We start from the raw sequence: 265,291 nt of genomic DNA on the forward strand, positions 1-265,291 counted from the left end.
GCACCCGCAGGAGGGAGGAGCCGCCGCTGCAGCCGCCGCAGCTCCCGCGGGCCCGCTCGGAGCAGTGACCGGCCGCTTGCCCCGCCGCCTCCCTCAGGCCGCGGCCCGCTGGGCTCTCGCCCCTCCCCACACTCGCCTCCGCCTCTCCCCTCGGCGGCTGCGGCGCTCCCCACCCCCACGCCCGCGCGAGAGCCCCGCCGGCGGCAGCGGCGGCGGCGGCGGCGGCGGCTGGGGGCGAGGACCTGCGGTCCCCAGCGGCGGGGAGGCCTGAGCCGCCCCCCTCCCGGGCGCGGGCCGTGGCGCTGAGCCGAGGGGTCCCGTCGCTTTGCTGGTGATTATGCATGGTGGGCCTCGGGCCGGTGGTCAGAGCCCTTCGTCCGCAGGCCGCCGAGCGGGCAGCGAGCCCTCCTCCGTCTCTCCTTCGGCTGATGTCCCCGCCGCCCCCCGCCTAGGCTAGAGTGAGCTGAGAGCCCGCTTCTCGGAAGAGGGAAATCTACAGCCATGTATTTTCTCAGCGGCTGGCCCAAGAGGCTGTTGTGTCCTCTGGAGCCCCTGGAGCAACCTCTTCACATCCAGACGGATCCCCAGAGAGCTTTCTTCGCAGTGTTATCCCCATCTCAGCTAAGCATCTGGTACTGCAGAGTGAGTATCCATCCTCCTGCGAGCCCTCGAATCCTGCTCTCCCAGCTGAAAAGCCCTCTCATCTGTAAAATGTTTCTTTTCGTGGCTGTTCCAGAAAGGGTTGCAAAACTTGGGACTAAAGCTTACAGAATACTTCACTATTTGCGAATCGGAGTGGTTAACCCACAGTGTTTACCGATAGCAATGTAGTGTTAAGAAAATACGTAAGATCAATCTGTTTGGAGCTAACACCTGTTATTCCTGAAAATGAGACTTCTAACCAACTTTTTTTTTTTTTTACTCGAAGTAGCACTTAAGCTTAATATAAAGAGAGATGTAGTGATGCTTTTTTTGCAAATATGCTTCATGTCTTCTGCCTTCCTGTGTTGTGTTTTATATAAAAGAGGAAATATGAAACACGTTTTTTATAAAACGCAGAACAGACTATAACGTTTTGTGTAATGCCATCACACAGAAGCTCACCAACTTTTCTTTTTATGAAAAGTTTAAAAGTTTTGCGGCCTTAACCAGAAGAATTGTTAAGGCTTTTACATGGAAGTAGCTGCTCTAACAACATCCAGTTTGAAACTACATGAAAAATTGGCATTAAATGCCTTGCTTTTAATTCACTCTGAATTAGTGTAGTTACAAAAATGCTGTTTGTCACTTTGATTTGATGCAGTCAATGCATCAAAAGCTGAGATATTGACTTTAAATTTTGATGCTGGATCCTTTTAAATACTGCCTAGATTAGACCCTAAATCTTCTATAAATATCTCCAACTCCAGATAATTTATAGAGTTCATCTCAGATTAGAAAACTGACAATCCCATTTTAGAAAGCTGATACTGAAAGGTATCAAATGACAGTCATAGCCTTAAAATCTCACTTTAAGTTAAGCAGAGATTTCATCACTTTACCTTGTGTTGCACTCTGCATGGCTGTTCATTAGTTCCTGGGTGGGGTGCTGATGCTGGGTTTTTTAACCTATACGAGTATGCAGCTAGGACATACCAGCCAAGTAACTACGCCGTGTGAACGTCATCATGTGGCCTCTTGTTTTCTTAGGTTTGTGGCACATAGTGTAGATAAAGCGTATGCTCTTCTAGCTTTTGCCAGTTCTTAAACCTATAGTTGTAGCCTGTCAACAGAGCACAACTGATCTTCTTTTCCAGGAAAATAAAAAAAAAACCAGGCTTGTGGAATGCTTCTCAAGATGTACCCTGTTGTCTAGCATGTAGTTTACTTTATGGTCTATTCCTGAGGACGATGTTCATTAACTTACATGCTGGGACTTGTTTTGAAATGTTAAATGTTGTATAACTGGCTACAGAGAGAGCACTAAAAGAGTTCACTCAATGCAGGAAAGTTGAGCAAACTTACAGGTCATTAAATTTTTTAAAATACATTTTAATTCAGTATGTAATGGGTGCTTTGAGAAAGATGCTGACTTTGCCAGGCTTGATCACTGACTGATCATAGACTGAAAAGTATGTTACAGTCTCACCACCTCTGTGGATATCTGGCAGTTAGAAAAATCCTGTATGTTTCTGTTAATGTTTGTTAAGGGCATTTTTTAAGAGAATCTCTTGCAGTATTTTTATGCACATAGCTGTTTTTTTGGGGTGAGGGTTTTTTTGTTTTGTTGGTTTTTGGTTTTGTTTTTTGTTTGGTTTTGAAGTTGAAGCTTAAAATCGTATGTTGAACTTTTATAAAACAAACTAAAATGAATGCATTCCAGAAAATATTTTCATTTGTCAGAAGTATCTTTGGAACAAGGCTAAGTTCTGGTCAGGTTGAACTAATCCGATTTCTTGAAGTAGAAGAGCCTTCAGATTAATGTTCTTGTTAAGACATTACTATCTCAACTATATGTGAAAGGTTTCATGTAAGAATGAGGTGATGAGGATGGTGAAGTTCTGTTTTGAATTTTTCAAGAACAGGGGGCCCTTTGAAATACTTCTAGGTGTGTGAATTTACATTCAGTATGTATATTTTTTCAGGTGAGGTGGTAATGTTTAAAGCTCCTTTTCACCCACTGTGTGCTAAGAGCTAAGGAAAGTTTATCCCAAAGTGTGGATTGTTTTCTGGTTTGGAAACAATATAGGTATTAAGATTAGAAACTGGGGTAAATGCTGTAGGTAAAAACAGATGGAATTCTGTTACTGTTTTTGAGCCAAAAAGTCCGTGACTATTTTACACGTTATTTTGTAGCCAGAGATTGGATTGTGGGTAGAAAAGACCACTGATCAGTGGTGAATGTTTTTGATCATGCAGCAGCATTGGTGAAAGATTCTTGAGCATGCACCCCCAGTATGTGTGTGTTTATTTATGAATTATTTGCATGTGCTACTGTACTAGTATGCACATTATCAACCATACATAGCATAGAAATTTAAAAAATAGAGTAGAACAGAATAGACTATTTCAGTTGGAAGGGACCTACAATGATCATCTAGCCCAACTGCCTGACTGTTTCAGGGCTGACCAAAAGTTAAAGCGTGTTATTAAGGGCATTGCCCAAATGCCTCTTAAACACTGACAGGCATGGGGCATCAACCACCTCTCTAGGAAACCTGTTCCAGGGTTTGGGGGGAAAAAAAAAAAAAAAAAAAAAGAATACAGTAAAGCTGAAATAAACACATTTTAAAATTTTTACTTTATTTATTATTGGTACAAAAAATATTTTCTTCTTGCACCCCAATGGATTGTATTAAATGCGTCCCACTTTGGAGACCACTGTTCCAAGTATTTTTCTTAAATCAGAAGAAATTTTTGGCCTAGGTACCTCAGAAGATTCCTTGACACTAAGAGCCAATGAAACTGTTTTCATTGACAGCGTTGGAAAGCTTGTCAATGTTTTCATTTTGGTAATGTTAAGTACTTGGATGCTTGAAATGAGAAACTTCGGTTCATGAAAGGAACTTTCTGAAATGCTGAAATGAGGTAATAGATGTTTAATAGATTGGCTTGGGAACTAAAGGTCAGGTTTCCCCAGGCAGCTATGCAGTCCTAAGTGTCCTGATCTTTCCTGCTTGCACTTGTATCTTACTGGCTCTGATGGTGGGCCAGTGATGGCTTTTACGGGTTTTTCAGCTTGCTGAACAAATAGAAGTCTGGTTTTTTTCAGCTCATGAAGGGATCAAAGGAGCATTGTACTTGGCTCATTGAAAGTGTTACTCCTTTAACAGTAGTGGCTTTTAATTTTAAATTGGTTTGGTTATCTCATGAAATAAGAGCTTTAGGCAGTACAGGGAATTTTAGATATTCACCAAAGGGGCTCTTGGTGGGAAGGTGTATGCAATGCAACCGAGGAAGGAGGTGTGATAGATGAGTGGAGTTCCCCCTGTAAGCATTGAAGAGTGAATTGTGTGCAACAAGAATAGTCTGATGATGTAGTTGTATGTATAAATATAGTTCAGCATTTCCTTTAATCTTAACAAACTTGTTACAGGAACGACAGGAATAAGTACTGGCCTTGAATATTTAATGAAAACTCCCGGAGGTTGTTGGACTATCTGCTGTGACTCTGCCAGTCAAAACCAGTTTTGTAAGCTCTTTGAAGCCCAGAGTAGCTTGCCCCAACTACTCATTTTGAGGAGCATTTCTTAATTACCTCGGTGCTTATCAGCTTATGATTTGCATCTACCCTTGTTTTTAAACTTTTCTGGGTTTTTGTGATGATCCGATGTTGAATCAGATCGCCCAAATGAATTATAAGCTTATGGGAAAGAATGTATGCTGGAATCCTAGACTGTTAAATAATCTGTATTCATTCTAAATGCTGCATAAGTCAGCTCTCATAACGCACTCTTACGTACTTTTCAGTCTCTAGCTGTTGCAGGTAATCCTGCAGTTGAACTCAATACATGCTTTAAATCTGAGCATACATATTATTTAAACAAATAGGACAAAACAGGGGACTGTGCTTCTGCTAGAGAGGTGATCTCTGTAACCTGGAATATTGGCACATTATAAAAGGAGTTACTTGTGACACCAGCGCTTACAGTTCGTATGATATATGAATAAATATATTTTAAAAATAGGCAGTTGTTTCTGTAATACTTTTTATTACAGGTGGCCATTAAAAGAAAAAAAATGTTTTCACCGTGCTTTCAGGATTATGCTTTCATCTCAGAACTGTAAGCAGAATTATTCACTGAATTATTGTATGTGGCCTTTTCCTAGACAGGATTAGATACAATATCTGTAGCACTCTTATCTGAAATTTAATTGCAAAATGGACAGCAGGGGTCTTGATAATGATGTGAGTGGTTGTGTATTATGAACAATGTGACACGGATAACATCAGTGCAAACTAAGATGTCTTGCCACTTTGTGTTTTTTCCTTAGTAATTTAACCCCTGAGATGCTAACCTCTTACTGATAACTATCAGACATTTGTTGGAGAAGGCCACTGCTTTTTATATGTCAGTAACAGTAACAGTTGTGCTGTTGCTTCTATTATAAAGATGTATTTGCGGTTACATAATTAAAGAAATGAGAAATACGTGTTAGACTGATGGATTTACCATGTGAGATGTGAAATTGTCGTGTGAATATTCAGTAGGCCTTACCATGTGAAATGTGAAATTGTCATGTGAATATTCAGTAGGCCTTACCAGGTTTTCAGTGTCTCCTGTATTAATATAAAGTAGATGACTCCTGAAAGACATCTCAGAATTATTTGCATGAAGAGAAAAGCATCCTCAGTTATGAGTTTTGACTGTCCAGTTAGTGGCACGTAACAGAGTCGTTCGCCAGTATGAGATCAGAGATTAGGTTAGACACTGTATTCTCTATCACACACAATTCCATTTAATACAAATCTAAAGTACTTGGCAATTCATGGGGCTGAGGAGCAGCAAAGATCTATAGAATATGGCCTTTCTTATTGGCAGCATTTTGGAGCAGTAACTTAACTGAAAACTTTCTTGGGAGAGGTAGTGATCAACAATTCTGATGTGCTTTGGTTTTTTGAACTCTTTCACAGTAGCTTATGTGAAGCACAGTATTGGGAGCTGTGTCTGCTGTCTTTGTTGCATGGATACTCTGCTGATTCTAAGCTTTCCAGCCACTTTTAAATCTGGATTAAAGTAGTTACGTTTTTATAATTAACCCTGTTTTTAGAAATTCTTTTATCACCACCTTATATCTTTGTTACTGACAAAATGGCTTTTTGTGGTCTATCTCTTTTTTTCTTCTGGTCCTTACTAATGAGTTTTCCTCTTCCTTATGCATGCATGCATGGTTTTCTTTTCTCCATATAACCTTTCTGGTTTATCAGTTTATAAACCTACAAAGCTTCAGCCTTTAAAGTGGAGCACAGATGTCATCTAATGACGAAATGAAGTGCACAGTGTCACCAGGCTTTAGTTCTGTTTTCTTCCAGCCTTCTCTTAGGTCACTTAGATCGTAAGCTCATCAGAACAGTGTGGTTTTGATTTTTGTCTTGCACCTACAGCCTAATGAAGTGTTGAAGCATTTGTCTTATAAAACTAAAGAAAACATTTGTGTTTTTGAAAGAAATTGCCTCTTGATTCTAAGTGAGATTAATTTTTGATGTCTGGAATAGTAAATTGTTAGGGGATGAGAATATTAATATTTTAACAATTACCTACGGCCATGCAGGTTCTTGTATTGAAGTTACATTGAAAAACCCAAACCCATACATAATACTGTGTTGTCAGCTGCTAATACAGTTGCATGCTCTCAAAAAATACAAGAATCTTCTTCCTAGACATAACAGTTGTGAAGACTCCTAGTCTTCCAGATACTCAGTGTCTGAAAGCTATAATTAAATGTAAACAATTCTTTGGAAAGTAAATTAGTAATAGTGAATTGGTGGCATTAACGATGAGAATCCTTTAAAAGAGAGAAGGAAGTATCAAGAATTGTGAAATTTACTTGGGTTTAAAATTCAAGTTACTTTGGATTTGTAGTTACAATAAGAGGAGGAAAATAAAAACTGGAGTTCAGAGCTAAACATGTTGGCTGTGGATAGGCTAGGCAAAACATTCAGAACTTCTCAGTGTTCTTGAGTATTATTAGGGCAGAAATAATTGGATACAGTGCAACTTTATCAGTATTTAAAAAAGATCATTTAACTTTTTGCAGTACATAAGAATATGAGTATGTAGTCGTATCAACTATATCAACTGCTTGATGCATCATTTTTAGAATTTACGCAAGGGTATGGTTTTGCTCTTCATATTTAATACAGATATAATAACCACTTCTTTGTTTTGCATCAAAATTATGGGAGTGCTGGTGTCTTACAGGAACATCCACAGGCCTGAGCAAAAGTATTTCTTCATATTTTTAGTAATTTTTTGGGTGACTATAAATGCGAGTGTTCTTGTCTTGCTTTCTTTCCTTCTGGGTTCAAGTGAATTAATGGTAAGAGAGCAACTAAAAATAAAGGAGCACTAAGAAGTTTCAGTGTCTGAATACATACATGCTGGTTAGTGTTTACTTCTCAAACTTAGTCTAGTAGTTTTCCATTGTATTTGCTGACCTACTTAACTTGTTAAGTCCACTGTATGCACAGTTTGTCATTAACCTGCAGCAGTCAAACCACAGAAACCAAATTAAGGAAAATAATTTTTTCATTATTTTATATTCTGTCAAACAAAAAATGATTGTACCTCTCTCCAGTTGGTTAATGTATCATTTTCTTCAAAGCCCTTTCAGCCTGTCAAATAGGACAGACACTTGCTCCTATGAGGGCTGCTATTGAAGTCTGTAGTACTTGTCTTATTTAATAGACAGCCTGTTCAGAGCAACATTCACTTCTTAGTTTAGGGTTTATATGTCTGCTTGATTTGCATTTACATCAAATGTGGTAGAATGTTAGTGTTTAGAGAAGTGAAGTGGTAATATCCCATGTCTAAGCTCGCTGAGAGAATTTGCTGCAGGGTTTGTATATCTTGATAGATTTCTTCATAAAAACTACTTTATATGGTTCAGTGTTCTGAGACTACTTATGCTGCTCATAGTTATTGCTTAAAAAAGGAAAATGGGAAAGATGTTGTTTTTGGTCAGGTAGAATTAAGTAATAACAATTTAAAATTATTTCACCGTGGGTTTGGTTTTGTGTGTTGTTTTGTGGTGTTTTTTTTAATTGTTTGCTTAGGTATTTTGTCCTGATGTTGATGCGGAGCTCATCTTTCTTAGTGGAAAGTCCAAAGGAATTCTTAATGTAAAACAGCAACTGATAATGAAACAAAAGTGAGTTTTAAAGTAGTTTGAGTTAGGTGTCTTTGCTTATGAAGCTATCTTGCTACCTTACTGTTTTATGAATAGTGTAATTTCTCTATTGCAGTATTGGTCATCCAAAACACATTTGCTTTCAGCTGTCTCTTGTGAATGTTGTCATAATCTCACATCAGTAAAAAAACCCATGTTTTATGCTAGAAAGGTATTGTTGAGAAGCATGAAGATTTTGGAGCAAGAGCTCCTGTGGAAAGTGCTCTCGTGAAAAGATAGCCAAGGTAGCTGAATGATGTATAAGAAGGCAAGGAGATAAAGTATATTTAACTGTGGGAACAAGAAGTTCTGTCTTCTTCTTTTCAGTAGCCTTAACCAGAGCACTGGCGAATTTATTTACTCTTTGGTGATGATACTACTATATTCTTTTTAAGGTTATCTTTCCCCCTCCCTTTTTTTTTTTTTTTTTCACCATTTCTGTGAAACCTCCACTGTTCTGTCTGTGAGTGGCAGCTTCTGTTTTGCCTGACCTTACATTTCTCCTGAGAAGCAAAATGTACTATATTTTCTCTGCAGCAGATTGTAAAATGCCAGATATGCTTCTTATCTATTTTGGGAAGCTTTTGCTGGTTTTAAGTTGCAATTTGAGTAAAGACTTGCTTACTCAGTTCTTTCTTCCTTAGTCTTCTTTCTTACTTAAAAATTGAAGGTGTTTACTTTGTTCTGTAGACAAATTTTTGGCTTTTTAAACAACTCTTTATTTGTTAGGTCACTTGCTATGTTTCTGGAATCACCAGTTTCTCCAAAAGCTGTGGCTCTACCATTAATATTTCAGCAATTGGATTTTAAGTATTATAAAGAAGGAGGTTCAATATCTTGGCTTATTTGAGACAGTGTGCGTGTTTCATTAGTTGTGCTTAACTAGATTTCTTTATAATTTTAGTAGCTGCATGCAGAAGTGTGAAGAGGAAAAAAACATGGAGTTTGCATGGCGCTGACATGGAGAGTTGTTTTTTCCAGCAGAAACAAATGTAAAGATTTAGGGAAAATTCTCTGTAATAGAATCTAAACCCCTACTGTTTCTGTACAAGCTATGAGTTAAGTATCTAAAACTAACCAGAGAAAAGCGTTGTACTAAATAGGCCCTTATTTTTGTTAAAATGTGTGTTTAATGGCTTGCTCTGCCTGGGGCAAGTCTTTAAAATTAGGCTGATACATTCCTGTTTATAGAACATACTCCTGTGCCATTATACATCTTTGGTCACTTCAGATGTAATAAATTACTTCAGATGTAAAATGACCATTTCTCTTTCTCTTGCATGAGCAGAGCAGGATACTGAGCTGCCCTTCTAGCTTTGTTAATCGTGCAGCAGTTCACACTTCTGTGGGAGGCTTGTAAACAGGGGGATAAAGTTTGTATGTTAGGGTTTTCCTCACATACGAAATAATGCTTTTGAGTTGTAGAGTATGTGGAAATAAATTGCATCAGTGAAATATTTATGGTTTAACCATTAGCTAGGTAGTCTTTGTGACCTATTGAATTAGAAGTGGGTCTGCTTTCTCATAAGAAAAGACGCTACTTAACCTGCAAAAAACTAAAAATGATTGCTTGCATTCTTAATGTTAACTCCTTTAGTCCTCATCTGTAAGGCACAAAATGAGATCAGTCTAGAAATCGATTTGTATAAATTTTATAGCTGCTGTGTACGCAGAACGTTCTTCCAGGTTCTGAGGTGTACTAGCAGCTTCCTTGTGAATAAATGCCACAAGAACATTACAGTATAAATGTTGTCATTATGTTCTGTAGAAGTAGCAATATAGAAAGAATATTGTTGTGCATTAATGAGCTTCTAAAACTTTTTTTTGCTTGCTGCTAAAATGCTTGAAGCACAGAACTGCTTTAAGATCCGTATCCAGATCAGCACTAATGATGCAGATTACCAAGGTTGTACTGTCATAAGGCACTTTTTCTCTGTATCTAAGGCAGTTAAGGTGGGTCAGTGCAAAGCAGTGAAAGGCTTTGTACTTAGTGAGAACAATCAATAAGAATCTGTTAAGAATAATTAGCTATCTATTTAACGTTAGATAATTTGATTTGCAAATATCTGCAAAAGAAGCCACATGAATTGAAAAAGCTGATGTAAATAGTTCTTAGGGTAAAGATTAGTTTGCTTGTTATACTTTACAGTATAAATATTTAACTTTATTTTTGATAATTCAGTTCTGTGTGGGTGTGAAATTTAAGTAATAATGCTGTTTACAGGATGCAAAGTCAGACTATGAATTTACCAAGGCTAAGACTGGCTGTGTGACATTAATTCAGCTCATTATTTATATGTATGGTGAAAACATTTGATTACTTTGTTTCATACTATTTTTCCTTTTAAATTAATTTGTTTGTAACTCTACTTTTTCTTAAGGGAAACTGAAGCAACTGATTCCCAATATGATGGTAGTAGATACTCACCGAGTTCTGGGGTAGCAGACAGCCACATGATTTCTGGGTAGAATTAATGTTTTTAGATTTTTTTGTACCAGTTTCTGCCATTTGAGCAAGTAAACTAACTAAAACCAGTAGTAATTTGCCATGACCTGTTGGCCTAGTGGTGAATGACAAGCTTTGCCAAATGGTTTCATGATTACTTTCAGCAAAAATAATTATTACTGTTTAGCCTTTTGGTTCCCTTCCTGGGGCTGGAGAAGCATGCTCTTTTTGGTGCAGAGTTTGCTGCTACGACTGAAGAAAAATTGGCATTGACAAAGTTAGGGAGATCATCTGTTATGACGATGAGGGGAAACTTCTTTTACAAAAAGAAGAGTGTGGCTTGTTTAATTTAACTGAAGGCTGAGGAAGTACAGTTGTCATCCAACTAATACATATGCACATATTTCTCCATCCCCACCTCCCAGTGGTGGAGGGTAGCAGAAGGGGGAATACCTGTCTAAGCTGAAAGCTGTTATTGGTTCAAGAGCAAGAAAGTACGAATGGTTCTTAAATACATTTAAGGAGGAAGAATGTTTCTAAACACTGGAGCAAGGAAGGGTAGCTTTCCATTAGGTTTTTGTGTCACAGCTCTCAACTGCTTTTGTGAAAAGGAATGAAGACTTAGTGCCTATGGTAGCTTTGTCTGGGCTTCATGACCCCAAAGCTCTCCTCCATTCCCAGGAGGAAAGATTCTAATGGGTGCATCTGATCATATGCAAAATCTTTTTAGCAAACTGTAGAGGTGGATTTTCTGCACAATTTCTGGGAACCTGTTCTTAAAGAGGTATAAAACAGATTTCCTGATTATCATTCTCTTGTGGCAAATGGATTGTACCAAATACTCTATAGAATATTTAATCCTAGTTAATTTGACAGTCCTTTTCATTATAGGAGCCTGTTTGAGATCCATTTGTTCATCTTAAGTGTCAGTCACCCTTTGTCTAACTTGAATCTACTTCTGTATTCTATAATGACTCCTTTCTGGGCAAATGAAGTATTTTATTTAAATGTCCTGGGTGAGTGAGATTAGGAATGACAGTGTAGCAGGTGTTTTGCATAAACTCCCATTAAAAGCACCTTTATGTAATGCATTGTCAAATATGCACTAATTTTTTAAGCTCTCTCTTCAAGGAAAATGTGTTGTTGCTGTTAAGGAAACATAGTTGTTTACAGTTATATCACAATATAACAAACATCCCATTCCTTCTAGATATGAGATGTAATTTTTTTTTTTTTCCCCTCCAGCCCAGTGTATTAATCGTAAGTTACAAGGAACTATCAAAAGCAGCTTCTCAGTTTGGACCTTATAAACAAGCAGAATGGCGGCCTGACAGCACCATGATAGCTGTTTCAGTAAGTAGGGTTTTTTCTTCTTACTGTGGTTAAACTACTGCAAAGAGAGTTTTGTATTACCATTTTCTGTGCTTATGCAAACTTGCAGATTGTATATACATTTAAGTGATATTTATCTTGTGAAAATATATAATAGCACCAAGGCTTTTTTGGGTGATAGAAGCTTCCTTTAGTAGTTTTCATTAATTTTTTACCCTGAAGAATGAACTGCAGTTCTTTGTATTAAAATAATGTTTAGATGTATTGGCTAGGGGTGATCCGGCATCTTGTTACTTCAGTAATCTGGTCACAAAGAATAAGGGAACTTAAAGACATGTGAATGAAGGAAATAGTTGAGGAGTTAGGTGGCATGAGCATATTTAGCTTGATAAATAGAGCTTACAGATGTTTCAGAAAGGTGGGTCTTAAGAGAATGAAATTGTGGCTTTATTAAGGTACAGTGTGTTTTGGTGATTAAAAAAAATTGCAAGGCACTGAGAACACAGGAACAAGGACAGTGATAGGTGATAAATAGACTCTTCTGTTAAGAGTCTTAAAGGTAAAGATGAGATCTTGTCTCACATGGAAATAAAATCTTGTTTCGTAGCTGGTGCTGTGCTCACAGCAGTGAAGTGGACTATTTCAGCGCCAGCATTTAAAAATTTGGGGTGCAAGGTACACACAACAAAGGTGGGAGTAGAGTTTATAGGAGTCACAATATGGTGATGATACTCTTGGTGACTTTTGGTCAGGTCTTATGTTAGAACCAGGTCTTAAGTTGGGTAAGTTTCTTTTTCTAGCTTTTAAAATGAAGGCTGTTGTATTTAAGATCTTCTTGTGAGAAGGTGCAGAAGAAAGAAATGAAATGTTAGACTTCCCCATCGGAAGTTGATTATGTGGAATTGCAAACTGGATAACAACTACTGTATTTGTTGGTACACTGACTTCATCTCCTAATATAAACCATCTTTTGTGCTTAAAATGGTGCCTGTAATGCTTTGTAGTTTTTAAACCAATCAGATATTATTATCTTAGTGGAAAATACCAGATGGTTTATTGAATAGTTTGTGTCTCTACCAATATCATCATGACTTTAAATCAACTAAACTTCCTGTGCTCCCATTTTCTTGTGTGTAATGCAGGGGTAGACTTTTCTGAGTAGCTGGTTTAGAATGTTGAGATTACCTAAAAGGATCTCATGGAATCAGTGCAGTGAAGTGTTTCTGTTTGTGTCAGATTATATTTTCAGTTAGCAAATGCTAATAGTTACTAGCAAAGGCAGAAAGGAGACTTCTGTAACATTTACCAAGAATAAAAAAGAATTCTTCAATTTTATAATGCAGCATATAATCACAAGTAAGCTATCCAAACACATTTTATGCAGTAGTTCAGAAGAGATTTAAATTGTTATATTGAATTACTTTGCATATTATGTTTTCTCTGTGATGTTTTTGATCCATTTGCTCAAGAGACCGTATGGTTCAGCTGACAGTCAGACTAGCTTTAATTTCTGCCAGTTCAGTTACTGTACTTTCAAGTTTTTCTGCAGCTAAATGTATAGTGTTCTTTTTGGCAGGTGATGCCAGAATCTAAATGCCCATAAAGTCTCAGTTTGTAAACTTAAGTTTTACAAATTAAAATTCAAAATGGTCAAACAGTTCATAAAACAATGAGTGTCATGAGATTTCTAATATTCTTCATGTTTCTTATGCTCATATTTCATCTCCTGGGTGTGTATATATATAAATAATATAGTCAAGCATGTGTGTTATGGCAGTTTTAACACCAGTTCTGTTCTGCAAGTTTTTTCTATACACTTTTGGAATATATTTGAAGTTTAATTTGAAACAGTTAATGAGTCCTACTCAAAGACCACATTTAGAAATATTGGTATTTTTTTTATAGAGAGAGAAGGCAGAGAGGCGATTTTGGGAGCTTAATGAAGAAGGTGTTCCTGCTGATGCATGTTACTTTTATCCCCAAGTAAAACTGTGAAGTTCTTTCCAAGAGAATAAACATTTTCTTCCTTCTTTGTGACTTTTTCTTAAGAAGGAAACTAATAAGTATAAATGAAGGAGCAATAGCAAAGCAAGTTCAACAGGCAAGTGCAGGTCAACCACGGGATCAGGCCCAGCCAGCATGGGTTCATGAAAGGCAGGTCCTGCTTGACCAACCTGATCTCCTTTTATGACCTGGTGACCCACCAGGTAGATGATGGGAAGGCTGTGGATGTCATTTACCTGGACTTTAGCAAAGCTTTTGACACCGTCTCCCATAATATTCTCCTTAGGAAGCTGGCAGCTCGTGGCTTGGATGGGCATAGTCTTCGCTGGGTAAAAAACTGGTTGGGTGGCCGAGCCCAGAGAGTTGTGGTGAATGGAGTTAAGTCCAGTTGGCAGCCGGTCACGAGCGGTGTTCCCCAGGGTTCTGTTTTGGGGCCAGTCTTGTTTAATATCTTTATCAATGATCTGGATGAGGGGATTGAGTGTGCCCTCAGTAAGTTTGCAGATGACACCAAGTTGGGTGGGAGTGTCTGTCTGCTGGAGGGTAGGATGGCCCTGCAGAGGGACCTGGACAGGCTGGATGGATGGGCCAAGGCCAACTGTATGAGGTTTAACAAGGCCAAGTGTCGGGTCCTGCACGTGGGTCACAACAACCCTATGCAACGCTACAGGCTTGGGGAAGAGTGGCTGGAAAGCTGCCTGGCCAAAAAGGACCCGGGGTGTTGGTAGACAGCCGGCTGAACATGAGCCAGCAGTGTGCCCAGGTGGCCAAGAAGGCCAACAGCATCCTGGCTTGTATGAGGAATAGTGTGGCCAGCAGGAGCAGGGAGGTGATTGTGATTGTCCCCCTGTACTTGGCACTGGTGAGGCCGCACCTGGAATCCTGTGTCCAGTTTTGGGCCCCTCACTACAAGAAAGACATTGAGGTGCCGGAGTGTGTTCAGAGGCGGGCAACGAAGCTGGTGAAGGGTCTGGAGCACAGGTCTTATGAGGAGCGGCTGAGGGAACTGGGGTTGTTTAGTGTGGAGAAGAGGAGGCTGAGGGGTGACCTTATGGCTCTCTACAGCTACCTGAAAGGAGGTTGTCTTGAGGTGGGTGTTGGTCTCTTCTCCCACGTAGTCAGCGATAGGACGAGAGGAAATGGGCTCAAGCTGCATCAGGGGAGGTTTAGGTTGGATATTAGGAAAAAATTCTTCACGGAAAGGGTAGTCAAGCATGGGAACAGGCTGCCCAGAGAGGTGGTGGAGTCACCATCCCTGGAAGTGTTCAACAAACGGGTAGATGTGGCACTTTGGGACATGGTTTAGTCTAGTCTACCCTTGATTGGTTTAGTGTGGACTTGGTAGTGTAGGTTAATGGTTGGACTGGATGATCTTAAAGGTCTTTTCCAACCTAAATGATTCTATGATTCCAAGTTATTAATTAAAAAAGAATAGTTTGTACTACTAGTTTTGTTGAACTGAGTTAACTTCAGTTAATCACTGAAGTCCTGTGCAATAGCTAAAACTACCAGTTTGAAAGCTGAGTTAGGTGATTTAGTTTCTCACCTGTTATTACCTGTGCTGTGGAGTTTCTTGATTGTAGTAGTTTTATGTAATAATAAAATTATGTTGTACTTTGTTTTTAAGAAGGAGAACAAATAGGTTAGAATGTACTTATTATCCAAAAGGTACATTCACTTTTTTTTTTTTTTTAAATTACATAATGATGGGGAGTGTAGTCTGGATTGAATGCTTTTTGTTTCTGACTGCCAGAGTGTTCAGAGCATCTCTATGAAAATAAATCACTGCAGCATATGCTTTGAGGTAATTATTATTTGTACTGAAGGCAAACTTTGGTCTATCATATAAGGCTTTATAAAACACCTCAAGTAGCTCTAATGGTATGCAGTTAAACCAATTTAAGCAGCTGTCACACTGTCCTCATCCCCTAGCAAGTCTAACTTCTGTTACGACTAGTACCTTCTACTGCTAAAGTGGTGGCTCATTTTGTAAACCGATCATCTTTTTTTCCCTGATATTTTGTAGTTTCTACTCTCATATTGCTGCATTTTTAATTTTTCCAGTGTTACTGGAAATATTTTGTTTCTCGTCCAGATTAGTATATACACCCAAGGTAGCTAATTCTAGTGGTTAAAACTTGTGAATTGGGTCAAGATGCTTAATTATAGAGAAATATACAAGGCATTTTAGTCCTTCCTCTGCTACAGGCAGCCCTCTGATATAGACTGCTCTTCAGTGTGCATTCCCATAGCTAAGGCAGAGCTTTGTTAAACATCATAGCATACAAGAAACCATGTAGTGAAATCCCTTGCAAGGTACTGTCTGTTTATACTTTTGACTGTCAGAGATTATAATGATCAGGGAATGGGCGACAGTGAACGGATGACACTGATGGTTACTTTAGGAAGTTTCATTGCAACACAGACATTTCTAAAGCAATGTAGAAACCTATGTGAATGAATATGATCAATTTGCAGGAAGCGTATGGTTGAATGCTTCTGTATTTCATCCATCTCTTCATGGAATTTGAGGTTCTGTTTAGAAGTGAACCTGTAACAGTAGCAACTTCGTGCTTTGAATAGTGTTCAGTAAGGCCCTTTGTACCTTAGGATCAGTATAAAGATACTTCACAGTATTGTTTTACTGTTCCTTCCAGGATAAGATAACTTACAGGCTAAATATTTAAAGATGTAATGGAAAGAACCTGTAAAGATATTAGAAATGAGCACGTTTCTTTACCACATAATACCTGAATGTGATATTACTGCACATATAAAAGCTTCCATTTTTTTTCAGCCTGTCTCAAGCTCACCATTATGGTTCGGATTTTATTCTTGCGTGAGAAAGATACTCACTTTGAATGAGAATAATTGTGTTTCTTGGTACTTTGAAACCAAACCACAGATTTCTTTCATGATAAAGCAAAATGTTTGACTGGGGAAAAACATGGCATCTGTGAAATGATAAACTAAGCTAACAAGAGTGTTACTTTTTCCTTTATTCAAAGAAAAGGAAACCGACCTTGCAAAGCAACTTGAAACCATTCATTTCAGTGCTTCTTGTCTTCAGTAATAGTGCTTTGGGTACATGCCCAGGCCATATTAAAATGATTGGATGGAAACACTGTTTAACCAAAATGTATTTGCCAATTTGCCTGAAGGATGAATTTGTGCTTTAAAGAAATCATACTTCTTTGATCAACTAACCTTATTGGTCAGCTGCCTCTCCTGTGCTTATACAAACACTAGGTCAGCTTCTAGTCATGACTGGAACATCTGATAACTAAATGATTTATATTTGTTCTCTGAATAGCGGTATAATTTGAAGTCAGTGTTCCAGAATGACAGAATGTGACTTGGGATTGAACTATAGTAGAATTTTTTTCAGACACTGGAAGATTTTGAAACGGTTTTGTAGCATCTCAAGGTACGGCATGACATGAGGATTTTTTGAAAACTACCTGGATTACCAACATTGAGAGGCAGTGCCAAGCTTCTTTGCACTCTGTAGTGTTCATGTGTCTTCAAAAGCCTGGAGATCTTGTTCTGAAGGCTTGCTACCTTCTACTAAATGCTTTCTGCACTATTTTCTTCATTGGTGGGAATTAGGCTCTCAGGTTCTACGTATCTGATGTAGCTGTCTGGTTTTATTTATTTGTATGAATCAGAGGAAAATTTCTGCTGGACGCATACATCAGCAGTGGTGCTTTTTCATTTTTCTACCTCCCGAGTGATCTGTTCAGTGGGCTTTAAGGGCTAGTATGGATTTTACCTAGAATGAATTTCAACACAGTTTTTTAATGTATCTGAAACTTGATATGAGTGTATATTTGTGTTCAATATATGAGACATATGTAGAAATTGCAAGTCTGTATGGATTTTACTCATGCAGCTAGACTGGATATGTATCTTATCAGTGTTTCTCTTTCAGACTGCAAATGGATACATCTTATTTTTTGAAATCCCGTCAGCAAGAGACAAGTATCTTTATGAGCCAGTGTATCCCAAGTAAGTATTTTAAACTTTCTTTGTATCCCCACAGGGTGAAAAAATGTGACAAGTCCTAAGCAGATTTTATGATAAAAAATATTTCCTTCCAAAGTATGTTTTAAAACTTGATGAGTGTATGAAGCATCATTCCTATGAGTTAGAGTTAGTTCAGAGGAGAAGTTGGTCTAATTGGTTTGCTGTGCGCTGGTAAGATTCCTTAGGTCCATCTTACAAGCTCTCAAAATCCTAAATAGCAGGGTTAAAATTGTCTAGTTTTGTGGTTTGAGGTAGTCTGCTGAATTCATGATCTGTAAAAAGCTTTAATAATTCCTGTTGTGTAGCTCAGTTGAGTAAGTCATGTTCCTTAGGAACTATTAGGGTGCAATTTTTTAAGAGGTTCCTCTCCACCCCCCAACTTTGTAATAACTAAGAGATTTTTGAAACAAATGGGAAATAAATTCTCAATATTTTTGAAAGAATATGAATAATTTTTAGTAAGAATGTTCAAGTACATTAGCTGCAGTGTGTTATGTTGTCATCATCTTACTTTCCTTATTTTGAATGACAGAATACATCTTATGTGATAAAATGTGACTGTATGTTGGATGTATTTGTGGTTGACTTAGTTGACTTTGGATTTGACAAAATTGGGAAATACTTAGTTCAAATTAAAACCGGAAGGAGTGTATTTATGTGTGTCTGTATGTGTTTAGATAGGCAGAATCTGTAGTCATTGACTGGATCAAATTTGTCCACAGGAATAATAAAACAGTCTTGACTTCTCATTGGCTAGAAACTGCCGTTTTGATATATCTCTATATATACACCTTTATCATTATGTTAATGCTAGTCAACTTAATTTTTTTTCATATTCATAAAACGAGTTAAAGTTGATTGGGGCGTGTCTCCAAATGGACATCTGTGAGGGGTATAGGATAGCCTATGATGTCATGTAAGATGAAAACATTTTGATTTTTTTAAACTGTAACTGTTAAACCATGAACATTTAAAAAAAAAAAAAACAGGTCTTCATGAACATTTAGATCTCTATTCTTTTACAAGTGTGTATAGAAGGAAATGACTTGGCAGGTAGTACATGATTTCAAAGTGAATTCTTGCTCCACTGAATGGAAAAATTTGTGTGTGTTGCTACTATAACGCATCTTTTGGCCTCTGAAATAGCCCTCAAAGCTCTGGAATTAAATGGAATTTACCATTGCAACTTATGTGTCTATTTTCCGAAAACTTAAGAGTGACGTAGACAAGTTCTATTACTTTACTTGTCTTTTCTGAGACCTGAATAGCATTTTTCAAACTGACTTACTGTCATCAGGAGAAAAAAAAAAAAAAGCAGACAACCTGTTGCTGCAACCTGTTGAAATAAATAAAGGCATAGTGTATCTTCAGCTGTACATAATGCAAAAGACTAAACAATGATTTATGGTATGTTCTTCTTCCTCTATTTGGAAAGTTGGGTTTTTTATTGGCAAAATCTGAAAATACATGGAAATACGTATAAAATATGCACTAAGAGTTAAAAAAGAAGGTTTGGGAAGTTTGTTTAGACATGCCACATGTAAGGAGGTTTGAAAACACCTATTAAACAGTCAACGACTAACCAGTCTAACTTTATATAAAACATTGGTAATTGATTTGTGTTGTCAACCTAAAAGCGTGTATTTTAAGAAAAAGTCTTTCTGTTAGCTGTGTGTTGAATGGTCAGGATTCTAAGATATATTTGTATAGCCCAAAAGGGTATAATGCTGATTCTGTGGATGAATAAGAGAAGTTGTTTGTCCCCAGACTGTTTATGATAGGTTGCTCACAATCTCCTAAGACTAATGTATGTGCTTAACTTGAAGAGGATGAATGATCTCACTGAATTTACTGGGATTACTAATCTGTCTATATTTAGACCTCAATTTTGAAAACTTGTATAAAATTACTACTGTTCTGGTTATATAGATCAAAAGAAAGACACAAGCATTTGTGTGTTAATTATGCCTGCTGTGATTAATGTAAAATTATTCTATAAGCTGTTATAATGGGATGAACTTTACAGTGCACTGCCTGTAGGCAGTTTCACTAATTTGCTTTGTAGATTAAATACTAATAAAAACCCAAACAAGAAAAAACCTAACCCAAAATGAACAAACAGCCAAACTAAACCAAAAGCCCAGAATTGAAACTTTTAACTTTCTTCTGGCATATGTTCGTTTTCCAAAGACATTATTTCACTGAAATGCTTGGATTTCATTTCTACTGGACTGAACAATACCAGATTAATTTTGTTAACTCTGAAGCAATTAAAAACCAGTGAAAGGCCTCATATGTACCTTGCCTTGTGCTTGAAAGGGGGCGTGTTACTGTTTTCTCCCACCGGAACAGTGTGTTCTTGGCTCCTTCCTCTATGTTGGCAGCAGTGATTATGCAGCTGTGCCTTAAGTCAAGTCAGGTTGCTGACCTGATGGAGAAACTAAACCTGCCTACTCCCTTCTTCACCCCTCTCCGTCCCCTCCCCCGGTTTCCAGGCACTTAGCTTGCAAGTTGGCTTATAATAAAAGGCTGGCATTAGAAAATGGTGACCTTGAAGTAGCATGGAGTAGCAACACTGGGAAGTTCAAAAACATGGAGTGACTGCCCAGTGATACTCAATTGATAATTCTCATATGATAGTTCATGATAAAGCAATTGCTTGCAACATTTTAACTCTCATGCAAATATTAATTACTACTTGTCCAGCTCTATCTTACATGGTTATTTACCTGTGTAAGCAAAGTGAGGGGGAGGGTGTGGTGATTTTTGCAGAGAGTACAAGATGTAAGGCTGTCCTTGCATTAGTGGTGTGATAGGACAGCTGCTGAAAATAAGTAAAAACAGTGAAATGGATGGACAACAGGTTCAAACAGGTCTCCACACTTTGCATATTTGAGGTAAAGGTTTTTTTGTCTTGCCATTCTTTTCTTTGGACACCTCTACAATATAAGAGAAAATTAAGAGATGTTGTAGAATATCATAAGTCGTGTTTTTTGTTTTTCTTTTTTTTTTTCTTTTTTAGCTAGTGAGTGTACTTCTGTCAGGGCCCCTAAAAGTTCAGTCTTAGCCTACTTTTTAAAAGTATGAATAATTATTAACATTGATGAACTGTCCATACCTACTAACTTTTTGTAAGCAGGATGAAGCGTGTTCTCTAGTATCCTTTCTTTAAATAATAATGGCCCGTTCTGACAGAAACATAAAATTTCAATGTAGTGACTACAAATGTAAAGGCAAACTCTCTTAATACAACTTCAGCTTGAATAGAATTCTTAAGCAGTGCAGGTCAATGTAATGAGGTGATCATGCAGCGGCAGTACACACCAGTAACATCCTCAGCTGCACCAAAATCCTGGTGCAAGATTTTCTAGTTTAGTCCATATCCTGAAGTTGAACTTGCGGCTAGGTTTGATCCCATACAACGGAAAACATTGGGAAAGGTTGTGTTTAAATTCTGCTGTCAGCTTTGCTCTCATTTAAATGAAATGTGTATATTTTACCGTAAGTAAAAAAAGAATGTCAGAAAAGTGGGTGATAAGGTATATATGATAGACAGCTAATTTCTTGACTTTAGTTATTTTTGCAGTCTTCCAGATTGGGACAGTGGTAGCTCCAGCAGAGTTACAGCATTATGTGGTATTAATATTTTTTAAATAACTCCTTTAAAATTTGCTTGATAATGGTTTAGCCTTGATTTGAAGAAAGTGACCAAAAAAAGTTGCTGGAAATAAAAACCGCTCCTTATTTGTCCATATGGGAGAGGGATGTTTGTGGAGAAAAAGTACAGCCCTTCCAGTTTATAGTTGTTACTGCACAGAGTTGTTACTATATATGGCTGTTGAGCAAGATGACCCAGAAGAGCTTGCCTATATTTGATCTGTTAACAGAATTATTCTAGCATATAGTTGTTGTGTAAACTGTAATTACACTTGTAAAAGTTTTTTGCTGGTACAGCTTGAATGAAATACCTCAAGGTAAGGAAAAAACAAAACAAAACTGCATAAGAAGTGACAAACACTTTTATTATTTATAACTCAATACGCATTACAGCATATCTAATCACAGTACAATTTTTGGTTTTTTAGGGTAAAGTCTCTTTCTTCTCTCCCAATCTAATCAACACAGGTTTAGCAGAACAGCTAAAGTGTGAGTTGAGGCTAAGCTCTCACTGTGTTTGAATGCAAGAGTCTCTGCTTCCCCTTATCTTTTAGTAGTGTGAAATAACCGGATTTTGGAAAGTAAGGTTGCGTGAACTCCCCCTGCCCCCTGCTATTGTTTGTTTAAAAAGAGGCAGAATCAGAGTTTAGGAAAATTGATTTCCTGTTTAAAAATGCCCATATGGCATGACTTCCTCCTTTTCATATCAACCTATTGTAATGGTCTTTATATTCTAAAATTCAGTGTTTTAATGGAAGTGCTGGAATTCAAGATTATCAACGTTTGCGGCTGGAGCCCACAAAACCTTTTAAGTTTGTTCAATCAATATCTGAGGGCATAGCTTGTACAAAATTCAGACTATATGAAATACTTTAAGATAGTTGAGTGGGAAATTCTTTTTAAACACTATTTTATACCGTTAGAGGTTTAATCGGTTTGAAATATACTTATGTGGATATGGTAGGGGTTAAGGAACTGACCTTTTCAGTGTTATGCACATTTTATGTAAAATCCATTGTTAGATTAATGGGATAAAACAAGTGCTTGTATCAGAAGCGCAGCATTTTGTCATGAATTACAAGTATTTCTATATTAAAAAAGGAAGCTTTTTAAATTTTTGCTGAAGTTAATTGACAGGTTTTTGTCAAACTAGTATTTTAGGAATGCTACGAATTGCAGTTGTTCTGTTGAAGGAAATATTTCTGGCTTTGTTGATACTTGGCTAGGAATTGCTAGTCTGTTCTTGGAGTGAACAGACGTTCATACTCAATGAAAACCTGAAGTATCCTGCTTAATTTGTTAGACTAAAAACAGGGAAAAAAGCACTAATTGTGTGGGGTTTTGTGGTTTTGTTTTTTAAATTGAGCCAGAACAGTCTGCAGCTTCATTCCAGCTCTTAGAGGCTTTGCTCCAGTTCAGAGCAGACTTGGAAGAGAATAGTATTGGCCATTAGCCCACATTCTGGGATACTTTCCTCCAGTGAGCACAAGTACAAAGTCCCACTTCAATTAGTTCAGTCTAATTTTACCACCTTATTTCTAAAGTCATTACAAGATAAAACATGAAGAAATACGTACGGTAAGATAATAGAATGGTAAAATAAAATTAATCTCCACCTGTGACTTAAGAAAAGTAGCAGTACATACAAGCAAGCTTGTAGCTTTGTAACCTGTGGCAAGGTACAGTAATGTTTTTTGAGGTGTTTCCAAGGGAATTTGTATAGATAATCCTTTGTTTCACGGTGAAGAGATGTGTAACACCATCACAGCAGAGGCTTCCCTGTACTGAACCGATAGTTATTTCTGTTTAGAGTTTTGGCAAGGAGAGTGACTTAAGATTTGTCGCTTGAAGAGACAGCATGCGGTGACTTAATGCTGAGGATATTCTTGCCTTTAAAAAAGGCAAAACCTAAAAAACTTTACATGGCTAATAAACTAAATGTGGTAATCGGAGATTCTTTTGCCTCAGATTTCTTCATATCCTCAAGTGGAGCCTGCATTTGGGGATGGGGGGAAGTGATAAGAATGTTGTGTAAATTTAGAATGAGACTTCAGTGCTGTAGATTTTTAAGTACCTGAAAATGCTTTAAAAATTGAAGTTGTTTTCTAACCAATATGGTCACGTGAACAAGCTAGTGTTTATATCCTGGTTTACAATGATGCTTATATGTCTGGTTACTGTATTCATGTCCTACTCTTTCTGACACTTTCAAAGCTTTTTCCTTTTCTATAGCAAGGTGGTTTGTAGGTGCCATAAATTACCTCATCAGTGGGGATTTTTTTTCCTGATGCAGGGGACTTAAGATTAGTGTGTACAAAGGTTTTGAACTTTAAACTCTGCAAGGGTAACTGATGACGTGTACAGTTAATTAACTTACTAAATAATTTTTGTTCAGAATTAAGCTTGTGATAAACTTTAACAGTGTGGTTTCCCCCTTAAGTTGTTTTTGGCATTGGTTGGAAAATGTATTTTTAAAACTATATTAGTTGTAGAATTTTTCTTAACCATTATGGCACTTGCTAGCCCTTGATGTGGTTCAGGAGGCTTAAAATGTCATCAAGAAATCTTTGCAACTGGAATAATAATTTGGTAAACCATTTAGCTTTTTTATGTGAATAGTTGATTAATATGGTAGCTAGTTATTTCTATTGTCAAACCACAGAAACCTGTTATTACTCAATGGGTAGAAAAGGCACTTAGTACACTAAGAATTACTTTTCTAAACCCTTATTCATTCTTTATAGTTGTTTCTATAGACTCTAAATTTTTGTTTGTCCAGTTCTTGCCAGTCTGTTGTGTGTATAGCTCTGGATTGAGCCAGACATACTTCATCTTCAGCTGGTGGCTGCCTGCAGCATATGGTGGAGAGGTGCAGGTTCAGGGCTGAGGAGACGCTAGTCACATGGAAATCAAAGTTCATAATGTAACTTGTTTAAGAACCCTTCCTAAAAAGCATGGTGGGCAGTGAATTGTTAGTGAAGAATCACACGTTTAGAGATGATGATGCAGGGTCTTTTAATCAAGTATAAAAAAAATTAAGTCCCTAGCTGTACAGACAATTCACTAACTGAATTCTTCATGTGAACCATTTTAAAACAGTTAATAAACGTTGTGCAATTGTGCTAATGCAACAATAACAGCTGTTGTCAGTTTTTTGCTTGTGTCTTCAAGGAGAGCAACTCAGAATTCTTGGTGGTGTAAATTCATTTAGAAATGCTGTTTGCCCTGTTTTTCTCACATGTATAATGCTCTTAATAGTTGAAACATCAAGGTGCTGGGGTTTTTTTTATTTTTTATTTTTTGTTTTTAATTCCAAGAAGTACTACCGAAGAAACCATTTTAGCAGCAACAATTAAGAATATCATAGCCCCAGAGGAGTGTAAAAACATTGTGCCTCATTTGTATCCATTATTTCTTCTAAAGATATTTACTGGTGAACAAGTCTGGAATCTTTACTATTATAAAATGTCTCCATTACTTCCCAAGCAGCTGCGATTTGACTAGTGGGAATGGATGCTACTAACTTGTTTGTTGTTTGTTTGTTTGTTTAATTAATGCAATACCTGCCATTAGCCACATTAATTTTTTGGGGAAGCATAGTATTTGTTGACTGTGAGAGCATCTCTGAACTTTTCTGAACTATTATCCAGCCATAACAGCTACCTATATAACTATGGTTATTCCAGATAATAAGGTGGAAACTCAAATGTAATGCTATTTCTTCCTCTGGAATAGAATTCTCCAGTAATAAGCAGAAAACCATGAACTTTATATTGAAAAATTGAACATTATTTTGAAATACTTAGAACAGACTAAAAAAGATGATGTGTTATATACCTTAATTACAAATGATAAAGAAGTGCTTAAGTACATCCTTTCAGATTCTGCTATAATTACCTTCCTAAGTATTTCTTAGTTGCTTCTGTTAGCAGCGACTAAGTCTGGTAATGGTATTTCTGAGTGAGCGTTGTCTGTGGATCATGCTTACATCACTTAACTGCTGTGTGTGTGGTGGAGGACATAAGTGCAGTACTGTGCTGCTAGAAAAATTAGCTGGCTGGTGTCTTGTTTCCTCCCTGAACCTCCCCCCACCCCAGATAACAAACTCCAAGGAAATTCTTCCTCCCAATTCAGGGGAGGCTAGGTGACTATGCTTCTGCATGGTGCTGCCTGTTTCTTGAATTTAGGATGCTTAACATTTGTTGGGTTTGGGGTTTTTTTGGGGGGTGGGGGTTTAAATACACCTCTCCATTTTCTCATTTTTGCATCTTGCGTCATAGTTTGAGTTTATATTTTTTTTTCTCCTAACAGAATCAAAGTGTTACTTCCAGAGCCAGTTCTTCCCCTGTAAGAAGATCAAATGAGTACAAAAAATTATGGCTTCATGCTAAGAATTTTAGCAATTAACTTATTTATAGGCTCTCCTTTCATTTTGCAGAAATCAGGTTAGAACTGAACAGCTGGAGAGGGTTAATATGGGGAAAGCTGAGAGAATTTGGGGAAACAGGGCAAGCCCTTAAGGTAGACTTATATTTACCATTCCTCTTTATCCTTATTTAAAAGGTGATTCATGAGATACAGTTACATAGGCTTTCAACATCTGAAAGACATTTTGTATAGTGCTCTGTTCCCTGCAAACAAGCATATCACTAATGACATGGTAATTAGGGAACAGAGAATGAACCTGTTGATTTAAAAAATACACCTTGATCTTCAAGATCTGAAACTTCCCCATAAACCTCCTATTCTAGCTTTAAAAATCCAGCGTGGCATTCCTAATCTTTCCATGTTTGGGGTTTTCTTGGATTGCAGATGTAGTGGGAGATTTTTCTCAATTCTGAGTGTTAAGAGGTTCTATTCACAGGTTTAGTTACCTTAACAGATGCTGTGTGAATAGAAGAGAAGTAATTATATTTGTTTCAACATGCAGCTGGTTGGTCACTGGAATGTGTTCATTCCTCTCAATTCTTGTGCAAAAGTGAGTTACTTAAAAGTTTGGCTACAATGTAGCAGATGCTGATGTGGCAACCCAGACCAAACATTCTTTCCTGCTTCTGTCAGCAGCACACATTCTTCATTTAAAGGTCAAAGTAACTTAACTAGTAAGGCTGACTCATGCAGATGTGAATTATATGAACACACTGTACTTTTGATTGTGCCCCCTTTGTACCCATAGTAAGGGTTTCTTTTTGAATAGATGAATTTGATGTAATCACAGGCATTGAATTAAAATACTGACATTTTGGAGTTTCAGTCATGATGATGGTGCCTCAATGGAAAAAGATATACTCTGCAGATGGTAACAAACTTGCTGAAACTAGCTCATGAAACGGAAAATATTCAAATATTCTTGCAAACTATTTTTATCAAAGGTACTTAAAGAAAAAGAAGCCTCCCCACACAGGGACTTGAAATTATCTTCCAGCAAAAGACGTCTTTCAAACCATGTTGTTCCCAATCTGGCTTTATCCTTTGTGCTGTGCAGAAACACTGTGTTTAGATGTGGTTAGGTACCTCAGTCAGTTACCACAGGCATGTTACATGGTGTGTTATACATAAATAACAGTAACGTTTATGCATTGCACAACCCTTTTCTCTCAATTTTAGTCATTTGCTTAGAAAAGTCAGTTGTACCACTGATTCTTGATAACCCAGAATTGTTTCATCTTGCTTAGGAGTATACTATCTGGACCTCTGTGTCCACATGCATTGAAAGGCATATCTCCAAACACCTGGGGTTTTGTAAGTATTTCTCCAGCCCCCAGGATGCTGCATTTCAGATTGTGACATAGAGATTTTAAGGAATTAATCCTGTATGATAGAATTTTTATCTGTGAAATCCCTGACTCTAAAAGATGCCGGGCCAAATTGGGTGGATTTGGCTTCATGAACTTCAAGAAATGCAGTCTCATTTACTGTTTAAAAAACCCCCACAAGCACCCCACAATGCTAGTATTAACTAGTCACTTTTTTTTTTTAGTTTCAGGCCTCCTGTCAGTCCATGATACCTAGCTTAAATGAAGTGCTATTCTTTCCCAAGACGGCTGTAGTTTTTAACAAATTTTCTTTTGAAATGCAAAACAAACATTTTAATAATTCAGTGTTTATACAAGTTGCCATCTGTGGGTGGTAGATTAACTAACCTTACAGTAATATTTCTCAGTTTTTGCTATAAACCTTCATGGTTTTTTTTCTGGAAATATGTTACTAATTCTGCCTGCTAACTCCAGAATGTCAAAGGTTGCTTTGGTCTTACCTTAGCTAGCATATGTCTTTGTCCTTGCTGCATAAGAAAAGGTGTAATATCCGTCAAAGGATGACAGATATGAATTTTGTGTTTGCTATAAAATGGTAATGGAATTAAGACACTTGATATCAACTGAGATAACCAAGGCAGGAAAGAGATTGAGGTCTCCTTATGGTGTCGAACTTATCTAAAACTGTGGCTGCTTTGGTGTCTGCCGTGTCTTAGGCAGTTGCATGGGTTACCCCGGTGCAAAATAAAAAAAGTGTTTTGTCAGTTAAAATCCAGGTAAAGATTACATAGATTTTTGTACATACCTATTAGTTTCTGACTAATGAAGTTATACTAAACTAACTTGTCTACAATGCCTGTTTCACGCATAGTTTGCTTTGTTTACTAGCATAATGCTCATGACATGGATGAGCTGGATGACATGCTACAATACTTATGATTGTAGGTCAGTTTTCATTTAAAAAAAAAAAGAGTTAATAAAACATGGCACATCTGATAACCCAGACAAATAAGGAATACTTCAATGATGCTGTATTGAGTTTTAAAATAACTGGATTTCATTGGAGAATGGAATGTGAAATTTAAAATGAGGAAAATAAAAATTGGAAGCTTTCTACATCTAGAAGTTGATACTGTGTAATGGTCTGTTTAAAGGAAGAGAATCAGTGCTCAGTCATCTCTTTTCTTAGTAGGTCTTAGGTTTATTATTAATTTGCTATAGGGAGACATATTCTTATGAATTACTGTAATAAATGTCTACCTGTTGTGTTATGAACACTGAATTAATAGCATAAACATTGATCTGGCAAAAGGAAGTGAAGAAACATGAACATTTTACAGTCTATAATATCTGTAATGCATCTTGGCAAAGAATGAATTGGAGATACTTAAAAATTCAACACAATTAATGGAAACAGTTGAATACCATTTTATTGAATCAATTTATATTAATGTATATCACTTATTTTAAGATTATAAAGGTGGGCTACACAGCTATTGTAATGTTTGTTCTCTGTTCATTGTCTTATTTTGCTTACATACTCTTTATAGGCATATAGCATGATATGACAGACTAAACTTTTTGCACTAAAATTACATCTTACATATTAAGTGCTGCTTGTGGCAGGTTGCACATGAGTGTCTGGTGTATATATATAGAGGGGGAAAAAAGCCACAGGAATCTTAAGTCAGTAACTCTGATCTCTTGAGGGATGTCATGTTTCAGTTGTAGTGTTTCTCTTTTCTTTTAGAGGAAGCCCACATCTGAAGGGAACCCCACATTATAAGGAAGAACAATGTGCTCCTTCATTAAATCTAGAAATGAAGAAAGTGCTGGACTTGCAAGCCTCTATCACAAGGTATGCTGACTAATCATGTCTTAAGAATTTTTCTGCATATAGCGGTTACTTGTTAAAAATTGAAGGGGAAACTGGATGAAAAAAAAACTTCTAGTAAGTTTTTAGACTTACTAATAGTAAGTTACTAATGGTAAGTCTAAGGAGGTGAAAAAGTTAATTGCTGTTTAAGAATTCTTTCTTTCTGTGCTTGACTATATTGATATTTTTGGCATATAGAAGTATATAGCACATGTATTACATTATGTTACTATAAATGTGTTTGTCCTTGGGCTCGAAGTATGGATTAGAGATTTCATGGAGACATAGGTACATAAGAGCAAAACTGTATGTAGCATTTCAGCATTTCTCCAGCTGCCCACAGAGGGGCCCTATTTGTCCTGGAAAACCTTATTGTTTACCTCTTCCTTTTTTTGTGGTGATTGCCTGCCCTATACGTAAGCTTTGAACATGCTAAATAAGTGTGTTTGAAAAGTTGGTGAAACTGTATAGCATTGGGGTGGGGTAGAAACAAAGTTTAATTTGAGAAGAGGTCCCATAGGAGAAAATGGATGTTGGAAGAAATGCAGTATATACTGGAAAAAGCTTTCATGGGAGGCTGCAGGTTGTTATCTGCATGCAAATAGATTAACAATAGTTTTCAGAATTTTTGAGATGTTGGGGGAAGGATTTAGGAGCAGTCTAATTTCTGCTTCATCAATGAGTTTAGACCACAGCTTAGAAAGTGTTGTGGATTAGTTACAGCCTAGGCAATATTGGTAATTTTCTGGGGTAGATGAATAATTGATTGTTGGCAGCAATGTCTTATGTTTAGTCAAAAGTATTAAAATGGTCTTCAGCAGTTCACATACCAGTTAAACAATTACTCTAACAATACAGACTTGTTCATTAACTCTTATTCCTGGAGAAAACCAGGGACATATACCACATTTTGCCAGCTTGGTACCTTTACTGTCTAGAGGACTTAGGCACTTAGTTTGTAATTTATTTGACCTAACTTCTCAACATAGTTGTTGATACAAGAGGCAGTAATATCGTGTTTGTTACATTAATTGATTTTTCTGTGATGTTGATTTGAGAGGCAGTTTTTTAGAGAATGACAAATCCATTTGTTAGTTTGCAGTCCATGTTAGAGGATCTACTTGTTGCTACTGCTGATGGATTTCTCCATCTCGTGCACTGGGATGGTATGACTAATGGAAGGAAGGCCATCAACCTGTGTACAGTTCCATTTTCTGTGGACCTGCAGTCTTCTCGAGGTAGGTTTTGGATTTTTTTATTGCTTATGATAGTTAACTATTGGCAAAATACCATCCAATATAAAAAAATATATCTGTTCTCAAGCAGAGATGAGAAAAATATGCCTTTTGTGTATGTGAGCAAAACAGCCTGTTTAAATTAGTTTTTTCTGTGAAGTAATAACTAAACAACTGAAAAGTCTGTTGGCTTGTATGATTGTGTTCATGTATTTTTAAATTATGGATATTTTCTCAGCAGGTTCATTTTTGGGCTTTGAAGATGTTTACATCAGGGATATGGAGTACTGTGCCACGCTTGATGGTTTTGCTGTTGTTTTTAATGATGGCAGAGTTGGTTTCATTGCACCAATGTCAAGTAGATTCACTGCTGAGGTATATTTCCTTCAGTACTTCTAGCATGCACTCTACAATAAATGTGTTTTCCTTGGTCTCTGCATTTTAGTTAGCTTTCTACTTTAAATTCTGTTCAGCTGCAAAGAAATTAAAATTCAGCAACTGCTTAAGAGATAACATAAGAACAAGACTATATTTCATACCGTAATTTGAACTAGATTGTTCTAGGGCTAGTACCTGTCTATGGGAAAACATAATTGATAGTAGATTTAATTTTTTTTAATTGCTTCAAAATGTCGTTATAGTTCTGAGGTCTTCTTACTGTCTCTGTGACAGACTTCCTGTTGGTAGTTATAAATGGGGTGATAAGAAGTGGTTTCTCCTATGGCAGAGTATCATAGGTGCTATTTCTAGCTTTTAGCCATAATCAAGTCTAACTCTTCTCATAGTGACAAGGATACTTCAGAATTTGTTTTAAAGGAACCTTTTCCCAGTTAGGTGTTTTCTTACCTGTAATTCAGCCTACAAACTGTACTACATTTTGTCACTATTTTAATTACAGAAAACCCAGAAGGATTTGTGTAGCCTGTCCCAAATTCCTTCACACACTGTCCTGGTTTAGCCCCAGCCAGCAGCTAAGCACCACGCAGCCACTCGCTTACTCCACCTACCCTGATGGGATGAGGGAGAGAATTATAGGAGTAAAGAGTGAGAAACACTCCTGGGTTGAGATAAGAACAGGTTAATAATTGAAATAAAGTAAAACAGTAATGATAATAATAACAATATAATAATGATAATGATAATAATAATGATAATATACAAAACAAGTGATGCACAATGCAGTTGCTCACCACCCACCAACCGATACCCAGCCAGTTCCCAAGCAGCGATCGCTGCTCCCTGGCCAACCCCCCCTGGTTTATATACTGAGCATGATGTCCTATGGTATGGAATAGCCCTTTGGTCAGTTTGGATCAACTGTTCTGGCTGTGCCCCCTCCCAGTTTCTTGTGCACCTGGCAGAGCCTGGGAAGCTGAAAAGTCCTTGACTAGCACAAGCAGTACTTAGCAACAACTAAAAACATCAGTGTGTTATCAACATTCTTCTCCTACTAAATCCGAAACGCAGCACAATGCCTACACTAGGAAGAAAATTAACTCTATTCCAGCTGAAACCAGGACACACACTTACAATATCTCTGATTTCAGCTGCTGCAAATGGGAATTTCTTTTCTGGTTTTCTGTTTTGTCTTCATCCTTTGTACCGCCTACTGACTTTTTTTTATGCAGTATCAGGAATATTCTTGCCTTATAGGTATTGATTTGCTTTGGTTATTCAGAGCTCTGATAAACAGTTCCCTTACATACTGGCATCTTCCTGTAATTTTTATTAAGAACAATGAAACCAGTTTTACATATACTGGATTTTGTTTATCAGTTAATCTTGATATTTGCAATAGAAATTTTCTGAAGTGATGAAGGTCAACTGGCAGATCTGTGATATGGTGTACATGGGTAGCACATGGGTAGAAGCTGACTATCATGAATAAAAGCACTGTTTAACCAAAAATTTTGTTAATTCCTTTCTTTACAGCAGCTCCATGGTGTTTGGGCACAAGATGTGATTGATGGAACTTGTGTGGCAGTAAATAACAAATACAGGCTAATGGCATTTGGGTGTGCCAAGTAAGTTTTGTAAGGTTGGTTCAGTGTCGGGGGAAAATTATTTCATTATAAAGCTTAAGTAGTAGTTTCTTCTTACCAAGTTGTATTGCAAGAGCTGTAAAGATGAAAATGGTCAGTCTTCCTAGAGATGCTATAATCTGCTCTGTCAAGACAGTAGGAGGGAAGACAAAAGAAATGATTGCCTGCTTGAACTGCAGTTGAAATTGATGATTGCTGTTCAGCTCTGGAAAAAAATAAAAAAGCGGCTGGGCCAGTAGCAAGGATTGGAAAGTGCTGCTGTCCAGTTTATCCCAAAGCAGGATTATAAAGTCAGTTTTAAGCAGTTAATTGTAATACTATTGGACAAGAATCAGCACTTTGCACCCAACTGAGAAAATGCTCTGTGAAGTGTTGGTTTGGTCAGGGAAAATATTGCCTGTTCAAGTAACTGTGAATATTTATAAGTTAAATATTACAAAAGTGCTCTTAGTCATGTTTTGCTTGCTGCTCCTTCAGGACAGTTCCTCCTGTATAATACTGCTTTAGCTGGTCTAGAGTGCAGCTTCCCCCCCCTCCCCGCCCCAGTTGTATTTTATTTGGTTTTTAGAACATTTCAAAATATCTGGGTAGTTTAGTCTTCAACTGTCTTCTTAAGAAATAGGATTCTTGATTTTAGTAACAATGCAGTGTGGTGGGTTTGCTCCTGAAACAGGAATAGTTACTATAATTCATTGATCTTGGTATGCCTTAGTACACTCCTAATGAAACTTTAGCACTCGGTGAATACTGACTTCCCTCATGGATTGTCTTGCAGCTGGAAGCCATAAGTACACATGGATTGTGTGTGCATGTGTATTTTCAGAGAATGAAATAGTTTTAGTGCACTAGTTATTATAGGGCTGGTGTTTTGGGTCCTCAGCTGCCTTCTGGAAAGTATCTTACAAATTTGTTTCATGAAGTTCTTTGAGTGTTACTTGACACAATGTTTCTGTTCTAGATAAATTTCGTATTGGTGAGAAAAAAGCAGCTTTTATTAACCTCTTGAAACTGATGAGAAATCCAAATGGTCTGTAGTCTAAAGAATGTGTAATCTCTTCCAGCGGCTCTGTGCAGGTTTATACGATAGATACCACCACTGGCGCCATGCAGTTTTCTCATAAATTGGAGCTGACACCAAAACAATATCCTGGTGAGCTACTTTTATTGCTAGAATTTTCCAGCTGGTTTTAGGGTATTAAAGAATATTTTTGTCCTTGGCTAGTTAACAACTATTTGCATTATCACTGATGGGATTAGTATTTACTCTTGCATGTTTGTAGTGATTTACTGTTGTGCATTTGGTTTTTTTAGCTGCTTGCTTTTAACTGACCTTTGGATGTGTTTCATATGTGAGAGTCTGGGGTGGTGTATTTTTGGGGTGTTTTTTTTTTTTTTTTTAACTGAATCCGAGTTAGCAATTTACAGACAGTGCTGCTTCTGGTTGTTCCTTTTCTGGTTGTTCCTTTTTAAATGCTGCAGATCTTAGTTCTCACATGTAGTCCTGAAATTACTTTTCTATTACTCACCTGAGAAAATGAGAGATTATTGTCAAAACTGATAGTGAATATGATAGAGGTGTGAATTAACTTGAAACAACTGACATGTAGGGTAAAACAACTGGTACGTAGGAAAAAAAAAAAAGAGTAATTTAGCACCCTGCCTGAACTGCAGTGAACAAAAGCTCAGTGGAATTTTTCATGTAGTCGTGATGATACTCATCATCAGGCTTGAGGGTGAAAAACGTATAAAGTGCGTAAATTGTGTCCTCAGCTGAAAATATGTGCCTATTAGGTTTCAACAAAAAAATCAAATCTGCAAATAACAGCTTTGCAGTTGTGCTAAGTGCCAAAGGAAGAGGTTTCAAGGGTGAATATAAAATCTTCTTTTGTTCTAAAAATCATTTTACCAGAATTGTGGTTCTATAGTTGTGTCATAGCACAGTGTGTTTCTGGCCTGTTTTCATGTATTCTTCATTTCATATTAAACCAAACGTATTGGAAAGAAAACCTGAGTTCTTCATTTGCTACTTAGTCATTTTGAGATGGTCAGTTCGATGAAAGCAGCAAAGAAGTTAATTGAAAAATATTTATTTCCGTATATTTTTGTTTCTATTCTTAATGGTGAAAGCAGTTGAAGGACATTTGATGTTTTTCACATGGTATTGTATTGTCTGTTTTTACACAGATGTTTGGAATAAAACAGGACCTGTTAAACTAATCAGATGGTCACCTGATAGCTGTGTTGTGATGGTGACCTGGGAATGTGGAGGCTTGTCCTTATGGAGTGTTTTTGGTGCTCAGCTTATCTGTACTTTGGGAGGTGATTTTGCGTGAGTATCTTTTAATGAAATTGTAACATGTTTTATTAGAAACCTTTATTTTTCTAATTAAAAGCATTTAATTAGAAACTAATTCACTGAATTAGATTTTTAAAATCTTTTTCCATTATAATTCCTTAGATATTGGAATCACTGAACAATATTTAGGAGGAGATCATTTGAATATAAATGAAAATGTATTATTTTATTTTTGTAGTGGTCTTCTGGCCGTAAAAGCAAATTACCCTAAAGGCAGGCTTTAGCAGGCAAATACAAAATTCCCTCAGTGCCAGTATATATTTACTGAAAATGTGCTAACATCCCAAAATGACAATTCAAACACTTTATGCTAGACATCTGACAATTGCATTGCCTTTTATACAGTGTGATGGATCAAACAGGCTTTATAATTTGAGGTAAGATTCAGTATAGAACCATATGGCAATACAAAGATGGGAAGATAATTTCTTATTTTCATGAAGTTATTTCCAAACTCAAACTTGTTCTGTTCTGTTTTTAAGGTATGGGTCTGATGGTGCCAAAAAGGACCCTCTAAAGATCAGTTCTATGGTAAATATGAATGTAAAAATACTGTAATACGATGGCTGTTAATTTTTAAAATTATTTTTAGTAAGACAGATTTTCAGAAAATCAATCTGGATTTCTTTAGCTTTATTACTTTTAAAGAGTAAGATGCCTTTGCTACACTTGCTAACACCAATGTTGTATTGAAGGAAGAGGGAAAAGGGGACAGCTGCTGATTTTTTTTTTTTTCCATGTATGTGCCTGATCATGATGTGTGCATGATATGCCTTTTCTTGGCTTTGCTTTTAATATTATGAATGAACACTTCCGGTTTTTCTTAAATTTTTTTTTTTTTTGGTAATCTGGTGCTGTATTTCAGAGTACAATAAGACACAGAACAACCCTAACTGTAAACTTACTTATTTCTCTAAAATTATTAGTTTATCTTTTGCTGTTGAAGTAGCTTAACTCAGAACATGAATTCAAGAGAAACTTAACTGCTGTTGTTTTAATACAGACTAATTAACCTGAAATCCTGCTAGTCTGTCAAATCAGTAGATGTTGATAATACCAAACACAATCTTCAAGGCCTTTTTTACAAACCATGATGAATTTTGTACAATACTTCTAAAACATTTGATTTTACTTATGTATAGCCTAGTTGCCATGAAGATTGACAATTTTAAACATGCATCCCAAGTGTATGTACATGTTTGCAAGGACAGTACTATGTGCCTTTTAAAAAGCCCCAAAGACTGACATTCTGATACCATTGAATTTAATGAACAATGACCAGTGTAATTTTGGGGATCAGGATTTTTTTCGTACTTGATTCTGTTTGTGGATTTTTTGTTAGTTGCTTTAAGCTGCAAACTAAACAGTCTTCATTTCTTGTGTGGATATCTTGCATAGTTAGTTTCCATTTAATCAACATTTTTTACATTAAAAAAAAAAGAATTTAAGCTAGATTCCTACTGTTCTTTGTGGATTTTATTGCTCTGGGTTACTTATTCCTATGATGATACATTTTAGAACACCAAACTGTTTTTTTTAACAGGGTCATGTCTATCATAAGATCAGTTACAGTAAGTTTCTGTAGTTCTTATTTTCTGAGAACATATAGTGTTGGTTTTGGGTTTTTATTATGGTTATTCTTTTACATTCAGACCTGGGGATCAGAAGGGTATCATCTGTGGGTTATTGATGGGAGTTCTTCAAACATGAAGCCTGAAAGAGATGCAAATAATGAAGCTCGCCAATTTGGTATTCTGCAGTTTCATTTCATCAAGAGTGCACTCACTGTTAATCCTTGTATGGTGAGTTTTTTGTTGATAAATATATCCTTATTTTCCAGCATATTTTGAGTTTTAGGTGACCTCTGCGTTACTGTCTTAACAGTTTTTAAGTCTGTTTTGCAGCCATTAGACTGGTCGTCTCTTTTTGTCATAGAGCCTTTAAAATGGTACTTTGAAAATATTGCAATACTGTAACATAAAATCTACTAGTACATACTGATAGAAAAACTGAGAACTACCTTAATGCTTATTTTTGATATTGTTTATGTAGAGTCTGTTATTATATTGATCATGTGTTTTCCTTTGTTTTCTATGCGTGGAGTTCAAGGTTGCTTTTGTTTTTTTGTTGTTTTGTTTTGGTTTTAATGTAGAGTAACCAGGAACAAGTCCTCCTTCAAGGTGAAGATCGCTTGTATTTGAACTGTGGAGATGCAACACAGACTCAGAGTCCCAGAAATACTTCAGCACACTCTGAACATAAGCCTACCAGGGAAAGAGGTCCATTTTCAGATGGCAGTTTAGATTCTCAGGGTTTAAGCACTTTACTAGGACATAGACATTGGCATGTTGTACAGGTAATTGCTGCTGGTTGCCCGTATGTGCTCTGTGCTTGTGAGAGTTTATAGGGCTGGAATTTGCAGCTGATCTCATCACTCTGTCATACCCTTTTCCTCTAGTATGAGATCATTGCCTTTTCATTGCCTCTTGGGTTTCCCCTGGTACAGCTTTTTTTTATTGCCAAATGATAGAGGAATGTTGGCCATCTCAGCCTTGTGGCTATGAGTTTGCATCCTAGCCAATAAAAAAATGTAAATGTCTTTTTGACTTCAGAAAGGAGTAGTTAAATTGCTTTCCTATGCTTTGAAAGGGAGAATAAGTGCAACAAGCAAGAAATCCTTCAGGGATTTGTTCTGTTACTTATGCAGATTGCTTTAAGCATATTTAGTGGTGAATACAGCCTTCGGACTTTGACTGTATTTTCAAGCAGTCTTAGATGGCATCTATTTAAGCATGTAATTAAAACTTCACAATTTCAAGCTTGCGAAGAAGAAATTATTTCCAGGGGTAGTAACGGGACAGATTCTATTTTCTCTGTAATATAGAGGAAAAAGTAAGTAACTTTTAATCTGCAATTCTAGTGTGTGGTCTTCCATGCTTGAATTGGTAGATATTTTTCTAAATAAAGGTTTTTAAAGGTCCCCAAGATTTTGTTTTTCCCATAGTACATGAATTGGTATTATTAAACAGCACTTGACTCTAGGCATGTATATCAGGTTCTAGATACTGTTGAATTTCCTTGCTAGCTCGCTAGGTAGCTCTTCTGTCTTCTGAAACTGGCACAGGAGGGGGAAGTCTTCATTCTGTGTAGGAGTAAAACTAACACAGTTGGAATTACTGTGAGGAGCAACATACCCATAAGAACAGGCAGTGGTTGGGTAAGAATAGCACCTGGCTTGTATCAGACCAAGGACTGGAGTTTGAACCTGGATTTGTGTCACCCCATGTGATATGAAGAATCCAGAATCAAGATTTAATTTGACACATCCCAGTCAAGTGCTCTCGTAACAAGGCTTTTGGATGTGCTGGTGTGTATTTCTGACCAGATTAGAAATTTTATCCCAACGTGGGAAGTCTCTCCTGAATGCTGTGTTCCTCAGAACTTGCATGTTCCTGTGAAAGGTTCTAATGGAAGAGAATTACCTAGGTGGGGAGAAGAGCAAATTTTGACTATTAATCTGTAATGTAGTATTAGCTGTTGTATGTTAATGCATTTCTGTATTTCTTGTATTAAAAGCAGGCTAACAATTAGGCTTCAGTAATTTTCGTGGGGGCGGGGAGGAAATAATTGTATTTAAAAAAGAGATCCCAACATTAAAAACCTTTAAGCCAGTGTTTTGGGAAAACATGGACATTGTACAAATTCCTTTAGAACATTATAATTAATCACTACTTTAATGGTGCTTGGTATAGTTACGAGGTTTTGGTTTTCTCTTATTTTTAGATTCATAGTACATATCTAGAGAGCAACTGGCCTATAAGGGTGAGTTATTTTAAGAATATATTCTTGCTTCTTTAAAAGTGTTGGGTTTTTATAACTGTTCCTTAGGGTTGGATGAGCTCTGGAAGATGAAATCATTGTTTTAAATTACAGGAAGAAGAATATATACTAGACAGTAAAGTAGAAAACGTGAAGATACTTTACAAGTTTTGAGTCTGAAATTATATTGCCTTGTAGTGATGTACTTGTATAGCATATATCATTTAAATAAGTTCCCTCCTGAGGTTCTGTTTTTTTTCTCTTTGAACAGTTTTCAGCTATTGACAAGCTTGGACAGAATGTAGCTGTTGTTGGCAAGTTTGGTTTTGCACATTATTCTCTACTCACCAAAAAATGGAAGCTGTTTGGAAACATTACCCAGGTGAGAGGTTATGGTACTTTATTCAGGTATACTGGGGAGGTTGTATTTGTTGGAATGTGACTCTTGGAGAAAATGAAAAAAAAAAAAATCTTTTTCCAATAAGCAACCTGTAGACACACTTAGCATGTGTTTTTCATAAAATGGCTGAAATACATATCTTGTGGCTTTGGCACAATAATTTGTGTCTGATTATTAAGAGGTTTCCAAACCTGAGTGTGTATAGTCAGACACTTACTCCCATATGTCTTATCTGAGAGTTTGTGTGAGACGTAGCTTTGGATGCCAAGCTTTTAAATTCTGGCCATGAGAAGAAAGTAACTTGAGAGAGTTCAGGGATGCCAGTAGCATAAGGAACTGTGGAGCTGTGTGTTGTAAGATGATGTTTGTCCTTCACTTACTATTCTTTAGTACTTTGGTTTTTTTAAACAACAAAAACTTCATATACATAGATTGTCTTGCCACTATCAGTAAAGCTTATACAGATCATGTATGGCTTTCAGAAATTACCCATAGAATGTACGTGTGTGTGTGTGTACAAGTGTATAAAAATACATATATATATATCATTTGCCTGCTTTTTTCTTTTTAGGAGCAAAATATGATGGTAACAGGTGGCTTAGCATGGTGGAATGACTTCATTGTTCTTGCATGTTATAATTTAAATGATCATCAGGAGGAGGTGAGGTATTTTTCTTCAAAGTAAATATATCATGTTTAGAATATCTGATCTGTTCTACAGTAGTATTATAAATATGAAAAGCTTGGTCAGTTGCTGACGGCAGCTGCTCCAGAGCCAGCCCAATCCACAGCAGAGTGGCAGGTCTGGGTGCACAGTGGGGTTTCCTGGGGCAGGGAAACAGCAGGGCAGTGAAGAGCCCACAGGGAGCCGGCAGCTCTCATGGGAGGCGCTGATGAGGCCTGGACGTTGCCAGAGGAACCGTGGCCACCTCCACACCTGTACAAAGCACTCTGGGGAGCGTGAGCAACCGGGGCATGGCGCAGCAGTTTGCACAGAAGGGCGTGCAGGAAGGGTGTCATCATCCGACCAGCTCACTCAAAAGGCGAGTTCAGTTGGTGGTCACCCTCTCAGAAGAGAGTCTACCTCGACTTTAGCAAAGCTTTTGACACCGTCTCGCATAATATCCTCCTCGGGAAGCTGGCAGCTCACGGCTTAGACAGGCATACTCTTCGCTGGGTAAAGAACTGGTTGGGTGGCCGAGCCCAGAGAGTAGTGGTGAATGGAGTTAAGTCCAGTTGGCGGCCGGTCACGAGCGGTGTTCCCCAGGGCTCTGTTTTAGGGCCAGTCTTGTTCAATATCTTTATCAATGATCTGGATGAGGGGATCGAGTGCACCCTCAGTAAGTTTGCAGACGACACCAAATTGGGTGGGAGTGTCTATCTGCTGGAGGGTAGGATGGCCCTGCAGAGGGACCTGGACAGACTGGATCGATGGGCCGTGGCCAACTGTATGAGGTTCAACAAGGCCAAGTGCCGGGTCCTGCACTTGGGTCACAACAACCCCATGCAACGCTACAGGCTTGGGGAGGAGTGGCTGGAAAGCTGCCTGGCCGAAAAGGACCTGGGGGTGTTGGTAGATAGCCGGCTGAACATGAGCCAGCAGTGTGCCCAGGTGGCCAAGAAGGCCAACAGCATCCTGACTTGTATCAGGAATGCTGTGGCCAGCAGGAGCAGGGAGGTGATTGTCCCCCTGTACTCGGCGTTGGTGAGGCCGCACCTGGAATACTGTGTCCAGTTTTGGGCCCCTCACTAAAAGAAAGACATTGAGGTGCTGGAGCGTGTTCAGAGGCGGGCAACGAAGCTGGTGAAGGGTCTGGAGAACAAGTCTTATGAGGAGCGGCTGAGGGAACTGGGGTTGTTTAGCCTGGAAAAGAGGAGGCTGAGGGGAGACCTTATCGCTCTCTACAACTACCTGAAAGGAGGTTGTAGTGAGGTGGGTGTTGGTCTCTTCTCCCAAGTAGTTAGCAACAGGATGAGAGGAAATGGGCTTAAGCTGCGCCAGGGGAGGTTTAGACTGGAAATTAGGAAAAATTTCTTTACGGAAAGGGTGGTCAGGCATTGGAACAGGCTGCCCAGAGAGGTGGTGGAGTCACCATCCCTGGAGGCGTTTAAAAAACGGGTAGATGTGGCACTTCGGGATATGGTTTAGTCTGGTCTACCCTTGATTAGTCTAGAGTGGGCTTGGTAGTGTAGGTTAATGGTTGGACTGGATGATCTTAAAGGTCTTTTCCAACCTAGATGATTCTATGATTCTATGATTCTAAGAAGCTTAGCTATGGTATCCACCCGGTGGAAAGCCATGTCCTCTCCACTCGCCAGAACTGATGTGGCTACCCAAACAGAGCTCCCATGAAAATGTGCAGCCACCCAGGTCTTGGGCTGCAGGGCATGCCAGAGCCTTTTACTGGTAACAGATGGCAGCAGTGAGAACAGCTGTGTGAGGTGTGACCAGGTGGATGATCTACTCAGCCTGGTTGCAGAGCTACAGGAGGAAGTAGAAATGTTAAGGAGCATCAGGGAGCCTGAGAAAGAGACAGACTGGCAAAACCAGGCTCTGCCATCCCTGAGACAGAAACAGGAACAGCCACCAGAAAAAACAGACCTGTATCCTCCCTTCGCCAGGGTGAAGGCAGTCGCTTAAAGGAGAGGAGTGAATGGAGGCAAGTCCGTGCTTGGGGCAGCAGGCAAACGCCGTCCTTGCCCACCTCGCCTTCCCAGGTGCCCCTGTACAACAGGCTTTGGATGTGGAAGGCCAGTCAGTGGCTGATGTGGCTGATGGTCCATCTACACGAGAGGTGTTGCCAAGGTCAGAAAGGTCTACCCCCCCATATCAAGACCACCACCACGAGGAAGAAAAGATGGGTTATAGTTGTAGGTGACTCTCTTCTGAGGGGAACAGAGGGTCCAATATGCTGGACAGACCCACCTCTTAAGGTGTCCCCTGGGGCATGGGTTAAGGACATCACTAGGAAACTTCCTAGCCTGGTACAGCCCTTGGACTCTTACCCATTACTGCTCTTCCATTTGGGTGGCCATGAAGCAGCAATGCATAGTCCAAGGGTGATCAAAAGAGACTGCAGGGCTTTGTGACAGTTGGTAAGAGAATCTGGAGCTTAATCTGGAACAGGTTATTTTTTCCTCTCTCCTTCCAGTTGCCAGCAGCAGCATTGGAAGAAACAGACAGGCCCAGTCTATTAGTACATGGCTCCATGGCTGGTGTCACTGCCAGAATTTGGGGGTTTTGGATAATGGGATGGGCTACACAGCACCAGGCTTGCTGGCATCAGGTGGGATTCACCTTTCTCAAAGGGGGAAGAGGGTCTTTCCTCACAAGGTAGCAGGGCTGATTGACAGAGCTTTAAACTAGACTTGAAGGGGGCGGGGGATAATAGTAGGCTCACCTGTAACAAGCTGAGGGGTGACACACCAAGGTTAGAGGGATGGGGTGTGCTAGTGAAAGTCCTCAGCTTGTTGCTCTGAGACTTGCTGCCTACACTGCAGCACACTTGAAGTCTTATGGAGATTAGGTGGGGGCTCTTGAGGTAATAGGAGCCAAAATGGAAACACCAGTGAAATACCTCAAAGGAATTAAGGGGTATTCCTCTAAAAAAGTGACACAGCCGACAGCCCAGGTGAAGTGCCTGTACACCGGTGCACACAGCATGGGCAACAAACAGGAGGAAATGGATGTCACCATGCTGTTACAAAGCTATGACCTAGTTGCCATGACTGAAACTTGGTGCGATGAATCCCATGACTGGAGCATGGCTATTGATGGCTACAGGCTGTTCAGAAGGGACAGGCAAGGAAGGATGGGCAGAGGCATTGCCCTCTACATCAAGAAATGGATAGATTGTGAAGAACTGTCTTTGAAGAATAGCAGCGAGCAGGTTGAAGGCTTATGGATAAGAATTGGAGACTGAGGCAACAAAGGGAACCTTGTGATTGGTGTCTACTATAGGCTACCTGATCAAGGGGGGCCTATTGATGAAGTCTTCTTACTCCAGCAAACAGGAGGCATTGTGCTTGCAGGCTCTCATTCTTCTGGGGGACTTTAACCACCCTGACATCTGCCAGAAAAGTAGCACAGGGAGCTGTAGGCAATCCAGGAGACTCCTGGAGTGCATTGAGGATAACTTATTAAGCCACGTATTAGGCAGCCCAACCCGAGGGAAGGCCATACTGGACATGATGGTCACCAACACAAGTGAGCTAATTGGTGACATCAAGATTGGAGGCAGCCTGGGCTGCAGCAATGATGCACTGGTGGAGTTTGCAGTCCTGAGGAATGTGGGTCAGGCAAAGAGTAAAGTCAGGACCCTGAATTTTAGGAAAGCAAAATTCCAGCTGTTCAAGGAGTTAGTCAATAGGACCCCCTGGGAAACTGCCCCCAGGGACAAGGGAACAGAACAGAGCTGGCAGATCTTTAAGGACATTTTGCATAAAGCGTAACAGCTCTCGATATCCAGGTATAAGAAATCAGGAAAGGAAGGGAAGAGAGAGACCAGCATGGCTGAGTCGAGACATGCTGGTGAAACTAAAGGGCATGAAGGAAATGCACAGGCAATGGAGGCAGGAACGGGTATCCTGGGAAGAGTATAGGGACGCTGTCTGGTTGTGTAGGGATGGAGTCAGGAAGGCCTAGGTGTGGTTGGAGCTGAACTTGGCAAGGGATGCAAAGAATAAGAAGGGCTTCTATAGGCATGTCAGCCAGAAAAGAAAGCGTATCCCTCCGATGAACAAGACTGGCAAACTGTTAACAGTAGACGAAGAGAAGGCTTAGTTACTCAGCAACTTCTTTGTCTCAGTCTTCACTGGCAACCTGTCTTCCCACACCTCTTGAGTGGATGGACCACCAGGCAGGGACTGTAGGAATGAAGTCCCACTGTAAGAGAAGATCAGGTTCAAGACCAGCTGAGCAACCTGAACACACGTGAGTCTATGGGACCTGATGAGATGCATCCCAGAGTCTTGAAGGAATTGGCTGATGTAGTTGCCAAGCCACTCTCCGTGATATTTGAAAAGTCACGGCAGTCAGGTGAAGTCCCTGGTGACTGGAAGAAGGGAAATATTGCACCCATTTTTTAAAAGGGTAGAAAGGAGGACCTGCGAGCTACCAACTGTCAGCCTCGCCTCTGTGCCTGGGAAGATCATGGAACAGATCCTCCTAGAAGCTATGCTAAGGCACATGGAGGGGACAGGGAGGTGATTCGAGACAGCCAGCATGGCTTCACCAAGGGCAACTTCTGCCTGACCAACCTAGTGGCTTCTGTGATGGCATGACTACATCAGTGGACAAGGGAAGAGCTACTGACATCATCTATCTAGCCTTATGTAAGGCCTTTGACACAGTCCCCCACAATATCCTTCTCTCTAAATTGGAGAGGTATGTGTTTGGTGGGTGGAGTGTTCGGTGGATGAGGAATTGGCTGGATGGTCACATCCAGCGAGTAGTGGTCAACAGTTCAATGTCCAGATAGAGATTGGTGACATGGTATCCCACAGGGGTCCATATTGGGACAAGAAGTACTGATTAATATTTTCATCAATGACAGAGTGGGATCAAGTGCACCCTCAGCAAGTTTGTGGATGATACCAAGCTGAGTGGTGCAGTTGACACACCTGAGGCATGGAATGCAGTCCAGAGGGACTTGGAGAAGCTTGAGAAGTGGGCCTGTGTGAACCTTATGACGTTCAACAAGGCCAAGTGCAGGGTCCTGCCACCTGGGTTGGGGCAGCCCGATACAGGGCTGGGGATGAAGGGATTGAGAGCAGCCCTGCGGAGAAGGACTTGGGGGTACTGGTAGATGAAAAGCTGGGCAGGAGCTGGTAATGTGTGCTTGCAGCCTGGAAAGCCAAGTGTATCCTGGGCTGCATCAAAAGAACCATGGCCAGCAGGTCGAGGGAGGTGATTCTCTCTCTGCTGTACTCTGGTGAGACCTGACCTGGAGTACTGCGTCCGGCTCTGGAGTCCTCAGCACAGGAAAGATGTGGACCTGTTGGAACAGCCCCAGAGGAGGGCCACAAAAATGATCAGAGGGCTGGAGCACCTCTTCTATGAGGAAAGGCTGAGGGAGTTGGGGTTGCTCAGCCTGGAGAAGGGAAGGCTGCAGGGAGACCTTATTGCAGCCTTTTAGTACTTAAAGTGGGCTTATAAGAAAGACAGGGACAAACTTTTTATCAGGGCCTGTTGCAGTAGGACAAAGGGTAATGGCTTTAAACTAAAAGAGGGTAGATTTAGGCTACATATACGGAAGAAATTTTTTACAGTGAGGGTGATGAAACACTGAACAGGTTGCCCAGAGATGTGGTAGATGTGCTATCCCTAGAAACATTCAGGGTGAGGTTGGATGGGGCTCTGAGCAGGGGGGTTGGACTAGATGACCTTTAAAACTCCCTTGCAACCTACACTATTCTATGATTCTATAATACATAGGTGGCTTTTGGTCCCATTCAGAAATTCTTTATTAATTTGTAAGTAATTCTTTGCAGAAAGTTTATTATTGCTATTAAAAATATTTTCTGCTGACTACCATGAATCTGCTCATTGTTCTGAAAACTTTGTGACATTTTTGCATGTTAGCACAAAGCCTGTTTTGAGGTATTTAGTTACAGTATTTTGGGACACTTTTGTAAGGTTTTAAATTAGATGAGCAGAAGAGCTTTACTTACTCTTTGCTTCTTAAAACTAATGAATAAAACTTCCTTGTGTTTGTTGTTCAGTACTTCAGATTTGGCTGTACTGTTCTTTAACCACTTTGGATGCAATAATGTAATGCAATGCATAAAACATTTGATGAAACAAAAACCCAGTGATGTGTCTTGCTAGAAATCCTTGATAGTCATTCCACAAAAAAGAAAATAATTGAATATGGATATTAGTTTGTTGGTCAACAAAGCCTGTATTCAAACTACTGCTTTTCCTTGTAGCTGAGAATCTACCTGCGAACGTCTAATCTTGACAATGCATTTGCACACATCACCAAAGTGCAAGCAGACACGTTACTACTGAGTGTCTTCCGGGACATTGTAATATTATTCAGAGCAGATTGTTCCATTTGCCTTTACAGTATTGAGAGAAGGCCTGAAGGGTGAGTATCAGTATTTAAATGCTTTTGCAGTAATGTGCTTGTAGATCTGTTGTCAGTCTGAGTAAATTCTTAGGGTAATATAAAGTTGTTTGATAACTTGTGGAGTCAGATGTTTAAAATACAGAGGGGTAGGTGTTACCTGCATGCACAAGTGATAGTTCATGAGTGTTGTTGCTTGCATGTATGCAGATACGCACACTAGGTGTGGAGGTAGTGACTGACATATGTGCATTTCTAGCTGTTGGTACGAACATGTTCTAGCTGGTAGGAACTTGAAAACTGAATCTAGATAGAACAAAAAGGTACTAAAAGGCACCCACATATTTGACTATTTTTAATAAAAGATGTTTCTAACATGAGAAGTAATTGGTGGAAGGAATGGAAGGAATTGGTGAGGGTGGCAGTGGAGTAGCAAAGATGAAGAGAGAAAAAGTTTGGTCTGTGGTGTGGTTGTGGGGAGCTGTTTTGGTGCAAAAGAAGCAGCAATGCAAGAACCAAAAACTTTCAGACAGTTAAGATTAGTGAACCTAAGGAGGAGATGAAGATTCCCAGATAGTTTTTGAAGTGCCTAAGCAGGTGGTTTTTCTTACAGTTACAGCATCTTGGTTTCAGCATGAAGAGACATTCTTTTTAGCAGAAAGCAAGCTGTTGACCCACTTTAGAGGAAAATATTATCAATGCTTTTCAGAGAAAACTCCAACTAAACCCAAACCCTGGAATTGTCTTATTGATAGAGTCTTAGTCTGAAATACCTGATGTTGTCTCCTATCCACTCATGGCTATATTCCCCAAAAGTATCAAGATAAAGTAGCCCAGCTTAGGTTTATTTGGTAACTTTATATAGAGTAGATATGTGGGCCTGTGGGATTCCTGGTTAAAGAAAAGTCATTTTGGTCTGTAGAGTAAACTGTTTGCTGAGGTTAAGTTGCTTATTTTCATTATGTTTACTTCAAGATACTAATTTTTGTGTTAAATCCTATTTTAAAATTCCTAAACGTAGTTATCTTTCCTTTCAGTCTTAACCCTACTGCCAGTATCCAAGTTCTTCAAGAAGTGTCCATGTCCCGGTACATTCCTCATCCTTTTCTTGTAGTGTCTGTTACGTTGACATCAGTGAGGACAGAGACTGGCATCACCTTGAAGATGCCTCAGCAGGTAACAGGTCTATAGTGCTCAAAACTTAAAATAATCAGTGCCTGGATTTGTTAGCTTAGTCCTCAAAGGTTACCTGGCTGATAAATGAATCATAAATCAGTGGTTCTTCTATGTGGTAAAATGTAGAACATGTTTTTTTCTGGTGCTTGTTATACAGACATTTTATGTGTGAATTCGGGAGTGTGTGGAAGTAAAATCAAACTCTTACTTCTATTGCATATCTTCTCTTGTCGTCTTGTAAAGTTTGGGGTCAAATCTTGGAGGACAAATTAAACTTAACTATGTCAAGGGTATGTTTCTCTATTGTGTATTAAAAGTTGAACACCAGAGCAATCCATGGCATTAGGAAGTACCTTTCTTGAAGCAACAGGTCCATTACTGAAAGAATAAGCAGAAAAAAGGAAAAGATGGCATATGATCCTATAAGGTTACTTCTGGTCAATTTCCTACTACACTAAAATAAAATCAGGTAATCTCTCCCCCTAGTTACATCAGGAGATAGGCCGACAGCCAAACAATGAGTCAGGTGTGAAGATGAAGCCCTGTCTTAACTCCAGGAAATTATTCAGGCCACTAAAAACACAGTGCAAAGAGAATTCGGATTTTTGTTGTCTGTGGTGTAAACAAATCAAGCTTAACTATTTGAGTAGCTGCAATATGAAGTGTATTTTCTCATCAGTGCAGCTACCTTAAGATAGTTCGAAGTTGTGTTGTCTGTGAGGCAGGCCCATAGACATGTGAAGGTATGTATTTTTCTATACATACCAAAGCCACTGGCAAATATGAAAGCAATGGCACAGATGTCAAATCTGAAGGTGTGTGTGCTTGCTTCCTTCAGTTCCTTCAGTTAATTCTGATTTAGTGGCCCACAATACTGAATATGGGTCCTGAGACTTTAATATGATCTTAGAAAAGGGCATAAAAGGCAACATGCTTGTGGTTTTCTAGTCCATCTTGCCATGAGACAGCGTCCTTATTCCTGAACTACCTGACCTGTGGCGTTTCCTAATTTTGAGAAAAAGCTACTGAAACTTCTTAGAACACTCGTAATATTTTAAACGTAGCTTCAGACTGAACAAATATTACCCCTTTTCTTTCTAAGAGCCCATATCTTCAAACTTTGTTAATCCTCCTGATCAAAATAAAAGTATTAAAGTTAGCACTGAGTATGAGACTGCACTGTAGACAAAGCAATGTGTCTGGCTTAGTTAGTGTATCAGCCTTTTCAGTGTTGTTACCTATTAGTGACCTTAACACCTGATGCTGCGAATTCACCATACAGGCTGTCTATCCATGTATTTCAAAACTAAACTTCACGCACAGCATGGTATTAGCTCCAGTGACTTGGTTTAAAATTAACATGAAACAGTCCTGAAATAAATCTTTTGCTTTCTTGATATACCTAACTAGAAAGATTTTTCTCTAACTGCAGTTTCTAAAAGTTCAAGATGCTGTACAAGTGTGGCTAAACTCTTTTTGGCTTAACTGTTTTTGGCTTGTGTACCAGTGTTAGTCTTTGCAGTCAGATACTGGCAATCGTATAGTGGTGACACTGATAAGAACACAAAGCTTTATTTTTCTTAAAACACTGGTGGCTTGCCCATGCCAAGAAGCATAGTTGGAAAAAGCTCCTATCAAATAAACACATGGAATAAGTCTAGTGAACAAGAAACCTTCCAGTATTTACTCCTTTGCATGAGAACTACAAAAATGAATCTATCTATAGGTACTTAGTTCTACTTGATTTTTCTGAGTTGTTCTGCATTTAACTTGGTTGTTAGTCATCTCTGTATGGCAGTGCAGTTAATTTACTCTTTTTATTCTGGGTTTGTATTGTGGTTATGGGTAAAATGATGCATTCAAAAAGCTTAAATAATTTGCATAATACTCTTTTATCCTTAGGCTTGTGAGGCTGAAAGTATTATGATAAACTTAGCAGGACAACTCATCATGTTGCAACGGGATCGATCTGGACCCCAGATAAGAGATAAGGATAATAATCCTAATCAAAGGAAGCATGTGAGTAAATATATGTGAAATATTGTATACAGCTTCAAAGATGTTATCAGTGACTGAAGAATTTGTGGAAGGGAATGGTCCAGGCATAACGAAAAGATGCCTATAATGCAAGGCACTGTCTATACTTCTAGGCTGAACTGTTAGCTGGAATTAAATCACTACTCCTGTGACTTTTTTCTCTAAGAATCTGTGAAATGTTACTACTTAATTGCATGAAGGTCTAACTAAAGTATTTACATGTGTTTGCTACTTGTATTGCGCTGAAAGATAAGAGCTTTAAGCATAAAGGTCCTGTGCAAAATTTGATACACGCTAATGACAGAAGATCTCCAGTCTGTCTAAAACTGTTCTGTATGTTTATGGAACGTTATCATTTTTTGCAGAGTGTGTTTACAAAGTTCCTAAAAACAACAATAATAGAAATCAGTGACTGAACTTTTCAGTTTTTCTGTGCTGATGAAAAGTACTTTGGGAGAGTGAAGTCTGAAAAGTTTAGATGAAGAGGTGTTTGCAGCTCAATGAAACATGAGCAAATTTGGTGTTTGTAGTAATTTTGTCCATTCTAGGTTGGACTCTTGGGCTAACTGAAGAGGCAGAGAGCAGGTTTTTATTTTCCTCCCTTATTCTCACCCCTCTGGCTTCCTGACTAGGTTATAAGGAGGTTAAAAAAATGAAAGACATGTCTTTGGAGGTAATGTAAGTAGTAAGTGGTGTTTTCCCAGGTGCTGGGGTGCAGTTAAAGGATAAGCAGATTTGTTTCCCCTTTATTAGAAGAATAACATGTTTGAAAAAAGTAGTTCTTGGCTGAAAAAATTGCATTTTTGTGAAGAGGGTAAAAAAAAAAAGGAATGACAAATTCTTTTTCTTTTTTATTAATAGCTGCCTTTTTGTGCTCCAGTTGTCCTAGCCCAGTCTGTTGAAAATGTATGGACTACTTGCAGGATCAACAAACAGAAACGCCACTTATTGGAGGCTCTGTGGCTCAGCTGTGGTGGGGCAGGTATGAAAGTCTGGCTTCCCCTGTTTCCCAGAGATCATCGAAAACCACATTCCTTTCTGTCAAGACGGATCATGCTGCCTTTCCACATCAACATATACCCATTGGCTGTTTTGTTTGAAGATGCCTTGGTTCTTGGTGCTGTTAATGACACTGTGCTCTATGACTGTTTATACACTCAAACCAGTGCTAGAGAACACTTAGAGGTTCTCTTTCCTTTCTCCATTGTTGAGAGAACCTCTCAGATCTACCTCCATCACATTTTACGCCAGCTCTTGGTTAGGAACCTCGGTGAACAAGCCTTGCTTTTGGCCCACTCCTGTGCCACATTACCATACTTTCCTCACGTACTAGAACTGATGCTTCATGAAGTGCTGGAAGAAGAAGCTACCTCGCGGGAACCCATTCCCGACCCTCTGCTTCCCACTGTGGCGAAGTTCATTACAGAGTTCCCCCTCTTCCTGCAGACAGTTGTTCATTGTGCTAGGAAGACAGAATATGCCCTGTGGAATTACCTTTTTGCTGCTGTTGGAAACCCGAAGGACTTATTTGAAGAGTGCTTAATGGCCCAGGACTTGGACACAGCTGCCTCTTATCTTATTATCCTACAGGTAATGGTGCCTCATATATTGCAAGAGAAGTGATACTTACTAATGTTGAAGTATTTGAAAAATCTTGTCATACCAAAGTTAGACATGTTAAATTTTTAATATAACAGTTTTTTGTTGAGATTTTGTCCAGTTATGAAGGGGGGGAATACCATGCAATGTAAGTAGTTAGTTTACTGTTATATAAAAGGAAAATAATAGCATGAAATTTGCTTCTTCTAATCTCTGGTATGCTTGAACATGACATGAAGCTGGTGAAGGGTCTAGAGCACAAGTCTTAAGAGGAGGGACTGAGGAAACTGGGGTTGTTTAGCGTGGAGGAAGGGAGGCTGAGGGGAGGCCTTTTCATTCTCTACAACTACCTGAAAGGAGGTTGTAGGGAGGTGGGTGTCGGTCTCTTCTCCCAAGTTACAAGCAATAGGACAAGAGGAAATGGGCTCCAGTTGCACCAGAGGAGGTTTAGATTGGATACTAGGAAAAGTGTCTTCACTGAAAGGGTTGTCAAGCACTGGAACAGGCTGCCCAGGGAAGTGGTTGAGTCCCCATCCCTGGACGTATTTAAAAGATGTGTAGATGTGGTGCTTAGGGACATGGTTTAGTGCTGGGCTTGGCAGTGATAGGTTAATGGTTGGACTCGATGATCTTAAGGGTCTTTTCCAACCGAAATGATTCTGTGATTCAATGACGTAGCTTGACTTAATAGGACTTTTGTTGTTTGATGTCAAAAGCAAATAAGTTAATTATGCTTTGTTACTTGCAGAATATGGAAGTTCCAGCAGTTAGCAGACAACATGCTACTCTCCTATTTAATACTGCCTTAGAGCAGGGAAAGTGGGATCTTTGTCGTCATATGATCAGATTTCTTAAAGCCATTGGCTCTGGAGAAACAGAGACACCTCCAGCTACACCAACAACTCAGGTTTGTGATGAAAATAGTAAATACTGTGCATCAAATCTTGTATGATTAATCTTGCTAGTATATAGCATGTTTGCTCCTTTGACTGTATGTTTGGGTTTTCTTGGTTTTAGGAACCTAGTTCAAGTAGTGGCTTTGAGTTCTTCAGACATCGCAGCATTAGTTTATCCCAATCCGCAGAAAATCTCCACAGCAAATTTAACTTGACAAAAACACTGAGTATGCCCTCTGGCCCATCTGGAAAAAGGTAATTGGTAGTAACATCCTCTTATTCTCCAGTCTGTTAAGTACCGTACTAACTGTCTTACCAATTTAAGTTATAGAAGTACATTATATGATAGAGTTAGATTTGTCAGTGTCTCCCTCCACATTCTTCTGCATTTGTCTTTTCCCAACTCTTGTAATGTCTGTGCCTCTCTCTGCATTCTTGGGTTAATATATTCTCACACATGTAAATATACGTGTGTGTGTGTTTGTGTGTATACAGAGGCACACTTACATGGATACTGCTGACCAAAAGCCTCTGAATCCATTGGGTGCATATGTAGTAATTTAGTGAGGCATGCTAGTGAGACTGCATGCCTTCGATGTGAAGGATCTGTTTTGCTGAAAGACACGTCTTGAACAGCTTGCAGTACTGCAGCGTCATAGTATACATTGCACTGTGATACTGCACACATCCTCATCTAGCAGAGTGTTGCCAAGCCATAAACAGAGCCTTTTACAGCTTGGGGTGAATCCCTCTTAAACTGCTGTATACAGAATTCGTATTGATCGGTATTAATGTTCAGAAGCAGCACTAAGCTGGGATTCATTATTATCTTAGTTTTGGCTTTTTTCCCCATATAAGACCTTCAAAACAATCTTAGTACAAATTCAAATGCTTTTATTTAGTATTTTCCACAGAGGGTACTATCTTAAGAGTTTTGATAGGAGGGGTCCTAGACTCATACTTGACTTGTTCTCTAAACTTGTTTCTCAGAAGTCACTTTGCAATGGCATTTGCCTTTTCTCTCTCCTTCTTTACTTTTTTCCTGCACTGCTAATAGTTTAATACTCTATGGACACTGCTGCTGTTGTAACTTTCTTCCCTTATTTCACTTACCTGTTGAGGCAGTGGGATCTTAGAGAACAGAAATAGCAAGGAATGGTGGAAACTGCTTTTGTTGGTATATAAAAAGCTCCCACTACTACTCTGGTCACTTGATGTACTGTGGTTATGGCCAACAGCCTTTACAACTCCATTTTATCAGCCTTAATGTCACTGTTCTCTGGTCTGTCTATAGGTGGAGTAAAGACAGTGACTGTGCCGAGAACATGTACATTGACATGATGCTCTGGCGGCATGCTCGGCGTCTGCTAGAAGAAATCAAGCTGAAAGACCTTGGCTGCTTTGCTGCACAGTTAGGCTTTGAGCTGATTGGCTGGCTGTGCAAGGAGCGAGCCAGAGCTGCCCGCGTGGAGGATTTTGTGTACGCTTTGAAAAAGCTACACAATGATTTCCTCTGGCCATTTCCAGTCATACCGGCTTCGTCCATTAATTCACCTTTCAAGAATGGAAAGTACAAGACAGGTGCTGTAACATCTGAGTTGATTTGGACTAGGTTTCCCTCCTGCAGTCCTACACCCATCAGTCTGAATCTGTCCTTCCTCAGCTCAGCCAAGCAAAGAACAGGCTGAGGCTTGCCACCTGCACAGCTTTCTTACACAGGGTGTGTTTTTTTGAAGGGATTCTGTTTAGCACAGATGGCATCTCTTGTGTAGTCTCATTACACTACTGTTTCTGTTGAGGTTTCTTGCTTTCTCAGGTGCACTGAACTGGATGAGTTGAACATGGATATTGCTCTTTGATGTAAATTCTGATACAAAGAATTACTAAACCCAGTATTCTTACACAGTCTTTAGATGAGGTTTTGATTAACTTTTTTATATTTAAAAAAGTAATGTTCCTAATATTTGAAATTTGCTTTATGTTAAGGGGTAAGAATTTTGAGGACTTACTGTAAACTTCCTTTGTATTATTAATCTCTCAGTTCACTACTCTATCTTCTTAGGGCAAAGTTGATACTAGCTGCTAAGTCTTCCTCTTTTTGGTAGTAGCAGCAGCATTATTTAGTTCTATTGATACTAACACTTTATCAGCTGATATTTCTTTTATGCCAGTGCTGACATAAAAAGCTGATCAGAAATTCTTGAAATACCTAAACTTGCTGCATTCCTTTGCTTTTGGTGATCCCTCAGCAAACTAATTGAATATTGACTTAGATACAAGTGGTAGCTTCCTGAAATGCCTGGAGAGAACTTTCCAAATTTCTTTTTTGATGGTTACATGACTTTTCTTTGATGGGCTCTTTTTTTTAGCCGTGGGGGAGCAGCTGCTAAAATCTCAGTCTGCAGACACCTTTGTAAACATGGAAATGGACACGGGGGTTCCAAACACACCTCGGAGTCGCAGCTGGCTTGGCACTATTGGCTCCTCTCAGAGAGAGATTGACACAGTTTCGTCCCATGGACCACACATGCAAGATGCATTCCTTTCTCCTTTGCTAAGTAAAGGTTAGTCACTCTTCCTTCTGTTTGCTCATTGGGAAAGTGCACCTGGAAGTACACACTTACATTTTGATATTTGCATGCCACTACTGTATTGTTGCTTCTCTGCTGCTGATAACCATAATTCAGGAAAAAAAAAAGCAGACTTGTTGAAAAGTGAACTGAAATTTTTACAACAGAAAGATAATGCCCGTGTCATGTATCTTTAAGTACTTGAAGTAGAATATGGAGTTGATATTTGCTGAAGTTCCTGTCTGTAGTGGTGACTTGAAATTTAGTATTTTTACAGTCTGGCTGGGAAGAGTGTTCTGAGGTTTTTTTTTAATCTTTTTCTCTTGCACGGGTCGGCCCCTTGCACAGGTTGGCACTGTTCTAATGCATGAACTTTGTGCTTTTGGATTTCTTTAGAAAGGTATTAGATACATTTGTTATTGAGGAAGTTGAGGAACTTACAGTCCCATATAGTTTTCTTCTTTCCTATGGCTTTGTTTAAGTCAGTTTTCTAAAAGCTCAAATGTATGATGAGCTTATGAAAATACAAAGGGGAATTTTATTCTTTATGTTATCTTTTCTGACCACAGTCAGAGAAGGAAATATTTGTCTGACCGTTCATCCTTCTTTTTTTAACTCCCTCTTGCCTCTTGTCCTCAAGCATAGACCAGTGTTTTCAACAGTGTCTATGTCATGCAATTTCCACTTTATTAGGGGAAAGACCTGAGTACTAAGTGTGAACTGCAATATCCCCAAGATGCTGGGGCCTCCTGTGAGAGTCAGAGCACTTGGAGCTGCTATTTAACAAGCTGACAGGCTTTAAAAAATGAAGAAAGAGTGAGGTTCTCTCCCTCTGCTTGGGCACTGCCTCATTGCATTTCCACTCCTGTTTCTTGTTTATTACTTCTGGAGAGTGCAAGAATGCATTAGGTTTAAGTAAGTTTGTTATAGAACTCTCCAGAAAAGCATAATTTAAATGGGGAAAATTTATTTCTCTTTTCATTGCACTATCTTGTACTGCTGTCTGCCACTACTGCTGTTTCTATAAACAAGTATCTCATTTTTTTTCTGAGCTGGAAGACCACCTTTGAGTTCAATGGACTTTGGTATGCATTTTGAAGCAGTTTATTTCTAAAGTGGTTGCGAGCTGAATTCTATTAATAATAATAATTTCAAAAATAACTAATCCAGGAGTGGTATTCATGGGCAAGAAACTAATAAAATAACTTTCTGACTTTCTAAACATTTTCCACAGAAAAGATGCATCTACTTTAATACGGAAACTGTTCTGGAGGGTGGGTGCCTTCATGACTCACCGCTATAATGGTTTCATCTTTGCTGTTACCGTTCCTTTGAAAATTCTGTGGCTACATCTACTCTTCATGTTTTTATTAGAAACACTTATTTCTTTTTGTAATTAGTGCAGGCAAATATTTACATTACCAGGCATTCAGAATCTTCAGGGTTTTGCATGAAGAAAAGAACTTGCTATTGCATCTTAATTTTTAACAAAGTTAATAGACAGACTGCAACCCGTCCTACAGACTTAATTCTAGAACTATAGTATGTGAGAGGCTGTCACTATGCTTTTGCAGTGATTGCCAACACATCTTTAGGATCCCTTATTGACATTATTCTTGGTGGGCACTTGGCATCCATCCAGGGTCAGCCCACCACAATTCCTCAGAATTATTTTTATTTGATAGAAAAACTACTGCATTACTGCAAAGTAGTTCTGCCATCTAGTGTGACAAGAAGTATGCCTGAAGTAACTTCTTAGCACTGTGATACACAACGAAGCATTAGTGTGTAATTTGTCAATTTCTATAGGAAGTAGTTCAGAAATTCTGAATCTTACTAAAGTAAGTAGTTTCTTTTTCCCTTATGTTTCTGAGTGTTTTTGATAGGTGATGAATGCAGCATTGGTTCAGCAACAGACCTGACTGAAACAAGTTCTATGGTGGATGGTGACTGGACCATGGTGGATGAAAACTTCTCCAGTCAAAGTTTAACTCAGTCAGAGCTTGAACATATCTCTCTAGAGCTGGCTAGTAAAGGGCCGCACAAGTCACAGGTCCAGCTGCGGTAAGTAAAGTAATCTTTACATTTGACACTTAAAATGACATGCAGCATTAGGAGAAAGAAATACTGTCTACAGAATTACACTGGGATTTTGTCTTCAGAATGGAAAAAGAAATAAGTAGATTATTTTTTCCATATAGGTACTTGCTACATATCTTCATGGAAGCAGGATGTCTCGATTGGTGTATTATCATAGGCCTTATCCTCAGAGAATCTTCAGTAATCAACCAGGTTTTCAGTATAATGCAATCCTCTGATATTGATGGAGAAATCTGTCAGAATATCAAGACTGGCCTATATGCTGTTGACAAATGGGCTTCTACAGATTGGTAAGTGTTATTTTCCATCTTCATTTTTATTCCAGTTGTACATAATTAGTTACCTAAAAAATAACTTTGAGTTATCTCAGCCCTAGCTGAAACAATTATTTAAAAGCACTTTTCCAGAAAATTTCAGGACAGTCACTTCATACAGTTGTGACCAAACTGGGGTGGGGGAGGGGTGTGGGACAGACCAACAACAAACCAAACCCAAAATAACCAACCCCCCAACTATTATTGTTTATGGTTGTCTTTTTCCCCTCTATTTAAAAAAAAAAAAAGTTTCTATACAGGAAGGTTTATAGAAGATACTTACTTTATATTAAACATCTCCCAGGGAGAGCTGCTTTGCAGGCATATGATAGAAGTACTATTTTTTAATTCACTCATGGTGTTCTATACCATTATTTTCCTAGCCCTGGGTACAAGCCATTTCTAAATATCATCAAACCACAGATCCAGAAACTAAGTGAAATAGCAGAAGAGCAAGTGCAGCCTGAAGCTTTTCAGCCAGTGAATCCTTCTAAGGTTACTGAACAAGCAAACCCCAGAGCTGAGGAAAGCAGGACTTCATGTAGCCATGGCACTAATCCTCAGAGTGATGCTGGCAACAGCAACGCGAGCAGGCATGAAGACGACAAGTCTAAGACAGAGGATGAGGATTTATTCCAAGAAGGCAGTTATGACTGTATTGTGTCTTAAACAGAAGATGAACAACTTCCCAAGCATCAGGTGTGAAAGGAAGCAAACCAGCTCTTAGACATGCTTCCATGTTTTGGATTTGAACTTTTTTTTTTTTTTAATATTTCATTCTTTGAAATCTTTAGTGGGGATAACTAAGCAGCAGTTTCATCTAATAATTTCAAAGGGAGGCAAGTTTTTTTTTTTTATGCAATCTTCAGACTGCAGCTTTAGGTTTTGATACTTAATAGTGTTGAGAGACAGTGAATACATATGGAGACAAGTTTGGCTAATATTCATCATCATCAGTACCTTTACATCACCAACACATGTTCTGAAGAAACTCTTTATCTCTTGCTTGAGTTTAAAAGTCGAAGAGGGGATTAAATTTAAAAACTGTTATCCTTTGCAGCTTGCCTGCCTAGGAAATGTCTGATCAATGCAGTTCAGATTGGTTTGATATTGCTATTTTGTATTAAAGGACTGTAAAATATATTGTATGTTTTTGTGAATACTCTTGTACAAATACTCAAGGTTGTACCATATTTGAAGGTACCGATATGTATTGTGCATGTTTCTAGATTACTAGTAAAGTTAAAGCAGAGTTGCACTTCTTTCTGGATGAGGCATACTTTACTGACTTAACATCGACACAAGGTGGCTTACCTGTTTTTTACTGCCAGTTACAGATCTTGTAGTTGGGTTTAAGGGATTGCTGAAGGTTATTTATTTCATTGTAAATTCTTTTCTGAAAAATGGATTTTTTTAAATGTAAATAATCATCGTATACTCTTGCTATGGAAAATTAGTTCAAAAGCTCATACTTAAACATTTTTCAAACATTTTATAATATGCATTCTTGTAACTAAGACATTTAACTTTCATACAACGTTATGGAAAGCTGGCTGCAGAAGTCTGTTGCTTTGAGGTACTTATTTTTTCTAGCTGCTGTCCCTATGTAATAACTACCTGTAACAGTATTAATTTAGATATTAGCTTGTTTGTACTGTGCAATCTGAACAAAAATGCAACATTACTCATTTTATACAAAATAAACTAGTTTATTTTTTATAACATCACTTGATTACTGACATGGACCAAACTAGTCATCATAGGGTAGTTGCAGCATCTGTTGCTTTTCTAGTGTAGTTACAAAATGCACATCCATTTAAACTCTGAAAATTAAGAATATTCACAATTAAGTTGAAATAAATTGTGCTTTTATCGTCTTTATTTCCTTTGTAGATAAGATCAAGTGCTTTAAAATGTACAAATATTAAACTGTTGCTTTAGAATGGCTTTACTAAGCCAATACAACCAGTACAAGTGCAATAATTGCAAGGATTACTTGGAAAGCTGGAGATTTTAGTGAATACAGCCTGAATTTCCATTTAGGAGTTGGAAGTAATATCAAAGTTACAGGAAAGAAATCAGGTTTAAGAGTCCCAGCACTAAGCTTAGTCTGCATTGTAGCTACTGGTTACAGATAATGTCTGTCATACCTACAGGCCTGTTGTGATCTGACATCAAAATCCATTATTGTTATAAGGGGATACTTAAAGCTTTTTTATTAAAAAAATGCTTAATCTATGTTAAAAGAAATAAAAACTATGCTTCAAGTTAATATTTTTCTGTGGTTCTGTGGTAATGGTATAAGCCAAGCCCCTCCTGATCAGCTTTGTGCTGTTCAGGTTTTGGATAAACACATACATTAACTGATATACTGACATTCTTAATATTAGTATCTTACTACTGTGCTACTGTTGTTTAGCAGTTAAATCTTTTTAGTTGTGAAATTTTAGAAGTTTGTACTTCTTCAGTAGTAATTCTCTCTATGCAAATCTTATGTGCTAATTTTGTAGTTCAATTTCACTGCTGTTATACCTGTAATTAAAAGACAAATGTATTCAACTTTACTTGAAGTTTCTCCTGTTGAAAATAACTATTTCTGAGTTCAGGCCATTGACAGTAAAATACCAGAATTCAAGTGGGTTGTCTCAGAGAAACAAAGCTCGCAAAGAAACCGCCCAATGAAGACTGTTTTAGTTTGCCACATCATACCCCTACAGCCTGTTTTACAGGATGAAGGTATCAAGCTTCTAAGTTAAAAATTACCTTATTAGTGCATCTTTGAAGTTACATCCACCTGTTGTTGTGAAAAGAGTTGTATTGGGTTTAGGTGGCAAGGGGGGGGCTGCAGGGGTGGCCTTGGTGAGTAGAGCCCCAGAGCTGCCCCTGTGTCAGGTGCAGTTCCAACAGGCCCACCACAGGACACAGCTGAGCCTGTCAGCCACCCTGGTGCCTCCTCTCTGATAATATATTTAACAAGGGGTAAAAAAAATGCCATGCAGCAACTGTGGGAGAGATGAGTGAGGGGAAAAAAGATGTGAGGAACAGCCCTGCAGACAGCCAGGCCCATAAAGGAGAGGCAGGAAGAGGTGCTCCAGGCACTGGAGCAGAGATCCCCTGCAGCCTGTGGATCTGCAGAAGTAAACACATATATTAACTGATATACTAACATTCTTAATATTGGTATCTATCTTACTACTGTGCTACTGTTGTTTAACAGTTAAATCTTTTTAGCCCATGGTGAAGCAGGCTGTCCCCCTGCAACCTGCTGCAGAGCATGTCAGAGCAGATCTCCACTGGCTGCAGCATGGCTGACCCCATGCCAGAGCAGCTGGATGAGCCCTGAAGGAAGCTGCAGCCCACGGAGAGCCCATGCAAGGAGCAGGTTTTGTGGCAGGAACCGTGGCCTGTGGGGGACCCATGCTGGAACAGTCTGTTCCTGAAGGATGACCCCATCAAGAGGAGGATCCACGCTGGAGCAGTTCATGGGCAACTGAATCCCATGGGAGGGACCCCATGCTGGAGCAGGGGAGCAGCGTAAGGAGGAAGGAGGAGCAGAGAGGAGCTGCTACAGACCGACCATGACCCAACCCCCAACTGACTGTCCCACATCCCTCTGCACCATTGTGGAAGAGGAGGTAGAAGAGTGACATGACGGGGAGGTGTTTTTATTTTTCTCTTTGTTTGTTGCTATCCTACTTTAATTGGCAATAAATTAAATTAACTTTCACCAAGGCCAGTTTGTTTTGCCTATTATGGTAACCGGTGAGTAATCTCCCTGTCTCAACCCTTGAGCTTTCTCATCTTATTTTCTCTTACTGGCCTCCTGAGGAGAGGGTGTGAGTGGGGTACCTGGCAGCCAGCCAAGGTTAACCCACCACAAAAGGTTTATTTATCTACAAACATGCACTATTACCTCAACCTAAACATCGGAAAAATGGGCCATTTAACCAGTTGAGGGTCAACATTTTCTATGGCATTCCCACTCACTGTCTCTCACTTTGCTTATCCAGCTCACATAAAACTGGCTGCCCTGGTTCTTGCCAGCCTGGCCTACTTAAGCATTTAGCATTTAATGGCATAGAAAGATGTCCGATTTCCTTCCTCACCAGCATTTGCATATAATCAAGTTTTCTTCAGCTGGTTCTCATCCTGTACAAAACTAATTGCCTCTGAAAAACAGCAACAATGCTGGATTCCTTGCTACCCATTTTAAAAAAACAATCCTCTCGCACAGGGTATACTTTCAAAACTGCTTGAGTGAAATCACATTTCTGAGGATAATTTTCACCATCACTTTTGTCAACCAAAGTAAGCTAATTTTTCACTAGTGTGTTTTAGTCCAAAGCTACCAATTTAAACAGTTTTAGAGCTGATGTGTCTGTAAGCTACAGGCTGAGATCCACTGCTAAGTAAACAAAAATACGTGAATGCATAATCTAGCCAGAACCTGTAAAAAAGAGGTCCCTTCTTTTCATTATAAACTGAGGGCAGAAGTTGTCTGCAGCTGCAATGGTATTAGAAAATGGGTGCCTTGTGGTAAACTGGTTTCAACTGAGGGAAGGAGAGCCCCCATGGAAAAAAAAGGGCACATCTGTCTCATCATAGTTTCCCATCCTAAAGCTGACGACTGTTTGAGATATTCTAGTGGGCAGTGAGATGAATGCCAGCTTATGGTGAGTGGCAAGTGCAGTCCCAGTGCTTAAACACAGAAAATGGAGGAGCTTTCTCATACCACTCTGAAAGAAAGATACAGCTTGGTCTTCCTGAGTTTTCTATTTATTACATGCCACCTGAAATAAGTAAACTCTAGGAGTTTCCTACCAGAGAGCACTGAGACCTTACAAATGGCTACAACCGGAGGCTGAAGCTGGCTAAACAGTTCAGATGTAAGTCACCTAACCACTCTTTCATAACTTTTTTCAAATTACTGTTTCCTATTAAAAAAAAGAAACACCCACACACCCACAGAAAAAGCAGCATCCCTGAATAAACAGTGCATGGGCAGCTTTCTAAGACAGTTACTTAAATTGACCCGTACCTATTGGCTTTGAAGCCTGTATTTGTTCTGGCGTCTCACACCAGACTGACAGAATTACTCCTTTCTAGACAAACTACTGCTGATTTTCACGACTGATTCTTACAGCTTTCTGAAACTGAAATTTTTTTAAAAACTGTTGTTAATGGCCAGTGATGCTTGACACCCTGCTTGAAATGTAGGTAGCAGTGACTAGATCTCCCTAAATTGGCTCACACTTCCTGCTCACATCTCAGCTTTATCCTTGGCATGTTCTCAAGCTGCATCTCTGCAGCTTTGACAGAACCATAAAGTGTCGTAACCCAACAGAACAGTGAACAGGGAAGCCTGACTAATTTCTAGGACTATTTTATCCTCTGAGACTGGAACAGGTTTTCATGAAGACTGAGAACCCATGTTCTATCTTCAAAACAGAAGTCACACTTAATGCAACTTCACATTGTCTAACCGCACAGTTTTGTTGACAGCAGTTAGGGTTACTGATCTTGCATGGCTTTTTACCCATCCTTCACTAAGATCACATATCAAGTTCTAAGACGGGTCAACCTGCAGGCTTCTTCCAGATAATCATCAAGAACCAGACTAGGTTTAGCCCTCAAGGAACAAAGTACTGAACAGCATTACCATGCAGGCAAACTCTACAGCAGCTAAGTTCCACATGCTGCAATTAGTTCTGTATAGACTTGTTAGATCTTGCCCGTTTGATTAGTGGTTTTCCAACAGGTTTGCAACCTAACCTAGATTGAACAGAGCATTAAAGACAGGTCTTGCTAACACAGAACAGCTCTACTCAGCTCAACACTCTTGTCACTTGGTCTATGATAGCTGAAATTCTCCTGTTGATTGCAACCTATCCCAACACTTTTTCTTCAAATGCATGCTTCTACTTGACAGGCAATCTGAAGGCACGGTGACACACTCTAATGCTGCATTAGATTCTATGACCACAATGTGTACAGGCCTCCTTTGCAACCACATGCTTAAATTGATAAAATACTAATTTCTGAAGCTCTTTTACCTATAGGTATGTAACAGAGTACTATGTATATTAATAGACAACAGAGATTCTCAAAGCCATCAAAAGTCAGGGAAGAACTCTAGCATTAAGGAAGAGTAAAGCAATTTAGAAAACGTAAATTGTTTCAGATGAACACAGGGGAATTCTAATCAACTAGCTGCTTACTGCCCCCACTAAGAATACAGACACTTTGTTACTCCCATGGCCTTCTATCCTTAAAATTACCAGCTGGTTGCTTTTTGTATATTTCACAGAATAAGACACACAATACTTTTTATGAGAAATAATAAACCACAGCAGCAGGAAACTGATCTGCTTGTACTGAATGGGGAAGCAGATGGACACTGGAACAGTTAGCACACATTTCCATCCTGGTTTTTCTACCTGTGATCAACAATAAATTTGCTCTCAACTATCAGTTTTGCAAAGAATACTTAGCTTTGCTACCAGTGACTCTTCCATACCACATCTTGTTGCAAAAACAACCTTCCTCTCCAGGCAACCAGCCAGGGCCCTCATTTTAACATTTCTCAGCTCACATAATTTTTACATTCTTTGCTCATGCATATCTTCCACATAGCTCTAACTCTAGCTGTCTTAACTCCAGCATCACTTAGCAGTATTTCTATCCCAAGCTTAAATAAAACATTAGTGCAATGAATAAAAACAACTCGAATATGCCTTTAATCATGCTGAAAAAATCAAGTTTCACTGATTAAGTTTCGCTTTTATTTACAAAGACAGAAATATGCAACAAACTAGACATCCCTCATAATTAAATTATTTAATAAAGGTAAAATCCTGAGTTAGCAAAAGTTATTGCTTCACTAAAGTTGCAGAAATTGCTAACAGGCCTTTTTATATATTTGGCTCCTAGTACAAATTCTTCACACATCACTTTTTTAAAGCTTTAAAGTGGAGGCAAAACACAAGACAAAAATCAAAACTGAGGAAGATGGAAAATATCAGTGCAGTTTTAGTTAACTAGCTGTGCATCAGCTAGAGTACAGTACAAAACATTTGTTGAGATTCAAGACACAAGAGTTATGAACAAAACCCCCATTTTTCAAATTATTAATAGCACTTTTTTTAAATACAATCCCTGTATTATGCATTTATTAATTTCAAGTCAGATACAATCAAGTGAGTGATGATTAATGCACATATTAATGTAGAAAGACCTACTGGTTTTAAGATACTGATGGCGAGTTCATTATGATTACAGTAATTAAACCTCTTACGCTAGTCCATGAGTCATGTCTTACCCAGTCCATGACCATCTCCGCGAATGTACCTTGCAACAAATTAAACTGGTTCTTGCTACTATCATGCACAACTACAGAACAATTTGAAGGAAAAATACCTCATCAGGGAGCTGCTGTCCATCATAGTTCACACAAATTAAAGTGTCACATTTTCTTTCACATGCCCTGCAAACTTCCCAGTACTAGCATGTTTTTACCCCAAATCGCACAAAATCTGGTTCACATGTGATTTGGCAATACTCACGAGATGAACAAAATACTAATCTGTGTAATTTGTAGCACGGTATTTATGTCACAGAATGTTTTATGTAGAGTTTGGAAAAAAGCATGAAGAAGTTTCTTCAGATACAGAGAGTTCTTTGAATTTCAGAAACTAACATTAACTATTACACTGCACTGAAAAAAACCAGTGTAAAAAACCAGGGAGTGTAAAAAACCAGAGGTCAGTGGCTTCTGAACTCAAAGCTTGTCAATTAAAACTGGAAGATACTCTAAATCACTTGCAGTCATTTGTAAAACCCATCCTGTGGAAATAAAACAAGAGCAATCCAGAGATATTAGACATCTTTTTAAAGATAACTCTTGGTATTTTTCCTTATGGAAAGCAAACCGTATTTTAAGAAATGGTTAAATGTATTAGCGAAGTGCAATACTGTCACATTACCAAAGTCTCTCCAGAGGAGATACCAAAAGTTAGCCAATTCTAACAAATTAGAAGATAACTTGAAATTTAGAGTAGATTAATTATAAGACATCCACATCAAGGAATGGGAACTCAGCACTCTTACATACAAGAGAGCAAGTCGCATGCTTATATGCTGACAATGAAAGATCCCAACAGGAACAAAACTGCAAGATGATCGTTAGGTCAAACTTACCCACTCAAGTTGTAACACTGAAGAGACAGGCAAAAGAGTAGGAAATAAGTTTTTAACAGACACATATTATTTGGAAAAGATCATCTAGATAAATAATTACCACATTCCATCATAACACGAATTTTTCTGCATTGTGCATTTGCCAAGGACCGTGAATGCAACCTACAGAAGCATCATAGCTTTCAGTGACTTCATCCAGTGACAAAAGTAATGTTTAGAACTTTGCCACCTCTGTCCCCCCACCACGTGAACAAGCATGTTTTAGCTGAAGGTCTTACTTTAATAGGACGGATAGGATAGGTAGGCGATAGTCCCCACATGTGCGTTAAGTATGGTTATATTTTACGTAACATCAGAATAATATCATGAGGCCCCTTCATTACAATTGCCATCATATTATGCTAATGTTACCTCCTTAAATGGAGTTTTCATTTTAAGAAACCCACTACTTAAACTGCCATTTCAGCGGAAGAACCAAGGCGAACTGCATTCACATTGACACGAAGTATCACTATATCCCCAAGAGAGCAGTAGTCTTTAAATAGTCAAACTGTCAAAGAAACACCATTTGTTGCCAAAGTACTTCAAATTCTTGTGAAAGTGTTTGGCATCTTGTTAGAATGTGTTTGCTACAACAGCGTTCTGCATCAGAGAGATTACCCTAGTAGTGCTGTATTGCTGTCAATATTAAAAGACAAAAAGGTCGTAAGTGCAGGACCAACCAGAAGAAAACGTCCAGTTTGGAAACCTCTCCAGTAAGGCATAGAGTTGAGGTGACTTTTGATCTTCTCCAAAAAAGTAATGTGCTGCTATGGCGAGGGAGACTATTCCATCAGAATGTTTTTCTGGGGTCTGAAAGTGAGAAAAGGGCAACACTGTCTTTATGATTGTCTATGGCTTTTAAACATAAGATCAATCCAAATATACTTTTCTATAGACTTCATACCTATGCAACAAACTTCATCCTGCAGCTCTTTGTTCTATATGTTAAAACACTTCCTATCTTCAAACCTATCAGTCTGATTACATGAGTTCAATTTGACTTGAACTTGCAACTAGGTATTTAGATCCCAGTGGCTCTCACATGTTACGTAGCTTGCACATGCTCTAACTTCAGCATTTGTATCTGTCAGTTTTGCTGACAAATCAAGACATGGACTCCAATATAGCATTTATACTGATCCTTCTATTGTGAATCCTTAGGATGAAAAGCCTTTTCTGCATAGCTTTGCCACTATCAATCTTGCAAAGCTTGCTACACTGCAGATTCCTGTCTGCCTTTATCAAGTACCCTCAGAGGATTATTTGGTTGTTTAGAGTGCCTGATCCATGAAGGAACAAGGGACTTTCAAGTTCTTGTAATATTTACTCAGAGTAAGACACTGTTACACCTATAATAAAAACATATAGATCTGCAAAAAGTTCTTCACTGGCAAGTTAACAGGGTGGGGGGTGGATCGCACTGGAACAGCAATGCTGGAAGCCTTGCTTCCAACTGAAAATAATGTAAATGAAAATTCAGAAAACAAAGATTTTACAACTCTCTTCAGCTTTAAGACAGGTGAGTTTCCCATCAAGGACTCCCTGTAATTTCCCAAAACAAAGCAAACAAAATACATGAAAAGGAAACTACTCGCAATAGGAAAAAGAACTCTGAAATAACAGTAATAAAGATATAACTTTGAGAACTATGAGGTTAAGATCAGAGAAATCCAAACTTATGACCCAAGACCATGGAGACACAGAAAATATTCTCCCTTTGGCTGTTTGGCAAGTTAGTGGACTAAGCATCAAAAATATTTGTGAGCCGATATATAAAGTTGGGGGACAAGTTAAAAGAGGGAAGCTAGAATTAGGATCTATCAAATAAAGCAAAGCTTAAGAAAGTTATTATGACATTTTTCACATAAGAATGCAGAAATGGTGACAACAGGGCAGACCAAGGGATTGCCGGGTTTCCAGCAGCAGCATACTCACTGACAGCTCTATCCAGAAGTGCCACGGTGTAGCCTCGAGCCCGTGGGAGTAAAACACAAAGTAGTCTCCTCCTAAGCTAGCAACTGGTGTACCATCCCCAAGAGACCAGGTGGACAGAGCCGACCCTTCATGTGGCCGAACATACAGAGACACGTGACTTGGACCTGCAGGGACAGGGGTATGTATTCTAGATGTATCAACAGGTGGAGGTAGAATAACCATCTATTTTCCTATACAGTAGCATGTTATCTGTGTATTACCATTCGTGTCTCCCAAAACATGACAGAACTGTCTTCTCTACAGAAGCAGCTTCAATTATTTCTAAGCAGTGAGATAAATGAGATGATGATGCAGGAGAGGGACGGAACTATAAAACGGACTTTAAGAAAGGACTTGCTATAAAAAGATCAAGGCTTACTCAAAATAGACAAGGTTATCAGTCCCCCAAATAACAACTGCAACACAACACCCACAGCTTCTAGTGTGTTATGAAACTGAATTAATTCATGCTAATCTCACAAAGCTCACTATCTTGGGAATTGCACTAGAACCTGCAGTACTGGAGTCAAAACCTGATTTATTATGGGCATAAAAATAGACACAAATCACAAACCAGAAGCTTCAGTCACTCACCAGATACTTCAAAGCTTAACCTCACAGAGTTCCAGGGCATCAGCTCCTTGGACAGAACTTTAAAGCGAATGGGGCTTCTTGGAAAAATTTCTGGAGCAGGAAGATACCAGTTTTTCCTGTTTAAAAAAAAAAAAGTTTTAACTTATTCTCAATGCAACAGTCAGAGGTACTAAATATGAGAAGCCAAGGAGAAGTTTTTGTATAGTATATAGCTGACTGTGCTGTTACTAAATGAAATATTCAAAAGCTACTGATCCTAGCAGAAGGCAGGTAAAATTAGCAGCTTGTGGCCCAGCAAATATTTAAAGGGCATATTCATGGAAAAATAGTCAACCAGTGTCTTCATTCATTACCTTCATCTGCCCTAATTTACAAAATAATAAAATAAGTAAGAATATTTGCACCTCCAGACTGGTACACTTTTGCTCACAAGATTGTTGGGGTATGAGAAATAGTCACAGCAGCTATTTTTCTTCTGTGGACACCAGCTACTCTAGACTTCCTCTGCTGTCAGCTGGGGTGAGGAGGGGAGGAAGGGAAGAGACATACATACGCCTACTCTGAACTGCCCTTTAGAAGGCCCCCCCTTCAACTTATTCTCCACTTGTGCTGACATTGATTTTCCACATGTGAACTTCTACAGCTCCTGCAGCAGACCCAGCAATCTCCTGCTGAGATTCTGGCAGAAGATGCTGCACCTAGACAGAAGTGTAAGTGTCTTCTGAAGTGGAAGGATTATTTATTTTTAGACCATGATTAGCCTTACTTATTCTTCCCGTACATAAGTGAGATTGCATAAATGACAATGTGCTTTGGCAGTAAGTGCTCAAGTGAAGCAGTGTTCACACCAACCGGAACATGAAATGCACTGGCAGAATCCAAGGAAGGCCACAGAAAGGAGCCTGCTCCTCACATGGAGTTCTAATGGTGTCATTGATTTCAGGTACATGGGGAGTTATGTGAGACATTCCATTATAATCAAATCCATTAATCCATATACCAGAGTCACTTTTAACCACATTTCCATCTACATCATGAAATCTTCTGCTCATGTGCTAGAAGAAGAAAAAAAAAAAAAGATACACAGAAAGATAATTGAGCCTGTGCAGCTTGCTAGAGTCAGAAGTGATTCTGAAATACCCTCCATGTCAATCCTTGAAGTCTACTTCATTTTCAGTATGCACTGAACAGATATCTGAGTATTTATGAATACACAGAGAGAATTACTCAGATAAAAGAAACATACCGTAAAAAAACCTACATTGAGAAGATGGCTGTACCTGTAAGTATTTGCTCATCTCCCATCATGTTCACTTTTTAAATTATCATTGTTTACTCAACTCTCCCACTTAAAGTCCCCTAAAAAACCCTGCTCTTCTGATGGAGATGAACTGAACACAGAGATTGAACATGGGAAACATTAGCAATTCTTTCAAATCCAGGAATAATTGTTAGATCTTTTAAATCAAGCAAGAAAGGGAAAGTTACTCTTTTTGGGGTGGAGGGAGGGGATGTTAAGCTTGGAAAAAAACAAACACTCTTGTAACCATAAGCAATACAATACACAAGGCTTTTCTTACCTGAAGAAAGACTCGCTTAGGCTTTGGATTAGCTGCATCAGAACTGTAAGGAAAGAAGATTCCACTACAAACGAGAATCAGAGTGACTACAAACACAGTAGTTAAAGTTATTAGCGTCGTTTTTGTACTTTTGACAAGGTAAATGAAGTTAATCTAGAGAATAAAAAGACAGCCCAGTTATAAAACTGCAAGACTTAATAAGTAAGACACTATTCACACTAACTCTAAAATCCAATTATGGAACTGGAAGTACATGAACAAGATATAATTGCAAGTACTACCTGACACAAGACACTTCTCTGTAATCTCCATATTTAAAACCGAAAGGAATAACATGAATACTTCACGGAGCTTTTAAAAATTCCCTATTTTTTAAAACATCTGCCAGCAAAACCCTAGAACCTTTGTAGCAATGGCAGCAGCAACTGCCCCCCCAAGAATTCTTTTTTGAAGTGTAATATATATATTGTTTGGCCACATACTATACTTCACCTAAAATGAATGCCTGTTCAAACTCCAGCATTAAATTGCACATTTTACACCAATCTTTACTACATCATCATAGAGCAGATAGATTTTTCATAGAATCATAGAATCATAGAATCATCTAGGTTGGAAAAGACCTTTAAGATCATCCAGTCCAACCATTAACCTACACTACCAAGCCCACTCTAGACTAATCAAGGGTAGACCAGACTAAACCATATCCCGAAGTGCCACAGCTACCCGTTTTTTAAACGCCTCCAGGGATGGTGACTCCACCACCTCTCTGGGCAGCCTGTTCCAATGCCTGACCACCCTTTCCGTAAAGAAATTTTTCCTAATTTCCAGTCTAAACCTCCCCTGGCGCAGCTTAAGCCCATTTCCTCTTGTCCTATCGCTAGCTACTTGGGAGAAGAGACCGAGACCCACCTCACTACAACCTCCTTTCAGGTAGTTGTAGAGAGCGATAAGGTCTCTTTTTGTAACACTTGCTTCAATGACTTTTCTTTGACTAACACAAAACATGGAATCTTTGACACGTTTCCTGGAAGTTTCCTGTAACATTTAAGATATTGTCAAATTATCATTAACTTCAAGTATTAATTTAGAAAAACATTGATTCTAAACTCTAGAGAAAGTTTAAAAGTTTTGAACAACATTTACAAATTCTACTTACAAAATAGGATGACAGAATTGTAGTGATGACCACAATAAATCCTGCCAACACCACATCTGGTAGAATTTCTGAACCACTTCGTCCCATGATAGGTGTAAACATTTCAAATACAGTCCAACTAAGATACAGCATATACAGATATGGAACAAACATTCCCAGCATGTACATCATGATAAACTTCACTGTGGCACCTATAGGGGACAGGAAAAAAACAAAAGACAAAAAAAGGTAAAAGCTTAAAAGGACATAAACATACAGCTTTACTAATATATCCATATACTGCTGCAAGACCCAATACACAATACTGGTCCTCATCCCTGACATGGATATGGAAAGGGCATCTCATTTTGCATAGCTAATGCCAATATAACTCTTTCAAAAACACCACAAATCTATTCCCACATTACCAAAAAAAAAAATTAAGCAGGTGTTCTATCCCAAACAGTTTAAATATTACAGTACTTTTTAACAACCTTTACTGTCCAAAGTATCTGATCACTCATTAATAACTCAGAATAGTGTTGTTCTTTTTAGCCTGAGACACAGGATGTTTTTCAGTGTATTTTTTTAAAGAGCTTCTCCATACTTTCAAACTGTCTTTAGTTCAAGAACACATTTTCTTGTTACAAAAATATCACGTGGTTTCTTTGACTATTCAAATTCAAAGTTTGGGATTTCTTTTGCGTAAATAATAGAGTTTGAAGGAAAACACTCAATATACAAGAGTAGGGGCAGATGTTTAGAAATACAACTTCCCCCCCTAAAAACTCATACCTTTTTGACTGAATTCTTTATGGATCATCAGCTTAGCAAGTAAAGGAAATACTACCCATAGCATACAAATGAACGCTGAACAAAGGCCTATCTGAGTAATCACAGCCAATGCTATAGACCAAATCATCAATGAGGCATCAAAAAAAATATCTCCCAGGTACTGCTCATTCATATTCTGTAACAAAAAAAGCAAACACACTCATTACTGAGCATGTCCCATGTATCACATCCCATAAGAACACACAGAAAAATACTTGTTTATTAGACACCACCACATACATGTATTTGTTAACATACATATACCAGTTAGCACTCCCCTTCCCCAAACAATTAAAAAACCCAATTCCAGACAAAGATATGATGGATCCACCCAGAACTTTCCATACAATCAAATTTCAGTAAGTTCTTAAAACTGCTTCAAATACTTGGATGAAGCTGGATTTGGCTGACAACTTAGGTTTCCTAAATTCCCTTGCCCAAAGCTTGTACAAATGGCCAAGAAGATAAGTAACAGCAAGCTGAATGACTAAATATTACTGTGCCTAAAACCTAAGCCTAACAGGCTCAAGTAGTCAACAGCATTATCTGTCAGATACCTCAAGGCACCACCTAAAGGCCCTATTTGTTTTTAATACAAAACCATTAAACTACCATCTAAACATATGATTATAAACATGAGATTGTTATGAGCTGTAATTATGACATTATCGTGCCTGTTGAATCATGTTGGTTAGTCCATAAAAAACAAATTCTAAGCAAAAAAGGCAGATAGACAGCGATCATGACAAATGACAGCAATGGAAAGGTAACACAACCCAAATCCTCACCAAGCCTTGCAGGGGCCTAAAGGACCTTTACCTATTGTAGAAAATAACATGGGCTATCAAGAGCTCTGTTGCATCTCCAGCTGTGGTCAAAACAACTAACAGTCAGAATAATGATAGAGGGAAGGGTGACTACTCAAATTTTTACAACAGCTTCATTTAGAAAGCTCTGTACAGCACAGATTACTATATTAGAAGAGTGCATGACAGAACTAGAAATTCTGATAGATGCAAGAAAAAAGCTCTCATATGAACTATCTGAAAAAAAAAAGTCGTATTATTTGCTTAGAAAGTTATGAATACGAATGACATCACCAAAACAACATGCATAATAAAAGGGCAGAATAAAATAGAGAGAACTGGAATTCCAAGTTTCACAACAAAATGCAGATAAGTTTGATTAAATAAAGAATTAAAATGTTAAAAGATACATAAGAAGGTACCGTACCAAAATAAATTACTTAATTTAGGCAACCTATCATACAAGTACTTTCAGAGGTAAGAATCTGCTAAGATTCAAAGAACATTCACATATATATATATGTAGATTCTGTAATTATCAAGAACATTGAAAGGTATCAAAAAACCTAAATGCTCCACCTGTTGCTCTGCTCTCTTACCACTGAAGCAATGGCAGGAAGGTGCAGATAGGGAAAGAAACAGTACCTTATACTGTATTGTACTAGGCTTTTCCCTTTTTTCTGAAGCAGCTCCTAAAGGTCATCAGCAAGGAGAAAGCCTTAATCACAAAACTCGTAACTCCCTGATTTCATAGAGCAACCCCTATGCTTAGATGAAGCAATTTTTACAGCAACATTTTAAATACTTCTGATACAGAAAACTTTTTTCATCTTTTTAATCAACTCAAAAATTAAGTCTTCCACAGATTAAACACATTACCCTTCAACATTATCAATGAAATCCAGCTTACCTTGTAGAAGAACTTCTTGGCTAGTGTATGCACTAGAATGAGCTTAGCTGCAGCTGCAGTGCCATACAGAAACACAGAAACATAGAAATGGGTGTACCAAGAAAGAGACCGTCCAATGACAGAAACAAACACTGCCACTACAAGGACTGCCACCAGTGTGCAGACCCAACTGGTCAGTGTTAAGCCAAATGCACTAAAGAATTTCTTCAGGTTATGAATAGCTACAAAGAAGAAAAAAGAAGTTTCATTCAACAGTCATGTATTCTACTGCAGACTACCATCAAGATTGTCATTACGCCACAATATAATATAATAATAATATATATACACATAATAATATTATATTGTATAATAATATAATAAAAAGCTTTAATGACCAAAATAAAACTGCATGAGGAGTCCGCTCAGCAGATTTCTTAACAGCATGGTCTAAATCACTTAGCCTATTTCTTTGCAAGTCTTTTTACAGTCTTCCCTGCTGCAAGATTTATTCCCAGAGTACTAGTGTATTTTGCAGATTTCCATGTTCCTGGTAGTAAAAATTTCTCTAGGGAACCAGTGGAGCCACTCTACCATTATAAAGTCTCAAAACCAAAACAACGCAAAATTCGAGTTGCTTTTCTTGTAACTTTTTCTTACTCCCAAAATGTTTTGTTTTTTTTTAATTTTTAAAGAGGTATATTCCTATGCATACCTGAAAAGATCTAACTAGAAGATTTAAGTTGTTTTACACTTTTTATTAAGCTTTGTTATCTTTTTCCCCATTTGTTGTTTTCTTATTTGCTCCAGCCTACAGACAGGTGTTAAAGAAACATGATTCTGAAGCCCTACATGTGCTAACAGAACAAAGAGTTTATATAGATACTAAGCAAATTGTATTTTTTTTCCTTTTTCAGATCTTTAAGATATTTAATTTTAATCTTCATGAAAGGATAAGAGCCACAGTCACAATTCATAAATGCTAGACATCTAGGCCTATCATAGTCTTTCTTCATCATAATTATTCACAGTTCAGAGATTTAAACACAAAGCAACTCCTACGGCACACTGCACACCTAAAATTTATTTCTGAAGTTTATCTAAAAAGATGCCTTAATTGCTTGAAGACTTCTTCATCTACTAATTGCTATTCGTTAAAGAGTAATGTGATTGATTTTTTTTTAAGAACTAGACTTACCTCTGGTTTTGGGCTGTAATATTTTCTTGCTTAAATAAAGAAAAGCAATTGCTGCTGTAATATAGTTCATGATGGTGCCAACACGAGCAGGATAAGCCAAGACAAATAAACCAAGTACATCAAAGAACACAACATTTCCATGTCGATACTCAAAAGATTTAGCCAACTTATCTGATGTTGCTAGGTATTTTAAGACAGCTAGAATATTGTCACCTATTAAAAAAGGCAGATACACAACATAACTACATCAGTGTTGATGAATTAGTACACAGCATTCTTTTAAATGTAAGCATTCTTAAAAATAAAACTATTGAAATATCCTCAATAAGGATGTGAATATACAACTGATTATTCTGAAATAGGTATTTGATGGTACGCATGGCATAGTACTTTCATGAGTTAATCTATACAGCTGTCACTAAAGTAAGTATACTTGTGAAGCTTCATGTATTTAAATACAGGTAACAAACACCTTTTGTTTTCCCACAGTACAGCCAAAACACATGTAATCAAATGAGAACAACTGTTCTCAACCTTCATTTTGCTTTTACTTGACCTGTAAAAGAGCTTATTGGCTGAACAGGTTTGTCTTTTTTTTTTTTTAAGCTGTGATAGTTTAGCAAGAGATGTTCTGTGTAACCACCATGACCAGTAAAATCACCCCTCCAACAGGAATTTAGAAGTGTTACTTTCTGTCTTGCAACTGCATTGGCACAAGAAAGCGTTTAAAACTTTTAACTGTGCTGGTCATCTAAGCTGGTTTCTGTATAAGCTTCAAGAGGGAAATGGTCAAAATTCTGGAGGCATTTAGGATTATGTTAGTTTTTCCTGGGAAGCTAAAGGTCTTACTGTAATTTTCTTTACTGCAGTCTGTCAAATAGCATGCTATGAGCATAACCTGTTAGTAGAAAATAAATCCTGTTTATCCACAGTCTGTGTGCTACCATGTAAGTTTGACTGAGATCCATTCTAAAAAAAAAACCTCTGGGCAGATCAGTCTCTGTGCCATCAACTTAACCACAAGCTTCTCATGATGAACATTAATCAGTAAGAGGACTTACTGAGAGAAAAGGAACACAAAACGCTGAGCAATCAGGTAGAAATGCTAGATTATAACCTTAATTAGATTTCACAGTTACTTTCAAATCAACATCACTGGATGCTGATAAAGTTTATCTTCTCAAGTTGACCAAATGTATTCCCTTTGTATTTTAAAGACATGTATTTTAAAGAACACGTTTAGAATGTTCTAAGTGTGTAATTAAAAATATGAATTTCTTGCAACGTTAGTCTTGCAGCAAAATGAAAAAGCAGCTACAACACTACTCTTTACTACATTACCAAATTCTTGAAATACAAACCTGCTCTCTGAATAGAATCTGTTACAATTCGGTCTGATGTGTCATATTCTGTATGATAAATGTAGCCATTTTCAATAAAAGCCAAATCTATTCCTACAGAGAGAGAAAAAGCACGTTTGAAATTACGTAAGCCTAAAACCTCAGAACAAACATGTGAAAGCCTCAGATACATGTCACACAAAACATTGCTCTACTTTGTAGCCCACTCACTTTCCTTAAAGACGAAGAAAATGGTCTGCTTTGTAGAAGGAAGACTAACTGGGATTCCATGTGTATTTAAAAAAGGACACTTTTAAAACATTTAAAAAAAATTTGTCCTTTCTAATGTATTGATTTGCATGACATCTGTACACAAACTGATTCTACTGGAGAAACACATGAAAATTCTTAATCATCTCAGCTTCAGAAAAGATGTACAAGGTGCTTTCCAAACATTTAGTAGTAAAACATCAATAGAGATCCACACAGAAAAGTAATGAAAAGCAGCACTGTGAAACTACAGAAACACCTTCTCAAAATACGCGGTGTGTTCTTTTTACTTCTAATTTGTACACAGCTGTTCAAATACCAGTCTGAAAACTCTTAATTTAAAAGTCCAAACAATTTGTAAAAATAAACAAAAAATATTTACCAAAAAAAAGTTTCCTGCAAGATTAATTATACATTCAGTGTGTCTCAAACACACACCCCCTCAGCTGCATATGCAAAAAAGTTGCTGTCCACAATCTGAATCCTCACAATTCTGCAGAGGTTTAATAAATCAGACCTCAACTTTACCAATGGGCAAAGAGGAACAAACTAGTTCTTTAACTCAATTATTTAATTTCTATTTGCGTAGAAAAAACAGAAGTCAGTGAGAACTCATTTACCATTTATGATCCAGGTATGATTCTGAACAAATAAAGAACACATTGTACACAGTCAGCTACTTTATTTTCAGGCTAGAAGCATACTTTGGAACAGTTCAGAATACGCCAACATGTTTTGTTCTAAGAATCAACTCAGAAATACCACTTTTCTTGAAAGCGAATCCAATGACAACCTGTGCCAGACAGCAAGGATTTTACAGAAGTTTATACTCGTTTGATTTGTGTTTGCATTGTGTGTTCCACATTTTTTCCCACTGGTCATTCTCTGCAGTATGGATAGCAAACTGTAAATGGATTAACAAAACCAAAACCAGCTGTCCCTGTGCTTGACTATGACAAAAAAAAAAGTAATGAAAAAGCATTAATTACTAAATCACTATCTTTAAAAAAGATGATTTTGCTTTATCCATTAGGTGCAAACATTTAATTCCTGCAAGCAGGTTATCAGCATCATTACCAAAATGTTTCAAAACAGAATATTTAATAGTGTACTGTTAATTCCTGGAGTGTTTTCCTGATTTTCAGGAAACTTTTCTACCATGTAGTTTCTTTCCGGAAAACAGCAGTCTCCAAAAAACATCCTTAACAACCTACATGACAAATGAAATCTAAAGGCTCTTGCCTTAAAAAAACAAGCAGGAAAATTCGCTCCCAAACTGAAGGACAAACCTAATTTGAGCACCTTCACATAGTGAACTGCAGAACAGTCTCCTTGTTACAAACTTAAGATAAATAGTTGAATAATGTGCATTGACATGTCTTCTGACAACATACCTGGAACATTGCCAAAATCTCTGTAGATGCGGAAGTCTGTATCTGCTGGGATAATACCACTCTGAAATATTTCCTGTGCCACCACAGAGGCAAAGGGATGTTTCGCTGCAACTACATATGCTTGTACCAACCAAGGACTCTCAGGTCCTAACAAAAGATGAGCAGAAAGTTCACAACAAATACTTTTGAACTTCGGTTAAAGACGTATCTTTAGAGTAACAAACAACGCCAAAGGAACTCACTAGAGTTTTAGTGCTGTTGCCCCACAGGGTATATACTAAGTGCATTTGTGTTGGCTGAATGACTCACACTTGAGAAGAAGAATTAGTTACACTTGGGGCGAAAAAAAAAAACCAACCACTGATGCATTCAGTGTTCAGTGGCAGAGTAGATAAGCCATCTCCCGAAAAAGACCCAGCACTAGTGAAGAAGTAGCAACATTTAGCAGAGTTTCCAATTTATCATCTGTGTGTCACACCTCAAAATTGTTGTTTAGAGAAAAGTCTTTCCGCTAAAACATTCAATGCAAGTAAACAATTAAGCAGCTCCAGCAGGAGAAGGAAGTCTGCAGTCCAACTAGGATGGAGCAGAAGTTTAACTGTAGCCTACAAAACAGAGTTTTGCTGCTTCCTGAGCAGCAGATGGGAGTTCTAATGACAACATCTCCCTGCACGGATTTTGAAAGAACTGCTGTGAAAATTAAATAAAGGATATGAAAGTATGAGTATAGAAGATAATATGAGATATCCAAAACTGTTTTTCTCCTTTACCTTGATGTAAAAGGGAAATACAAATTCTGTAATTCTGTTCTACACAGGCTTCCCACCTATGAGGCAACTTCTACAGCGGTGCTTTAGCCTACATGTATCTAAAGATGGAGAGCAACTTATTTGCTGCACAGGGTTGGGAAAGAGGCACAGAGTTTCTCCTGTATTTGGCTTATGAGTCACTTTCAAATACTCCTCCAAGTCTACATTGTTTATTATCAAATTATCCTAGTGTACAAACTGGACACAATGCAAGCTCGTACCTGTTTGAAAAACAAGTTCTTTTCCTCCTACACCTGCTGCCTCCAGGTTAATAAAAGCTCTAATTGACTTGGCCCACTCATGTTGTGTAATGAAGCCGTGACTAGCCTTGATGGGAAAACAAAAAAAATATAGGTCAAATACCTTCCAGACCAGCCTAAACATTATTTTCCATTACATGATATGATCATAATTCAAGATTGGACAAGGCAGCCAGATCACTTACAACACAAACACATTCAGAAAATCCAAGTCTTCTAATGAAATTAATACGGACAATATTCTTAATCTGAGTGTATTTTTCCCTTTGAAATCAAATACATTTTCCTTGGAATGTTAAGACTGGCATTTAACTAATATTTCAACAGATTAAATACAAGCCATATCTGCAGTTACTCTTTCCTTTGTCACAGTCTTAATATACAGTTTTGATGTATATTTTATAATTCTGGCATATTCTCACCTGCAAAATATTTTCTTCTGCACCATTAAATAAGAATATCACAGCGTGCTGCAGGGGCTCTGAAGATTTTGAAAGTGTGTTAAGTATTTCAAGCATCACTGCGCAGCTAACAGCATCATCACTGGCACCTTAAAATAATCAGCAGAATAGTATAGTTTACAACAAACACACAGAATTGCAACAAAGACCAGAGAAGAAAAAAGCTTTATGCTATCTCAGTCACTTAATCTAACTGAGGTACAATTATGTCAAGCTTTAGTATGTTTTCTGCTACTGCTTGTACTCTTTGTCTATACCAGTTAAAAGCAACAGCAGAAAGGAAAATAACTTTCAAAAGTTGAGCAAGTGAAGTACAAGGTATCAGATCCAATACTACTGTTCAAGAAAAGTGGACTAACCAGGTTACTAAGCAAGCAAAGTGATCATTATCTATTTTTCTAAGAACAATACAAATAAACAAGGACGTAATTTGCACTTACAGCATACTCAAATTTTAAAACATAAACATTCCCACACAAGTCACCCTAAAGCATTCTACACTATTACAATGCATTCAACTAAGTGGACAAAACCTCAAAGTAACATAAAGCCAAGACTGCAAAATAAAGCAAAGGAAACACCAGAATTCGTACCTTTAAAACATTCTTAAAAATGAAGGTATACATTATAATACAGTATTTTCATGATCAGATGCTTTCCACCACCCTTTCTTTGAAGAAAACCCCTTTTGCTCTGAGCTCAGTAGTCATTCTCTTTTTGAGTTCCTCATCCAACACTATCCTAGACTTACTCTCACTTCCTCACACCTCCTCTGATGCCCTGCCATTTTTTTCATCTTGATTAAGCATCCATCTTTTAGCCAAGCTCTCCCATTGCCCCACTTCCCTCACTTCAGTACAAGCTGTAGCATCTCCCTACCCCACTCTAATCAATAAAATTTGGGAGAAAACAGAGAAATTTAACCTCACTCCTTTAGGCCTGGGTTGCATATATGATGCCGATGCGCACTGAGATGATGACAGCGTGGTCAGGCCTCAGCATGCTATTTGGGGAGACTCATTAGCTGCTAAAACTGTTTAATTTACACATAAACCCCAAAATGTTACCAATACACTGTTCTCTAATCTATTTCTCAGAAATTAATGTCTTGTTCTGCCAAAAGGTTTCCAAAAAGCCCCCCCAAAATATCCCATTTAAAACCCTGATTATATTGCTACCTGAATTTATCAGTAGTCTACTCTTAGCCTCACTGAGTTCTTTTATCTAACTTAACGATGTGTTGAAAACTCAGCAGAGAAGTGATTATAGTTTTCAGCAAGATTAATCACTTATCTGCCTCGCTGTGAAGCTAAGAAAACCAGAAGTTATTGGTTTCAACAGACAGATTTACATCTGATTAAAGCAGCCATGTAGCCATGACTATGACATAAGCTCACAGAGAAAGTATCATCCTCAAATATTTCATATACAGCAAAACTGACAGGTTAAAACAGATTTTATGGCAAATATCAGTAACCTAAGAAACCCACAATATCAGCTGCGTCTGCGATGATAATTTCAAGGATGTTTCTGCCTTCGAGTTTATTAGAAAATAATCAAATAGGTTGTATAAACTGAAAGCTAGTACCATTAGAACAAGAGACATGTTTTAGGAGTTTACAGTGTATGTTTTTCCTTCACAAGGACTTGAGCTTTCTAACAGTGAAGCTCTAATGGTTTACTAAATTTTGCTTTACTCATTCTGTATGCATAAGCATCAACAGCAGATTATGTTTTATTACCTCATTTTCAAATACATTACTCATTGATCACTAAGTCCTGCTGATTCTGGTTAAATAACACATTTTTGGTAATGAAAAAAAGCTGTAAGAAAATGACTTACAGAAATACAGAATAGAAACCTTGCTTAGGTTATGTGCAAGTTTCACACTGAGAAAATGAAAGATGGGCAGTTCCTCGCTGTTGCGGTAAAGGACTGGGCTGCTTTGTGATTAAGGGCAAGCATACAGGCTGATTTCTAGCCCCTCCACAGACTTCTGTATAATCCTACACAAATCACTAATATTTTTTGGTACCTCTGTGCAAGGTTGGTGACATACTTTACTCTCTGTGTAACTGTAAAGAAAGTAATTGATGTAGACATAATCCTGTGTTACAACCCATACAAGCGGTTTTACAATTTACACAGGGCATCAATTTAAAGACAGTTTTCAATAATCATTTTATTATGCTTGTAAAGTATTCTTTCTAAGTCTAGGCATCCATATTTAGACTATAAATAAAGTAATTAGCACCTCTGCTGTTCCTAAATCCTAAATAATAATCCTGCAGTTATTAAGCTTAATTAATTATTAAACTCATCTTGCCTAAATATGATTGAGGAGGAAGAGAAGTTTTGTATACTATTTGTTGACAGAAAAGAGGCACAAAGAGTACGGCAACTGCTTTGTTTCTCTAGCTAATACTCAACTGTTTTCTCAACAATGAAGACTATTTACATGTGCTAATGAACAGGTTTACCCCCAAAAATAAAATATCATGTGGGGTGTAAATGAACAAACTTCAGTAAAAGCTGTGCTGTTGGTGACTGAAATCGGTAGGTATACTTCAACTGCAGTAACAGGCACGCACTTGTGGCTAAGTGTTACAACAAATGTTTTCGTGCTGTATCCAGTTCAGTACCTTCCTGGCACTGTTAAAACCATGTATTTACAAAGCTGTTTACACCCTTGCTGCAATACTTATGTAACATAACATTTATAAAAATGCAGAGGGACAAGAATAAGAGAGTACACAACAGTGACAATGAAAGTAGCCATGAGTGAGCTGTACACACTCCCAAGGCAACAGTACCTTAACTACTGATGACTACAGTCTTTTTGAGACGGAAGCTTTGAATGTCGAAATGAAAAAGAAAAACTTGGCATAGCTTAAGGATATCACATTAAAAATTTGAGATACAGTACAATACCAGCAAAGGGAGGGCAAAACACAGACTAGTTATTTAGGGGGGGAGGAACAGTCTCTGGCACAAAGCATCCTGTGGAAGGAAAGCCAGGATTAAATTTGTACAGAACAGAAAGACCTCAATGACAGGCAGAAGCAGCACATGAACTACATGCATAAGCAGTGAATTACAAGAAAGGCAGACATAACCAAACTTTCTAGAAATCTAAATATAGTATTCCTAATTTGCTGCCTCCCAGAGAGTGAAATCCTGACTGGAATACGACCAACCTGTCACTTTAAATACTGAATCTCACTGAAATCAAGCAGACTAGGTGACACATGCAGTATTCTAGCATGTGGCTATAAGGCTACTTGGTATGAGAAGACAGCGAGCCAAGTTCTGTGGCTCATGTAATATACAGAAACGCAGAATGAACATGTGGACCTACCCGGGCTATTTGGTACGGAATCAAAGTGACAATTGGATAACACTGCATGCTCAGCTCCATTTCGGGGTTCCAGCTTCACTACGACATTGGTTATGTTTGCATAGTAACTAGTAAAGCCTCCTAAAAAGTCAATGCTGAAGGAGCCTGTGGGCCTCTGTATGTCTACAGATATCTTGTGAGCATCTGTGCTTTCTCTTTCTATTGCCCTAATTTGTTCTAAGAGGTAGTTAACTGCAAGAACTTCATTTTCTGGACTTCCAACTGTTCTGGGCCCAATTGCTGTTATGTTGTCAAGATATCCCCTGTAAGAGATAAATTACACATTCAGCATCAACACGTTCAACATTTAGTATGTAACTTATCTACAACTCGACATTTTTGTACATTGTTCTATTTCAAGACTGACAGTAAGTGGAAAAGACTAAAGCCAATTAGACAGTAACTGTAGTCAAGATGCCAAAGATCCCAATGGTAGTGGGCATACAGTACTGATCTGTACTCAGGGCTCCTCATCCTACCCATCACAACATTAAACCAAACTACTGTTTTTCTGGTTTGAACATGTCAATCGAAAAAGAAACAAAAGGGTGAATGGAGAAGCTAAAGATTTTATCTTTAGCAAGGTTCTATATATGCATACATGCTCTTCCCCGAATGTCTGAATAAGCACACTCTTTGCAAGATTTACACTGACTAAAAATTTGCAAAGAAACTCTCCCAGACACTCCGTACTTTATAATACTACGAGAATTAACCTGTGGAGGATGCTTTGTTTGATCAGCCCAAAAAAGCACCTTTAAGAGGCAGCCAAAACGAGAGCTGAAGCCCTTACAATATTTTTACCTACTTTCTGCAAGCGCCCAAGCAAGCTCTGCGCTCTGGCCAGGGCAGGGAAGGACACAAGCACTCTGCACAGGACAGGCACCCAGCAACTGGCGGCAGCGGCCCCCACCGCCTTAGCCAGCCGGCGGGACGCCCAGAGCGCACCCCCGCTGCACCCACAGGACCAACCGGACGCTGCAGAGCCTGGCTCGTCCCTGCGCCCGCTCGGAGGCCGGGCCAGGCCGCGCCGCTGCGAGCCTCCCGCCGGGGCCCCTGCGGAAAGCGCACGGCAATCGCAGCTGCCGCCGCTCTCGGGGCAGCCCCGGGCGGACTCTGCCCCGCGGCTGCCGTGACAGCGGAAGGTCTCACGGCCCTCCGCCGCCCGCCCGGCGTATCCTCCACCGCCACGGCCACGGCCACGGCCACCGCCCCGGGCAGGAGGGGCAGCCCCCGCCCCGCCCCGCCTGCCGTACCTGGCGCGGGGGGCGCTGAAGTCGCGGGGCCCGGCGGCCGACGGCGGGCTCAGCAGCTGCCGGTGCGAGACCTGCACCAGCGCTCGCAGCCCCAGCAGGTACAGCAGCACCAGCGGCGCCCCCCGCGCCTCGGGCAGCGGCAGCAGCCGCCGCCGCGGCCCGCCCCGCTTCTTCCCGCCCATGTCGCGGGCGCCGTCCTCCCGCGGCGGCGGGCGCCGTCGGTCCCGGTCTCGGTCCCGGTGGCCGCCGGTCGCGCGGAGCCGCCACACAGCCTCCGCCGCGTTCCGCTCCATGGGCCACGCGCTCGGCCCCGGCTGCCGGCGCGAGCTCCTTACGGCAACGGACGAGGGTCAAACAACCTCCCTGCTCGGCTGGGCACGGCGGGGCCAGAGGGCGGGGGCGTGGCCCCGGCGAGTCACGTGGGGGGAAGGGCTCGGGCCCCGCCCCCGCCCCCGCCCGCCCACCGCCGGCCGTCGGGGTCCGTTAGGCACGCTGCGCCTTGTCCCGCCCGTCGGTAACGGTCGGTTCGCGCTTTGTAGGCCCGGCCGTGCGTCCGGACACAACACCGAGGCCGGGAAGCCCTCGGCGGCGGCTGTCGGTGGAGGGCTCCGGCCCGGTAGCGGTGGAGCCCTCTGTCCCACCACAGCGCCCGGGCGAGCAGCGGCCTGACCCTGCGCCTGAGCCAGGATCGCCCCGTGCTTTGTGGGCAGCGTCGCCTCACTCACAGAGGTGTACAAGCCTTCTTGTTTTCACCACTCTTTTTTGGTTAAAATGCAAAGTAAAGCGTGCAGAAGTAACTGTGGTGTCAGTGGAGGGAGCAGTAAAGAGTGCCACAAACCACCACACTGGAGATGAGGGGTGGTGAAGTCTCGCAGACGTGAAGTCAAGGCACTGGCGGTGCTTGGGGTTGCTGCTTTTTTTCCCCCCACTGCATTATGTTTTTGGGATTTCGTAGCCGTAGCACTGCCCTGACTGGACCTCAGGTAGCCTGGGGTGAAGTGCAGTAACTCTTGGAGGTGCTAGTGAATAGCAGCTTCCAGTGAAGTCGTGCCAAGGAGAGCACCTGTGAGGATGGCAGGCCTGAGCTGTGACACAGACTGTCACCCCTGCAGCACTCCATTTGCTTCTCTCTGGGGGAGCACATTTCTGCCTGCTCTCGTGGTGCCTTTGAATGATGCGACAGAGCTGCTCGATGGTAATTTTTCCTATCTTTATCATACTGCTTTGCAATGCACCTGGCTACTCCTGAAGATATCCTAAAAGATACTTGTCTCTTGTGCTTTGTGACATAATCTGGAAACAAAATACCTAATGACATGAACCCACGAACCACAGAAATGGCTGTTTCAATATATCTAGTGTTGCAGATGAACACTGAACATTGCTGCTTTCTACACTGCCTATGTGTTGCCACATGGAAGCTTTCTAACTGGAGTTGCAGTACCCTTTGGGATGAAAAGTCTGAAGGAGTGGTGCACTAAAATGTGATGACTATGGTCTCTGCACACCTCAGGTGCTTTAGTAAATTTCCATACTCTGGTTTAATGAGTTTTCTGATTGCTTCATTGCACCCTCAGTACAGAGAAGATTATCGCTTACAATTTATGACTTGCAACTCCAGATTGTGCTACTACATTTAAGACCCAGTGACATAGTTCTAGGCCAACAGGTTTGTTTTACTGTTTTGTTCAATTTTTCTTCCTTCCTGCTTTTGTTTCACTTCCCTGTGTTGCCTTCCTCTTCACAAGTAGACAAACATACCCCCCAGTTTTGTTCTCAAACGTAGATTTTACATTAGAAACAGCTCTACTATGAAAAATTCCAATGGAAATGTTTTCTTAAAAATACAAGTGCATAATTAATCCAGTGAAATGCTTGCAACACAAATAACCAAAGCTAAGTAAATGTAAGCCCCCAAAAATGTGATGGAATGGAAGCTGCCCTTTGAAAATGTCATTATTAATAATCTGTATGGTGGTATTACTAATATACATAAGAAAATGTGGTTTAAAGAAAGATGCAGCCAGATATTCAGTCTGGATCTGCATTTCTCCTTTGAAATTCCTAAGTAGGTCTTAAAGTTATGTAGAGAAGTCAAACAAAGCACCAAGTATGGACTTCCATCTTTTATTTTGATTTCATCTGTAATATCATCAGTACTAAAATACTGGGGGCCACCACTCCTGAAAAACGCACCTAAGCAGCTTTATGCAGGGGCAGTTCCTTTCCAGCAACACATTTTGCTGCATTTCAATTTGACTATGTCAGAACAGGCCCTGCATTATTGATCCGGAGGGTAGTACACAATTTGAGAAAATAGGAGCCACACATCATTCGTTTGTTTTGGCTCTATGCTTACTTGAGGATTAGAACTATAAAAGAATTTAATCATTTTCTTAACGGTCTTTTTCCTTTCATTCTTTGGGCAACATTTGAACATTAAAAACCCTTCAGTTAAGAAAAAGACCTGACTATGCTGATTTTGGTGACAGTCATACTCTACAGGTGAAAACATTTTTAGTATTCCATCAATTCAAAATTCAGAAGTAATTTTCTGCTTTAGATCAGAAAGACTTCTGGTGTTTGGAATACCGAGAGCCCTTTTACAATCTCTTCTGAGCACAGCATTTGGGAGGGCACTGAGCAATGTGAATTAAGCTGGAAGCATAGTGCATACATGTTTTGACATGACTGGAATGTCAGGGTCAAATACATCAACAAATACAGTGACCTTTATTGCTCTGTTAGTCTGGAATGACCAATTTAAGATAATTGGATCTAATTTCCAAACAAATGATTCAGCATAGATTCAGTTTGACTTTATGTCAAGAAGGCTGATGCTTAACCTAATATCTTGCAATCCACGCTGCTTCATTTTGTCAGCTCACAACAGAGAGAAATACCTTGTTCACTGAGCATGAATTATACTTGTAAACTATGTTTTAAGCAGAAAAAGTAAAAATCCAGTCTCTCATCCACAGGGACTATGGGCCTGCTTTGTTTTCTAATTTAGCAGCAACACCTAGTTAAATGATAGCAGGATAACATCCTTGCTTAACAAATGAATACAAATATGAGCCTTTTATAGGTTAAAGCCAGCACCAGCTATTTAGGATAAGAGCACTGTCTTCAGAAAAGCATTTAGTTTTGATTAAAAATAAAAAATGATGAAGCATCCATCAAATAATTGGTAAATTGTTCCCAAAGTCATCTTTCTCAAATGTGACTTATTTGTGCTACTAATTTCTTAGCTTCAGTTTTCCATCCATTGGATCATCTTATATCATTGACTGATAAATTGAAAATCACTTTGTTAAAAGATTTCTGGTCCACTGTAGGTATGAATGCATCAGGATCAAGAGTCCTCTTACATTCATCTTCAAGCTTGAGCTTTGTAAGCTGCTACTTTTCCAGTCCTTTCATCCTCCTCCTAAGTGTTCTCTGGTGATTTCCAGTTTTTCAGTAACTTTACTGCGTTGCTGAACCAAAAGGAGAAGTAGTATTCCAGCGCCTACGCCAGTGCCAAATACAAAGGTAAAATAATCGCTACCCTGCAGGGAAGCAGAGCTGTTTGTTTGCTTTAACATAAGCATGCTGCCACAGTTTTGAAGTGTCAGTTCTGTCTGGCTGTCTTGGGGAATCCGTTTCTAGCACTACAGCGTGTTCCAGCCATCCAGTCAGTGTCCCGGTCTGAGAGACGGGATCTTCCATGCCAGTTTTCAGTGAAAGTGGAACTCAGCAGGAAGCAGGAAACCCTGTGGGAGGAGAAACCAGATTTTACATCCTGAGTTTCCAGGGCCTATTGTGTCAGCCTTTCCTAGTGACACCTGTGGGTTTGGAAAAATCTTGCTTCCCTGCACTGAAGCCAGTGTTGGAGCATTGAGCATCTGAGCCCTCCTGCTGCAGTGGGGCTAGATCTTCACTCCTCCCTCAGGCATTGGATCTATGCTCTCTTCAATCACATACCCATCAGTCATGCTCCTATACCCACAGTGTTGTAACTGGAAGCTCATATTGAACCAATTTTCTACCCTGTCTTCCAAGAGTTTTTTTGGGTCATTACTACCCACAGTCCAGTCCTCATCCCTTAACTGTGTTCTGCCTCTGATTCTGTATACTGCAAACTTGAAAATGTTTGCGTTGCAAACTTGGTAAGCATTCAGTATTGCTCTGAATCAACAGGTGTTCTTCTTCATTATCTGTAGCCACCCTAGTCCTAAAAACAAAATCAGGAAGAATATTTTAAGAACTCAGTGCAAGAATCCACCCTTGTGAAAATACAGGGCAGTCTTGGGTAGTCTGTATTCAGTTCAGATATAAGCAGCTGTTCACTTTGAGAACTCTTCTACATGGGCACACTTTGTGCTGTCAAGGAAGTTTGCATTTCTTCTTGGTCTTTATTGCCTCACTTTATCATATAACTCCACAATACAGCATCTACCTGTGGCATTGTGTATGGTAGTGTAGCTTAAGAAAATGGCACAGGGAGTCTAATAAGCTTATATCCCTTGATGTCTGTGCTCTTAGCTGAATCCTTGTAAAAAATCTTTCCCAGACATCAACCAGAGGATATTTAGCCAAAACATTTAGCCACATACATCCATCTCTTTCCCAAGATACAAGGACAGAAGATGCCTCATCAACACTCCAGACATACCCAAGAATTGGGCATTCCCACCATCATCCTGTAATTAAAGGAGAATGATTAAATCCTGGTCACTCATTTCAGAACTGGAAGTGGAAGAACCACCCACAGATTCTAGATTGATAGGGTGCAGATAGACTGTTGTTTGCATCAGCACTGTACTTAACCTTTTTGTTTTGATAAGCTTAAGCAGTGCTTTTCCCTCTTCCTGGTTTAGCAGTACTTATTTTCTGTGCTCCCCCTCTTTCTTACTGTGTTATTTTGTAATGGGAGCTGTAATCACAACCAATAATTACATAGAGAAAATGAACTGATTATTGCTTGTCGAAAAACAAAACAACCAACCTTTCTTCAGATAGACATACCCTCCCTGCACAGCCAATTCCGGCTCTATGTCGCCCTCTTTCCTGTGGATACTCTGCCCTCTTTTTCCTGCAGGCTCAGCATTCCCTTTGTTATTAAGCGGGGGCAAGGGCTTGATTCTACCCTGGAGAGAGGAAAGGGGAGTGGTCAGCACCCCCTCCTGTGATTTCAGGACAGAAGGCTTTTTCTTCTTTTGCTCCCAGCCTGGAAAGGTTCAGTCAATCTTAAACTAATAATAATTTGTTAAACTGATAATAGGACAACCAGAACCCAGTCCAAATATAAGCCATTTATTCTTCCTTTATGTAGTAAATATCTCACCTTGTACAGTCTGACAACTTCTGCCAAACCTTAATCACTCAATCGCTTGATTGCTACGTCTTCCTGCTCTTCAGGTCCTCCAATATCTGCCAGCTGTCACTGCCAGCTATTCTATCTCCACAAAACACAAGAACAGAAATCGCCTCCTTCATCAGCCTAACGACATTATGCAACCTAATCACATCAAGATTAATCTCTTTTTTTCCTTCAAGACCTCAAGTCTCTCTACACTCACCTACATTTCTTACCCAGTTTGGTTTAGCATCCCATGTCAGCTGTTCTGGCAATAATGTCAGCCTGTTTATTTCTTCCATAATAGTTTCCCAATCCTTTCCCATGCTAACTTCTCTCCTACACACAGTCCTCAGATAATTCATGTTCAGGCTACCCATATTACGTCAGCAATCATTTAACACCACAAACCAAAGATACAGTCATTTTGATTCAGTCATTTTGATAAATATTCTCTTAGTTGAGGAATCATGTGACCTGGCAATATTTTATCTTGGCTTGCTGTCTGTTTATATAATGCTCTCAGAAAGCTTCGGTCAGTAAAAAAAGGGTGTATGTGGTAAGAGCTGGTAGTTCCAGGCAGAGAGACTAGCACGATCACCACCAAGGACTACGGAATGCAGGAGGCATTGTTTCATAAGCTATCTGTCCTTCCACCTGAGCACAGCTGACTGCTGGGAGAATTTACCAGGCTCTGTGTGTATTTATGGCAGGCTGGTTCCACGTGAGAAATCGGTGGAGAAATTCTCTGGTGGTGACAGGGGTGGAATAACTTTGAAATCAATGGAGCTGAAACCATTTACAGCAGCAGAGGACACAATCACTAATTTCAGTTTTGAGATTATGGAGAAAAAGGCATTTAGAAAAGCATGTATAGCGAGCCTCTTTTTAAATCATTGCCAATTTTGTTCTACAAGCCTAATAGTAAAGGCGAAGACATGGCTAACTCCTGAATGGTTAAATAATTCTTTACAGCTTGACTGGACAGAATTTAAGCATAATCTCTTCCTAATCATGAATCACTGTTATTCTCTGAAGTATGGATGTTCCAGGCAGATTCTCATTTCACTTCACACCAAATATTTCATGTAGCAGTCTATCTATAAACATATTTTGTGCTTACTCAAGCACTTAAAGTGGAAGCTAGCCCTTGGACTTAGTGAAAGCTGAGCTGACAAACTAGATCTGAAGAGAAGTGGCTCTTCTTGCCACCTGGAATAAACTGTTTTCTCTGATGTATTAATGGAAACCTGAAAGCTCTCTTAAGAGGAGTATTCTAAAATGCTTAAATGCTAAACAAGAAATAATGTAAGTAGTATTTATAGAAGTGCAGTCTAAGTTTTTTTTCCTTATATCTTAAGGAGAAATGAGAGAAGCTTAGATTTAATTTTGAAATGTAAAATGTGGAGAAAAACAATAGATTATTAGAGAGAAGTACTGTGCGAAGCTGCAGGTATAGCATAAAGGTTCCATATGTTGACAGAAAGCTGTGAAAATAATGTTTTAGCCTGATCAGCTGAGCAAAAGCTGCTATAGTAGTAATTCATAATAGTAGTTCTGGTTAACCCAAACTAAATGATATGACTAAAGATTAAATGTATGTATTAGGAAGGACTATAAAAAGTGAACATTCAGTGGACTATCAATAAGACCATTCTGTTTTTAAGCCACAGTCATGACAGGCCATGATAATATCCCTTTGCACATAATCTCCAATAATTTCAGTGAATATAATATTAAAAAATAATCTGATGGACTGACTGATGAACTATTCCAGAGATCATTATTTTGTCCATAGACTTGAACTTCTGTGACTAAAAAATAACACAGTACTGGGATAATGAAAAATTCTTCATGGATAACCAACTCAAAATAGCAAGGAAGTCTTTCCAAGACTCTTTACTACAAAGGATCCTGCTCTTGTCCCATATATTTTACCAGGTACAAGAAAAACCTTTGAGGTTGTTAATCTTTAAAGGCTTTTCATCTGACTGCTGACTTACTGTCCGATTCCTAAGTACTAACACATCTCATGCACTTAAAATCGATACAAAAAATGGGATGCAAACTATTAATGGAAATCTTCTCATTTTTATTACATGCCATATCCTTATTTAGTGTTTTCTAGGCTTGGCAGTTTCAAGCAGCTATTCAGTGCAACTGGTAATACATTCAAAACCCTCTGTAGCCCTGAGTGGGCACATGAAGAATTCTCTTTTGCTTTCCATTGAGTGGCACAGGAAAAGGACAAAAGCCCAAAGTCATAAGCTACAGCGAGGAAAATTCAAATTAGATACTAGGGGAAAAAATGGGAATGAGAGTGGTACAACACTGGCACAGGTTGTCCAGAGAGGCTTCATCTCTGCTATGATCAATAAAATTTGTTTGCATTGCTCTTTGTCTCTATCTGGTTTACAGCTCTAACTGTAAGTAAGGAATGTAGTCTTGTTTATCACAGTCACTGTTGTATGCATATCTGCATGGACAATATAGCTTAGCATCATCATTCTGTGCACATACATTACTACACAGTTTATTTTTTTCACAGTGGGGCTCCAGGAGGTAACTCAGGCCTACAGAGTTAGGAGGGAAAATAAGCCTGGGAAAGAACCAGACATACCGATCCAGTTTATATATATCACGGTATAAGAAAATCCAGCATAAAGACATCTTTCAGCTCACGGCCTCCCAGGTGTCTCAGACAGAAGCTGTGCAGCGACATAGAACGTAACTCCCTCCAGTGTGGGGAGGAAGGAAGAAGGGAGATGTGAGTAATGTCACTGAAACTTTGTCTGAAAGTGAGTCCACAACTCAGTTATTGTTCCTCATTGGCACCACTGGAGTCACCTCCCTTTCCTTGTCTGTAAGGCAGAGTTTCTAGGCTCACAGCTTCACGGCATGTGTGAATATACTAATTGTGCTACAATTGCCATGTGAATTTCATCCTCTGGATTAAGCAGCCCCATCTGCCAAGTTTCATTCCTGGCCACTTTTTTTCTGCATTGTGAAGGCACACAACAAGTTTCTCCAAATTGAGGAACAGCCCCAGCATGGTGTTTTGCCCAGCTGGGTCAGTTCACTGGTCTGGTTCACTGCATAAAAGCCCACATGGTAGCAGGAAGGTGAAGAAGGGATGGCAGCAACTTCTCTGTCAGCAGTGCACACTTAAATACACTTCAAAAACTACCTCATAATTTTCCTTTGCCATGCTTTTTGACTTCTTCAGCCCTACAGAACAGTCATAGAGAATCCTCCCCGCAAAAGAAAATTAGAATGTCACCACACAAACTTGCCAACTTCCTGCTTCAAAAAATGCCAAAAAATATGAAATATGTCTCTTAGTTATGCAAGTTAACTGACCAATCCATATGTTCATACTCCCCCTTAGCACACACAAACTACACAGATTACCAATCAAGTCATAAGGTAGGCACACAGGCATGTAAATGAAAAGATAACAAAAAGCGACAAGCTACTGCAACAACTCACCCTCTCCCCCCAGCTATTACAATAGCAGGCTGTAGCCAGCACGAGCTTAGTGGGAGGCAAATTGTTAGGAAACGGAGTCACTTACAATAAACTAGAGTGAAAGCTGGGAGATAAAAGCTTTACGAGATCTAGCAGTGTATAATGAATTGGGGGCCCTTAAAAAAACAAATCACACGACAAAGCGACTGCTCTGATACGGCAAAAGGTTCTGACCATCCGTGTTGCAGGCTCATGACCTGGAAAGCATATTTAAGCTTCCTATCATTTCTGTAGTTGCTGCAGGCTATGTGATGCTCAGCTGTAGCCAGCATCTGCCCAACAGCACAATCACAGAGAAGCCACAAATGAATTTCATATTTGAACAAACATTGTCAGTAACTGCCCCAGAACACCGGGGAGTTTGATGTTGGCTGGCACATCTGAACTTTCTGGTTGGCCCAGTAGTTGAGTTCAATAAAAATTATGGACAGCAGTCCAAGGCTAGTACAAGTACAGTGCAGATATATTATAAAATTTGCCTTCCTTCTCTCATTTCCTCCACCCATCCCTGATTTTGCTTTCTCTGATCTCTAGTCAGGACAGAACTTTGTTTTTCTGAATGTAGGTGGAGTCAAATGACTTTTGGGGAGGGGAGGAGGGGATTCTTATAAAATCTGACAGCTTGTGCATCGTGAATGAGACAGATTGGTTTGTTCGGATAGCCTGTGCATACAAGGAACAATGAGTAAGATGACCTGCTGGTTTGCAGCACAACTCAAGAACTTACATACAACTGGAAGGTGAAGGAAGAGCTTCATATCCCATACAAGCCTGGGTTACCTGAATAAGGTAATTTCTTTATGCTATACTTTATTTTTGTTAATTCAAACTGGTTGCTCAGAGCATTCGACCCCTCTTTTCCATCCTGATATGCTTTGTCGGTAAATTTTGTTATAGATCATATTCATAAGACTGGCTCTCACTAAAATTATGTTAGTGAAGTTAGAAAGGAGAGTTTTATTAAGAGGTCCTCTTGAATTTGCGTCTGAAGAGCAGTAACTAGCATGGTTCTATTGTATTTGAAGCTGTGGCCGCATGAGATCATCAGGCACACCAGCCCAAGCATTAGACAAAGACCAGAAGTGTGACATAGTAAGTACCTGTGGCCTGGCTGTGTACAAAGGCATGTGTGTGAAGGAAGTTTCAGCAAAAATTACAATTTATTTCCGTGTTTCTTTCCATCTTTCTTCTAATACAACAATTAAGATTATATTTGTTAATCTGTTGTCAATTTATTAAAGATCTATGTTGTATTTAGTTTTATGTAGTTGATTTTGCGGAATAGTCTGCTTCAGGGTAGTCTAGTTTGTGGTCCTGTCCCAATATCAGCCTTTGGTAAAAGTAGTTTTGCCTTTGTGTACATCAAGTGTGTTTTTCTTCTTTTTCTTTTTTTTTGGTAAGTACAAATCAAGGTAAAGTACCATGCTTGTACTGGAAACCCAAATCAAACCCCCACTAGCAAGTCACATTTATTCATCTAAGCATGGAAAACTTAATACTTGCATTTTCTATCTTCTTGGGGAACCTGTTTCTGCGAAGTGCTAAGTATCACCAGCTCATAGGGAGTCCACCCAGCCTCTAAGAGAGAGCAAATACAGTTATTTGGGAAGCTTTATGTACAAGTTGCATGAAAACAGGAAGACTAGGATTCATGGCAACAACAGTCTTTTCTTGATTCCACCACCGTGTTGTTCTGCAATGTGCAGCAAATACATTAAACTCATTTGCTTTTCTGTAAAAAGAAAATTAGAACATGGAATGCAGGATAACCAACTAACACAACTATCAGTCTTCACAAGTTTATATGGCACCCTAAAATGCAAGCAGTCAGACAAGCTTCATATAATTTATTTTTATTACTGTCTGATAAACCTTCTGAATCATTAATATGAATAAAAGCAGAAATAGCTTGGAGAACTTGTAGAGCATGAATAGAGGAACACCCCCAGTGCCATAGAAAGTGCCTTTGTAGCTATCTAGCTGCAAAGATAAAGGTTGCGCTTTTGCCTGCACATTCTTGCTGGCAAATCTCGCCATAAGGGGAATGATACTACTGGCAGAGCTGTCAGCTCTTGCTGGTGCACGCACCAAGCACAGACGACAGCACTGCGGCTTTCCTGGTTGAAGCCCCTGTCTCACAGGGCATCTGTTCAGGTGCCAGGCAAAAGCTTGGAGGTAGGAGGCAGTAGGATGCTAGGCAGAATGCTAATGCTTCCAGGCATGGCTTCACCTTTGAGGGATCTTGTTTGTGGCCAAGCACAACAGAAAGGGCAGTTTCCTTACAGGTTTTTCCTCCTTTCTTTTAAAATGTTAGCTTCAGGGGCAAGAGGAGAAAGTGAAGATACTAAAACCATTTACTATTTACCATTACTGAATAGCTAGGAGCAAGAAGAGATCCTGGGTGGTTTTGTTCAGCTTAGTTTTTTCTCAATTACATGCTTTCACTTGCAAGTGAAGGAGAGAAGAAAGCAGAGCATGGTGTCAGAAACAGCACGTCCACCCATTGCAACATCTATGCTTTCTTCGGGTCTGTTCAGGCATTCCAGCAATTCCCTACAGTATGTAGCTGCACTGCTTTCAAATTGGTAGATCTCCTGGGAGAGAACTACCTCATTAATTAATCACACAACTGAAGTAGCAATTTCATTTTGGAGTTGCATGTAACACTGTGATCATTAAAAGAGGCTAGAAGCTGAATTCTGAGCTGTGACATAAAAGATGGATTTGTGGTCAGGAAAAACACCATTCATTTAAGTCTTGTGAGCAGTAGGGCCTGATTTATACTCCTCCTAGGGCAGAGTTTGCCTAATGAAGTGAAGGGTGCTGGGTGGTGTCAGGAAGCAGTAGATTTTATCATGCCTATTTTAGTCTGGGTGCTGCCTGGTAAGTAGCAGGATTTCTTCTATCTGTCTTGCAGCAGAAATCATGATCTCTTGCCCAGGCATGTCTATGCAGAGTGCAGTAGTATCAGTATCACTCTGCTTAGGCAGGCTCATTTAGCCTGAGTGTTGCATCCTTTTCTATGTTCTTCACTGCCTCAAAACAAATTATGACCATGCCAATTGACACAGCAATATAAGAAGACGTGGCTACAGCTTGATCTATTTTCTGTATTTGCTTATAGTATCTGAGCACTAATAAAAGTATTAATTTTTTCAACCTCACAGTTTTTATGAGCTTTGAAAGTATTAGCTGCATTTGACAACTGAGAAAACAGGCACAGCAAGATTAAACAACTTGCTCAAGGTCACCCAGAAACTCTGGGAATGAAATCCAGATTCCTTTGTATAAACCTCAGCCACAAGGCATTCCTCCCTCTCTTGTAGCTCAGTTTTAAGATTTTCGGGATGTTGTCTGGGACCTTGTGCAACTGATTAATCTGTCTGGCTATGTCTGTCATGCAGATGTGTCCAGTGCCACATGTTAGTCAGAAGTTTGAGCCAGACACATGGCAGCAGAATGATTTTGTTACTGATCCCTATAAGGCTCTGACAGCTTCTTTCCCCCACCCTGCTGCAGTGTTTTAGGTCCACCTGAGATCATGTACCTCAGTGGGGCAAATCACGGGACTAGGGACTGCTGCTTTGTACTGAATGGCTGCCAGTGGTATGGATTCCCTTAACCCTCATCTTTCCCAGCTGCACACAGGGAAGATAAATGTAGGTATAGTACATCTTTAGCTATCTTTAGCTCACATTCTCCCTCTCAGAACAAAACTGCTTCCTCTGCCATGTCTTTTTTGGTCTTCTGCATTTTGTACAACATGCCGGCTCAGAATTTAGTGTGCATGAAGAAACAAGAAAAAAGTAGGAATGTTTCCCTCCCTCAGCCAGATTCTATGTCCTCCGTGCAAACCGTCAGATTTGTCACAAAACTTCTAAGGGGAAAACTGTTTTTTCAGTTATGTGTGTAATAAGATGTTCTTGCCTATTAAGATGCCTTCACAAGGAAGCATGTGCCCCGTTTTGGCAAAAATGTTTTGCAGTGCTGGAGCCATGAATGTTTGTAAATGCTCAGATGCTGAGGGCCCTAAAATTCTTATGCAGTGTTCCTTGCAAGTTACTCACACTATAAAAATGGCTATATTGGTTCAGGCCAAAAGGCGATGTTTAAGATTAAGAATAGACTAAGCACAAAGTGTACTTGCCAGTTTCTGACTACTTGCACCTTGGAGACTTCCTGATCCAGGGACCATTTTTAAGTATTTGGTAATCCTTAATAGTTTTGTACATCAGAGATTTATTTAATAGTTCCACGTCAAGTTTTAGTCTCCATAGTATCATGTGGCAGAGAGCTCCAAAGTTTCACAGTGTACAGGTAGTGTTCAGACGTCCAGTACCATACCTAATACTGGTTCCCCAATACGCTCCTCAGAGACCAGAGTAACACCCAGCTTCATGCTGAATACCATTTTTGACATTACACACATCCTTTTTACTCAGGGAGAAGATCTATTGCCACTGCAGTTACTAAGAAATTACTGTTATGGTTCTGAATTAGAGTGTTGCTTACAACAACAGCAAGAGTTAATATTAAGTTTATACATGCTCACTCTTTATTCAAAGTTGCCACTTCACATTGGATTTTAGGGGCAAAGCACACACAGAAAAAACAGGTTTGCAGTATTCCTGGAACTTATCAATCATTAAATAGACAGTATCAAGGTTGAGAGGATCCCATAGTCAATACCTTCAGCTTGAATTCTTTTGTTTTTAAATGTAATTTTGGTATTTGCCAAATGGAAGGTAAAATCTTTCTTTGAGAGGCTGCCATTTCAGAAATGGAAAGTCCACTGGGTTCAGACTTCCAGATAAGTGAAGTAGCTTCCATTTATTTCCATTGATGTGGATACCCAGAAGATTGAAACTGACAGATTTCCTGCCCTTTTAAGTTTACGAATAATTTCTTTTTTTCTACCTCTTATTCTCTCACACTATTGATACCACTCGTAGGAGCAACTCAGCAAGTATAATTATGCTTTATCCATACACACAATTATGACCAGGGTCTGGTGGGTACAAACAACTGCCTTGATGGCTTTGAAGTTCGTGAAGTTTATTGCAATGCCCAGAGAATGTTAGAAAGTATGGTATCCTGTCAGGCATTTCATTTTCTAATTGTTTACTATGATGTATTGGTTTGAAAAGTGGGTGGGATAAGATCTTGAAGTTGATAGAATGGCTAGGATCCTGGGCCTGTCTTTGAAAATCTTAGTGTCTACGTCATCTCTTTTCCCATCGTCTTCTCTCCTATTTTTACATCTGCACGCTTCTTTTTTCTGCCCTCCTTACCTCAATATTTTTCTTTGCTTCATTTTTTTTGCTTTCTTTGATTTACTTTCTACCTTTGCCTTCTGTCTCCTGGGGCATTTGTTTCCCAGGTAATATTTTCAATCAAACCCCTGAAATGCATATTGTATTTTCACTTGGTAATTACTTGTGTAAGCCATTCCTAGAATCTTTTAATTCATTTCTGTAACACTGGGCCTTCTACTAATTTGCAGATCTGTTAAAAATCCTCACCACCATCACTACTACCCCAGCAAAAAGTCCTGAGAGAAGATCAGAGAATTAGAAAAAATGCAGGCCAAAGACAGCAATCCACCAGATGGTGGCTATGGATGGGTTGTGGTAGTGTCAGCCTTCATGGTGATGGGCCTCACCGCTGCTGTCCTCAAGACTTTTGGTCTGTTCTTTGTTGAAATCCAGCAGCACTTTGATGAACTTGCAAGCACCACTTCCTGGATCACATCAGTAACTATTGCTATCTTTCATTTAGGAGGTAGGTAGAAGTGCTCCTCTAGCACTTTATTTCAATGTCTTAACTACTCAAGAAATTTTGAAGATCTTCCTTAAAAATCTCCACAAAACAAAAGCATGTAAGGACAATACTTCCTTCTTCTGTCTCTACAGAAAATTGGCATTTGCTTCCTCTCATAAAAATGTATCCATGCCTCAGACATAGAGTGGGTTAATGAGGACTCTGTATATACACAGGAATCTGATTGTCTTAAACAAGTTCATGTACCTAGACTCATGATGCAGTTTTCCTACAAGCTTTAGATCAAACTTGTTGGAGAATCCTAAGAACTGCAGAGCTTGTTGGATCAAGCTCTTAAACCAGTTTGTTCACATTCACTGATCTCACAGTGACTGTCACTTTTTCAAAGTACTTTAAGACATAAGGACTGTGACCCTGCCTAGCAAATAAGCCATCTGCTACCAAAATGGTGACTCTCAGTCCTGTTTTCCCCCCACTTCTCCTTTTTGTCTTCACCAAGATCCCCCTTCTCTCCATGTATTGCTAGTTCCGTCTCTCCTTTTTCCCCCTTAGAATGATTCCAAGTCACTGGTCTAACAGAAAACTCACTGAGTTTAAAAAAAAAATTCAGTTCACTCATAGAGAGCATAAGGAAGACAAGACTATGCAAGCAGACAGTAAGAGAAGAGAGAGTGAAATATCCTAATCAAAGGCAATGAGCTATCAGATCAGGTCAAATACTACATCTCATCAAATGAAGGAGGGAACAAGATCAAACATACTGCATTTGACTCTTAACTGAGTTGTTACAGAGTCCTTTGTGCCCTTGTAAACTGGATGATCCTTCACGTTACGGTGAGGATTCCAAACGTGCAGTCAGGAACTGTACAGAATTTGTGAAGTCTGCTTTACATATTCTCTTATATATGCATAGTTTCAACAGGTAAGTATCCTTACGTAGTAAATGTTACCATAATTTTGTTTGTGAAGACACTTCATTGCACAGACACTATATAATTATATGCATCCTACTCAGTCCACACCTATCAGTATTATTGCTTGTAATTGCAGTACTGCCAAAGATCATGACCAACTGATCTTTCTTTGAAAAATGTATTCAGAAGAACAAAACAGTAATTCAAAGTAAAAAGATAAAAGTCATGGGTTGAAAAGATTTTATCAGTTCCATAAACTGCTATTCTTGTTGCTTGATTTGCAGTATTAGAGCTTGTTTCCTTCTGACAGAAATAATTAATTGAAAAATCAATGAAAAACCTGCTTTTCCACCTACTTCACAGACTACAGAAATGTTTGTTTACAAATTAGACTTATCACTGATCTATTGTGATACTATTTTGTTGTTCAGGTATATGAACTTAATGAGAAAAAAAAAAAGCCAGCATAGGAGGACAAAAGAACTCAAAGTCCTGTGTTAGGTTTTTTCTTTTTTTTTTTTTAAATATATGTTTACATTATATAGGAATGTAGCAAGGATAGAGCATATTAAATAATAATATCAAGTATAAACCAGCAAAATGGTATTTGCCTAGCCAGGTGTGAGGCTGGCCTACTTCAAAGCAGGCAGCTCTAATTTTCAGCAGAAATTGTTTTTCATCCTTTGAAATCCTATGAAAATAATCCTCTTTCAGTAAATACAGCTTGATGGACAAACATTCCAAAATCCTTCTGTATAGCAGTTCATAATGTCTCAGGTCACTAGGTAATTTTCCTTATCTTCTCCTGCCTTTGCTTCATTTATAGGGACCAGAAGACTTTCTGCTGAAGATCATCTCAGCCTCCTCCAGTCCTTTGAGCATCTTTCCTGGCCTGGCTTAGTCTTTCTTAATATGTTCCTCTGGGAAACCTTCAGTGTCATTTGGCTCAGTATGAAGGATGATCATTGAATTATTAATTTTTCCCATTTGGATCCTTTCAACAGCAGCTCTGTGTCTTGTGTGGAAGGAGAGCACATGCTCCTACTTTTGGGGTTTGCACCTGTAACAGGCTGTTCAATTTACCACAGCAGGGATTCTCCCCATCACACACACAGGCCTTCTCTTGGTACTGATGTACATATCCCATCACTCTTCTCTTTGCACTGTGATTATCATCCCTTTCCATTGTTTCTAAGTTTTCTGTGTATTGCCTTTTATCCTTTCAGACTCTGGACCCTAGCTATCTTCTCCATTTCCAGTTCTGTGGCTAACTTCTTTCTTCCTCCTGCTATCTGATGTTCAATTTCTGCCTATTTGTCTCCTCATTCTCTGTAAAAAAGAATTGCTTTTTGATAGTATTTTTCCTCCAGCTTCAGAGCTTTCTCTTGTCTTTAAGCACTTCCATGGATCTCTCTTGTTATCCTGAGTCGACTTTTCTTTTGTTCATCATATATGTATGATTCTCCAACTGCATATGCTTTATCCTGTCTCATCCTTTCCACTGCATCTTATGGATCATGACTGAATTCCAGTATCATTTTTACACACTTTTCAAGTAATTGTACTTTTGTTGTAAATGCTGATGAGACATTTGGGGTTTGTATAACTTCTGCCAGCTACTTGCTGTCAGACAGTGTACATCCTGCAGATGGAAAGGCTGTGGATGTCATTTACCTGGACTTTAGCAAAGCCTTTGAGACAGTCTCCCATAATATTCTCCTTGGGAAGATGGCAGCTCATGGCTTGGATGGGCGTAGTCTTCGCTGGGTAAAAAACTGGTTGGGTGGCTGAGCCCAGAGAGTTGTGAATGGAGTTAAGTCCAGTTGGTGGCCGGTCACGAGCGGTGTTCCCCAGGGCTCTGTTTTGGGGCCAGCCTTGTTTAATATCTTTATCAATGATCTGGATGAGGGGATTGAGTGCACCCTCAGTAAGTTTGCAGATGACACCAAGTTGGGTGGGAGTGTCGATCTGCTGGAGGGTAGGATGGCCCTGCAGAGGGACCTGGACAGGCTGGACCGACGGGCCAAGGCCAGCTGTATGAGGTTCAACAAGGCCAAGTGCCAGGTCCTGCACTTGGGTCACAACAAGCCCATGCAATGCTACAGGCTTGGGGAAGAGTGGCTGGAAAGCTGCCTGGCCAAAAAGGACCTGGGGGTGCTGGCTGACAGCTGGCTGAACATGAGCCAGCAGTGTGCCCAGGTGGCCAAGAAGGCCAACAGCACCCTGGCTTGTATGAGGAATAGTGTGGCCAGCAGGAGCAGGGAGGTGATTGTGATTGTCCTCCTGTACTCAGCACTGGTGAGGCCGCACCTGGAATACTGTGTCCAGTTTTGGGCCCCTCAATACAAGAGAGACAATGAGGTGCTGGAGCGTGTCCAGAGAAGGGCAACGAAGCTGGTGAAGGGTCTGGAGAACAGGTCTTAATGAGGAGCGGCTGAGGGAACTGGGGTTGTTTAGCCTAGAGAAGAGGAGGCTGAGGGGAGACCTTATTGCTCTCTACAGCTACCTGAAAGGAGGTTGTAGTGAGGTGGGTGTTGGTCTCTTCTCCCAAGTAGCTAGCAATAGGACGAGAGGAAATGGGCTCAAGCTGTGCCAGGGGAGGTTTAGGTTGGATATTATGAGAAATTTCTTCATGGAAAGGGTGGTCAAGCATTGGAACAGGCTGCCCAGAGAGGTGGTGGAGTCCTGGAAGTGTTCAACAAACGGGTAGATGTGGCACTTTGGGACATGGTTTAGTCTAGTCTACCCTTGATTGGTTTAGTGTGGACTTGGTAGTGTAGTTTAATGGTTGGACTGGATGATCTTAAAGGTCTTTTCCAACCTAAACAATTCTATGATTCTGTGGTTTTGCAGCCATTAATATCACTCTGACAGGTTTATTTCATTTGTCCTAGCTACCAAATTCTCTTCATTCTTATCTTACTTAACACAGGTCAATGTACAACAACCTGTCCCTACAAACTGCTGTAAAACCTCCCTTGCTGACTGCCCTCTCTTCGTTGTCTCCCCACTTATTTCAGTTTATAAGCATGGTCCTCATTAACCGAATTTCATTTTAACCCCGAGCTCCAATTTCCAGAATATCAATGAATTGTAGGGAGTGGACTCCCTGTTTGCACTAGGAAAGCCCACCGAGGACCGGCGGTGTCAGCTGTTACGTGGGTCCCCTCTAGTGGCCATGGTTATTTAAAAAATGCTGTACTCGGGGTTTGAAACTATCCCCACGGAAGATAGAGTGCCTTTGCCTTTCCATGATAGGTATGGCCTTGATCTTAACTCTGTGATGCTGATGGAAAGAAACCAGCCAGGCAGTATAACTGATCCTTAATTAAGCAAAAATATCCTTAACATTTCAGGTGCTTCCAAGCAGTGACTAGAGACCAGTGCTTTGGTTTTTGGAATTGCTGCACCAAGTCAGATCTGTACCTGGTGCAACTTTGCCCTCATGCGTTGAAAAGTTCCTGCAGTCTGCTGAGATAAACTGTACCACTGAAATAAAAATTTAAGAAATGAATTGCAAATTTCCTGGAAAAATATTACCTCAATTTTCAGTCCTTTATAAAATGTTTGCAATTCCGTGAACAGATGATTTTGCAAACCTCTGGAAGCTAAAGATTAGTTTTCTCCAGAAAATTTTCATGCCAGGCATATCAATAACACTCTCAATAACACAGTTTTTATATTAACCTAGAGATCCTATGGCTGGGGTTTCTCTTTCTGCTAAGAGGCTACATGAATTTCTGTCATGTCACTAGTTGTATCCCTGCATGAAATTCAGTAAAACAGTTCCACAAAGAAGGCACTGAAATGCTCTATCCCTTTAAAAAAGTCCACATATTTTGAATATATTTTAAAATCTGTGCTGCAAGGACAGTCATTTCCCTATCAGTAAGGATTCAATTTTAAAATCTCGATTGACCCCCCTGTTCAGCAGAATTCAGGCTGAGATAAATATTATAAGGGTATTTCTCCTCCAAATGCTTTATTTGATTGTTCAGTCCTGTTGATCAGCTTAATGTTCCTAATGTGTTTATCTTCCTCCTATTTTGCTGCTGATCCAGCCCCTGTTGCCAGCTCATTATGTGTACGGTACACCCATCGGGCAGTTGTGATCACTGGAGGACTCCTGGCTTTTTCAGGAATGGCACTGGGATTTCTTGGACTCAACATGGTCTGGATGTATGCAACGACTGGCTTTCTACAGGGTATGACTTCATGGATTTCTTTCACCAGCAGCTCAGAGCCCTTATTTGAGGGTGTTGATAATAGGAGTTTTAAAATCTGATTTCTATTTTGATTTTATGAGCAACTAGAACCAGCCACCCTCTTTAAAGGTCATTTCCCTCATGTCTCACTCTGGAAGTAAGAATTTGTGCTAGAAACCTGCAACGACAAAGAAGGTGAATGATTAGGTGCTTAGTAATTTTCACCTGCAAAATATACACAACCAGAAAATGAAAAGTGTTTTATTTTTCCCTCAGAGCCAAGAGCTCTGTGAAGGTTTAAAGAACCTAAGGAGTGCTGAAGTACAAGGATGTAGAGATCCCAAATTTTGTACTTTCTATCAAATAATCTTATGTCTTGAACACAGGCCCAGGCTTTCAGCTGATTCTAATCCTTTGCTTTACTCCAGGTGAAAACAGGCCAGAAAGTTGTCTCCAACAGCTAGCAGATTTTCCTGGAACAGGAAACGAAGCTGGCAGGGAATAAAATAAATCATTCCCAGTTCCATGCTGGATGCCTAAGAAAATGTCTGGAATTTGAGCCCTTTGGCAGTCCTGGGCTGCCAAATAGTTTCTAGGGAGCCATTAAAATCACTGTAAGTTAGAGCAGGTTTGAAGCCTGCTCAAAGCAGTCGGGCAGGAAAATGAAGAGCACATAGAGGTAATACACCAGCTTCCTTAGCATCCTGCCTCACTTTCTATCCTGAACACAGCTCAGCTTAACCTGGTGATCTGATCTAGTACCTGCCTTAATTAGGACTGCATGGACACTCTGAGATCTGTCTAGTTTCAACCACACGGCCATATGATTTCTGACCCAGTGGCAAACTTGTCAAACCAATTTATTTTTTTTTCACAGTGAGAATATAATAGTATATACTTTATACTCCTGCTTTTGTGCTTGAACATACAACTTATTCTTCCAGAACGTATGCCACAAGTATACTCTTACACATAATACAGCTGAGCTCATGGTTCTGCTAGGAACAAAAATGTTTTTCTTTTACCAGTTTTTAACTTTGCAAATGTAGGAGCACTGACTGCATTAATTTCCACCTTCACAAAATAGTGTCTAACTGGTGTTATTTGTATTGGTGTTTTTCAGGACTCGGGATTTCCTTTTCATGGACACCAGCCATTAGCATTGTTAGCCATTATTTCTCCAGGAAAAGAGCTTTGGCCAATGCTATTGCCAGTGCTGGAGAGTGTGCCTTTGCATTCACGTTTGGGCCGTTTTTCCAGTGGTTGATTAGTCAATATGGATGGAAAGGTGCCCTCTTGATCATAGGTGGCATCCAACTCAATATCTGTGTCTGTGGAGTACTGATGCGACCCCTGGCAAGCAGCTGCCTCCTTGAGGCTAGCCATTCTGATACTGAAACACGACCTGGCAATGGTGCATCTAGGATAGACAAAGAAGATGAGTCTCCCATCACACACAAAACCTTCAACTGGATGCTTGTGAGGCAACCAGAGTTTGTACTTTATGCCATTTTTGGCATATTAGCGGCTATGAGTTTTTTTGTTCCTCCGTTATTTTTAGTTCCACTTAGCTACAGCCTGGGCATAGATGAATCATGGACTGCATCCCTCCTGTCCATTTTGGCTATGGTGGACTTTGCAGGCAGACTGCTATGTGGCTGGTATGCCAATCTCCACGTTACCAAAACTGTTCATTTGCTGACAATGACAATTACACTGATCAGTACTTCCCTGATGCTGTTGCCACTGGCTAACAATTACCTGTCCTTGGCAATATTCACTGGCTTCTATGGATTCTTCTTTGGCACAACAGTCGCCGTTCACATTACAGTGCTAGCAGATGTTGTAGGCATGCCAGATTTTGACAGTGCTCTAGGACTTTTCATGCTCATTCGAAGCACTGGAGGTTTTGTTGGGCCTCCTCTTGCTGGTAAGTTAAGATGATACTCTGCTAAATAGAGCTTACAAGAAGAAAGGGGAATGGTAACCCAAACTGAAAAAATCTGGATCTGGACCCAAATTTCCCCCTTTTTTTGCTCAGGAGTATCTGGACCAAGAAATACATAAAAACAAAGAGTCAGTTTAATTCCTCTCCAAAACATCTTGCTCCCTCTCTTCTCTATGGTTTTAGAGATACCTGTTCAACATGAAAGCAGGGACGAATGGCAGGGTTTGCATGGTGGTGTTGCTGCTTCATGAATCCCACAGAATCCCACTTGATGGACTCCCAATGTCTTGCTATGAAAGTGTACCTTTGGGACAAGCAGCAGATTCATACTTTCAGAGAAGAAACTGAAATTTGAGACTAGTGATGTTGCATAAATGCTGGTATTGTTGGGAGGGTTTCTACAGAAGGTCAGATTGAACAGCTTGAAACATTAGGCTATGTGAACCTCAGGGAAATGTTCACAGACATGCCTGCTGTTTTCAGACAGCATTTGAGCTAACCAATATAATAAATGGGGGAGGCAGCACATTAAAACAGTGGGAAGGGAGAGCAGACAATGAGACAGCACATGGATTTATGGGCTGGCAATGAGACAAAGTCATCTGGAAAAATGCAAGACAAACAAGCTGCAAGCTGTAGGGACTTCACAAGTGATATGGCAGGAAAATGAGTAATGTGACTGGTCAAATGCAGATCTGAGTCCTCATCCAAAGACCACTGCTCATGCACTACAGTGACTTTTGTGGTGATGACACCACTATTACGTTGCAAATGGGTCAGACTGAATACTGGAACATTTTAATTCACTTTTGAAAATATAGGAACCAGGAAGATTTATAGAGAATCTGAGACAGAATAGTATCAAAAGTATGTTGGGAAGATCTGAATAAAATACAAAGATAACAAGACATTTATATAGTGGCTGGCCACTTGTACTGATTACCTGGGCATCAGTGCACCCCTTTGTGTATATATAGTAAACTAAAAAGAAGGTATGGAAGAGGAGGGAACCCTAAGTGCTTCGCAAGCTTTCCTCTCCTCCTTTAAGAGTAAAATCTAAATGATCTGGATTCAGAGTTCCTTTGCCTAACAGGACTGATGTTAGATCAGAACGAGGGTTAGGGAGTACACTAAACATGGACAACCTTTCCAGTGGGAGACCAAGCAAACAGCCTTCATAAGCCCACAAATGAACTTGCTATTGTACCCACAGAGCAGCTGATACTACCACATATACTGCTGCGGTACTACTACTATATTACTATCTTTTCAGTACATTACACAAATGGCATTAGGTATTTTGGTTGGCTTAAAGCTACCTAAAACCCAGGGTCTTTTGTTAACATCTGTGACTCTTTGGAAAATGATGAACAGGAAAGCCCATAACACCGTAGGCAACCCCTCCAACTGTGTTTCCAGCAGAGGCCTCTCCTTTCCTTCTTTAAACTCTCTCGTACTGTACAGTTATGGTCCAAATTACAGCAACTGATGACAGCTACACCAAAGAACATGTAGCTACTCAGATACAAAGCTGCATGATTTGGTTTTTTTCTGCCATTGCCTTCATTGTCTGCCATGTTTTAGGTTGGAAAGGGCTTCAAACTGTATAGCCTTTTTTTTACTAGCAATTCACATATGCAAAGTAAATGAGATACGAATTGTGTTTCAAATTTTAAAATGCTGTAATGGGGTGATGTTCATGCACTCATGATGTAGAAAGCTGCAAGACAGGTATGTAGCCAGTATACTCCCTTTGTGAGAGGATGTGTTCACACTGCTGAGCTAATTCACATTAGCCTGTTTTCTACCAATTACATTGCTGTCATTTTTTTCTCTCCAGGTCTGATTGTGGACATAGCTGGAGATTACAGAGCAGGCTTCTACATGGCAGGAGCTACTCTTGTCCTATCAGCTGGATTTTTAGTTACTTTAGATCAACTCCAACAGAGAAAAGAAAGAGGAAGCCAGAATAACACTAAACCAGAAAAGTCAACATTACCCTACCCTTCCCTCCATCTCCTGAAACTTCAAAACAGAAGGTATCGAGAACATGATGTAGTGGTGTGACTACATCGGACTTCTTACAGCATTTCAGGACATATGGAAGTGTTTTATTTTCTCCAAACTCAATATTAGTAGGATTTATAAAATGATGGAACTTTTGGATAGGAATGTTTGAAACTGAGGGAAAAAAGCCATTAGTTTACAAGCAAACCACACCAGTAACCATTATCATATTATTTTGATGTTGAAGTTGCATTTTGACTATACAAGTCTTCAAAACAGACCCACAGGGCCATGATAAGCAAACTAGGGAAACTATGGTCTAAATGAAATTACCATGAAGCGTGTATGCAGCAAATAGAAACCCTACCCCCAAATACAGACTGCAGCCATCACTATCAAATAGGAAGAGGCATCAACTCACAGATGTTTAGCTTGTGGAAATAGTGTTCAGTATTTTCAGTAAACAAGTTGGATGTGAAAGCAAGAGTACATGAATACCATTTTGAGCTAAAGGGTTTGCAGGTACACTACAGAGCAGTAGTACTCCGATAAATAAACAAACTGATAGATAGGGAAAGTTAACCTGAATAATAGAATTCAGTAGAGACAAATGCAGTCCTAAATATCACAAGTAAAAAACAAAATACACACACATAAAATGGAAAAGGATTGATGAATAACAGAGGAAGACCTAAGGCTACAGTGGACGTCAAACCGAGTAAGAATCCCAAATACAACCCTATATTAAAAATAGTAAATATCTTTCTGTGCTATGGTAAGGTAGAGGAGATAGTGATGCTTGCAAGGCTTTAACTGGAAGAGGTACATAAGTTGCAAAGAATTAAGTGGAACAAGAATGAGAAAGGTTAAGAAAGCACAGCCTAAAGAAAAAGTGTAAGAAATTATGTTTATCTGGTTTAGAAGACAAAAGGTTGTACAGAGCAGGAGAACAGCCTTCAAATCCATAATAGGTTGAGATAAAGAAGACACAAGTAATTCTTTTCCTTGTGATTGATATAATTTGCAGCAAGGAAGAGTTATGCAATGGGGAAAAAACTTCATTGTAGCCTGTAAGCACAGAAACAGACTATAGGGAGAATACGAAAACATAGAGATATCAAAGAATAGATAAGACACATGAGAGAGAATCTAAATATATTCAGTTGTGCTTCAGAACAGTGGAGGGACTAGCTGACTTCCTGAGGCCCTCTTTAGTCCTACATTTCAACTATCCTGAGGCTCTTTGAGCAAAAATTCAATTTATGAGAATAAAAAGAGTCTGTATCGAAATCACTTTTTTGGTGTTGTTTTATTTTATTGGGGGAAGAGAGAATGTAAATGAAGGAAGGGCTGGATCACATTTAAAAAGAAACAGTAAAAGGAAAAAACATAGCACTTAAAAGCTTTCAAACTATTACAAATGTCATAGCTGCCCTAGCTATGAACTTCAGAAATTTTTACCATTGAAACACTATCTGTGAAGCCAAGTTTAACAGAAATCACTCATCTAAAATAATTATTTGTTGTCTCATAAGAATAACAATTATTTAAAAAATTTAATTTATCTTACAGCTGAACCACTAATAAGTCAACTCTGTGAGGGCTTGATTGCAGAACACACATTGGATGGGACACAACTGGGTGGGCAAAGTCTTGTAGCAAGGCCCTGAAATTTCTGACAAAGTATTTTCCAATCACATCAGTTGAAAAACTTAGATTTTTTTAGCAAGTATTATGCTTCAGTCTTCTGCAGTGTTCCAACATTTAAAATAACTCTTCACTTCATATAATGAAAGGAAGAGGAATTGTCGGAGTGGGGGAGGAATGGAGAGATGTTTAACAGATGCAATTTCCACCTGGTTTTCTGTTAAAATTCTATATTTTATTTACAAGCCCTGTCACCAGTTTCTGTATTTTATATGTCCTGACATCTGACACAGGCCATAAAGGCAGCCAGTGGCATCCTGGGCTGTATGAACAGGGGCACAGTCAGTAGATCAAGGGAGGCGATTATTCCCCTCTGCCCTGCAGTTGTGCATCCATTTTGGGGCACCAAGTACAGGAAGGAAGTGGCAGAGGGCCACTGAGAGGCTGCGGGATGGGGGCTGGTTCGGCCAGGAGGAGGGGCAGCTGTGGGGGCACCCAACAGCAGCACCCAACAGCATCCCCAGCACCGACGGGAGGGGTGGAGGAGACACAGCCGGGCTCTTCACAGCAGCACATGGTGGGAGGGCGAGAGGCAGCGGCACGAGCTGAAACACGAGAGGCTCAGGCTGGAGCCACGAGGACACCCCAGCGGTGGAGCTGGGGCCCGGGGAGGTTGGGCTGTCTCCATCCTGGGGGGTTTCATGCCCTGACTGGGTGAAGCCCTGAGCAGCCTGCTCTGAGCCCAGAACTGGCTCTGCCTGGGCTGGGGCTGGGGACCTCCCCAGGCCCCCACCAGCCTCAACAGGATCCTGTGACCCTGTGAAGGGAGAAATGAGAAGTCTTTTTTTTTTTGCTAAATGCACTGAATAGTATTAGTCACCTGGACACTCTGTCAGCTGATGACCACATTATCTGTTTAATAGCACAGAAAAAGTACCAAATGTTTGTACTCATTTTGGGACTGCTGTTACTTCAGCTGTAGCAGCAATATTCCAAGCTAAGTGTGTCACTGGACTATTACTGCAGGGATTACTTGCAAAGGGCTGTTTCGTTCCAAGCTGCTAATGATGTAGTCATGTTGCCTATATTTACTTTCTTCAAACAAAGAATTTCTGAGATGGCCTCAGAGACCTGATTAAGTAGCTCACCTGCAAGGAGTTTCTCACCCCAAACCAGTTAGCCACTCACTGGTGGAAACAGGACTGTGAGGCTTTAGAAAGCACCACCATTCTCTTGAATCCAAGTATGGCCTCCTGACATTACCTGCAAAGAAAGTCATCTCTGCCTCACCTTGATAGTGCCTGACTGCATCCAAAAGGTTTTCACCCATGGCTGGTCATCCTGCATCTCATGGAGAAAGTCCCATAAATCTGAATGATCCCCTGGGCTCAGAACCCACAGACAAAGTAGCAGCAAAAAAACTCACCACTGCCAGAAAGCTATCCAAGCTTTTTTCTTTGGAAAAACGACGTGCAGGAACATAGGCACCACTACATTCATGGCATCCTCTTGCCATAGCTACTACAGGATTAAGACTACTGCTCCTTCTGTACTGTACATTGTTCAGAGATGGAGCAGAGGGAGATGGGTCTGACACTAAGGACCACAGTTTCACTTGGAAATCACTCGAGGAGAAACTTACTTTCATGAACCAGGCTTTCAGGATGACAACTTATTAATGGTTCCTGTGCAAGGCATTCTACAGGACAACATATTGCTTCCTGGAGGTGTGTGCAGTTGAGGTAGCAGCAATTTGAGGAATAGCTTCTTTTCAAAAAGTTCCAAATCAGGCCTATAGTGGAACTGTTCAGCTCTGAAAGCCAGACAATACCTGCTTCAAAGTAAGTCCCCAAACCATGGAGAGAGGGGGATCCTCAGCACCAGCTGAAAGGGGTATGATCTCCTTATTCACTCCTACTATGCTGCGTTAGTGTTAATGTAGATTTAGCACTGAAATACTTGAGAATTTCCACTGAAATTCCCATAAAACTCAAAACTAACAATACCTTTACTAAATCAGGTGTCAAGGTACTTACGTTTCTTTGCTCTTGTCTGCTGAAGGAAGCCTCAAATGTCAGAGAAAAGTAAAGATTATCAATTAAGGGAAATAAATGAATACAAATCCCAGGATCTTGTCCTAGAAAGATGGAATCACATTGTCAACAGCATAAAAACTGCTATTCTTTTTAAAAGGTCAGGCATCTTATTTTCATTTATACTAGAAGCATTCATTTCATACCTATCATCAAGACTCATCATAGTGTCCTAGGCTTGCCACAGATTGCTGGCTATCACAAAAGGCCTGGGTTGCTTTGGGGTTCCTCCTAAGTACCCTTTCTCTTCCATCCTCTTTTCCTGAAATGTTATCTTTAAAAACATAACACCTGTGGAATCCATATGTCAACTCCAGTGACTTTACACTGATGGAGTTAGCAGCACCACCTCAGAGCAGTAAGATTTTGTAAAAAAACTGAGATCAGAACTGGGACATGGTGTTTCAACTTCTCATCCATCCAATTCCTCAATAGCAGCATTGTGCATTTACATACCAGATGGCACCACAGATCCATGACAAAGTTGTTCTTTTTTTCCCTTCATTGTTATACTATTAACAAGAGATTCATTCAGAACACAAAATATTCAATCAGTTGACATTTTGCCCCCCACACTGCTTGAGGCAAGGAAGGGGCAGAGACTGGTTTTGGTATCACATGATTTTTCTGTATGTCTCAGTTTTGATTCTGACAAAAACAAACAGTACTCTTCAGTTATCATCCTCTCCCAGAAGTGAAGCTTTTCTTCAGGAAAACACATGATTTTGATAACGAGCTCTATGACATTTGCAGAGTACTGCACAAGGGCTGGCATGTTGCTTGGGAACTTGATAGATGGTAATAGCATACACTCGCTGTTTAATACACATGGGTATCTACAGAAATTTTGCCTGTATCTCTTTCACCTTTGAAACTTCCACTGAGTTAATCTGGGACAATATAAGAGAAACACTGAACCATTTGGGCAAATGAGCAACTTGATGCTCCTCACTAATATTCATTCTCCTTCCTGCCTTTATTTTTTCCCTCCGCAAAAAATGTGTTGTTTCAAACTTTAATGGGTCTAGCAAAAACAATTAGATCCTTCTGGTGTTAACCACAGAATGGTTGAGGTTGGCAGGGACCTGTGGAGGTCATCTGTTCTAACCCCCTGCTCCAGCAGGGCCACCTAGAGCTGGTTGCCCAGGACCATGTCCAGATGGCTTGAGAATATCTCCACAAAGGGAGACTCCACAACTACTCTGGACAAACTCTGCCAGGGCTCAGTCACCATCACAGTAAAAAAAGTGTTTCCTGATGTTCAGCTGGAGCCTTCTGTGTTTTAGTCTGTGCCCATTGCCTCTAGTCCCGTCACTGGGCACCACCATGGAAAAATACCCAAAGAAAGATCAGATTTTTACCATCATTAGGCAAAACACACAAGCAGAAAAATGGTCTGGCTCTTCCCAGCCCTGCACTAGCTAAAAATATTGATGTTAAGACTTTTCATCTGATTTCCTAAGGAAACGGATGTTGATTTCTTACACTATCTGTTCTTTCCTCTTCATTTTTGAGTCCATCAGCCATTTTCAACCACATTTAGGGCCAGGTTCACAGTTTCAAAGATAAGCAAAAATGTCAAACTTTTAAGGTGAAGTCCTTCAAACTTAAAAAAAAAAGATCTGTGGCAGGTAAGAGATGCCCAAATTAATGATTCATTGGAAGAAATAACAAGCAGAACGTGGTTCGTTCTTTTTTTTTTTTTTCAGTAACTAACACTGCTGGCCCATCACAGTACTCAGACCTCTGAATTAATTACAGACTGCCATTTCTTGCCTGGTGTTGCAAATGGAATTACCGCAGTGTGAGCACAGGCAATTCACACAAATGCATAGGAAACCAGGCTTCGTTAGTTCTGCAGCCCATGGGACAGACTATCTTTTCGTTGCAGCACTTGCTTATCAGTACAGAATTAAACTGTACTTGCCCTAAACTAAGACACTTCTGTCATGGTGTAGCAGCATCCATCTATGAGTTGTGCTCCAACTATACTAGTTTCCCCAGTGTGACAATGGTGGAAAAAGTGTGCATAAACAAAGCTATAGTTAAACAAATGCAAAAACTGTTTACACCAGCCCTCTGTCACAAAATAATCAGCCCTAAATAAAAACATGTTTGAATTTAGAAGTAGTCTGCCCACTCTAGGAGCTTGTACTGATTAGGCAGGTGTTGAGCCATTGCTGAGAGGGTATGTAATAAATGAAGAAATAACAGATTTTTAAGCTCCTTATTAGGAGGGAAGGATGCAGGCTGTAAGAAGAAAACGAAAAGTTGTCTCCTTGCCTCTTTCATGCTAATTAATGCATTCAGAAGCTGTACTGAAAGGAATTTAAACTCGTGATAGTCATAAGAGAACAGATCAAAGAAGAAAAAAACCAGGCAAAGTCAAGGAAAAGCAAGCTGTACGTGCCTTTCAGTTAACAGACAGAATACAGGTCTGAAGGAGGTAAGATTTGTATTTTTTTATTCTACCTAAAATTTTCTGCGTTGCTTCAAAATTGTGCTTCAGAAGAGGCTTGACTGTCCCTAAGTGAACTCTGAAAATATTTTGTTTCCTTGGCTAGAATCTCTTCAGGAACGTCATCAGGTTTTGTACTTTACCTGTGTAAGGTAGGTACATTAGCTCGATACTATCGAGTAGGATCTGTTGTTGTGCTGTTTAAATGAAAGAAACATGATTACTTGTGGGTTTCTTCTTCACTATATTTGATCAATTAGATTTTTAACTGTTCAGACTGCTTTTAGCTGGATGGTTATGCCCTTCAGACTGGAAATTAAAATTTTAATATAAATTCTCTGCACATCTAAGTATAGATTGTCAGCAGACATAAATTAGTATAACCCTCTGAAAATGAATAGGTCTGTGAGAGTTTACGCTGATTGAAAACGTGGACCTTGAGCAATTACAGGGAATAACAGAAATAAAGGAACAACTACTTTTAAGGATAATATTAGTTTTTCTTCTTCTGAATAATTTTTCTTGTCCAGGTAAATTGCCTTTCTTTCTATATTCCTGAGAGATTTTACTTCAGAAGTCTGTCATCACTTAGCACCTAAAGAGACCACGTCAAATTCTTCTCTGTTGCACTCAGGTGCAAATACATTGATGTCAGTGGAGCTATTCAAATGGAGACTATAGTTACAGTTTTGGGTTTTGCCTTAAATTGGGACAGTTGCATATGTTTATGGATTTACTCGATTTTGAAGATACTAGATTGTTCTGCCTCCCCAAAATGCTCCCATTAAAACAAAAAAGCTGATAATATTATGCTTTAAAGATAACAAATTATTTATTGCACTGAGCCACTGTATTTCTATCCTGTAGATTTGAGCAGGACCAAGCTCACAAAATGCCCAGAAGAAACCACCATCCAGATGGCAACTTTTTCAGAGGGAAAGGACACACCTATCTTGCAGCAGAAGAGTAAGCATGAAAGCAAAATCTATGTTAGCATATAAACTGGTGAAAAAAATTTACATGGAAAGAAATGCAGATAATAGTGTAAGAAAAAGTCACCGTTGTATAAAGGTGGAGTGCATTTCAGCTATCCTGTAGTTGTCTCTAATGTTTGTCATTGCAGAATCATAAAGAGCCCTCAATGGTTAAGAAAAAGCAGAATTGCAGAGTTCAAGAATCTAGAGTTTGATCATTAACCTTTATAATAAAAGTCATTAAACGTTAAATTAAATAACATAATTAACCTTTATAATAAAATTACCAGGTTTATTGAGGCCTATTTAGAATTTTCTTTTGAGGCTGTTGCAAGGTGTTCTTTGCACTAAGTTTTATCTCCAGATCCACACACCTCTCTTCAGAACCTCAAAGGAACATTGCCTCACCCTAAAGAATAATGTAAGTGAAAACCCCAGAGTGATGGTAAAATACCATCAAAAAGTAGATCAATGCCATATGAATGTGACTTTCAGTAAACTGTTTCTGGGTGAGATTCCACTTAAGCAGAACTAATTCAAGCTAATACTTTGTTAGTTCTGGCTTACAATAAAATATGTTTGGTCTTGGATTACTAGAGATACTGTCCCACTGGTGATGGGTTATTACTTTAGACAAATATTTCCAATGTGCTTGGGATATCTGTATGTGGAATGTGCTGCTGGTACCAGGTTAACTGGCTCCCAAAACTTGGTGACTTGTCCCCCCTTCATCTATACTGTCCCCCCTTCACCTATACTTGTCACCTTCACCTATACTTGTCACCTTCACCTATACTTGTCCCCCCTTCACCTATACTATCCATGTTCATCCCTGGGCAGAAAGAATAAAGAAAGGGGAGGGTGCTGTCATAGTCCTTCCACAGCAGTTCAGTTCTCCAAAAGAGAAAGCTGGCTAGTCATGTCTCTGCACCTGAAACTAAGCATGTTCACCTCTAACTGCCATGAATTCCAGCGGCTGCGATTGTAAACAGTTTTTCTAGACATGTGAGGGAAAAGTGACTGTCTCCTTCCAGTACCAGAAGGAGCATTCAAGATATAAGCACAGATTGCTAATATCACAGCTGCAACTTTAACTGGATTTGCAAGAAATCACCTATACACGTCTCATACTAGCCTCTGAATAGGTAAGGAAGGAGTTAGATGGCAAATACATGTTAAAATCACCAACTCCAGAAATGACATACATTCTGTGGGGGATACAGGCTAATGGACAGGTAAAACTACAGAGCATGTGGAAAGCAGAAAGCAGTCTCAAAATGCAGAAAAGGCAGCAGTTGCTTGGAGCAGTCCCCCAGTGTGCTGGGGACAGTAACAAAACCAATGGAGCCATCTCATAACTTTGAAAATCAGCTGCAACACGCCTGCACCAGGAAGCAAGTGAATGCCGTGAGCTGTATCTTAGGTTAAACAGATCTCCAGCCAACACAAAGTCTTGAAGGGGCAGGAGCAACTTGCAAGATTCAGGTCCTTGTGAAAAATAAAATCCCTTTGGCGCCAAGGGGCTTCATGCTTCAGAGAGCACACAGGCAATTCAGACAAAAAGGCAGCCTGTTCTGCCACATGAATCTGCTTGCATCTTCTTTCAGGCTTCTTAGTTCACAAGAAAATACTCCTTCATGAGACTCTGAGTCAGTGAAAATGATAGCAAATACATATAAAAGGTCTCTGGTAAGTCACATACCCCACTCCTCACTCCCAATGGAAAAGCCTGGTGGTGATTACTGCAGGGCAACTGGATATAAGATACATATGTTAGATACATAAATATGTTTAGAATGGGTTTATCCTGACTCGTGGTCATTTTTTTTTCCTGTCCTCTTTTCTCTTTAAGCCTTTTGCAGACTCTTCTGTTCCTGAACAGGCAAAGAACAAAAAAATGGGGAGTGAATTCTGTATGTCTTAACAGGGAGGGTATTAGCACAGGAGGAAGGATTTTTGTGACTAGGAAACTTGCAGTTACTTTGTCAACTTGCTTTGTGACAGATAGTGGAACTGTGCTACTTCTCCTGAGTCTCCGGTAGGCAGTGGGAAGCACGTTTCACAGCACAGTTTGGAAAGCCTGTGTTCCCTAAAATGGCCCAGCGACAACAATACTGTGCCTAGTATGTCACTGAACAAGAACTAAAGAATTCTAGAGCTCTTTTGTTTATAACTCGAAGTTTCTTACTCATGTTTTGAGGTTGTGTAGTGTTTTATGTATCCAAAAAATATTTCTGTCACCAGCAGTTGTTGCAATATGATGCAATTAGGATACATTTCTCAATACTTGCTGCATAGAGAAATTTAACAAATAAACATGAGCTGTGTCTCTGCAGGTGTGGCATTTAATTTATTTCACATTCTCTTCCAATATCACAATGCTGTTTGCTGGATTTACAGGCAGAAATTTTTTTAGAAGCAGTAGTCACTGGTAGATTATTATCTTCAAAGCAATATATTCCTCATTTTTAAAATGCTTAAGAACTTGGCAGAGAATTTAGCTAACTACTTAACCCACAGAGACTGCCTGAAGTTATTGGTACTTTGTCTATTTGCTGACGTAAATTCTGTTCCATGCCTTCCTCTGATAAAAAGATACTGATACAAACTTTTGCTCTAATCATCTTGCTTGCAGAAGAATGCATCTAGTTCTGGTGTTACTTTGTTTTGCTTTCCCAACAGAGCACTGGGTATTGGACTCTTCATTTTGGTGCTGGCAATTTTACTTGTCTTTGGCTGTTGGTATTACAAAAGACGTAGTGGCTATAAAAGTCTGCGGGTAAGCATGGCAGCTCACTTTCTAGCATGCTATTATTTTGACAACATATTATAATTATTTGCTTTACAATAATGCAGAGAACATTGAATCTGTAACAGGACATCATTATCTCAGGCAATATACACACTGCCATATACGCGGGTAAAACCACACAATATGGAACACACCTTGCCCTGAAGAACTTGCAAGTCAGGCAGAGGGGTAAGAGGGAGCAGAAGACTAGGGAGATGAAGCCAGTTGCCTGAGTTTGCACAACACATCAGTGGAAAAACTAATCTCTAGGAAGCACCATGTTTAATATTTACACAAACCCAAGATATGTTCTGTGTATTTTCATTTAAATAAAAATAACATAGTCATTACTCATAAGACTTACCCCTAAATAAGGACAGATATGACCAATCTAGGAAGCAGAGAAGAAGAATAGCTGTTTGTCGTGGTTTAGCCCCAGCCAGCAACTAAGCACCATGCAGCCACTTGCTCACTCTCCCTACCCCGATAGGATGGGGGAGAGAATCAGAGGAGTAAGAGTGAGAAACACTCCTGGGTTGAGATAAGAACAGTTTAATAATTCAAAGTAAAATAGTAATGATAACAATAACAATATAATAATAACAATAATAATAATATACAAAGCAAGTGATGCACAATGCAATTGCTCACCACCCGCTGACCGATACCCAGCCAGTTCCCAAGCAGCGATCGCTGCTCCCCGGCCAACCCCCCCCAGTTTCTATACTGAGCATGACGTCATATGGTATGGAATAGCCCTTTGGCCAGTTTGGATCAACTGTCCTGGCTCTGCCCCCTTCCCAGGTTCTTGTGCACCTGGCAGAGCATGGGAAGCTGAAAAGTCCTTGACTAGCATAAGCAGTACTCAGCAACAACTAAACCATCAGTGTGTTATCAACATTCTTCTCCTACTAAATCCAAAACACAGCACTGTGCCTGCTACTAGGAAGAAAATTAACTCTATCCCAGCCGAAACCAGGACACTGTTACAAATAACTACAGTAAATATTATCTTCATTTACAGGTGACGCATGATTTATTTGTATAAAAGGTGACTTGCAATTTTAAGATTTACAAAAAAGCAGGCAGGTTTGAGGTTTGCTTTCTAAAAACTCCATCTAAAAAATTCTACTTTGTGTCTTCTTAAAAAATCATAGAATCATAGAATTGTTTAGGTTGGAAAAGACCTTTAAGATCATCCAGTCCAACCATTAAACTACACTACCAAGTCCACACTAAACCAATCAAGGGTAGACTAGACTAAACCATGTCCCAAAGGGCCACATCTACCCGTTTGTTGAACACTGCCAGGGATGGGGACCCCACCACCTCTCTGGGCAGCCTGTTCCAATGCTTGACCACCCTTTCCATGAAGAAATTTCTCATAATATCCAACCTAAACCTCCCCTGGCGCAGCTTGAGCCCATTTCCTCTCGTCCTATCGCTAACTACATGGGAGAAGAGACCAACACCCACCTCACTACAGCCTCCTTTCAGGTAGTTGTAGAGAGCCGTAAGGTCTCCCCTCAGCCTCCTCTTCTCTAGGCTAAACAACCCCAGTTCCCTCAGCCGCTCCTCATAAGACCTGTTCTCCAGACCCTTCACCAGCTTCGTTGCCCTTCTCTGGACACGCTCCAGCACCTCATTGTCTCTCTTGTATTGAGGGGCCCAAAACTGGACACAGTATTCCAGGTGCGGCCTCACCAGTGCTGAGTACAGGAGGACAATCACAATCACCTCCCTGCTCCTGCTGGCCTCACTATTCCTCATACAAGCCAGGGTGCTGTTGGCCTTCTTGGCCACCTGGGCACACTGCTGGCTCATGTTCAGCCAGCTGTCAGCCAGCACCCCCAGGTCCTTTTCGGCCAGGCAGCTTTCCAGCCACTCTTCCCCAAGCCTGTAGCGTTGCATGGGCTTGTTGTGACCCAAGTGCAGGACCCAGCACTTGGCCTTGTTGAACCTCATACAGTTGGCCTTGGCCCGTCGGTCCAGCCTGTCCAGGTCCCTCTGCAGGGCCATCCTACCCTCGAGCAGATCGACACTCCCACCCAACTTGGTGTCATCTGCAATATAAATATAAAAAAAGGTACAATCCTTCTCATAACACCTGTTGTTAGAAGTCTGAAAGCTTTATCTTTGAAGTTCTGCTCTCTCTGCTATGAAAGGGAGGCCACTTCTAATGCTTTAAAGTGAAAGCTTTATCCAATTACATGTTTTACAGTAAATACCTTTTAGTTATCCTAATATTTTGAAAAGGATATGACCATTTGGAATTGAAAACCATACCACTCATCTAAATCAGCAAATCCATTTCCTTGCTGTTTCTGATAACTTTGTCCTCTTCCCTTTCAGTGATCTATTCAATACATATATGAACTGCCAGAATACATAAACCCTGAACTTTCATAGTGAACTGTTGCAAAAATTAAGGTAACACTCAAAAAAACCTTCAAAAAGAAAACCAGAACTCTTTCATGCCTGCTTTGTACATCATGGCAAAAAGCACAATCTCTTTTTTAATTCCTTCTCATTGTGGATTGCTGCTTTCTGGTTTTGAAAATCAAATTTTTGTTAGGCTTTTTGGCTAGGGGAGGACTGGTACAGAATGTATACAACAGAAATGGTGGAAAATGGAAAAGAAAAAGAAATGGGTGGGATAAAAAGGAGAAGGCATTCAGGTACATAAGACTGTGTCAGTTCCTGCAGCAGTCCTGGACCTAAAAAACATGACCCTCATTTTTCTGGCAATGCAATTGGATAATACAGGAGAGAGAGAATGTCTCAGCAGAGACAGCAAAAAGTGATAGGTAGATGACCTCTCTTACTTGCTGGCGTTGTGGCTGGCCCTAATCCCAGATTCTAATACATACTATAAATGTGCTGTCAAATATTAAATAATGCATAATTTGCTCCAACTTCACATTTTCTTCTTCGTTTCATCTTCCCCATATTTCTTTATGATCTGTCACAGAGCAAAAGCTCTAAAGTGGGCACAATACGAACCGTGGTAGGTGAAGGAACAATACTGGATTGCAAAATGCCTCTGCAGGAGTACAGAAACTTTAATTCTGTGGTAAGTTGCAACTCAAGGTTTCATTTACTTACAATATAGTTAAGACATGGTGAGACAATCTTGGTAAACAGTCACTTGTTTATTTCTTTCTTGGGGTGTGCTCTCTCGATTGGGTCTTCAATGCCTCTACATTAATTTAAAAAGTAGTATTTTGCACAGTTTTTACTGTGAAAAGGGTTTTAAAAATCTATTAAGAATTCTTTTAAAAAATTCTCTTCTTTCATGTACCTCTATTCTTAAGTTGTATGATCATTATGCATTCTATTAGAATGATGCCACACACCTGAATGTGGAAATATACTGAAGAAAAAACATCTCTCTCATAATGTTCCACCCTTCTGACAAACAACAAATGGACTGTGTCTGGTATACTATACTCTGACAAGGATTGTCGAGGATGTATGTCAAGTTATGGGTGTGTTTAAATAGTTTTAGAATAGGGAAAAGGCTAGTTTACAACCAATTTTAAATAAGCTGCCCAAATTGTTAACATTGGAAATAAGACAAATGTACCTGCATCAAGACTCTTAAAGAAAAGTTTCAATATTAGTCTGAATTCTCAAGATTAAAAAAAATTTTTTTTTTAAAATTCCTGTCCTTATAACACTGAAAATTCTCTCTTTGGATGAATGATACAAACAAAATGAATTTAATCTGATGCAAAACCAAAAAACTTATTAGCAAAAAGTAACTTAAGAAAATAAAGACATAATGAATGAGCTCAGCTATTTTAAGCTGTAGTACCATACCTGATATGAAGGTAAATAGCTTGCTGCACCTTTAATGTCATTTTCTTGCACCTCAGTTGTTTTTTCAATCTTTCACACCCATTTTCTGTACCACAGGTACCTGATGCTCCACCAGCTTATGACAAAATTGCTGCAGATCAGTCACCACCACCTTATTCACCATGATAATACAAAATCTTAAACCCTAAACATACCGATTCAATTTCTTCATGCTCCCTCTTCATTTCCTGCACATGCTTAACTTTCTTAAAGCTAAAATCATAAAAAAAATCACATGCTTTCATTAGCATTTGCTGAAAATTATTCCTGCTTAGTTTACAGAACTGGTTCTTGAAATGCCTCAATAAATCTGAATGTGCTTTTGTTTTAAGTTTTTCATTTTCTGTGGTCAGATTAATACGCTATACTCAAGTCTGGGCATCTTGCATCCTTCATAGATCTACCAAGAGTAAGTACATACCATTGAGTGTCAACCAGAGTAGAAAGTGTTGGCACCTTTGTTTTCGTCTTCCCTACTTACCCTCCCTTTCTTTAAAAAAGAAAGAAAGAAACTATTCCCTAGAATGTAATGTACAAAAATCTGTCATAAAATGGACAAAACCATTTGACTACATGTCCTATTACAAAGACTAAACATTTTCCCTACCAGCAGTTCTACTAGCAATTCTAAAATTAACCTGCAAAAAGCAACTATGTTTTACAACAGGCTTTTACCTCACATTACTTGTTTAAGTACCTGTAATGAAATAATTCCTCATAAAACATGACCCAGGCAACCTAGGAACTTCTGCTTAGAGTTCATATTATTTCATACTGGTCAATGACAATCACCCTTAGTGTCCCTCTGGCAGTCTTATGAGAAAGCAAAAGAACTTGGTAGATACACAGCTTTACGTGTCATCTGTTTCTGACATGATGAAACAATATGAGAAAATGTGTGAAGCCCAGATTCCTTGAAGAATACAGAAGACAGCAGACTCCAAGATGTTAATTTTTCTAGGTTGCCAGAACACTAGCAGTTATAGAAAACAAAGAACTGTGATACACATAAATTAGGCTACATACACTGGGTAGTTATTGTTTACTTAGCCTTTTTTATTCTTGTGTACTTGCCAGATTATTACTTAAGATTACATGCAGATCAACAAATTCATACACAAGGCCTGGTATCTCACAGCAGGAGGCAGCTAACACTGTAGAACAGTCATTAAAATGAAAAGTAGTTACAGAAGAAAACTATTTTCATAAAACAATTATTAACAGCTAATATTAAAGAATCCAATTCTTTGTCATTAAATATGCAAACACAAACACCATAAAACAAAAAAAGTTTTAATTACAAGGGAGATTTACTTGTCTAACGTTCACTCCATATATGGTGATAATAGACACAGGTTTTTAGAAAAGTTTCTTTTGTAATAAACATGCTTATATAGATTAATAAAATTAGATACTTGTTGGAAGATAATAAATATCTGTAATCGCTGTGAAAGGTTATAATCAATATATCTGGTTTTATAAATTTAGCTGATATTTGTATTTAGAAATTTAGACAGGTACTTTAACCCAAAAAGCTGTCTTACATGGGTTATTTCCAATATACACCTTTAAGGAAAAAATTCTGTGGACTTGTTTAGTGACAGGAAGAACAATACAAAAGAATACAGGAAAATATACAAAATGCCAGCCTGTAGCTAGTTAAGTGCCAGAGATGTAGAACACAATGGCTGACTAAATGTTTTGCAGAAATGGTAAGCTAAAGCTTGAGGCTAATGGTCTTTAGCAACTCTGTACTCTGCAATTCTCTACCCTGGAGCAACATCCTTTCAAAAGACTGTGTGGTGCTACAGTTGAATGGAACTGACATACACATGAGAAAACAAGTAATTTCTGTAACGATTAATTACTATAAAGAAGTGAAGTGGTTAGAGTTCCAAAAGCTTTACTTGATCCCACACATTTTTCAGTAGCATCAACATGAAATATGTTACTAGCCATTTCAAAAGCTCATGAGGAAGTTAAGATTGACTAAGTAGAAACAATAATTTTTTTCCAGAACTACATAAGGCCAAATTGTTGGAACTGCTCAGCAGCCAGAGCTGGAACTATTGAACTTTGACACTAATTTATAGATACTTAAAGGGCAGATAAGCCTTCCTGGAAACCTGTCCGTAGTTTTCAGAAAATCCTCCATTTTTATCTTCCCGTGAAAGCAGTATTTCTTTATAGGTTCAGTTAAGACAGTGGTCTCAGATTTTAATTAGTGCATGAAAATAAGAACAAGAAATAGAGGTTCATAGAGTACTATATTATATAGGTGGATGCTTCATCACTCATGCTAAACACACAAATTCCATTTTGCAAATCTGGCTCTATACCCAACAAGGGTACACTGGGGAGGCTGATTGCTGATCCATTAAAAAACACCAATACAGGACAGGTCAGAACTTGAAGAGGCCTGTAATTGCCAAAGTGGCATGCTGCAAGAACTGGTTATGTTATGTACTTGCTGTATGACACTCAATCACACTGCACTTGACCAAAGACAACCTAAAACTTTCTAGGATGTCTGTCCCCTTAAAAAGAAAAAGAAATGCATAGAAACTTCTCAGCTACCACACATGGAGAATGTGGTATGGAGTCTTCAAATTTCTAGGAAAGGCTTTCACCTTAGACAGTCATATGACCCTGGAGCAATAAATGGTCACCAAAATTTAGATTTATAATTTCTCTGGTATGGTCATGGGAAAGTGTAAAAGTCAGAGATCTCCTGCTCCTCTTCTTTTACCCTCTCTGCAATCAGGCTGCAATCAGATGCCTTGTATTACAACTATAATTCTCAACAAACATGATCTTTGCGCTTTATTTACTCCCACCAAATGAGCAAATGGAGAAACCCATGGGCAATTTGAGTTCTCCCCCAGGATGCTGAAGAGAGGTGGCTGGTCATAGCTGGGGAATAAAGCTCTGCTTGCTACTGGTCTGCATTAAACTGCTTCCATCAAAGTAGACGACACACTTATGAAAGCTTAGAGGATCTTGGCAACATCTCTATAGCTATGCACGCAACCCTTATGTAGATACAATTAACAACTTGAAAACCAGGCCTTTCATTAGTATAGTGTGTTTTGGTCAGACTGGTAAATTATAATGACAGTAGCAGTTTCATTGTCTGTGTTTGGATTCCTGGTATGATCCTGCCTGATCATCTACTTCCTAATGAAGTTACAAGCCTCAATGTAGCCTTAAAAGATTCCAGAATGTTGGTCAGCCATCCCAGCCATTGCGCAAAGGTAAAATCCAGCAGGTCCTGGTGCGTGCAATCTTCTTGGCATACTGATCCATGTATCAAAACACTCACTGGGCCAAGAGCCATAGAGCATATAACACATATGTCAGAGAGCTATGATAAAAGAAAGTACTGAGGACTTTCTGCAGGAAGCACTTGGTTTCTTAGAGTCTCACCAGTCCAGTGTAACAGGACTGGCATATGCAGCTGGTTGCCAGGACAATCCAGTCATGTCCACCTCAGTGATCTCTGTTGGCTTAATACTTGCTGCAGCTGGGGATGTAGATAGATTATCTTGGCCTCAAGAACTGTATTAGTATTAACTATAATGCTTGTAATTCTTCAGTTAAATAAAATATTGTCATCATATTTTGATTCATGTTTATGACTAATATTGGTAAATTATCCATTACTTTGTTGGTGTATATATTTACATTTGTATGTACAAAGAGCACATTTTCTTGCCTTCAAAAGCAAGCTTATTTTCACTTCTTATATAAAGGAAAAGGTTAATGAGTTCCTCTGTGCTTTGGAGAAGTAGCATTTATTAAGTTGTATTTTTCTGTTGACTGCATAATAAACTGTGCAACAAAACTGAAAGACCGTTGTGTGTTCACACCATTTCACTAAATGTATTTTGTTGCCCATTAGATCTGAAAAGTGCTTGCAAGTTACCAGTGTTGTCTTTTGGCAACACATCTGCACTGAACTTTACGTATAGTAATAAAGGTAAACTAGCAGCAGTGTAAAGTTAAAAAAGCTATCTACTGCTACTATCTACACATCCCATACATGCTGACAGCTGAAAAACAGCCCTTGTGCACTTTTTGGAACAGACCCTCTGTATTCTTCATCCTGACACAATCCTGTGATTTTCACCTTACTTCCTTTCACCAGAAAATCCTTGGCTCAAAGGCAGCTTGGTTTCTAATAAGCAGAAAGAACTATCACTTCCCTTTTTGCAAAAATCTAGCTCTTCAAGACATTTCGTCCACACAGGTTCTACTCTTGGGCCAATGCAAAAGACCACATGTTTTGGGGTAGCAGTGTTCCTAAATGCCTTGTGGTCATGGGAATATGAAAGACAGACCCTTGTCCATCTCATCCTCATCCACCCTCAATCATCTCTCAAATTTACTCATCAAAAGAGAAACAGAGACTACTGGGCTCTATTTTACCAGGAAAAAAAGGGCAGAACATAGAATCCACTGTGACAACACTACTGACACCTAAGCTATAAGCCACAAGCCACAGTTATTGCCTTCTCTAGTTCCCCCAGAAAAGTCTTGCCATGTGATAGTGCTAAACTCCACTCTTGCTGGACTCACATGGGCCAAAATGTGAACAATGCTTGAGCAGCAGATCATAGAATCATAGAATCATAGAATGCTTTGGGTTGGAAGGGACCTTTAGAGGTCATCGAGCCCAACCCCCCTGCAGTGAGCAGGGACAGCTTTAACCAGATCAGGTTGCTCAGAGCCCCGTCCAACCTGACCTGGAATGTTGCCAGGGATGGGGCCTCTACCACCTCTCTGGGCAACCTGTTCCAGTGCTTCACCACCCTCATTGTAAAAAATTTCTAATGTCTAGTCTAAATCTATTCTTTAGTTTAAATCCGTTATTCCTTGTCCTGTCACAACAGGCCTTGCTAAAAAGATTGTCAGCAGCTTTCCTATAGGCCCCCTTTAAGTACTGAAATGCCGCAATAAGGTCTCCCCGCAGCCTTCCCTCCTCCAGGCTGAACAACCCCAACTCTCTCAGCCTGTCCTCGCAGGAGAGGTGCTCCAGCCCTTGGATCATTTTGGTGGCCCTCCTCTGGACCTGCTCCAGCAGGTCCATGTCCTTCTTGTGCTGAGGGCCCCAGAGCTTGACGCAGCACTCCAGGTGAGGTCTCACCAGCACAGAGTAGAGGGGCAGAATCACCTCCCTCGACCTGCTGGCCACGCTTCTTTTCCTGCAGCCGAGGATACGGTTGGCTTTCTGGGCTGCAAGTGCACATTGCTGGCTCATGTCCAGCTTTTCATCCACCAGTACCCCCAAGTCCTTCTCCACAGGGCTGCTCTCAATCTCTTCATCCCCCAACTTGTACTGATACCAGGGGTTGCCCCGTCCCAGGTGCAGGACCTTGCACTTGGCCTTGTTGAACCTCATGAGGTTCACACAGGCCCACCTCTCCAGCTTGTCCAGGTCCCTCTGGATGACATCTTGTCCTCCTGGCATGTCAGCTGCACCACTCAGCTTGGTGTCATCTGCAAACTTGCTGAGGGTGCACTCGATCCCACTGGCTATGTCATTGATGATGATATTAAACAGCACCGGTCCCAGTACAGACCCCTGAGAGACTCCGCTTGTCACCAGTCTCCCTGTGGACATCAAGCCATTGACCACTACGCTCTGGATGCGACCATCCAGCCAATTCCTTACCCACCGAACAGTCCACCCATCCAACCCATATCTCTCCAATTTAGAGAGAAGGATGTTGTGGGGGACTATGTCCAAGGCTTTACAGAAGTTCAAATAGATGACATCCATTGCTTTTCCCTTGCGCACTGATGCAGTCACTCCTTCATAGAAAGCCACTGTGTTGGTCAGGCAGGACTTGCCCTTGGTGAATCCGTGCTGGCTGTCTCCAATCACCTCCCTGTCCTCCATGTGCTTGAGCATAGCTTCTAGGAGGATCTGTTCCATGATCTTCCCAGGCACAGAGGTGAGGCTGACAGGTTGATAGTTCCCAGGGTCCTCCTTTCTTCCCTTTTAAAAAATGAGCACAATATTCCCTTTCCTCCAGTCAGCAGGGACTTCACCTGACTGCCATGACTTTTCAAGTATCATGGAGAGTGGCTTGGCAACTACATCAGCCAATTCCCTCAGGACTCTGGGATGCATCTCATCAGGTCCCATAGACTTGTGTATATTGAGGTTCTTTAGGTGGTCTCGAACCTGATCTTCCCTTACAGTGGGAGGGGCTTTACCCCCCTGCTCCCCATCTTTTGGTCCATCGATTCGGGAGGGGTGAAGAGAGAGGTTGCCGGTGAAGACCAAGGCAAAGAAGTTGTTGAGTACCTCAGCCTTCTCCTCGTCCGTTGATACACGTTCACCTTTCTTGTTCATCAAGGGGGGTACACTTTCTTTAACCTTCCTTTTCTGGTTGATATACCTGTAGAAGCCCTTCTTGTTATTCTTTACGTCCCTTGCCAAATTCAGCTCCATCCTCACCTTGGCCTTCCTGACCTCCTCCCTACACAACCATGCCGTTTCCCTGTATTCCCCCCAGGACACCTGTCCCTGCTTCCACTGCCTGTGCATCTCCTTCATGCCATTTAGTTTGACCAGCATGTCTCGACTCAGCCATGCTGGTCTCTTCCCTTCCTTGCCTGATTTTTTACACTTCGGGACTGATAGCTCTTGTGCTCTATGGAAGGTGTCCTTAAAGATCTGCCAGCTCTGTTCCGTTCCCCTGTCCCTGAGGACCGTCTCCCAGAGGGTCTTTCTGACTAACTCCTTGTAGAGCTGGAAGTTTGCTTTCCTAAAATTTAGGGTCCTGACTGTACTCCTCGCTTTTCCCATGTCCCTCAGGAGCGTGAACTCCACCAATGCATGATCACTGCAGCCCAAGCTGCCTCCAGTATTGACATCACCGATGAGCTTGCTTGCATTGGTGACCATCAGATCCACTATCGCGTCCCCTCGGGTAGGTGTGTCTATTACCTGGCTTAGGAAGTTGTCGTCTATGCATTCCAAGAATCTCCTGGATTGCCTACAGCTCGCCGTGTTGCTTTTCCAGCAAATGTCGGGGTGGTTGAAGTCCCCCAGCAGGACGAGAGTCTGCAAGCATGAAGCCTCCCGGAGCTGGAGGAAGAAGACTTCGTCAGCAGGCTCCTCTTGATCAGGCGGCCTGTAGTAGACACCAACCACAAGGTTCCCTTTGTTGCCTCTGTCTCCGACTCTTACCCATAAGCTTTCGACCTGCTCGTGGCTGTTCTTCAGGGACAGCTCTTCACACTGTATTGATTTCTTTACGTAGAGGGCAACACCTCCGCCCCTCCTTCCTTGCCTGTCCCTTCTGAACAGCCTGTAGCCATCAATAGCCACATTCCAGTCGTGGGATTCATCCCACCAGGTTTTGGTTATGGCAATCAGGTCATAGCTGTCTAGTAGCACAGCAGCTTCCAGCTCCTCTTGTTTGTTTGCCATGCTGTGTGCATTCGTGTAGAGGCATTTCATCTGGGCTGTTGGCCATGTCACCTTCTTAGTGGAACATCCCTTGTTTCCCTTGGGATGTTTCACGAAGGTTTCCTTGTGAGCTCTAACTATCTCAGGAGCCCCCAGCTCATCTCTGCCAGACATCAACTGTGCTGTGGTGTCCCCATCATGCCTCTGTGCAATAGGTTGAGGGCTCACAGTAGCACCCTGTCCCCCTAACCACTGTGTATCATCCCACAGCTTGTCACAGGCAAGGCTGGTACGTTCCCCCTTCCCCTTCACATCTAGTTTAAAGCCCTGTCAATGAGCCCCACAAGCTCCTGAGCGAAGACCCTCTTTCCCCTTTGAGAAAGGTGGCTCCCATTTGTCGCCAGCAAGGCTGGTGCCATGTAGGCTGTCCCATTGTTGAAGAACCCAAAGTTGTGACGGTGGCACCAGCCACGGAGCCATGTGTTAAGAGATTGGATCCGCCTGTTCCTATCAATGTCACCTCCCACAACTGGAAGGAGGGAGGAAAAGATGACCTGTGCCCCCAATTCCCTCACTAAGCGTCCCAAGGCCCTGAAGTCTCTTTTAATCACCCTTGGGCTGTGCACTGCAACTTCATCACCACCCACGTGGAAGAGCAGATGTGCCTTCACTTTTCCAAACCATTTTAGTATAGCCCCAATTACATGTTTGGACAACATGCTTTATGTGCTCCTTCCCCGAGAGGTACACCACACATGTTGAGTACAAATCAGTATGAGAAAAAGAGTGATGGCCTAATACTTCAGTCTTTCAATACTAATTTTGTAAAGCCTTTTCAACTCTACTAGCTTCCATTTCTGGATGGGAGAAACAGACTACTCTGCTGCACATTCACTATATTCCCTGCTTACACAGAAAAGCAGCCTTCATTCTTCCCATTTCTTTTTTAATTTACCTTAGCATTATCTGCATTCTTGTAGCTGTTAGGGAAAAGGACTGACTCATTTTTGTTGAAGAGTCTTTTCTAAGAAAAATGTTTATTCTTTCAATTTCTATCAGTTTGTCCATTCCTATTTATCTTGGCAGAAGTAATTGATTTCTGTTTCGGCATACCATCAGTTACACCCCAAGTAACTCTTTACTGACACTCCAGAGCAAAACAGCTGCCCCTTTTAGACACTGTTCAGTGCTAGATTTGCTGTCTGCAGTTGTGTGCAAGAGGAACTTCAGGCTTGTCCTCTGGTAACCTTATTCAGAAAAATCTTGGAACTGCTTCAGAAATTGCAGTAAAACAATAAAATCATATGGTAACTGAGAATATTCCCTGAACATTAATCTCCTGTAGAGGCATCCTTGCAAAGATTTAAAGGTATCAGATGCCTACCTTGTAATAAATTACTTCTATTTCTGTATCTCCAGAAATCTCTTCCTGAACATTTTTGGTCTCAACACAGATTTAAGCAGCCTGTCTTTCTTACATTTGTAAGCCCCAGGATATGCAGTCCACAGGCTTTTCACCTCTTGGTATTTGGCCTCACCAATAGGAAGGACAACAATATTTCACAGTCAATTCCTTGTTCAAAACTTCTGCTTTTCAGCAGGATTCATGCAGCTCTCCTACCACTTCTTAAACTGGAGAAGCAATTTTATGCTTTTATGTCCATTGTTTTTTCTGCTCTGCTCCTCTGAATTACTGCTGATCTTTTTCCAGTACCTGATTCTTTGGCTGCAAAATCTATTCTTTCATGTCACAGACAACTCCAGGCTGAGTTCACACAATGCCAAGGTCACGGGTTCAATCCCTGCTCACTGCAGGGGAGTTGGGCTAGATGATCTCTCAAGGTCCCTTCCAACCCAAAGCATTCTATGATTCTATGAATTGAATTCTCCTGGAATTAATGTTGGAGGCTGTGTATATATACTGGGGAAAATTAACTCATACTTGATCTATTTCTTGTTCTTTCCACTAAGCATTCTCTACTGGCCACTACAGTTGAGATAAATGCGCAGTCCAAGGTGCAGCTCATACATGGGCTGGCTCATGTACCAGCCGTATCACTTGTATTCCATGTGCCACAGTAAGAAACTCCTTTTCAAATATGGGCTGTTTTTTTACAAAAGGTTATGTTTCTGCATCAATTCCTTAGGCCACAGGAGGAGGAAACACTTCAGGACAGGCTTCCCCCACTTCTTGGTTTAGGTTGGAAATTAGGAAAAATTTCTTCATGGAAAGGGGGTCAAGAATTGGAACAGGCTGCCCAGAGAGGTGGTGGAGTCCCCATCCCTGGAAGTGTTTAAAAAACGGGTAGATGTGGCACTTCGGGACATGGTTTAGTCTAGTCTACCCTTGATTGGCTTAGAGTAGACTTGGTAGTGTGGGTTAATGGTTGGACTGGATGATCTTAAAGGTCTTTTCCAACCTAAACGATTCTATGATTCTATGATTCTTGTGTTTGTCTATCAAAGGTTCTTCTACCACCTTGCAGAAAAGCACTCTACAGGCAAGAACCATTATTTTGAGGGCATAACATGTAGCTGAACTGTAGAAATGCTGTCAGTGCCACTCACATTCTTGAAAAAAATTTCACTTTCTAATTAATTTTTCTTCCTTGTAAAAAGCAAAAATACAGGAAAATAAAGCAGTAATCTAGTTGTCTAACCTTTAGTTATGGATGGGATGCTGCAAGAGGAGCCAGGGGACCAAGGATCCTGTTCCCAGTTCTTCCACGTTGCTATGAGAACTCTGTACTTCATTGTCTTCATCTGCAAAGGTGGAAAATCATATTTATGCACATTTTAATACACTTTCTGTGTAATAAACTTAATTTCAAGAAATATTATAACAATTAATTAAATTTCCTTTACTTTGCTTTTACATACCATTTCCATTTAATGTGTTTAGTTCAGCTGAGATTGAAAAAAAAGATATTGTAAGAACACCAACTTCCTGCAGAACTTCTGGACCAATGATATATGAAACAACAAAGTATCATGGTTTCCAAGTTTATGCCAGACATCCAGGTATGACTATCGATCAGCAAATTCAGTATTTGGGGAAAAGAAGAAAGGACATGTTTATCAAGATCTTAAAGTTTGTTTTATGCCACTGTAGTTTCAAGGAAAATACTTAAAATAGAACATAATCTGTGTCACATTTGCAAAAGTGGCCTCTTAAACAACTCAAAAATAAAACTTTATTTGGGTGCCAATGTGTATAAAATGATCATGCACCTTTATACAGACTTAAGCTTGTATCCTACCCACAAAAATAATGAGTTAAAAAATCATCATGTTCAAAATCAGTACAGCAGTTTGTCCCTCTACATTTTCAAGAGAGCTAAAACAAACAGAAGTAGGAACTGTACAGAGAAAGTACAGAGTGCCAGACTTGCACTGGTTTCAATAGTCTGGTTTAAAGATCATGTCTTTACAGCCTTGATATTCTGCAAGTGGTATAGTCTTATAGGATGAATTGAATTATTTTGACACTGCTGTGTATTTGTTTTACAATTGATATTTCTATGAAAAAGTTAGTACAAGGCTAATAATAGTCAGAAACCCACCACCAAAATTTGAAATTCTTATGACAGAAAAATCATCATCACACTGCTGGATAGATTCATAGTGCTTTTAGAACATGCACTATTCTGATCCCACATCTCAAGGGTATAGCAAAACTGAAAAACATACACAGCAATGGCAGTAACTAATTACTTCCATTATAAGAATTGACTATGTCTCTTTATTCTAGAAAAGAGACAACCAACATGGCAAAGGTCTACATAGGCCACATGGAAAAATGAAATAAAGAGCAAAGGCTTATTGTATCTTACAATAAAAATACTATTTGCATCAAATGAAACTAGCAGGTGCCAGGTTCATAAACAAACAGGAGATTTATTTACACATGGTATAAAAAACTCTTTACCACAGGATGCTGTGGATGGTAATAGTTTACATGTGTTTAAGAAGAATTCTGGAAAGGATTGGTCAATTTCACCAAGAAAAATACACTAAGGGTTATTAAATGGAACAAAAATTACAGCTGTCTGATGAAGACTCTGGTTTACAGATTAGTGGATACTAGAAGAGTGTTCAGGCCTGTTATTATGCTCTTCTGGACTGCTACTGTTGACTGCTCCAAGAGACATGATGCTAGGATAGATGGACCTTTAGTCTGATACAGCATTACTAATCTTATTTTGTGTCAGTAAACTCAGCTTACAAAGAACAGGCTACATGAATTTAAGTCTCTGTGGGTACCTCCTGGTGTTCTTTTTAAAGGAAACAGCCTCATCATAACAAACATTCATGCTTTAATAAAAATGCTAATTTACTTTTAAATCAATTTGGGCTACTAAAATTCTGCACTACCACAAAATATAAGCAAACCCAGCTATGAAACAAACTTTGTGATGAGGCTATGGACTCCTTTCAAATGCCAGCTTTTAGTAATTTTCTGACCTACTTATATGAGAGAAGTAAGTTTCTCTTCACTTATCAGAATTTTTGCTTCACTCTTTGCATTTAGCTCTTCACTACGTCACACAGTGGAATCAGAGTGACTTGACAGTAACACACTTGGTTTGAACAGGTATGCTATGACTCCTAATACTTGTGAAATTTAATTGCCTCTAGTATGGTAGAGGCAGAATCCCTAGGAAACAATAGCACACACACACGGATTTGAACAGTGAGGCAAAATGAATGTAATTTTCTACTCAAAGCAAAGCAAAATTGTTGTGCAGACTATGTCCATTTAGGCAAATATCAAAGGTATCACCCAAAATGTTGAAAGCCATTAATAAACCCAAAGTTTTGTATATAATGTAGCATCTGAATATCTGTATATAATATCTGAAGGGGTCTAAAAGCAAGGCATTTCACAAGCTCTGAAAAGTTGAACATGTTTTCTTCAAGGATGGATTTGTATATATATCTGTTTATACGTGTAATTAAATGTCTTTTTAACCTCAAGTAAAGATGCAGGTAGTTCTGCTTTTTCATTGCATCTGTGAATATAATCTACTTTTTTAAATTCTTTTTGTGCTATAGGTAGCACTATGTATTTGGTACAGAGAAAAAAAGATAGGTAGCAAATTGTCAATGGCTATTTACTTTCATTTGAAAGAAAGTCTTACTCTGACTGACATTTATATTATCAGAGAGGAGTGATGGGAACAGGAATTTTATTCACAAAAATTACTAAAATTTGTTTTTACAAAATAATGAATCATGCAAACCCATTACATAGCAGTCTCAAGCCTTTCTCCAGTAGGATTTGGAATCTGAACATGTGTCCAGTAGAGAACAAGTCCATGAAAATTCTAATAAAACTGAATCAAACTTTGCAGGTTGTAAAGTTTTTGCTTGCCAAATTATAAAATTATCAATTATAAAATACTATTGTACTAATTCAGAAAATTTCTAATAAATCATTCAGCTAAGTAGCTTGAGTTCTGAGTTCCTCAATTAAGCTTTTCTAACTTTTCTCTTTATAGAATTAATTATAGCATAAATCTTTCTACTACATTAGCACACAGAAAAATGTCATGCAAGACTTTTTTCTCCATCCAGGCCACCTGCAACAGTAGAACCTAGTCTTAAGCTTCCAAACAATGTAGATATGTATCAACAGACATATCGACAGATGAAGAGAAAGTGGAGGTACTCAACAAGTTCTTTGCCTCGGTCTTCACCAGCAACCTCTCTCCTCGTCTCTCCTGAGTCAATGGACCACAAGATGGGGACCAGGGGGGTAAAGCCCCTCCCACTGTAAGGGAAGATCAGGTTCGAGACCACCTAAAGAACCTGAATGTACATAAGTCTGTGGGACCTGATGAGATGCATCCCAGAGTCCTGAGGGAATTGGCTGATGTAGTTGCCAAGCCACTCTCCATGATACTTGAAAAGTCATGGCAGTCAGGTGAAGTCCCTGCTGACTGGAGGAAAGGGAATATTGTGCTCATTTTTTAAAAGGGAAGAAAGGAGGACCCTGGGAACTACTGACCTGTCAGCCTCACCTCTGTGCCTGGGAAGATCATGGAACAGATCCTCCTAGAAGCTATGCTCAAGCACATGGAGGACAGGGAGGTGATTGGAGACAGCCAGCACGGATTCACCAAGGGCAAGTCCTGCCTGACCAACACAGTGGCTTTCTATGAAGGAGTGACTGCATCAGTGCGCAAGGGAAAAGCAATGGATGTCATCTATTTGAACTTCTGTAAAGCCTTGGACACAGTCCCCCACAACATCCTTCTCTCTAAATTGGAGAGATATGGGTTGGATGGGTGGACTGTTCGGTGGGTAAGGAATTGGCTGGATGGTCGCATCCAGAGCGTAGTGGTCAATGGCTTGATGTCCACAGGGAGACTGGTGACAAGCGGAGTCCCTCAGGGGTCTGTACTGGGACCGGTGCTATTTAACATCTTCATCAATGACATAGCCAGTGGGATCGAGTGCACCCTCAGCAAGTTTGCAGATGACACCAAGCTGAGTGGTGCAGCTGACATGCCAGGAGGACAAGATGTCATCCAGAGGGACCTGGACAAGCTGGAGAGGTGGGCCTGTGTGAACCTCATGAGGTTCAACAAGGCCAAGTGCAAGGTCCTGCACCTGGGACGGGGCAACCCCTGGTATCAGTACACGCTGGGGGATGAAGAGATTGAGAGCAGCCCTGTGGAGAAGGACTTGGGGGTACTGGTGGATGAAAAGCTGGACATGAGCCAGCAATGTGCACTTGCAGCCCAGAAAGCCAACCGTATCCTCGGCTGCAGGAAAAGAAGCGTGGCCAGCAGGTCGAGGGAGGTGATTCTGCCCCTCTACTCTGTGCTGGTGAGACCTCACCTGGAGTGCTGCGTCAAGCTCTGGGGCCCTCAGCACAAGAAGGACATGGACCTGCTGGAGCAGGTCCAGAGGAGGGCCACCAAAATGATCCAAGGGCTGGAGCACCTCTCCTGCGAGGACAGGCTGAGAGAGTTGGGGTTGTTCAGCCTGGAGGAGGGAAGGCTGCGGGGAGACCTTATTGCGGCATTTCAGTACTTAAAGGGGGCCTATAGGAAAGCTGCTGACAATCTTTTTAGCAAGGCCTGTTGTGACAGGACAAGGAATAACAGATTTAAACTAAAGATGAATAGATTTAGACTAGACATAAGGAAGCCATTTTTACAATGAGGGTGGTGAAGCACTGGCACAGGTTGCCCAGAGAGGTAGTGGAGGCCCCATCCCTGGCAACATTCCAGGTCAGGTTGGACGGGGCTCTGAGCAACCTGATGTAGTTAAAAGATGTCCCTGCTCACTGCAGGGGGGTTGGGCTAGATGGTCTCTGAAGGTTCCCTCCAACCCAAAGCATTCTGTGATTCTAGATATTCACTCTAGCACAAACGTAAAAACTTTGTAAAAGTAAATAAAAACATTGTAAGAGAAGAGAAAAATCCAAGCAGGTCAGTCCCAAGGTTCCACCAGTAAAATGGAAATAAAATGCGTTGCTGGTATATATGGTTTTAGTGTATGTAAAATGTCCATGAATAAACTGCCATTCTCTGCCACCTTCCTCTGCTGGAAAAGTCACCTGCAGCATTCAACTGCAAAATGCAGTCAGATTTTAAAAGCCTTGTAAACTCTGGCAGGCAGACACCACTTACTACTAGGTGTCTTCAAAATCTATTACATAACACCTTTAATGAGAAGTAGGGAAAGTGTACCAGGTAGCTTCTTCTAAAATAAAAACAAACCTTCTCTCACCCCAAAACTGACAGCTTCCATCTTTCCCAGCCCTGAGATAAGATGGAGATTGGCGATCCAGCAAGAGGCAATTTCCCCATTCAAATTTTTTAGTTAGTGCAGAAAGGGAAGGTAGCTATTGGAAGGCACAAGCCCTTCTTCCTCCCACTTTCCCAGAACTCTAGTTAACTAGTTACCAGATTACTTTTCAGAACAGTATGAAGGGCAGCCAACACAGAGGGAGTAAGCTGTGGTCTTACTCTTCCACCCAAGATCCAAACTGCCAAACTGTGTACTGCAAATGGGAAAGAGAAGGAGAAAACTTGACAGGATGAGGAGCAAAAGATTAACCTTCATCTTGATGAAAACCAGTTTAAGAATGCTGCTAAATACAGATATGTAAGCTTTTATCCCCCTTTGAAGTCATAGCTATTAAAAAGGCAACTAACATTCACGAGTTCTTCTGAAATCTTCTCGTTTCTAAAAAAATCCAACAAAATCCCACACATAGAAAGATGTTCAACCTAAGACTGGATCTTCCAAGCAACTAACAGAGACTATGACTTCAGATTTTAAAACAGCATTTCTAAAATCATCTTCCATAAAGTAAGAGCTACTAGACGGGCACCCTTTTGGTCTCAAAAACCAAAGAAATTCTCTATTTCCATGAACACTGCAGCAGGCACCGGTGAACTCGGCTGACCTGCAGAAAATAACCCAAGGGTTTTATCAGACCAAAAGCTGAACTCAAGCCAACAAATATTGAATACACTGCATAAAAAGGGAAGGTTTATGCAATATGTGAATTATTCCCACTCAAAGCACCAATAAGGCCTCCTTTAATACCGTGTGATGTTTTAGCACCATCCTTCCAGAACAACCAATTAAAAGCTAAAGAAAAAAATACAGATCTAGAAAGCATGACTGGTGAAAAAACAGGGTAGCTTGTTATAGCTAGACAGAAGATTAATGAGTGACCTTGTTAAAGTTACCAGACACATGGTAATGTATACAAGGATGTAAAAAAGAGAACAATGGGTTCAACAGATCTATGAGCTTCATGACAAAACATGGTAGTCCTGAACAGCAGCCAGTGTGACTTAGACTGGTGTATGGGAAACCATTTCTAGCCTTACCACATCACTGAAGATTTTAGGCAATATAACCAAACATTTATTAAGAATGGATGAAGTATGAGTTATCCCACCCTGTATCCGGAAGATCAACAATATGGCCTTCCTTCCAACTCCTATCATATCATGTGAAATGTAAACCACAAAGAGCAGAAGAGATTAAATAACTTCATTCTAATATATTCCAAAAGCTGAGATGCATCTGCATTAAGTAGGAAGATGTATATACATGTATGCTGCCATGGTGTAACAGATATACACATTTTTTAACTATTGCCAACACAAAGTAGTACAGCAACTTGATTTATTATATGCAGATTCTTCTGCATTGTTGCTAAACAGTACACTGGTCCAAAGTTACTAAAATACTTAAAAAACTATACATTATGTAAACAAAACATAAATAAGACAGCATAGTTCTTTGTACATATAGTTTAGTACAGATTGTTAGGAATTCATGAATATGTACAATTCTATACCATAGGTTGCATTTTTACAATGCATAAATATTTTTTTTACAGAAACAAACCAAAAATAAATTTGACAAATAAAAAGGAGCTATATACTGTCATAAACACACTGGCAAACAGTCCATACTGTAAGATGGAACATGTGCAAAAGGCTAGATTTCTCAAAACTAAATTGTTTAATGAACTCATTGGTCGTTTCTGACCTTTTTACTAAAGAACTCTCTGAAAACTTCTGACAAACTAAATACATTTTTCTTCCTCCTAAGCCCCACAGGTAAACAGGAAAGGACTGAATTCTTAAGTAATTTTGAGTAAATTGTTTCAAACGATGTAAGAAAATATTCAATAGTTACAACTTCCAAAGTCACAAGAATGCCCCAAAATTTCAAAGTGGCTCATTTGCAGTAAATTCAGGATGCAGCTTTGTCAGGTTTATCAAGGCAAGATGACTGAGATGCAGGGACGACAGTGGTAGGATTTCTGCTTGTGGACACAACAACAGGAGGCAGTGATGAAGACAGGGAAGAAACTTTTGATGCTGGAGTATTTATAGCATTCAAAATGGCTCCCTCTGGACTTACCAACAGTTTTTTGATAGAAGTGTCTAAGTGAAACACTGAAGTGTTGCTTGGTAAATGAGAACTCGGAGGATGAATGGCAGAAACCACAGAAGATGTAGCTCCAACATTAACAGGAGATTTTATCACTGAAGACACGGACAGTGTTGCTGCAGACAGTGGACTACATGAGCTAGCTGGAGTACTAAATATCTGGGGTGTTGCATGTACGATGGGTAAAGCATCTGCAGACCCAAAAGAGTTCACAATTTTTGTAGAGCTTTTCAAAGGATGTTTTGATATTTGCCAACTTAATGAATTACTTGGTGCTAGCATGATTTTTGAGGTTATTGGATTAACAATTGGTACACCTTGAGCCTCTTGACCATGGTTAATATTTAAAGGAGGAGTCTGTTTCATATTACAAGAGAGAAGAAGAACATGGCTGCCAGCTCCAAGGCCTTGTGGTGGAACAACAAAACGAGTACCATTAATCATTATCTGAGTTCCAGGTGCCAAAGGCATACAGGTGTTAATGACTATTTTCTGTTGAATGCAAGGTTCATTCAACTGACCTCCTGCCTTGATCGTTGAAGTTGGTGAAGCTGCAGACATCTGAACAGCAGAAGCACAAGTGTAAGCATGACTTTGTTTATCTGTACTGTGAGGCACCTGCTGGCACTGTAGGGAAGAAAAACTGGGAAAACTAATGATTTTACCTGTATTTGGTGCTGGAGGGGGCAAAACACTCTTAGGTTTGTGAATACCTGCATTACTTGGCATAGCAGCTGAAACTCCTGATGATTGAAACTGAAGCAGTGTGGGCAACTGGCTTTTTGGCACTGGAGGAGGAGCTGGAACTGCTGCCAACTGAGGAACTGTATGTAACACTTTGTGGGGGTTAGCTACAGATCCAGGCAAGCTAATGACTGGAAATTGCAAAGCAGATGCTAAGTTTTGAGGAGATACTGTTGGTTGTGTTGTTGAAATCAGCACAGATGAAGCAAGATGTCCCGTTTTCACAGTTGATATACCCACAGTCTTTCCAATATTTGTTGTACACAGTCGATTACCCAGAATTGGCCTTATTCTTGATGGATCATTTCCACCAATCAAGACAGTGGGCCATGTCCCAGAAGAAGTCCCACCTGATGTTACTGAAACAGATTCTACACATGCATTTGCTGCTGTTACTGTACAGACCTTTTCAGCTTTTGTTGCAACACATACAGATTCATTAGCTGACACAGCACTTTGACTCACAAAACTTGGAACAGGAACCAGAGTAGTACTACTTGTCAAAGACAGTGCCAAGCCTATGCTCTTTTTGTGTTCTCCCTTGGAAATGGCAGAGTGCAATATATTAACTGGTGGAACCTGTTGTGCATTGCCTTTAGTATTTACAATGGTTTGACCTATATTTAGTCCAATTTTTGCATCTTTTACTTGAGCAATAGTTGGTGATGAATTTATTCTTATTGGTGTTCCTACTGTAGATGGGATCAGAACCAGCTGTGGTTGCTCTGTGGCACTAACAAAGGTTTTGCTTAGGGAAGAAGGAAGGCTATGTTTCAATGACTCTGCAACTAGATTGGTGGTTGATGGGCCATTGGCAATTTGTGTGTTAATGAAAACCAACTTCTGAGCATTAATGCCAGTGGATGCCAGAGAGGGTATAATACTGACTCCTGATGCCCCACAGGGTGATAAAATAGGTGGATTAGTGACTAATGTAAGTTTCTGGACTGGAGTACCACTGCTTAACTCTCCATTTGTTGCTGAATTAGACTCAGATTGTGTAACAGGATTTGTTTTAGTATCATCTTGTTGCTGTACAGAAGAATTTGGAGTTATGATAGTGTTATTTTGTCCAATGCTAGTCACACTAACAGGACTGTTTGGAGTTGCTGTCATCAAATTGCTAGCTAATGAAATGGAGGATAAAGACGGAGAGGACACATAGCAGGAGTTCTCTATTACTTGACGCAAAGCGCCCCCAACAGCAGGCTGCTGTAATGTGAATTTGATATTCTTCTCCATTGCCTGGGTAAAATCAGTTGGGAAAGCTGGAATGTTAACAGAAGAAGCTGTTGAGGGGGCAAATCCAGAAAGAGATGATTGTCCAGTATGTGGGAGACCAGACGTGGCTGTTGCTACAGATGGAAGAGTAGAGCCTGATAATGCTGTGGTTTTTGGCACAAGAAAGGCCTGAAGTTGAGGCGTGTAAGTGAAAACTGAATTAGAAGATAAACTACTAGGTGAAATCTGGTCTGGGTTTGTTCGCACTTTAACAATTCCTGTGTTTCCACCTCGCGTGGTGACCAGAATGGATTGTGATTCTCTTATACACACCGTCTTCAGCTCTTGCCTAGTTTCAAAGGAGTCAGTTGTCTGCTGTGATGCAAGACTATAACAGGCCGAAGCAGTGTTTGTAGACCCACTTAATGGTGTTGCTGATATCAAAGATGGGCTAGCTGTGGAAAGAGTAGGTGAAGTCAAAGACACAGGGAATGTCGCAGTTGAAACCATAGTCTTGATTTTGTCAGTTTCAGTTTGGCTCACCTTAATTGTTGATGATAATAAGGTACCTGCTGAAGTTACAGCAGGGAATGGTTGTGTAGTGTTCATGGGACAAGTCACTTGTGACAAGTGGGTAATATTCTTGTTAAAAATTGTACTAGGTGACTGAGTGGTAGCATTTGCAGGGCCTGTTACCAGAACAGGTGTTAAAGAAACACTGACATTTGATATTTCTGGTAAAGTTGTACAGTGCAGCTCAGATGATTTTTGTTGTAGTGACTGAATGTCCTTGGACACAATTTTTCCTTCCTTCTGCTGAATAAGAAAATTCTTCGGTAAAATAAGAACTTGTTGCATGACTTTTTCTCCAGTTTTAGGGTCAATCACAGGTTGCATTTGAATTTTCACAGAGCTGCTGTGAAAGTCTATTGGTACACAGTGGCCATTTGGCATTTTGTACACCATTTGTAAAGGAGGCTTTGAACTGGTCTGGCAGGGCAATGCTGATTTTATCAGTGATGATTCCAAAGTTGATAAAACTGGCTTTTCAGAAGTAGATACATTTATGCCTGGGGGAGGTGACAGTTGATTTGTTAAGGTCACTTTGTTCCCAGTATTCTTGGCAAGCAAGGCCTGAATGGGTTTGGTCCCTTTCAGAAAGTTTGATACTGATGTTGCAGGATCTGTCACAGAAAATGATTTTGGAGTTGACCCTTCAAATTGTTTCAGCTCAGTCAAACAACTGTCTGGTTCCAGGCTACTTTCTGAACTCTGGACCACAGCCTCATTAGTGCTCAGCTTAGCTTTCTTCCTTGGTGAAAGCTCATTAGTGCTTTGATCCAGACAACTATTTTGCTTGGACTGTCGTTTAACACATTTGGGCAGCGTCTTCTGTATTTCTTTATAAGTTGATTCTTTTTTCAGAATTCTGTTTTTTCCTGCAGGTAAACTCATCTCTAATAGTTTCATCTCATCTGCAAGGATATTAAAACAGAAACCATTTTACACATTTGCAATGGGTACCTCTATATAACAATTTTACAATATCTAGCTAAAGGCAAAATGCTAGTTTGGAAGTGTAAGGATATGTGGAAGGAGAATGTCTGCTTCTTTAAGGGCATATGGTCAAGGACCTTTTTCAATGCAGATAAGGGGTAAAGAGGAAAGGAGGAGGAGGAGGTCATAAACAAGAACATACAGGGATCAAACCTGACCAGCATGGGAGACAGTGAGGAAAACCAAACCTGGTGATTCACATTAATTGATGAAAACATGTGAGAGTGTAAGAATATTTATTCCAGCAAGGTTATCTCATCAAGGACCTGGTTAATTAGGAAACAGAGGAAAAAAGGGAAAAGCCAGAAAAAAAAAAAAAGAGACACAGATCTAACAAAAACAAACATGGAGACAATGACAAGGAAGAACCTCACCAGTCACAACAACTGATGGGCTATGAAGAAGCTGCAGGTGCCCCTTCCAGGAAGATCAACCCAGACTTTGCAACTGATATGATTGTAAACCTGGGGAGATCCTGGACACTGGGCTGGGAGGGGTGAGGGAATCAGTAGAGCTATACAAACCCATGAAGGGATGTGCAGAGGAAGGGGGAGCCATGAGGACAAAGCAGGAGGTCACAGCCTGTGTGCTTATGCTGGCTGCTGAGGGGTCAGCGTCTGTATCTTCCCCAAATCCAGTGTGCATGGGGGCAGTGTGTGTGTATTCACTGGCAAACTTCAAGCCAGACTAGCCAGTGAGCAGGGGGGCCTGGAGTCTGGGCTGGTGTTATCAGGTGGACTTGTGAGTGTGGGGTGCCTCTGGGACAAGGGTGAGAGTGCCACATTTCATACTGAGCATCAAGCTGGACTAGCCAGCAAGCAGGGGACACATGAAGCAGACAGGAAGGCCCAGGATGCAGGCAGGAGTGCCAGACGGACAGGGGGGCCATGCATTGAGGTTTTGGTAAAGTTTTGGCAGTGCAGGGCTGCAAGGGGTCCTCTGTGAGGAGAGGCCAGGAGCTGCCCTGTGTCAGACATAGCTGGCTCCAAAACAGATCCACTGCAGGACATGGCTGAGCCTGTCAGCCAAGCTGGTGATGCCTCAATGGAAAATTCTACAGGAGAGTGTGACAGAGAGGAGTGAGGAAAAAATATAGGAGAAACAACCCTGTAGACATTAAGGTCAGTGAAGAAGGGGAAAGAGGTGCTCCAGGCACTGGAATGGATTCCCCTGCAACCCATGAAGATCATGGTAAAGCAGGTATCCACACTGCAGCCTCTTGAGGACCCCATTCCACAGCAGGTGAATATGCCCTGAAGGAAGCTGCAGTCCATGGAGAGCCCATACTGGAGCAGGCTCCTGACAGGAACTGTGGCTTATGACGACCAACACTGAAGCAGTCTTATCCTGAAGGACTCCAGCCTGTGGAGAGGACCCATGCTGGAGCAGTCTGAGAAGGACTGTATCACATGGGAGGGGCCCCACACTGGAACAGGGCAAAAATGTGAGAAAGGAGCAGCAGAGACAAAGTGTTATGAACTGACCTCAACCCCCAACCTCTACCCTGCCTGTGCCACTTGACAGGGGAGGAGGTAGAAGAATTGGGAATGAAGTTGAGCCTCAGAAGAAGGTGGAGATGGGGAGGGGGGGAAGGTGTTTTAGTTTTGGTCTTTGTTTCTCACCATCCTACTTTATTTTTAATTGGCAACAAATCAATCTTCCCCAAGTGAGTCTGTTTTGCCTGTGACAGTAATTGGTGAGTGATCTCTCTGTCTGTATCTTGACCCATGAGCTTTCGCATCTTTTTCTCTCTCTCTGTCCTGTTAAGGAAGGGGAGTGACAAGAGTGGCTGGGTGGGCATCTGTCAGCCAGCCAACGTCAACCCACTGTAAATCTAAGTTCTGAGCAGGCCTGCTATGTTATCAAGGAAATAGTTAAGCACAAAAATGGCAAAAACTTGCATTAATCATCTTGGTCATGTGTGCCCTCTTCTAGTCTACATCCATCAGACAGGCATCACAAGCTAGTTCAGTATTATCACAGTAGTAATTATGGTAAAAAGCCGGAAAAATTAAGCTCCTGAATCAACTTGATTCAGCTCCTGAATCAAGTTCAAGCTATCAGATTCTAGTAAATGCTTACCATTGTCTGGGTGATCTTTTTTGGGAACTTCCACATGTTCTGCAGACTCTGAAGATTTACTGCATACTACTGCAAAAGAATCTTTGCCAGAATCAACTTCACTTTCATCATTACTCCACAATTCTCTGGTAAATTTATCATGGTCTGGATGTCTTTTAAAGTCATCATAGTCCTTCTTCAATCTAGACCTTGAAAATAACAAAACTAACTTTACTAAGGAACCACACTGGTTTTAAGATTTTTTTTATTTGTATTTGCTGCCACACAAAAAGTTGGTGCAGAATTAATTGCCTGTGCCCTTCAAAAAATTTCAGGGTACCTCTGTCTGCAAGTCTCTAAAACCCAGAAAATGTGAAGTGACAATAATGTCCCTTCCCTCACCAAAACTGAATTCTATGTCATTAAGTCCTCTAACAACAGGCAAAAAGACTGAGTCAAATATGACTACTGCTGTCTTACTGCATCCATCTTCTGTTTCTTTCTTCATCTTGGATTGTGGCAAATGTACCTGTATGGACTTGAGTATTAACTGCAGCAAGTCTACTCTTTCCTTTGAAGGCAACCCCAACTAGAGAATTAAGTAAATCTTGTTTTTCTTAAATGTATTGTGCGTTTGGCCCAGCTGTGGGACTGTAATATAACTTTCTCCTTTAAAGAAACTTCCTCATCTCTGGGCCATTAGAACAGCTACCACTGTCATTTCCATAGACTCACACTCCACTAAAGAATGTGCATATGATGGAAATATATAGCTGCTTTACTCATTTGAACACTGTTCAGAAACACATGCACTTACCTTGATACTCCTAAACTGCTGCATATTTCCATTGTCCCTTTTCCTAAACCATTGTTTAGATGAGATCTAGGGAGCATTTTAGTGTATAAATACAGTGAACTACAGGATTCAGCTGATGGTAACCAACACAATATCCAGGAGGATTATTTAGCAAATGAATAAATAGATTATAGCAATTAGCACCTTGTGTGGAATAGAATCTAGACTCTAGTCTGGATCTAACCCACATGACAGTAAGAATAAGACCTTAAATTTACCCATTCTTACATGCTAAAATAACAGTTGTTTGCATTGAATGCAGCAATGGCCAGCTGCTCCCTAAGGGATGGAAAGGGAGAAGCCAAGCATGATGTCACAGGTGGCAGGGTATGCACCTCACCAGCCAGGACACCATCCCACCACCCCTGAATGAGGGAGCCAGGACAGGCCTAGGGGTGGTCACTGGGTTCAGTCCAGAGCCCAGATCAACAGACAGGTTCCTGGTGCTGAGGCAGGTCTGAGGTCAAGCTGGGAAGTCAATTCACAGGTTCAGACCAGGATCAGGATCCAGTCGAGTGATTTCTGGGCAGGTCCACAGTGATGACGCAGGTCCCAGGTCAGTCTGAGGGTCAGTCCAGATCAGCAGGACCCACAGCCAGGCAGGGTAACTGCTGTAGCTGAGCTGGAAACTGGCATTCCTACGGCAGAGTCTGAAGGCTGCAGAAAGACCTGAAATGGGGATCCTGGGCCCATGGGCAGGTGATGTGGATGGAGGCCCAGGTAAGGGTCAGTAACACGTAATAGTTTACTCACAGCTTTGACACTCTCACTGAGAAAGACAACACTGAAGTCTGTATGAAGATGTAGTGCAGATGACACTTCAGCTCTGTCATTAGGATTTTGAGCTTGAAGTCTAGGTGTGGAAGAACTATAGAAGGACACTAGGGAACCACTGCTGTACTAAAGCTTCTGGATGGGAATTTCCTTTTTTCTTTTGAGGAACTTCTGCTGTGGGGCCAGTGAACAAATGTGATCAGTGGGCACAAGTAACCTTTTCTTTTAAACCTTGCTGCTATTCAAATACCATTCAACATTATACTCTGTCATAATTCTGAAAAGACCAGAGGACCTTTCAGAAGGGGAAAAAAAGGATTTTGGTCATAAAGAGTGCTCCTACTAGTTAAAGACAACAAAAAAGGAAGGAAGGAGAACTCCAGACTCTTATTCCATACTGAGGTCTTGCACAGAAGGAGGAGCTCTGCCCAGCCCTTGACAATCTAGAAGCCCAACACTGTCATTCAGTTAGTAGATATCAGTATCTGGCTGAGACACCCTATAGACACTGCAACTGCAGCTAGACTTGTGGTGGTGCTGCTGTTTACACCAGCATAAGCAATCTTTACTCAATTGCTTTTTCCCTTTCACATGACATGACACTTTTCTTCACCACTGTCGTTGCTGCTACACAGCTGCCTAGCAGCTGCATAATGAACCAGACCAAGACATTGATCTAGCCTCCCCCCCGACATCTCTCTTTCTTCCCCACGATTTGTAAAGATTATTTTCAGCTGGAGCTGTTCCCTGGTACACTATGTGTCTGTGCAAACAGTTATGTCATGGAAATACCTAGGCTAGCATTGCTGAATAAACTAGGGTTACTGCCTAAAACATACGTCCTGAGAAATGTGAGTTAAGTTAATTTCAGAAATTATCCTCCACTCTAACTGCATGCTTCTCTAGCTACCAGCACACATACATGCAAGACCTCAGCCACTCAGTCCCAGACTAAAATTTACTCAGACACACCTCATATATAGTACTTCTATGCACTTTACATGACAGTTGTACTTCTGTATTCTGTAACCACATTTAACAAACAAGTACTAATACTGGGCACCAAACCCTTCCACAGCAGCATTTACATAAAAGATAAACCTGGAAACCCCATATACTGGAAACTGAAATTCTTTCTAATAGTATTACGATCTGCCACATTTCCAAAAGGAGTATGAATTGCTACAGACAGGAAGAAATGAACAGCTAAGGAAAATGAACAGAAACTTGACTAGAAAGGAATAGAAAAAAGCAAAACTTGTACTTCAGTTCATTATGTAAAGCAAAGTGTTCAACAACATCCTAAATTTCCAAATAAGGATTTTAATTCAGGCATGATATCCATAAAATGAGCTATTAAGGAACCAACTCTTAGTAGTTCTATCTGTTTACTGTCTTTGGTGCTATGGTGTTGGTATTTTTTTGAAACATAACACCTTTTATACTTTTCAGAATTAGTTCTGCACCACACAGGTTGTGTAGGTTGCTTCCTTCACACTCAACATTTAAGCAGCTGCCTGACTTTACCTATCATTTGACACAGAGTTCCAAGCTTCCAATCATTATTTGCTTTTTAAATGTCTATGTGACAAAACTAAGGTACAATTATAGCAACAGCTGTATGGCTAACAGACAACAATGGCACCAAGTTTCAAGACACAATGATGACACCAAGTCAATATCCAATCTTTCCGGGATTTATAATCTGGGTAGCATCCTCACTGCTACTAATACTTGCCCTTACTAGATTCAAATCAGTCACCACTTCACTGATATTTCTCTAACACAACTCACTCCAGATTCATTTCAAATTTACAGGTTACAAACACTTCAAAACAGTGTTTTAAGAATTGCTTTGTGGAAAATTCATTAACAACCGATTTAAGTAGCTTTAGACAGTAAGTAGTCTGACAAAGTATTCTAAGAAGCCCTAGTCTAGTTTTCTAGATGCAGGTTTTCAGCACCTCTTAATCAAATAAACAGCAATACAAATCCTAGCTGGATTGTGATACAACTATTGATAAGTGCACTTAAGGATACTAGAGCATTTTAAAGGAAAAAAAAAATATTAGGGGGTTAAACAACTTTATTTAGAGACAGTAAGTCTGGAACATAAAATTATTCTTCCAACTAAAGGACTACCAGTGCCTCACTCCTCTCCTCAAAGTATTTTAATTCAATTTATTTGAGAAGCCAACTTATTGATTAGTCTTTAAAACGTTAATTTCATTCTGTTTTTAAATCCCATGCACTATTGTTACAAAAAGAGCAGCTAATTACCTGTTTCTTTGAAATGCTTTCATTAGCTTTGGTTCCCATGGTAACAGTTCATTAAGCAGTCGTATCAACGTACCATGCAATTCCTTTACTGCTTGCTTCCGGTGGTACCATCTTACCTGCAAACATAAATACCATTTATTTATCATTGCATTAGGCCTGAATTTTGTTCTATTATATTAATACTACAATAATCCTGGTACATTAATACAGCATATGAGGAAAAAAACTGGAAGAAAATATTAGTAATTTCACAGTTACATCTACACTTAACCTATGTAAGATATTAATACTTCTGCCTTTTTTTTTTTAAACTACAGAAAGATAATGTCCTATCTCAGAATTAACTATCCTAGTTAAAAAAGCAATATTGCAAGGATGTTCACTTTTTGCAGGTCAGACTTAAAGCTGATGCAGAATCCTACGACCACACCATGTGTTTAAAATTATTTAAATGAGTAACTAACCTAGGTAGTAATCCATTCAGGTCAGGGAAACCAACCATGTATGTACACTTTTAATAGTTAGAGATAAAATTTCTACAGAAAATCTTACCATAATTTCATAAGTGATATAATTTATATTATTATCCTTTCAGTACTTAAAGGGGGCCTATAGGAAGGATGGGGACAATCTTTTTAGCAAGGCCTCTTGTGACAGGACAAGGAATAATGGATTTAAACTAAAGGAGGGTAGCTTTAGACTGGATATAAGGAAGAAATTTTTTACAGTGAAGGCGGTGAGGCACTGGAACAGGTTGCCCAGAGAGGTAGTGGAGGTCCCATCCCTAGAAACATTGCACGTCAGGTTGGACGGGGCTCTGAGCAACCTGATCTAGTTGAAGCTGTCCCTGCTCACTGCAGGGGGGTTGGGCTAGATGACCTCTAAAGGTGCCTTCCAACCCAAAGCATTCTATGATTCTATAATTATTTGCAAAAACGATTTACTACAATTTTCAGGGATAAAAAACAGACAGTTTTTGCGTTACATTTTTGTATTTTATCGAAAGTTCTGGATAAAGTTTTTTTTCAAAAGAAAAGTTTTGCAAATGGGTCATTTTTGAAGTAACAGACTACACAGCAGAGACCAGTTTTCCAACGTAAAAGCTTTAACTCAAATGTATAATTAAAAATGGTTTTCTTTTCCAAACTGATATATGTAATCTTATGATCTTCCATGACGAATTCATGTTTTAATAAATCTGGAAAGGCTGAATGAGGATAAAAGACACTGGAAATGACAATTAGCATGTATATACATATATACAGCACAACCATGGTGGCCATAATGCTGCAGAACACATCTCTTCTCTTAGATACTCCTTCTAAGTATTTCTTCCCAAAACTTTATTCTCTACTTTATTACATAAGAGACTGAACAATGCATATATATGTAACAGCTACAAAAGGAGATGTGGTATACTGTAGTACTTCTGCCACTCTACTAATTCTGTGTATTTCATATAAATGAGGATTTTGCCTCTTGACTTGTCAGAGAGGAGGTAAGACAGTAAAGAGACTATGGTTCAGCAAGAAAAAGAAGCAAGACTTGGGAATTTATTTATTTCATATACATATTCAGCTTTTGATAGAGCTCATATCCTTCACAGCTTCCTGTGGTGCAGCACACCAAGAAATGTAGGACATGAAAAGGTGCATAAAGCCTGACACGGCTGCCTTTCAGCAGTCTACAATAATAATTTTCCTATGGACTTCGGAATAATTTCTTTCTACACATTTCAGCAGATGTCTCCAATGCACAGCAAGATCAGTCAGGCTGAATGCTTGTATGAAGACCAGGTATCTTATTTTTTATGGATAATCATTTACACATTACATAACAAATAGCTACTCCTTCATCCTTCAATTAAAATTACAAAAGCAAAGATTTTAAGTAGGAAATTATGCCATATTACCACATAATGGTTAGTGTTGAGCACACAGACGAGCCAGCAAACTGTATTCTAAGTTCCTTCATTTGTGGCCATATATGCATGTGTAATGCACTGCAGCATAAAACCTGCCACTTAGCATTGCAACAGAAAACAGCCCTTGTGTATACTATATACTGCAGCCTACAAAGGCATTTGGTATCACCTCCTAATGTTAGCAGTCCACAGAATTAATTGCTAACATATGAAAGAATATTAGGTGTACAGATTTATCTTTCTTGTAGGATATACAAAACATTTCACAGTTTTGAAAAGATGAATTTATATACACACAGTATTAGTAGATTGTATCAAAACAAAAATCAAAATGGCAAAAATAAACAATGCCACTACTTTCAGCATATAGAAATGCTGTGCAAGCATTTGATATAGCAAAGAATGGGATGTGTGAAAACATGGTATTAAAAAGATACAAAAAATTAGTACAGAGTAAAACCAAGAAATTATTAATTTCTGAGATTCATTTATCTTTAAATAAGGCTAAGATCTTGGCTTCAGTAGAAAAAAAAAGAGTATTTATGAGCCAGATAAATATCAGCTGACCACTGAGTAAACTTTGAAGTGATAACTGTATCATGCATTCAATAGCCAGGCACAAGTAGAAGGCTTAGTCAAGAGCAGACTTCAAGAATTTACTGTCTTCATTAACACTCCAAAGAACAAATACAAGTCACTTTTCTCCTTGCTTACAAAAACAAACAAAAAACCCCAATACCCTGCCCCTCGAATTCTAGAGCTAGTTTTTAACAAAAATAGTGTCCTCTGGATATAATCTCTGGAAAACTCCACATTTGCTTCCAAATAATTTTAATGCAAATATTATAGCAACATAATTAAAAAAATGCAAATTACTTATTTCAATCAGTCCAAATTACTCATTTTTCTCACTGGGGTTTAGGAGTTGAACATAAACCTGTTGGGAAACATACACAAATTTAAGTCATGACAGTAATTTTCTTTCCTCAGAAATAGTCAGGACACAGAACAAATACGGGGCAAAAAAGACTGAAAAAAAAAGATCCGTATCTTTTAAATTATTGTCGTTCAGTTGGTTTTCTGTGCAAACACATAAGATTTCTGCAAAGCCCAGATGTTACACAAATGATCTGCTATTTATTCCTTAAATGCTAAAACAGTAAAAAGGAAGGGACATAAAAAAATGTCTATAACCTTAAGACACATCACTACAAAACCTAGCATTACCTTTACTATTCAATTTCATTCCCTACTACAGTCTTGTGTTATTTCCAAGGAAAAAAGGCAAATCAGTAACTGATAAAGCTATGACTTCACTCCCTCCTTCAGTGTTACATAGCTGCCTACTAATTTCTACAGATAATAAACTTGCCTTTACAAATGTCTGTGTTGCAAACTCTTCTCAGCAATACCAAATGATGTAATGCGGGAGAATAGCTACAAACTGAAGCTTAGGAGGTACAGGCTGGACCTTAGAAGGTGTATTTTCATCAGAAACATATGGCATTAGAACAGGTTGCACAGAGAAGCTGTTGAATCTCCATTCTTTCTTTCTTGTTTTCAGAACTTGGCTAGTCAGGTCATGAATGACTTAATGCAGCACTGACAATAGTCTTGCCTCAAGGTGGGAAGACCTTCAAATGTCCCTTTCAAGCACTGGCTGCAGGGTTCCTTACGATGAACGGTAAAAGCCTCTGAGTATAACCTGATGTATTATGGTATTAACAAATAAATGGAATGCAACATCTAATGGCACAGAAGGAAGCAACCACAGCAGAATAGCTATGATTGTTCCACTCAAAGAAATCAAAATATAGCTGTTTGGGAAATTCCACGAGGAGTGGTTTAGTGGAATGGCAGGATTAGTACAAAGGAATAGCTATTACAATCCCGTAGTTCAGTCCTCTCGTCAACAAGGGGTCTGTAGAAGTGGAGATCTGGATGCACTGCCTTCTGGTATTTATGAAAGCCAGCAGGATTTATTAGCAGACATGAACTAAAATTATCCAACTACATCAACCCAAGACAGTACTTTAGAGGTAAAACCAGTCTTTATCACTGAAGAGTTTGCTCTTAATAGATGTGTGAAGAAGCTGTTCCCCTTCAATTTACTTGAGCTAATTCTAAGTTTGATAAAAGCCTGCATTCCTAACTGATTATTTAAATAGAAATATCCAGTACCTAACTTGGGTGTGTACTGAGTTATGTTCTTATGTGGTCTGTAATTCACATTCCCAGTACCACTGCTTGTACACCTTGGATCTGACTTCTAGCTACCATCTTATTCCAGGTAGTGACAAACAAAACACTATTTTCTTCTGGAAATGCAATGTAAGGTATTAACAACAGAACAAAAGAGAAAAAAGGCCTAGACAGAGGATAAGTATAAAATGTGACTTTCTGCTGTGTTAAGTTACAAGTACATTTTAAAAATGCAAACACAATAAAAATACATTTTAGAAATGCGCTGAATGTTTCCATATAAACACAGAGAGACATTCAACGCATTCTCAGCTGAAAACTTACCTTTTAAAATAAGGTTTCTGACATCCAGAGCAGCCAGGAAATGCTGACTCCACTCTCCGTGATGCCCCAACATACACTATTCTGGCATACTCATCATGGAACCCCAAAGCAGACTGGAGCCAGGATATGGATATATGGGGTAAGGACTGAACTTCATAGGGGAGTTTTTGTTTTGTTTTTAAATAAAGACACACACACACAACCACAATATTATGCAGTTTTATAAGATTTTCTTTAATCTTTACTTTATATCCCAGTGACATAAAATAAAGAAAATTAGAAATCTTATAAAACCATGCAATATTGTTGAAAAGGGGTGGTGGTGGAGGGAGAAAACTTACCTTACCCTTAATAGGCCTGCTCCATTCTGCAGCGGGGTTCTGTGGTATGTGTGACATCACCAGTCTAGCGTTTTCTAGTGATGTCACACAGAGAGGGAGTTGGTGATCTGCAGCTGCTTTGGACATCAGATACCTAAAGAAAAGAGATCGATAACTTTTTCAATTCAGATATGGATTGATACTGAATGTTCTTATGCAATTCATGGGCCAAATACTAGAATTTCAGACACTTACTTCAATGGCAGTTTGGACTGAATAAGAATGCGTGATGAGATGATGTATTCATACTATACAAACTCATCTATAATTGAAAGTGTTTTTATTTTGAAAATGCTTAGAGCTATCTTCTACAGTAAAAGCTCCTGAAAGTCAGTACCTTCTATTTTACTTTCAGCAACATCATTCTGAGTATTATAAATAACTATCAACAGCTAACCTCTGATGTTACTTGAAGACTGGGACTGAATATAGTCAGGAAGAATGACTTGTAGAAAATTATAAAACAAATTAACTCATGACATCTCTTAATCAATTTTATCTTTGAGCATTTATCAGCAACTAATGAAAAGATATCTTATATTGGCCTTCAAACTTTTTTTTTTTTAAGAAGACTTCAGCTTGCACTTCCATGGCCTGATCACATCAAGCTGTATCCTAAAATGGTATCCCATACTCACTTATTAAACATTGCAAACAAATGAAGTTTAAAAAAAAAAAAAAAAAAGCAATAAATTTCTTGCTACCAAGAATCTTGCTACTAAATCTCATGATTTAGTTCATTACTATGAAATGATTTTTCCTTCAGACATTTAGCCACATGTTCTAATCTTCTTTAGGAAAAATTACTACACGATCATCATTGCGTTGGTTAATCACGTTTATTTTAAAGATATAAAACACAAAAACACAGGAGAAAGTTTATTATCAGCATGATCTTACTATCTTTTTGAACCTAACTCAGAACAGTGAAATACCCAGCACTGAACTGCCACATTTTACTCTTCATTAGAACTTCAAGATACTAACTTTTACTTTTGTAACTCATGAAGAAACCAGATGTATGCAGTATCTTAAACTATTTACAATAAAGCTCTGCCTTTTAAGCTAGTATGGATCTTACTTAACTCCCTTTCATATAGCTGAATTTTTGCATCTTCTTAACCCTGGATATGCAAGTATTTCTCCACTCCTCAGCTGAACATCTTGAAATCACCTGTTTTGTTTTAACTGTGTGCTGACAGGAATGCCTTGAATAAAAACGTTCCAGATTAAGTGTATGAGTACACATTTGTATTTTTGATGCAGAATCCACACTTTGACATTTGGAACTGTAGAAAGGTACATGATAAAAGTGGCTTAACGAAAGCTTCTTAGCAAATATTTATTGGAGGGCTAACCACACAAGGAAAAGCATCAAAGATCAGGGGAAGCTAACAGAAAATAGTTGTGAAAAAACTAGACGATATAGAAAGAAAAAAAAGGTACTGGAGGAACTAAGAAAAACTGAAGACTGGGACAAAAATAGTGAAAGCTAGTGAGATGAGCAGAAGACAGAAATACCAGAGAAGAAAAAGTAATTATTGTGGAGAAGATTTCAAAATTTGAAGCCTAGAATTCGCTTCATTCATTCATATTATACAACTAAATAGCTGGTTGACAACTAAATAGCTGGTTGGATTTCCAAAAGCTCCACACGCTTAATCTCTCCTCAGAAGTGCAGGAAACTGAATGGATGTAAATGCGCAAATTTCAGACTCAAAATTCAACATGTTGGGCTCATATCAGTGTTTTTAAAAGATGCAGGCAAGCCAGAGAGAAGCAGTAACAGACTATTTGGCAGTGACTAAAGTACAAGTCAAGTTTTTAGGACAAAGAATGGAACAAGAGAATATGTTAGATACATTACAAATGGAGATGCATAGTAACACAGAACCTAAGCTGAAGTTAAAAGAAAATGTTTCAGCTGCAAGATTTCAAGCAGTTCTGTTGAAATTCTATTATCCTAAATATTTATTGGAATAAGGATCTCTTCATCTGCAGTTTAAACTGCAAATGTGTGTGCAAACACAGATTTCTCAGACTATAATATTATTTGTTTGCATGTACATTTATGTAAATATAGTAATACAGATGAAAACAAGTATAACCGAAAACTCCTTACATGCAAAAGTCTCAAGCATGGTACATATTTCACTGCGGAGGGGAGGAAGGAGTGGAGGAGGGAGGAATGAGGAGAAGGAAGTCCACCTCCTGCTAAAAAGTGAAGAAGATTTAACCCAGTAATAATTAAGTTTCCACAGGGCCCAAATGAGAAGACACGGTGAGTTTTTCCACTATTGTTTGTAAAGTTGAGGTCCAATTCACTAAAATATTACTAAGAGCCCTAATCGATTTTTGATGGTTACATTAACTTCTACTGAGCATTCTTGGGAAGTTCCTGTACAGTCTTGTCTAAACAGAGTTCCCCTACCAAACATTTTCAAACATATGGCAATATTTCCCATTTCTTTACTGTACACAGAGGAAATATTTTATAAACTTTTATTTAGCAAGTGAGCCACTTGCATTATTTTTGCCACATTCATTTTTTTTTTTAAAGTGTAGCAAATCAATAAAAAACCAGAAAACAGCCTCTTCTCTTACGTTTAGATACTTCCACTTCCTATGAACAAGTTAACAGCAGCCTGTTTGGAATTTCAAAAAAAGCAGACACAGAAAATATTATGTTCCATCCTGGCTCAATGTATTCCTTTGGATAGCCTCAGTATCCTACAAATGAATTTATGTCTGAGGTTCTAAGTATCTTTGACCTGAACCCGTGTGTTTTAAAGTCTGAATTTTCAGGTGCATGCTGAAATACGTATTTCTGCAGGTGGTATGGACTCAGAGCTGCAGAAAACCTGTTTGCTTTCAGCCCTTCTAACTCACCTGCTCGAAAGATATATCCACTCCCAAAGACAGACAAAGACAGACATTCACCTGTCTTGGGAAGTACAACTGTTTAATTAAAACCTTCAGGAACAAGATTAGAAGATGGCAGAACCCAAAATCTTTATAAAGGAGGTTTTTACCTTTTTTACTACTAAGTCAAGAACACCAGCATGTTACAGATCTCGGCAAAACAACAAAATCTTCAACACATTTTCTCCAAACCCTAATTAGTCGTGAACTTGGCTGGTGTCCTTTGACTAAGTAATTCTCCTTCCCCTCACCTTTGACTCTTCTGTCCCTGTAGGCAGAGTCTGGTCTCCTTCTCAGGAAGGTACTGCCCTTTATCCATTTTAACCTTGTCAGCTTAACTGTGGGAATCCTGGGCTCCAGCCTCGCTTCTCACTCCCCAAACAGCTATGCACTTACCCATCAGACTTGCAGGGAATAATTCAAATCCAATGGTGCTACCAAAATAAAGTCTTACATTTCAGTCAACAAGGAATCTTTCAGTGCTTATGTTCTCTCTGAGACACTCTATGCTTTAACATAATCAGGACAAGGTCTAGAATTAACTGTCCCTGTCAAAATGCAGTTCATTTGACAATAAACATGCTTACTACAAAGCCAGCTTGCAAAATGACATCTGTAAAAAAGCCCCAAGTTCACTATTTGATACAAGCATCTGCAATCCTGTCAGTTTCATACTACACAATGGCAAGAAGGGATTTAAAAGAAAAAAAATCGTTCTGCTATGATATGAAACAGCTAAATACATACAACTGAAGAATAGCATAATTAACAGTTTCACACAAAAAAAATCAACGATTTCAGACCACAAGAGAAGCTGATTATCTGAAAGGCAGTAAAGAGATTTCCATTCACTCTACAACTCCCACTGATTTTACCTGACACAGATGACAAGAGGGCAAAATGGGATCCAAAACGTCAGAAACTGATAGTTGTTATCTTGCGTACCAATCAGGACAGAAGGTGCTACTTTACCATCTCTTCTCATAAAAGAAATTTCATATATTAGACCGAAGCCTTTATGTTATCCTAAATATACTGGCAAAATGCAACACTACTGCATATGTTTGTCAAAATTATTTTTTCATCAATATCACTGCAATAGATTTTTAAGTGGAATTAGGCTACTTTGCATGTCTTGATCAATTTGCTAGTTATAGCAAATTTCTAAGAGCTCACATTCAATTGAACTGTCATGCTTATATACACAGTCTAAATTTTCAGCAAACATGGGGTAAAAACACAATAAAATCTCAATAGAATTTTTAGCCAGTATGTTCTACTTCAGATTTATAATTGTCTACTGACTGCTTGTAACTTCCCTCACATCTTATCTATTAGCAACAAAACAGACATATTAGAATCGTAATTCTAGTTACTGTAAATTCTGTGTCACACTGCTTTAAAGTGAAAGGATGTCTCTTCACATGTCCTAAGGAACATACCAAAGCTAGAAGACATTCTAGCTTAGATATTCCTTTGGGAGCCACCCTCCAACCTTTCACTAGACAGTGCACAGAGCATTAGACTCAAGTCCTTCAAGTCCCCTTTCTGCACCTCCTGCTTTCTGATTGCCAGTCAGGCACTCAAATAAATAGTAAAACTGACTTATTCTCTCCTCTCCCTCTCTTGAAATGTAGTAGGTGGTAAGAAGAGGAACTGTTTAGTAGCTGAAGGGATAGATTTTTTAGAGCAGCCCTGATCGTAATGTCCCGTACAACTTCACCTGCCACAAAACGGCACTTTTCCTGTCAAAAGCAGTTCCACTTTCTTTTGCCCCCAAACGCTCATTCCTGTCCTTACAATGACCCCTCAAACTGTGGCAGAACACAAGCACAGGTATTTGTGCAACTGCACAATAAACTGCACTAGAAAACTGATCTGGGTAAAAAAGTAGTTAGGTTTATCACAGACCAACTCTCACCATGCAGCTGAACAAAGAGTTTTGCTAGCCTCTCTCATGGGGTGGCACAGAAAATATAAGCTGCCGGAGACACAGACAGTAGGAACTATTTATTTGGCAGCAGTTTTGGCTTACGCCAGTTAAAAGCATATGTGAAATTGCAGCCTCGCTTCAGAACTGTGGCTAGAGTTCAAGAGCAAAGCAGTCCAGGAAAAGATAATACTAAGACTGAATTGAACTTCTGTTTAAAATTAAAGAACTGAGGTCAAATTTCGTCTTCCTCTCTGAACAGTTATGGCACTGGTGCTAAGGCAAATCTCGTAATTGTTACAACAAACTCACCAGTAATCAAGCAAAAGTGCTAGACTTTTCAAATGGAAAAATATTACTTATAGCTAATTCAAAAGACAATACAGGTGTACAAAACAGTACAGAACCAAACTGTTTTAATCAACCAAAGAGTGAAAATCCTTTCCAACAGGTTTATTATTTCATTGTTGTAGGAGAAACTGGTAGTAATGCCTACACTTAAAATTACCCATGGCTTTCCGTTACATAACCCTGTTCTCATTTGCTTTTAACTTGCCAAACAAAACTTGTTTGGGCTAAAAATTTCTCATGTCTTTTGTTGGCTCAAGCTGATGTTCTGAAAAGTGTCAGACACAACCAGTCCAAGCACCTACAAAAAATATGGGAAAACAGTAAGTTTACTCATGTTAAAGAAGTCTTACAACTCAGCTCTTTCATTACAGCCTCCAGTACTTCCAAGTTCTGGAGAAGGAATTCCTTTTATGTACTCTAGAATGGTCTCCTAGGAAACAAAGGGCAGTTAGGACTAAGAAAAAGGTTATACTTTAAAGTCTTAATATAAATTAGACAAACTGTATTTCTAATATGTGTTAGTATTTAACATAAGCTTTAAAGCTTGCCTTGAGGGTTTCTCTCAGTAGCACGTGCTAACAACTACCAGAACTGGAATTACCGAGCGGGCTAGTCACAAAGAAGAAAGATTCCTATGGCTTCACCTAGGTCACTACTGCAAACAAAAATCAATAAAATAACCATAAAGTAGTAAAAACACCACCATCTCTGGGTCAAAACAAGAAAGAAGTCCATGAACAGCATCAAAATGAATACCATGATATCAAAATAAATTTTCACATTAGGTCAAATTTCCATCATCAAATTAGAACAATGTTTCACTTATAGACTAGGCACTTGAGAAAAGGTGAAACAAGCTCTATTCTGGATACTTCTGAAACTGCCAGTCATTTATGTCAGAGCTGAAGAATGAAAATCTGCATTTCCTCCAGTTTTTAAGATATCTAACCTAATTACACAGGGTGTTAGACATCAAAAATGAAATTCTAATGACATCCCTTGCAAAGTGAAACCTCATTTTAGCAAGTCAAGTTTATTGACTATTCATCTATCATGTATTTCTATTTTTTAAATGTGAATATGAAATTTGCCTCAATTATTTTTTAAAAATCAGTACTTCACTTTACTGTTTCCTTATAATCACTTCTTCAGCAATTAATCCTAGCCTTTCTTCTTTACATAAAATTTCTAACACCACAAGTGTTTAGAGACACAGAATCATGATATAATAGATCTATACAAGCTCACAGAAAGATTGTCCTTACCTCACAACTTCTAAATGCTGAATGAGTTATATCTTAACTCCCCTGTACTTAAGTGTTTGGTTTTTTTAAGATGGTGCGATTAGAACTAAACATAGTATTCCTGCTGAAGTCATGCAACTTATTTACATAATGACATTATCAGATTTCAGTTCAAAGAGCAATTATGACATATTTAGCATTTGTCTACCCTTGAAGAAGTCTTGTCGGTACAGTTTTACTAGTAGACTAAAAGTCTCACCTATACTAAGATTATTGATATGCTGATGTGTACTCTCATTTTGTGCTTTTTCTTCTATTGTTGACATGGCCTTTCTGATAACCTCTTGACAATCTTATCATAAAACCAATTTGCAATTAAGCAACTACAAAATACTTTCAAGTCAAGTCTGTTTTTATTCCTTTGGATATTTTAACAACTATTATGCTAAGTGTCTGCACTGGAATTTGTCTCTCAGAGTCCTGATTTATATGGCCTCTCACCTACCATACCTCTCTCCCCCATTTAAATAATTTAAGAATAAACTGTTTCTGCATAAGACTAAAGACATTCACAGAAATTAGCAGCCTACTTTCTAAGGTATAGAAAAAGCAACATTTTTAACTACTGCTGTTCATAGAAATGCCATAGAAATGCCTACCAAAGGTTTAATAAACAAAATTGTAATGAAAACGTAATACGAAGAGTTGGCTATAGAGGGCCATTTAAATGAGTACTATTTATGTATTTAAAACCATGCACCATCTTGATGAGCATCACTGCCTCCTACAAAGCCCCTAACGTGTCGGATTCTCTTGTGTAACCGTTATTCTTCTGAGGTTTTCAGCTGCATAAACTGAATGATCCAGTGTACATTGGTAAAATTTGTACCTCAGTCTGGTACCAAAAGCCAGATAGCATGCTTTCCTGTACAACCTACTTGAATAAAAATTAAACAAAGCCAATTTTAATAACTTACTTGCAAACAAAAGGAGTTAGGAATCCTAATAAGCAAGGTAAGAGTCAGCTCACAAGAAGATCTGATTAGCACTGCATAGGCACATATGAGAACTCTATCCTGTAATTGCTTGTGGGTTAAGAGTTTGTCCTCAGGGAAGAATGGTCACATGCTTAATAGAAATGAACTACTCCTTCTAAGGTATTACCACTATCCACAGTTTATTTTGGCAGTGAAAAGTGTTAACAGTTATTGAATTTGCTTATCATAAAAACATTGTGAACAGAGCACTATATACAGAAAAGATTAAAATTACAGTCTCCAGGTATCAACCTTATGAGGCTTCATGCAGTTATGGAACAGGCATAAAATCTTCAGTCGACAGGCCTCAGCAAATAACTGGCACCGTTTTATACCCATACAAGAGAAAGCTTTTAATGTCACATACCGATTTCTTTTTAATGTCCTCCAGATCTTTGAGTTCATTCTCAATCTTTGTGATTAATTCCCTGAGTTCATCAAGATTAGTGCAAATAAGCTAAAAAACAAATGAACACAAACACTTGGTAATGTGGGACTTGGAAAATGTACAATGAAGTTAAATAAAATCTAAAAGCACACGTTATTACTCAGTGCCACCATTTGGTTTTTATTTTCTTACAGCATTTTTAAATGTAAAAAAAAAATCGGAATTTTTGAAAGGAAGAAAATCTAATAAGAAAATACTTCACTCTTCAGACATAAACCATATCTCTGCCTGTAAGCTTCCATTTCAAAATGCAGGTATTTTCTTAAAACTTCTGTGAATGATAGCTACCAAATTTGTCTCAAGTATAGTAATCAGTTGGAAGAGGTTTGAGTACCAAACAACTCCCTGGTAAATTAAAGTGTACTAGCTTTGGACTATGCTGTGGTTATAACATAATTACACTTGTTACAACTTTTTCCTGAACACAACTTTATATGTTTACACAGAGTATTCCTGAAAGATATCCATGTCTATCAAACCTATTTACCTATGTTTTGAAAATATGATTATATTATTCTTATTCCTGTCTTTAGAAAAACAGCTTTTTACATTTTTCCTTTCAGAAGATGAATGCTATTTTCTTGAAAAAATCATCAAACAAAAGTAACCTGTATGTTTTGGCTTACCATCATTTAGGGCAATTAAAGACTTAATAAACTGGAAATTGTTAAGCTGTTAGGTACTTTCAGGTTACCGCATGTTAAGACTTGCTTCTCTCTGAACACCCTTAGTGGAAATGTTTTCACTGCTACTGAAAACATGTTGAAATAGTTTAAGAAAATCAAATCCAAACAGAAAGAAAAGCCACAAAAATGCTTTTATCATACAACTGCTAGTTTTGTATTCCAAATCAGTAGTTCATAACAATATATTTTTACTTCAATTACACATGAAGTTTTAGATTTGCAGCAAATTCATATTAAAACCCCCCTTTGCTTCACTATTAAAACACAGAACTGACACTTTTGTTAATACATAATTTCAGAAACCTGTAACGCATACATGCATTATTTTCATAACACTTGTGTACATTTGAGAGCATTGGGGAATTGGAGTGACTGAAACTAAAGTTTACAGTGTTCACATTTATCAAGTTTAAAAGAGCAAATAAGTAAGGAAATTGGCATTGTCTTACTGTAGACAATGCATGTAAAATTAACTTGCAAAAGGCTTCTTTCTTAACCCAGAAAGTAGTATTACTATGCGTAACTCTACTAGGTTCAACAATGCATGTCTGTCCTGCACTTGAAGTTCCAAACACATAAGATGTAAACTGGAAGCCCAGTGCTGGCTTTTCTTTTCCCATCTGGCCTGCAAAGAAATCTATGATACTGTATGATTATACAAAAAGGTGCAAGTTTGTCACATCAAGCCCTTGATGAAAGTCAATGAAGGCACGGATAAAGATTTTCCCTACACAATTATAATCCATTCCTTTGACTATATACCTGATAATTCAGGTTTTAAATTTTATCACTGCTTTTTATTTTCTTCTATGAAACACATTTAATTCAGTGTACCATGGATCAAAGATAAAGCAGAACTATGAACCAAAGAAAGATACTGTCTTCATTTGCTAGAAGTGGGCGAATTTCTCTCTAGGAACTCACTTCTAGAAAGGCAAGAGTTTGCAAGGAGAAGAATGATTTCACTATTGTGAGTTGAATGCTGTCCTGGAAATACCAATTCTATCTTCGACTCTACCATAAAAAGCTCCTACATGTCAACAGACAATTTATAGAGCCAAACTCTTCACAGGTTCCAGTCCTGTTTCTTATTTTCAGAACAGTCACTTGGGATGTAAGGATCTATTTTGCGAAATTGCTAGTGTGTACCGATCCAAACTACATCAATGGGAAAAACAATGCAACTATGTAAAGTTTAGTTGTCTTGGGGCTGGGCATGACAGGGAAGAGTAATCAAATCTCTAAGTCCAAATTTTCATCAGAAGAGGTGTACTTTTGAAGCTAATATCTCTGTGTCAGTTACCCACTGGTAAAACAATGAAGGTAACAGCAGCTCAGCTTAGAGGATTTACTGTCAAAACAAGTTTAGTATTTGAAATACTCCCATACTGTACTGAAAACCGCTATTAAAAGATTTAATAAGAAATTTGTATTTCTTCATTCACAGCAGGATTTGAGATGAGGTACTAAAAAGGCACACTGATTGGGAAGAAGCTATTTCTGAAACTTCTCTCACTTGGCTAACATTTCCCATCTTACAGAATGAAGCCAGCATTTTGAAGGAAAGATGAAAAGAACAGTCATAAAAAAGTGTAGTGTATTTTGTATGATCATTTTGATATAGAATCTAGCTGCTATTTCTCATGAGACTCTAATGTGTGTTTCAGTATTCTTTGCTCATGGTTGTTAACTGGCTGAACTTAGCAATTCAATCTTCTGCAACAACACTGCCTTTCTAAATTGTTTTGTATATTTTAATATGTAAGTTAACGTGAAGGCAAAAAGAAAGGTATTAATGTTATAATCTAATCATTCTGTCACATTCTGATAGCTCACTGGTAGTTTCACATCCTGCTCATGAAGAACATGCCTTCTAATCACCTATCATAAGAAAAAGAATCTGAGGAGAAAAAATGTTTCCTTTATGACTTAGAGACAGTGAAAGATCAGTCCCTATTCTCTAGAACACTACATGGTGGCTTGAACTTTCAGGTTGTGAATATTTCCATTAATGTACAAGTCATGTAATATGTTATGTACATGCTAACTACAACACAGACATTTTCACATCAGGCACAGTAGTTACTACATATGACCTTAATTTTCATAGGCAACAAGCATCCCATTTTTCAGCTGAATACAATGGAAGCTTCAGATATTCAGTATTCCAGTAAATTTTTGAGTCAGTGTTCAACTTTCCTGTTAGGATACAGTCTCAGATCTCAGTAATCTCTCAAAGACCCTAAATGACTCCTAGAATTTCAAGGATGAAAGACAGAAAATCTCCCGATTTTTGTAAGGAAAGACAGGGGAACCAAGCTCTATTCCAACTTGAGACTCTCCCATGATCCATTTCTCAGAATTTCTACATGAACTATTCAGCATTATAAAAACAAATCTAATCTGTGGATCTATTCATAAATACAAACCTAGTGTACTCCTCCAGATCATTGATGCTCCCTTGTTGCCCCCCTTAACTTCAGCCAATCTTTTAGCGTAATTTTTACTCACTTCAATGGGGTCTCTTGCTTAAATTCAGGTTATCTGTGTAATCATTGTAAGTTATACTTCTATTTCCTATGAACCTGCTCTTTTATTGCTGCCATCTCCATGTGGAAAATGTCCAGATAGCCCCCTTTTGAGATCTGTATTTAATATAGACCATAGCTGATAAAACTGAAACTGTTAAGACACGGTTAAAAAGAAAAGCAGAAGTTAGTCCAGTTCCTTAAAATGTGTGCGCTCCTTTTTTTCCTTAGTTATAGTACTTGTAGGTCTATATAGCTACATGTGTATATATGTGAGGGGAAAGGAGGAAAGTCTGAGACAAAGCACTTGTTACCAAACATAAATCTACTTTGCACCTGGGAAAGAAACCCCCAAAAAACACATTCATGTCCCTTCTGTACAGCAATATAATTACTATCATTTCTTTAAAATGTTAATTAGCAACAGTAATAATAAGCTTTGAACTCAAAATTTCTTTTAAAAGGAAATATGCAACAGCCAACCTCCTCACGATCTATGAAGCTATAAACTCACTTCTCAACTTATTTTCAAAATATTAAAAACAGGACATATTTTTTGTGTGTTTTTATTTGGTAAAGAGATTTAATTTGCTTTTGCTTTGGGTTTGTTTTTTGTTGTATTGTTTGTGTTTTTTTTTAAAGCAGCCTTGAGCTAAGAAATTAATATAAGGTCTGAAATCACATACAAGGAAGGAGTGATGTTCACTGACCTACGCTTTTACTGCTTTGTCCATGACATTCAAATTATGATAGGAAGCAGAAAATCTGTGCAGTACGTTTCCTCAAAGGTTGTTTAAAAATGGCATTATAAATGTTAGGATTAAATAGTACAATTATTACCTGAATTTTTTGTTAATAAATGATTTTAATGTATAATTTGGGTCAGTGCACACATTTAAAGATTTATTAATACTATATATCTGAGCTTTAATGTCAAGTTATGATTTTTAGGTAAAGGATCTATATTTAAGTACAGGATCTAGTCTTATGAAACCAAGTGCCTTACAGCTTTTTTTTAATTATTATTTAAATTTGTAGGCCGCAGGCACATAAAACGTCTTACAAATTTTAATTTATTTACTTTCTTTCCAAAAGAACAGATATTTAGATAGGAATAGCAATATTCTTATGGTTATACCCTGCCTGCCATACCTCAGAGGGCCTGTATACACTCAAAAAAAATACACTCTCACCTTCAAACAGTTACATAATTTCATTAAGTTTGGCCATCCATGTATGCAGAGTATCTAGAAGAATACTTTACTAGGCTCTAATAGTAGTATTCCAAATATAAATGTTTCAATATTTGCAAATACTCCAAACAGTCATACCCGTCCTTCCTGTCCTCTTGAAAAAGGCAGGTTAGGTTTTTAAAAAGTTCCCTAATAAGATTAAACTGCTCATACTAATCAATCTTAGTTTCACCTAAAACAGATATAAGCCCTAGCTTTGATCAAAAGAGCCAGACTTATTTTGTTACATTTTAATTAACATTTTTACATAGGCAAATGTGATGTTAATTTTACACTTAGATAGATACGTAAATGTACAGTTTACCTTGGTTAAATAAAAAGTTGGGCTAAGTTTTAGATAATGTTTTAGACTACTTAAATGCAGGAGTTTAATACTGTAAAGAATTATTTCTATCCTAACCATGTACATCCATGGCATGCAGGTAACATCTTGGGAAAAATAAAATTTTTTAGACACTGTACCTATTTTTTGGAGCTGCTAGGAAACATTTTAGTCACTACCATTAGAATACAGACAAAAATCAGTATACACTTACAGTCTTTCTCAATATTGACTGTTACTAACCAATTTTATCACCAGAAATTCTACTAGGTCCACCTCAAACACATCATCATTACGGAATAAATTGATTCAGTGTGAGGGTTTTACAGAACAGTCATGATTTAATGTGGGTCTATTGTTCAGAACAGCACAGATTGCTTTCTGAAAAAAAAAAAAATATAGCCAAAGGAGAACTTCAATCCAAGCAGGCATGCATACATAAACTGTGACTTGGAACTTAAGTATTGTAAAACTTCTATTACAGTACCATAAAACCACATTATCATAATTAGTGTGCTTAGTGCTCTCTGGTCTAAAGGTCAGGTACAGATAAGGGGTAAAAGTTGCAAACACAATGAGCACAGGAGCCTATAAATTTTTTGCAAGTCCTTCAGTAAATCAAACTAGATTTCAATTCAAGGACCACAGTGTCACACCTCATACAAAACCCAAGTCATTTTAACCCAGAAAATTATATCTACCTTAAAAGTTCCATGAACAACAACTAGTCGTTACAGGTTTTGCCCTGTGACAGATTTATCTGGGATCTTAAACGATACTGTGAAACAATGTGTAAGCTGCACATAATAAAAAACACTGGAACAGTCTCTACCAAGAAAAGGTAAAATGCACTTTTAAAAACACTATCAGATTAAACCTTTTGAACTAGAAGGAAATTCATCTTTGATGAGGATTTCCAAGGTCTCCATCAGAAACTAAAGGACTTACTTTACAGACATTCAGATTTCAAGCGCTTAAAACAAAAATTAAAATAATTTACCTGAAATTCTGGTATGGTAGACTTTGTGACACCTTTCCTCTTCTTTGTGATTGCTTTTTTAGATACCGATTTTTTTCCTTGTAAGATTAAAAGAGAAAAGCTTCATAATGGTGTTTGTTGTACTTCATTAATAAAACCAAATTACATACAGACTGGAAAGTTAAACTGTAACTAACAGATGGCTGACAGTAAGTCACGAAAACATGATGAATCAGAACTAGACTTGGCAAAAGCAAACATTAAACTACAAGTATCTGTGTAGGGCAGTCTTTCTGGGGAAAAAAAAAAAAAGGGGGGGGGGGGGGGGGGAAGAACAAACCCACTACAATGCCCATAATAGACCACCTAAAAATTTAAGTCATAAAAGAAACATTCACACCACTGTTCTGAAAGGAGCAAAATCCAGAACTTATGCCACAAACTTAAAAAATATAGCATCTTACCTGCAAGATTTGTTCTCTGACACTGTAAAGTGAACCACACATTAGGGTCTGGGACCTCTGTATCTTATAGTAAAAAATACCCTCAAAGCACAAGCAATATCTAGAAATCCCCAAATGAACATACGGAAGTTACCCATGAAAGCAGGTTGCTGATTTGTTTTTTCTGGCTGTGGCAAAACCTAACATTTTAGAAGAAAGCAAACACCTTCCTATAAAGTCCTTCACAGCCAACTGTGCTATATAAGAACACGGATGTAACTAAAAACCTCCTTGAAGGTAAGGCAAGTGCTTTACTGCCTGCAGTATCAGGGTTCACAAGTCACATACGTTTCTCATATCAAGTAGTTATGTCATCAAGCCATATATGCAAGATAATGGAGTTTCTTCCATGGTTATTTCTACATTCACATGGTAAACTGAAACAAGCCCACTTTTGACCTGTTCATTCAGACCAAAACCATCACTCTAAGATTACCACCGTGCTCACAATCAGGAGTCCTAAACAGTAATTAAAAACCTTAAAAAAAAATTTTTAAAAACCTCTAAACATACAAAGTATGTGGAATTCATTGTCAAATAGAATCATTACAGGCACTTGGTAACAACACAAACACAGGCAGATTTGTTATTTATACTAATGAAAACATCAGCAGGAATTGCATTTAATTTTTTCCTAATAGATGCTTGCTTGCTTGTGTGCAAATGTATAGGTACATATACATATGCCTATTCATAGATGTCTAGGCATCTATATTTTCAGTTTCTTACACTATCCTATTTTCAGTTTATTACACTGTGAGTTTCCTGAACATCTTACGTGAATCTGAAATAAAACACACTTAAGAGATAGGGCACAGGGCTCAAAGGATCTAGATTTGAAACTCCACATAAAAATCAATAAATCAACCTAGACTTGAAACTCCACATACCGAACACATAACAAAATTTAAAAAGCCCTCAACTACCAAAAATAAACAATCACAGATTTCACATTACAGAGCAACTGATAAGAGAGAAGCATGTTTATTAGAACAATGACCCAAATGTTTTGACAATGGGCAAAGAAGTCAGCATTTTTGTTACATATTTTATTAATCCAGCTGCATTGAAAACATAATTGCTACTACTGAGAACAGTGCTGTCCATTTTACGAACTAAACCAGGCATCCAATACAAGCTTTCTTGACAAACTGGCTCAAAAAGTAAGTCTGGTCATATAGTGGTTCCTTGTTATAGCCCTGTAAAAGAATGTTATCGGGCAAGAACATGAAGGGATAAAAACATGGGGCAGCTAGACTGTCTTGCTTCTTTACAAAAAGAAAGATTTGAATAGGATTAAAATGAAAATTTTCATTTTATTTGAATATTTTCAACATACTTCTCAGCAAATATTTACTTGAATATTTTCAGCATCAGCTGCTGTATGATGCAGTGTACTTCAAAAAATAACAGAGTTAAGAGAAATATGCTCTCCTTTCCCCAATATTTCCTTCTGAAAAGGGGGGAAAAAAACGTTAGGAAGAATTGTAATTAATTACCAAAAAAAGAAAGTAACTATTTCTTCCTTCGCAGCAGCATCTGAAAAGCATGCAGTAGGGAAGATACCAGGTAACAGACAGAATAAGAATTTAAAAAACCTGACTATAAGCACAAGGAAAATGAGCCTTACCTTCTGTGCAAACTGAATCAAGGAAAAAAACTCTTTGAAAATAGAGTATGACATATGGGTTATCATAAAGCATGCCTACTAGAATATACGTACCGTAAGACTTACACAATTCCCAGGCTGACATCTGCCATGAACTAAGAATATATCTGTACAGAGCAGCACCACAGTCTCTTTACCACTTTGTGACTATACACACCAGATGTCCTGCGGTGCAGGCAAATATCACATACCAAAAAATAAGAAAACACTACAGATACTTGCAAAATGGGAGAGAATTAATATATACAGCAAACTAACTTTGGCAAACTCATCTTCTCCCTTAATAACATCCTTACAAAATACCAAATTGAATTCAAAAGAAGTTATAGCACCAGTACTGATAATCTCTCTCTTTTTAAAAAAAAAAAGTTATACCTGGTTTTCCAAAAATATTTCTCATATGCGAAGTTTTAAAAGAAAAATTTTAATAGTTTTTCAAGGAAAAAAAAGCCAAAGATGATGAAGGAAAACTTCCATTTTGTATTCCTGAGACAATGCAGCTGCACCTGCGTCAAGTTTCCAAATTGACTTTAATACCTAAAAATATTCCAATTCACTTACCTTTAAGCAGAAAAATCTTTAGATAAAATTAACCACGGATCAGATTTCCACAATAAAAATCCATCGAGATCTGACAGTTCAGATTCTCAGACCACAAGCTGACACATTCAGCAAAACCAACAGCAATGGTAAGGGATGTCGGCCTCTGCCAGCTACCTGGTACTGGCCCTGTCGCATGTCGCGTAACCAGATGAACACTTCAGCCGTGCCACCACAGAGCAGTCGCTTAGCTTCAACTGCCAGGCTGAGGCAGGCATAGATTCTGTATGGAGTGTAAAAATCACTAAGGCATTGAACAGGCATCAGCTGTGTGTGGCAACTTCTCAAACCACTCCACTGAGGTCTGCTAGAGCCCCTTTACCCATAATCCTAGGTAAAGAAACTATTTAAAATGGCTTAAATTACTTCAGCAGATACAGTAATGTTTCTGACAGCAGGCAGACACATTTTGAATCACAGCACACTGTACCTTTCAGACCATACTCAATGTACAAATATATTTAATTGCTGACTGAAAGCAGAGTTAGAAAAACACACCTAAGAAATAATGAAATAAAAATAAATGTTTCTAATAAGGAAGCTCATATGCATGATCTCTTCAGGTCACCTATTCCAATTCAACACACCCTGCTTGCTTCCCACCTCTCAGACCCCAGCTTTTACTAGCCATAATTTATAAACCACTTAACAGTTCTCCACATAGACAAAATAATAAAGTAATTTCAGTACAAAAATTCTCAGAGGGGGAAGGGGGAACAGTGGCTCAATAAATAGATTTCCATCTTTAGATGTCTTCAAGTCACAGCTGATCCAATCTGGTATTTGTGACAGTCCTGCTTCAAACAAGGAATCAGACTAGGTGACCTCCAGACGTTCCTTCCAACCAGCTGTTCTATGGCTCTGTGACTCTTTTAAAGACCACCATGCACAGTATACATATATTAGTAACAAATACATACGAATCAGTAACTCAGGACTGCACTGCACAGAAGGAAGATAAATCAGATAACACTTTCGTTCAATCAATTTCTTTGCACTTCTCCCTAATCATATAAGAATGAAATGAGAAAAAGACTCTCCATCAAAACAAAGTAAAAGTTTCCCAAACTAAAACAAGAAAAGTCCAAAGAAAATCATGATCTTGAAATACCTGAAGAGGCGCTCTCCTTCAACAGCTGCAACTACATAAAAGCTGTCATTAGGCCTACCATCTTGAGGCACTAACAGTGACCTCTCTATCCAGCAACAGCTACATCATCAAATTATTTTTTGCAGATTAGAGAAATACTTACTTGGACAAGTATTTGATAAATGTTTTATAAATATTGATAAATAATTATTGATTTATTCTTATTCCCATTTCCACTATAGAGCAATATTTGTAATAAAGACTGACGTTTTACTACTTCTTGATATAAAGTTCAACTTCAAATCTAGTCAACACTTCTTTGGGAAAAAGAAAGAGCCTTATTCTCCCCTGCCAGAATTATAAAATAACATTACTGGGGGGAAAAAAAAAGTTTGTATTCAAATATATACAAGAAATCTACTTTGCTGCAAATGGAACTGTTCTAAAGCTAGGAAATGTCAGCTTATGTTATTCCTGTGTAACCTCACATTCACCCACTAGCATGATTTTACTATGCCACAATTACCAATTATGTCTCCACGTTGCCATTTCCAACAGGCTCCACATCTCAGCTGGCTTTCAGTTCAGAGGGGAAGAGACTACAAGACATCTTACCTTGGATAGAAGTCGTAACTATCATCTCTTTTCCCCTCCCGTGCTACAGGAGAGGATCAGCTCTTGTTATACCACCTCCAATACTGACAGAGAGCTAAGCTGTTCCTGAGATTAGGGAGGAGACACAACTACAGACACCTAAGGCAATAGCCCTTTCATGTTCAGTGGATAAATCAGGACTGTGCAACAAATAAAGAGTCCTTTTCATTCTCTACCAGAGGAAAAAAAAAAAAAGGCAAAATACACAATCACTTCATTCTTCAAGCAAACTACAACAAATCTTATTCTAAATTAAACTATAATTCAGTTATCTGTGGATATAAAACAAAACTCTTTATTGATTGGAGGTTAGTATTTTTCTCCAATAACAAATGACCAACCTACACCTGGAGCTGGTAGCATCAGAGCCCAAAAGCTCAATTTGCACATTTCCTGACTTTACCTCCTGTAACAAACCACTTGGATATTAAATTGAAACAAGAACACTGTCAAAATGCATACAATCTGCAGTAAAGGACAGTGCAGTTGTGTAACATTTTAGCTATCACACTACTGTTTTTTCTGAATGAAAGCAAACTTCATCTTGCAGCAGGAATGCAGTAAAATACAGGTTTTCCACAGTAAACTGACTTGAGCAAGCCCTTACTCATCCGCCAAAAAAACCGGAAACTATTAAGCAGACACACATAATGTTAACTTGGATACTGCCCTGTCCACCCAGACAGTGTTTGGTGCCCAAAGGATGATGAGGATGGAAACCTGTATAGTGAGTATTAGTATAAGCCAATAACAGAGTTTAGTGAAAGAACTAAAGTGAATGTGAAACAAATGCTACTTGGAGAAAAGCCAATTTCAAAGTAAGTGAACGTCATATTGGAAAGCACTGAAATACTTGTACAGTTTGATGAAATAGTGTATTCCAGGTTTCATGTATGACTTGGTCTCAGAGTAAAGACAGATATAACAAACCAAAACTATACCAAAATAAATTAGTAAAATAATTCAAAGGTGAACAACTTTCACATTATTGCTTTTTAATGTTAAATTAATGATGATCACAATAGGTGGAGAGGAAGAAATATGACTTCCCTGAATTAGTATTGTTTTACCATCTGTTCTAATCTCAATTCCAAGAGATTGGATTATTTTATATTTTTGACAGATAGTTAAGAGCTGTTTTTTATTGATTTTCCTTCTACATATTTATAATTGTCATCAAGTAATATATTAAACTCATTGCTGAAAGTGAAAGACAAATTGAGATCTACAGATCTTTCACATTTATTCCTTTTAAATAACACCACTGCTGGAACACTTCTGTTCTAAAATTCATTGGAAATCAACATTTTACTAGCCAAGAGCCCTTAGCCAGCTCCAAGAAAATTCTTAGATGTTATGTTCAGTAGGTCCAGAAGATGCCTGGCTGCCATAGGTCTTCCCTTCAAGCCAAAATAAATTCCACAGATGTTATCACTGAATAGATGTGCAGGCAATTAACAAGGTAACACAAAATCTAGGACCCGGAACTAGTTCTGAGCATCCAAAAACCCCACTGGGGAGATTTGATGCAACTAAAACAGAAGCCATCTCAAGCTGGTCTTGCCATCTGAGGGTGAAGAAGGGGGAATAAATAAATACATAAATGATATTTCAGATCCCTTCTACTCCTGTTTTAGAGGCATAGAAACATAGACAAATATAACACTAAGCCACAGAAATTCTCTTGACATTTGTAAGTTACCTCAGTGTCCTGGTTTCGGCTGGGATAGAGTTAATTTTCTTCCTAGTAGCAGGCACAGTGCTGTGTTTTGGATTTAGGATGAGAAGAATGTTGATGACACGCTGATGGTTTAGTTGTTGCTAAGTACTGCTTGTGCTAGTCAAGGACTTTTCAGCTTCCCAGGCTCTGCCAGGTGCACAAGAAACTGGGAGGGGGCACAGCCAGAATAGTTGACCCAAACTGACCAAAGGGCTATTCCATACCGTATGGTGTCATGCTCAGTATAGAAACTGGGGGTGGGGGTGGGGGTGGCCGCGGAGCAGCGATCGCTGCTTGGGAACTGGCTGGGTACTGTTTGGCAGGTGGTAAGCAATTGCATTTTGCATCACTTGCTTTGTATATTATTATTACTGTTATTATTATATTGTTATTATTACTACTACTACTAGTATTTTACTTTATTTCAATTATTAAACTGTTCTTATCCCAGGAGTTTTCTCACTCCCACTCTTCCAATTCTCTCCCCCATCCCATCAGGGTAGGGGGAGTGAGCGAGCAGCTGCATGGTGCTTAGTTGCTGGCTGGGGCTAAACCTCGACACTCAGCAAGGACAATACAACCCATTTGGAAGTTCTCATAACATAAATAATTTTGACTTGAAAACAGGAACATTTTTAGAGATCTAGTAAAACTTTTTGTTATGAACTATGATAGCTGAGTCCTCATGGCTCCTCCTTGAAGAACAAAAGTAACGTCAATCCATGCTTCAAATTATAAAGTGACAACATAGAGCAATTTTTAATAAAAATTTATTTTAATAATAATTTTTAATAAAGAAGCAATTTTTACCATACATGCAGCAGAGCCTCACTCCCTCAGATCAGGAAATGGATGTTTTTGACATCAAACACTAACTCAGTAGTATTTGCCATGGTAAAATAAAGTTAAGTTAGCCCCTTCCAACTGCAAATCTTCCTGTTTTCCAATTATATTCTAGCAGCAACTCCACTGTTCTCAAATTGAAAAACTGGCCTGAATTTTCCTGTTCACAAATTTGTAAGACACATTACATGCCTTTCAAAGATTTGGCAACTACTGAGCATGTCCAGTTTTCTCTTTATTCTCCTAGTCTTCTATCTTGCTCCCAAGAGTTCCTCTTTTAGAAAATACAATGTGCAATAATCTGGAAAATGAAGCATTGCTATAGACTTTTGAAGCTTCCACACTGAGACAGCATATGCTTTTATATAGTCAAAACAGCAAAGCAGGTCTGAACAAGTGCATTAATAATGCTGACTTACAGAACAATGAAGTAAACCAAATAAAACCTTAGTGGTACATGTTTCTGAAGACACTAACACTGCAGCTTAACACATTGAGTCCATTGTTGCAACTCAGCAAAATAGCTCATTTAATGTTGTTAACATGGTTAACAGGCTGTTCCAGATCTAGAGGCCAGACAACACTACAACAAAGTTTTTACAACTCTGAAGACAAAAGTGAAGATTAAACTCGCAAGTGCAGTCCACCAAACACTACAAAACTGCTGCCAGGCTGTTAAATTAACTTCTTCACATTCAAGTAATGCTTGATTTCATACACAAAACATAATGGTACTCTAAAGAAATAAAATATACTGTGAAATAGACTTCAAGCACATGGACTGCTATGAATCTTTCATACCACAAGTATAGGGTATAGAATTTACATCAAGGTTCTTCTAAAGGTGTGTGCTGTATTGGTGCTTTCTACACTAATTGGAATAAAATCGATTCAACTTACACTTACTTCAACCACTGCTTCAGGCACATCCAAGCAGCCTCTGGTCCCTCCTATTTTCTCAACACTATGGATGTTCTGAATTTCATCCAATCGCTGTTTCAAGCATGCAATCACCGAATTCTCATGCTTTTGTACTGTGCCTTCCGCTGCAGTCTTTGTTGTACCCCACAACTTACTTCAGCATAGCTGTCTTAGCCCAGATCCAACAAGCCTATCACCACTGTCACAGTCTAAATCAAGGATTTACAGCCTAATTTATCTAACTCCAGTAATAAAATAACATTTAAAGTAAATGTGTAGCATACAAGTTGTTTACAGATCTACTCTCTCTGATTCTGTCTTTCCATTATATTCAGTACTAGGTCAATAACAACACAGAACACTGACACAGTAATAATCATCACCTGAAAAAAGTAATAACCATCACCTGTTCAAGACACAGATTCAATAAAGTTACATCTTCCTTTTCATAACTTGTAAGAAAACCTTGTAACTATGACAGTGCTCATGACATGGCTGTGTTCTCCAGTAAGTTTTGCCCACTATAGTTATGGGAAGTTTTCAGCTAAAAAAAATGCACAACCAGTCTATATTCAGGCACGGTATCTTTTGGGTACCACTGCTACAGCAAGTCAGGAATGTGCAAATCATCTCAACAGAAACATGAACTGTGACTCAGAGTTACATTTAACTGCCTTAGAGAACCAATAGCAGGAAAAAAAAAAATCACCTTGTTAAAAAATAAGGAAAGGTACTACTCACTTGTACATTCCTGATGCTCTCTTCTACCTCCTGTACTTTTAAAGAACATTGTAAAGAGTGATTATGGCTATGAACAGATTTAAATGAAGTGTTTTTGTGAATTCAGAACAAGTTTTACCAAATCTCTTTCTCTGTTCTACATTGTAAGGGTATCTTTAAACAAAAGAGCTTTGAGAAATACTACTTGGCCTTAAACATTATGAAACATTACAAAAAAATAAGGCATTAGCATGAATTCAATCCAATCCTATTCATTTCAGCCTAACAGCTACAGGACTAACGGACACTTAACAAGCATAGGAAGAAAAGCTCTTTCTCATAATACTCCAATGTTTTAGCAAAACTTTCTCCAGCGAGGTCAAAATTTGCAATGAAGTAGTAGTCAGAATGAGAAGGGAAATGCCTCGACATATTAAGAAATAAAGAACAAGAGAGTACCAAAAGAAACAGGACTCTTATGTCATGCCCAGGATAATGCCTGTCACCTGCAGATGAAAAAGAATGTTTTATGGCCTCCGCCTGAATGGAAACGAACACAGCATCTGAGTGTAACTTAGACTATCAGATCCAGCAGATCAAGTAGTTAGTGACATGGGAAAAGTAAAAGTAGAGAAGAGGAATTTCCATCATTTCTCATTGAATAGACACACATGATGTCTCTGTGTGCAGGCAGGGCTGAAAAACTGTGCAGACACCAACAGAATGCGTGACAGAAAACCTTGTTACTCTTTTCTGGATTTCCACCTGCACTGACACATCTCCTTCCTGTACAAAACTGACAATGAGAGATATTAATACCATACCTGCAGTGTTCTGATGACGAAAATACGTATAATTAAAACCTAAATTCAGATAACTAATGGCATGTGGTACTGGTCTACGGCTACAGATTCTTAACAAAACTATACGCTAATTGTTTTCTGTCTTAAATTTCCTCTGATAATGTTAAGCTCCTTATGACACAATATGGAATTGGAAAAACAGAGGTACATGGCATTCCACTGCTGAATTTACTATTCAGTCGTGTAAAAGCACAAATTAAAACTGAAAGAACAACTGTTTTAACTGCCATGTTTTTAGTGGTATGGAACACTAGCTTGTTTTATAATAAGCTTCTGAAACATATTTGGGTCCTAAAATATATTCCAATAAAGCTCAGCATAAAGCACAAAGGACAATAATTGGGTAAATAATCTCCGTTATAATCCGGTATCAGATCAGCATTGGATGAGCCTTGGTATTAAGCTATTACAAAACCCAAATTTTTTAGCACTTCAGAAAACAAAACAAACTCATTGCAAGAAATGGAGATCACATAATAGCTATACCGGTCAATATATGTAAGGTAACTGGGATAATGAAAAGCCAGGGATTTGTTTTCACTGTAGCATCCATGTACCATATGCAAGATACAAAAGGGGAACTGACTGAAGGAAAATTCTCTCTTGATTCCAGTTTTATTAATGAGCTTAATTTCCACTGTGTCAATTAAAAGACAGGAACTTCAAACTTAAAGAACTGCCTGTATTTAGGTATTGTGGTTAAGCATTATTACAGTAAGCACTACAGTTTCCACTAACAGACCAGGATTTAGTCAGGGATCTACTCAAGACCAAAAATTCTTTAACATTACAGACTAAAAATTAGAAATTGAAAATATGAGAATTTTCACTGAGATTATATTATAGCATATATTTTTACTATAAATACAATCATTCTGTGATAGCTGTTCATGATGCATTTCTTTAAAAAAAAAGTTTCAACTCACATGCCAGTATTTACAGTTCTTCTAACAGCACTTCAAAATTTGTCTCTTTCATTGTTAAAAACAAAACATAATTTGTAACTACAAAAAAATTCTGCTAACATGCTATTAGGTATATCAAGATGGAGGCAAATGGGCAGGTTTTTTTAACTTTTTGTTATTTTTACGACACATATAAGAAAAGCAGTGATCACAGTAAACATCATCTCTATCAGTTAGCTTCAAAAGCTAGTTTCAAATATTGCCAGTCTGTTTTGCTAACAGTGGTTGTCTTTCAAAACAAAAATCTGTTAAAAAAATGATACGTGCTGTTCAATAAGCATTGCTTAATGCATAGAAAATAGATTTTTAAGCATGTGTTGTAAAATGGTTACAATGAAGATAGCAACCTACTTTAAATAATTTCACAGAAAAATAAAGGACACTATGTCCCCAATTTTTTTTCCAAATCTCTAAATCATAGAGCCCTTATTTGCAATTTGGGTTATTATTCATTTTGTTGTTTTTTGGTTTTAAGAAGAATGAAAACAGTAACACATTTGGAGAGCTAATAGTTGCAAAAGTGAATGTAAAATACATTACTTTTGCTGAATATTACATATATGAACTTCAACTGTAACTCTTAAAATTTATGTTTAGATATGGGCATTGAAATTTTTTGGAGGGAGGAGTTTGTGATTTATATGGTAAGACAGTTCTTGGGTATTATGCACAAATATTTGGGATCTAAACATTACTTGTTTTCTTAGCTTTAAATTTCCACTCAACTTCTAGCTAAAATGCATTGGCATTAGATCTCTGAATTCTCTTACCCTTTAGAAGACATTTTGTTACCCAGATTTTTGGTTTGGCTCTCTGCTTTTCAGCTGAAATCCAGTATTTACCTGTCAATCTACACTGTCCTGAAAATACACCTGTCCCTTCATAAAAGGTGATGCTTGAAGCAGTCTGCTAAAATCTAACACAGATATCTTAGCCCGTGACTCATAGCAGATCAAGCTTTATGGTGCTTCATATGACATCAAAAATACAACTACCTGACAATTTGAACTGACTTAACTGACTTAAGGACTTTGTAACTTTACTGTTTTAAAATTGTTTTAAAATTTTCCAGTGAGTTAGCTGAAATCTGGACCATGTATCACCTACCTGAAACACTTAACTAGATGCTGTCCACATCTGTAATAAAAATGCTATCTGCATTAAATTCTGTATCTCAATTGTTGGACTAGACTAGGCAGGAATACAATCAGGCCCGCAGTCAAAGCAGTACTGTTTGGTGACCTAAGACTCCACAGTTCCAGTAGGAATGATTTTAGATTAATCTCATGTAATTACTCTGCATTTCTTTGTAATTTGGATAAGGTAATATTATCAGAAAGGGAAGAAGTACTTCCACAGTTGTTATGACATAAGACAGCATAAAACAACTTCAAGCTACACTCTCTGATGCTAGCCAGTCAGTCAGATTCATTCTCCTAAATATTTTTTGTAAGAAACTCACTCCTCCAATGAATTATGTTCTCTAAAGATACATTCTGCAAACGATCAGCTGATGAGCCTGTTTCATATGCTTGTGTTATTGAACGGGAAACTTTCACACTGAAATTAACATCAGAAGTCTAATGTAATAAGGCTGTCCTGTTTCTGAAAATACAATGTAGACTAATCAGCTAAGAAAACAAACAAACAAATCTGTATCCTCCTGATTTTTACTACAGGTAAAAATGTCAACTTACCAGACTTGTGCTTCTTGTGTTTTGCTTTCTTTTTAATTATAAACAACTTGTTCTGGATCTCAGATTTATAAGACCTGAACGGATGAAGATGAATCTCACGCTTTCTTTGCAAGTCATCAAGTTTTCTCTGCAGATTTTCATTTAGAATATCCTTCAACTTCTTTTTTTTCTTTTTCTTCTTTTTTGCCCGCAACTTACTTAGTTTCTTATTATGTCGCAGCGAGTTCTCTAGCATTGTTTCTTTAGCAGATTCGTGGTAATTTATGTCTTGGTTGTCATTACGAGTGCCATTGACATGCATTTGGCAAGCTTTCAGTGTGTTCTCCTTGAATGGACTGATCTCAGCTTTTACTCTAGCCATTTCAGCACAACCTTGTCCATTCTCCACAGCCCTCATTTCTCCTGAACGAGGGTGACCACCCACACCAACAAGCTCTCCTGAACTAATCAAATTCCTTAAGTTCTCTTTATAGCAACCACCTTTTTTGATGTTGCAGACTCCTGAAGTCTTGTTTTCACAGTTAATCTCCTCTGTAGTGACTCTAAAGCTACCTAAATGTGGGTTTTTTTCTGGACAGATAAGAGAGTCCATACTTTTCTCTACTTCTGTCTTGGAATGATGTAGCAGCTCTTCTCTACCACCAGAACTGACCTCCCCATTGCTTTTGCTTACATATTCATGTTTTACTTTCTCCAATTTAATACGTGACACTTTTTTAACTTTGATGGGAGGAGATGGGAATTCAGGAGCCTGAAAAGGTTTTTGTTTGTAAATCCGAACATCTGCACCACAGAACTGTGGAAAATGAACATACGCATTCTCCAGGTAGTCATAACCAAGAATTACTTCTCTGCATTCATGAATAGGCTGACCTAGCACTGCATCCTGAACATCCTTTTGTGTTTCATACACAAAATCACAGAGACCTTTTAGCAGCCACACTTTTTGGTAGAATGGTAGCTCATGAAATGGTTTTTCCTCCAAGGGATTAACTTCTCCAAGGACTTTGAAAAACTGGGGACACAATCCAAGCTTTTCTGCAGAGCTATTAGGATTGTCAGTCTGCCCTACAACAGTATACCAGTGTTGTACTTTCTGTCTGAGTGCTGCTTCCCAAGTCCTGTAAGAAAGCGTAGGCCTGCGATGTAACGTAGATCTGCGATGAGGAGGACTTAACAAAGAAGTCATTATTTTAGATAAAAAAGCATTACACTGAGGCATCAGAAGACAACGTTCCAATTCATAGAATACTATTTCAGGTAAATTTAAAATCTGTTGTGCTAAACAAAGAAAATGACCAATAGCTGGAATCTCCCACATTGTCTCCATCCTTGTAGGTGCTGCTTGAGCTAAAAGTGACTTTTCCCATTCTTCTATTTCTTTCTGACTAGCTTCTTCTGCTTCTTTTCTTTCTTGCTCTCTCAGCCTAGTAAAAGAAAGTTCATGAAAATTCAGATATCAGGTAAACGAAAAGAAACCAGGGAGAAGAAAAATCAGAACTACAGCATGACAAACATACTTATCTTGAAGTAATAAAGAACAAAGTACATAAAGTTTTCATTCCGTTTGTCTTACTCTGGATTACACAATGCATCACTGCACCAAAATGAGAAATAAAAGACTATAATTTCCATCACTACTGAAAAATGGGAAAAGCTAAGAAAAATACCTGGCAGATATCAGTAGTTTGGGTGGTTTAGATTTTTTTACACAAACATACTCCTTTTCCCAATCCCTTTTTGGCAGGATTAAGTATTTTCAACAAACTATCCATATAAAAATCTCTGAAAACTAATTCCAGGTAAGTCTTGCTTTCAAATGGTTGCCCTGTGGCTTGTGTCACCTACCTCATGACTCCCTTCCTCAGTACACAAGTATACATGCCCAACTGTTAAGTGCTTCATTCACGTAACAAAAGCCATTTTCCCTCCCACCCATAGGTGTGTTACTTGTTGGTTTGCAATGGTGGTCAAAAAAGAAACAAATATCAGGATGCATGAAGAATGTGATGGAAAATAACACCAGAAATAAAATGTCGTTACATTCATAAATGGTTTGCCCTCACCTGAAAAACTGTATTCAGTTCTGGTCCCCCTATCTAAAAAAAGGATAGAGCAGAAATAGTGGGTATTCAGAGAAAGAGGTTATATCAGTAATCAGAGGCCTGTAAAAACTTCCGAAAAATCTGGGACTCTACACAAAACACTAGCAAAAGGAAACATGACAGCAATATACAAAACTAGTATGATAGACTGGGAACTTCTATTTACATTTATTTGTAAATTCATCATGAAATTTAAAGGCAACAAGTTTAAAAGGAAGAAATGCTTCCACTTCAGATAATCAATCATGCATAGCTTACCATCTAACTTACTAGAACACAGGGTATGTTAATTTAGTTCCAAAGTGAAAAATAGGACATCTGCATGAATCACAAGAATATCAAGGGTTACCAGTAATAGGAGAGATTTTTATTTAATGTTGCAATGGTAAACTAACATTTTTGCCTCACGGCCTGAGCAGATTCCGAAAGATAGGATGAGGATACAGCTGTACTTACAGGAAAATTTTTCTAGAGCTCGTCCAAAGTTTCTCATATCTTTTTCTCAGAAGCTTCTATCACTGACCACTGCTAGAAACAATCACTTGTGTACATCACTAATGTGACCTGTTACTGGAATGTACATGTGCTTATTTCCCGATTGCTAACCTCCAATTATATTTCTTCATATACAAGTATCCATTCAAAGCACCAATACTTTCCAAATTCAGCCAAACAATATACTAAAATCTTTCTTCTGACAACATGAAGCTAATAATGGCTTCTAGCATGGAGAATGTGTATTTGAAGCATTAAGTATTGACCAGATATCTCAATAATGTAAAAAATGTGACAAACCTAGCTTAGCCCACATTTTAGTATCAATTCAGGAGAAATATGCCATGACCACAAACTTAAAATTTACATCCTCTGTGTATGCAAAACGACTCATAATACAGTAAGATTCCACTGAATGCTTTATCTTACATAATTAAACTGAATTTCAAATGACTTGTTACCATAATTTGAAAGGAAATTTTTAATACCACATACATGCATCCTTGTTGTTTATGTACCTATCAAATGCAGAAAGACAGATTCATGTAAAACAAAATTAAAATGTAAAAGCAAACAGGTCAGTAAATTTTCAACTTCATTCTCCCAATGCAGCATTAATTTAACCACATAATGGAGGGAATCTAAAGACAAAATCCCGTTTTGCAGCACTAATTTAAACACATAACAAATGTGGTCTAATGGCAAAATCCCATTTGCCATTCTAGGTGAATAAACGTGTAAATTCAACAGTACTACTTGCATAAGTAAAGTAACAATACTACTAGCATAAGTAAAGTGAGAATTTTTTTTTGCCTGACTTTTATTCTATTTCCATGCATTAATATTGCATTAATATAATAAAAATAACTAAAAATAATAATAAAAAAATAACTTGCAAGCGGGGCAGAGGAAGAAAGTAAGATATAATAAGTAAAAAGTGTTCTCAAAAATAAATGTCAAAGCACTCCTGAATCGCACTCCCTCCTCCCTCCTAACTGCAAAACATACTTCCAAATAGCCTGCTGCCTCCAAAAGGTGTGAACTTGTGAACTCTATTAAAATAGCATGGAAATAAGCTTGAATACAAATAGATAGATAGTGAGATAGAACATTTGTGGAAACAATCACAAGTCAGTATCGTTTAATAAAAGCACAGGCTGTAGATAATCTAAAAATCCCATCTTCGCAAACAATTTCAACTTATCAATTAATAACTTAAAGTAGCATTCTCAAAATAAATACAATACCCTACATTCACCGCTGTCTTGTACTTCACAAAATGACAATCACTATACTATTTTAAAGATCTTTTTAAAGAGAAAAACATGCACTGTTTCACTTGCAATGCCTTTTTTTTTTTTAAAGCTATCATTTTATCACAATATCTGTAGTTATTCCATTCTCAGTAGACATTCAAGAGAAAACTTAAACAACAGCACACTTTCATATCTTCATTACTAAGGTCTTCCTACTAACTGCCCATCTTTTGGAGGTCATAGCTTTTTCCTGGGGTGTTTTTTTGAGAGGGAGGAGGGGGGATGAAGAGGGGAGAGGAGGTGGGACAAGGGAGCAGGGGTGGAGGCGGGGAAGAGACAAACATTTGATATTTAGCAGGAAAAATATCCTTACACTGAGAAATTATCTGGATAAACATATTTGGCTTTTATGCTGACGTATTTGTAAAAAACCTGTTGTTTCATACTTTTATTTACATTTATCACTAATATGTTTGCAGACATGTTTACAATAACACAAAACTATTCTAAGGTCAAGCTGACATTTCCAGACTAACAAAGGACAAACATATTCCTAGAACAGGTCTGCAGCAGTTGTTTTGCAGCTCTTGAGTGGATAAAACCATGGCACCTTGCAGTGGCGCAGCCCCCAGGGGCACTCTGAGATCCCAGGATAAGCCCTATTGCGTCGTTATCTTGGTCACAAGTGCAGCGACTTGGGCGTCAGGCGCTCTCTGTCCACACCTGGGCCACTTGATGCCTGAACTGTACATCACAATGACTCAGCACAAATTGTCGCCAGAATGTAAAATACTGACCAAAGCCAATCACCTCAAGATCCTATAAATAGCGATCCAAAGGGGAGACCTTTTGAGCTCTCCAGGACCACAGCGGGCTGTGTGAGCCAGTATCTGCCCCTGAGCTGGGACACCTCTCAGGGTAGATTTTGTGAGGACTGATGTATCGTCCGTCGACGATTTCGCAAGGACTCAAAAGCCTGATTTCGTGAGGTTCACCACCTGTCCATTGATGAATGCCAGCACATAAAAGTGAGTAATTCATGAAACTCATGAAAAGGGAAATTTTAATCACAGGTTAATATGTGTGTGTGTGCGTGCACGCGCGCGTGCAATTTGATTCGGAACTGTTTGCCTGTCTGTGTGTGATTTGATTTAGAGCTGTTTGTTGGTCTGTCTGTGTGTGATTTGGTTTAAACTCCACCTGTGTGTGCAACCCGGCGGTAAGTTTCAGGTGACCCTCACCATTCTCAAATCTTTAACTAAGTCACTATTTTGATTGTAACATTGAATTGCACTGTTAAATTGGCTGATGTGCTGTTAAGAATTATATAACCTAATTCTGTGATCTATCTCAAATATACTAATAAATCCTAAATTACTGCTAAACCAAAGCCATGTTAAAAAATCCTATTTGTGACACACCTGACCTTAAAACTCAGCAGACATGCTCACCAAGTAGAGATACCACCTAATTCAGAGTCTAGATGCAACTCTCCACTTTTCTTATGATTTTCTCCCTTAAGACAGCAGGCATATCTCACCAGCTAATTTCTTCTCACTTGCAACAAGAGATTTCACTTAGAGGGGAGAGGAGGATTGTACTTTTTTCCCAAGTACCACTTCTAACCCGCTTAAATGTTGAGTAATTTTTCACAGGTAAAAGGTAAGCCATTGGAACTCTGATTACAAGATAGAGAGAACTGTTTCAATTCTACAATAACTTGTTTCTACAAACTTTCTTTTAAAAAATATACTAGAAAGCTATGTAAAAAATAGCAATAGTATGCATTATTCTAAAATAAATCAAGATTTAATAGTCTGAAGAAATTAAATTTGGAGATGCCCATGTGACCTTAATTCTATATCTGTAATGTCTCACATCATATTATGACATACTCTACATTTTTCCATAGGACCCAGTTCATTCCATGCTCACAACGTCCTCGTAAAAAGCAAAACTGACTGTATAAGCATACGTCATTCCACAATTTGTTAATTTAAACTAGTAGCTTGCAACCGGAATTGAATTCTTTAAATGTTTTAATGAACATGTCTGAAACTTACCCCAGGATCACGTTTTCAGAGACAGTAAAGACACAGAGCTGCCTAGCATAATTTTCAACACACCAAAGCCGTACAGATACTTAATTTCCATTGAAATCAACCAGTTAATTACCTGTCATTCACTGGTGGTTTTAAAAATTTCAGTAGGAATCTATCTCTACATTTCAGTCTCTAAATGCCTCTAAATAGGCAAGCATTTCCAATTATATTATAATTCCACAATTATTTATTGTTAACTAATATGTAAGTTAGTATGTATATGGATGTTACTTAATTAGCATGTAACCAAGCAGCTGAGTAGAACCTCGTAGAAATGTAACTAATAATCCAAAGAAGATATTCAATATTCTGATAACTAGAACAATTGAACAAAAGGAAAGCTTATAAAAAAGACTGACAAGAAAAGTAAATCAGATGTTGTTATATATATACCTTGGGGGGAAAATGTGCTTTTGCTGCCATACAGAAACTATTAGCTGCAAAATAGTGAAATCACCTTTGCAAAGACATCTTCTCAGTTTTTATTTATTGAGTCTACCATGATGAATGTATCATTTGGGGGAGGTTATAAAACATTAAATAATAATAAAAAAGAAATAGATTGTGCAAAAAATGGACAAACTACAAGAAATAAAAAGAGAACTCTCTACAAAGGATATCTATATAACAAAAATAATGAAAGAACTTGGAGTAGGATTTCCATGAAGTTGACTACAGAAAAGAAGATAAAAAACACACTTCAGGATATTCTTTCAAAATATGCAATTGGAAAAAAGCTTGTAAAATCAATTGCAAGGAATTGGGGGGGAAAGGGAGGTATCAAAAACTATAAAGATTTCATTTACTGCAGCTCTTTCTACCCATCATAAGACACCTGTGCCTTACAAAAGTATCTACATATCTAAAGCAAAGGATTAAATATTAACTTGGACTTCACCAGGCAACTTCTTTAGGTGTGAGGCTAAGTTTTGTAGAAAGGCACTTGCATTTGCAACCTTAGTTATCCGGGGCTGAAAGCATGTAACTCCTAGTGAGGAGGCTGAACAGTCTAAACTAAGTTAATTACTAGCTAGAAAGTACACGTATGCAGAGTGGTCAGCTGGATGGCCACAAAGTGAGGACTTCTTTTATGTTCCTGGTAACTCATCTGCAAGTTGGGTGAACAGCAGGTGCTGCCTATCCAAACACAACTGATTTGTCAGCATACAAGCAGGTTCCACTACCACACTACACATAATTTTATGGGGAAAACCAGCAGCAGAGCAAGACCAGGAGGAAGGCGAAGTTCAGTATGGTAGAAATTAAAATCCTCAATAGTTTACCCACTCGTTTGAGCTAACCATCACAGTCATTCATAATTATACTCTCACACAGGACAGTCTATATTATAGCAACAGCTTTGGACACTCATTCTTTTACAACAGTGATGAAAGACTAAGTGAAAAAATCAATAATAATAATAATCAATAAAATAACCTGTATCCACTAAAGTAGCGCTTCAGTTTTAAGAATACAGTTTATACCATGAATTCTACTGGGATACATGAAAATAAAAAGGAATTCTGCATTAGCATTTTGTGCCCTGAAAAAGATGTGGATAATTGTTCAGAATCATGTATTTTTACTTTAATTTTCCTTGCAGATTTAGCATAAGCTTTAAACAGGTATAAATGCAATTTCAGTTCAGCCAACTTCATTGTTATTACAAAAAATGAAGAGTGAGTGAAAGCCAAATTCAGTAATGAAAATGCACATCTGCCAATGGACCAAGACTGTAGCTCTAAGGAATACTGCAATGGGGTTACCAAAAGAACAGCACTGTGCACTCCAATTAAACTGTCTGCAATCTTGCGTATCTATCAAGTTGTATCTATTCTGTGCCAACCTCAGTGTGTCAGATTTCTTAAAAAAAAGAAGCTGAAACCCAATTTTCTCTTCTTAACAGATAACAATATATTCAACATAATCTATATTTTAGCAATAATCCAAAGGAAGTTTAGGAAGTTGTAATACACTTTTGAATAGTGTCCCATCTTAGTTTCACAAGTATGTGCATTTATATATAAAACACTTCAAAAATTTATATGTCATATAAAGATCATATGATCTTCACTGGTAATGTACTACAAATTTTATAGGCCTTCCAATTTCCAAGCCTTTTTCATAAAATACCACTACAATGTACTTTCAGAACACTTGCATTTTGGTGAGTTGGGAAATAATTGGTGTGGAGAGGTCCAAGTTACTTTGAAAACATGGTGGATCCATTAGGAAATCAGAAAACTTAAGAAGATATCTGAAGCATGATTATTTGAGGAGACCAATAGAGCCAAAGAAATATTCAGCCATCTACCTACTGACACATTTTTATTGCTTCCTAATAACAGACATAGTTCAAAATTTCAGGGCATAAAGAGGCAAGCTAGTTTTTCTGTTATTGTAGACATTCTGTAGAATCAACCACGTGGAGCACCCTTTGCACAGGATCTGGGACTTTTGAGTATATCCAGATACATGGATTTAACTGTTAATTACTACAGTTCTGCAGGAACATGCTTAAAACAGGTGTATGAAAGCAAAATTTTTATTTGATCAGGTAATATGTTCTACTGACTCTATGGATTAATTAAAATCCAATCAAAATGCCTTTTTTCATAACAGCGTTATCAAGTTCAGAGACCTAGAAGGCAGAGTTGAACACAAATCAAGAGAATTTTACCAGAGAAACAATAACCCTAGTGATCTTTGCTTTTTTGCAAAGTACGAGGTGGATTACAAAAAGAAAGATTCACTCATTTCTAGGGAAAAAGTACTGGCTAATGTTCAAGTCAGCCAAAACTGTATGGCTTCAAATCTGTTGAAAAGGAAGATTACCTGCAAAATGAGAGTGAACTGGTTATATATGGGAAAAATCTCCAGAACTGTAAACTTTGAAAAAAGCTGGAAATATTTTGCATCCTAAAGCTAGTACTGTCTTATCATCATGCTCCATGTTGAGACACAGTCTCTCAAGTTACTGTTAAAGTATACAAGCTTATAGGCTTCATTTTCCTTTAAGTGAAATGTATCACAATCAACATTAAACACTGCCTGGAACTACATACCTCTCAAATTTATGAAAACCACAAAATCCCACAGAGTTAATTACACTCACATTCTAAATTTGTTACCTAACTGACAAGCTGAAATGCCACATCAGTGAGGTAACAGGAGTGGCACTGTCAAGAGATAATTTGCTTCTGGCTATCATGAGGGAAGCAGTGATAAGATCACAGAATTAGACTGTAGTTAAGCACTCCGGTAGTTTTTAATCTAATTTTTGCATGGAAAAGAGTCCAAAGAGAGGTATGATAAACCGTGACTGAGCTAACAGGAAATTGCTGTGGATGCTCTCAGTTACTATTAAAATAAATTAAGGCTGCTGTTATTTTAGGATTGTGAAACTTTTAAAGCTTACATGAGTTTAGCAATTTTTCAAGACGGTGGTAAATCAAAAACTAATTTCTTGCTTTGTGAATGTGCTGTATTGAAGTCCTAGTTTCATTCATGAGCTTAAGACAAAGAGCACCACAACATTTATTTACCTAAAAAAGCCTTAAGGAGCTAACCTCTGTAAAGGACCAAAACAAAACAGTTTTTCATATTACCTCTTTTCCTCTTTAGCTCTCAGCTGTTCCTCTTGTCTTAGAACCTGAACCATCACAGACTCAAACACGCCTGTTGACAAGCCTACTAAATTGCGAGGCATGGAACGTCGTCTTGTTGAAATGCATGCTGTTCCTTTCTCATCTTCCAGCCCACAACATGCTCTAGATGTTACAGCTATTGATGTTTTCTCTCTTAAATGCCTAGAAGAAAAAAGCAAGCAAATTCACAATTACAATTTCCCTTACCAAAAGCACTTCAATGCCTACAGTACCAACCACAGATCAAGCATATTTACTCAGAAAAACACAGTTCTTTTTCACCTGACCTTTTTTCCACTTTGAGAGTTCCTTTAGGAAATTTTAAACTTTAAAAAAACATGAGCTATGTTTTCACATCTGTTAAAAATGGTGGATATTTATCTCAAGTAACCAAATAGTATTTGAAGATTGAATTTCCTATATTAATCCATAAATATTTGGAAAGAAAATACTTCCACAAGACCTGAGATAAGAAACAATCATTTTAGAAGACACCTAAAAATACTGGGGGTGGGGAAAGTATACTTCTTGGTTTAGGGTGTGTGTGGGGGGGATGTTAAACAGCAGTTTAGTTTTGTTAAAAAAATTAAAAAATGAAAAGCAAAACACTACAAATTTGGTTGTAAAGTTACATTTCATCTTATACTGTTTCAAAGTACTCCAGCAAAACTGGTATGAGAACTAACACTATCACACAACCTCTGAAAACATTTGAGGGGAGGAGGAAAAATTAGAACCTCCATTCAGAAGCAACATCCATTCTAAGGTAATTTTCTGTGGTTTGTAGTATCTGAGAATGATACAACCAACATTGATCGCTTCCCTTGAGTCACTTCATGGGGATCATTGAGCTAAATACTGCTCTGTAATGAAGAAAGAATGATTATTTGAAAAAGCAGTTCTTGAATTTCATTTTACTAATAAAATTAGTTCTGTTAAACACTTAAAACAAATCTGTCTGATCAAAAATTGTGAAAGAATTTTGAGACTTCTGGATTCCATAATCCTTTCTCTATATAGTTCTTACAAACTTTTACCAAGCTAGTGTACACAGACATGTTGAAAAAATCTTTACAAATCTCTGAAGAGTTAATACAAGAGAAATTCACTACATACTGAGGTAGGATTACTTTTAGCCAGTTTAATATTTCTTAATATTTATTTGAACAAAGACTTTGCATTTGTGAAAGAATGACAACAGCAACTGAATTTTTTAGTAAATACATATATTACTATTTGATGACACAGTACATAAATTCACTTCACTTTCTTATGGCATTTCCAATAAAAAGTCATTGAGCATTCTCAGGTCCTACCAAATCCAATAAGTAGTCATATAATTCAACAAACAGCCTTCAGCAAAATGCCCTTCCATTCAATACAGTTGAGATGTTACAGTCATACAACATGCAGAAATGAACTTGGCACAAATCTTCCAAGCTGCATTTGGTTAGGTATTTATTTGCCATCAGTAACCCTTTTAAGCCAGGAATTCACACTTTTTTTTTTTTAAATCAAGTTTTACTCAAGCAAACTAGCAACATTCATGCCCCATTAGGTTCAGCTCCTTCCCTTCTACTCCAAAACAGTCCCAAAACTGCTGTTAGGCAAAACCAGTTTCAAGTATAGTGTTGCTACACCAACACAGAATACAATCACTCTGGCTTATTCAGTTGAGTTCTGCACCATGCTCCTCAAGTGTTCCTACTACACAAGCACGGTTCTTCTTACCAGCCGGCAGCTAACGCTCTGTGTCGCCAGCAAGTTTAAGGTTGACAGACATGCACAGCTTTATGCATTTCCTAATACTGTTCCTTCTTCACCTTCACCCTTTGCCAAAAAATCCTCTTGGTGTTTACATGCAAAATACTATGTCACTCAGAAGACTGGTGGTCCTTTCATTGTAAGAAGCCACCACGGTTTTCTGAATATGACTAAACTAAGCCCGTGTCAAACTCATGAGAAAGCATGTATTTCAGTTGTGATTTAAACCAGGCTTGCTACTATGTAGCTTGACAGCTTTCTATGCTTCAGCTGCTTTGGCTGATAAACAAGTTCCTGCCAGGGACTTATATTTAAACATATCACAATTTCCATTTTGCCATTCAAGACTATAATATGCCAAGCATTATCTTTCATTTTATGATTATCAAAAAATATTCCGACATTAAATTACCCATTTCAAAGCAGATACTTTGGCTGAAGATTTTATTCCTACTTATTTTAAAGACAGTAAAAATTTCAGACTGTAAAAATCCCAATTTTAAAAAGCCAGTTGTTTATACAGAGTTTGGGTAGTTTCACTTGCTTTATACAGCATAAAATAAAGAAAGCAGCATTTGACATCTTGTCTAAACAAGTGCACCTCCATGTTCATAAAAGGCTTCTTTCAGAAGGAAAATCTTAGCCAGGAAATGCTGTGCCCTATTTTGCATTTTGGTATTTTGGGGTTTGGAATCGCCAAAGCATTCTGAACTAAGATTTGAATAGTTCCCAGTAGGAAACGTTCCTCTTCATGGAAGTATTGTCAGTTCGAGGATTTGAATGGGAATGTGTTTTATTGTGGGGTTTTGACAACCATTCAAATGGTATTTTTTACTTAAAGAAACACACCCTCCTGTTCTACTTTATGTAAACAGCATCTGGCAGGGCCCCTATAGCATTTTCTACACCTACCGGGACAGCAGCGCCAGCTTCTGTTCCAGCATCATCTCCAGCTTCTGGGCCTGTTTGGAGAGCCAGTGATCTACACCATGCAGCCGGTAACATGTCTCCAGCATTAGCCGGAAGTCACCCACGAAATCTGCTATTCCTGCGTACTGCCCACTGGAAAATTTCTCTTCCATCTTCAACAGCCACATTCCAGCTGGCGACTGCTGAAAGGAGGGACTGCTGTTACAACCCGAGAGGGAGCCAGCTCCTTCTTCCCTGACGGATGCCTGATCCGCGAGGGGCTTCAAAAACGGTGCTGTCAGAGGTCGGTACTTCTCCATGAGAAACTCGCGCAAGATGCGGTATCCCTGCTGCAGCTCGGGATTCAGGCTCTGCTCCCAGGAGCAGCCGCCGCTCTTCCCTCCCGCATCATCTCCCTCCTTGTCCGGCTCCTCCTCCCCGCACCGAAGGCGGCTAGCCGCGGGCCGATCCGCCGAAAGGTCTCCGCCCGCGGCGCCCGCGGGCTCTGCCGAGTCCATGTCTCCCACCCCACGCACGCACAGGGTCTCGCCGGCTCCAGGGGGGCTGCCGGCCCCGGGCCGGCTCTTCAGCATCAGCTAGGGACGGCCGCGCTCCCCCTCGCCCAGCCGGCGAATCGACATCGGGCTCACCTAAACACAGAGACACGACTCAGTCCCTCGCCACGCTCCCCCGCGATGGCCTCAGCCCTGCCCCCAGCTGCGGGAGGCGGGGGGGGGCCGCGGCTGCCGGGGAGGAGGCAGAGGCCGGCCGCCGGCTTGGCCCGCCTCTCCCGCCGCCAGCCTCCCTCGGCCTCCGGCTGGCGCGCCCGGGCCTGCGTACGGCCCCGCCCGCCCCAGGGCCAGGACCGCGCCCTCGCCCTCAGGGGCCGCCCCCGGCGGCGGGCAGCAGCGCGCCCCACCTCCCGCATCCCGCCCGCCGCCGGCCTCGCCCCACTGCCCGCCCGCGCCCCCCCGCCCCCCGCCGTGACGGGGCCTCCCCCCCCGCCCGCCCGCGACCCCCTCCTGAAGGAGCCCGGAGGAGGAGGGCGGGCGGCGGGTGCCGTCCCCGCGCCGGCCACCTCCGGCCAGCCCGCGTCTGCGCGGCGAGCGCTTCCCCTCCTCGCCTCACAGCGCGGCGGGGCCGGCCCGGTGGCGGCGGCTGGAGGCGGCCACGGCGGGCAGCGGTGTCAGTTAACAGTCGGCGCGTGCGGGAGGGGGAGGGGAGGGGGCGCGGCCCCCGCCGGCCCGGAAAAAGGGCGAGAGAAAGGGACGCGGCGCCTCACCTAGGGCGCATGCGCTCGAGCGGCGGCGGCGCGCCGCGGGCGGTAGACGCCAGGTGTGCTGGCGTCATCAGAGGGCGCCTGGCGCGGGAGGCTGAGGGCGCCTGCGCCGCCCGGGGCGGTGGCTGGTGGGGCGCAGGCGCGGGGGGTGCGGACTGGCTGCCGGCCTGCCGGGGGAAGCTGCGTCTCGTCGCAAGCGCGGTGAGGCCGTGCTCTCTTCAGGCTGGGTGAATGCCCCTGGGCTTTCGTCCACCAACCTCACCAGAGCATTAGCGGACCTTCGGTCTTGTGCTGTGGGTACTAGATTTCTTCTAGGACACCCAGATAACGGTTTTCCCAATTGTTAAAGGTGTTCCGTTAAAGACCTTCAGCCGTTAACGTGAGGAAGTTTGCGAAAGCGTCCCGTTCTGCCTGTTGAAGCACTTACCTGAGGAGTTAGTGTTTCGTGAGTGGAAGCTATTAGAAACCACGTTGAAGCGTCCTGGGGGTGTGCTTGCAGCCCTTTCAGATTTCCCCATAAGCACCCTCCACTCCCCTGTAACGACACACTGAGGAACATTGCCCAGGCTCCAGGGGATTCCACAGTACTAACTAGTACTAAGCACCTGGGAGACAATTGTGTGCAGAGTTTTCAGCTTACACCCTCCAACGTATGTAACTGCCTGAAGAAGCTTCAGGTACCTTGCTAAGACAGCAACAATGAATGGGGGGGAGGGCAGGAAATCAAGTTTTATTTGATCAAGCTTCTACTTCTATAGGGACATTTTTGTCTGTTCTGGAAGGTAACTTTTTGCAGACATCACTCCAGAGACCTTGGTCATGACACCATCTTGGTGTGAATAAATCAGACTGCAATATAAAGAAATGTAGAACCACTCCCCTGTTGTTCTTGCACTTTCTCATTCTAAGGACACCAGGAAATTTCCATCCCCTTCATCCCTGTTTGGTCACAGCCAGCTTTCATAAATGCTTCTGTCAAGCTGTTTTTGCAGAAGGGGCCTGAGCAGAGGCTACAGGCGTAGTACCCAGCTCACGGTACTACGCTTCCCCTGCAGGCTGTGCCTACAGGACAGAAGTTTGGGACCCACAAGGCTAGCAAAAGCCCTCTGTAGCCGTTTTCCAGCCCCAGTCTACAAAGCCCCAGTACAGCCTATGCACAAAGGTTGACCCCTGAGGTCCTGCCATCTCACCTGATCACTTACTGATATTACAGCTACCTGGCTTTATCGTCCAAAACCTCTTGAATTACAGATTTGTCGTGGTTTGGCCCCAGCCAGCAACTAAGCACCACACAACTGCTCGCTCACTTCCCCTACCCCGATGGGATGGGGAGAGAATTGGGTGAGTAAGACTGAGAAACACTCCTGGGTTTAGATAAGAACAGTTTAATAATTGAAATAACATAAAATAGTAATGATAATAATAACAATATAATAATGTTGATGATGATGATGATGATGATGATGATGATGATAATAATAATAATAATAATATACAAAGCAAGTGATGCACAATGCAATTGCTCACCACCCGCCGACCGATACCCAGACAGTTCCCGAGCAGCGATCGCTACTCCCCGGCCAACCTCCCCCCCCATTTATATACTGAGCATGATGTCATATGGTATGGAATAGCCCTTTGGTCAGTTTGGATCAACTATTCTGGCTGTGCCCCCTCCCAGTTTTTTGTGCACCTGGCAGAGCCTGGGAAGCTGAAAAGTCCTTGACTAGCATAAGTAGTACTTAGCAACAACTAAACCATCAGCGTGTTATCAACATTCTTCTCATCCTAAATCCAAAACACAGCACTATGCCTGCTACTAGGAAGGAAATTAACTATCCCAGCCGAAACCAGGACAAGACTGCAAAGAAATGAGGTCAGATGTCTCGGTGTGCAGGGTGTGGTACTGGAGCAGAGGCTGCCTCAACATTGGAGGGAGGTGATCCTGCCTGGAGGACCATTGTGCATTGAGACCTTAGTGATACATGCAACCGAGTATAGCCATGTACAAGGTGACCTTCAGGCCTGTGTTGTGCCGTGCATATCCCACAGCCACAGGATAAACTCAGCCAGCTCGCTGTTAGAGAAGCCGGTGGGCAGCTCCCACATTTACTGGCAGTTACACCACCTCTGTGACCTGGCCTCTATCTAAAAGTGCAGCAAGAAGTTATCATGTGAATATCCTTTGTTTGACAGTAGAAATGATGAATAGAGTTGTTTTCTTGTAAGAAAATCCTCTAATAGCTTGAATGACCACAATGGGGTAGCCCTATCCACAGACAGGGTCTTCATGGGGTGCCTTGATCAGAAGCCCATTCGGTGCTGCACTACTCATGGTTCGCAGCATCTGAAATGCTATAAGATAACAGTTCTCTATTTATGGTGTTAAGTCTAATAAACTGCATTTGAAGTTATGCTTTGTGGAGTCTGAATGCCTTTCTTACTGGCACCATAATGGACCAGCACGTCCTGGTGCAAAACAGAGGGAATGTGTCTTGTGTTTTCTTTGATAACTTATCTCAGGAAGAGTGTTCACCTTGTCTAATTCCCAGTCCAAGCTGAAGGTGGAGGGTCATCATCATGGGGACAGAAGTGGTGGAGGGCTTCCTGCAACATATGTGGAGATCAAATCAGCTGTAGAAAAAGCATGATGGAAGGTGATGGAAAGCAACCAGCCAAGTTACAGTGGGAATTTCTAGGATAAATTTAATAAGATTTATTTAATAAGATTTAATAAATTTAATAAGATTAATTAAATTTAAATAGATTAGACTGGCAGCTCTTTTAGCAGCTTTATGGCTTTTGGATGTTTGGCCAGCCACACTTGATTTCTGATGTTGTCCTAAAGATGGGTTCTTCATCCGGTGTGCAAGAACCAATTCACACACTGAGTCGAGATACTTGCTTTATTCCATTTCTGTGCAGAGATGGGTGCTAGGTCGCAATTCCACAAAGCTAGCACACCCCATTGTCCTTGCATTGCATACTTACATAATTAAGCAAAGTCACTACACCTACTGTTAACACCTACTTGTTAGTCAGTGGTTATTTGTACTTTTGCTTCAATTTAAAGACATAGCTCCCTTTAAAATCACTATGCATGCTTGGTGGGTAGGGGTGTCCCTTTGGAGGTGGGTAGCTCTTCCAACAGAGATGTGGTTTTCATATTATAATTAGCTGGTTCACTTAGAGGACACTAATTAGTGGATCTTGCTGACTAGTAAAAGAGGAGTAAAGGGGAGTTTTGACACTCAAGGGTATATGTTTGCTGTTTTAGAGATCTCTTGGCCTTCTGCTTCTCATTATAGGTCTCCTGGTGCCTATTATCTTTAGTATATTCCTTCCACAATCAGTCATCACTGGTACTGCTGGTCAATGAGATGGCAAAATTCATCCAAGCAGGACTCTGAAGCTTCTTCCCACAGGACACTCAAGCAGTGGCTTCCCTCCTCCCTTCAGTCCTTGGCCTAACAATGTGTAAGGCCATGGGACTTCACAAGTCTTGAGATCAGGCCCGCCCTGCATGAATGAGGATCAGCTCTCCAGTGATCTTCAAAATAAGGCTATTCTTTCTTCAGGACTGTGAATATCCTGCTCCTGTATTCCAGCGCCACTGTGATGTGTGCTGCTTGCAACCTCCCCGCTGTGGGACCTGCCGGCAGCCAGACACTTTCCAAGAAATCTGTTAGCCATGGGAAATGGCAGAGTGAAAGAAAGCTAGCAAGACTATAGACAGTCCAACTATTTCAGCTGGACCAAACATGTACCATTGGAGGAGAGAGGGAATTATAAGTCCTGTTCTTCCTTGGGTACTGTGGTACTGCAGCTCTCATTAGTGAGCACTGTGCCCTGCGTGCCTTGCTGTGTCTCTGCTCCTGGTTAACCTTCTGCTCCCTGACACTTATATTATACTGATCTATGCCTGATTGTGATTGCCCAAAATGTGGGAGGTGTGCTCCAAAGGGCTTCTTTCTCCCTGAAATACAACTTTGCAAAGACTAGAAATGGCAACAGTAAAGTCGCTTTGACTTGTGTCAGCTAACCAGTTACCATCCCTCCAGCTGTCTAAAAGCTCTCTGTGTACAGGTGCCTATTATGATTTCTTTGAGGTGGCTGTCTTGATGAAAGAAAAAGAATCTGTAGTGTCTGGCATAATGCAGCTTTGTGATAGGGAGAGAGACTGTAGTGAACTACAAAGCCAGTATCTGTTTTCCACTTTTTTTGTGTTCCAAAAAGTTAGAATTTTAGCTCAAGTCTCATCCTTTGAAAAGGTTTTGTAGGTCTCAAAAGGTTTTAATGTTTTGTATGTCCTGTGAGTCAGGACTGAGATAACATGGATGGTTATATCATATGCTGCATACCTAAGTAAATAAGAGCAGTTGTTTTCAATGTATGTTTAGCTTTCAACTCCAGTTTGTTTGGGGTTTTTTGGTTTTGTTTTTGGTTTTGTTTTGGTTTGGTTTTTGGGTTTTTTTGAAGGGCTTGTTTGCCTGGAAGCTCATTTATACTTGCTATACATCTGGCCTTGCCTTGAGGCTATGAGAACTTGTAGTTAGAATTCTGCATACAATTCATAACTAGTACCTGAGAAGCCACAAAATGTGATGTCCGTAGATTTTGGTCTGATAACATCTCAGCTATATGCAGGTCTGCCTTAGAAAACAGATCTTTTAGTCTGTGGTGATGAGAGAAATACAGATATCAAGATTACACTCTGAAATTAAATTTACAGTGAAGAATGGGGCCACATATGACAAAACAAGATAATATCCTTTATTGGGAGCTGTGACTTGTATCACCAACATATTTGAAAGAGGATATGTTTTCTAAGTATGCAATCAAAGTAGGATAAAAGAATTTTAAAAAGTACCTGAAATGAATTATACTGGAGAACAGAACATTGTATCTATCTCCAACAACTTTTATGTGTTATTTTGTCTTCTGTAATGAAAAGTACACTGAATTTAACCAATCCTGTAATATACTATATATGTACTTTCTAAGTCTTGCCACACGAGTGCACTGTTGAATAAAAACCATATCCTATTCCTGCTTTAAGTTGGAGGTAGTACTCCATTTCGATGTAACCAGGATATAACTGCTGGAGCAAAAGCAAGCAAACTTTAGAAAATATATAACAGTGATAAAAGAGCTGTGTTTTACCATATTCAGTATTCATAACAGGAGCTATGACCCACATATCAGAAAAAAATATTATTCAGAATAAACAGAGCTAATAAATTTAACACTTCAGTGAGTCTTTTTCTGGTTTCTCTCCATACAGCTGAATTCGATACACAATTTTTGTGAAATGTCATGATATAGATTTACATCTTTTTTAACCATAAAAAACAATTGCAAACGTGAATGTGCATGATCTTCTCTAAGACAGAATGTTACACTAAATGACACCCTCTGCCTTCGTGTTATCACAAAGATGGCAAGAAATTTTGCAATTATAGTGTTAGCCACAGTGTCTGAGGTGGTTAGGGAAAAGTGCAAATGTCAAGTGGGTAAAGGTACACTGTGAAGGAGAAATGTGAGATATGGTTGGGAAAGAATAATCTTCCATATACAGTTCACAAAGGACAGGATGATCTTGTAAAGGAATAGAGACAACTATCAGACATGACCAGTGTCCTCTACCTCTGATGCGATTTTTGGGTGAGGGAACATTACCAGGTCATGGAGGTCAAATTCGGGGATCTAAAGTTAAGAGAATATTTGAGGCTGACCATAAAAACATCCACAATTTCTAAAGACACCCATTGACAATGTAAATATTTAGTCTCTTCCTGAAACTTGATTTGGGTATTATTGTAAAGTTTTTATAGTGTGCCCTAACCCAATCCTTTGCCTTTACATTTGCTCTCAAACTGAAATCAGTGTTATTAGATCATAAAGGAACAGCTAGTGGCTACAAATATTATATAGAGTAAGATGAACTACTGGGCAAAACCCAAAAGTTTTAACTCCCTGAGTTACTGTTGCCATTGTCTATATTTAAAAACAGATTATGTGTGCATTCTCAGAGATTTATACACAATTCTCAGAAAATATGTAAAATATTTTACAAAAACTACTCTAAGCCTCTTAAATCCAAAGGCACTCTAGCTCAAATCGTTGTCTATCCTAACCTTTTCAAGAGGACTACAGCATTTTTGTAAAGGAAGATATCACTGTTCCACCACCCTCAAAGAATCATTTAGGCTGGCAGAATTATAGTATGCATATTAGGACACTGGAAAGTTCTGTCCTAACAGGTCAGATGCTGCCTATTTCAGGGTGTGGGATGAAGAAAGAAGGATGATCTCTGCAGCAGCCAGTACAGAAACAGTGTTTAGGAAGAAGAGTAAAATTGTCTGTTTCTTTCTGTGAAGCCCTGGACTTCCTGTTATTGCTTTGAAATAACATTATTCATTTGCTTCTGGAGCAGTAAAGGGGGATCAAAAAGTATCTTCCACCTTCAACTTCAGGTTATGCTCCACATACCAGAAAAAAAATCTGTTCTTTACATAACACACATCCACTCTATATCATTTTCTTCTTCTCCTGGCAGTGTCATAAATCATAGAATCATAGAATCATAGAATCATAGAATCATAGAATTGTTTAGGTTGGAAAAGACCGTTAAGACCGTACAATACCAAGTCCACACTAAACCAATCAAGGATAGACTAGACTAAACCATGTCCCGAAGTGCCACATCTACCCGTTTGTTGAACACTTCGAGGGATGCTGACTCCACCACCTCTCTGGGCAGCCTGTTCCCATGCTTGACCACCCTTTCCGTGAAGAAATTCTTCCTAATATCCAACCTAAACCTCCCCTGGCGCAGCTTAAGCCCATTTCCTCTTGTCCTATCGCTAACTACTTGTGAGAAGAGACCAACACCCACCTCACTACAGCCTCCTTTCAGGGAGTTGTAGAGAGCAGTAAGGTCTCCCCTCAGCCTCCTCTTCTCCAGGCTAAACAATCCCAGTTCCCTCAGCTGCTCCTCATAAGACCTGTGCTCCAGACCCTTCACCAGCTTCGTTGCCCTTCTCTGGATGCGCTCCAGCACCTCAATGTCTTTCTTGTAGGGAGGGGCCCAAAACTGGACACGGTATTCCAGGTGCGGCCTCACCAGCGCCGAGTACAGGGGGACAATCACCTCCCTGCTCCTGCTGGCCACACTATTCCTGATACAAGGCAGGATGCTGTTGGCCTTCTTGGCCCCCTGTGCACACTGCTGGCTCATGTTCAGCCGGCTGTGAACGAACACGCCCAGGTCCTTTTTGGCCAGGCAGCTTTCCAGCCACTCTTCCCCAAGCCTGTAGCATTGCATGGAGTTGTTGTGACCCAAGTGCAGGACCCGGCACTTGGCCTTGTTGAACCTCATACAGTTGGCCTTGGCCCATCCATCCAGCCTGTCCAGGTCCCTCTGCAGGGCCATCCTACCCTCCAGCAGATCGACACTCCCACCCAACTTGGTGTCGTCTGCAAACTTACTGAGGGCGCACTCAATCCCCTCATCCAGATCATTGATAAAGATATTAAACAAGGCTGGCCCCAAAACAGAGCCCTGGGGAACACCACTCGTCACTGGTCAGCAGCTGGACTTAACTCCATTTACCAGAACTCTCTGGGCTCGGCCACCCAACCAGTTTTTCACCCAGCGAAGACTATGCCCGTCCAAGCCATGAGGTGCCAGCTTCCCAAGGAGAATATTATGGGAGACTGTGTCAAAGGCTTTGCTAAAGTCCAGGTAAATGACATCCACAGCCTTTCCATCATCTACCAGGCAGGACTGATTAGCTTACTAATGCCTTCATTCTGCTTCTTTTAGTTCATACATTAAACCCAGAGGTCCAAAATTACGTTTTCTGCTACTGATGATGCCCACAGTGATATACAAGACAGCCCATATTAAGGGTCCTCGGTGCTCTTCTGTGAGGTGACTGAATTAGCACTGCCAGAAGAAACAGTTAAACTGTGTGCCAAATAACCACATGCTCCTTTTTCTTACATAAGCTAATGGTAAATAAAACCAACACCAAACTCCACAAAACACTATCAAATTTCTTTTCTGTTGAGGATCTGCCACCTGAAGTTTCCTTTTTATCAGCTGCACAGAAATTCGTAGGGAACAGGGTCTCTGGAATGTGAAGAAAATAATCTTTTACATGTTCCAGATGAGTTATTCTGCTGATCTTTTTCATTCTCTTACGTGTCCCACCACGATTACTCAGGTCTTCCTTCCATTTAAGGATACAGTACTACTTTTTATTGCTAATGCTGTCCTCATTGCCAATTCAATATAGAAGCTGACAGAAAACAGAGAAAGCATCCTTGAATTTTACACTTTGGAGACATTCCCCCTTTTTTGAGTTCTCAAAGCTGTAAGCTGTTTTTCACCCGAAGTTCTGCAGCAAATAATGCTGAAAAACTACAGTTCTCCCTAAAATAAGTAATTCTCAGCAACTTACAGTAAAGCAGAAGTAAAATTTTGCAATGTGTTTCAGTGCATAAAAAATGCTTTCTCTTGCAAAGACCATGAATATTTAATTTTTATTAATATGATATGTTATGATTCAAAATTCGGTTATGATGTCTTTTTAGAACTAGAGAAAGAATAAAGCAATTGAACAAATTCAAATGCTTTTTCTCGATTCCAGATTGCCTTTGAAGTCCACTGCATGAGCTAGTTATTTCTGATTAGACTGCTGAACCAGACGCCACCTGAAGAGCAGTGTCACGGAACTTGCCATCCTTATTCTATTCTAAAAGTTTAAATTTTTATATTCTTTCCCATTTCTACATTTTATAACTCACTTACCTAATGCCAGCTACTTTTTCTCCATAACACTGCACCGAAATTACTTTCTGTCACCTAAATATGTGACAGGCAGAACAGAGATGTAGCTCTAACATTGGCTCCTGAAGAGTAAAACTGATCTCAGCTGGTTCCCTGTGAACTGATATGTACTGATAAGTTACTCTGCTGCAGTACCTTCAAATCCTTAAACCTTCCTTCATTCCCTACCCTACCTTCCACTAACAGTAAGACAAGAATGTCACAGCCCAGTGCTGTGACTGGTTCAGCTACATATGTGCTTGCTGGTGTTACAGATGACAGAATGGCTTAACCTGTGAATGCATTATGCTTCTGCACATAGGCTATCTGGATTTAGAAAACCAAGGGCTTGGGGCCCTGGAAAGAAGAGCTGGCTCCAAAAAGAAGGGTCCCTGAATAGAAGTGGTCTCAGAAAGTGGAAAGAGGCCCAGGAAGGGGAAGGTGAAATCCTGGTTGGAGGAAAGATCCTGGAAGTGGGGAAGACCCTGGAGACTGGAGAGCTGTGTGGAGATGAATGCTGTGGGATGCCCAGGGACCTTGGCCAGTAATGCCAGAGCCTGGAGGCTGCAGGAGGCGGCACAGCAGGAACCAACATGATTTTCTGCCTGACCATCCCAGACCAGCAGGGAGCTTCCTGCAGAGGAGGCAAGTTGACCTAGGAACGTGACACGAGTGATTGATCATGCCAGATAATCAAATAAGGTAAAAGCTCTAATCTCTTTGGTTCTGAAATAAACTCCAGTGTTCAGATCCACTGTGGGTTGTCATTTATTCTGTTGCACCCAGACAGCTGGAAAGCCAGTATATATGGGCTGATAACTAGGTCCTTAGCCAAAGAGAAAGGATAACTGTTGAGATCAGGCTGCAGTTTTTCATTCAGCAGTGTATGTCAGTCTGTCTGCTATTCAGCTGCTGATGTTCACAAAACTTGAAATAATGTGTATTTTTTTCAGCCAAGCTTCCTCTTTTTGTGCCCTCACCAAACTTGGTCAAAATTTTCCAGCAGGTTCAAAAGGACAGATAGACAGACAGCACAACTGCATAAGGCTCAGTTCCTTAGAAAATCAGGATAACCTGATTAGTAATCTCCAATACTGTACATTTTTAATATTCTCTCTGTAATTGTGCAACACAAGAAAGGCAAACACAGAATTGCTTCATACAGACTTAACATTTATTTATGTGGAAGGTTTTAGAATTATACTTTACTATGTCTAATTGCAGAGCTGAAACTTGTTTTTCATTGTTCTGGTATCACAGAAATGGCAGTTACTTCCCTTTCCCATTGCTGAAAAGTGGAGAAAAAATACAAGGATATAATTTTAATAGCAAAGAGAGATTTTGAGAGAGACTAGATATGGACATTAAAAGTACACAGAGAGGCAATGTTTAGATGACTAAAACATTTGGTCTGTTCACTGCCCATTCAGTTCCTTCCTAAGCATTAACTGTAAAGACCATGTTCTTATGGTATCTGAGAAGACATATCATGGGCCAGGACTAAAACTGCAGTCACCCAGATAGGAATGTCTGCTTCTGACAGGGGAAAAGAGAACTCCTCCAAATATGTTCACATTATCAACAATTCTACAGTATGCATTGTATATCACTGCGCCTGGTGGCTGGTGTCAAACAAAAGAAGCTGTGGCAGTGCTTAGTCACTTTACACATTGAGCACACATAGAAGACAAAACTTGTATCCTACTGTACCAGTCCATCAATGAAGAATAGTGGAAAGACTGGGCAATACCTGAAAAATATAAATCAAAAGGGTGATCTGTATTTCTGGATAACTACAAATACTGATGCTTGTTCTGGAGTGTTTTCACAAAAGTTGTAGGAATCCATGAGTAAAATTTTGTTAAAATGTGAGAGTCTTCAGTCTCATCCAGCCACATCTCTTCTGTACACCCATTTTGACTCTACATTCAAAGAAAAACCACAATTATTTCTAAATAGGAGATTTAGAAAACTTGGAGTAAATAAATTAATCAAACAAGACAAATCATTAGTATTTTTCTCAATATTAATTACACAGAATCACAGGATATTTGAGGTTGAAACAGACCTCTGGAGGTCTGTTGCCTCCATGCTCAAAGCAGGGGCAACTAGAATAGCTTGTTCAGGGCCTTGTTCAGTCAGGTTTTGAGTATCTTCAAGGATGGGGGCTCCACAACCTCTCCAGACAACCTGTTCCTGTTCTGCAAGCTGCTTTCCAGTCAATCAGGCCCAAGGCTATGCTGGTGTGGGATGTCATTCCTCCCCAGGTGCAGCACTTTGCATTTCCCTTTGTTGAACTCCATGAAGTTCCTGTCAGCCCATTTCTCCAGCTTGTCAATGTACCTCTGAGTGACAGCATCTGGTGTATCCATCCGGTGTATCAACCACTCATCCCAATTCTGAGTTGTTTGCACACTTCCTGAGGGAGAACTCTGCCCCATCATCTAGATCATTAATGAAGACATTAAACAGTACTAGCCCCTATATCAACCTGGGGCACACCATGAGTGACTGGCCTCCGAGGTGGACTTCATGCCACTGATTACAATCCTCTAAGCCTGGCACCAGTTTTAAACCCACCTCACTGCCCACTTATCTAGTCCATATTTCATCAGTTTGTCAATAGGTATGCAATGGAAGACTGTTGAAAATCTCACTAAAGTCAACATAAACAGCATCCACTGCTCTCCTGTAATCCAGTGTGCCAGTCATCTCATCGCAGAATGCTATCAGGTTGGTTAGGCATGATTTACCCTTCATGAATCCATGGTAACTACTCCCAATCACCTTCCTGTCCTTCATATAGTGTAGAAATGATTTCTATTATTATTTGTTTCACCTTCTCTGGGATCAAGGTGAAGCTGACTGGTCGGTACTTCCAACAATCCTTCTTCCCATCCTGCTTGGAGAAGGGAGTGGCATTTGCTCTCTTCTAGTCCTCAGGAACCTCTCCCAGTTGCCATGACTTTTCAGAGATAACCAAGAGTGGCCTCACAATGACATTGGATAGTGCCCTCAGCACTTGTGGGACCACTTCATTAGGTCCAAAGGGCTTGTTTACATCCAGCTTGTGTAAAAGTTCCCCAGCTGGATATTTCTTTACTGAGGATAAGTCTTCATTGTGCCTTATTGAAAATCCCCATTGAAATCAAGACAACTAAAGAAAAAGAGAAGAACTAATCTCTTTTTAAAGATACACCTTGGCCTCTCTTTGTGTAACATTTAATATGGAAGTGTAAAATTCTGGAATGTCTGTTTATATTGTCTCACTCCCACTCTCTTTTGAAGTTAACCCTACTCTGGAATAGAAGGTCTAAAGCCAAAGTTAATGTGACTCAATTTTGCATGTGAGAAAGAGAATTTACTGTAGTCCAAGGAGATACCCTGACAACCTCCATGTTTTCCTCTATATGCACATGGCTTATAACACTGCTGGGTATTGCAGCATATTACTGTGCAGTGGACCACTTTTGCTGAACTCCTTCTGTGGACCTGTGTGTCCCCTAATGAGTGAAGAGAGCACATCTTTTGTGATCTCAAGTTCAAGAGATGTCATCCTTCTGTTATTCCTGGAAGCACCAAAAATTATGTAACCCATAATGAGTAAAAAACAACTGCAGTAACATTCAGTGTAAGAACTCTAGATGTTGAGAAATGTTAAAAAATAGTAAAATGGCATTGGAGCATAAATAGCTTCTGTTTATACAGCACCGTTTTTCACTTTTCTGTGTGTGTTTGTAAGAACAGAGGTTTCTCAAAAAATGGTAGACTTTGCAGCAGTGGTCAGCATAGGCATTACTAAGTCATTAGTCTTCTGTTTTGTACAGAAACACATGGAGGTTTAAATAAGTGCCCACTGTTCTGAGTAGTGGAAAGCTTCAGTGTACAGTAGAACAGAATTATTTAATGACAGTTTGGAAGTACTGGGAGCAATAGATAGGCTACAGTAGACTCAGCTTAGTCCTATATATGTCTTTGGCATGCCAAGTAAACAGGATGTGAAGTAAGATAAAGTTGACTGTTACATGTTCATGTTAAAATGTTCTTAGAATATTAAAAAACCCTACAGTTTCCAAGAAAAAAAATGTATTGATAGATTGCTGTGTCAGTTTGTTTCAGTAAGCTGCTAAATGTATTCAGTTTGTTATCTTCATGCCTTTGGGGAAGAAAGACCTCAATGTGAAGAAAAAGAGGAACTTCTCAAACAAATATTAATATATGTTCTGGTATAATGAAAATATAATCTGTATTCCCTAATAGTAAGTGAGTGGATTTTAGACTAGAAACTCTGTATTCAAAACTAGAGCAAGTATTTTCGACCTGACATCTCCAAAATCTGAAAATTGTATCTTTCACATCTGTTTTAATGTTTTCAATTACTTTCACTAAAAATGTTTCGGAAAGGCTTTCTTTGGAATATTACTATTTCTGATCTAACTTTTTCCCAGTGTAAATCTGGCAATACTCTGGAGACAGAAAAAAGTTTTTATATCTGATCTTTTTTCTGGTACAGTCCATTGGCTATGTTGCAGTTTTGTTCTAGCTTGAGAGACTTTGAGCTATGTCTCCAGCAAATTGTTTGCCAATCAACTGGCTGATAAAATGTAGTTGCTGGTATTTACTCTATGCTCAGTATTACTCATGCAATAGCATGTGGTATTAGGAAACTTTCTCCTGCTTCTCATTGCTGCAAATATTGACTTTTTGCAGATGAATATTCTTTATACCTAGAAAACCATAAATAAACCAGTTTTAGGCAGTTTTTTCCCTCTTACTTTCTGTGCCAATAATTACACTAAAATGAATTTTATAGTAATTTTGTTGATGTTTTTCTCAATATGACTGTTTTCTAAAGGCATTTCAAGATAACTTGATAGGAGATACTAGTTTGAATTAGAAGAAAATGTTCAAGACATGTGCAGTGATGGACTGGACTTAGTGTTGTAGCTGTAGGGATACATTTATTAGTGGGGTTCACAGCTGATGACATACATTGACTCTAATGGTGAAGCTAGGAAAATTTTTAAAAAAAAAAAAAAAAAGGAAGAAGAGTGAGGGAAAGAGTGACAGAAAGGGAAAGAGAGATGTAGGCACCAAGAAGGAGAGAGAAAGAGAGGTCAGGGGGGAGGCAAGGAAGAGAGACAGAGAGAGAATGGAAAATGCTTCCCAGTGGCCAGTCAGGAAGAGAAGTGTGTGGGGCTGCCAAATGAGTGTACTCCCCCAGTTCCCTCTCGAATGGAGGAGGTGGTCCCCCCTAACAGTACTTTTCCCACAATAACCTGACATTTTCCATCAGGACCTGCACAAATTCCCTGTTGGTGTAGTGCATTATAATGTCCATACAGCTGGTCATTTAAAATAAAACAATTGTTCTGTGCTGTGGCTGTGGGGACCACAAACATCATTTAAACGTGGAATGTTACCTCATGGCCCAGGAACAGATACAGCCTGTAAGGACAGTTCATGTGACCTGCAGTCTACATCTCGCAACTCGGATCCATCTGCTCCTTACCAAAAAAATGCAGCTGCTGCAGCATCATCAGAACTTGACCCCATGTAGCCTCTGAACAACTGTATCAAAAAAGAAAAAATGCTTTTGCTGCATCAACCGCAACAACCCCATGCAACGCTACAGGCTTGGGGAAGAGTGGCTGGAAAGCTGCCTGGCAGAAAAGGACCTGGGCGTGTTCGTTCACAGCCGGCTGAACATGAGCCAGCAGTGTGCCCAGGTGGCCAAGAAGGCCAACAGCACCCTGGCTTGTATGAGGAATAGTGTGGCCAGCAGGAGCAGGGAGGTGATTGTCCCCCTGTACTTGGCACTGGTGAGGCTGCACCTGGAATACCGTGTCCAGTTTTGGGCCCCTCCCTACAAGAAGGACATTGAGTTGCTGGAGCGTGTCCAGAGAAGGGCAATGAAGCTGGTGAAGGGTCTGGAGAAAGTCTTATGAGGAGCGGCTGAGGGAGCTGGGGCTGTTTAGTCTGGAGAAGAGGAGGCTGAGGGGGAGACCTTATTGCTCTCTACAACTACCTGAAAGGAGGTTGTCTTGAGGTGGGTGTTGGTCTCTTCTCGCAAGTAGGATGAGAGGAAATGGGCTCAAGCTGTGCCAGGGGAGGTTTAGATTGGATATTAGGAAAAATTTATTTATTGAAAGGGTGCTCAAGCATTGACTCCCCAGAGAGGTGGTGGAGTCAGCATCCCTGGAAGTGTTCAACAAACGGGTAGACGTGGCACTTTGGGACATGGTATAGCAGGCAAGGTGGTATTGGGTTGACAGTTGGACTGATGATCTTAGAGGTCCTTTCCAACCTTAAAGATTCTATTCTAGTTTTGCTTTCATTAACAAATAATCCAGCCACCAAGCCAGGAAACCTGAAATTAATCATTACTCTACCCTTAACTGGCTTAGTGGTGGACTTGGTAGTGTTAAGTTAATGGTTGGAGTGGATGATGTTAAAGGTCTTTTCCAACCTAAACAGTTCTATGATTCTATGACCGTACATTTCTCATTGCATTTGTCCTGTACTGAAATGACAGTCTTATGTCATGACATTTAGAATCCTTCCCACATTTTCAGTCTGCTTGAGTAATAGCCAAAGACTTGAGATTTCAAAGTTTCACATTGCTTTGTCATTAAATATACCTTTTAACAAAGTCTTTCTACTGACCTGATATACTACCAGTGTCCTGTGAGGGCTTAATGAACTAAAAAAGACTTTTCCTAAACCTCACACAGGTAAAATACAGAACTTTCTTGACATAGTATACAACTTCAAGATAAAAGCAGTAGCTCCGTGATTTTAAAGAAACTCTGGCAAAAAAGAAGTCATGGTTTTTAGAGGAGTTTCATTATTTCAGTGAGCTATATAAATGTGTGTTTCACTCCTTTAAAAAGGCCGGGCTTGCTTATTAAAACAAATGTAGTGTCTGTGAATAGAGGGGACCGATAGGTGAGGGAAGGTTTAGGAATGTACATAGGTAGATAGATAAAAGCCAACTGAACATGCCAAATGTGATCATGAAAGAGCTAGCTCTTGTATGATAAGAGCCATTATCTGGGCTCTATGGACAAACAAATACAGCATATCGGCTTTAAACAAGTTCACTCATGTCACAAGCAGACCAACTATTGCCATTGGTGCAAATGCCTGCAAAGCCCATTTAATCACTGGGTAAATATTTAAGAAGTGAACTTGTTTCAAGCTCCCTGCAACTGAGGCTACACTCCTACTTTTAGTATGTCTGTATTACCATAAACCCAGCATCTGCCCTTGAATCAGCCTGGAAAGGAGTGACAGATAGCAAGAACAACATCGGTGATGTAAAATATCAGAATATTATTTATGGGTATATTCAGGCATTAAACAGAGCTACTGGCTAAAAATGTGCATGCAGTTCTGGGGAAGACAGCTTCTGTGGCATCTTAGGGAAAGAGACATTTAACAGTTTGTTCTTACTATTTCCAGCACTCCTGGAATTCCAGCAGCAGTTAGAGCCATGAGAATATTGATGTAAATGAGTGAATGTAGAGCTCTAAAAGATTAGGTCCACGTCAGACTTTTATTCAGAGGTTTGGCTTCCTGCCATGTGCTTAGGCAATAAATTGGTTGTAACAGAGCTGCTTCCAGCATTCCACTGAGTAGAAGTATCCCAGCAGAGACAATAGCAGGCAAAACAAGGTAAGCAAGAGTGGAAGATTACAGCAGGGTTTTAAATGGGCTTCAGTTTAAGATTATTTTATCAGACTGCTTGTTTAGATTGTAATAATTTTTTTCAGTTGACTTTAAAGTTTTCTTCTGAAGTCTCTTCCTTAGTCTAGTTTATGTCTATTTATATGTATTCCTATATCTAGTTTAGACTATAGATTTTGTAAAGTCTGTGTGATTTAAAAAAAGATTTGAAAGAGATGATAACCTCAGTATTTATTAGCTATAGGATGCCAAAAGTTCTTTTTAACCCACTGTTAAATTGTAACAAACTTGGAGAAGTTACTTACGTTCTCTGGAAGCAGGATGGTCAGCTGCAACCCAGCACATCTGACAAAAACAGTTCTGATCCTTTAATGGTCTTAGAGATAACCTTGTTATGAATGTATGAATATAGTATGAGAGAATATTTGGATCATACCACCATGTGAATGAACTCCAAAATTTTAAATTCTGGTTTTGCGCACTGAATTTTATTTAATTTTATGATCAGATGTGTCTGGAGGTTAAGTGGAAGACAGAACGATGACTAAGAACAAACAAGATCACTAAGGACACCAGAGAAGCTATATAATGGATTTTCTTTGCTGGCTTCATATAAATGAATTGATATGGTCTATGTAGCAATTAAAAATTTCAAGCTCCCTGTGCTTTTAGGGTGATCTTGTTGCCATTGGCCACAAATGTGCTCAAGTGTATCTGATTTCAGCAGTTTAAAGAGCTATAGCTCAATTTTTCTGCTTCCCTTGTACTTAGCTTAGATACAAACCAAACCAAAACAGACTCAAGTTTCCAAAACCACAGTGGCTGGCTAGGTCTGCAGCCAAGAACAGTATCCAGCTCTTTCTAGCCCTTCACAAGCAGCGTATACCTTACAGAAGAAAGAAAAGAACTGAGGAAACAGGCACGAAAGACATTAAAACAAAGAAATAGACACAGAGAGAGACACATGACATTAAAAACTATGAGTAAGAATGAAAAAAGTGGGAGTAGGTGACATCTGTGTAAGAACATGGTGTGAGAGGAAAGGCTTACTGAAATGGGTGTATTTATGTGTCACTCAGTCTTAAGGAACATGTGAGGAAATTCAAGCTATGGAAGCTTTTGTTATTTATTGTAGAGAGCTTTATTTGTTCTGGAGAGCTAATAGAGGTGAAGTTCTATCATAGACTTCTCCATTTTCTACTTGTTCAGACAAACAAAATAATTAAACTTAAGCGCAGTCCTTCAGAACCTCAAGAGTACTTGTCTCTCTTTCTCCATATAAAGTTTGCTAAGAATTTATCGACTTCCTAAATATATATACCTCTGAAAATTTCTTTGAACTGGCCAGCCCTCTTCAGGAATTCTTCAGGGTCTTGCCTTGTAATCATCCTCCTTTTCTTATAGTGGTGGGTGTAAATAACACAGATGCAAGACTCTGAATCTAGATGGTTTGCATGGTATCACATTGGTTCTCAAAAAGAAAAAAAAAAAAAATAACTAAGCATATAGGATGAACTCAACATAAATTGAGGATTAGTAACTGCAGTATACGAAGGGCAAATGCAGCAGAAGACAGTTCCCTGACTGCTTCACTGGGTATAAAGTCAGGAACTGGGATCTTCAGAGCTTCTGATCAAGTGCAGGCAAAGTAGCATTGCACTTATGTTTTCAGTAGGAACATTCTGTAAGGGATTAAATGTCTGGTTTTGAGCATCCTGGAACTAACAACGTCCTGGTGCTTTGTTAGTGCTGAACATCTAGCACACTAACGTCTCTCAAGATCCACAAGCTGGCATTACTGCCCACATACTCTGCAGAGCCTGATTTGGTTAGATGTTTGCAGAGGCCAGGTCCCACTTAGGACTTAGTGGAAAACCACAAAGGGTCTTCTCTTTTGTTTAGCGTGCTCAGTGATAAAGCAATTTCAGCAAGATGAAGAAGACCCAGCCTTTACTTTCTACCTCTGACTACAAGTTATCTGACATTTGAAAAATGAGACACCTTTACTAGGAAGAATAAGTTAATTCTTTCTACTAAATGCTTCACTTTTCAGTGGCCTAACTGAATGTTTAGTTGTAGCTAAAGAGCCAAAGTGGGTGAAAAAGAGCCTTAGTTAGCCTTCGTAGTCTAGTAAAAAGAGAATTGCCGGGGCTTTCTTTTCTTTCATTTCTACCGTTTCATATAAATATTTAATGTGAAATTCTGCATCAGTGGACTGAACCAAACCAGAAGACATAACTCCCCACCCCTGGGTGAATTCACAAATCATTACACAGATGTCAGAGCCATGATCTCTCTGGCCTAACTGATATTTAGTTATTCCGTGCAAAGCTGCATGAGGCTGAAACTGTACCCATCTTCGCATGGTTCATTCGCCAGGGTACCAGACAAAATCGAAGCTCATTGTTTCCGTTAGTCTGCACTTGCCATAAACAGTTGTCATAAACAGTTGACTTCAGGAGAGTGTGTAGACTTGAGAATTCCAGTTTCCCTTTCTTCAAACCAAAGTAAGGTCCTTAGCTTTTCTGAAATGCAGTGATTTAAGCTGCATCGTCAGGATATCTTATTAGCTGCCTGGGTCTTTCCTCAGTCAGTGTAGTTCCCATTCTTAGACACCAGCCCCTCCTTAGAATACCTAGCCTAGGTAATGCTTAAATCCTTTTATTCATCTAGCCTTCAAAAATGGAAGAGCATTATCTTTTTGTAAATATAGTCACAGATACATCATTTGACAAATGCAGAGCACGTTGAAGTCAAATTATTGACTTGTAAAGGAAACATTAATAATTTGAAAGTATGGATGGTTGCTAATGGTAGGAGATTGATTTTTGATTCTTATGAATACTTTGAAAATTATCTTAGACTGTATTCTGAAGGACAAAAAGAATATGATTTTTCAATCCAGCTAGCAAAGTGTAGCTAGCTCCCTATGATTGAGAAGCGTAAATAAATTAAATTGAAGTCACATAAAACTGCTTATATTTTATCTAAGGGGAAGTCTTTTAAAATACATTCTTTCAACACAACTGTATCCATAATAACGCACGTCTTAGTGGAAATGTAGATAGATACTGATTTGCTGTCACTGGAAACACACCATTTTTGCCTTGCAAGACACGGGCTTGGGTCGTGCAAGCAGACAAACATTTATTGAGTTTATGCTGCTTCCTTTAACTGTCATTTATCAAAATTATACTCTTTGCAAACTTGTTTCTCAACCAAAACATGAAGTATTGTGACAAATTCTAACTCCTGCTTTAGGACTGGAAAACAGAGGCAACTCAGGTTATCAGGATTTCTCGAGTGCTTCTGCAATGCTGCTCCGCTCAGGCCGCAAAAAGCCATATGAAGTGCCGCCCCATGGAAGGCAGTGTTTTAAGAGGCAGTCTCTGCTGAGAAGTGGGAAAGCAGCTTCTGGAAAGTCAGGTAACTCTTTCCTGAGTGACAGGTATGTTTGTAATCATGGAAAGATGATTCCAATCCAAGGCAGAATCCAACCAAATTAAGCACCTGGAAGAGCTGATCTATAATAAGGTCAAAAATGAAAGCTGCCTTTAAAACAACCAGTACAGAAGTAGTCCTCAAAATAGTGACATAAGATTTTTTACACCACCAAATTCAGACCAGTAAAGTACATATATACCTCCCTGGAAAACAGTCAATGGCACAGCAGGTCTGCCAACCGTTTTATTTTGGGCACTGTACTAGTTCTTGTAATTCTAGTTAAAAGTAGAATTCTTACACAACATAACAAAGTGTTTGGTATAGTCAAGCGTTCCCGGAACATTATATCATTGCTGTCGCATTTTCAGTATCCTGTTGTTTTACTTCCCTAACTGTTCTGGTGAAGAAAGGATTGTTTATCTTACAGCATACCCTGGAGTTCTGTGTGCTCTCAGAAATGTCTTAACTTAATTCGGAAGTAGCAAACCTATTCCAGTAGAACAATGTTCAGCCTAACATAATCAAAATTGTGCCTTTTAGTGTTATTCTGTGGGTGTCTGACATCCAAGTGGCAGACCTACACCCTTATGTCATCCAGAAAAGTACAGTTTGGCTCAGTAGTGATAGGGAACAATTTCCCTCCTGACAGCTTTTAGCTACAATGACCTGTTCTTTTTTCAGTAAGAGATGTCAGCTCCCCAAAATAAATGCTGCTATTTTCGGTAGCTGTATGCACTCTAACCTGTAACTCTTGTCTGTACACAGATCCAATTTTCAAAGTGCAAAATTGGGACAGGCAAGTACTTATCTATGAAATAAAGGAAACTAGTCTAGAAACAGTATGCTGCAGAGATACTTTCCCTACTTCACCGCTTCTTCAGAATGAAAACTTATAACCTAACTGTGTGTTTTTCACATCTACCTCCGTGTGCAGGCTTCTGTGTACAACCATGCTCTGGCTCTGGCTCCCCACAGAGTTCTCTCCAACACCGTAAGGCTACTCATTCACCAGCGAACTGCTAATTTAGGCCCCCCTCTCTCATGTTCAAATTCCTCCCATCCCCATTAGCCTATTTCAACACAGCTATCTGCAGGTTGTCCACAATCCCCCTTCTTACACTATCCCTCAGGCTCTTGGGTAGGAAGTAATTTTTTCAAGCTAAAGTTTTTGCACGTGTTAACTCTGCAAAAGGTTCATCATACATCTCTTCTTCTCACTGAGATAACCTTCCAAGCAAAGAAATCTGCTTTCCTTCTTCACAACACCATCAAGCTCCAAAACCAGCTACTTAAGTCCACTGTATAATTTCTATTATATGTTGACTATACTGTTCATAGTTCAAACATACATAGATTATCAAGCAAAGATTGCTATAAAAATACACTTGATCTTCTTATTATGGAATTTTACCATTTTTCTGTTGCTAGTAAAATTAATTACAACTCATTTTTTATTAGTGTTTAGTCTGCGAGAAACACTGAAATGCTATATACTGACTGAAGATTCAAAAACGGTGCATTTTGATATAGATGAGTATGGTCATCATGAAATATCAACTAAGGATTCACAATCCCATGAAGGTAGTGTGCTTTTTATACCAAAACTCACCAACCATATGTGTAGTACTATAGGACATTTTTTAATGTACTATTATTCTATGTGTACTGTATTCAGTTTTGGGCCCCTCAATACAGGAAAGACATTGAGGTGCTGGAGCACTTCCAAAGAAGAGCAACGAAACTGGTGAAGGGTCTAAAGAACAAGTCCTGTGAGGAGCGGCTGAGGGAACTGGGGTGTTTAGTCTGGAGAAAAGGAGGCTGAGGGGAGACCTTATCGCTCTCTACAACTACTTGAAAGGAGGTTGTAGCGAGGTGGGTGTCAGTCTCTTTTTCCCAGGTAACAAGTGATAGGACAAGAGGAAATGGGCTCAATTTGCACCAGGGGAGGTTTAGACTGGATCTTAGGAAAAATTTCTTTATTGAAAGAGTTGTCAAGCATTGGAACAGGCTGCCCAGGGAAGTGGGTGAGTCACCACCCCTGGGGGTATTTAGAAGATGTGTAGATGTGATGCTTAAGGACATGGTTTAGTGGTGGACTTGGCAGTGATAGGTTAGCAGTTGGACTAAGGCTCTTTTCCAAACTAAATGATTCCATGATTCTGTGTTTTCTGTAGACATAACATTATATTGTATCTTTATGAATATTGATAGTGATAGAAGAAAACTTTTATTCCAGTTTACTGTAGGTATGTAATGTACTTAAATGATTAGATTATTTTGTTCACTCCCATTTGAATTAATGGGAAGTCTAGATGCTTAGCTATTAAAAGAGTGAAAGCAAAGATAATCCTCAGAGACAAGGGGAAAATGGAGAAACATAGAAAAGATTTTGGAATTTGTAGGATTATTTTATTTGTCACGGAACCCTTCTTTTATCTCAAATGGGGCTTCTCTAATTGTCACAAAAAATGGTATCACAACTAACATCACAGAAGTAGTTGTCAGAGGGTATTGTTTTGGTAGAGATGAGGCAAATAACAACAAATGCAATTATTCTATACAATTATACAATTTCCAGTGATGTGAAAGTAGGGAGAAAACCAATAAACCATATTTCTAAACAAAATACAGGAAAAAGTTGAAATATTTAAGATATCTATCAACTTACTGAAACTTTATTTCTTACAAAACCCCAGCTTTTACAGGAATGAGAAGTCCATTATATGTGCTTCAGATAAAGATATAGAAAGGCTTGTTTGATATATTTATAAACTAAATCAATGTCATTTTTATTCTATTAAATTGTGAATAATGACAGCTGCACTGAGGATATTTAGATGTGCTTTATATATTTTGAAGTATCTTTTACTTGATAACTTCATAGAATTTTGAAGTAACTCATATAACTAGTATTGCTGATTTATGAACAGAACCAAAACCTGTGCAGGTATACAATAGAAGCAGTTTGTGAACAGATTTGTAGTGCGACAATCCTAATGTAGAAGATACTGATGTTCCTGGAAGAAAAAGGAAAAAAAAGGAAATGCTATGTGATATTGTTGTACATGTAAACACAAGCACCACAAATATGTATTCATGATGATACAGTTAAAACAACATCATATTAGGAACCAGCTGTAAACTGGATGTTTGTGACTTTGACCTGGAGTAGGTGATGCCTTCCCCAGACAGCTGGCTATGTGATTCAGGCTGATGTTAGAAAAGCCAGAAACCCCCTGCTATTGCTACCTGTTACTTTCAAATCTTGTACATTTTGTATTAGGGTCCTCACATTTACTGCCAAAGACTTTCAGGCTTCCCTTTGATAGCATTTTAGGCCTTATATCTCGCTACTGAACTCTATTTTCTCTGGTGCATTCTCTTTCGCAAAAGATAATTAATCAACAATATATTTATTAGATTCAAAGTTCAGACTTCAGGGTACCTGTTCACAAGTCTAACTGTACAGTCTTCTGGGGTCATATGAATTCAGAGACCTGCAGGAAATGAAGTCTGATGCCTATTGCTATTACACACTCTTTCTCAGATTAAGGTTTAAAAACAATTCCTGAATTTGTTGGTGATATTTTTAAATTTGAAGAATGTAACTATCTAATTCCACATATTTGTTAAATGTCTTCTATTTTAGATATTGCGTGGTTAAGTGTGTTCACAAGGAATGAACCAGCAGTTACTGGTAAGACACCTGTGGGAATTAAAGGTATCATTCTCTTTGTTAGGGTCTAGTTTGGAAGAGATGTTTGAGAGTAGGAAAATAAATTATTCATGTTTTATACATAGCCTTGACTTTAGAAGTAACATATTATACCAGATTTTCATTTAGGTTGGGTTGCTGGACAATTCTAAAAATTAGAGCCTTTCAGTGTTCCATAAGAAGAAATCTTCAGGGTCACAAAATTTGCCTTAGCAATTTATGAGTAATGGCTTGGACTGAAGACAAATGTGTATGAGGAAATAGAATGTATACAAGCTAGAAAATCCAATTTTTTTAAAGAAAAGTGTGTGTACTCTATTGCTGGCATATAGGTCTTAGCTAGCAAAGACCTGTTGTAACAGGAAAGGAAAACCGAAAAGAAATGGATATGAAGAAAGAGGAGACACATTTTTGGAACTTTCATATTATAAACATAAGAAATGATCGGGAAAATCAAAGATATATTAGTTCCAGGTATTCCAGTAGAAGAGAAGTATATTTCAACTTCAGCCATAAAGGGCTGCTGTAATAGATGAGAGCAAATATCCATCTGGTCCAGGACTGGACCTTGAACAATGGCCAAATGACAGTTTCTAGGTAACAGTATAAAATATTGACACCCTCCCAAATCCCAACGCTTTGCATTTCAGGGACACCCCAAGCAAGAATTGGTTTCTTGTATTTAGTTGATTTGAAAGCATTTCCTTTGCATGAATCTGTAAAATCGCCCCTTAGACTCTGGTAAGGTTTTAATAAACAGAGAGGCTAGGTAATTCATCCAAAGGCCATCAGGGAGTAGAAGTACCACATATGAAATCATGGAAAGGTTCCTTACTTTCCTTGCCATTCACTGTCTGCCTGATAGATCACTTGCCATGTTTTTTCAGTGATTATAGGGAAAGTTAGTCTTCTTTGGATTTACTCAGACTAAACAATGTGTTAAGCAAGTCACAATAAACTCTATAGACAGAGAAAGCCAAGAATAGTTAGAATGAACTCATATTGACATATGTCCCTGGTCAACTGGCTGGACTCCTGCATCCCTCTTGTTGCCACTCTTACCTTTAAGTCAGAACATGCTTGACATAGATACGAAATCTCTCCTGCCTGCTGATGTGCTTCTTACATGCTACAGCTGAATTTGGACAATTGTGGCTGAGGCAATCTAAACCGATGTCACAAAAAGTAATAAAAATGGCAGAATTTTAGACTGTCTGCATTCTACTACATTTATCTGAATACATGTGTAAAGTGAGTAAAATATACTAGGCTGGAGTGTGTCTTAATTCTTAACAAGAATTTTTATGCTATTTTCATGTTGTAGCTGGCTCAGACAAAATTCCTTCAGAAAACTTCCATGAAAGCATTACAGTTAGGGTAAGTTAGGGCAACTAAAATCAAGGCCAGGATTAGAGCAGCTAAAACACTCAGGTGGGATGAATAAGTTCTGCTGATTCCGAATATCCTTCAAAGGCCAAAAAATACCTTTGGTAATATGAAAAAAAAAAAAAAAAATCTCCTTAACTGCAACTGTTAATGCATAATTACCTAACCTCTGTAAAATTTGTATTCAGTTGCTGCAGTGATGGACATATAGATCGACTGCTGCTTTCTTTTGTATTTTTTGTCTTAAACAGTACACCTGAGATACTTTTAAAAGCACAGGTGGTATTATTTGAAGTCAATTTGCAAGGCAGTTGGATAGTTATAGCATCACTGGATAGTTATTAATGTCACAGGCTTTGCTAGGTAATGCTCTTGTATGCTGTATCAGTTGACAAGGGTACCTTAATTTATTTACTTTTTGCTGAGGCCTTGAAGTACCAAAAGGTAATTAATATTGTCAGTTTATCAGGCTGAGGAGTATCCTGTATTATTGATATACTGTTACTATGCCTATTGATGTAAAGTGAACCTGAATGTTGTCTCTTTACAAAATATTTTCAGCTTTTCACTTCATTTCACTTCACTTACACATTTTAATACAATATTCTCCTTTATGTAAAACAGATTCTAAAAATCTGGTGATCCTCACACAGAGATCAAAGCTTAATGAATTTGTCCTGTTGTGCAAGGGTAAGAAGCAGCTCTCTCTGAAGGTAAGAAGTTTATTTCCATTGTAACTTGTGGGTGCTCTTTCTTACTATAGGACAATTTCCCCCGCAGGCCTTTTCAAATTAATTTTCCTTTACTTACCACCTTCTACATTTCACAACTTCTGAATACCTCCCTCTATTCTGTCTGGGGAAATATTTGAAGTAGATTATTGCAAAAATCATTGGGTTAGGTAGTTGACTGCTGTCACTAGAAGACAGAAGGGGATGTGGGTTTCCAGTCTCTGTGGAGGAAGAGGGGGCTTCTTAACCAGAAAGCATGCAAGAAATAAAAGGGGAGGAAGAAGCAGGAATGCTGCCCTGGAGTTTAAGAGAGGAGTTCTTTTCTCCTAATCAACCTGAATTACAAGATAAGGAATGTGATGAAAAGAAAATACAGCTGGATGTGGTATCCTGTTTTAAACATTTACCATCTGTTGTCAGAGTATTCGCATTTTCTCCAGTCTTGTGTAGGTTTATTTATAGTAGGAAGAGCAGGCAAGGATAGTTTTCCCTATTGGATGGTTATAACCTTTACTAAAATCTGTCTGATGAAGAACATTATGTTGGAATTTACCCTCTAAAACCGGGCAAAGGTCTAAGACGCTCTGTTTTACACAGATTATGTTGAGATAAAGAATGACCCTTCGTCTAATGTTGGCTATGCATGATGGTGTAAATCGCCAAATGCTTCCTCAAATTAAGTCTTTGATGTTTTTCATTTGTTTTTAATTACAGATGACTTTCCATAAAATCTATTCCCTGAAATTATCTGGGGAAAATATATGATGCAAGATATATTAATTATATTTATAGCATGTTATCCCACTGGGATTTTCCCTTCTGTCCTTGAAAGAGCAGCTATTTTAAAAGGATTTTTCTGGTTCAGAGATTACCTTTTCATAAACTGATTGTTTGAAAGGTGTTCCACCAAATCAGGGAAACAACTGAGTGTTGAGCCCTAATGGATTATACTTCCCAATCACCTATTTTAAAGTACCAGGTTATACCAGATTATGTTTCTTGACATGATTAAAAGCAGTTCTTATCTGAAAATGAGGTAAGACATATTTAGTGTCTCCTGAATATGTAAAAACCTTGGAAAGATCATGGACCTTTCTTTTTCCAGCAGAATACAAATAATTTTCTTAATCTCAACAGGAATTCTGATATGGAAGATGACAAGGCTCCTTATCTGTGATAAAGTTTTGGTATTCTGTTACAACATGGTTCAGTCTTGGCTGCATTGCAAAATAGAATCTGGGCATTAAACAGTTTGAAGGACTGTCTTCAGTATTTGCTTTCAACCCAATTCATTTTGCATTGCAAATGGTAAAAGAGGAATATATTAATGGAAGTGTTTTGAGAACTTATCAACTTATTCATCTTGGATAATTTGAATGTAATCATTAATGGACTTCATAAAAAGAGACAGTTTTCTTTAGAATTAATACTACATTTGGTGGATTAAAAGAGCAAAATATGAAGACAAAATTACCAATCTGGGTGGTTGTAAACACAGGTCTTAAAAGCATCCTGTTCAGAGCCAGGTTATCCTTCAGTGGACAGATGCAACATGAAAACATGCAGCCATGAAGATCCTGACTTCAAACAGGTATATAATCATGATCAAACAGATAAATATGTGTGAGAGAGTGTGTATGCAAACATAGGTGTAAAAAAAGTGCAGCTAAAAGCATCCTGCTGTTACTCATTAAGTGACTAATTGTTTACTTTTCTACTTCAGCTGATTTTTAGTATTTTCCTCAGACAAAGGAAAATACCAACTTTTCCATGCTTTTGACTTGACCTGTATGTATCAGTACATCCTTCAATCTACAGGCAAAATATCTTTCAATTAAAACATGAAAGATAGTTTCCTGTATTACTATGCTTATATAAAAGGCAGGGAGATATAAAGTAGTTTTCACCTGGTACAAATTCTTAGACAAGATCTAGAAAATCTGGATGAGCACATTAGCAGATCTAGAAGGGTCAGATTACAAGAGTAATGATGTTTTTAAGAAATAGTGAATCCATGAGTCAAAAACTTCTGAGAAGTAATAAAACAATAAAAGATATACATATAATTTAATATCAATAAGAAATTGAAAGTAAGCAGTCCCTGAAGTACTTTCAGACTGAATTCTGTATCAGCAGATGATTATAAATCAGGAGTAATGCATTGTGTATAGAAATACACATAGCCAGGTGGTTTCTTAACATGTTTTTGTGACAAAAGCTTGATTTTGTTGGCTCTTTTCTAGACAGAAATGATAAAACATTGTGAACACAGGAAGGAAACTACTTTAGTTGTTCTTTAAGATATCTTAGACAGATATTCTAACCTAGAGAAAATGAAAAACTAAGGAAATGTAGCTAATAATAATTTTTGTTAGTGTTGCAGTCTGGCGGATTTACTATTTGGCGGATTGAAAACACAATCTTTTCAATTTCAGTAAGCAAAATTAAAGCTATCTGGCATCAGATAGCTTTCAGAACTTCATAATAGTGAATGTTAAACACTGAAAACCTAAAATTCCCTGCCTAGTATTTCTAACATAGCAACATTTCTAAATCAGGAAACAGTTCTGGTAATTTGAAATGGTCTTTCAAAGGTGTGAGCTACAGTACTATTAATTTTTTTTTTTATAATTAATGAACAAACCTCCTGCATACTGGGCCTGGAAAATCCAAGTGGGTCCTTCAGTTTAAGTTCCTGCTGAGGTACTTACTTGCTCTACATAGAAGGAGAAAGCAATGAAGCTTAGGAAATTTATAAGGCAACTTCTAGTCCTGTCGTTGTATGATGTAAACTACCACAGTCATATTGCATTCTTCTAAAATGTATTTCATATCCTTTTTAATAGAAAACGATATGCCTTTTTCTGTGGAGCTGTTCACAGGGAAAGAGTGTCTTGATGGCTGCAAGTTTTGGGGGGATAGCTGGGAAGAAGAACCCTAACAGTTGCCTGTAGAGTCCTATTCATCACTTTGGGTTTCTAAACAGATAATTAAAATGAAAAACTCATTCTGGGAACCCATTAATTACCTAACAAGATAGATAGTAATCTACTCATCACGGTTGCTTGCTGATACCTTCAGGTAGAAGAAAAAATGTTACTCATTTGTGTGACAAGAAATCAGTAGCCTGCACTTGAACCACATCCAGTTAGGCTAAGGGGCAAAATCATAGTCAAGTCTGAATCATGAGATTCTTAATAAACCTTCTAGAATGAGTGCACTGATCAGGAAATAATTTCTGGTGTGATCAATTAAGCCTCCACTGTCCTTAGGCTGAAAAAGTGTGGGAGTAGTTGGGTGGCATGGAGAAATACTTCTCATGTCCAATGACAAAGCTATGAGGTACTGCAATGTGGTACTTAGTCTGCTAGCTTTTAACAGTAAGTCTTGAACACAGGCATTTTCCTTTTTTTGTTGGAAGACTGCTAGTAGAATTACCAGAAACATGAGAATCTGTGGAGCCTGCTGTTATAGCAGCAGGAAGAGTTGCATATGGTGTTGTAAATTTCCATTTCTGTAACCAAGGCTTATGGAGACATAGTTCACAATCAATATTTATTAAAACATCTCTTACTAATTAGGCTTTTATTATCACAATAAAACAATAACACCTTTGTCCTGGTTTCAGCTGGGATAGAGTTAATTTTCTTCCTAGTAGCTGGCACAGTGCTGTGTTTTGGATTTAGGATGAGAAGAATGTTGCTAACACACTGATGTTTTAGTTGTTGCTGAGTACTGCTTATGCTAGTCAAGGACTTTTCAGCTTCCCAGGCTCTGCCAGGCACACAAGAACCTGGGAGGGGGCACAGCCAGAATAGTTGATCCAAACTGACCAAAGGGCTATTCCATACCATGTGACGTCATGGTCAGCATAGAAACTGGGGGGGGGGTTGGCTGGGGAGCAGCGATCGCTGCTCGGGAACTGTCTGGGTATCGGTCGGCGGGTGGTGAGCAATTGCATTGTGCATCACTTGCTTTGTATATTATTATTATTATTATTTTATTGTTACTATTATCATTACTATTTTACTTTATTTCAATTATTAACCTGTTCTTATCTCAACCCAGGAGTGTTTCTCACTCTTTACTCCTACAATTCTCTCCCCCATCCCATCAGGGCAGGGGGAGTGAGCGAGTGGCTGTGTGCTGCTTAGTGCTGGCTGGGGCTAAACCACGACAACCTTGAAACAGCAAACAATAGTTTATAATAACATTCTGATAGGGGATTAAATCAGGAAGGTAGCACAGATCACAACCAATATTTATTGCAACACTATGCTGGTAAGAGCAGAAAACTGCATCGTACATGCAGTTACTGCCTCACACAGTGCACACACTCACGGTCACCCAGCTGGAGCAGCAACGGAGAGGCCAACCCCAGAGGTGCACTCGGGAGCAGGCTTACATTTACTTATAACTGTAATTATTTTAACTCCATAATAGAGCATCCTTGTTATAATTAATAATATCATACAAGCAAATGCAGTTAACCAAACAACAGTTGGAATTAAGAGATACAGAACAGTAGTTCCATTTAGCTCCACCACAGAAAAGGTTTTCCCAACTATCCCCCACAACATGTTGACAATGATGGATGTTTCCCACCCCCTGTGTGTAATTCTCCCACTAGCTAATACGGTCTCTTTTAGCATGAGTAAGATTATATTTACAAACTTTGTCGCTTACTGTAGCCCACGCACAGGGAAGCGTTAATCCCAGTAATTTCTGAAAAAAACAGCATATGGTTATGATGTTGAAATGAGTTTTACTTAGCATTCACTGTTGACATTAAAGGCTTGATCTAACCTGGAGTTCTCAACTAGACTGCTACTGTTTCATGCCCTTGTTATCTTCTTGCAGGCTGTCTCATAATTAGCAGTTTCCTTAGAAGTCTAGACCAAAATTATGCAGCCAAGTAGTATCAGAGCTGGGCCTCTATCCTTGGGGCACAGGCAGCTAAACAGATTGTAGGAGGAGGGAGTACAGGGAGAACAAATAATAGAGGGGGGAATAACCAAGGAGAGTTGTTCACATTCTGTGTTGTTACACACATGTGTAGGTTTTAATGCTCTCATTTTACCATTTTCATTAATTATGTACAAATTTATACTATTTCTTTTTTGCTATTCCAGAAATGCAGGGTTTAGTGATTATATATTGTTTATCAGAGAAGTACACATCTCCTTCAGTACATATCTGTAGTATCTCCCTTCAGTGTTATTTCTGTTCTGGTTCAACCATGATATTTTACTATTCATGATACATATGCAAAGGTCTGAGGGTGGTAATGTATACTTAACCTTCTCAACTCTTATTAAATACTAGTAGCACTCAGTTTTCCCTCAGTTTCAAAACTTCCTTTCTCTTTCCTTTCTTGGTTGAGATGCCTCCTAAATTCCTTCTTGACTTAACACATTTGCTTGAAAGATTACTGAAGTCAACAATTCTATCACTAGATCTGGCTGCTCCTCAAATTGTTGTCTCTTGGCAGATAATGCTGGGTTTATAGGTTATTATAACTGGACAGCATTTTCCTAAAACTTTGACTGGAATTCCCCAGCATGAGCGGACTGAGATCTGAAGGGCTGCAGCTCTCAAAGCTCCATTAAGAGCTGTAATTTTTTCTAGAGTCCTCTCTACTTCCTGAGTAATTAGAGGAAGGTAAACAAGATAAAGACAGATTAAGTCAGAGGTTAGCTATGCAGTCACAAAAGGTCTTATTGTGGGACTTACCCTTTAGTCCAGTTAAATAGGCCAAAATAAAGAAAGTGAAGAACCAAACAGGCAAAATCTGGCAAGTGAGGTCCACAGAATTACCATGGTTCAGAACTTTTGACCTTGTCAGGAATGACAATGCCATGTTTACTGTGCTTGGCTGCTGGCTGGAGTCAACCCACCACAGTCCTTTTTGGCACCCAGCATGCAGCTTGAGGGTTTTTTTTGGATCCATAAGTTGATTCATCTATTGGAGAGCCAAGGGGTGATCAGTAAGGTTCAGTCACCCTTCAGTAGTCCCATATGGCCAGTGTGAAGGTCTGATGGTGGATGGAAGTTAACAGTGGACTATTCTGGCCTGAACAAAGCCATGCCACCACTGAGTGCTGCTGTATGTCTGTATATCTGAGTGCTGATCTGTATATGTGTCCTAGAGCTCAAATATGAATGGGAGTCAAATGTGGCAGAGTCTATGCTACAACTGATATTGCCACAGCATTTTTCTTCATCCTTTTGGCAGCAGAGCCCAGGCCACAGTTTGCTTTTGTGTGGTGGGGTGTCGAATACACCTGGAACTGACTGCCCCAGGTGTGGAAGCACAGCCCTACCATTTGTCAGGACAGGACCAGCTGTGAGAAAAAGAGCACTGAGGAGTGTTGGCTGCAGCCAGCAGCCAAGCCCCCACACAGCCACTCACTCAATCCCACTCCATGCCAGTGAGACAGGGGAGAGAATAGCAAAAGCAAAAGTGAGAAAACTTGTGAGTCAAAATAAAGACAGTATAATACGTGAAGGTCAGAAAAAAATCCAAATGATGCAAAAGTACTTACTCACACCTCTACCTATAAGCAGATCAAAGCTAGTCTCTGAGCAACAGCAATGTTGGAAGCAAAAAAACCCTCACCCTTTTCTTCCCCTATGCCAGTCTTTATGGCTGACCATGACATTATATGCCACGGAGTATCCCTTTGGCCAGTCTGGGACAGCTGTTCCAGCTGTGTCTTCTACCAGCCTCTTGCCCACCCCCAGCCTAATCACTGGGGCAGAGTGGGAAAAGGAGAAGGTCTTGGTGCTGTGCATGCACTGCTCAGCAACCACCAAAACACTGGTGTGTCATCAACCCTGTTTTAGTCACAAATCCAAAGCGCCATATAATTCATTTGTGATACTTTCCAAGGTCCACAGCTTCTTTGATGCAATTGAGGGGGCAGCTCAGTTTTACTAGTTTGCCAGGAAAGATTATGGAGCAGTTCATATTGAGTGTGCTCAACTGGCATGTGCAGGTCAGTCAGGGGATTGGGCCCAGCCAGCATGGGTTCATGAAAGGCAGGTCCTGCTTGACCAGCCTGATCTCCTTCTATGACCTGGTGACCCACCTGGTGGATGAAGGAGAGGCTGTGGACATCATCTACCTGGACTTCAGCAAAGCCTTTGACACCGTCTCCCATAGTGTTCTCCTTGGGAAGCTGGCACCTCATGGCTTGGACGGGCATAGTCTTCGCTGGGTAAAAAACTGGTTGGGTGGCCAAGCCCAGAGAGTTCTGGTAAATGGAGTTAAGTCCAGTTGGCGGTCGATCATGAGCGGTGTTCCCCAGGGCTCTGTTTTGGGGCCAGCCTTGTTTAATATCTTTGTCAACGACCTGGATGAGGGGATTGAGTGCACCCTCAGTAAGTTTGCAGATGACACCAAGTTGGGAGGGAGTGTCGATCTGCTGGAGGGTAGGATGGCCCTGCAGAGGGACCTGGACAGGCTGGATCAATGGGCCGAGGCCAACTGTATGAGGTTTAACAAGGCCAAGTGCCAGGTCCTGCACTTGGGTCACAACAACCCCATGCAACGCTACAGGCTTGGGGAAGAGTGGCTGGAAAGCTGTCTGGCTGAAAAGGACCTGGGCGTGTTTGTTCACAGCCGGCTGAACATGAGCCAGCAGTGTGCCCAGGTGGCCAAGAAGGCCAACAGCACCCTGGCTTGTATGAGGAATAGTGTGGCCAGCAGGAGCAGGGAGGTGATTGTCCCCCTGTACTCGGCGCTGGAGAGGCCGCACCTGGAATAACGTGTCCAGTTTTGGGCCCCTCACTATAAGAAAGACATTGAGGTGCTGGAGTGTGCCCAGAGAAGGGCAATGAAGCTGGTGAAGGGTCAGGAGCACAGGTCTTACAAGGAGTGGCTGAGGGAACTGGGGTTGTTTAGTGTGGAGAAGAGGAGGCTGAGGGGAGCCCTTATGGCTCTCTACAACTACCTGAAAGGAGGTTGTAGTGAGGTGGGTGTTGGTCTCTTCTCGCAAGTAGTTAGCGATAGGACGAGAGGAAATGGGCTCAAGTTGCATCAGGGGAGGTTTAGATTGGATATTAGGAAAAATTTCTTTATGGAAAGGGTGCTCAAGCATTGGAAGAGGCTGCCCAGAGAGGTGGTGGAGTCAGCATCCCTGGAAGTGTTCAACAAACGGGTAGACGTGGAACTTTGGGACATGGTTTAGTAGGCACGGTTGGGTTGATGGTTGGACTGATGATCTTAGAGGTCCTTTCCAACCTTAATGATTCCTAGTTTTTACTTTCATTATAAATAATCCAGCCACCAAGCCAGGAAACACGAAATTGCTAGTCTACCCTTAATTAATTTAGTGGTGGACTTGGTAATGTTAGGTTAATGGTTGGACTGGATGATGTTAAAGGTCTTTTCCAACCTAAACAATTCTATGATTCTATGATTATCTTCATTGTATGACTCATGCAGTTTTTGATCATGTGCTCATTTCCTTGTTTCATCTGAGGGAGAATGTGGACTGTAGTGTGCCCTATACTCCTTTGTGTAACATGTCATGACAATGTAAGATGATTTATTCTGCTTCAGCTGGCCTTCGTATCTATTCCTTCTTATCTTTTAGTTGCATCCTGGTTTAGAGTGCAGCAGTTGAACTTAGCCTGGGGTTGTGCTCATTGTGCCTTATTCAAACTGAACTGAAATAATTTTGAGTCTATTTATTTTAAAACTTGGATACTACTCTCTCACATCTTTCTCTCTAGCTCCCATCACTGACATATTATTCTGTAAGACAATGTTTTTTTCTTTAACTTGTGGAGACAACATTTGTAGCATTTTTCTAACATGAGCATACATATGCTATCACAAGTACATTGTAAATCACCTGTTGGACTGTTGTGGTTTAACCCCAGTCGGCAACTAAGGATCACACAGCTGCTCACTCACTACCTGCCCACAGTGGGATGGGGGAGAGAACTGGAAGACTAAAAGTGACAACACTTATGGGTTGAGATAAAGACAGTTTAATTATTGGAATAAAATGTAACAACAACAACAGAAACAATAATAATAATAATAATAATAATATAAAAATTGTAATGATGAGGGAGAAATAAAACCCAGGAAAAACAAGTGATGGAACCGCTCACCACCCACTGACTGACACTCAGCCCATCCCTGAGCCACGATCACTGCCCCCCGGCCAATTCCCCCTGGCTTATATAGTGAGCATGGCCTTATATGGTATGGAATAGCCCTTTGGACAGCTTGGGTCAGCTGTCCCAGCTATGCTCCCTTCCCGCTTCTTGTGCATCTCCTCACTGACAGAGTATGGGAAGCTGGAAGGTCCTTGACTTAGTATAAATACTGCTTAGCAACAACTAAAACATCAGGGTGTCATCACATTATTCATATGCTAAATCCAAAACACAGCACTACACAAGCTACTGGGAGGAAAATTAACTCTATCCCAGCTGAAACCTGGGACAGGGACATGAGTAAACATGCCTTTTTTTGTCACTATATGTGAAACCTAACCTGCATATTGTTTTTTCATTCAATGCAATGACAAAGAAACAGATCTATAGCTGAAAACCAGTTGGTTTTTTCTTGGAACTTGCAAATGATCTTTCAGGCATGCCTGCTGGCACAGGAGCTGTCCTCAGGATGAACTTTATCTGGCAGTAGTCCACCATATTCTCCAGGTTTCCTCATCAGCCTTCTTAACAGTCCATAACAGGAAATTATCTGTGTCATGATTTCTTGCAAAACACGTTGTTCTTCAGTGACCTGCTGCAACTCCCAGCCCTAGCAATGTTTGGATATGGGCTTAAAGGACACATTCCTCCTTCACTGGAAAGGTGGTTGTTGCCAATGGTAATATCCAGCATAGCTGGGACCCTTTAACATCCTCCTGCTTTTCCCTGCGCAATCAGTTTCATTTTAGATGTCTCCTTAAGCATTGTGCACAATGATAATACACCAGACTGGTCAGATTTATGGAACTGTCTTGTGGGTAGGATGAGAGTGTTCAAACAGATCCCTCAAAAGGGAAGATGAAATAATTTGATTATGAGGCATTAATTTACCACCTCAGTCTTCCCCAAAAGATGTTATGAATTCCCTGCTCCCTGACAAGAGGTTGAGTTGGGGGAAACACAAATCTCAACCTTTTATTAAGCTCTTACTATTAGCAGTGGATAACTATTCACACAGTTTTCTGTTACTCCCTCACTCAGTGCACACTTGGGAGCAGGGGCTCGTGCCCACGCCCCAGGGGTTTCCAGGCAGCTGTGCACAAAGTCACGCACGGGGTCCCTTGTTTCAGCAGGTGTGCTTACATATACTGCCCTGTAGCCTTTCTCCACCTATAGCAGCTGCCGCCTTCTTGGATGCGGTGTGGGTTACGTGACCCGTTGTGGGTGCCAGTGTGTGCTGGCGGCCTTGGGCAAGTTCAGCGGCTCCTTAGTACCCTCAGTTTATCAGTTTTTGCAGATTTAACAGGGCTACTAGTCTTCAAGGGTTATGGTTTCAGAGGCTACCTCTCAGCACATACTCTTACTCTCTCTGGGCTGGTGTTTTCTGATAACTGTTTCTCCATCCTCAACCTGAGGTGCCTAGAGAGCCCAAACACATCCACACACACAGAGGTGCTGTTTTGACAATAGCCATTCCTCCAAAGATGGATCATAAAAGAAGTGTATTGGAAAATGGAGATGTACAGAAAAATCATAGGTAATAGAACAACTGTTTAAGAGTAATTGGTATTGTAACATGCTAATTTTACTCCAAAAGAGGCAAGAAAAACTGTGGATTGACATTTTGTTGCTAGTGGCAGTTGGCAGGGTAGGTCTGTGGTAAGAAAACAACCAGATGAAAATCCTAAATTAACCCAATAACAGGTATACTGTAGAGGAAAACTGTGCTGGTCTTTTTGTGAAGCAAAGGAATGCAGTTATGGGTCTGGAAATACTCAGTCCTTTGAGGGAGACAGGTATTATTTTATTCATAGTTATCACACAATCTGTCCCAAAATGGTTAGGTGTTGCCAAAGGTTTATCTAAAAGCTGGTAAATATGTGTCACTGGAGAAAAACATTCAAAATATAACAAGCCGGCAACATACACAAATTTTTGTCATATGAAGTGCTATAGAAAGGCTTTAAAAATATAACATATGTTCTTTACTTTGTGTATTTTCATAGCTGAGTGAGGATAATCACTTTTTCATCATGCATTACCAAGGAGATTCAGTGCAGTTCCAATGCTATGAAGATACAAGTTACTACCTGTATGTGAATGATGACTCACTTGATATTCGCAAGCCGGAAGACAAAGAACCCAACAAGGACAAAAATTTTTACTTCAGGGTGTCATATTTACAGGAGAACTAACTTGTCTACCTTTCAGTCACCTCAGTGTCCATAAAACTCCTATAATAAGCTAACAGAAGAGAAGGAAGTTTGAGATCAACTAATTTCCATTTGACTTAATTTTTACTTTTTTTTTTTAAATTTCTTGAGTCACCATTTTGCATGAGTAACATCCTTTATTTCTATACTTTCAATAGGAAAAGAGAAAGGATAAGTTTGAAAAACATACTAACTGATCAGTCTTTTTGTGTGCACAATTATGGTTTTAAGGAGCTGAATTCTTCTGGAAGGGGAAAAATATACAAGGGATATTTTGAAGATGGGAAAAAGAAGGAAGCATACATGAGTATGAAATACAGTTAGTTCTCCATGTGGTAAACATTTTACTTTTTAAAAAAGGTCTCTTATGAGCTCACCTGAACTTGAGAAGAAAACATTTAGAAGTTATTAATGCATATGTGCATGTCCTGACTGACTGACTGACTGAGTTTGGGAAAGGAATGGAAAAGGTGTCTCACGTCTAACTGAGAACAAAGCAAGAGGCTGAAGGTTAGACAGAAGATCTCTCTGCCTCTGTAGCTCCAAGTCAGCCCATGTATGCCATTATGCAATTTCAGCATCTATCCAGCACCGCAGCTCTCTAAGAAAAATGTACGCAGAGCATCAGACTCACAACATGCAGGCAGAGGGAAGGAGGCAGACTGAACTGATGGGGCATAACAGATGCCTGTGAACACCAGCAGAAAATTGCCCTGACATATTGGTTTCCATCTCTGAATCACAGTGGGAAATGGAATCATGTGTTCAGCTGCAAAGCAGAGTACAGAACAGCACCTGGAAAGTAATTACATGTTCAAAATGACTGAATAAAATAAACACTAGGTGCTTATGTGGAGTACACTGGAGGAGCAGTAAGAGTACCTGCCTTTTAGCAACAGGGCGTGTCAGTGTGAAATGAAAGATGCTGACAAACTATGGTCCACAGACCATACCCTGCAAGGTACAAAACATCTAAAATACAAGAGGAGACAAACCAAAAGTGTACACAGGATCACTAAGTATTAAAGATCTGTTTCTCCACTGTTGTGCGTGGAGTCCCACTGTGATTTAGTGGCAATTTTGTTTGATGCAAGTCATTTGGGAATCTATGTGTATAAATGATAGACATCATGCACCTATGCCAAGAGGCTGTTGCTTAGCTGCAGCGGAGCAACCTGCAAGCTACACAGCACTTGCAGGAATTGTTCTGTGTAAATGTAATAAAACCCACATACCTGAAATAGGAATCCTAATGTCAGTCAATCACACCAATGTATATTACAATAAGGCAATTATCTGTAGTAGACCAAACTCCAAAGATCTGTGAGACCTTAAAAGATTTGGGTTTGTTGTTTTGTTTTTTTTTTTCCACCTACTAGCAGTGTGGAGTTTCACTACTGGGCTTGTTGTATTCTTCAAATAGTGAAAATCATTCTGTTGTTTCCAATGGTGACTGAACAGAAGAGAGCTTTTGAGTATTCTCTAAATAAACCTTACAACTTCTGGATCTGTTAAAAGTTTAGTGAAGTCAGTGGAAAGAAAAAAGCCCCAAACTCTAGATATTGACTTCAGCATACATTACACTAGAATTAAATTATTTTAGCACTATCTATTATGTTGCACAAGAAATAAATTCAATTATGTATCTGGTACAATAATTTCACTAACCAATACACTAACATTTCATAGTCATACATTTATTATTGGTGATGTGATCACCTTAGTAAATTACAGAATATGCTCTCTAGATAGTAAATTGATGAAACGATGACAACTCATCATAAAGCTCGTACAAAGCATACTAATGAAATCAGCATTGCTGATGTCAGCAAAAAAGTAATGTTGACCTCAGTGAATTTTGAATGTATTTTATAGGTAAAACTTAGATTATGGTTATATGCAGAATTTTGTACTTTTACCATCTACCTTAAAAACAAGATTTTGTAAACAATTTAAGGGACAAAAGCCCATATGGAAAGCAGCAGTGGTAATGTTGTAAAGTTTCAGATTTGAGATATAAGATAGTAATGTCATTTGACAATTTTTCTCAAAAAATACAATAAATTCAGCCAGCTTTGTAACTATAAATGTACATAGAAAAACAAGTTAACAATTTCTGGATCCTAGTCTCTCCTGGATTCTTATTTTCCCATACAAACTCTTCAAACTGACATTTTCAAATTCCCACTAATCTGAGTGTCTCATGAGTGGCAGATAAATTTTTATTTTGTGAGGTGGAAATCATGTAGAAATTTTATTTAAAAACAGAAAATTATAGTGGTTTTAGCCCCAGACAGCAACTAAGCACCATGCAGCCGCTCACTCACTCCCCCTACCCTGATGGGATGGGGGAGAGAATTGTAGGAGTAAAGAGTGAGAAACACTCCTGGGTTGAGATAAGAACAGTTTAATAATTGATATAAAGTAAAATAGTAATGATAATAATAACAATATAATAATAACAATAATAATAACATGCAAAGCAAGTGATGCACAATGCAATTGCTCACTACCTGCCGACCGATACCCAGACAGTTCCCAAGCAGCGATTGCTGCTCCCCGGCCAACCTCCCCCAGTTTCTATACTGAGCATGACGTTATATGGTATGGAATAGCCCTTTGGTCAGTTTGGGTCAACTATTCTGGCTGTGCCCCCTCCCAGGTTCTTGTGCACCTGGCAGAGCCTGGGAAGCTGAAAAGTCCTTGACTAGCATAAGCAGTACTCAGCAACAACTAAAACATCCGTGTGTTATCAACATTCTTCTCCTACTAAATCTGAAACACAGCACTATGCCTGCTACTAGGAAGAAAATTAACTCTATCCCAGCCGAAACCAGGACAAAAGTAAAAGCCAGTGGGTCTTTTAAAAAACATATAGCCTCTAACACTTTATGATACAAAAAAATTTGTCCAATATATCTAACAGTTGAATATGAAATACAATTACTATTTTGCAATTTATTTTGATAACAGTACTGATATTCTTTAACTTTTACTTAACAGGTGTGATAATTATTGTCGTGGTTTAGCCCCAGCCAGCAACTAAGCACCATGCAGCCGCTTGCTCACTCCCCCTACTCCGATGGGATGGGGGAGAGAATCGGAGGAGTAAGAGTGAGAAACACTCCTGGGTTGAGATAAGAACAGGTTAATAATTGAAATAAAGTAAAATAGTAGTAATAATGATAATAATAATAATATAAAAAGCAAGTGATGCACAATGCAATTGCTCACCACCTGCCGACCGATACCCAGACAGTTCCCGAGCAGCAATTGCTGCTCCCCGGCCAACCCCCCCCCCCCAGTTTCTATACTGACCATGATGTCACGTGGTATGGAATAGCCCTTTGGTCAGTTTGGATCAACTATTCTGGCTGTGCCCCCTCCCAGGTTCTTGTGTGCCTGGCAGAGCCTGGGAAGCTGAAAAGTCCTTGACTAGCATAAGTAGTACTTAGCAACAACTGAAACATCAGCGTGTTATCAACATTTTTCTCCTACTAAATCCAAACCACACCACTATGCCTGCTACTAGGAAGAAAATTAACTCTATCCCGGCCAAAACCAGGATAATTATTAAAATACTAATACAAATATTTTGCTCTTATTTTTCTCCTTTTCAAAAGTTGTGCCTTAAAGAAAATACCACGTTCTGTTTGCTGCAGAACAATTTAATGCAAGTATTCTTTGTATATAACTCCTTGTACTTTGACCATATTTGTGACTTGTTAGAATAAAACTTGTGCAAAGAACATCAATAACTAGAAAGAATGTGATCCTTATGCTAGTTAATCTGACAAAAGCTAACCAAAATAATGTATGTAAAAGAGGGGACTGTATCTTCTTAGGAACTATGTGCTATTTTTTCAGGAAACCAGAGTTCTTTCAATCATAGAGAAGGGAATGGTCATTTACAGTTAAAAAAAAAAAATACAGTAAAACCCACTGAAGACTGGTAAAAGGATGACTGCATTAAAGTGTAAGTTTAGGAACAACTGCCATATGTTAAAGCAAGAGACTGGCAGCCAGCCTTGCTAGCCCTGAAATACATGCCTGGTATACACTGTGTTACATATGACCTTCTTTATGGGTAGTCAAAAGAACTAGAAATTAGAATCAGAAATTGTTAGTCTAATGAATGCTTTTACAGTCTAAACAAAATATAACAATCTAGCATTAATGCAGTTGCAACAGTACTAAGACTTTTAAGTAATCCAAATCACGCCATTTCCATTGAGGATCCTTAGTAAAAGAATACATCAATAGACAACGACTTGTTTATGCCTCTTCCCTGGTGTGAAGTTCTCACCCTTCCGGTCTGTAAAATGACACAGCCCTATTTTCTTAGATAGGATGATGTGATGATGTTGCCATTACAATAGATACAATAATACATATGTATCTCATAGTTCCCCACTGATTTATACGAGTATTCCGTCTTGAGTGTTGTTGCTTTCAGATATATGTGGCGTGAATTTTTAAGTAGGTGTGTATAAACAGGGATTTTTTTTAATGTCATATTGGTTTTGTTTCTATTTGTCCATAATTTGTCTAACCAAAGAAATCATAGGGAGGCTAAATTCCTCCGATGTTTGTGTGTTTTAAATGCGACTCCTCATATTTCCTAGATATATATGAGTAGCTTCAGAGGAGCAGATTCTCTACCAGCTCCTCTCTTCATTGCTTCTGACAAATTACATGGGCTAACTAGTACCGAGGCTGAAAGACAGCAGCTGTTAATGTACAGCTCCTATGTTAACATACAGTTCACTGAAGCCGTCCTTTCTCTAGCACCATCTCGTGGACCGCAGGTGAACAGTAGTAACCTTGTATCCAAATTTTATTCCATCAGCAAGCTACAAAAAAGTTCCCAGCAGCCAAAACCAAAAAATTTCTTTCTTTTTCCAAACCCTGATATTTATTTCCAGCTGATATAGGGCCTAGATCTCCTGTGTCTGGAATGACTGAAGGGGGCAACCAAGTAGGTCAAGGAAAGAAAACTTTCACCTCTATTTGGCATTTACAAGGCCATATCTGCAGTACTGTGTTCAGTTTTGGGCTTCCCAGCACATACTGGGGCAAGGCTGAGCAGAAGCACAAGGATGGTTAGGAGGATGGAGCTTTTGAGGAGGTGAGGCTAGGGCAGCAGAGTTTGTTTAGCCTGGAGATGAGAAGGGTGACTGTTCACCTAGCTGAAGGGGAATTGTAGAGAAGATGGAACCAAACTTTCCTTAGAGGTGCACAGCAGAAGAGCAAGAGGCACTAGTCACAAGTTGTAGCAAGGGAAACTTTGACTGCCTGCAAAGAAAAAAAAAAATGATACAGCTATGTAGGAATTGGAACAGGTTTTGTGATTATAAAGTGTCTATCTTGGGAGTTTTTCAAAATTCACTGGACAAGGTCCTGTGCAACCTCACCTGATGCTGAAGGTAAGCCTGCTTTGAGCAGGTGGTTTGACAAAATGACCTCCAGGGTTTCCTTCCAACATAAATTATATTGTGATTCTGTGATTCAAAGGCAGCTTCAGTGTCTTAGAACTTACAGAATATTTAATCCAAAGAGCAAAAGTATTCAACACAACCTACACAAACAGAGAACCACATAAAAGCAAACAAAATAAATCCTATTGATTCATCCCAAAGCACAATGTTTTCATGACTACATGCAGGCTTGAGCCCAAGGGAAAATACATTCAGTGTTAGAAAAAAATGTCATAACAAGTGAAAGATTCCCTCTTGATCTCCAGAAAACTCAAATCAAAACACATGGGCTATTTCAAAGCAGAAAACTGTATAAGGACAACAAACGTTCATTTGGAAAATAATTCCAGTATGCAATATGATTATCAGATGAATTTAAAAGCTACTGTCATTTTACCTGATTGTTTCTGGCATAGTTTTTCTTGCAATAATAGTCTTCTCAATATTTGAACTATCTCAGGAAATACAGTAAGCACATTTCATTTTATTGAAGTCTGCTCAGTTCTGTGAGAATCCCCTCCACCCCCACACCCCAGCTATTAAAAGTAATGACTAAACTACAGTTTTATTAAAGAAATCAGAATGTACATTAGGTATTCTAATAATGTTAAAACCTAAACTATCTAATGCACCTAGCTACAAGTTTTACCTAAATTCCACAAGTTATGCAAATTACTACCAGAATAATTAATTCCTGTAATAAATAGATTTGTCTCTCATAGACATTGAAATTGTGGCTGACAGGCATCATATTTTCTGTAATATTAAGACTGTCCTGTTAGGCACTACACCAGCAAAACTGACATTTGCACTGCTTTCTCATAAAAATATTTATAAAGCGAAAGCAACAAGATTTCCAGTATTCTAGTCAAGTTGTTGGTGTAGCGGCCTTCAAGCCTAACTGTTGTCAATGCAAGTAACTGAAGTGATTACCAGCCACTGATAAGAAAAACTAAAATGTTGTTTAATGTATCTTTGCTCCCAGTTTGCTGGTAAAGGGATTCTAAGGTGTTTTACAGAGACTGAATATGAGAAGTACCTGAAAAAAAAAGGGGTAAGAAAGTCTACAAACGGGATTGGAATTGGAGAGAAAAATATGGAGAAAGAGAACAGATGAGAACAGAAAGACACTCAAGAAAAAGATTAGCTAAAGGGTATAAAACGGGGAGGGATAAAGAAAAAGCTTGAAAACAAAGCACAGAAAGAATAGCATGATTCTATGTGTGTTCCTTCCTCCCTCCAGAAAGCTAACAAATAGAAGAGTTAACTACACTAACCCTGGGTAAAAATCTGTAGTTCTCACACAGCTGAGCAGAGGACAATGTCTTGAAATCTCTGTATCAGTCCCAAAGTCCTTTTACCATAGTACCAATAACTTCCCAAATGAGTGCAAATCACAGTTTGAAGAAGTCATAAAGGTATGATTGAACAAATTCTTCTACCCCTATGTTCACCTCTGGCCCCAGGTTATTCTACAATTGTACTTGGAGCTGCAAATAAGATAGACTAATTGAAATGGTGTCCTGGGTTGTAGTTGTAAGATAACAGGTATGTGTTCATACACAGCAGAAAGTAAATCTATTGCCTGTTGTTTGAAGCTTTTGCTCCTCAGCAGACATCATGTTAACTAAGTGGCGCATTAAATTACTTTGTCTTCCTGTATGAGAACAAATACAGAAAAAAATAAAAATAGAATTAAATATAACTATCCATGGATGTGGAGTACTTACGTTTTGGCTATTTAGAAAGTCGGATGTTCCTCATTATACACTGCAGCTTTACTACAGAATTTGCAGGACAGGATCATAGAATCATAGAATTGTTTAGGTTGGAAAAGACCTTTAACATCATCCAGTCCAACCATTAACCTAACATTACCAAGTCCACCACTAAATTAATTAAGGGTAGACTAGCAATTTTGTGTTTCCTGGCTTGGTGGCTGGATTATTTATAATGAAAGTAAAAACTAGGAATCATTAAGGTTGGAAAGGACCTCTAAGATCATCAGTCCAACCATCAACCCAACACCACCATGCCCACTAAACCATGTCCCAAAGTGCCACGTCTACCCGTTTGTTGAACACTTCCAGGGATGCTGACTCCACCACCTCTCTGGGCAGCCTCTTCCAATGCTTGAGCACCCTTTCCATAAAGAAATTTTTCCTAATATCCAATCTAAACCTCCCCTGATGCAACTTGAGCCCATTTCATCTCGTCCTATCGCTAACTACTTGCGAGAAGAGACCAACACCCACCTCACTACAACCTCCTTTCAGGTAGCTGTAGGGAGCAATAAGGTCTCCCCTCAGCCTCCTCTTCTCTAGGTTAAACAACCCCAGTTCCCTCAGCCACTCCTTGTAAGACCTGTGCTCCAGACCCTTCACCAGCTTCATTGCCCTTCTCTGAACATGCTCCAGCAACACAGTGTCCTTCTTGTAGGGAGGGGCCCAAAACTGGACACAGGATTCCAGGTGCAGCATCACCAGTGCCGAGTACAGGGGAACAATCACCTCCCTGCTCCTGCTGGCCACACTATTCCTGATACAAGCCAGGATGCTGTTGGCCTTCTTGGCCACCTGGGCACACTGCTGGCTCATGTTCAGCCGGCTGTCAACCAGCACCCCCAGGTCCTTTTCGGCCAGGCTACTTTCCAGACATTCCTCCCCAAGCCTGTAGTGTTGCATGGGGTTGTTGTGACCCAAGTGCAGGACCTGGCACTTGGCCTTGTTGAACCTCATACAGTTGGCCTCGGCCTGTCGGTCCAGCCTGTCCAGGTCCCTCTGCAGGGCCATCCTACCCTCGAGCAGATCGACACTCCCACCCAGTTTGGTGTCATCTGCAAACTTACTGAGGGCACACTCAATCCCCTCATCCAGGTCGTTGACAAAGATATTAAACAAGACTGCCCCCAAAACAGAGCCCTGGGGAACACCGCTCGTGACCAGCCGCCAACTGGACTTAACTCCATTCACCTCAACTCTCTGGGCTTGGCCACCCAACCAGTTTTTTACCCAGTGAAGAGTGCGCCTGTCCAAGCCATAAGCTGCCAGCTTCCCAAGGAGAACGCTATGGGAGACGGTGTCAAAGGCTCTGCTGAAGTCCAGGTAAATGACATCCACAGCCTTTCCTTCATCCACCAGGCGGGTCACCAGGTCATAGAAGGAGATCAGGTTGGTCAAGCAGGACCTGCCTTTCATGAACCCATGCTGGCTGGGCCTGATCCCCTGGTTGACCTGCACATGCCTGCTGAGCACACTCAATATGAACCGCTCCATAATCTTTCCCGGCACCGAGGTCAGGCTGACAGGCCTGTAGTTCCCCAGAATCTCCTTCTGGCCCTTCTTGTAGATGGACATCACATTGGTAAGCCTCCAGTCATCAGGGACCTCCCCTGTTAACCAGGACTGCTGATAGATGATGGAAAGTGGCTTGGCAAGCTCCTCCACCAGCTCCCTCAGTACTCTTGGGTGGATCCCATCCGGCCCCATAGACTTGTGAGTGTCCAGGTGGGGTAGCAGGTCATTAACTGCTTCCTCCTGGACTATGGGGGCTCCATTCTGGTCTCTGCTCTTTGGATTAAAGTTTCAACTTCATTTTTTTTGATAGCTTAGAAAGACAGTAAGTAGTTAATTAGTAAATAATTATGCATTTGCTTTGTTTTCAGTCTGAGCTTCTATATATAAGGCTGTTGTTTAGAAATAATGGATATATAATTAAGTTTTAGAAGACCCATACAGTCTGACCTTTGCTGCTTCCTTTACTGGCAGCTCCATATTTTCTGTCTGAAATTAACATTTTCTTGGTAATTATGTAATTGTCTTGAATAAGGTCATACAAAATACTAGACTATTAGTCATACTAATACATTAGTATTCAAACTAGTATTAACCACTACCATATGTTGATGTGGATACAGCACAAAACCCAGTTCTTGCAGTGGATGAAAACAAGAACTTTCAGATTTATTCCTGATGATCAGATGGATCTCAAGATCAGCCATGAATTAGACAAAAAGTGATGATGTGCTTCACAAGTGATGAGTAACATGTTCGAGTTCACCCTGGTTTGAGCAGCAGAGCTGATGACATGATTTCTGGTTCTTCCAACCTCAATTACTATATGATAACTGCTGATGATTCTATTCTGTAAGAGGAAATTATGACAGAAAAAAATTGCTTCTGGGAGGAGCATCAGGAACAAGGAAATGGGATGAAAATACTTTGGGTGACAATAAAACATTTGTTTGTATGAAATTTTCTGTTCAGAAGGACACTGAGCTAAATCCTCAAATATGAACCCTAAGTAATCTCTTTTTTGGTAGATTATATGACTGTAAGAGTTCTACAATGTCTTCTTAAATCTGTGTGCAGTGTTTTCAGTATTGAATTATCTACTTTTTTTAGAGGTAATTGAAAATTCATTCTGACAACAGTAGCTGTACTGTCTGTACTAAAACTATAAGTTTAGCTCCCTAACTCTCATTGTATTTATATACCTTCTCAAGGTATTATTGCATAAGTATCATGCTCCAAATGTACCGATTGAGTGGAAACTCACTGTGTTTTTTCCACTTATTCCACATTTTCAAACAGTAAATAAGCAAAATGGTTGAAGTTGTGGTATTGTAGACAGTGACATAGTCCGCATTGGTATAGCCTGCAATAACATTTCACAATCCCATAGTACTTTATGAGTCAAAATTTTGTAAAATATTAACATGCAGTAAAGGTGAATACAAATTTTACTGTGTACATTTTCAATAGAGGAAACTAGAGACAGAAAAATTATTTAGCTGAGACCAGGCAATAGCAAATGGCAAAGCCAGAATTCTAACTCATGATTCCCAGTCCTACACACATTCCTCCTGTATTGTTCCAGTGCAGCTTTGCAGCTTTGCAGTATGTCTGACATCCACACACATTCTCACAGCTAAATAATAAGATTCTAACAGATTTTCCGTAACTATGAGAGTATGAACACTTTAGAGTATGAACTTCAAAGCAAAGCAAAGCAAAGCAAAGCAAAGCAAAGCAAAGCAAAGCAAAGCAAAGCAAAGCGTCTTGCAAAAGTATCAATCAGGATTGATTTTGACCTTTTAGTATTTAACTGTTTTTTTCAAAACTGAAATGAAAGTAATTTCATGGTTTTTTATTCTAATGAAACACAAGTTACTGACAGGAAGCTAGAGAGGACTTCAACCTGCATATTTCTTGGAACTTAGTTTTAACAGATGAAATGATCTACAGTGTTTAGGTATATGTGTACTATATAAATCTCAATAAATTTAACAAGTTTTAACTGTGGACACAGACTTGCCAGCATTGTGTTACAAAGTTTTGTATATGATTCTAATTGTCAGAAATTGCTTAAAAATAGAAACATTATCTGCCTTTACTGTAATGCAGAAATTAACATATATACAAATTCGGACACCAGAGAATTGGCAAGTTTAACAGAGGATTCATAATGCTTTTTAGAAGGCAACTGAAATTTGCTATCAAATTAGTAGTTGTCAGCATTCTAATTATAATCTATTTCGGCAAACCCTATTGAAGTCAACCTGATCTCTCCTTCCAAATGTAGCTTTTTTTTTTTCTTTCTTTCAGAGAGGAGCTTAAGTTTATCGCAAACCTTTATTGTGGGTCTTTGTTAAGATCTTACACTCAGAAGGATTTTGATCAATTTATTCAGGTTAACTTGACTGTGAGACCCATAAAAGAACCTTCTGGACTTTGTATTTATTTTTATTCAAAAGTGGAGCTACAGTTTTGAGGCACTAGTAACAGACATTTGGAGGAAGAAATGGCAGATAACCTGCCAGGGAGCAGCAAGGGTCAGCCTCTGCAAGGGAAAGTGAGCTGACCTTAAATAAAAGCAGTTAAGCACTCAGTGGGGGGAAAAGATTGCAGAGGTGTGTTTCAGAGAAAGAGGGTGTCGTGGTTACAGGCTTCTCATGGCCATTAAAGCCTGCTGATGTGTTCAAGGCCCTGCCACAACCTTCCTTACAGAGACATAAAAAGATACTTGGTTTATCATAAAACAATTAGTTGATTAAGGCAAAGCATATTTAATATGCTTTGTTCTATTACACACAATTCTATTTCTTTAATCCTTTTTTGCTTTAATTTTAGCTATAAAAGTTAACCTACATATATTTGTCTTAAGTCTGTTACAGTGTACTTTTTAATAGGTGACAAATATCAGGAAAAATGAGCTAACTTTATGCAGCTTTCCTCTTGATTACTCAAAACACATTTAAGGCTTTGAAAGCTTTGAACTGTCAATTCAGAAATACAGACACACCATATCTTCATTTTGAGCCACCTGCAAATCTAAGTGGCAGTAAATTTAGCTTCACAGTGAAGTGAGTATATCTTGGGCTTCAGTCCTGTGGTCTTTATGGCAGGACAGGGTCCAGTATTTTTATGGGCAAACAGATGATATGACAATGTTCTCTTTTGTCTTTGTCATCTGTTCCATTTCTGAAAGCACTACTTTAATTCATGATGATGAATTAATCTTTTTATTTACAACCTAAGATTAATCTCAGTATATTAGTCATAATTTTTCAGCTTCCTTCTGGTAATACCCTAAACGTAGTAATATGACTTGAAGTTGACTTTGACACTGAATTTCATAGGGCCAGGAATTTACCATGGATTGCTGAAAGTTATGAACTACCTGTGTAAATACAGAACAACCATGGAAATGGAAGGAATCAGCTGAGTCATAAAGTCTGGTTGTGAAATTAGAGGCATAATAGATGTTTAATTTCTAGTCATCTAGCCCAGAAGGACATTTACTCCTTGTGCTTCCCCTTAAATCACAAAATGCATTAAAATCCACAAAAACTATAATGCTCTGCAGGAGAGAGCTGGTCAGACACAGAAATATACTATAACCCTTATACTGTCTTGCCTGTAACGCTATTCTCTCTATCATTTGTTATACTTTCTTATCACGTCTTAAATAGAAATCTAAACACACCGTGTTTGAGTAACATCTCAGTGAGGTCCCAGTTCTGACTGTGGACCCTTAATCACTAAATAAATATAAGGAACACATTTAGTCTTTTAACAACTCTAATAATAACATTTTTTAATAGTAAGGATGAAGTAGGCTGTTGACAAGCAATTCTTCCACTCCCAGCATGGAGCTACTTTGTGGGCAATTCTGTAGTATCAGCGCTAATGAACAGAACAGCTACTGTTTATCTAGTAAGTTGCTGATAAGAGAACCCACAGATATATTAGTGTAATTCCATTGTTAAACCAAATTACACACCTTATCACAGTGGAATATGCATTTGGCAAACAAAGAGATTATTGGCTGTACACTGAGATGCTAATTTATAAATAGTTACTATTAAAATAATTTTATTACATAAATCTCTGTGTTACTTAACTGTAGATGAAGGCAGAAGGCATTCTGATGAAAGCATTTTTGGGGGTGAGGACAAAGAGATTGCAAGGTAAGCTATAATCTGAGATAGCTGGGTTAGCTCAGCTGGTTAGAGCATGGTGCTAATAATGCCAAGTTCACAGGTTCAATCCCTGCTCACTGCAGGGGGGTTGGGCTCAATGATCTCTCAAGGTCCCTTCCAACCCAAAGGATTCTATGATTCTATGTAACAGTAGCACTTGTGATACTTTTTAGCCACTCCCCACCTCCCTGAGGGCTACAGCACCATCCTTTTCTGTGGTTATTGTGCCTACCTTGTTGCTGGCGTTTGGACTGCTTCTGTCTGTGTTCAGCACAAAGAAAATAAAGATATTACCAAGGTGATTCATGGTAGAGATGTGGTGGTAATGAAATCCATTGTCCCTAGTGGAAGAGCTGCCCCTGAGTCCTCTACATTCCACTGCTGAACTGTAAGGTTCAGCTACATTTTAAGATGCTAAGTACAACTGTACTGCAGAATGCAGTGGTACTGTCACCATCGGTTTCTTTGGGTTTGAATGTTATGCTTCAGCTTGCATTAGAACACCAGTGTTTTTCACGCTGATCTTAACTTTGGCCCAGAATGGGCCAAATCACCAATCTCACTTTTAAAAAAGTGGTGCACACTGGTAATGCACAAGTGCCTGAGATAATTAAAAAAGAAGCATATCAGATTCTGGGACAGATTAACTGGGGTGGCAGGACTGAGGAGCTGGCACTAAGAAAACAGTGTCTCTGAGGTTTTTTGTTTGGAACCTGCTAGTGTTGGCAGAGGCAGACTCTAGAAAGGCTTTAGGGCTACGGTGAATTATGGTTTCTCAGATCTCCTAGTAACTGTTCTGTTTCTTGAACACTTGCCGGTTCAGCTGCACAATGAAGACTGTATTTCAATCCTGTTCTGTTTGAATGGGTCTTTAACATAGCAACAAGAGAATAACTTTGCTTAAAACATGAAAATACAGTGCTAAAGCCTCACATTTGGCAGAAGGTCAGAGGCAGATGTAAAACCTGAAAGTAATTTTAACTCATGTTTTGAAATCAATTTACTTGGAAAATAGGTCCCTAACTGGAATATGATTTCATGGGCACAAAATTTAATCTCAGAAATAAAGGGCCCCTTTCTCAGGGAACACTATGAAAATGCTTTGTATTCATAGAATCATAGAATGCTTTGGGTTGGAAGGGACCTTTAGAGGCCATCTAGCCCAACCCCCCTGCAGTAAGCAGGGACAGCTTTAACCAGATCAGGTTGCTCAGAGCCCCGTCCAACCTGACCTGGAATGTTGCCAGGGATGGGGCCTCTACCACCTCTCTGGGCAACCTGTTCCGGTGCTTCACCACCCTCATTGTAAAAAACTTCTTTCTTATGTCTAGTCTAAATCTATTCTTCTTTAGTTTAAATCCATTATTCCTTGCCCTGTCACAACAGGCCTTGTTAAAAAGATTCTCCTCATCTTTCCTGTAGGCCCCCTTTAAGTACTGAAAGGCCGCAATAAGGTCTCCCCAGAGCCTTCTCTCCTCCAGGCTGAACAACCCCAACTCTCTCAGCCTGTCCTCGCAGGAGAGGTGCTCCAGCCCTCAGATCATTTTTGTGGCCCTCCTCTGGACCTGCTCCAGCAGGTCGATGTCCTTCTTGTGCTGAGGGCCCCAGAGCTGGACGCAGCACTCCAGGTGAGGTCTCACCAGAGCAGAGTAGAGGGGCAGAATCACCTCCCTCGACCTGCTGGCCACACTTCCTTTGATGCAACCCAGGATTTGGTTGACTTTCTGGGCTGCAAGCGCACATTGTTGGCTCATGTCCAGCTTTTCATCCCCCAGTACCCCCAAGTCCTTCTCTGCAGAGTTGCTCTCAATCCCTTCATCCCCCAGCCTGTATTGATATTGGGGGTTGCCCTGTCCCAGGTGCAGGACCTTGCACTTGGCCTTGTTGAACCTCATGAGGTTCACACAGGCCCACCTCTCCAGCTTGTCCAGGTCCCTCTGGATGACATCTCGTCCTCCTGGTGCGTCAACCGCACCACTCAGCTTGGTGTCATCTGCAAACTTGCTGAAGGTGCACTCAATCCCACTGTCTATGTCATTGATGAAGATGTTAAATAGCACCGGTCCCAGTACGGACCCCTGAGGGACCCCACTTGTCACCAGTCTCCATGTGGACATTGAGCCATTGACCACGACCCTCTGGATGTGACCATCCAACCAATTCCAGTAACTAACATCCAACCAATTCTCCAGTAACTGGTGAGTTCAGCAAACAGGTGAATCAAATATAGCTTGGTGCTGCCCCATAATCAAAGTCTAGGAAAAGATCACCTATTCCACCTCGTTGTTAACAACTGTATGGGAAGATGATAAAAATACTGAATCCCTAGATGGAAAGATAGGTCCTTTTTGCTTTTGATGCTGAAAGAGATTATAAGGACTGGTTGACATTCCATCTAGCAGTTTAGTTTCTATAAAGGAGTTGCTCATATAGTAGCTATGAATCCTATAACATACTGATATATTTCTAATAGTAAAAATAAGGCAATTAAATATATTCTATAACAGAACAGTCAGTTTATTTTATTTATCAGCTCCACCATGGAAAATGATTAGATATTCTTAAATTACCATTTTTTAAAAACCTGTTATTATATTCTAAAGTCAGACTTCTTCACCTCCCAAGACCTTTACCAACAGATGCAAGAAGGATACATTTTGGATTACTTTCAGTTCTGCTGGAAATCAATACAGGTCTATTTGTTGATCTTTCCTCCCCCAACATACAAAAAAGCCCAACATTGGCAAGAAATTGTATTCTTCTAGCCAATTAAAAAAAAAAAAAAGAAACAGAAAAACAAGAAGCAAGGAGGCCAAGGAATAAAATTACCATGAGAAAAGAGAAAGCACCATTTGCTATCTGGTTTGAGTTAGCAAGAAATGTGACATGCAGTGTAAAATATATCAGGTCTGAAAGCTTTGTATCTCATAGCAGCATGAACTGTTTTGCCAGCAATAATTAAATTATGCAATTGTTCCTTTAATTTACTGTATGTTATTTACAATTTCTTAATGTTTGCTTTTAAAACTAGTTACTTCACAGAAAATATATTTTAAACCAGCCTAAACTGGATTTTACTGGACTGACAGAAAGAAAGGACAAAATAAAATGGCACTGTTTTATTCAAAATACAGAACTGGACTTCCTGTGGGATAAATATGTGAAATACGGTCACTTTGCACCACATTTCAAGATGTTCTGGACTTGCAGTATAGTTAAATAACTATGGGAGGCTGTCCCTGGTGCAGGGGATCCTAATACATGACTTTCTACCTCACTTTATTTAAATGAGTAAATTCACCACTGGATTGCATTGTGCACCTTTGAATCAACACACACACAACTCTGTCCAAATGCAATCCATACCTATTGCAACACCTGTTATGATGGTATTGCTCTTCCTGATCAAAGGGATCAGCCTGCGTACCGTGGTTTTCTTACAGAAAGGCAGTTTCCAGTTTGGACTTGTGGAATACCAGCATACCACCTGAGCTGGACATGGAATTCATTTGGTGGTCACGTAAAGAACAGGGACCAAACTGCATTTAAGAACAGCACCTGCTCTGTTCTGTGTTACCAGCCAACCATCCCCAAACTACAGGGAAGTAAAATGCTGAAAAAGGAGGAGTGTTTCTCCTGGAATATATGATTTTCAAGTGCTTTAATTTCTCAGTGAAAACAAATTGTTAATATTAGCATAAATATAAAAAGAATTATCCAATCCAGTCTTACTTCCCCTCTGAAATATAAAATAACTGTATTTTGAATGCAACAGCAGCAAACACATTTTCATAAACTAAAGGACTGCTCCCCAAATAGTCCAAGAATCAGCTGGAACAGCAGAAAGACATGATCATAACAATTTAACACAATCCTGAGCACACCTTTGAGCCAACACAGAAGAAGATAAATTGTAGCCAGGCTTTTATTTGTCTAACAAGTAAATTTGCATAGGCACGTATGACAAAATTCATGGGAGGAAATTGCAGACCAAACTGATGTAAGGCTTTGCAATGCTATGTCAGCCAGAGCTATAGTTCATATACTACAGCATTAAGAATTGATACCCTGAACTACTGCATATGTAGTTCCCAACTTTCAGACCCATAAGAGACTTTTGGGCTTCCAGATTCTGTAGTAAAATAAATGAACAAGTTTAAAAGAGTGATTACAACATCCTTAAAGCCCTCAAATTTTTACATCAAACAGACAGTGAAGTAACAAATAATAGTACCTATAATTCTTCTTGTATTCATAACACAAGAAAATTAAATTTTATGAACATGATCTTGATATATTTTTGTTCATTGTGGAACTACATTAATTATTTCACATTGTAACCTGGCTAAATTCAGAGTTTTCTCACATACTTATGAAGTTATCTGAAATTTGCTTTGCTTACCTTTTAGTAAAAGGTGTATAAAAAAAGTACTTGAAGTCGCCTGAGATAAAAAAGTTAAGGACAGACTTACTTCACAAACTACACTTACTGTTTTGTCAGATGAGCTTCAGCAAAAGATTCTGTTTTATACCGACAGTTTGTAATGGTGATCAGAAGAGAAACATGCCTCAGGGTAGCATACCATACAGGAAGGAATGAAAATTTGAAAGCCATCTCTGGTATTGTGCTGAATTCTTCTCACCTTTTCAACTAACAGTTACTCAGTTGCATGTTTTCCTGACTTTGTGATTATAGCTAACATTATAACTACTTAAGCCATTCTTTGCCAAGAAACAAAGTCAAGTGTTTTTACTGAAGATCAATCCCTGATCAAGTTTTGATCAGTAAGAATGATAGGAAAAATCCACTACATCCCTTGTTATTGGGAATAAAGATAAATCTTAATTTTCATTTCAATTAACATTTTCTCCAAGCTTAGGAAAGACTGGCAATTGCTCCTTACTCCTATTATCTAAAATTTTCTGGATGGCAGATCTTGTGCTGCTATGAGCATTAAAAGTCATATTTTCCATTGCTTTTCAGTTTACTCTGGTAAATGAACAAGTCATATATAAATCATACATAAGTCATCTGTAAGAATCTTTGAAAATGTCCTGGTTTCAGCTGGGATAGAGTTCATTTTCTTCCTAGCGGCTGGCATAGTGCTGTGTTTTGGATTTAGGATGAGAATAATGCTGATAATGCACTGATGTTTTAGTTGTTGCTAAGTAGTGCTTACACTAGTCAAGGGCGTTTTCAGCTTCCCATGCTCTGCCGGGTGCACAAGAAGCTGAGAGGGGGCACAGCCAGGACAGCTGACCCAGACTGGCCAAAGGGCTATTCCATACCCTATGACGTCATGCTCAGTATATAAGCTGGGAGGTGTTGGCTGGAGGGCAGCAATCGCTGCTCAGGGACTGGCTGGGCATCGGTCAGCAGGTGGTGAGTGGTTGCATTATTTGTTTTTCCTGGGTTTTGTTCCTCTTTTTGTTGTTTTTCTTTTCACCATTTATTATTATTATTAGTAGGTATTACTATTATTATTTGTTTTGGGGTTTTTTGTTTCAATTATTAAACTGTTCTTATCTCAATACATGACTTTTCTTGCTTTTGCCCTTCCAATTCTCTCCCCCATCCCACTGTGGGGAGGAGGGTTAGCAAGCGGCTGTGTGGTGCTTGGTTGCCAACTGGGGTTAAACCATGACAAAGGGAACCTAAATAAATCTCTAATGAGAATTTGGAAATCCTTTAAATTCACTTAAAATATCACACACAAAGCTAAAAACATTAGGATTAAACTATATTTCAGAATAGAAATCAAAGGGATGAATAAATATCTTCCAGCCTCATTCATTTTTATATGGTACACTTCCCTTTCCATTACATAAACTGAAAAAAAAATGGAGCTTGGTGTTCACAGTTTAATGGAATGAGTACACTAGAAAATGCAGCTCCATATCCTGATCTTCAAAAACTTTCATGCTTTTGGGAAAATTAATTCTTTACAATGAACACAAAAAGTAAAGGAATGTGGCATTTAATAGTACAAGCAGGTTTTGTACAAATGCACAACACCCAACATCTTGCAACCAAAAAGGCAGAAAAACCTGAGATTAACTTGTCTTGGCTGTGTGTTTCACAACAGTGCACTGGATGGCTCCCTTACCACTCTCTGGTTTTGCATTTCCTGGAGCACTGTGAAACTTTGCTCAGAACAAATGAAAAAGCATTTCTATTTGTGGTCCGCAGGTTTGCAAGCACAAGATGTCCTCCCAAAACAATGACATTCAGTTTCCTGTACAAAAGAGTGGCTGATAATCTGCGAGCGGAAAAGACAGTGGAACAGCTATATATAACAACTGCAACAACAACAAAAACCCCATGGAGCATAATGGCAAAAAATTGAAATGAATGGGGTTACACTCTGGCACTTCCACTGTCTTACAATGCACTACAGCAAGTGACAGACATAGTCATCCTAACACTAAGTAATCGTTCCTCCTTACAAACCTTCTAAAGGCAACACGGCAAAGAAAAATTAGGAACAGAGGCATGTTGAAAATGCTTGGCTTGTGGGAGTCAAGAATGATAAAAAGGAGAGGTGTCAGTCAGTGTACACCTCGGTCCTTGCAGCCGTTTGAGTTTGCAGTTGTGGATTCACATCACTTTTAACAGCAAGTTGACACTTAAACAGGCAGCCCTGCTCACTCCTTTCTCTAGTTAGATCTAGCAATACTGTTACCACAGGATATGTCAGATCGAAGAGCCGATTACATGGAATTTTTCTGATGTATGTTTTAGATCAGGTGATCAAATCCGTGATTGTAAGATCTCCACAATTCAACACAAGGCAGGGTCTTCAGTTACTGTGGGTAAAGTGTAACACAAATCCACATCCTGTGTTGAAAAGCCAAAGCCTTTTTTATTTCTCTGTTTTTCCATTTGGTTGTATTTTTAGCAGTATTCCTAAAGAGATTTTATTGCAAAGTCTATTACATGACAAAATCATCTACATGACTTGTAAAATTCCTGAATGTGTCCAAAAAAATTCCTAAAATGTCTTAGATTTCTACTCTATATCCTGTAGAGCAGTATGAAATTACTTAATTTTTCCTTTTTGTCTCAGCTAATTCCATTAAATACCAGACAACTAAACAACTTTATAAAATAAAGGCATCATAAAATCAAAGGAGATAATGGGCTGATTCTGTCACCAGTCACAGATTCATTCTCTTGGGAAACCATCTTACATCCCCTACTCATATAAAACTCCACTGATGTCCAAGAACTTTTTTACTGAATATTGTAATGCCACTATAGCATTCAACTTTTACTGTATTTTTTTCTCAGTCTTTACTGTTTTAGTGCATTATAGTTACTGTCTGATATGTTGAATGTGTCACTCTGTGAGTGTTGCATGTAATGAACATGTGAATGTGTGTCCTGGTTTCGGCTGGGATAGAGTTAATTTTCTTCCTAGCAGCAGGCATAGTGCTGTGTTTTGGATTTAGTAGGAGAAGAATGTTGATAACAGGCTGATGTTTTTAGTTGTTGCTGAGTACTGCTTATGCTAGTCAAGGACTTTTTCAGCTTCCCATGCTCTGCCAGGCGCACAAGAAACTGGGAGGGGGCACAGCCAGAATAGTTGATCCAAACTGACCAAAGGGCTATTCCATACCATATGACGTCATGCTCAGTATATAAACTGGGGGGGTTGGCCGGGGAGGGGCGATCGCTGCTCGGGAACTGTCTGGGTATCGGTCGGCGGGTGGTGAGCAATTGCATTGTGCATCACTTGCTTCGTGTATCATTATTATTATTATCATTATTATACTGTTACTATTAGCATTACTATTTTACTTTATTTCAATTATTAAACTGTTCTTATCTCAGCCCAGGAGTGTTTCTCACTCTTACTCCTCCAATTCTCTCCCCCATCCCATCGGGGTAGGGGGAGTGAGCGAGCGGCTGCGTGGTGCTTAGTTGCTGGCTGGGGCTAAACCACGACAGTCCTTTTTGGCGCCCAACGTGGGGCTTGAGATAACAACAGATTAACCAGAGTGTATTAAGGAGTCTGTTAACAGTTGCCGGTCACGATATTAGTTCTTCTGATCTGCACCATGTTCTTTTTTTTGCAGCACGCGTTAAAGCTTGCTGTCAGTTTGCGTAGTGTGCTATGCTCTGCAGTGATTCATGATCTTTTGCTTGGGAGGCTCCTTATCAAAGCCCTGACCTTGAGCATTCTTTGGTATTTGGGTTTCATACAGAAGTCACTACTGTACTTCGGGTACTACCTCATAGAGAGAGTTAGCAATCATACTTCTTACTCTGAGAGGCTTGTTGTGGAGGAAATACAGAATGGCACCTTTGCTGCTTTCTTCTATGATGTTTCCTCCTTCATTACAACAACTTTCCTGTATCTTGAACACCCCTGGGCAGTTAAGATACTTCTATTGATAATTCTTGGGAATGTTGTTTCCATTTTGATAAAGGTCAGTAAGCAGTTTAAAAATACCATCCAGAGATCTACCCCAAGGCTGGATAGTTATGAGTGGCAGGGTGTGTGGGAACGTATGCGCAAGTACCTAGGGCAGTGGGGACCTCCAGTGTTTTGGAACTTCACCCCTGAACAAGTGCAGAATCCTGAAGAATTAGTAAAGTATTTGGAAGAAGTATGTTGTCACCCTGGTAGCTCCAGAGAGACACAAATCATTGCAACATGCTGGGGACTGGCCCATGCCTATCGAGCCGTGGTCAACGCTAATCAGTACCCTCAAAAGAAAGAGAAGGTCTCTGGATCTGATGACAAAACAACAAGCACTGTGGCTACTCAAACCCCCACTACAGGCCCTGCGGCTACTGCAACCCCCACTACAGGCCTTGCAGCTACTCAAACCCCTGCCCCAGGCACTGTGGCTACTCCAGCCACAGCCATGAGCACTGCGGCTACTCAAACCCCAGTGACAGACACTGCGGCTAAACCAGAGAACCAACCTGCGCCGGTATCAGTTGCCCCTATACAGAAGAAAAAATACACGAGGAAATCAGTTCGTTTAGTAAGGGATGAAGATGAACCAGGGCCATCACGAGAACCAGAGGAGGAAGAACCCATAAATGAGATGGTGACCACCCGATCCCTATCCCTGAGTGAGCTGCGAGATATGCGAAAAGATTTCGGTCGTCATCCAGGCGAGCACATCATCACCTGGCTGCTCCGATGCTGGGATAATGGGGCCAGTAGCCTGGATTTAGAGGGTAGGGAAGCCAAGCAGCTGGGATCCCTTTCCAGGGAAGGGGGCATTGACAAAGCAATTGGAAAAGGGGCAAAACCGCTCAGCCTCTGGAGGCAACTTCTGTCAAGCGTGAAGGAAAGGTATCCCTTCAAGGAGGATGTTTTATACCGCCCAAGCAAATGGACCACCGTAGAGAAAGGTATCCAGTACCTGAGGGAATTAGGCGTGCTGGAGGTGATTTACAGTGACCTGAATGATGAGCGGTTACCCAAAGACCCAGATGAAGTCAGGTGCACACAACCCATGTGGCAGAAGGTGGTACGGAGCGCACCAGCATCGTATTCCAACTCATTGGCAATACTAGCCTGGAAAGACGACGAGGCACCAACGGTGGATGAAGTGGCTAGACAACTCCGGGACTACGAAGAAAAGCTCTCTTCCTCCCTACGGGCCTGTGTCTCGGCTGTGGAAAAACTGTCTGAAAAAATATGCCAAGAGTTCCAACAACTCAGAGAGGATCTGTCCTACTCCCCACCTGCACGGACCAGTGTCTCAGCCATTAGGAGTCAACGTCCCTATGCTCAAGAGAGAGGATATAGAGGATACACACCACGGGGCACCCTGTGGTTTTACCTGCGTGATTATGGAGAGGACATGAGAAAGTGGGATGGAAAACCCACCTCAACCTTAGAGGCACGGGTGCGTGAATTGCAAGGAAAAACTATTAGAAAAGGCGGTTCTCCCAGGAAAATTGCAGCTCCAGTTTCCAGTGAGCAGTTCCCGAGACAGAGTAAGAGGGCTAATTTTACTTCCGACCTTGATCAGGGAACTTTTGATTCACATTTACAGGAAGTGAACAACGAATACTGTGACCAGTGTTAGAGGGGCCCTGCCTCCAGCCAGGTGGAGGAAAGGGACAACCGGGTTTACTGGACTGTGTGGATTCGATGGCCTGGAACGTCAGACCCACAGGAGTATAAGGCTCTAGTGGACACTGGTGCACAGTGCACGCTAATGCCATCAAACTATAGAGGGGCAGAACCCATTTGTATTTCTGGAGTGACAGGGGGATCCCAACAGCTAACTGTACTGGAAGCTGAAGTGAGCCTAACTGGGAATGAGTGGCAAAAGCACCCCATTGTGACTGGCCCAGATGCTCCGTGCATCCTTGGCATAGACTACCTCAGGAGAGGGTATTTCAAGGACCCAAAAGGGTACCGGTGGGCTTTTGGTATAGCTGCTTTGGAGACAGAGGAAATTAAACAGTTGTCCACCTTGCCCGGTCTCTCAGAGGACCCTTCGATTGTAGGGTTGCTGAAGGTTGAGGAACAACAGGTGCCGATTGCTACCACAACTGTGCACAGGCGGCAATATCGCACCAACCGAGACTCCCTGATTCCCATCCATAACCTGATTCGTCGACTGGAGAGCCAGGGAGTGATCAGCAAGACTCGCTCACCCTTTAACAGTCCCATATGGCCAGTGCGAAAGTCTAATGGGGAGTGGAGACTAACAGTGGACTATCGTGGCCTGAACGAAGTTACACCGCCGCTGAGTGCTGCCGTGCCAGACATGCTAGAACTTCAATATGAACTGGAGTCAAAGGCAGCTAAGTGGTATGCCACAATTGATATTGCTAATGCATTTTTCTCCATCCCTTTGGCAGCAGAGTGCAGACCCCAGTTTGCTTTTACCTGGAGGGGTGTTCAGTACACCTGGAACCGACTGCCCCAGGGGTGGAAGCACAGCCCCACCATTTGCCATGGACTGATCCAGACAGCACTGGAACAGGGTGAAGCTCCAGAACATCTGCAGTACATTGATGACATCATTGTGTGGGGCAATACAGCAGAAGAAGTTTTTGAGAAGGGAAAGAAAATAGTCCAAATCCTTCTGAAGGCTGGTTTTGCCATAAAACAGAGTAAGGTCAAGGGGCCTGCACAGGAGATCCAGTTTTTAGGAATAAAATGGCAAGATGGACGTCGTCAGATCCCAATGGATGTGATCAACAAAATAACAGCTATGTCCCCACCAACTAGCAAAAAGGAAACACAAGCTTTCTTAGGCACTGTGGGGTTTTGGAGAATGCATATTCCAAATTACAGCCAGATCGTAAGCCCTCTCTATCAAGTGACCCGGAAGAAGAACGAATTCAAATGGGGCCCTGAGCAACAACAAGCCTTTGAACAAATTAAACGTGAGATAGTTCATGCAGTAGCCCTTGGGCCAGTCCGGGCAGGGCAGGATATTAAAAATGTGCTCTACACCGCAGCCGGGGAGAATGGCCCTACCTGGAGCCTCTGGCAGAAAGCACCAGGGGAGACTCGAGGTCGACCCCTAGGGTTTTGGAGTCGGGGATACAGAGGATCCGAAGCCCGCTACACTCCAACTGAGAAAGAGATACTGGCAGCATATGAAGAGGTTCGAGCTGCTTCAGAAGTGGTTGGTACTGAAGCACAGCTCCTGCTGGCACCCCGACTGCCGGTGTTGGGCTGGATGTTCAAAGGGAGGGTCCCCTCTACACATCATGCAACTGATGCTACATGGAGTAAGTGGGTTGCATTGATCACACAACGGGCTCGAATAGGAAACCCCAGTCGCCCAGGAATCTTGGAAGTGATCATGGACTGGCCAGAAGGAAAAAACATTAGAATATCACCAGAGGAGGAGGTGACACGTGCTGAAGAGGCCCCACTGTATAATAAATTGCCAGAAAATGAAAAGCAATATGCCCTGTTCACTGATGGGTCCTGTCGTCTCGTGGGAAAGCATCGGAGGTGGAAAGCTGCTGTATGGAGTCCTATACGACAAGTCGCAGAAACTGCTGAAGGAGAAGGGGAGTCGAGTCAGTTTGCAGAGGTGAAAGCCATCCAGCTGGCTTTAGATATTGCTGAAAGAGAAAAGTGGCCAGTCCTTTATCTCTATACTGACTCATGGATGGTGGCAAATGCCCTGTAGGGGTGGCTGCAGCAATGGAAGCAGAGCAACTGGCAGCGCAGAGGCAAACCAATCTGGGCTGCCGCATTGTGGCAAGATATTGCTGCCTGGGTAGAGAACCTGGTTGTAAAAGTTCGTCATGTAGATGCTCATGTACCTAAGAGTCGGGCCACTGAAGAACATCAAAACAACCAGCAAGTAGATCAGGCTGCTAAGATTGAAGTGGCTCAGGTGGATTTGGACTGGCAACATAAGGGTGAATTATTTATAGCTCGGTGGGCCCATGACGCCTCAGGCCATCAAGGAAGGGATGCAACGTATAAATGGGCTCGTGATCGAGGGGTGGACTTAACTATGGACAGTATTGCACAGGTTATTCATGAGTGTGAAACATGCGCTGCAATCAAGCAAGCCAAGCAGTTCAAGCCCCTTGGGTATAGTGAACGATGGCTAAAATATAAATATGGGGAGGCCTGGCAGATTGATTACATCACGCTCCCACAGACCCGCCAGGGCAAGCGCTATGTGCTCACCATGGTGGAAGCAACCACTGGATGGCTGGAAACATATCCCGTGCCCCATGCCACCGCCCGGAACACCATCCTGGGCCTTGAAAAGCAAGTCCTGTGGCGACATGGCACCCCAGAAAGAATTGAGTCAGACAACGGGACTCATTTCCGAAACAACCTCATAGACACCTGGGCCAAAGAGCACGGCATTGAGTGGGTGTATCACATCCCTTACCATGCACCAGCCTCCGGGAAAATTGAGCGATACAATGGATTGTTAAAGACTACCCTGAGAGCAATGGGTGGTGGGACGTTTAAACATTGGGATACGCATTTAGCAAAAGCCACCTGGTTAGTCAACACCAGGGGATCTGCCAATCGAGCTGGCCCTGCCCAATCAAAACTTTTACGTACTGTAGAAGGAGATAAAGTTCCTGTAGTGCACATGAAAAATATGCTGGGGAAGACAGTCTGGGTTACTTCCCCCTCTGGCAAAGGCAAACCCATTCGTGGGATTGCTTTTGCTCAAGGACCTGGGTGCACTTGGTGGGTGATGCGAAAGGATGGGGAAGCCCAATGTGTACCTCAAGGGAATTTGATTTTGGGTGAAAATAGCCAATGAACTGAATTGTATGATATTAATTGCTTTATAATACTGTATGTTATCTCTTAACTATATGTTATCTCTTAACTGCATGTTAATATAATAATATAGTAGGTTAATATTAAGTATATAATACTATATATTATGATTGCTATATGCCGCATCAATGGTATTGCAGTAAGAATTGCCCAGCCTAAGGAAAATGAACTTTGATGAAACCATGTTGGAATGAGAACTGACTTCAGCATGCAACAGTCCAACACTGCACACCACCTGTCCTGCTCTGAAAGACTGTGATGACAGATGGAACCCAAAGTCATGGGCTAAATGAACTCAATGGACATTTTAGAGGGATGGGCCATAGACGAAGGGAATGATATCTGTGTGTATATCAAGATAGGGAAAGGGGTGGTGATTAATTGGAACACATTGGAAAGGGGAGGGCCTGTGCATGACGTAGATGGTATAGAATAAGGGGTGGATACTGTCCTGGTTTCGGCTGGGATAGAGTTAATTTTCTTCCTAGCAGCAGGCATAGTGCTGTGTTTTGGATTTAGTAGGAGAAGAATGTTGATAACATGCTGATGTTTTTAGTTGTTGCTGAGTACTGCTTATGCTAGTCAAGGACTTTTTCAGCTTCCCATGCTCTGCCAGGCGCACAAGAAACTGGGAGGGGGCACAGCCAGAATAGTTGATCCAAACTGACCAAAGGGCTATTCCATACCATATGACGTCATGCTCAGTATATAAACTGGGGGGGTTGGCCGGGGAGGGGCGATCGCTGCTCGGGAACTGTCTGGGTATCGGTCGGCGGGTGGTGAGCAATTGCATTGTGCATCACTTGCTTCGTGTATCATTATTATTATTATCATTATTATACTGTTACTATTAGCATTACTATTTTACTTTATTTCAATTATTAAACTGTTCTTATCTCAGCCCAGGAGTGTTTCTCACTCTTACTCCTCCAATTCTCTCCCCCATCCCATCGGGGTAGGGGGAGTGAGCGAGCGGCTGCGTGGTGCTTAGTTGCTGGCTGGGGCTAAACCACGACAATGTGTGCGCCATGGGGATATAAAAAATGTACTTTTTTTTTCAGATATGAAGGATGGCAGCCATGGTGTACAGAAGGCTGATAGTTTTATACCACACTGGACATATAAATGTTCAGAATGCCATCACTGCAAACCAAAATCACAATCATTTATACCAGGTCAGTTAAACAGCTGGAAGAACTGTCATACACTGCCTTTAGGAAATGATAACCTTATTGTACTTAGACAGGGATTTTAGTTAAAGGAACATTCAACCTATTTATTGCAACCCATTTATTGCAACCCAACTATTTATTCCATGAAAAATGAGAAGAGCTCCCCGAATAGCCAGCTCAGATACGGAGTTAGGCTGAGCCTAGTTTATAACTCCTTCTTTAACAGAACAGATTACTTATCGAAGGAAATAAGATAACTGAAGATGGAAACAGAGAATCAATGTTATCATAACATAAACAGAGGCAAAATCTTGTCTATTTGCCTACAGTTGTGTCAATGCATATTGAACACAAATTCAGGCAATGTCTTTATCTACACATGTACAGAACAGCTAGAGCAACAGTGGCGAGACTTGATTCTCACATGATACAGAATTTTTTACTTTCCAGTGTGGAATAGGCAGCCTTTAGAATAAATCAGGACTAAGTTCCAGAGGCTCACAGGCAGAACAAAAGCAGAGGAGGTTGCTATAAGCAACTCACCAGTCTGTTACTGGTCAGTGAAGGAGTGCAGTCTTGGGAGCTGGGTAAAACCAGTTTTAGTGGTAACAGAACAAAGAACAAGTATCCAACATACGTAAACCACATCTTATGGTAAATTTTTATCTACCCTGGACTTCAGGTCTGATGAAGAAAGAGCAATGTATAAAATACATTAACAAGCACACAAAAGTGTTTCCAAACAGATCCTATAATGAGGAGAAAGAAATCATCAGCAGCAATATTTTACTCCTGCTAGCAAGGAGGAGGAAGAAACCTCACCATGAATATCATGCTCCTCTCAGTGACGGACTCCAGATGCAGTCCCCAAAACTGAAGCCATTAATGTTTCATACTCAGAGGGTCAGTGGAAAGGTTAGCATCCAATCAAAGAAAGGGGTAGATACTAGAAAGTTTGCTTATATCAGTTTTAACTGTACATAATCTGAACTAGAAGTGGGAATACACATTTAAATGGACTAATATTAATTCTTTACTAAGAATTTACTTGAACTATTAAGATTTTACTTAGATTAACAGATTCTCGGCTTTGCATATAAGTTCTGTTCTTTGGCCTACAACTGCAGAATTTGTGCAACTAACTGAGGGAGATTCAAACTGGTCTGTAACTTGGGTACAACAAATTGATAATAAAATACCTACACATATATACAGACATAAAAACTCACGATATGTCCCAGGAAATTTCCTCTTGCAAAAGATAGCTTAGAAGAATGGGATTGGTAACAGCAGTATACCTTACCATCCTAATAGATCCTTGATTTTTTGTTAAAAAAGTGAACCTTGTCTATATCTTTGAAAGAAATTAAATAAGCCTTTGTTTTCAGAAGTTGGCTCCAGTAACTAAGTGGGGATCCAGAATTAGCTGTTTGAGCGGTTTGTATTATCTGCAAACCAGAATTTAAGATTTCCCTTATTGTTTCTGTCCTTCTAGATCTAGACAGAGACAAACTGTCCATACTGAATTTAAATAGCTCCTTACTCATCACGCTGCCTGTTTTGGGCATCTAATTTTAGCACATGATGTGTAGTTAGCTTAAATGGTTCACTGAGAGGTCTACATTCAACTCCAGAAGTGCTAGGTATTGCATTGCTGTGAGGTTACTTCCACTCATCCTACCCATCATTACAAAGATCTAGCTGTTTAACCAGAAAGTTTTGTGCTGTTCAGTGATTCCAGTGAACTGCTGGCACAAGAAAGCCCTCCAACTTCTCAAAGGCCCCTGGGATAGCCACAAAGAACAAGAATGCTCTGCATTTTCTGTGTAATGAGGACCAAATGTGAACAATTTAGAAATGCCTTGCATATTGCTGGTTTGGGTTGTGCATAGTTCATGAATCACTTCTCTGATGGATAGTCAGGAATAGAAGTATTTCTAAAAAGATAAACTCTATTGCCACTAAAAACTACTTGATAAAAGTAGTTTTAAGACGTAAAATAGATAGTCATCTTCTTTAAAACTTTATAATCTGTTAGTTTTTAGGTACACAGTATTTGTAGCTAAAGCCACAAAAGACCCAGTCCTGAACTTGGCAAGGGATGCAAGGAATAAGAAGGGCTTCTATAGGCATGTCAGCCAGAAAAGAAAGTGCACCCCCCCGATGAACAAGACTGGCAAAGTGGTAACAACAAATGAGGAGAAGGCTGAGGTACTCACCAACATGTGGCTGGAAAGCTGCCTAGCAGAAAAGGACCTGGGCGTATTCGTTCGCAGCCGGCTGAACATGAGCCAGCAGTGTGCCCAGGTGACCAAGAAGGCCAACAGCACCCTGGCTCGTATCAGGAATGGTGTGGCCAGCAGGAGCAGGGAGGTGATTGTCCCCCTGTACTCGGCACTGGTGAGGCTGCACCTGGAATACTGTGTCCAGTTTTGGGCTCCTCAATACAAGAAAGACATTGAGGTGCTGGAGCATGTCCAGAGAAGGGCAATGAAGCTGGTGAAGGGTCTGGAGCACAGGTCTTATGAGGAGTGCCTGAGGGAACTGGGATTGTTTAGCCTAGAGAAGAGGAGGCTGAGGGGAGCCCTTATGGCTCTCTACAACTACCTGAAAGGAGGTTGTAGTGAGGTGGGTGTTGGTCTCTTCTCGCAAGTAGTTAGCGATAGGACGAGAGGAAATGGGCTTAAGCTGCGCCAGGGGAGGTTTAGGTTGGATATGAGGAAAAATTTCTTCATGGAAAGGGTGGTCAAGCATGGGAACAGGCTGCCCAGAGAGGTGGTGGAGTCAGCATCCCTGGAAGTGTTCAAAAAACGGGTAGATGTGGCACTTTGGGACATGGTTTAGTCTAGTCTACCCTTGATTGGTTTAGTGTGGACTTGGTATTGTAGGTTAATGGTTGGACTGGATGATCTTAAAGGTCTTTTCCAACCTAAACGATTCTATGATTCTATGATTCTATGAACATTTTTGCCTCAGTCTTTACTGGCAACCTGTCTTCCCACACCCCTTGAGTGGATGGACCACCAGACAGGGACTGGGGGAGCAAAGTCCCTCCCACTGTATGAGAAGATCAAGTTTGAGACCGCCTGAGGAACCTGAACATACATAAGTCTGTGGGACCTGATGAGATGCATCGCAGAGTCCTGAGGGAGTTGGCTGATCTAGTTGCCAAGCCACTCTCCGTGATATTTGCAAAGTCATGGCAGTCAGGTAAACTCTCCAATGACTGGAAAGAGGGAAACATTGCACCCATTTTTAAAAAGGGTAGAAAGGAGGGCCCTGGGAACTACTGACCTGTCAGCCTCACCTCTGTGCCTGGGAAGATCATGGAACAGATCCTCCTAGAAGCTATGCTAAGGCACATGGAGGACAGGGGGGTAATTTGAGACAGCCAGCATGGCTTCACCAAGGGCAAGTGCTGTCTGACCAATCTAATGGTCTTCTATGATGGAGTGACTACATCAGTGGACAAGGGAAGAGCTATGGATGTCATCTATCTGGCCTTATATAAGGCCTTTGACACAGTCCCCCACAACAGCCTTCTCTCTAAATTGGAGAGAGATGGGTTTGGTGGGTGGAGTGTTTGGTGGATGAGGAATTGGTTGGATGGTCACATCCAGAGAGTACTGGTCAATGGCTCAATGTCTAGACAGAGATCGGTGACAAGTGGTGTCCCACAGGGGTCCATACTGGGACCAGTTCTGTTTAATATTTTCATCAGTGACAGAGACAGTGGGATTGAGTGTACACTCAGCAAGTTTGCAGGGGACACCAAGCTGAGTGGTTGGGTTGACATGCCTGAGGGACAGGATGCCATCCAGAGGGACCTGAACAAGCTCGGGAAGTGGGCCCATGTGAACCCCATGAGGTTCAACAAGACCAAGTGCAGGGTCCTGCCACTTGGGTCAGGGCAACCCCCGGTATCAATACAGGCTGGGGAATGAAGGGATTGAGAACACCCTGGTGGAGAAGGACTTGGGGGTACTGGTAGATGAAAAGCTGGACATGAGCCAGCAATGTGCGCTTGCAGCCCAGAAGGCCAACCGCATCCTGGGCTGCATCAAAAGCAGCGTGGCCAGCAGGTCGAGGGAGGTGATTCTGCCCCTCTACTCTGTGCTGGTGAGACCTCACCTGGAGTGCTGCATCCAGCTCTGGGGTCCTCAGTAAACGACAGACATGGACCTGCTGGAGCAGGTCCAGAGGAGGGCCACAAAAATGATCAGAGTGATGGAACACTTCTCCAATGAGGAAAGGCTGAGGGATTTGGCGTTGTTCAGCCTGGAGAAGAGAAAGCTCTGGGGAGACCTTATTGTGGCCTTTCAATATTAAAAGGGGGCTTATGAGAAAGACAGGGAAAAGACTTTTTAGCAGGGCCTATAGTGATAGGACAAGGGGTAATGGTTTTACACTAAAGGAGGGTAGATTCAGACTGGATATAAGGAACAAATTTTTTATGATGAGGGTGCTGAAACACTGGAACAGGTTGCCCAGAGAGGTGGTAGATGCCCCATCCCTGGGCATCAGGTTGGATGGGGCTCTGAGCAACCTGATCTAGTTCAAGATGTCCCTGTCCATGGCAGGGGGGGTTGGACTAGATGACCTTTAAAGGTCCCTTCCAACTCAAACCATTCTACGATTCTATGATTCTGCAAAAATATACAAGAATAGACATAGTGTAATTCAACTGACCTTATATTACTTACATATTTGCAGCACTTAGCCTTTTTTAGTGCACATTCTCTTCATTTTGATTGCTGTTTATTTCCTCATACTGAAGCAATATTCAGTAGTGACAAACTGATTGTGAAAGACATTCTAGTTCCTTTGCTAACTTATATTTTCTGGACCTTATGATGCTGAGAAAAAAAAAATTCTGGCCTTGGTACACACAGTTTCAGCTTTGAAGTACTTTTCTCTCTTACATTTAATTAATAATCTGATCACTATATAAGGAAAAATACACCCTTATAAATGAATGTTTTCATCAGATCAAACTTTATGTTTTATTACATAACTAAAAAACAGCTGTACTTAAGTAATAACTTGGCAAGCATGTGCTCCCTAATGAGGGCTAATTTCTTCAGCTTTCATAAATATATATTTTTTAAATTAAGCTATAATTACCTGAAATGTTCTTCCTTTTTGCACTTTTCACTTTTTTAAGCTGCTAGGCAAATAGGATTAAATAATCAGTGCTTGATTTTTCAAGTATTTGTATGCTTGTTTCCGAGTAAACTGGTAAAATGTTGAAAGCATTGTTTCTGAGCTACCAACTGTATCCTTGGTTTTTGATGGGGTCAAGCAGCTCCAGCTTTTTTTTCAGAATGGTACTAATTTTCAGAGGTGAAGATATGCACTAACATAATTGCAAAACCAGAACTTCAGTCCTAGGTTAACAGACATGTAAGAAGCAATTAAAGGCAGTAAAATGAGGTTAGCATTTCAGTTTAGAAATAGAGCAGCAATGGGTGATGTTCTACAGTAAAGGATAGGTCTTCTGCGGGTGAAAGGCTAGGTCAGGCTGGAAGCTGACTCTGCTGGGCTAGGGTTTCAGGGAGGATTAGCAGGCACTGTTGAGCCTAGTGAAAGACCTAGAGTTAGACTGATGTCATCCATATTAATATTGCCTCCTTACATATTTATAAATTATTGAGACACATTGTTAGGCCTAGATTTAGACCTGAAAGTGGTTTCCTGACATGTGCTATTGCTAGTGTTTGCGCTTGCAGAGTTTGGCATACTAGGATTACAGTTACATTAATCTAGGAAGAAAGTTTAGGACTGATGAGCTAGGGTTAGTGCTGTCTTACTGGGAGCTGTTTTAAGAGTTAGGGTTAATATTGTTGTTTTGGCTGACCAGACCCAGTCGACCTACAGTGACACCTGGATCCACAGGAACTGCTGAGCTGGGTTAAACATGGTGCCACCCTGTCAAGTTTCAGAAGAACTGGAATTTGAAATGCTTTACATTAACAAGGCAGGGTTATGGTGCGATCATGGGACAGCTTCAGTCCTACAGTAACAACTTCATAGAGAAATGGTGGTATCTTAGGTAGTAAGGCTCCAACCTGTCTGAAGACTTTAAAAGGAAAAGTGGCATTTCAAATTCCAACTGGAAATGAAACAGAAGTCAGTGGGAATAATGATTTTCTAGTGAGAAGTGTTTTGCCACAGAGAAATGATAGGATTCTGGGTCCAGCTTAATTTTTTGCATTGATCTGCAGTTAGCTGATCCAGTTTGATGTAGCAAAGCCACCAATTGTGCAACTACCTTCCATATAAAATTATCTCACATGTCGTGGCAAAGTGCAGATGTTAAAAAAACATACAGAGTACTACTCCTCTATGATAATCTAAAAATAAAGACCTCCCTTTACCTCTCAACGTCTGCTCATTAGAAATGAACTTTTAGTTGCCCACCTAAAAATTATTCCAATTTTTCTGAAGCTTTAATTTGTCCTTGTGGAACACTGTGCCTGAACTCACATAGTTACTGTTTTCTCATTTTGTTCACCTGTTGTATTTAGCCCTGAAAAATCAACCCTTCTAGTCTTCTAAGACAGGTTCTCTATTCTGTAGATTATCCTAGAAGCTGTTTTCTGTACCTATTCCTAGTTAAAATAAGCTGTCCTGACAATGCTAAACAGTATTTTAGATAAAGTTTCATGTGAGGTTTGTATAAATGGGGTCCCGATTTGAGTCCTTTTGCATGTATGGACAAATAGCTCTATTAGAAAAAATAAAATTTATGTGGTCAAAATATGCCTTCCTAAACTTTGGTAACTTTTCCTGAGGGGTGTGAGTGACAAGGCTTCCACACATCTTTTCTGGTTAATATAACCATGGAAAAGATTATTTTCCGATTTGTTTCTTTAAAAGTTACCTGCAAAACTGGTGAAGTACACTTTTCTCTGCCATTACTGGGAGTACAGAAGAATGCAGGGGTCCCCTGTTACATGGATAAAACAGTAATTGTGCAAGAAGTCTACAATAGTTTACACCAAATAAATTCTTAAACTTTACTGAAAAACATCAGCATTGGATATCACAACACCCAGATAATGTGACTATTTTCCACACACTCTCAAAACAGAAATATATTTCCACATTTCAGCCAACTCACTAACTAAAATACAGTTCATGACAGAGTGTTCAAGGTGAGATGAGTTTTTTTTATTGACTATACAAAAGTTGAATGGCATGCCTAGAGATTTCAGAAACACAACAGAGACCATAAAAGGTTTTAGAGTGATCAGTTACATTCAAGTTTGCAGGATGGAGTTCTTTAATCTAAACTAAAGATTTGGAGTGATCTTTTAAAACAATTGCTGAAACCCCTGCCATTCTACATGTCCCATATATAATAAATCTAGCTGTAAAGTTCTTCTACTTCATGAATCCAACATTACTGAAATGAAAGGAGATGAACTATGGATTTGCCACTTCTGAAAATCCAACGTGAATAGCCCATTGGTTGTCAAGGAGTAATTTTATCAAATTCTAAGTCAAGACAGCTTTGTAAATGCTCTACTGATTTTAAATGAGCTTATCTACAAAGCTTGGTTCAGATGCAATACAAATTTTCCTTTGAAATTAATGGAAGATTTCTATCACAATAGCCTAATTTATGATTCCCTGGACAAGTTCAAGTAAAACCAATGGAAGACTTGATTCACTATACTTTCATGAATTTTACATGTGCTGCTTCCAGTTGCTAATGCTCCAGATTCAGTTATGATATCACAACAGTGTCTCTTCTACTTGTGCAATGCCAACAACAGTGGCATGTACCCTGCTGGTACCACAGGATGCTCACCTGAAGCAAAAAATGTAGTAGAGCAATAAAAATCAATTATGTGAATCATACAGGTTCAGATGGAAAGAGAAAGATGGGATTATAAAGAAAATTAATGTGTTTTAAAAATCCTGCAAATGAACAGTAGCTTACAGTAAAGTTCAAGTTTTAGTCACACCAGGACTCTATTAATTGCTATCATACTTATTTATTTTGCTAGCCTGAGCTATCTCATAAAATCACCAGCTACAAATTCAAAAAGCTTGAATTCTCACCAACAACAGAGTGACATTATTTGGAAACAAGGCAACCTATTTATCCTAACTGCAGGCCTACCACAATAAAGTCTGTAGCTTTAGAAAAGGTTTCTGATTTTTCCATTGAAAAATGTTGTAACTTTGGAAATTATTCTGTCACATCGAGAAAAATTTAAGAAAATACCATCAAGAAGTGTAAGAAAAGAATCTCACAAATCTAAAACCACGGAGAGAAAACACACAGACTTCTAAAAAACCAAAGACTTTGGTGCTTTTCTTCCTAATTAAGCCAAGTTTTGAGGACTGGATATGACTCTAGGATAAGGCTGTGTTTACACCAGTCTGTCTTTTACAAAGAATTAACCTCATGCATAAAAGATAATGGTACTGTGGAAAGCATTAAATGGCCTCATGTATGTCATCCTTTCATATCCTTACAAAAATAATAGAGGCTCAAACTTACAGACACTGCCACTTCTGAGTCAGAGAAAGAACGGACAACGTACTTAAACTAGATATGCCTCTCTCCTTCTACATAACAAAATGTGAGTATTTTTGACCAGGTCTACTCTTGATTTTCTAACTTCTATGCTTACATGATGAGTTGTGAGTTCATCCTTAATATCTAAAAACTTCCAGTTGACCAACTAAGCATTAGTAGTGTTACTTGGCATTTAAATGTCTCAAGTAGTTATTAAATAATTTAGCATTTGTCTACCTTGCTATAGAAGACTGGTTTTATAACACACACAAAATATTTCCTATATTATAACTATAAACTATAGAACTATAAATACTATATTCAACACCATAGTTTTGCTCTTAAGTTAAGCATCTTCTTGGAAGGATGCACAGAGAGAATGCAATATGGTTAAATCTGGACATAATACCACAGCATTTATAAAT

At 39.6% G+C, this 265,291-nt stretch overlaps 5 protein-coding genes and 1 long non-coding RNA gene across 11 annotated transcripts; 4 read left to right on the top strand and 2 right to left on the bottom strand.

Annotated features, from left to right (window-relative positions):
* Positions 1 to 375: 375 nt before the first annotated feature.
* On the top strand, positions 376 to 59,651 carry RIC1 (RIC1 partner of RAB6A GEF complex). Of its 6 annotated transcripts, none has more exons than XM_075725919.1 (26): positions 376 to 642; positions 11,561 to 11,668; positions 17,583 to 17,659; positions 28,841 to 28,948; positions 30,062 to 30,204; positions 30,440 to 30,576; positions 32,134 to 32,225; positions 33,305 to 33,393; positions 34,428 to 34,572; positions 35,082 to 35,130; positions 36,252 to 36,401; positions 36,752 to 36,955; positions 38,383 to 38,421; positions 38,690 to 38,800; positions 39,390 to 39,479; positions 45,749 to 45,909; positions 46,926 to 47,064; positions 48,967 to 49,083; positions 49,963 to 50,691; positions 51,449 to 51,607; positions 51,718 to 51,851; positions 52,891 to 53,177; positions 53,966 to 54,160; positions 56,053 to 56,230; positions 56,368 to 56,556; positions 56,964 to 59,651. In XM_075725919.1, exons 1-26 carry the CDS (start codon positions 502 to 504, stop codon positions 57,247 to 57,249), a joined length of 4,257 nt encoding a protein of 1,418 aa, XP_075582034.1. In that variant the 5' UTR covers positions 376 to 501; the 3' UTR covers positions 57,250 to 59,651. The 6 variants fall into 6 exon arrangements, with proteins under 6 accessions (XP_075582034.1, XP_075582035.1, XP_075582039.1 ...); XM_075725920.1 differs by having other exon boundaries at positions 30,443 to 30,576; XM_075725924.1 differs by lacking the exon at positions 38,690 to 38,800.
* A 5,812-nt stretch (positions 59,652 to 65,463) lies between these two features.
* On the bottom strand, positions 65,464 to 83,312 carry ERMP1 (endoplasmic reticulum metallopeptidase 1). The gene is made up of 15 exons (XM_075726905.1): positions 83,020 to 83,312; positions 81,725 to 82,026; positions 78,327 to 78,454; positions 77,866 to 77,971; positions 76,836 to 76,982; positions 75,193 to 75,285; positions 73,832 to 74,044; positions 72,655 to 72,875; positions 70,900 to 71,074; positions 70,126 to 70,316; positions 68,967 to 69,119; positions 68,239 to 68,441; positions 67,387 to 67,502; positions 66,754 to 66,917; positions 65,464 to 65,628 (listed from the first exon to the last, which is right to left on the bottom strand). The coding sequence occupies exons 1-15, from the start codon at positions 83,310 to 83,312 to the stop codon at positions 65,464 to 65,466; spliced, it is 2,670 nt and encodes an 889-aa protein (XP_075583020.1).
* Positions 83,313 to 97,467: 14,155 nt separating this feature from the next.
* On the top strand, positions 97,468 to 106,803 carry LOC104024716 (monocarboxylate transporter 13). The gene is made up of 4 exons (XM_075727184.1): positions 97,468 to 97,669; positions 102,645 to 102,788; positions 103,912 to 104,718; positions 106,577 to 106,803. The coding sequence occupies exons 1-4, from the start codon at positions 97,468 to 97,470 to the stop codon at positions 106,801 to 106,803; spliced, it is 1,380 nt and encodes a 459-aa protein (XP_075583299.1).
* Positions 106,804 to 113,833: 7,030 nt separating this feature from the next.
* On the top strand, positions 113,834 to 120,693 carry MLANA (melan-A). The gene is made up of 4 exons (XM_075727158.1): positions 113,834 to 113,907; positions 116,598 to 116,694; positions 119,678 to 119,779; positions 120,625 to 120,693. The coding sequence occupies exons 1-4, from the start codon at positions 113,834 to 113,836 to the stop codon at positions 120,691 to 120,693; spliced, it is 342 nt and encodes a 113-aa protein (XP_075583273.1).
* Positions 120,694 to 137,676: 16,983 nt separating this feature from the next.
* Positions 137,677 to 191,065, bottom strand: BRD10 (bromodomain containing 10). Its single transcript, XM_009489206.2, has 8 exons — positions 190,476 to 191,065; positions 187,761 to 187,961; positions 178,195 to 179,621; positions 165,971 to 166,047; positions 160,101 to 160,190; positions 147,420 to 147,535; positions 143,531 to 143,718; positions 137,677 to 141,366 (listed from the first exon to the last, which is right to left on the bottom strand). Exons 1-8 carry the CDS (start codon positions 191,063 to 191,065, stop codon positions 137,726 to 137,728), a joined length of 6,330 nt encoding a protein of 2,109 aa, XP_009487481.2. The 3' UTR covers positions 137,677 to 137,725.
* A 22,194-nt stretch (positions 191,066 to 213,259) lies between these two features.
* LOC142596599 (uncharacterized) lies at positions 213,260 to 217,476 on the top strand. The gene is made up of 3 exons (XR_012831844.1): positions 213,260 to 213,301; positions 215,370 to 215,417; positions 217,446 to 217,476. It is a non-coding gene; the product is annotated as an uncharacterized LOC142596599 (long non-coding RNA).
* The last annotated feature ends 47,815 nt before the right edge of the window (positions 217,477 to 265,291 follow it).

The sequence above is a fragment of the Pelecanus crispus genome, chromosome Z (genome assembly GCF_030463565.1).
Source record: "Pelecanus crispus isolate bPelCri1 chromosome Z, bPelCri1.pri, whole genome shotgun sequence".
Lineage (NCBI taxonomy): Eukaryota > Metazoa > Chordata > Aves > Pelecaniformes > Pelecanidae > Pelecanus > Pelecanus crispus.

What these genes read in the sequence shown, in the direction of transcription:
- RIC1 (XM_075725919.1), top strand. Translation starts at nt 502, where the DNA reads ATGTATTTTCTCAGCGGCTGGCCCAAGAGGCTGTTGTGTCCTCTGGAG. An exon ending in CTCTAAAGATCAGTTCTATG is followed by an intron (nt 35,131 to 36,251) that starts GTAAATATGAAT and finishes TTTTACATTCAG; the next exon opens with ACCTGGGGATCAGAAGGGTA. An exon ending in AGAGCAACTGGCCTATAAGG is followed by an intron (nt 38,422 to 38,689) that starts GTGAGTTATTTT and finishes CTCTTTGAACAG; the next exon opens with TTTTCAGCTATTGACAAGCT.
- ERMP1 (XM_075726905.1), bottom strand. Translation starts at nt 83,312, where the DNA reads ATGGAGCGGAACGCGGCGGAGGCTGTGTGGCGGCTCCGCGCGACCGGC. An exon ending in GTTAAGCTTTGAAGTATCTG is followed by an intron (nt 66,918 to 67,386) that starts GTGAGTGACTGA and finishes CTGTCCCTGCAG; the next exon opens with GTCCAAGTCACGTGTCTCTG. An exon ending in ACTTCTGGATAGAGCTGTCA is followed by an intron (nt 65,629 to 66,753) that starts GTGAGTATGCTG and finishes TCTCACTTTCAG; the next exon opens with ACCCCAGAAAAACATTCTGA.
- LOC104024716 (XM_075727184.1), top strand. Translation starts at nt 97,468, where the DNA reads ATGCAGGCCAAAGACAGCAATCCACCAGATGGTGGCTATGGATGGGTT. An exon ending in TGCTATCTTTCATTTAGGAG is followed by an intron (nt 97,670 to 102,644) that starts GTAGGTAGAAGT and finishes CTGCTGATCCAG; the next exon opens with CCCCTGTTGCCAGCTCATTA. An exon ending in TGTTGGGCCTCCTCTTGCTG is followed by an intron (nt 104,719 to 106,576) that starts GTAAGTTAAGAT and finishes TTTTCTCTCCAG; the next exon opens with GTCTGATTGTGGACATAGCT.
- MLANA (XM_075727158.1), top strand. Translation starts at nt 113,834, where the DNA reads ATGCCCAGAAGAAACCACCATCCAGATGGCAACTTTTTCAGAGGGAAA. An exon ending in ACCTATCTTGCAGCAGAAGA is followed by an intron (nt 113,908 to 116,597) that starts GTAAGCATGAAA and finishes CTTTCCCAACAG; the next exon opens with AGCACTGGGTATTGGACTCT. An exon ending in GTGGCTATAAAAGTCTGCGG is followed by an intron (nt 116,695 to 119,677) that starts GTAAGCATGGCA and finishes GATCTGTCACAG; the next exon opens with AGCAAAAGCTCTAAAGTGGG.
- BRD10 (XM_009489206.2), bottom strand. Translation starts at nt 191,065, where the DNA reads ATGCTGAAGAGCCGGCCCGGGGCCGGCAGCCCCCCTGGAGCCGGCGAG. An exon ending in ACACAAGAAGCACAAGTCTG is followed by an intron (nt 166,048 to 178,194) that starts GTAAGTTGACAT and finishes TAATCTTACAAG; the next exon opens with GAAAAAAATCGGTATCTAAA. An exon ending in AAAAGATCACCCAGACAATG is followed by an intron (nt 141,367 to 143,530) that starts GTAAGCATTTAC and finishes ATATCCTTGCAG; the next exon opens with ATGAGATGAAACTATTAGAG.